The sequence below is a fragment of the Pieris brassicae genome, chromosome 5, assembly GCF_905147105.1.
Source record: "Pieris brassicae chromosome 5, ilPieBrab1.1, whole genome shotgun sequence".
Taxonomy (NCBI): domain Eukaryota; kingdom Metazoa; phylum Arthropoda; class Insecta; order Lepidoptera; family Pieridae; genus Pieris; species Pieris brassicae.
Window position 1 is genome coordinate 18,017,076 of NC_059669.1, and position 288,358 is coordinate 18,305,433.

Here is a 288,358-nt window from a genome sequence, read left to right on the forward strand (position 1 = left end):
TCGAACTGTAGATTAAGTTCTATCAATGTCTGTCATTGTGAAAGGATTCTCATGTTAACTTATTATTTTTGAACGAAGCACCATCGATCACTGTCTGCTAAAATACACGGATCACCAGTTTTGTAGGTTTGTAACACAAATAAGAACTGTCTATTACATTTCCTTATGTTTGGACGTTTGTGCATTTTACTGGGAAATTTTCTGTACAGACACATGCCCTGTACGCTGTACGATTAAGAGTGCTTAACAAAGAAATTGCTTTAAATTAAATTAAGGTTCTATGGCGTCAAATCTATTAACGGCTTGTAATCTACTTTTTGCAAGTCAAAGAATATAAAACGAATTTCTGTCCGCGCGGTCGAGCTTTATGCAATAATCATTCGTTGGTAAAATTAATAAACAAATTGCATTAGTAACTTTTAGTACCGATTATTTATGATAAAATGTCTCATACATAGATTTCAATATTTCTCCGGTCTTATTTGGACAAATCCTTAGAATACAATAAGAAAGCCACAACGTATTAGTGATGAGGAAGGAAATGGTTTCGAAACATTCGTTGTGAATGCTTAATATTCTCATTTCCTACTCTTTGATTAAGGGTAAGACGAACCATTGTGTTCAGCTTTTTGAGAAGGAATACATTAAACGAAACTCAAAAGTTAGAATTCTTGGCAGTATTCGTAATTTTCATTAATATCGAGCCTTGTGTTAAGTTATTTAAATAAAATCGCGACACTAACTGAATTAATTTAGAAACATTTAATACTGAATATTTTTTGTTCGCTGGGTTACACAGGTTATTCAATAATAAGAAGTTGCAATCAATAACTCATAAAGTTGGTGACGGTGTAAAACTGATCAATTACATTTCAGATAAAATAATGTTTTTTTTTGTATTATTAACATTTTATTTATCGGGAATTTGTGTTTTATATAGTAATAACTTTTATAGACATTTAGGTTGTGCATCGAGATATTTATATTTTATTAAAGCCTTTTATTTGTTTTCATGACCATATAAAATTTATTATCATATTACTATTTGTTACAGCACAAAACAAAATATTTGGTCTACGGTGTGCCTGGGGCACGTAGTAGGCCTTTACAACTTCTGTCCGCTTGTTTCTATATCGGACAATTCTAAGCCACCACACCATGTGGTTTCAAGATCATTCCTAAATAGTCTGATCTGTAAACTTCCTTTTCCTTTCCGACCTCGTGGCAACCAGGCCGTTGTGATTTTTTAATCCATATTAACCACCTTATTTTCCGTAACACATCTTCCACATCTACATACCTACTAATTGGGATAAACTACTGTAAAAAGTAATCATATAGAAAAAAAGGGTGAAATAACCTGTGCCATCGAAAACTACAGAATGATAGAAGGTAAGAAGCAGATATTTTAGTTCAATTTTATGGTATTTTCGTAGATAAATTAGGTACATTTTATCATCAAGGTCGATGCGAAGTCGTGATGTAAAAGCTCGCGTATTCTTGGCGTCATTGCGTAACTTTCACAAATTTCCCGCTACCATTTATATTTCCGATTCTCATATGACTGACTAACAGAAAATGTTTTAATATTAAGACACAAACAACAGAACATTTTGTAGGTAAGGTTAAATAAGATCTTAATTTTAAGAAACGTTTTGGATATACAAATAAATCAGAAGATATAAAACAAAAAGTATATCTATATTATCTCAAAGAGAAACTTTTAACTGATATTATATAAGTTACTTTTAAGAGTCTTTCGTCCAACTCCGATTTTGTTCCCTTTGGAGTAGAGACTCTTGGGCTGTGTGGATCAACGATCAACGTGCACAGGCGCTAATTAAAGATTTAAGTTGGCGCCTTCTTCACTGGTGTTTTCCTCGCTCAACGAATAAGTATCGCAATACAGCAAGGAAATGCCAGAGTTAAAGGGCCGGGGGACCAAACTTTTTTAATTTGTTTTAATTTTCTTATTATAATTTTTAGGTATAATTTCATCTTAACTATGTAGGTTAATTAAATTGTAAAGGTACATTAGATTGTTATGTTTAGGTTTTAATATAAGTTATGCTTTCCATTACTGTTTATGTATAGTATCTATACTAACTAACTATAGAACATAACATACGAAAGCAACAAGCAACGTTGCCAACGACGACGTGGATTAACCGCCCAACTATAGCGTGGGCGGCGTTCAAATGCTTTTAATTTATTAAGTAAATAATAAACTCGTGCTAATTAAGACCCTGGAATAGTTTTCTAAAAATAAAATAACTTTAGTACACTTTACAGAAGGATGCTCTACAAGTAGTCACTACTTATTTGCGGAACAATAGGGAGGAGTATTTCACCTATAATTTCTCTTTAAAGGCCACTAGGTGATTGACCTTCCGCGCCTGAAGAAAAAAATATCTTAAACCTCGCTCTAGTATGTTACGGTTTATTCAATGACGGTAAAAGCATCTTAAGTCTAGAAACACAGCACTTAGCTAATAATAACAACGTTTAATATTAACAATATGAAACAAACCATATTTCTAACATAAATATTAATAGAAACGCGAGTGCCAACAATACGATATGCTGTTTTACAGTCGGCCAAAGTAAATTGAATGAAATCGATATAACTTTAAACTAGACATGACTTATTTTAACACGATACATTAATAATAATAAAAATCACTTTATTTGACTTAAAAACAATTGTACTTACATTCTAAAGGTTGTAATCATTCAGTAGGCAACGAATCATTGCGATATAGTATTCATTTTGGTTAACATTATACATAATAAATGAACTTCTATGAGCACTAGCGTTTAAACTAGGCCTAGGCGGTATCTTAAACGCTGGTTTCTTCATGTTGTTTGTCATTCGATGTTTATTCCTGTTTTATGTTTACTGTTTATTAAACTAAATGTAAGTAGAATCTATATAAATTGTTGCAATTGGTAGTAAATGTGAACATCGACAAAGATTTTTGAGTCTTGTGGATGAGAAACTTGAATACGAGATATGACTTTAGTGTCGTTAATTAGGTCATTATGGAAGCTAATGTTTAGTGTTAAGATTTTAATATAATATATAAAGTAGCTGCCCCCGCGAACTTCGTTTCTCCTTAATGTGGTTTTAGTTAGCCTTAATACTAAGTCACTATAATTTGAATTTGATTCACACTTCGGTCTACGTAACACGTGGTTGGCTATGCTAACACCAAAAATTAAAAAAGTAGAAATAATTGAATTTCACGGTATTTCGTTTACTACAAAATAAATTTATACTTTAGTCTTAATAACACGTGGTAATCATGATATTGAATTGTAGCTTATATGACACGTTTGTCGGTTTACCATAGCAGTGCCATCTATTAATTACTTACTCAATCCAGTCGAAAAGTATCGACATCTGTTAGAATCTTTTGGAGTAAACAGATAATTGTGACTGTCAATTAATTATAGACAAATAATTTGCAATAAAACAAAATTGCGACTATAATTAAAGATCAAAGCTACCCTATTTCTTAAGTTGGGCCAGACTGCTCACGGTGTATCAATTTAATTTCAAATCGGTTAAGTAGTTTAGGAGTCCATCGCGGACAAACATCGTGACAGGAGATTTATATATATTAAGATTAAATTTTGAACAATGTTAGGGACTTATTGGAGACGAATATTATGGTTTATAGCATCGGTTAACAGTATTTCGTTAAACTTAATAGAAATTAATTTACCACCAAGCAAGTCGTTTTTGCCGACGGAATTAGCACCATATAGCAAATACTTAATAATTATATTATATAATTATTTTTTCTCTGTATATATTTGTAAAATTATAGATACTATATTTACCCTGGATAATCTCTATAATCTGATTATGGTTTGTATAGGATCTTGCATGCTAGAAATTATGTATACTTTATAGTTTTAATAGACAATAGAACGACTACTTTATGTTTCGAATACAATTTAGTATGAGACCAGACGTTTTATTATTATAAAAACTCATTAGTTAAAGTTAAATCATAAAGATATTTGTACCAGTCAAGTTCAAACATCTTATTACTGTCTCATTAATAAACTGTGGTTACTTTTCGAAAATAAATAGAGTATACTAGGTGTTGTTCTTCTCTGAGGTTATGAATTCGTATCCTCGCTATGCCGTTTCCTCATGACAATTTTCGAACCGACATTTATCCAGTACAGAAAGGTTAATCACCTACTTTTTAATATAGGCCGATATAAGACCTACTAACATTATTTCCAGCTGTTAGTACGTAGAAGAATAGAGCTGTGATGTGGTTGTAAGCGTGTGATTCTCACACTAAGATCGTTCGTCCGAATCCTCGCTGTACAATACATTTTACTTTCTACTTGTATATGCACTGCGGCAGAGAAGGCTGATCATTTATTGTCTATAAAAAAGACCAAAGAAACAAATGCAATCTAAGGTCAAAACACTTGAAATAGCGAGCGTCCCATGTAGGGACTTTGGATTATTATTATTAAACATGAAGTATTTAGAAAATCATTTTATCAAGCCTTCATTATAGTCTAATGTAAATAACAATTTGTCTTGCCATTTGGAAGGAATTCCATTGTTCCCGAAAGAAATCTCCGTAATTCACACGTCTTCAGACTTTTCACGAGTTTAGGATGCGGGACACGGGGAAACCATTTTTTTTCATGATTTAATAAAAGAGCTGGCATATCACAATAAATATGGTCGGTTATTCTCGTTTAAAACGTAGAACACCAAGTGCATGTGGCGTTAAATATCTTATTTATGTATGTTTAGAAAAAGTTTCAAGAATATCGAATATATAATATAATTAATTGTGATAAGTGAGCTCTTGTTGTTAAATAAGTGACTCAACTGTTTAAATAGAACCCATGGACACTCACACTGCCAGAAGCTGGTGACCTTAAGTCGAATTGGTTCAGAAATACTTCATAAGGTCTACTATTTCCACAACGAGGTGGTTGGCAAAAGCATTCAGCTGTGGAACGATGGACGTTGAGGTGATGCAGATGAATTTTCGTATTCTGACTCGAAGTTTTTTCATGATCGAAAAGCAGCTGTTGGTATTAATCCGAACAACTCCTCTGAACATTTTCCATGATAAATGCGGTAAACGAGGCAGAGAGCCTCTGGGAAAGTTATTACTTTATGTGACCTAAATGCATATTGCAATCCATTCCAATACGGTCACGGCTTTCAGTTTCTGTATCCAAAAGTATTCGGTTGAAAAATCGTCATTTTATATTTTGAAAAACATACAAGAACACGCACTGTGATCAACTTTAAACTGTCACAGTAATCATACCATATTATATTGTTTTACCATGCCTCACCTTACGATCCACGCCTATGGGTAGACATAAATATTTTGGAATATGATCTAGTGGCTGGCATAATTCCAGAAGTATATCAAGAAGCACACAGAGGAAATCGCATTCTTTTTGTCTATTAAAACCTTACATAAACGACTATTGCTAACTGTGTATTCAAACTAATTTGATAGAATCTGGTAGAATGTACTGTAAAGAAACTTTTTAGATTTCACCAGATTACGCATAAAATTTACATTACGTATTTTATTATTTTTATTTACGCCGGCCCAAGAGTTTTTTACGCTGGCTTTTTCTCTCTACACTTCTGTCTTCTTTGCCGATAAGAGAATAGATAGACATCCCTATGTCTATCTATTTAAATTTAATGACGTGGAATAAGTGATATCTTATGTTCCATAATAAACATATTTTTTTTATTTCTGCTATTTTTTCTGTACAGGTGCAGTCAAGATTAGAATCATGCATTATCTTGTAAGTTGCTAAACCCCTTTAATTAATTATAATGGGTAAACGTTCAGAGTAAACGTTTGTAGAAGGGAAAAATTCATGGTTTCGCGCGAAGCGGCAGCGGAAGTGTTGCTGCATCAGCATAGCACGCTTCAGGAGATTGATTGATATAAATAATAATTTTGGATAAAATTTACTTTTATTGGTCACGACTTAGAATATGATTATATATGATCTAATTATCAAACCTGACAATTCGAATCTACAACTCTCATACACGACACTACAATACCCTGTAACAAATGACATAATATATTTTTTGGAAATGTGCAAGATAAATATTGAAGGCAGCAACGTCGCTTAATCAGTTTATTTATTGTAACTAAAATAAAGCTGCACTTTTATGTGAAACTCATAAAATAGTTTAACTACACCAATGAATTAAACCGTCTGTGCGTGCCAAGGTTGAGTTTTATGAGGTACTAGTTTATTCCTACGACTTCGCTCACAATATTTCTATACCAAATATGAACATGATCTATATATCAACCAAGGAGTCCAAGAACCTCTCTTTCGAATTCGCGATTTTAACGGATTGAACAGTGCTTATCCGGAGCTGGATATATCCGGTAGTGGGCTGATCGGTTTTAGAGAAAGCATTGTTGGGTCTCACATCTCAACACAGCATCTCGAACCTAATTCGCTGTTTTGCTGATGTTTGTGAGCTTATTTTATCTTGTATATGGTTTAGTTGTATTTTTTTTTAAACACTTCTGTTTACTTCAATTGTCATACATTTTAGATGGAATATATTTTACAATATCTTATGCAGTAGATTTAATAATATTGTTACGAGCTAGGGGATCGGATAGAAAATGCCGTAGATTTATTCAAGGGTTTATTTCTTGATAAATCAATGAGGAATTTATGGGCACAAATTAATTGCAGAAATGCACTTATAACACAACAACACAGTCACTAATTACTTCACTTATGCACACTACACGCAGTACTTTATCACTTGTATTCACTTTATTCGCACTTTATCGCTTCGGCGTTTCTCTCTTGTTATCGCATTCCAAACTAAAGGCGACTCGTCGCGTTTCGGCTCGCTTATATATCCCTGGGAATAATTCTAAACAATATTCGAGAACTTTCTAGGCGGGCTTGCTACTGAGTAGCGATTGCACAATTCTAGAACGTCCGCACTCTTTGTCTCTTTCGCACGTTGCTCCGTCCTTGTCGTACGGCGTTCTAGAGTGCTCAGTCTAGTTTCGAGAAAGTTCTGATCTTCTCTCTCTCTCTCTCGTATCATTTCGTCGTTGTCTCACACCTAGAAAGTTCTGTCTAGAATATTCCTTCATCAAAGGGGTATACCTAGGCCTGAAAACGCCTGAAAACGGGTCTCCTGAAAACTGCACCACTCTACTACACATGTTCTGAAACCGACTGAAAAAAGGTTTCAGCTTCCTGAAAACTAGGGTAACATTATGGAAATTACAATTTTCTAATATGTGATTGACCCTCTCCTGAAACGGTAAGAAATTATATAACAGCCTGCTGAAAAGTTCTCTAACTAGTGGAAAAATCTAGAAACATTGCAGTCGACCCGTCTTCGTAACAATATGTATGATGTGATAAACATTAATAAATAAATATATATCCAGGCTTACAGTAAATTGTATACAGAATATATATAACAAAAAACGCGATACAAAAGATATACCGCTATGGATAAATGCAGCGTCTCGACCTTAGCCACTGGACCCTTTGGGTCAGACAGTCGGAAGTTAGACTGGTCGAGGATCCTAGCTATTGGTCGGAGTAGCAGCACCTTCCTTTGTTCACGGTTATCTTTTTTTAGCTATAATGAGGTAGATCTTTTCATATACCTATATATTCTAAATCTATACAAAATAAGGCTGTTTTTGCCCTGTTGCATCACGCTGACGGTGGTTCGCGAAACATGTATAGCATTCGTAACGAGTCATGATGATTATAATTGTAAATTCGTAGTTATACCCGCTAAAGAAGTTGTATTTAAATACGTTCAAAAATATTCATGTGTCATACAAATTTGCCAACAAGATGGCGTGTTTTGTAAGTATACTAAATATGGAATGAAGATGTTTTCTCCGACCTAAAGGGAGGATCTTCGACTAGGCTAACCTCTAACTGGCTGGTCTGAAGGCTCTAGTGTCTTCTGCGAGTCGGACCTTGGTTGGGCCATTTGTAAGGTCTATTGCCTCAAGGGCAGAACGGAAGCTCACTGGAATGAGCGAATTAAGAAGTAAGGGACCTCGCTTTTCCCGGTGAGGATGGCTTTTTACTCTGATGTAATTTTGCTTTGCCGCGTTTAGGACCGGAGTTGTATATATACTTTGCGGTCGAAATAACATCGTTAACGCGCTTTAGGGTGTGATGTCAACGTAGTGACTGTAGCCGTAGACTATAAATGTCGCTACTAGTTCAACGAAAAGCAAAAAGGCACGGCAAGTAATGGTGGTCCATTGATTGCCAATGAGATTCTAAAAGCATTCGCTTTCACTCAAAAAAAGTAAAGTATTTGTTTTAGTTCAGGAGCCTACGTTTAAAAAACTAGGATGCATTTTACAACGCTTTACACGTAGAAACAAAAGCTTTTAACCTGAATATTATTTTTGTGTCAACCTATTTATCAGACCTACACACTTAAACCCACTTTACCCTGTAAAAACGATAGCAAAAAAATATAGAATTTTCATTTCATTCCGGCTTTGATTACGGAACCTTAAAAAAATCAGTGCTTTCATCAAAGTAACTATAGACGCAGCTTCAATCATTTTTGCCGGCAATTGTTACGAAACAAAATAACTGTAAAATGAAAAATTTTCACAAAGCTCTCGAAGTGTTGAATCGAAATATTTTCATTTTCGACCGTGTGATTTTGGCGACCATTGTTGATTTTTCTCTTCACTGTCTAAAGTTAGCTGAATAAAGGAAAATAGTGGGGAAATTGGAAATTCTGATGTGACGAAACTTATTCAATTTTTAGTTTGAACTTTGCCTGTTGCCACCAGCATTAACTTGGATATTTAGGCGGGTTATTGAATATCAAGAATATGTTATGTAGAGTTTCAGGTCTTTATCGTAAAACCCTCATATAAGTAACTAATATTATAAAGCTGATTCGTTTGTTTTTTAAGCGCACTGAACTTAGGAACAATAGGTACGACTTGAAAATCCCTTTTGTTAATTATCATTTATTGACTATGTTATCTATATATCATCACGCTTTGGCTGAATTAATGCAGTTAACGGTTAATTGAATATAAAATTAGACTGGTCAACACCTAGTCAAGTCAACCTGGATAAAGATAGAAAATAAGCTTATATTTTATGTATAATTTAACTGATAACGTTTGTCTAATTTTTTTAAGAAGGCTTTTGGCAAAATGGACATAACGTTTGTATGCAAACAAAGTTAAAAAATCCAAACCACAACAAAGCCGATTAAAAACGTTTTGATTTTATTATTCCTAACAAATGTTAAGTGTGAAGTTCCGATATTGAAAAAAAACTAAAAATCTGTTACGGATTAAGTACAGGTTATCCGTATAACTGTTTATAGCGACTGTTCATTAAAATCAAAGTTAAACACTACGCAACGTACATCGAATGAAATTTTAAATTTTGAAGGAATATTTTTATTGTGTCATATCATTTCAATAACAGTCTTTTGTTTTTTCGTTTTTTAGTCTTTCACTGCCTGATTCCTGCAAGACTTGAGTTATGTAAACGTAATATGTTCTTGTTCAATGCGTCAAATAATTTAAAAGTAATGATTATGTTCACTTCATTATGGCTTTGTACTAACAATTTAATACCTAGTTATATTTCGTTTGTAACTGTTTAAAACATGCTGTGGATGTTTTTATTTGATTTAATATGTAGCTACTGGATGCTGTGAATTTATTATTTTTATTCCTATCAGGCTTAAAGCTTCAATCAATGGCCACGATGAAATTTGATTTGATAGCAAACTGTGATACCAGTTCGCAATTTGAATTAATATTTCGACGATAGTTTCAATAAAATTATGACGGAATGTGATCAATTTCAACTGATATTCTAAATTAGTAAGTCTTGTGCCGATGAAAGTTCTATGATTTCTTCTAAGTTTTTCAGGTTGCTCACCGCCTGCTTAACCTTATTATAGTAGGAGATACAGTACTGTTTTCAGGTAGGTTCAGAAAGCTACCGTCCATAGAAAGATGGAAGGGATGTATAGATACCTGCAAACATCTTAAACAAATGTCCTTGTCTGCGCGGCGGCGGGAGAGTGACGTGTCGATCGCGTGTTTGGTAAATCAGTTGACGTTTGTGTCCCGCGCTGTGTACGACGCACAAATTTTTTCTCACTCCTTTGTATAATGCTCAAGAAGTTTGCCGGTATCTGTATGAAATGTTAATGAAACCACACAAACATTTGTTACCCCAGTTTTAACGAAATTTAAGACAAATATTTAAAGCTCCGATAACATTCAAAATGTACTTCACCAGGAACTTAATGATATCGGAAGCTTTACCTGGATTAGTCGCCTGAAAGCCGACTTATGTAAGACTTTATTGTAGGGTCCAAGTTTCCCTCGATACGAAGTCCATTAATAGTCTCCAAACACCCAAATAACCAACATACTCCGAAACATTTAATATACTATAAATACTCAACCTAATTAACTAGAATTCTATTTGGTAAGGGTCTGATGAGGGCAGGTCGAAATTAAAATCTAATGTCGTTAAAGTCCCAGAAAGGATTTCGACCTTTAGTTTTCCTATTGTGAAATTATTTGTTTTAATTATTTTAGGAATAAATCCGTTCAATCTTTACAAATGCACAGTTTAGATTTCTTAGATACATTTCTTTTTACTGGATATCCTAACTTCATTCTGTACCCCTTTACGAGGCCTTCGCCAGCTTTTTCCATCCTTGTTTTTTTCAGCATTCGGTTTCTGCTAAAGCTTCTATATCTTCTGTCCACCTCTGCTTAAGGGTGCCTTCTTCATCTTCTTCCACTTAATCCTTGTTAAACTGGACGTCAATGTACCTTTAGTCACTTTTGTTAAAAAGTACAAGTAATGACATGTACTTTTAAACATGACGAATCGCTTATTAAAGTTAGATTATTATAGAGATAACTTAATTTTAGCATTATTAGTCTAAAGCATAGTAAAAATATAAGGGGGGGCTGGTGACGTCGGCGGTCCATCTTTTGTCTGTACACCTTGCAATATGGCCTGCCGATTTGAATTTCAGCTGTAAGGCGTGGATTAGCGCATCTGTGATCTCAGTTGTAGCCCTGATCTGGTCACTTAGTATTTTGAGAATGTTTTTAATTCTTAGGATGCTCCGTTTTGCTCTCTGGACACGAATCACATTCGACATCAGTCTTTCCGTAAACATCCAGGTTTGGCTCCCATAGACGGGAGAACGCATCTATCCATAACAGTCTGTTTTAAATCTAGACTGTAGTTTCCATTTAAAACTTCTAGTAATGACCAGTACCTATTCCAAGCTTTTGATATCCTTATTGCTACTTTCCCTTCATTTTTATATGTATTAAAATCTATTGGTATTCCCCAATAGGTATATTTTCTTATAGGCTTATGACTGTTGCTCATTATATTTGTCTTTGTTCCGTTCATTTTAAACAAATATTAGAACTCGCTTTATCCAGGGATATGCTTCTAATTCTTTAGGAGTTTCTGCCAAAATAGTGATGTCATCCGCAGACCTAGTAAAAATATACGGCGGCGTTTTTATTCGAACTTAGGAATTGGTGAATTTATGACAGTGTCGCACTATATCATAACTAAGCATATACCACAAAAGGGAGCATTTAGGGATAAGGTCCAATCATTTCTTTAATCACCACAATATCAATTAACCCTTAAGCAATAGGGCGAACCCAAAATGACACCTCTATATAATACCAGTTCATTTTATAGGAACGCCGTCACCTGAGGTAATAGGCTATCGGCCGGTAATCTCTATGCCTGTTCGTTCATGAAATTGTTAATTAACGAACAACGATCGTAGACAGGTTATTGTTTTATTTCATTTGCAATTTGGGGTTGATTGTAGACATTATAGTAACAATGTTTTGCTAGATCACGTTCTTAATTAGAACCATAGATACGATGTATCTCGTATATTTGAATTACGAACGAAAAACGGATCTACTGACGGACACAGAGTATATTTGAGGCTAGACATTGTAACTATAATTACACTTGTGATTTCATACCTCATTTTACTACAGTTGCATGAACTTATTTATACCCGTATAGGTTATTATTCTATAAAATCTAAGATAGTTAATTTATCCGGTTTTCATTTGGAAACTAAGCTATAAGTTGCAAAATCCTTTGAACAGTCACTATTAACTTTATTTCCGGAATCATACGGCTGGCATTTTCTTTTTAAAAATATTTTGGAAATAAATTATATTATTAAGAAATAATGTGGTGTTCTAAGTGCGTAAGATTTTTTTTATCGGTCCAGTAATTTATGGCATTACTCGCTACAAACATGTCTGTTCTTTCTATAATAATGATATACTAAGGAGTGTTTCTCTCCCTACATTAAAGTATAAAATAATTTTAAACTAACGCGAGAATTTGTTTTCAACTAAATTTCGTTCCGTTTGGACAAGAATAGTAAATCGCCGATGCATATGATGTTAGAGACAATGGAAATTTGCGTCACAGTTTTGGCAAGCCACTACTGTAATTTGTTAAGCACGGAATATTTAATTCAGTTTTACAAAAATTTCTTTCATTCACATTTGCATTGCATAAAGCCAGTGGCGAAACATGATTGTGTGATTGGGACCTGGACCCAAACGTCAGCTACTACGTCATCGGTAACTTTATATGAAGGAAAACTTTGAATCAGTTTTCTGTGCCTAACAAACGTTATAAATTTTCGGGTTTACGTTAAGCCTACTTTCCTTCGCTGTACGAGCTACTGTTACGAGCGATCCACTAATGCAGACCACAAATGAAGCACCATTTTACATAAATATTTAAATTTAATCACGCGATTAATTATTAGTATACTTTAAAATATACGGATATATAAGAACAATGCTGATAGACGTATATATACGTACGCAATGTATTGAAAAGTAACAAATGAATTGAAATGCTAGAGCTTTTCTACAAATAAATACTCACGTATTTTTCAAACGTAGATTGACGTTACAAATACGTTGATAGCCACCGTCATATGTACTGATATTTCTGGAGAAATGACATTGAACTGTATTCTTTTCATAATGTATTTAAATAGATTATGTTTGTGACTTAATAATTTATACTTGTGTAAATTATGTTTATATTGATAAGTTTCCTGATTAAATTGTTTTGAACTTTTATTAGAAATAGAATAGTAACAATTAATTTCAACAAGTCATGTTATTACGAGTGAATGATTTTTTTATTACAACCTCAAATGGCGAGATAAACCATAATTGCACTTTCAATCATCATTTTTGTATTTTTAATATTATTCGTATACAAAATAATATAAAAGAATATTATACGTGGGTAACCCTGAAATTGTTTAGAACGGGCCAGTTAGAAACATTGCTTATGAAATCTTTTTTGAAATTTAAATAGTAGAACTCTTTGGTAACCTAAATGGTAGTATATTGCATTCATTTGTCATTTGTATTTGTGAATTGGCGGCAAATCTAAAACTCTTGTTACACGTGAAAATGAACCTAACGCACAGAAAATTTTCGGTCAATGATTTATTATGCCATTCGTTATGGGCTTACTCCACAACAAAGCATTAATAGGCTTAGGTGTTTATCAGCGACTACTGAAGATAATCGTGCTGTGCGACGCATGATAGAGGAAGATAAGAGAGTGACCTATCAGCAGATACGGGCAAGCCTAGGCATTGGTATGAGGCAAGTTCAAAAAATATTACACGAACATTTAGGCGTCAGGAAGCTTTGTACCAGATTCCCCATACTTTAACCGACGACCAGAAACACCTTCGCATGGTGGACTGGTGAATATTTGACTATGGCAGGTGTCGAGGTAGTGAGTCATCCGCCATACAGGCTTTACACCTGGCGCCCTGTTACTTGTGACTTTCATTTATACCCTAAAAGAACTAAAAAAAATTGTGTTAAAATTTGAGGTATTCGCTTTACGAGCCCTAAAGGTGCGGTGAAAGCGTACGAAAATGCCATAGATGAGACCCCTAAGGAAGAATGGGTCCATTGCTTTTGTCAGTGGTTCCATCGAATGCGACGATGTGTAGAGGGGAACGGAGATTTCTTCGAAAAATAATAAAAGTATTGGCAACTTTCTACATCAAGCCGTTTTTCATTTTCTAAACTTTTTCAGTCTTTTCAGTGTGTTGTTAGATATTTTTTTTTAATCCCGTACATTTTGGATTGAAAACCTTATTTACCTTTCTGTACTCTGTTAAAAAGATTATTCAAAATAAATGTTCACTTTAAACTACACAAATATCTTTAATTCCACTCTCTATTGAAATACATCGTCATTAATACAAAAAGCTACGTAAAACGGAGTAGTTTTGCCAAGCATTCTCTTATGTATATTGTTTGGCTAGAAATAACTAGATGGCGCTAAAACTGAAATTGTGGTGTCATCGTTTTACGGTAAATACTTCTATTAATGTATTATAGTACTGACTACTGTTAATTTTACCTGTAGTATTTTATTAGGGATAACCTAACAATAGAAAATATTAAGTATTTCCCTATAAACTTGGAGATTTGTATAAAAATCTATTAATTTTCTTTACAATTTTGAATAAATTAATATTGTCCCCTAAACCTGAACAATAAAACCCCATCTTAAAGGGGTATTAAATAATACATATTTATTATTTGCGTAAAACGAGAACGCCTTACTAGCTTTGTAATGAAATTTAGCTTAGGTTACACGGCGTATTACTTGGAATTTTTTGTTTTTATTTCTGGTGAAGTAATAAATGCTTTTGGTATAAAAGGCTGATCTGTCTGAGGCTATATCTCCCCAGTCCCATACCACAAGGTATATAAGCCAAGTCAAACAAAATAAAAATATATACAATTAGAAAACGAAGAAGAGAGAATATAAACGTGATTTGTGAATAAAACTTCCATTTGGGTTTATTGTTTTAATAATAATAATTCGTTCTTACCGAGTTATCTTAAATATTTAATAGATTTAAAATACTTAGAAAAAGATCACACTGACTAGATTGCCACACCCTTTGTCTGTTTATAATTATTGTGGTATCATGACATTATTCTTGAAATTCAACAAATCTTGCGCTGATTATCATACCTTGCTTTAATACAAACACAATGATATATGTGATTAAATTATTAAAAATAACTTGTTTAGATAGTCTTCCAGCCTTGATCTACTTTAGATTAAATTTCAGATAGTTAAATAGAGAATTTTAAATACGTGAATTTCCCAAGAACAATGTTATAATTCCTTATTTTAGTAAATCAAACCAAAACCAGGACGTTACGTTGAAATTTTTCAAATTCCAAAATTTGGTTAATTGGATTTTTTTTAATAATAACAGGTCTCTGGCCAAACGACAGTTTTTTGATGATGTTAGTAACAATAAATGAAAATGTGTTGTATATTAAGATTATATGACGATTTATATAATTTAATTAAGTTAATTATATAGATTGAAGAGATTTATATATGTATATAGATCGAAGAATCTAAGAAGTGTGCAAGATGTGTTGGAGAAATGTTGATATATTATGTATTAAAAGTAAAAAAATACCAAATAATTTACCTAAATCCTATGAATTTAAATAACTTATTAATAAATTTATAATTTATCTATAAATTATAATATGCATTAAAATAATATTCTTTGGTGTTTTAGCCGTTTTTACTTATTTTACGATTAGTAAGATCACAAAACACGAGCGTTTAATTAATAATTAATTAAGATACTTAAAAGTTTATATAATTAATTAATATATAAGCTATCTAAACATATAGTACATATAACTTACAGTTATAAAATTAAAACTAAGCAAGCTCGCAATTTCCCGCATATAAAGAGTTCAATGACTCCATAACCTATTTCACTAAAACCATCAAAAAGTAGGCTTGTATTCCAAAACGCAACTCAAGAAGATAATCTACTTGTGAGTATTGTTATTAACAAAGCAACATTTGTCATCTCGCACTTTAAGTTTCGATTAGAATACGGGGCCTTTATCTATTAAAAATCATTAGTAATATTTACTTAATATATTTATAATTATAAGGTGATATATATACACCCCAAGCCTATACATAGCCTATAATATTTTAACTAACTGTTTAACTTCAAATGTAACGTCACTTCGTATAAAATGGTATAAAAAATCCAAAGAGAAATCTTAGTTATACGTCATATTAGGATAGCTTTCTTAGATCGTTATTTAATGTAAAACTTTAATCGCTATGGTAGATGTTATAAGTCCGTATAGCCTTTCCTATCTTCTATTATTTGTATACCATCAGACCCTGTTCCATTTACAACCTGAAGGACTTTAAAAGATGTGGACTGGCGCTGCGGTTCCTCTTGTGCTATCTTGTGGTAGTATACTCTGAAAAATATGTATAATATTAAACTATTACAATACAAATTTGTTGCCGATTTTCATCCCATACGTTCATTATATAAAATCAATAATAACGTTTATTAGCCTCTTCACATATTGCATTTTACAGGTTTACATGCTGCAGGTGTTGACTATCTTTGTGAGCGGATGGTGCCTACAACAGTACTATAGAATCTGTAGTGACAGATCACCAGCCTTCCATCGCGAATAGAAAATTTACAAAGTCATTACATACTATGTCGTCTATATGACATGTTTAACTACAATTAATGTACCAATTTAGAATATTATATTTTTACGGCAACCTCAAAAATAAACACCGATCATTATGTTTTTTAAAGTCATAACAGACGGGCAGATAAGATCAGCTGGGATTTCCCAATTTACCCAGGTTATACGCCATGGTAATCACTGAGCTGGTTTCATCTTATTACATAATTTGTAAGTAAAAATTCCTTAAAATAACTACTAACAATTAACATTCGAAAGTGTTACAATTAGATAACTAATTAAAAGTTCAAGCGAAAATGATTCGATTAGTGTAATAAAAACAAAATTAGAGCATGTTAAAGCGCTAAATATACAGCAGGCGTAACTCTGACTCATTGGTAGAAGCTGAGCAATAAAATGTATTTACTTTGGACAGTGCAAACGACGCCCCTAATACCGGCCACCGAAGCTGAAAATCATAAGTCAAATTCAGTTTCTTTCACTACTAAGTCATAAGACCAAATAAAGGAAAAAAAATGCATAATCTCTTTAAACTATTTTAAGTATTGATATGCAAAAATAAATTAAGTACAACGTTCAATTCCTGTATGAGTACATGAATTCCTTAGTAAAGTGAACAGACAACTTGATTTTTCTTCATCAATTGTATAAAAAATACAAACCTTTTGTTTCCGCCACCATTGCATCCCTCGACTTGAATTGGTATTATCCTAGTTTTTGGTTGACCGTCCTGACTCTGGAAATTTCTATTAAGCGATGGTAGGTCTCGTTCCGCTGATCCATCATCGACTTTTACTAATTGTGGTGATAGAACTCTCATGATCCGCTGAGTAGGCTGTGAATACGGTGCTTGAGACTGATGTTGATTCTGTGCAATAGGATTCTGCTTCATATCAATAACTATCCTTAACTGAGGTTGTTGATTTCCTTGTTGTCTGTTTCTTGTTTCAGTACTGGAGACTTCCATTTGTATTGGTATAATTCTACTTGAAGGTTGCTGTGGAGTGTTATCACGTGGAAGACTTTTCCTGTTCTCTGAAGGCTTCGTTGACCAATTAGGTTGTGTCGTTTGTTGATATTTTGGAGGGCTTACAACGTCACGTATTCCTCTTTGCAATTCGTTACTCTTTCTTACCCATTCCGGTTCTTGGTTTGCGTCTCTTGGAGGAGTTTCAAGTTCTCTAGGCGATATTTTGGTCCCATCTAAAGGCCTCTGGCACCATGCTGGAGGCGGTGTTTTAGTTTTTTCTTTCTGTGATTTTACCCATGGAGGCATCGACTTCGGACTCTCGGGGCAATAATATACAGGTTCTTCATTAACGTAAACGACTTCTTTTTGAGGCGGACTATTGTTATATTGAGGTGGTGGGGGCTGTTTTCGGGGTGAAACAGGAATTGATATTGACGATTGATATCTCGTTTCCGGCGGAGAGTTGGGAGCAGATCTTTCTGTTTCCTGTGATCTCCAAGGGGCTGAGTTATTACTCGGCCCTCTATCTGCTTGATTTACCCGAGAAGGATTATTTTGTACTCTTTCGTTTACTTGATTCGGATTTCTACTATCTCGCTTCCACGGCAAACCTCCATGTAAATTATTTTCGGATTGATTATTATTGACATCGTTGCTTTTCCATGGTGGAGAGTAGGCCTGAGGTTCGCTTTGATTATTGTGTGCCTTTTGCTGAGGTTCACGTGGGTATCTATTTAAAGTGGTGGTACGCCATGGGGCTTCAGTATATTGAGGATTTTCATTGCTTGTGTTAGGATTGTAATCATTTTGAACATTATTTATCGAATTTTGTACATCTTGATTCCGCTGTGTCACTCTTGGTAGTGTGTGACAAACGTTGTTTATCTGTGGATTTTGATTATAAATGGGTGTATTTTGTTGGTTATTTGGTGAAAATGGCCCGCGGTTTACTTGCGGTGATTGTGGAATAATTTTTGCAGGTGAATCTCTTTTTTCTGGTTGTCGCCAATGACTATTAGGAGTCGGGGAGTACGGTGTGCCACTGACCAATGGTGGTTGGTTGCCATAAGGTTGTGGGCTTTTATTAAATTGTGAATCTTGGCGAAGGAGAAGTTCTCTTGTAGGTGGTGAGCCATTTACCCCTGGTGACATGCTTTTTTGGTTACCATATTGTGCCTCAGGCCTATGAAGAGGACTGTCAGGAGAGTGATACTGATTTCCATATGTGTTTGGTCGTTGATAATTATTTTGTGGTGATCCAAAGCTCTGTGGCATATTTTGCGGTAACTTAACAGTTAGCGGACTTGGCACCTTATCAAGAAATTTAGGCACAGGGCCTATGCGTTGTAGTTCAGCTTTTTCAGCTTCCCAGTGATATGGACTGTTTGTTTTTCTGAGCATGCCTATTGGATTTTGGGGTATTACTATCTCTGGTCGTTCTCCTAGTGCTGGCGGTTTCGGAGATTTGTTATTAGGAGCTTCTATAACGAGTGGGGGAGGTGGAGGTGGGGCTGGTATCTTCATTGGCGGTGGAGCTGGTGGTGCCGGGCCACCTTGAGGTTGATAGTTTCCATTTCCATGTGTCATATATCCGGACGGTTGTTCCTGTTCTTCTAATGAACGCTGTCGTGCCATTCGTCGAGCCATACTTGGCGTTCTGATTTGAGATAAGTCTAAACCCCCAGGAGTGTAGGTAAAGGGTTTTTTATCCTTTGTCATCATGGCGTTTTGAATGCATGCTGGCGGTTCATTACTTCCAAATTGCTGAAATTAGGAGGTGAAGATTGAAAAAGAAATCAAATTAAAACAATCAGATCAAATGCTTAAATAATAATTTCTTTTGATTGTGTGAGTGTTTATATCTATATTTGTCTTTAGTTTATTACATTATTGAAGTAATATTATCACAAACAATTATAATTTTACTTACATTTACTTGTGTCTTGCCAAAGTTTGGGATTCTGCCGATGTGACCAGCGGGCGTGGGCCCGTATCTGGAGAACAGCCAAACATAATGTTATTTTTGTCCAATACGACAACTGGATATGAGGCAAGTGGATAAAGTTGACCTATTCTGATTTAGGTACAGTATTGTTAAGAAACATTTATACCTCGGCTGACCTATTTTAACAAACTGCCTTTGAATTGATTTTACCTCTATATTGTTAGCACACAGCAGAGTGCGTCCAATATATTCTACAAACTTGTCGCTTGTTTCTTACATAAAAGGTTAGGTATATATTTCTACAAGATACACAGTTTTTTTTAAATAGGTATTTAAGTAATTTAACCTACAATATTACTCGAAATAATTTATCTTGTACAGAAACCAGTAAAGGGAGAGCTAAACTAAAATAGTAATTACCCGTTTTCAGCCATTTCGTTGATGATCTAGTGAGTGCGTGCGCAGGACGTAACCTCCAGCTGTAAATGAGATCACCGTCCACATTAACATACATACCACATACAAATACATATATATAGTACATAACCGGGCAAAAAGCTTCAGTTTTCATATTTTCATTTAAGCCATGAATTTACACCCGACCGATGCAAGACTGATACAATATTAATTTAAATGTTCCTGTTTGAAACGTTATAAAAACCAAACTACGCCATTCTTGCTAATTGAACAGGTTATGGTTCAAAACATACGCTATTTGCACATACCACATTATATAAATAAGGGTTAAAAATACAACCCCAAATAGTCAAAGAATTTATCGTTAACGGAATGCGGTGGTAGAATTTTGGCACTCCAGAATTGTAGCCGATGGCTTCTAGCCAAGCTATAGTTAGACCAACTACACTTTCCGATAGCAAACACGATCTACAAATTTCCATTTCTTTCAAACCGTATTTACGAAAGAATAAATATTTGCAAGAATCTGTCGAAATGAGTATGGTTTTCGTCTAGTTCCTCTGCTTATTTATTATATGTATTTATTTTTATTTAAAGTTACTTATACTATATAGAATCAAACCGATATAAGGTTATTATTTTTTACTATACGTTCTTTACATTATACTCGTAGATACGATAGCTGTTCTAAGCAATGAAGATGAGAGAATTTTTTTTCCCATTTAAATCAACAATTTCATAACTCACTCCGACTGCTGCTCAGAATAATCTGCTTCATGCTTCCTGTTTTCTATAACTATTCATAACATTTAAGATCCCAGAATTATTATATTATCTATATATGTATAGTTTTTATCACCTATTGGCAAAGCCAGACAATTATTCCTACTTCGCCAAACATATTCTTATTTGGCAAAGACGATGCTGGAATATTACAGATAAATTGTATTATTAAATCTTGGCTATTTAGAGCAAGACAGAGAAATTAGGTCTTTGCAAACACAAATAACAGGTGTTCCACTAAAATTTGCTGGCTCAAATAAGAACACGATATATGTTATTCGATTGTGAAGTAATCATAATTTATTTAGGCCATATATACCGGCAGATTGTATGAAAAAGTATCGGTATACAAGTACATAGTAAATAATAACTGTGGAATTTCAAGCAGAACATATGTTTTCGTTATGAATAAAGCAATCATTTAACCGACAATAAAACGATATTTCTGGCCAATGTTTCTGCTAATTTTTCTACATAGTTATGTAAATATTTATGAAATTAGTCATCATAAAGGCTCAACAGCCCATCAGGCCTTCGCCTGATCGAGCATAAAACCTCCAGCTGGTTCAGTTCTAGCTTTTTGCTTCCAGTGTAGCTTGGATAAAAACATACATAACGTTATTTTACGTACCTATGTCTGGAACTAATATATTTAATATAAAACCAGACGGCAAAGCTCGCCAGAGAATACCTGTCGAATTACGCATCAAGTTTACGTGCAAGCGCATTTGAAAGGTCGCCGTTGACGTTGGCTCAGGTACAAGATACAAATTAGTCACCACCTCCAGTTTCCGCAACACCTGGAGCTGTATTATTATTTACGTTTTGAAAATATTTGTAAGTTTAAAACATTTATCTAACTGGTAACCATACATAATTAAGAGTCTCTTAAGTTATTGAGTGAATATTTAAATCAATGTAGTCGGGTAATAAGGTCTTTCACTGCTAATCGGATGTAAAATGTAAGGGAAATCAAAGATAACCTTATGAGTACGATTGTAAGACTTATTTCATAACATTATTATACATATTACACATAAAAGCAATTAAACCTAAATAATGCCGTTATCTTTAAATTAAACTTTGAAATTTTAACGTATTACAGGAATTTGCATTACAATATTATAAAGAATATACTCTCAAATAAATAGTATACCATAATGGTAATAAAAAAATGTGAGCCGTCACGGGACGCCTGGCAGATGTGAAACATCGACATTATTTTGTAAAAGTAATATGCAGATAAGAACATATTGTGATAGGAACTAAATATGTTATAATGAAAAAATAAAATATTAAGATTTTTTTCCAGATATCGATGACTATTTATTGAATAAACATTTATTTTTATTAAATACAAAAAATTTACGAATTTATTTCAAGTCGTGGCTACTTAATTCGTTTAATACACCGTACACACTACTGCATATAGACTGTATATATACCATCGTATAGCATGCGTCGCCACGGCATGCGTCGCCACGCCAGAAATCGGTTTTACGTGCGGCTATAGATGTTTCACATCAAAAATCTATTACCTTGAAGACAAAAAAAAACAAACAAAATACCGATTAACAATTTTAAAAACCAAAAGTTTTCTATTGTTTATGGTTAATTAATTTGCGAATATTTTGCTATGGGTATTTTGTAATATATGGCATACGTATCTTAATATACCATAGAGTCATTTATTTAAGCAAAATATTGTCCTGTCAAATGGAACTGAAAACTAATCCACGTAAAAGGCAGTTACAATATATTCCTGTTTACTAAATACCGCGAGCTAAATCCGCTCCCTGACTCAATCAATTACTTTGGTTTTCATTACTCACATCTTATGTATATCTTGCGCGTAATGCAGGCTATAAACATTTATATATTTATCAGCCAGTACGGAGCTACAAATTCGAATATAATCATTACCCATTCATCGAAAAAGGAATATTAAATGGCAACTATTTTATTCAATTAGATCAATCGTTTTATAAACTCTTCAACGATTTATTGCGTGATAAAAAGCCCATTCTTATCTTTATAAAATGACTAGCGTTTGAGTCACATTCAAATTATATATTTCATATGTACTGACAACTTTCAGTCACAATTTTCGTAGTTTGTATTTCCATTAAGCAATAGCCTATTAATACCTGAGTATTGGCCAAAAATTTATTTAAATTACAGTTATTTCTCATAATACAATTCAGTTATATGAGATAATAGATCATATTTTAAAACAAAAGCTCTAAGAACTAGTAGTACTTAGACTTTTGGAACAAAATTAACAAAGTAGTAAGTTTGAATAATATTTATTAAAAAGCTTGAAGCTTCAAAACTGAAAGTATAGAATACAACGAAACTTTTTACTTACGGGTACTTCAGCCTTTGGTTGCTTACTAATTTGATTTAAAAAGTGTATAAAATTTTATTCACATACCTTAAATAGTAATAAATCCTAATAACACTAAACACGTTTGGGGTAACACGGTCGCGTGTAGAAGGTTCGTTCGTTCGTAGCTGGCGGGCGCCCGGCCAGTCGCGGCTTGTGTGACCGTCCGCCCAATATAGAGTAGGGATGGGACGATGTCGATAGAATCTGAAAACTAAAACGTTACAATGCATGATGATTGCACACGATGATTTAATGCAATCCTGTTTGGTGGTAAATAACCTGCTTATAAAGTGACTTTCCTTTATTAGGATGCAAATACCTGATCAAGATCTGATATATAAAGATCGACATTGTTTAAAACTTTAAATTACTTTTAAATGAATATCTTGTACATTGAACAAATGTAGTCTAAAAGCTGTTAACATGTATGGAAGACACAAAAAACGGCAATCGATATTCTAGTCATTTGATTGTTGCCTCTTTTGAATTGTTTATGAAACATTTTTATCGATAGATTTCTTTATAATCTCACACTACGGCAATATAATTTACGTATATCTTTATCACAGGTGCATCACTACGCCCACAACCAAGCTTCAGACTTCAGGTAAACAAAACTTATTTAGTTCACGGTTGCACACGTTACGTTTCAATGAATTTTATATTTTTTATTGTAATTATGTTATAGAAACTGCGGTTTAAACGATACATAAAAATACTTATGTATTACTAATAAAGATTAGGATATGAAACCTCAACTTATCTTTTAATATTTATTGAACATATAAAATGAGCGAAATTGTATGCTACAAGCACAGACTAAGTCTGATAATGTAAAAAAAACAAAAACTAGATAAAAAAACCTCTTTTTGTCATTACTAAGAAATATGAGTCTATGTTTATTTTCAATGTGTGTTCATACTTCAATATCTTGAAATCTCAATGTAACTAACCGTAGCAAAAATAGGAGTTTTATTGAACGGAAATAGCTTTTGGCACTCAAGCAAGGTTTTTGATGAATCATTGAGACAAGCCTATCTGCTCCAAGAATGATTATTTAACTATGATCACAATGTTAGTTACTATTAACACGATTGGGATTTCAACTTTAAAACTGACAGTGCTTTTATATCTAAAATATCAGTCGTAATGACGTAACAAATATTTTATCGACGTAATTACTGTTTTTTTTTTAAATTTATTTAATTATCATAAATACAAACTTTTAACTCCACCTTTAATGAAACTTTAGTTGTTATTTCTACGTCCAAAGAGGTTTATAGAAGCCAAGGAATACAAAAATTTAAACAAAGTAAATTTTGTTACTTGAAAACGCTATTTTAGTTACTCAATGGCTCCGTTTGAGGACAGTTTTGAACTTAATCTTTTTAGAAATAAATGCAAAACTGCCATAACTCATAACGTTTTAGTTCGAAATATTGAATCGTCGTTATTCGTTAATATTAAAAGTTCAGAAAGGAATTCGGCATTTCGGTTCTCCGAACATGAAGACCGTAAAAACTTGTAAACAGTGTCGGCCTCGGCTATTTTTACACAATTTCGGAATATTACCGTGTCGTAACCTCACGTTTATTTAGAGAAAAATTCGCAATCTGATGACTTATAAATGTTATTTTATTTGTACAGCGTTTACCTGCGAGTAGGTTTTTAGGAAAGCTAATTATAAAAGCTCGCTAATAAATCGAAAATTTTAGATATATCATGATGTAGTTTTTATCAAATTTTGCAAGACCTGATCTTTATCACCATATACTGAAAACTGAAGTCTTTTGTTTTTGGGTTTAAACAAAAAACTGGCTGGCCATACTGTTACATGAAAATTATTATTTTTTTTAACTTTTTAATTATTTTGAATTTGGAACACGCCTATTATTTAAAAAATCTTCTTAATTCTTTAGATTTTGCGCCGTTTCACATATTTTTTCGTGTTCATTATCAAATTACAATATGGGTGTTAAAGAAAATAGGATTGTAGTGATGGCAAAGTGGGTATGGAGCTGTCGGTCATATTCTATACATTTTAAAAGCTTGGTATGAGCCGTATGTTCGTATGTAGTACTATTAATAGATACAATAACACTTCGTCTGTCAAAGACCAGAAAAGATCAGAGCGGTCGCGTGCTATTAGAACTTAAAACACTGTTAATACTGTTAAAGCCAAAATTTGTCGAAAACCCCACAAAGAAATGAAGATTCTCGCTAGGACTCTGTCGCGTATAATAAACAAACAAAACCTGAAGGTCCTGCCCTAAATCAATCATTACAATTAAAGCGAGTGGATTCATCAAAATGCTTTCTGTCGCAACACGCAGGTAAAAAGCACATAATTATCCTCTTTACCGATGAAAAAAATTTCACGATTGAAGAATCTCCCTAGTGGGAGTGCCATGCTCCTAGTGGGAGTGCCATGCTGTTGCTTTCGGGCTTCAGCCAATCGGGCAGGCACGACCGGGGCAGTACCACTGTCTCACAGAAAACCGGCGTGAAGTGATGCAATAGGTTCATCTTATTGTACTCGCGTTTCGTGCGGTGAGTGAGACTCCCGGAGCCCATCAATTCCCCCCTCCCCCAGAATATGAAGATGCAGTTTAAACAGAGATTACCCCAGGGGGGTACCACACGTTTCCGCTGTGGAGAATCCCCCTCTGAGCGTCCATCATCGGAACAATCAGTATTCGGTGGTGGATGCACAGGCTGCCCTTCGTATTCTGGGGTGGGCAAAAACTGCTCAAAAAACTATAAGTTTCGATCTCGGGGCAAACGGAAGAATTTACCGAAGGCATCCCCTTCCACGCTCTCAGTGGACTTTACCAATGTTAGGGGGCTCAACTCTAATCTTAACGCGGTTCACTTTCACCTCGAAACTGCGAAGCCGGCCTTATTCTTCCTTACTGAGACTCAGATATCCTTCCCGGCTGATACTTCCTACCTCTCCTACCCGGGGTACAAATTGGAACATTCATTTGTGCCGCGGGCGGGAGTTTGCGTGTACGTCAGAGAGGATATCTGTTCTCGTCGCCTCGGGTCGCTTGAAGGAAGGGACCTATCTAGCCTCTGGCTGCGCGTAGACTGCGATGACCATCCGCGATTCTACGCATGCCTGTATAGGTCCCATAGCGGAAATACCGAAACTGAGCGACTCATTGAGCACATCCAATTGGCTACAGATTCCCTGCTCGAAGGGGTTCCTACCGCTGAAATCGTGATACTTGGCGATTTTAACGCTCACCATGCCGATTGGCTCGGTTCGGAAACCACCGATCACGCGGGAAGATCCTTTCACGACTTTGCTTTAGCTTACGACCTGTCACAAATGGTCCCTGCGATTACGCGAATACCAGATGTGGATGGTCATAAACCCTCTTTGTTGGACCTTCTGCTGACCTCACATCCGGAGACCTATCAAGTCTCTGTTGACCCGCCATTGGGTTCATCGGATCATTGTGTGGTCCGGAGTACTGTGCCTACTACGCGCCCTCCTCGGCCCCGTTTTTCGGGTTGTCGTCGTATTTGGCACTATCGGTCAGCAGATTGGGATGGGATGCGGTCTTTCTTTGCGTCCTACCCTTGGGGGCCTATGTGCTTTTCGTCGGAAGCTCCAGATTCCGTCGCTGCCTCTGTCGCCGAAGTGGTTCTGCAGGGCATGGAACTTTTTATTCCATTCTCTGCGGTGCCGATCGGTGGCAGGTCACAGCCCTGGTTTAAGCGTTCTTGCAAGGCGGCATCGCGTCGAAAGCGAGAATGCTTTAATGCATGGGCGGAAGCGGCGATATCTCGTGATGCCAATACCAGCGAACATAAAAAAGCATATAACTCAGCCTCCAGGTCCTTCAAACGGGAAATCGCTAAGGCAAAGTCAGAGCACATCGCCAGATTTGGCGAGAGATTGGCCCAACTCCCTTCTGGGACTCGAGCCTTCTGGTCTCTCGCCAAAGCTGTACAAGGGAATTTTTGTCAGCCATCGATACCACCGCTGCACAGAGAGGATGACTCGCTCGCCCACACTGCGAAGGAGAAGGCCGACCTCTTGGGCTGTCTCTTTGCGTCCAACTCGACTTTGGATGACCGGGGGAGATCACCACCGGCGATTTCGCGGTGTGATAACTCAATGCCGGAAATCACATTCCAGCAACGTGCTGTTCGCAGAGCACTATCTTCCTTGGACATTCATAAGTCGAGCGGGCCGGATGGTATCCCTCCAATTGTGCTGCGTACATGTGCTCCTGAGTTGGCTCCGGTCCTGACGCGCCTTTTCCGGTACCTGTACTCGCTCGGCACTGTCCCGAAGTGCTGGAAGACCGCTTCGATACATCCGATCCCTAAAAAAGGCGATCGCACTGATCCATCCAACTATCGCCCAATCGCAATAACCTCCTTGTTCTCCAAAATAATGGAATCCATTATTAATGGCCAGCTCTTGAGTTATCTAGAGGGCCACCAGCTGATTAGCGATTATCAGTACGGCTTTCGTCGTGGTCGTTCAGCTGGTGACCTTCTAGTATACCTTACTCATAGATGGGCAGAGGCAATTGAGTCCAAGGGGGAGGCACTAGCGGTTAGTTTGGACATAGCGAAAGCCTTCGATCGGGTGTGGCACAAAGCACTGCTCTCGAAGCTACCAGCCTACGGGCTTCCTGAGAAATTATGCGACTGGATCTCCAGCTTTCTAGCCGATCGGAGCATCAAGGTCGTCGTCGACGGAGCATGTTCCGACCTTAAACCCGTGAATGCTGGGGTCCCACAAGGCTGTGTTCTGTCCCCGACCCTGTTTCTTCTGCATATCAATGACATGTTGCAACTTAGCAACATTCATTGCTATGCGGACGACAGCACTGGGGATACTCTTTACACTGGCCGGGCAGGTATTTCTCGGGCAGTTGTCGATGAGTACCGGAACAAACTTGTGTCTGAAGTCGAAACTCTTTTACGTGGAGTCTCGGACTGGGGTAGACTAAACCTAGTCCAATTTAACCCCAAGAAGACACAAGTTTGCGCGTTTTCCGCGAAAAAAATACCCTTTGTCGCTACTCCTCTTTTCGAAAACACTCTTCTTGAAGCCACAGCCAGCATCGGAATACTTGGCGTTGACATATCGAACGACGTTCAGTTTCGCGGTCATTTGGAGGGAAAGGCTAAATTAGCCTCCAAAAAGCTTGGTGTGCTCAGCAAGGCGAGACGGTACTTCACTCCGGGCCACCGCTTGCAACTCTATAAAGCGCAAATACGGCCCCACATGGAATACTGTTCTCACCTCTGGGCGGGGGCTCCCCAGTACCAGCTCCTTCCACTTGACCGTATCCAACGAAGAGCGGTTCGAATCGTCGATGACCAATCCCTCTCCGAGCGGCTCGATCCTTTGGCGTTGCGTAGAGATGTGGGGTCACTCTGCATCTTCTACCGCATTTACCATGGAGAGTGTTCAGAGGAGTTGTTCGGATTAATACCTGCAGCTGAGTTTCAGCATCGGACGTCGAGGCAAAATACAAAATTCCACCCGTATCACCTCGACGTCCGACGTTCCACGACTGAGCGTTTCTCAAGGCAATTTTTGCCGCGCACCACCGCTATGTGGAACCAGCTGCCCACTGAAGTATTTCCGAACCAATTCGACTTAGGGTCCTTCAAGAAAAGAGCGTACAAATTCTTAAAAGGCCGGCAACGCACTCGCGAGCCCTCTGGCATTGAGAGTGTCCATGGGCGGCGGTATCACTTAACATCAGGTGAGCCTCCTGCCCGTTTGCCCCCTATTTTATAAAAAAAAAAAAAAAAAAAGAACACTACAATAAGCAAAATAATAAAGTGAACGCTCACAGTTCTAAAGAATCTGCTCCAGTGATCGGGAAGGTACAACGTGATCATCATCCTGCGTCAGTGATGGTATGGTGGGACGTATCCTTATCAAGGAGTCACAAAACTATATTTTTGTGAAAAAGGAGTGAAAACTTCCGCCAAAATGTATCAAGATACAGTCTTGATTCTAAGCAATACACTTTTTAAAAATATACCGTGGACTTGCTAGCAGGATTCTGCATCTAGTCACAAAGCACGAACTACCCAAGCCTGGCTTGAAACTAACGTTCCAGACATTGTAAGTGCTGAAGACCCCACCTAGCCCAGACATCAACCCTGTAGACTTCAAATTATGGTCAGTTTTAGAGGACTTGGCCTGCTCTAAACGACACGGCGATATGGAGTCTCTTATAAAATCTTTAGAGTAAGCCGTGGCGAAATTACCCTTGGAAACGCTGTGTAATTCCAGATTCGTGGCCAAGCCTGCTCAAAAGCAAGCCAAGCCAAGCCTGGCACAAAGCGGTGCCATTGATTTTCTTAAGTCTTAGGAGCAAGCTATGGCGAAATTTCCCTCGAAAACGTAAATCTATAGATTCCTAAACAGATTAAATGCCTGTATAAAAGCCATTTCGAATAGTTTATTTTTTTTATTTTTGCTGAGACTTAATTAATATGTAGGTATACATTTTTATATTACATCACTTCATTTAAAAATGCGGGACTGTATATACAAAAAATATTAGAAAACTAAATAAAACTACAATTAGAGGAATAACCTTTATATTCATTTCTGTTTAATTTCACTCTTAAACTATGCACTTAAGGCTACTTAACCGTGTGCGGTATAGAAAATGTCAATGAGTAATAAGTCACAAATTTAAAAAAAACCATAGACTTAGTGGTCCACAAGCAAAATTCCAACTCAATAACAGTGAAAACAAATCACGATTCCGTTCCAAATTAATCATACGAGTTTTGTATCGTAGCAACGCGTATAAAATGTTGCAAAATATTTTAACGCTACTTGTACTTACAGATGTTTGTATAAACAACAATATTCAACTCTTTTATAATCTACTAAACTGTCAAATGGTATCGAACAATTTTACAAACAGCAGTTAACGGTACACCCATGTAGAATTTGCAAAAATCTTATTCAAAACATCAACATCTTTAAAAAATTACCACTTAACACCTAAAACCCTTTGAATCGATTTCATCACTGTGAAGAGGTATTTCCGATACGTTGTCAATTGTCAAACTTTAAGTCTATACACTTATAAGTACCAATTAATTTGTTAACCGCCTTTTCAGCTTATATACAGTACGACAAAATATTTTGGTAACAAAATTAAAATGCAACCAATAAATAATGTGATGTCTTACCTGTATCAGACTTTATGAAGTATACCGTAGGTACGTAAAATAAATCAATAAAAAAAATCTAAAACATTCATGTTCAACACATCAAAAATCTGCACATAATAAAATAAAAGCGAATCAAAGCAAACTAAATAAATCTCATATATTTAAAGAGAAAAACACGTGATACATCTATTATAATTAAAAAACGTTTCGTACACAAAAATACCACAATTATACCTTATTTTATTTCTTGTTCAAAATACATCCTATCATTTTGTTAGCGCATCACAGTTTTTTTATTCAATTCATTAATAGTGCGTGAATTAAAATTTTTTGTCAAGGATTATTTTAACTGAATTAAAATAGTAATATGTTTAACCACTTTAAATAAAAAATAACTCCATATTTTTGTTCAGGAAATAAATAGAACGAAAGACAAAAAACATAGGCCGGTTCTAGAACGCCAATCAAAATCTCGAGCTCTGTCAAACCATTTCATCTGTATAAAATTTGACATATTTGACAGGGCGACGATATTTTCACTTGAGATACGAATTTCTTATTTCTTATAAATTTATGTTCTTCATATCTACATTTTAATTAAAACCCCTTAACATATTTCAATTCACGCAATATCATAAAACAATCACATTCAGCTAACAAAACACAACCTTCCATACATACTACAACTATAAATTAATATCTTAACACTAATTCCCATTTGGCTTCTTTCAAGTTGAACCATAATTATGTCTTGTAGAATTATTTTGGTTTAAAATAGCAAAAACACCATTAAATTTTTGGCAGTGTTCAATTGTATGTCGATTAATTGAGATCTAGTTACTATTATAATGCAGTATTCTATATATTATATTCATAGGTAAGTTTGCGCTTTAAAAAGTACGTAAGAAAAAAGTCTTTGAAACTCCCCTTTAATACTAGTAAATATCTTAAATCACATTACTGTGATCAATGACGTACTGTCTATTGTCTATGCGCAGAAAAACAGTTCAAAGATATTTTTTTCGCGTACATTTCGAGATATATAGAGCAGTATTATACCAGTCTTAGTAGACAAGACATAAATTTAGTTCACCCATTTTATAAAACGCGAGCGATGCGTTTTAATGTGCAACATTATAACCAACTTTAACATTTTCAAACTTTGAATTAATATGACTAAAATAGGCAATAAAAAAGCAAAAAATATTTTACTAAATGAAAGAATCCTGTATCGGTTAGTTAGGCCTACGGTCTTTCCCTGCCTCTCTATTATTATGACAATATTGGGTCTCCGTAATTTACCATTATTTCGGAAGAAGTATGATCAATTGAAATTGATTGATTGATCAAACGACGAAGAAACTTATTTCCCCTTTGCCCCATTCAGAGTACATACAAAAGCTTAACCTTATAGGGTACCAATCCTAGTCATATTCATTCAAAGTATTCCATACCATAAGAGAAATTAACAATTTAGCAACGGAAGACAAACAAAAAATTCGGAAGACAAAATAGATACATGTTTTTTTTTTGAAATGGCAACAAAACTCACCAAATAAAACAATCACTATACACAAACCTTTACACGCCCATGTGCACATTTTAAGTCTTTACCACAAAATGTTCCCACTCAGGCCATTGAACACTTCACTCGTGCCGTCTCGCTCTAACACTTCCTATACAACTTAGAGAGCAACTGATAATTGAACAAATAAAACGTACGTTGGAGTTTGGACGCTTCATAAGGTGGCAATTGCTGATAAAGCTATATCAGGGTCTGTTTAAAGATATATTCATCTTCTATTGATGTTGAACTAACGAAAAAAGGCCTTAAAACTTTTGTAATGTTAGAGTGAGAGAGCACCTTTTCTTTTGTGTTATTTAGTGTTGAGCAAGAATATGATAATTTTTGTTAATGTCTATTTTCCGTTTCGAATATTATTTGTGCTGTTCTAGCCCGAGATTACTTTATATGACTATGTGTTTGAAGATTCTCAGCGGCGCTGTCATAATGAGTAGCGAACTGTGGAATCGACACTCGATGGATGTCTCCCAGGGAGATGTACCACCAACGCAACCACTAAAATGATGGTTTGCGATGACTGCCCTTTTTGGGCGTCCTACTCTTTTGCCCCTATCATACAAAACAATGGCAATTACGTAACTGAATGAAAACCCTATCCTACTATTGTCTTTTTTAATTCCTACTCAACACTTAACAACAGAGTCTCACACTATCCGCTTTCCCGTGCGTTCGAGTGGTGTGTGGTCGCTCGAAGGCCTCAAAAGAAGCCGATCAACTCCTACTCGATGTTAGTCCGAGGTCCGTCTATAGGCATCGTGTGAAGGACCTCGTCCAGCAATTGTAGCGCTCTGGAAAATATTCGATTCTGATATTAGTTCATGCTGGCTACGTGTGGAATTGAAGATAGATTTATTGCTCATGCTAATGTCAAACACACTATGCTTTGGGGCTGTTCAAGTAGTACGTAAGCACATTAACTACAACTTAACTTAACCTTCCTCTTGTCACCAAAAGTAAGAAAAGCTCTCAAAAATAATAGTACGTAAATGTATTTTTTTGTAGGGTACTTCGACAATGCATTTAGTTTTCAAGCAAATACAGTGTGTGGGTAATATGTGTAAAAAAGTAAATAATTACTGTATTTGTAAATAATTACAAAATAAAAAATATTTTGCCAAAAATCCACGACAAGACGGTTTATATGGAAAAGTATTTTTACATACTACTTACTTGACCTGATGTCACATATTTAAATAATAAAAAAAGTAAAAGTACCCACCTGTGTAAATGTACTTCGACCCAGCAAGGTGTCTCCTTAATAGAGCTGCGAGGGTAGTCAGGCCCCCATCCCTTCACAAACGACAGGCGGACGATGCACAATCTTCTCAAATCATCTACTCCTATACCTGCGGCCGCTGATAAACCTGGAAGTGGATACCAAAAGTTGCGCAATTAATGAATAAGCTTATCTTTTTTGGTAGTTTTTAATTCTATATTATCAATCGATCCACACGTTCAGCCCAGTTTAAGTCGAAATCAATTAATTTTTCTTACAGAATCGCTCTCCTGGAATTTTGACTGAATTCAATTATATATATATTATATGGTTACGGAACATGAAAATAAGTTCAATATAACGAAGGAGGATCTCCTTAGAAAATTATTAATTTACATATTTGAAAAGAACTCTGTCTTTAAAGGAAATCAAGAATAAAATGTTTTCGAATGTGCCTTAGACCCGGTTAGTCACCTCTCAGCAGTTACAGGGCGATATAACTTTCTTGAGACTTACGTAATATATACTATATGCTAGACTACATGACTTGTGTTATTTAAAAAAAAATATTAAACTTACATTTGTTCATCCCCGGATGCGCAGGCGCAATATGTCCAGCGACGGCGGCAGCCTGCGCAGCTGCGGCCGCTTGAGCAGTCGCCGCTTGCGTCTGCATTTGGCGATGACATTGACGGAGATCAAATACCTAGAATACATGATTAATACATTTATCTATCTCTCTCTCTTTCTCTCAATAACTTTATTTATATAAGTAGCCAAGTACACCTATGAACGTCAACAGGAAAGATGTTAAATTTATTCTTAATTTGCATTTACTACCAGTTGGCAAGTCTTGCGCGTAAGGCAAGAAGAACTGGCAAGAAACTTTCCGCCACTCTTTTTAATTGCCATAAGTGCAATGCAATGCAAATCAATACTAAGGATTCAGTCAAATGCGTTTATTAAATTAAAAGCATTATTGATTAATTTACGTTTAACGAGAGATTTGAATTTATTCAGTGATAATTCTCTAAGTTCGTCGGCGTTCGTTGTAAAAACGAATACAATTTTCATAAGGAGTTGTCAATTTTCTGGAGCCTGGTTGGTCGTAAACTTAGATTAGTTTTAAAATCGTCACCATTTGTATTAAAATCGTTTTTATTTTTTTGTATAACATCAAAATTAAATATAAAATCAAACCGTACTATTTTTTCTCAAATAAGTTTGACATATTTGACAGTGCTCAAGCTGACATTGAGACTTCAGATATTTATTGGAATATCCGGCTGTTTTATCCCAGATCTCTCACCTTAATACAAGCAGAGGGATATATCTTATGGACTGCATCCCCTGGAGCCCTACCAGCCTCTCGATCGAGGTAATAGGACTGCACAAACACCGAGTGGTCTGAAAGACATCGTAACCATACGTCGCCTTCGCCACGCAGGTCGAGTTGAACGCCTTTACCTATGTGTAACCTGAAATATACATTGTATATGAAATTTTATATGGCTTTTTAATTAGATTTTCATGCCGACCACTAGATGGCAGTAGTTGCATTTAAAAACGCCATACTACTTTACTTAGCGAATTTTATATACAACCTGTATATAAAATTAAATTAATTTACACCCGAACGGGCCTAAACACCTCCTTGCGAGGAGGGAGGGTATAACAAGATCATTGGAATTAATTTAGTTTCTTCTGAGTTATCCAAGACTAGCTGGTCTAGCGGGTTCTGAAGGGACCTTTTAATCAAAGAATTATTAAAGCAGTTTGAACATATAGATTGAGTGCGTTCAAAATGACTTCATGAATAGAAGTTGAAATCGTTTGTACCTTAGGTGTGACTGTAACACTATCCGTTTGTTCATATAAGTATCAGTCTAATTTCACTCTTTTAACCGAAGTACTAACGCTGTGATTAAAAGAGACAGACAAGTAATTTAGGTAAAGGGCGCAATTAGACCGATTCAGTTTTTATAAATAATGTAAATATCTATGCATTAGGTTTGCACTCAAGACACAGGAAGTATTTGATATTTTTAAATCAAAGAATTCCTTACCTAGCTCTTTCACTCTGTTCAGTTCTGTGAACATTACTTAACGCTCCCAGGCAGAATCTGTTGCCACCAGAGGGATCCACATAGCCATCAACCTTGAAGAAAAATATTATTAAAACAAAATAAAAAAACAGGTCACCCTCAAAAACACTTTATATTAAAAGGAGGTCATACTCAAAAACATTTTTTAACTAAAAAGGGGTCAATGTCAAAAACATTATGTAGGTACTAAAAAGAGTTAAACCTCAAAAACATTTTTAAACTAAACAGAAGTTAACATCAAAAACATGTTTAATATTAGTATATAAACAGATCATACACGAAAACAATTGATACCAACTCACAGTAACATTAGGTCGACTAGAGGGCACTTTGAATGTCTCCCCGACCTGCGTGTCCAACTCAAAGTACGCGACCGAACACCAGTACTCCGGCGCTGGCTGGCTAGATAGAAGACCGCCGGGGTTGCCATTATCTGTATATTATAAAACAGATTTCCATTCCAGAAAGTGTCGCCAAGCAATCAGTGTCTTTTAAGGTAAATTCCACGAGATTTTCTCGACAACAAAGCCTTGGCCTAGGCTATTAATTATAAATTAATTTTATACATTTATAAAAGTACAAGAAATCTGCAATGTCTTCCAACAAATTGATATACATAAAATAATCTTCCTTCTTTAATAATGGCCACATTTTAAGTTTATTTATGTATCATTTTATTTAAGCTTATTTAGAAGCTTAACACGCATTCTATAGATACACTTTTCCTAAAGTGCTATAACCTTTTTTAAGATTAAGCAGATTTGTTAAAAAAAATACATAAATGGTATGCCATATTTTACTACATAATAACAGGCTAAATAATGAAGTTAATTTATTTATTTACGGCTGTATAAACTTACAGTAATGATGATGGTGTGGTGGTGCGTCCACAGGAACTGGCGGTGCGGCCGGCGGTGGCGCAAGGCTCTGCGTATACGTTAGAGTGTTATTGCCCGTCCAGGTACCTGTATATACCTTCATATTAAAGTTTACGTACATGAATGTCAACACATTAGTTAGCAGATTATGCGTACACATTTCTACGGTTCTAACGACTTTTGACGGCGTGCTGGGAGCTTCCGATATAGAAGTTCACAAACATTGCGTTCAGATGCTCTAGTAAAAAGCTCTATTTTGATTCAAAAAATCTAAAAGCCCCTCAGTTTTTTCCAATCCTAAAATATAGTTATAATCAATACAAATCAAATAAGTTTAATACCTTTTGAGTAATGATACTTGTAAAAAACACGTCTTAAATACGAAAAATTTCAAATTAATAAAAATCATCTTTATGTAAATCTTATCCATTATTGTTACACAAAACATTTTAGTTAGGACTGGTGTCTCAGTGCCGATTTTAAACTTTAAACACAAATTTCTCGGTAACCCGCGGGGCTCGCGGGATTGGTAGAACTTTTCGTTGAGTGAAGCACCACGCAGGTTTTGTAATCACTTTGAAAACCGGCGGCTTTTAGCGACGGTTCCTAGAATTCAGTTAATTAAGTCGTGGGTAGAGAATATTCAACCATCGATCGCTTCGCCACTGCAGGTCGCGGAGCATCCACGATGATCAGTTAGAAAACATGCTGCCTTTTAGCTTCCACCGTTCTAGTTTTTAACGAACTTTGGCCTTAGAGTTAAGGACTTAGGAATGTAGTGAGGAGTCACGCTTTCACTTCGAAGGGTACGTCAATCGTCAAAATTGCCGTTACTGGTCCTTGGATTGCTTTCAAAACAAAAATATCAGAAAACATTACACAGCCTCAAACTTACTGTATGGTGTGAAATATCGGCGAAATAAATTATGTAATTTTCTTCGAGAATGATCGAGATGCAACGGTTACAGTGACGGGCGAGCGGTATATTTTCATAATTCATAACTAAGAAAAACACTTTTTAAACGGATTAAACCTATGTATTATTATTGAAACTGATAATTATTTACATAATTCTAAATTTAATTTTTTTTTCTCCGACGTTTCGCGTGCTTTTCAGCGTGCGTGGTCACGGTGACTGAAGACAAAAGGTGTTAAATGTCAAAAGTATCACAGCTGCAGAGAAAGTTGTTTTATCTGTATTTATTGCCCCGACGTTGATATCGACTAATTTCATTTTAACAAAAGACAATACTATATTCATAACTTTTTTGTACCGCAGCTGCATGGATAGGGTATGGAAATTATTATTATTATTAGAAAAATGGGGCCCAAACAGCTAGGGTCTCCATGGACACACTAAAAGCGTCGTTTCCGGAAAGAATCTTAAGCCGCTTTGGAGACATATTGTGGCCACCCAGATCCCAACATAACCCCAGCTGATGTTTTATGGGATTATCTCAAAGCAAGAATTTATGATAGCCCCTCTAGAATTTTGAGCAGTTGAAGATTATAACGATAGAAGTAAGAGCTCTATCAGACTCTCAGACGTCTTGAGAGTCTTGCTCTTCTAGTCCGCTTTGAAGAGTGCGTTCACCGTGATCGTGAAGACATCTCGACTAATATTCCGTACATAAAATCCGCACTAATACAATATGATTTACTGCAATTATAATATTACAAATACAATTTGTTTTTTTTTATAAATAATTAAAGTTTAAAATCGGCGCTGAGACACCCCTATATTTATAAAAATTAAGACTTTCAGAAATTAATTTCTTGAAAAGTTTTGATTTGTGGATTTAATTAGTTACATATGTTCTGAAATGGTATATATATAGGCAAGACAACGAGCTGCTAGTTTTTCAGTAACTTTTTAATCTGTTTATTTATTTTACATCCCTAAAATACTGATTAAATTTAAAAACAATGTTAATACATATATTACCTTGTTGATGCTGAGTGCGATGGGGCAAGGGGCTTTGCTGAGGCGGACTTGTCGCAGTGAAGCCATTCTGTTGAGGTTCATTTGGAGATGCTACAGCTGTAACTGGTACTGAACTAACAGTTGATACCGCCGCTGAGCCTGCTGTAACATAAATATAATTTAGAAATATCCTGAATGCATACAATTTTTTCTAAATCTTAATTGGCGAATTCAAACGAATAAATAATATAACTTTTCAGTTTTATGATAAAATTCATTAGCCAACGTGTTTTGATGACGTAAAATTTAAAACTTTTTCAGAAATATATAAACCAATGGCGCTATAACCCTTTTTAGGTCTGGGCCTCAGATTTATGTATCTGTTTCATAATCATTCGTTAAACTAATAGGCAAGTAAATGTTCAGCCTTCTATGCGTGACGCACGCAGTCAACTTTTTCGGTCTAAGGCAAGCCGGTTCCCTCACGATGTTTTCCTTCGCCGTTCGGGCGAATGTTAAATGCGCACATAGAAAGGAAATCAGTGCACAGCCGGGGATTGAACCCAAGATCTCAATGATGAGAATCGCACGCTGAAGCCACTAGGCCAACACCGCTCATATATAATTATTTGGTGTATCTGTTAATTTATGAATTCACTTCGACTCACTCTTTGACGAATTTTGATGTTCATGTATTACAACTATATTAAGATAATGTTTACAGTACAATCTACTTACTTAACCTACCTGGCATTGACTGCGTAAGTTGTGTGTCGGCTGATGTTTGTTCCGTTGTGAAGAACGTGTTGTTCGCGCCATCTATAATAGGAGTAGATCCTCCCGGGGACATAGTAACTGGCATAGCCGCTAAAAAATGACATCCTAATGAAATTCAAGGATAACAAAAATTTCTGATTTTGGGAGTTGAACTTTAAAAAATAGAGAGATGAATGATATACATTATTTCTATGTCAAAATAAAACAACTCCATAAAACAAATAAAAGTGATCAGGCTAAATCAAGTGCAAATAAAATATTAAAAGCTTACAATGATTCATTCTCCACATAGTTCGCGCATCCATTGTATCTGGTGGTTCCAGTTTTGGTGCTATAGCTCTTTGCTGACCCATCACCATTTGCTGAGCATTCATTGACATCCCTTGGCTTATATTTGTGATTTGTGGAGCGCCAGGTGACATCTGGTTGGGTGCCGACGCCATTCTAGGCGACGCCATTTGTGGCACATTCGACCCCATCTGTGGGGTACCGGGACCCATCTGAGGTGTACCAGGACCCATTTGCGGTGTTCCGGGTCCCATTTGGGGAGTGCCAGGGCCCATTTGAGGTGTACCAGGTCCCATTTGTGGCGTACCAGGACACATTTGTGGTGTGCCGGGTCCCATTTGAGGCGTTCCAGGGCCCATCTGTGGCGTTCCAGGTCCTATTTGTGGTGTAGTTCTACCCATCTGGGGAGTACCAGGACCCATTTGCGTCATTTGGCTATTCGGATGGTTAGAAATCATTTGTGGCCCAGGCGAATGCCCCATTTGTGGCGCCCCAGGTCGTAGAGGGCGCTGTCCATGCGGCGAAAACATATTCGGTACGCCATCTGGCGCTAACGGAAATGCAAAACAAATTTGAACGCACAGCAAATTAAATAAAAGACATTTAAAATAATTACAAAATGACACACAAACAGTAATTGGATTTTAGACAATTTAAAGTTTTTATCATTACTATACTTAACAATTAAGATTTATCAAAACAAGTAGTTACCTTTTTTTGTAAACTATAAATTGCCTTATTAAAGTCATGCAATATAAAATAATTCTCACTTTGTCCTTGATTTAATATAATATTAGTTGTTTGAAATTGTTGATGGTGGTGTCCTATAGTAGTATGTGGATGTCTTGGGCTGGTAGCGTGGTGTTGTATTGTGACAAGCTCTCCAGTATCCATGTCCATACCATTACCTCCAATCCCAGCGGTATACTCATCTTTTACTAGCCGACTAGGCCCTGATTGGAGTGTAAGGTTAGATAAGTCTGAAATAAATATTAATGACATATGTAGACATCATTCATAATGTCTAAAGTAAAGTAAACTGAAGAATCTTTTAATTTAAAAAATAAATTATGAATTTTTACCTGTTTAATCACCATTTTATAAATGATACAACATTACAATTAAATATTATTTACAAAAATATGTTTTAGCTTTTTGTCAACTTTCTCAAAAATGTATAACAAGAGATAAAAATATAAAGTGCAATTCTGTTAATGAAATTGATTCAACACAAACTAATTTTATGCAGCTATTGTTTTTATCAGTAGGCATTAGTGCCAGGTAGTGTATAAAAGGAAATCAGATTTTAATACATTAACAAAGTAATTAACTCACCAATTCCAGGGGACACAACCCTTTCATAGTGATATGGATTAACACACACTGAATCACACTTTAAGTCAAATGCAAACTGACAGAATTTTACATGTTTTAGTTCATTTTTGTGCAGGTCCGGCCAGCGCCAAATTCTAGCATATATAACATGTGGAAATCCTTTTCTTCCCGCAACCTGATTTGAATAAGATAGAATTAACAAATGAAAGGACAGACAAAATAAGCTGAATTATACGACTGTTACTAAATGTACTAAGACTAAACCAGGTTTGATATTTGAATTAACATAGAATTTTGATCTTACTAACTTACAATTCACTCTCTTTTTAAATAAATCTTTATTATTTATGAAGAAAATATAACTAAGATACAATAACTTACTTTCAGTATTCATCTTAGCAAGTTTACAAAAGTTGTATCTCTGAATAGCTTGCCGATGTGTAATAAAAAGTACCATAAAAGAAACTACAGGCTACATCTCAAGGTAATTATCTAACATAACCAAATATATATTCTTTGAAGTAAATATTTTATGAACATAGCATTAACGTACTCACCTGTAGTCTACCATCTAATGTCCTTTGAATTGTTACACATTTACTTGGATGTGCTCCATTAGTGGTAATAGCAGTAATCAATGAATCCAGTTCATCTCGTTTCTCTTTTAATTTTTTTACTAAAGACTCAATAGCTCTCTTTGAGAATCCTTCACTCTCACCTCCTTGCCGATGGCACATTAACGAGTGAACGATACTAAGACAGGCATCTGCCGAAGTAGGCGCTGTCGTATTCATGACTAAAACAAGAAAATCTTTTAAATATACTCGCTAAGCAATTATATTCAAATGTAGTCTTCTATCTAATTAATTAATTCACGATTTCGCATTAACCAAGCGTACGATGATTATATGCAAAAATAGGCAATCTATTTTTAAAAACAGACTACACTATTCAAGAATATATCATTATACTTCACTTACTAAGCGTAAACTGTAGTTATTTACTTCAGTTTCTAAATCTCAGCAATTATTCATAATATAATGACAAAATCGATGAAAATAATGATTAATGTAAAGCAATCTCTATTATTACAAGATTAAGGAAGTATTTTTACTTACTTGCTTATTACAAAATAAATTTAGTTTATCCTATAAATATAAATTTCTCCTCTACATAAATTCTTAATCATTTGTTAATAGAAAAATCTCATTTCCTTTTAATCAAGACAATACCAAAACAGTGCGACATTTTTGGTATTCCCTTTTCGATTTTACCATTTTCAAGGATTTATAGTGATGGGCATAAACCGTAATCGTAAATAAATTGTAAACATAACCCAGTCAAATAATCGATTAACAGTAGTTTAGTTCGTGAAACCGATGTTTTAAAAACGCGGTGATATATTTAATAAAAGTATAAATATCACGTTACGAGGCTTGGCAAAAGCAGAATAAACACGTATGGTGCCTGATTCAAAGACGATTAAATTTTAACTCAGTTGGCTTCACCCGCCGCAGTCTCTGTTTCTGTGCTGTAGGTTTATATTGCAGTTTGCACCTACCTCGTTGTAGTTTCTTGTTGTCTGTTACTATTTCATTATTACATTAAATTTTAAATAACATAAAATAAAACTTAATTAACTATAGGAATTCTCTTCTAAAGTTTGAGACTTCTTTATCAGATCAGAATAAATTCCATAAATATTCACATGGACTTAGCTTAACAAAAAATGTATGTATGTATGTATTCATTGGCACAAGAATCGGCAAAATGACACACACACACACATATTATGATGATTGTAATTAATAATAAATTATTTTATTAATAATTATCTAAAATCATCAAATTCGATGTAATACCATCGAATCAGAAGCATAGTAGCAGTATATTAAAGTGAGTGATGTGCTTGTTGGGTACACCACAGATGCAAATCAAAACGTAAATGAATAGACAAGCATGAATAATTGATAATTAACATTATTAAATGAAAACTATGTCACTTATGAATGACGTTTACTGTCTCGACGTCCCGGATTTTGACTTCGTTTTGAGTTTTGACTTTTTTAATGTTTGAACATTGGGTTTTCTATACGAAATATCAATTAATTTTGATTATTTCGTCTAATTAGATTCCTTGTTTTTATCTTCTACTATTAGGATTCGTTAGATTCATGAAGTCTAACATGGTTGATTATCTCTATCCATTTTAAACAAAATGTGGGTTGACTTATCCTGTTGACGGAGTAATATTTTGGAGTGTTGTAGATAGAACTAAGCGGAATAGTTGATGATGAAAAATGAAGGGTGTAGATAGCTCTGCGGCAAACAAAGACGGGATGCAAAACAAACCAATAATAACATGTAAGTTATTATAAAAGTGTCTACCAACTAAATGTTTCTTTATCCTGTTTTAGAGGTCATTATTAATTATACCATTTTGTATTATTAGGCGCGGGAGACTGGAACTTGTTTTGTACCCTGGAAGCTCCGTTAGTTGCAGCAATTCCTCAGGATTCCTGTGAATGGCGAAGGTCTTTTGGGAGGATAACAAAATTTGTTTATTTAGAGGCATCCTTCATAAAATTTAATAAGGACAAAGTGCAATCAGAACTAAATTTATTGAAACGTCCTATATTACATATTTATTGGACTGATTGTGTGGTAAGATATTGCTTTGTATTTCTACAAGAATAAGATTAACAAATGAATCATGTATGTCTGTAAAAGTAGTAAAATAGTAGACAAAAGTCAAATAATGTTACAAAAATTCTTACAGGATATAGAATATTATAAAACAACTCTTAGGGAAGATATAGAAGTATGGTTCAAACAATTAGAAAAAAATAATGTATCTGACTGGATGATTGTTTTAGTGGAAACTTATGATATAAGGAAAACAAATAAACTTTTACCAAGAACAACAGTTCTAGATAAAATTAAAGGAGATTTTGCTATAAAGCAGACCGAAGATAGATTTATATCTGTAATTAATCCTATTAAATCAGAGGCCAGAAGTGCAGAGTCATGGAGAGCACTAGTTGCAAAACTACGGCATTTAGTTTTAGTATCCTATAATAAAGCATTAAATAAGTTTGAGGAATATATGAGAGAACAGAGAGAAAAAAGGAATGACCCACAATGGGATTATTGTAAATATTTTATTTTGCAGGTTTGTATTTTTTCACCTCTTATCTTTTAAATACATTATATCCTGTTTTCATCAGTAATTAATGCAATATTTATAAGAAACAATAAAAATGCTTGTTTTATTTCAGGAGCAATTAGCATTTGTTCTTGAAATGCTTGGATTATATGAGGAAGCTCTTGTCCAATATGATGAGTTAGATGCTTTATTTTCTCAATTTGTACTCAATTCTAATGTAACAGAGAGTCCTAAATGGCTTGACACATTTAAACAACAAATTACATCATGGCAAGCCATCAGACTGACAACAACCGTGCCAATGCATTTAAGGGAACTTATAATTAAACAAAAAGCCTCTCTATTAGACTTTAGGAGCTATTTATTTCAACGACAGAGTGCCATGTTATTACTTACTGAAAAACCAGAGGAGGTAAGCATTAATTTTATTTATCCGTACAAAACATGGACTAACTATTTAAGAAACATATTTAATAATAAAACTAGTTTGATATCTTATTCTGTAATAACGGTAGAAATGAAAGTGTAGTATATTATATACTATGACATATTATTTTTTTATATCTAGGATAAGTTGTCTGTGGATTAACTTCTATAAAAACAACAGTAAATTAATGCAATTGTTCTCATTAAAGTTCCAGTAATAAATTAACATGAAATTCTTTTCCACATGACTGTGTTATCATGTCAGTTAATTAACTGGAGTTGTTTCCTAGGCTCAAAAGGTAATTAATTTCTATTAAAAAAATTGCGTCTGTAGTTTGTTAGGCACTTGGTTAATTCAACAAGCCTGGGGGGGGGGGGGTTATATTAAGTATAATTTTAGATTTTACACAAAACAATTTAAATATAAGAGACAACAACAAGTTATTGTAACCTATTTTATTGTGCCCTGTTATTTTACAAAGCTTTAAGACTATGTTTTTCATATAATATAAATATTTATTTAATAATTCTTTATTATTGGCGATAAACATTGTGACTGTACTGCACAAATCAAATTTTGATAAGTTGAAGTAAACTGTTTCAGGTCGCTTCCCGCTGTATAAGCACAGTACACAATACATTGGTGGAGTTATCATTACTGGGAGCGCCGTCAATAGATGGCGCTTCAGCGTGTTGGGCACATTTGGCTTGCGTTGAAACGTTACGCGTTTGTGAAGCGTGCACTGATATGCAAGCTCCCTTGTTGCATAATGCTAAAGATAAGGTACCGTACATAAAATATTATGCTGTCTTAATGCTATCAAAAAATTATCAATTTCACTATAGATAAATTTATAATTAGTGCTACCACTGGGTTCAGATTTCTGTTATAAAAATTACTTTAGGCTGTATTTAAAAAAAGTAAAGTTTTCAGGAGTTTATGCACAGGTAAAACCCAGATAATTTGTCTAGCTTTGAAAACTACCTTTTGATTCGCCAATATTTTTACGTAACTTACTTCTTTAGCTTCACGAACTCGGCAAGCTGTGTGGCCTATTACCTGGTTCTCCGGAACCTACATCGGAACAGCTCCACCTAGTAGTAATGCTGTCAGCCGGAATGGGGGATACAGAGACAAATAACAAGTCCCCAACCGTGAGGCTGAAGGAGGCTTTATGCAGCAGTACATGCTTTCAGCAGTACTATTTGGAGTTAGCCGAATTGGCTATGGGGACGTATAAGCATATTGGAAGATTAAGGTTAGTCTTACCAATATATATTTTTTTCGTATAAACTGCATTGTATACAGTCCAAGAGTATTTGATATGTTTACAGAATGATTAAAGAAGTTTTGCTGTTACTGTGTTTTTCTCCACAGAACTATAACTAATCATAAAAACAAACTTAGCTTTCATAACCTCCTTATGTGACTCATTTACAGTAGTAATTAAACATTTTTTTTTTTGTAAATATATATTTCGTGCATTATTATTACCTTTAGAGCTGTCGTAAAAATATGAATATCCAACTAAAAAGTGCTTTGTGGCTGAGATAGCTGAAACATAAATCTTATTACAAGTAATTTATTCATGAGAAAAGCTTTTTAACAAATACTTGTATTTTTGCAGATTTGCTCGTCAAATTGGTAGAGACTTAGCGGCTTTCTATTCGGAGTTAGGCGAGACCAGCAAAGCGGTTGTATTTCTCGTGGACGCCTTAAGATCTTACGAGGAACAAGGCTGGCATGAGCTTGCAGCTCAAACGAGGCTCGAATTGGTTGCCGCTGCCAAGAAAATGAATGATTTTGACAGGTTGAAAATTGGAAAATTCATTTGTAACAAATGGTTGATAAATTTAATTAACAATTTCCATAAATCTCTTACAGATACACTACACTATCAGCAAAAATTGCAAGTACAGCTGAACTAGAGATCCTAGTCAGAAATTTCTTCTTTGAGGAAATGATGAAGTCGATCAAGCAAAATCTCACTGATAAAGATTCAGTCCAAGCGGACCTTAGCGATTGCTTTCGACTAATTTCCTCAACCCTATTGCCGTCCGAACGTGGTTATATAACAGAAAATAAGGTTCAATGTAAACTGGTTTTTGAGAGTGTTCTCCCAAAAGACGTGGTGTGTACGAAAGCTACCATTTGTATAGACCCCTGTGAAATAGAGAAGACGCCGGTGAAAAATAAGACTGATTTAGGTATACAGGCTAGTCCGAACAAGTCTAGTGATGATGTTTCTAGTTTTAGTACAAGGTAAGTGAGGATTAGTTTTTTATAAAACTTGGGGCAAACGCACAGGAGGCTCAACTGATCTTAAGTTATACCGCCGCCCATGGACACTCTCAATGCCAGAGGGCTCGCAAGTACGTTGCCGGCCTTTTAAAAATTGATACGCTCTTTTCTTGAAGGACCCTAAGTTGAATTGGTTCGGAAATACTTTAGTGGGCAGCTGGTTCCACGTAGTGGTGGTGCGCGGCAAAAATAACGCTCATATTGAAGTACTAGAGCTGAGTGTGATTTTGTATATTTATAACAGCTACGCGTTGTGCTAATAATGTATGAAGTCTGTAACACCCTGGGTATAGGAGAAACCTAAATGTGTGTTTCATTTATAACTTACAGGTTATCCTTCTGACACATTAGGTTTGATGCGATGTAGAGTGAAGAAAATAGCTCTACGAACAAGTTACTTTCCTTTAAAAGAAAATTAAGTTCTGAATCGATAGGGTTTGAATGCAGCATTCTCTGAAATTATATTATAAATCATATAATCAATTATTGAAAATAGTTAATGTTTTCCGTCTGTATTGTTTATCCGGGAATACAAAAATATATTGGTTTATAATCGAAATGTTGTGTAGTTACTTCTAATCCACGGCATTCTTAATAAAACTAGCTTTATTAAGCACATCTGAGCTTACTCTAACTTCCAATTGCGATACCGGCAGCAATCCTGATCCCAAAAATGAATTTTTGTACCGCGCTAACCTTAGATTGCGAAATCAGCGCTACGGGAATTAAAAAAAAACATAGTAAATGCATACAAAAATGGAAAGTTGAACGTTTCTGTAAAGGCACTAAAGCTATCTCTCTCTCTTCAGACAAGTTCGTTCGACGTAGCTTAAGTTTGAGCGTCGTGGTGATCAAAGAAACTTCTGGACCGGACTTTCTGGTTCCACCTGTCCAGCACCTCTTACTACAATGTATAGTTTTGAGGACGATGAATCTTTCACATAAACGGTCTATCTGGTTGGTGAACTGCCACATGATCTTTTGCCTTCTGTGTTACCAACCCCGATCACTTTCTCCAAGTTCTCATCGCCTTTGCGCATTGTATGGTCGAAATATGATATAATTCGTTGTCGGCACATGGTAGACAGGCGAATCCGTATGCGGTATTGGTCAGTTTGGAAGTCCAGGGTCTTCTTAACATTCGCCTCCAGCACCATATCTCAAAGGCATCAATTCTTTGCCTTTCTCGAGCCAATATAATTCTACTTCATACAGGATTATAGGGGTACTAATACTAGAGGTCGTATCGATCGGAATTCTGGTTTTGATACCAATTTCTCGTTCCTTCCAGATGTTGCTTAAACGTGTCATGGCATCTTTAGCGATTCGCCTTTTTATCTTGAGACAGTGCTGCCGGTGTTAGAGACTGAACCTGTATAACTTGTATTCGAGTGGTTACTAGTAATTTATTGTACTTTTCAGTATAAGACTGGATGACTTAAAACCCAAGAATCCTCTATTAGATCCAATGCAGATTACCTCAAAACTCCATTTTAAAGAAGATAAATCCCTTCAAAAGGCCACTATAGAATGTCAAAACCCAAAAATGATATTAAAAAGATCGGATAGCACGAAGTATCGTAAACCAGTTCCACAAGTAAAATCTAACTGTGAATTTTACCTAAGCTGTACTGACTTCATCATAAAACCAGGCTTAAATGAAGTATTATTTGAGTGTATACCGACCAAATGCGGGGTTTTTAAGCTGGGTGTAATATCTTTATTGGTCGAGGGGAAAATAGACTTTATATCTGATGTGTTAAGTTCCAAAATGGGTTTCGAAGTGATAACACAAGGCGTGAGTGTGTATTTGAATAAAGTTGAGCCAAAGAAGGATTTAGTTGCGGGTTTGGAACACGATATGGAGTTAGTTGTCACTAATGGTTGTTCGAGGATGGATGAGGTATGAACTTTATTAAATTTATGCAAATTTACATATTTACAAAGCCTTATTTATTTCAGTCCACCACTTGTGTGCGTGGAAGTAAAGTAATTTTGGCATTTCGCTATGAAATAATCATAAAATTGCGATATTCAATGAAATAAACGCTTCTCCATTGCATACCACATATAGTTTTTTTATATATTATAATTTTTTAAATAAAACTACATAAATAATTATTAAACGTAAGTAAAGGCCCGAAACTAAAAGCATTATGAAATATATCTAGATCAGTGTTTCCCAACGTAGGGCCCACGTTCCCACTGGATGGTAATTTGAATGTTAAGGCTATTCGCAAAAAAAAAATTAAATAATTATTTGTAATTTCATTTCATTATGATCATATGTTTTAAAATCTACTTAGTGTTTCGTTAACATGTATGTATTTAGTATGTTATATAGGGAGGCATAAGAATTTTAGAAGAGGCATTAGGGGCAGAGGCATTAAAAGGGTTGCAAGACACCGATCTAGATCTTTTTATTAATAGTAGAAAAGAAAACAATTCCGTAACTCTGCCTACATAATACAACCAGTTACTTAAGAGATGGCTAGAGTATGTTTTTTTCTTGTAGAATACAACAATACACCTTAAAGCGTCGTCGGGCCTTCATCTCCGATATGGAGTGAACTCCTTACTGTCCCGGGAATTAACGATACCAGTTGAGGCATCAGAACCGTTTCATACTACAAAAATTCCTTTACGTCTGTTCGCTGTTTTGTTACCAAAGAGGGAAAAAAGTATTGAACACACGGTGAGTGTGTGACTAAACTACTTTTAATATATTTTAATTGTTTAATGTTTCTCGACATTATCGTATTGGCATAGTCTGTAAGGGTTAAAAAGAATTAAGGAAGGATACAAATAATTTATATATTTATACATACTGTATTTCTGTAATAAATAAATAAATATTGTACGTAAAAATATGCGCATTCCATACTTTTGAAAACTGCACTACTGAAATCTTTTTCAATAACCCTAAGAAATAAATGAAAGGTTCTAGAACCATTAAGCTTGTTTATTTTAACATTTTATTATAATTAATATATTTTTTTACGCCAAGATTGGCACTCACCAAAATGTTGATCTATCATTGCCGCTTATTCCAGGTGTGGCTAACCTGCCCCTGGTTAGAGTCAGTAATGGAGGTCCCTCTACATTTCTCTCCTCCTATGATAGCAGCCTGGAGGCTCCTCACCTCCAATACTCGAAAGTTCGTCCATGTCACTCTAAAGTCTACAGTCGGACATCTCATACAACTGGTACTGACAGAGCCTAAATTGGAGTGTGATGGCAACACTACTGTGTCCAATCTTAATCCAAAAGCACATGATGATATGGTAATTTAAAACTAATTTCTGTTTCATTACGTAATATAAATATTGTTTTTTTTAATGAAATACTTAGTGCATTCATTAATTATATAAATGAATAAATAGGGTAAGTAGAAAAAACGAATTGTTATGTTTGTATTTGTAATATTATTATTGAATGTGTAGGTAGTCAAATCGCGACGGTATTAAATAGATGTTAAAGAAAAAGTGTTGTTTTATACACGGTGGTCGATGTTAGTCTAAGCAGCAAGAGCAGTCGCTCTTAATATTTAATACATCCTTAATGCTAAATACCTTATGCGATAAAATAATAAAAACTAAGCATTTTGTGTAATAGTTGTATTAACGCTTACAGTGCGTTCCGGATATATGTGTGACAATGTAACTAGGTAGCCAGTATGTAGGTTAAGTTTCGTTGTGCATTGCTCCCAAGCTCATACTATTGCATATGAAATGGACTTTTATTATACATAATAGTTATAAAAGCAAAACAAACAGAATAGAAAACTAGCCGTGAAACCTTTCGTAAAATCGTTTATTTTAAAACATATATTTCTGTAGTGTATTTACTTTATAAAATGTAGTCTAAAAAAGTAATAACATTTTACTTAAAACAAAATTTCAGAAAATATCATCAGACGGAACAACGGCGTCGTTTATGTGGGAACTACTGAAAGATCCTTTGGTTAAAGCTGGTCCTATGAAGGCTACATTCACGGTACAATACCGATTGGAAGATGAAAAGGTCTCACGTACGTTCACGTGCCCGATTGACATACAAGATTGTACGACACTGTTCGTTATACGTACGAAATTGGAACCTGGAAAAGGATCGGATTTCTGCAGAGCAAGTCAAGTGTGTTGTCTGCATTTGAGCGTTCAGAGGGTAGGTTAAATCTGCATTTGGCTGAAAGATCTTCAAATCACCTTTCTTATATATATCAATATGCACATGTATAAATAACAAGTCTCAATATGGACTAGCCGCTGGAGCCAAAACAGTCTTAACAAAATAAAAAAAAAACTACTTCGAGTCTCTTAAGCTTTGTTCAAGTACATACAGAAGTAACAGTAAAAAGTTTTTTTTAGGTGAATGAAACTGAATACACATCATTGATGTATGAGGTGCTGGCTGATCAGACTATGTGGGCAGTCTTAGGGAGAACTGCTGGTAGGATTAATTATATTTATTCTTACTTGTAATTTGTACTTTTTTGTAACGAGCAGTATTGGTCTAGTTACACTAATGCCTAAAGTCGTAGATTCCATCTCCGGCTGTGCTCTAGACATATTTGATGTTCGTTCGGTGAAGGAAAACATCGTGAGAAAAACGGCATTATGGATTCAAATAGTCAGGGGGGGACGTATGTCAGGCAATGATAACTTACTCTTTGAAAAAATAAATCTAAAACTAAAAGGTTGCAACGCCATTTTTTTTTTAATTTTTGTAACTACCAAAGAGTTCGTAATATACCTACCAAATGACAATGAGGAACTTATTGCCTATTATACCATCATATTATTTCCCCGAATTATAAATACGATCGTATTAACCGGGTCTATAAACGAAGACGAAATCAATATTTTTTACAGGTGTAATAACAATGGATTCGTCCACCGGCGAGCCTCAAAATGTAACATTAGATGTGATGCCACTCATGGCAGGTTATCTGCCGCTACCAACCGTCCGATTGTCCAAATACATCGCTGCTAATACCAAAGGTTACTAAAAAAAACAATTTCTTTTAGTAAACATTCTATATTTAAAAAAATATTAATATATTTTTTATTTTATGTGTGAATATACTGTAGTCGATGTGTGATAAATGGGTAAAAACTCATTGATAGAAATTATTGGTCTACCCTCATCAAATTGTCAAGTGACTGCCACTACGCATGTCACCGTAGAACATTCCGGAACCTTATGCAAATACAATATAACTATTTTTTTATATATTTCACTGTGAACTGTGCTTTAAATGTATTACCGTATTTTAAGATTGTTTTCCAACGTAAGCCATTATAGCAAGGATACCAGTGTCGAGGTCTAATATCAAATACTAAATTTGCTTTACAGATCCCAAGAAGGATATTTCAGCGCATCCCCGGTTAGAACCATTTGGTCCAGGTCAAGTGTATCACGCTGGTAAAACAAAACAAGTACATGTATTGGCGCCTGCGCCTAAGGAACATCTGGATATTGTTGTTTGAGTTCCTTTGTGACAAAAAGGTAAGAGTTGGTGTTAGGTTACTTTTTCCCACATATTTAATGGGTTAAAGCGGTTATTTTGTATAAAACATTTTATTACATTATTGTTTAATTATTCAAAAGTCGCGGGCAACATCTATTGGCTGATCCCTAAACGTAACACTTATTAAGGAGTTTGAAATTAATTACAATGTATTTGTTTTTATTTTCTGTTTGTATAAATTGATTGCTCATGGTAATAGAGAATAAATGCAATGTTAAAATCCATTATATTAAGGATTAATTCTTTAGTTTTCTGAGAGTAGTTACTCAACTTAAGCTCTGCCCACACTTAATTTAATTACTTTAACTACCTTTGTCCAAAGACAGTTTTTTGTTATAGTTTTTAAATTTGTATACCTGCCATTTAATAAATACTCCTTACGTATAATAGCAACCGCAAATAGCCCAATGTTGTTGTTAAAATAGGTTACTTTGTTTTTGCCATGACATCAGTCCAGATTCGTATAATTAAAAATTACTCACAAATTCAAACAACCCAAAACAGTTTATATGACAACAGTTTTTGTGTTTATATTAGTTTTACTGACTGAATCCATTTGAATAGTAGTCATAGAGTACATCGAAATTACGTAGTCATAAGGCATTATAAACATGCTGTTTTGATATTAATTATTTTATAACACTAACTAGTTCTGTTTTAATACCTATTAAAATAATCTATATGGTGACTGCTAAGTAAGGAAATCTAGGAGATATTGTCAAAAGACATTAACCTGCCTTTATAAAATAAAAAATTAAAGAATTTACAAATGTCAAACAGGTAGCAACAAAATATTTATTTTGATATAGAAGTAAAAATATAACCAATACCAAAGTTATTCACTAAACCGAAAAAAGAAAAAATCTCAAACAAATGATTACTTTCAAAGCAGCATGTTTGTAGAAGAGCCGAAATTGTAAATTATTTATCTAAAGTTGGACCATTGCTATATGTGATAAATGTGTTGCATTGTTCTATGACACATATATAATCAAAGGTTCTATTCTTAAAAGCTTTTTACTATAAGAAAATCTGAATTTAGTATTACAACTCGGATGTTCAGAATTAAATAATATTCTATGATAAAAAATTCATAAAATTTAGCTCAATAAAAGTCCATGTTAAAATAGATAAGGGTAGGACATTTTTAATACATAGTTTTTCTCATCTCAATTATTAAGGTATAAGTTAAATTGTTATGTTTTCTTTAGCTTGTGGTTTTTATGTTAATTGTTTGTTCTTTGTGTCATTTAGATATGTTTTAAGAACAGAATTATATATTTGTTTAAGTTGTGTAACTTTTATATATAAGGTATTTTATTTTTATTGGGTGCATAATATGTCTTTGTTATATATCTTAGGGGTTCATTTAAATGCAATAAACCAATAACTATCGGTTTCATTTAGACCTTAATTGCAATTATTTTGTTGTGTTTGTCAGTGTACTGAAAAGTGAAACAAAAAAATATATATTTTCTTGACGAAATCCTATTTAAAAGTATAAAACACATTGGATTTAAAAAAAATATGAAACCAAAGGTTTATATTTTAAATAACATCACATAATTTGTTTATGTAGTTGGTATTGGTAACAAATACTCACAGTGTTTATGATATAAGTAGAGGCTTCAAAGTATATTTTCCATTATAACTTAGTAATAGAAGAAAAGCTTTCTTTTTTAGAATATTTAATTACATATTGGTTCTATTAGCATTAATCAGAAATTATCGAACTGTTGGTGTAAAAATAGATTTAAGCTGTATAGCTGAAAATTGTATTTATATTTCCTACTATGTATAATACTTAGGTGTCAATAAAAATGTTTATTGTTATCTATATTACTTTCATCCCCTTGATATAAATTTGCCCTTAAAATTATTCAGAGATGAAACATTTTAAACCTAGTTTATAAGTATAATACAAAATCCATGTTTAGTGTGACTTTTTAAAAGGCACCGCAATGAAGATAGTACAACGAATAAACGTAGTTGGTGTGTCTGCAGCGTCAGTACTAAGTGCTTAATGCTTATATTCAAGTGTATTTTATTAGATAATGTACACTATTTATTAATATATATAGGCACTACGCCTGGGCGCTGGGTATCCGAGTACTGAGACTACCGACACCGGCAATCACGACTCGTGCTTGTTGCAATAATTTAATAATTCAAATTTAAAACATCGTTATATTTATTATCTATGTTTATTTAAATATCTGTGTTTCTTTCACAGTCCTTTGACTGTAGCAGGTGTCAATTGCCATTCTCAAGTACGTCATATTCAAATTGCTGTAGTCGTCGATCAAAATTGCTAAAGTTTGTTTTGTCTCTCGAAGGACGGGCACGGTTTTAAAATTTCCCGTAACCCGTTGCTATGAGATAAGAAATCAATCACTAAGTTTTCAATAATAAATTCGTTGTTGAATTAAAATGTGAATATCCAAGTTTTTAAATATGATAAATTCTCGTAAAACGATTGTCACATGCGTTTTATTCTCTCTCCGTGTGGAAAAGTAGTCTTCTGGGAAGAATCAGTTATATGTACGCAGCGGGAATGACAATTATGGCAGTTTCTGTTGGGGAAATTTGCGAGAACACAAAGCTTGCCCGCGAAATGGCCTTGATGGGAAACTATGAGTCGGCTCTCGTCTACTATGAGGGTACAGTGCAAATGATCCATAGACTTCTCATCACGATTGCAGATCCTACACGCAAGTCAAAGTGGCAACTGGTGAGTCAATAGTGTTTACACATTTCATTTTCTTTTATTATATTTGAGCTGATCACCTTGAATCATATGTCCATACCTTTTATGATAACGACTAATTTACTTCACGGACGAAAGGCCTCCTAGGGAGATCTTAATAATTAGAGAGTTCTGATAAAGCATTGTCTGTATTATAATATATATATATATATATAGGCACTACGCCTGGAGACTGTGATTGTTATCTGGAACAATTTTTATTTTTTTAAATTAGTATTAATATTTATCATAAAATTAAAATGTAATGTATAAGTCATAAAGACTCGCATCAGGTTTTAATTTAAAGATATGTACTAGAGGCCTGTCCAGCTCTGGACAATTCTTTTTTTTAATACTTAGTAAGAAATATAGCTATGTTGCACTAAGAAAATGAATCCAGCATTCTAATGGTGAAGCAAAGCAATTGAAATCTGTCCAGAGTTTAATCCTTAGAAACATACTGAAATACACATCTTTCCTCTTTATAACATTAGTACTGAAATATACCTAAAGATTATTGTACATTTTTAGTAAAAACTATGTAGAAAAAATGGAATGGTGAAATGTGAGAACTGGTAATTTTTATAATACCTGCTAAAGCTGTTACTTTTTTATTGTCTTTATCTTTATCATATTAACCACTTATGACACCACTAACAATTAATAGAATAGAGTACTATAATTTGTATAATAATAAGAAATCTAATTGTCAAAATTCCTAAAGATAACATTTTATGATATAAAACCTTGAACCCTTACTTTGTACTAAGTTCATTGTTGTCAATATTGAATATAGAAAGCCATTGACATGGTTTAAGGTCAGTGGAGCATAAATAATTAACCTTTCATTGAACATAAACTAATCATATTAGCATTACTATTATTACAAATTTTCAATAATGTGTAATTGTACAAAAATTAATACACTTTTGTATCTGCAAGACCACTGCATTTTTCAAATCCATTTAGACTTATTATTCCTAGAAGGATTAATAGACATGATACCAGGAATGAGGTTTTTATCATTATTCATAAAAAATAATCAGTCTTATATACCTTATTAACAAAAGCACTCTAGTCTCTTTTCATTGCAGAGTATAGCCAAAAGGAATGAAAAAGTGTTTCAGTTAAAAGAATATGAATAGGCTGATTTAGTTTTAATAAGGTGATTCTCATTGTCACTAACCGATATTGTTCCCATTGAAATTTCAGTTATGTTTGCCAAGTCATTTAATCAGAAAATTATTCATAATATATATTAATATAGCATTATCAATGTAGATCTCAGAATTTTTTTGTTTGCCAAGTCATTTAATTAACAAATTATTCATTTCATTTCAGTTCATTTAAATATTATATGCATCATGAGTATATTGTCCATTAGATGATACTAAAATGGTATCAATATGCAAATGTGTGTCTCATTTGTGCATTACAACTATATATATTGGTAAAGGCCATATGTAAATACAGTCAAGGTATCAACGGAGACCTTATAGAAGGAAAAAAGTTGTATCTTAAAGTGGTTTTATGATAACTATATGTTTGTGACAGTGTATGATAAAGCAAATTCTGTTTATGAGTTAGATAAGACAATATAATATTAAAATTCATGAACTTAGTTAAGGAAATAATGAAACAGTTAATATTTCAAATAAAAAACTTGGACTCATTACAAACAAGTTATAACTTTAACGTATATGGGCATTGAAGAATGGTCATTAGCATATCACACACAACTTTCCTTTCAGTCCCTCAAAGGGAATTTAAAATAAAAGTTCCACACCAAGTGTATGTTTATTAGTATGTGTATCCTGTAACAAAGATTGTCACGAAATGTGTTATCTGTCGAGTTCATCTGCATTTCCGATTGCAGGTTGCATCGTACGTGATTATCGTTCAACTATATATAAATTCTTACTAAAATAGTCGATAATATATCCTTACATCTTCTTTTACATTCATTTGTAATTGGTTAAATAAAGACGGCTTTCATTTTATAATAATCAAACTGCAAGGATGTTCACGGTACAAACAATTTTTAACCGACGCACTTAAGGAAAACTACATAATACCTAGTTTGTGCATTATTGTCAGATCTCAAGATGAGATTGTGACTTAAGAAGCATTTTGCAATTTGAGACTACGTCGCTTCTGTTAAGATGTGTGGTTATAGTATTAAACATAATTTATTCGATAAAGTTTTAATCTCTTAATTTTGTGATAAATTGTTTCTGTATTGTATCTTATGTATTGTATTCCTTAAGATTCAGTACCCTTCTATTTGTCTGAGAGGATTCATTGGATATCTGTGTTTCGTAAAATTATCGATGTTTAAGTCTAAAAAGTGTTATATTCAATACTACTTGGGTAATAGTAGAAATACTCCTCATATTTATATTACTCATATAAGTCCAAAAGAAATAACAAAAATAGTTATTTTACATCAACGTCTACGCCTACTAAGTCATGGTGACATTCTACAGTTGTCGTGGTTATCATTCCCAAGGTATACGATAATAATACTTTCTTTGTCTTACATATAAGTTTTAATTATGTGTATAAAATTTAATTAATAATTGTAATTTTTTAACACAGTATATCGCTATATAGAAACTATATTAAATATAAAATCACAGTACCTATTATGTAATAGTGCATATATTTAAATAACAATACTAACAAATTCGAATAATATTTTATCTAGGAAATACCTACCTACTTAAACGGTAGTTAACAAAAAGTATTTAATGTAAAATGGCTTCCTGTAACTCGTGTCGGTAAGAACCTCACAAAACATTATCCGCGTCCTTGTAGTTTATCAAATTAGTATTTCTCGCAGCGAAACCCAACAAAGGAGTTTTTACACTCGATTGGTTTTTTGTAATGTAACAAATTTCACGAAGCCAGGGTTACCTGCTTTTTTGCGCTTACGACCCGCATAACCCATTTTCTGAAGGCTCGCACGCAATTCATGTTAACAACGAAAACTATGGGGACAAAAGAACACTTTGAATAATTTCGGAATTTTTAAGTAACATTAAAATTGTCCTTTGAATTTATTGTTACAGCTTAAAGAAGTTACTGTGGTACTGTGCCTTATCACTAAAGCCAAGCCTTATATCAAAGTAATAATAAAAGTGTACACAGTTTTAACAGATTTCCGCAAGTCTAGTAATAGCAATTAACGCTTAAAAATAATAGATATATGCTACGCAATTTACATGTCCACTATAAATATTGAAGGCCGTGCCTGGAACGGTTATGCGAAAAAAAATTAAATATATAAAGGCGGCAAACACAACTGAAAGAGCGGGAAATTGCGTCCCGGCTCGCCCATGAATTGTTAACAAAAAATATTACCGATGTAGCCGGGGCATCTCGTGAGACGCGTAACACACCATTCGGGAACTACTTTATTGTAATAATATATTGTATCTTCTAAAAGTTAGATTTGGAGAGAGTGAACATTTGAGAGATAGCAAAAGTTACTGGACACAATGGTACGGGAGTAGAATAATAAAATGAATTAAATTAAAAAAAGATATTATACAGTCGTAAAAAGTAATTTTTAGCATTAATTTAGGCCACGGTGGCATGTCTGCAATCCACGCTATAGCCTACTTCAGTTTCTTAGGAGCCTAGTTTAAAGTTCATTGACCAACTGCTAGCACGTAACTTAAAAGAAGTTAGCCGTTCGAAGTCGTCATCTACTTGGAATATTGTATACACATTTGGAACCACTTTACATACACTGGCAAAGAGTCAGGAATTTCCTTTAGCACTCTACGTATTCAGAAATATAAATGCATCTGTAACTTAACTAACTAATTACCCACTGTTAGTTAGGCAATCTAAAAGCATTTTTAATAATTCGAATTTGATATATAAGGTTTCTTTAATTCTAACGACATTGACTGAAACAGCTGGCCAGAACATCGCTCTTAATTATACGTGTTATGTAAATTATAATAATCATTGTTACTAAGGAATATGAATTTTAAGATTTCAATTCTCGAAAGGCCATTAGCCGTGGTCAGCTACAAGGTTTTTAATATTCAATACATTAATTATCTACGGAGTAACAAGAATATTCAACTTGAAAGTTGACAGACTCGCTTTAAAAGAAAATGTAGTCGATCTACTTGAAGTGCAAGGTTGCGTAAAAATGAATCAAAATACCGAAAAACTCTGACATTATGTTACCCAAAAATAACGTTTCTATTCATTGAGAACCATCCTATGAGATTCTAAGTGAAAAATATATTTTATTAATATCTCATTAGTGGAATTTTTACCTCCAAAGGTGTGTATATCAGTGATCATATCAGAGAGACCTTTGTCCAGGTTATACCCTGACAAAGTAAATAATTACCTAATTGTGTCTTTGAAAAACTTCGTGTTAATCCAGCATTCTGTTTAATTTTATATTAACAGAAATAGGGCCGATCTTATTCACTATATATATATTCATACTAAATAGCCAACCCTAGTGAGAAGGGCCTTTGCTACAGCCGTGTCTAACAAGTAATGAACGTGCTTACCGCTTTTTGTATACAACCGTGAACTGCAGCATACCTCGTACAGGTTCAATAATAAAACTTACGAATAGCATACGAATGTCAGCTTCTCGACCCCTCTGGTCCATCACTTTAATAGATTCAGTTATAAAGGTTGGCTAGAGCACATTATCCTAATTCATTAAGTTTCTCTTAATGCAGAGAAGCTCGTTTTTTATTAATGTTGCATTATGTTTACAATAAGTACCAAGAGTTGTTACAAATGTTTATTTATCAAAAACAACACATTTCTATTGTGTCAATATTTCCTGTACACGAAACGTCAGACAATCCAGATAACAATAATTGTTCCGCAATGTTATTTTAAGATCTGTCGAGCCATTTTCTTCTATACAACTTTGACCCTTAAAGTCTTGTTCATAACTGTCAGCCTCAAATATTAGGCATAATTACTTTCTAATTACAAAGTAATGAACAAAACCGTTAGACACAAAAGTCACACCAATATCTGTGCTTAAACAGTCGTCTCTTTCATCAGTTTACACAGAGACATCCTCACTTGGGATCACTCACCTGGCAACAAATGTTATCTATTGAACGAGTAACAAAAACAACAGAAGATTTATTTAAATATTTATTCATATTAACGCATTTGTTCTATGTTAGTAAAATACTTTTTGCGCACTACTATTATAAATAACAAATTACGGTTGTGACAAAATTCATCTAACGCTAGTCCCACGCTAAATTTTAATTTATAAATGTTTCTTTATTTCTAATTCATTTATCGTTATGGTATTTTTTTTCTACGGGGCCGTTCAACTATTACGTAAGCACTTTAGGGGCGGAGGGGGGTTTCTTTGAGATTATCTCATTTGGTGATTACGTAATTACTTTTATACACATATTACCCACACATTTTCTATGCTTGGAAACGAAATTTGCAGATGCATTTTCGAAGATTTATGTACTATTATTTTGGAGAACTTCGTTTACTTTTGCTTACGAGAGGAAGCGGGGGGGGGGGGGGGGGGGCAACACCCATCTACAAGTACAGCATCATTTTACCAAAATATTTGCCTTATAAATATTGCCTTTAGAACACACACAAAGATACATTCCCTGTTATTAAAGAAGGTTCTTTCTGCGCGCTTTCCGCGCAGTATCCTTCCTCGTTCCATAAGCCGTTTGTAGTTCAACGTACGCAGGGTGAAGGTGTTGATAGCGTTTTTATAACATACGTTTTACTGAACGGTTGACCTGAATAAAAACGTGAGAAACCAGTTTCTTACTGAAACAAATGTCATGGTTTTTACATTTTAATTAACCGTTAAGTGATCATTCGAATATTTTTCGGTAATTAGAAATTGTTTTCAATTTACACGAATACGGTGAAACTAAAAATGAATTTTTCTATCATAGGTAAAACATTTCATATAGGTGTCTTTTTCGGATGTGTTTGGTGAAATATTCGAATTATCGCTTATATATAGATAACAGATCAAATATATAGTCTGTAGAGAACATTATTTACACTAAATGTTTAGTGTAAACACATTTATGTCTCTTATAGTATTTTCGATTATTTTGCTTGTCGGTTATAAGAGGTTCTTGTTGTAATTCTTGTTAGGGCACGGAAATTATACACACACAGTATCCGTAATAAAGAAATATATTCACTGTTTAACTTGGAAGTGATATGTCTGCTTCCTACCACGATACAAATTGGAAAGAATCAGAAATGACCTGGAGCAGAGTGAGGTAAAGACAATTTGGCGCCTCGACAAGATGGCGGCTCGATCGCTCATTCAAATGACAGGAAATAGTCAATACAATGATTAATTTTTGCAATCTTACTCAAATAAATCAACACGCCCCCTCAAAAATTAATTCTTGTACAAATCAAATGCCTAAACAGAACTATATAACTTCCAAGCGAGTCTGGGAAAATACAAAAATAATGATCCAACATTTGTTGCTCGGATAAGGGAAAACCCAGAAAAACCTTATCAGATCATTTCATCATCTTAAATTCGATACATTATATACATTAGATATAATTATTAGAACACAATGAGTATAACAGAATAATTAAATTAATAACAAATAGTAGCCAACTCATTAAATATTATTATTGTAAACCCATGTTTCTCCTCATTTCATGAAACGTAACCGCTGGTAATGGTTTTGTTAACGCATCTGCAAGTTGTTGACCTGTGGGAATGTAATTTAGCTTTATTACATTTTTCTCTATTTGTTCCCTAGAAAAATGATATTTAATATCTATATGTTTTGTCCGCTTATGATTAGTCGGATTATTTGCTATGCTTATACAGCTGTTATTGTCTTCATATATAACAATAGGAGTGGATATATCAATATGAATACTCCTTGCCAAAGATTTAAGCCATAAAGCCTCTCTAACGGCTTCATATAAGGCCATATACTCGGCCTCTGTGGAGGAGGCTGCTACTGACAATTGTTTCTTTGTTGTCCAGGTTATTGAACAATGTTCAAACAATTTAAATATATACCCGGTTGTACTCTTTCTATCATTTACATCATTACCTCCCCAATCGGAGTCCACATACCCAGTTAAGATGTTATTATATTCACACCTTTTATAACATAATTTAAAATCAGTTGTGCCTTTTAAATATCTAAGCACTCTTTTGAGGCATTGCCACAATTCTTTATTATTTTTATTTGTGTACCTACTTAATATATTAACGCTAGTGCTTAAGTCAGGTCGAGTACATAACATTATATACATTAGACAACCAATTAAATTGCGACATGGAGCAGTGTAATTTTCTTCTGAGTTTAGTGCTTCATAATTGAGTTTACTATCCATAGGAGTAGTTGCAGGTTTGCAATCCTGCATGCAAAATTTATTTAAAACTGTTTTAATATAAGCACTTTGATCTAGCATTATCATATCATCGCAACGAGTTATTTTAATTCCAAGAAATAATTTAATTTCATGTAAATCTGTCATTTTAAATTTACTCATTAAATATATTTTAAAACTGTTTATTGTATTTACATTAGCACTCACTATTATCAAATCATCAACATAAAGTACCACATATATATTTTTCTGTATATCTCCTTTATTTAGTATATAAATACATCTATCTACTGATGAATTCTGAAAACCCTCCCGCCTAAGAGACTGTTCAAAAATTTCAAACCAGCATCTAGCGGCTTGCTTTAGCCCATATAATGCTTTATTTAATTTACACACATAACCATTTTGTTGCAAGACACCCCTTCTGGAACTTTCATATATATTTCTTCCTGTAGTACCCCATTAAGAAATGCAGTTTTTACGTCCATGTGATGTACAAGTAAATTATATTGATTAGCAAAAGCAATAATAAATCTAAAACTAGCTATTCTTGCAACAGGTGCAAAAGTCTCATTATAGTCTATGAGATATTCCTGGCTAAAACCCCTAGCAACGAGTCTAGCTTTATAGCGTAAAGGCTTTCCGAATTCATCATTTTTTATATTAAAAAATCCATTTGCAATCTATAATATTTTTGTTATCTGGCCGTGGTACTAAAGTCCATGTTTTATTTAAAAATAGAGAATTTAATTCTTCTTTAATTGCACCTTCCCAATGAGCTCTATCGTCTCGTGTTTTAATCTCTTGAAACGAATTTGGTATTTTACACAAAATTGAACTAGCACACATAAGGTTATCATCGATTTCTTTATAAGAAATAGGGGGACGACTTTTAAGCCTATCACTCCTACGTGGTTCAATACAACTGGTTGTGTCCTCATTATTTACGACCACTGAAAGATCATCAGAATGTGCATTTGGTTGTTCAAATTCGACGATGTCATGGTTAGTTTTGCGAATTTTCTGAGGAACTTCATAATCATCAGATTTACAGGTATCTGATTTATATCTGTCAGTATTTTGAGACTTCATTGACTTTGAAATGTTGTCAATGTTAACATTATCATGAGAATTTACTATATTCTCTTCAGGTCGCAACGCAGGCCTGGATTGAAGAAAATTTGTCTCATCTACTATGACATCTCTGACAGTAATAAATTTTTCGCATTCAGGATTCCAAACTTTATAACCGTTTGGTTCGTATCCCACAAGAATACCTTTCCATGACTTAACATCGAATTTTGTCTTATGTAACTTATCATGCACATAAACTGTTGAACCAAAAACTTTTAAATATTTTATTTGTGGTTTTTTGTTATGCCACATTTCAAATGGTGTTTTGGATAATTTTAAAGCATTTGTCGGGGTTAAATTAATCAAATACACAGCAGTTAAAACAGCTTCACCCCAAAATAATTTTGAAAGATTTGCACCATTTATCATACAACGAGCTTTCTCAGTTATAGTTCTTACCATTCGCTCCGAAACACCATTTAATTGTGGCATTCTTGGAATAGTTAAATGATAAGTTATTCCTTTTTCAACACAATATTTTTTCATTTCAGTAGATAAATATTCTCCACCGTTATCGCAATATAAATAAACTAGTTTTAAATTAAACTTCGCTTCGCTTTTTGACACAGAATCTTTGAAAACAGAGAACACATCTGATTTATGTGTTAATAGATACACAACACAGTAGTGAGTATATTGGTCAACAAACAAAACAAAATAGTTTTTGTTATTTATTGTTGAAGGAGTGATAGGACCACAAACGTCGGTGTGGACAATATATAACGGTCGTTCAATATAACTTTTGTCCTTGCTGTGATTAAATGGTAGCCTACTCTGTTTCCCATAAATACAATATTCGCATAAATTATCATTTGTTATCACTTTGTCAATTAAATTAATGTCAAAAATCATTTTATTATTTTTTAATTGCAAAAACTTATTTTTACTTATGTGCCCTAGGCGCTGATGCCATAAATCGTAATTATTACATGTAACATTACATGCCTGGGAAACAGGGCAGCTCACATTTAAATATACTTCAAAATCTAAAGTAATTAAATTATTAACTGACTTACCTCTCATAATTGTTTTACCTTGCTTACATATGCGGGTACCTCTGTGATCAAATATGACAGTAGCTCCAGCCTGTTGCAACTTCGAAACAGATAGCAAGTTGTAGGGCGCCTCGGGGCAGAAAAGAACGTCTTCTAGTGTTCCTCGAACACCCATATTGCTGCTGACATGTAGTGTTCCTTTTTTCTTAGCTAAAATATATTCACCGCTTTTAGCAACTGAAATGTTTATAGGAATAGGCAAATCAATCAAATAACTAAACAAATCTTCCCTGTTTATAATATGGTCAGATGCTCCTGAGTCCAATAAAAATGTTATTTGGCTTGCGGTTGCACCCGAATTGTAGTCACCAGCCATGAAAGCAAAACCAGACGCGTCAGCTGATGATGTGGATGGCTGATTAATATCAACTTCAACTGTCTGCACTGTTCTCGGCCTATCCGTAGTTTTTTTTATGATTTATTCGCTTAAAATAATAACAGTCATTTTTCACATGTCCTTTCCGGCCACAATGAAAACATTTTATAAAATTTGACTTCCTTTTTGCTTTATGATCCCTTTGAAAATAGTTATTGGTTGTATGATTTTCAAATTTTCTTTTTCTAAACTGACCCTTATTTTCAGTAGAAACTTGCAGTACTTTAACACTTGTGTCATTATATTCGTTCTTTAATTTGACCTCATGGTCAAGGAGTCTTGTTTTAACAAATGCTAAAGTCAAATTATCTTCCGATAAAGTTTCAATGGCAGTTATAACACCGTCATATGTTGCGGGTAGGGTTAAAAGTAAGTGGGCGACTTTGTCGGTTTCTTCGAGTTTAGCGCCAGCCGCGAGTAATTCCGTGAATAAATCATCAAACAGAGAAAAATGTTTTATCAAACTAACATCACTTTGTAATTTCAAGACCAACAACTTTTTCCTTAAGGCTAATTGGGTAGCAATACTTTTACGTTCATATAAGGCGTCCAAACTATGTATAATATCTTTCGCCGTAATGTCTTCTTTTGCAAATCCAAGGTATGAATCGGATAAATATTCAACGATTATACTTTTTGCGATTCGGTTACTTTTTTCCCATGAGCTATCTCTGATAATTGGGTCACTCTCAATCACTTTCAACACATTTATTTCACTCAATAAGGCTCGTATTCTAAATTTCCAAACGCTGTATTTCTCGCCGTCAAACGGTTTTATATTACGTTTTAATTTTAAATCCATTTTTATAATCACACTGGCGACGGGTATTATTTAATTTCAGAATATATTTCACAATGATATTTTTGCGCACACTGGGCCCATAACCTGTTGTAATTCTTGTTAGGGCACGGAAATTATACACACACAGTATCCGTAATAAAGAAATATATTCACTGTTTAACTTGGAAGTGATATGTCTGCTTCCTACCACGATACAAATTGGAAAGAATCAGAAATGACCTGGAGCAGAGTGAGGTAAAGACAATTTGGCGCCTCGACAAGATGGCGGCTCGATCGCTCATTCAAATGACAGGAAATAGTCAATACAATGATTAATTTTTGCAATCTTACTCAAATAAATCAACAGTTCTGCCTTCTTTGATTTTAAGTTTGAAACGCGGCGAATCGTAATTATGACTTTCGGGTACTACACATTGGGTTGATAATTTTGGACATGGTAACACTCAATTGTTTATATTGTATTGTGATTGCCTTTATTATTTATTACGAAACGCACGTCCTACGTCTGCACTTATTATTAAACTATTCAATATTAGATTAAATGACTGACAATTACCATTAAATAAACTTTTACTATAATTACTATTTCCGCTGCGGTGTTTGCGTGGTGCCAATTATGTATTTTGCATATTATCACGAACGTCACACGCGAATTATTTTATATCTAAATAATCAGGCAATTTCATTATTTCTCTAAAAAAGTATGACACGAATGACGAAGTGATTATCAGACACTTTCTCCGGTTTTATAGGAAATTACAAAAAATTAAATGATTTCATCTTACGCCTTTTATCATGACTGTGCGAATGTGCTTAGGAACTGGTTTTTAACTATAGCTCGAGCAAAGGCAGTATCGAATGGGTTAAAGTTAGAACATAAATATCGTGTGAAATACAAGTCTATAAATCTTTTAAGTTTTAAATTGGTTGAAGAGGAATTTCGATGTTTGAATTTCTTCGAGTGAATTATTTTTAACTACAACCAAAGTATGACGCTGTTGAACTTTATGTTTATTTTTTAGAAGGTTCAACAACTTAGTCCCGTGAATAACGGCCAGGAAATGTATCTTGTAGAATGTTCGATGTTTTAGAATAATAAACTGAAGATTGCTGATTGCTTAGCTCTCATTCTATTTCAGTATGTTTGTTTGAGATAGCTATTTTCCGGATTATGCGTTGTTTATATTAAACGAATTTGTATACGTGCATTATGTTACATAATTATTCTTATTTATATAATACTTCGCTAAAACCAGTACAAATTATTGAGTAATAATGAGAGCAATAACTTGCGAAGACCCTATTAAAAAAAACTACATACAATAACTTAAACATTAAGAAAAAAGAACAAACAATTGAAACAGTTATAAAAAATATTATATATCAATAAAAAGAAAGAAAAGAGCGTACCAAGTCTTAAAAGGCCAGCAACGCACTCGCGAGCCCTCTGGCATTGAGAGTGTCCATGGGCGACGGTATCACTTAACATCAGGTGAGTCTACCCGTTTGCCCCCTGTTCTATAAAAAAAAGTTATGGCAAAAACCCTTATGAAAGCTAAGACAAAAAGCTTGTGCAAGTCCAGCGTTTCATGTTAAATTAAAAATATTATTTAGTTCTTATTTTAAAAACGTTTAATCTAGTTTTTAACAATTTCTGTTTATTCTAAATATACGAAATAAGTTACACTCAATAAACTGTGTATATTATTGATCTCGTTACTAACGGCTTAGCAGTTAGCCCTTTGATACGTCGGGAATTACTTAACATACCATAAATATATGCAGATAAACCCTGTAATATATGAAATAATATAGCTGATACACAGTTCATATTATTAGCATATGTGAGATTTCTTGGCACATAGGTGAAGTAGAAATTTTCAATTAAAAATCTTTCCAATCTTAAGAACGAATCTAACGATTGTTTTCGTTATTATTTCAGTTTAGAAATACTTAGCTTTCTTTTGTTTTCATATCACAATCACGATCAAATATTTCCTTATGTTAAAGTAAAATAATATAAGAAGTAATTAATGTATATGTCAATGAATACACCTGACAAAATTTGATGTTATAGGACTCTGTAGTTACAATTCTTAAATATCGGGCAATTTTAGTAGGAATGTATATCCCAACACCTAGTAATCCTATGAAAGTTACTATTTTGATTATAATATGTATGCTGTATATTTTCATATTAATGAAAAATCTTTCTCAATCTATTCGGATTTTTCTAATACGTTAATTGTTGTTTTACTTGTTATTATAATAACTATGTGGTATACAATTCGGCAGTTATCCAATTGACGAATTACAGTGTGTTTAACTTTCTATTAATTTCCTATTAAAATCTATAATCTCTATTCTGTGTCAGCATTTATTGTGTACACTGTTACTTTACGTTTTTGTAAGCAACATTTTTCCTTTTAACTATCACCAATTAACTGACGAATAAATAAATCATAGTTGTTATACTTCAATTTGATTAATCAACTGTAGATATTACGGGTTTAACGAGTTTATTTAAATAGGTCAAACATACTATGAAATCTTATTATTGGATAGTGTGTATTGAAAATTGGTAACAGGAAGTGGTGCATAATATTTTACTGATTTTTATTGTCTCTTAATATGTGATCTTAAAACTCCGAATTAATTAATAACTGACTTATCTTCAAAAACAATTAAATTTATTGAGGAATAGTAAATCGGAAATTGTAATTTTTTATCTTAATTTAGAGTTAGACACTTTAGACGCGTATGTCTAAGAGTAGTAAATCAAAGATCAATCGTTTTGTTAGAAGAAAGGTCCTAGTTAGGTCACCTAGTCTGATTTAGCGGCTGGATTGTCGCCAAAGCATTTCGTTTGTTCTATTGTAGTGGCATTAGGCGATGTCATTGACCTTTTTGTAGGCGATATATGACGCATATGGAGTCTAATTACTTAATGCAAATGCGATAAACGCATTTACGCGTGTACGCGTTTTTTGTATGTAGATCAAATTTTCATAACGATTTTAACGCCTTCTAAAATAGAAGAAAACTCCAAACATTTTAAATAAATAAAATAATTGTCATGCAAGTTTCTTTATAATTATTAGATGCATAATGGACATAAGTACATGCATAATTCTTATTAGTAACCATCTTTTAATTGGTCACATTTGATAAACTATATACAGATCTAAAATAATATACCCTGTTGATCTATCATGAGCTTGTCAAAGAACGAAACGATAACATCTACGTTTTTTATGGTGGTCTTATCTAACCACGACGACGCAAGTTTTGAAAAGTCGCTGCAAAAGTGTAACACCAGAATGATTCTGCAGTTTGAAGACCATAACGAAATAGTTTTTATATTTTATTCAATATAAGAAATTTCGATTAAACCTTTTGATGTCTTTGTTTATTTTTTCTCGCGTGTAGTTACCCCAACCTTTTATTTGTAACTGGCATAAAGTTAAAACTATTGCCATATATAAAAAAATGCGATTAAACAACTTCACGAAAAATGTTAATAGAGCAAAATTGTTAGAAGTTGAATAATTAAATAACTTGTCTATGACTATTTGTGCGTGTAATTGACACCGGGCTATTAAGTTATTCAATGGCGATTAGAATTACGGAAGGCCTACAGTTTATTAGCCCGCATAATACTTAGTATGTGGGTAGATTTAATTGCGATAATATGTTAATCCTAAGTATATTTCGGTCAAGGTGTTTCACAAATCAGGTGAAATGTTTCATGTTTACGCAATGTCCCCGAACCCCATGTATTACTATTATTTTTTTCTGAAGGTTATTCGTCTGTCCGAGTAATAAGCTCCTATTAAAAGGTTTGTAATTAGAATAGCCTCTCTGGTAAATTAAGAATTGTGTTCGAATTTCGAATACCAAATATCATGATCGCAATATCCCTTTGTCTTTATCTCTTGGCATAATTTTTCTACTCGTTTTGAAAAAGCTTCACTTCACAATCATTTGTCTTTGGAAAAATCCATGGCTAAGCAAAAATGTATATATTTATAACCGACTCATAAAACCTAATTTACACTATATTTGTCGTTGAGTTAAATTAACAATTTTTCAATCGATGATTGTTTTGCCATAGATAACATAAAGATTCTCGTACAGTGTAGTACTATGTACATTATACATATTCAAAGGTATACTTTGTTCTATTCATCTTTTATTAAGAAGTCGTAATATTGCATAATACGATTGTAGCGAGTAGGAAGACGATTTACAATTGGATTGTGCGGTCTTAAGTAAACGTGTATATTGCGTTATGCTAACGCGATACATTGAAGTACTCGTTACAGTTTACATAAATACAAACATTTAAGCCGTGATCTTTCTGGTGTTGTTATGTAGGTTTTCGAGGTGTCTTGAACGAGACCAGAGTATATTTAATGTGGTTTGAAATGAAGGCAAGCCAATTTTAAATATTATGTTTTTTTACGCAGTATCAAAACCAAATGAATGAAAATGATAACTTCTTGTAGTAGATACAAAGTCTTACCCCAATAGCATTAATGATGCGAATTCTACCGCATGCCTTCTGGTGATATATTACACCTTCTAACAGACTAGTAGTGCTTGCTATTTAACGCCTGTTTGGATTTAGAATAAATAAATATTCAGAGCAGTGAATAAGCAGGGCCTAGTGACTTAAGCATGCGTCTCTCATCTCGTAGGTGCCATTCGCATGAACGGCGAAGGAACACATCATGTGGAAACTGGTTGCCTATAAAATTGACGGCGTGTGTCAAAGCAGAGAAGGCTGGTCACACACGTTTCTTTTAGATTAACAATCATGAAACATACATTAATCTGACATTCAGACCTAAAGAGGTTGTTGCACCACGGATTTATTTTAACAATTCTAATTTTGTTGTGCACTATGTATTTTATGATCAATTAACACCTTCTCATCAGTAGAATAGTGGGCGGTTGATTGTGTAATTTTTTTAATCATGTGGGAGATCAAATTTCACTTCTCCTCAAGGCTCATGTGGGCACTCTCCGAGAAATTTAAACAATAGCAACATTTCACTCTGTTTATTTTGAACCATTGTGTGCTTTTATGAGGCTGTTACACTTGCATACGGTGATTAGGGAAATGAAAAAGCCTTTGAATTGAATTCGTTTGTGAAATGCGCGAAGCAATTATATTGTTTTTTGTTAACCTCGTTTTATTTATGATCGTGACCTTGCATCCTATTAAGCGTCAGCATAGTTTCATAAAAAATAATAAAATATTTGGTGGGTAGTTCAATTAAAATAATTAAAGTATATATATATCTATAAATGTAAGGATCTGAAGACGTCCAGTGAAGGTGTTTTCCTTTATACCATGTAATCGTTAGTGCTCTTTGGAATTTGATCCGAAAACAAAAACATGTTGGATTTAAAATATAATTAAACTGTCGGTTGTAGGTATATATTTTTAGCATAATCATTTGTCTTAAGGGGCTCCTAGACGGGCAATTTTTTCACAAAAATGTATAGCTGCAAGGGATTGGCTGGTAGCATCAGCCAGCATTTACGGCTGGACTATGCAATACTCTGCAATATTTTTTTTATGGCCGGGATATATTGCCAAATATTTTTTGTATGTCCGATAAATGTTTAGTGACCCAGTCGTAAGATCGGAACTATCGCTTTGGAATCGAAAATACTGCAATATATCTCAGCTATATTATTGCTTCGCTATTGTCTCGCTTTACGATCAAAGTGCGTCCCTTTTTCATACTATGTGAAGTTTTCCACGATTCGTTCGAGTAGCGCTATGCTCGTTTGTGTTTGTTTCCTGTTTGAGCTTATAAATCATAAATGTTCGGTGTTATTATAAATTAAAATATGTATCAAAAATCAAAATGACTAGTATATGTGGTACATGAAACATGAAAATGAAACAATGTCATCAATGAAGTGCATTTTCACCCTCAATTGTGGAAATGCAAATAAAGATGGGTGGCAAGTACTTGCCCAAAAATTTGATATTTCGAGTAAAGAGGCGTACAAATTAAGAAGTTTGAGAACATACGCACGTGATTGCCATCCATTGCACACGAAATACTGAGGGAAATTCCAACGATTTTCGAAATCTTTTACAATTTGTTTCCAGTCTGCCACTCCCGATGGCGTCTAAAAAAATTCAAATAATCAAATCATTTTCAGGTGACCGAAACCCCAGACACTGCTCATCAAGAACAAGAAGTTGTTAACTTAGACACACCAGACTCTTTGTTTTCAACAAAACCACCAACCTCTTAGAAGTCCAAAACAAATAATGCTAATAATGCATATTTTGAACAAACTAAAAAAAAATTACTTCGAGCTGGTGAACAAAATAAAAATGAATACTCTGCTTTTGAAGAGCAAAAAAGTTGAAAAAGTATGATCCATACACTCGAAGTAGAGCAGAAATGAAAATCATGCAAATTTTGCTGAAATTCAGTACTCTGCTACTCCAAGTCCGGATAGTTAAAGCAGAGAGCACAAGCCTTAGCCTTAGCCATTATTCTGACATCTATCCTATACCTTCATTTACCAATGATGGTATATTATTTACAGCATGTTCCAAAGCAGTTTCAAATCAATGATCCAGTAGACCCAATTAACTTATCAGGAACTAGTGACCTTTACTGTTGGACCTGATTAACTTTTTATTACTTAATAAATACATTGTCGTACCTTAATGTATTGTTTTAATCCAAACAAAATTCTTGTATACAAGCAGATATTGAAGCATCGGAGACTGAACAGATAACTTGAACTTTTATATAAATTCTCTGGTTGTTAAAAATCGTAGAGTTATAGCTAATCTTGTAACAACAGCTATAGCTTTTCTCATGTTAGTATCTTTTTGCTTGTATCATTGGTCAAATCTTGTAAATAATGTGTTTAAAGTCACTATTAGACATTCGTGTAAAGTTTTGAAGTAATTGTTCATCGCTTCTTATTTCTAGACTGAATATATCTAATGTAGCAAGTCTATTGAAATAAGGAATCCACATTTTCCCCAGTTTTTTTGTTTCTACTTTGCTTTTAAATAATATAAGCTGCTGCAACGCGTATAGTTTGTCCGCCATTGAAGCCGCAGGTACTAGCCAATCCATGCATGTAGACCGTGTAAACACAAAATAATCAGCCATATACTGTTGCAGAAATATTGCCGAGATATACATTTTTCAGCCATGTGCTGCATTAAAATGTTTTTATTTTTATTTTCGGAATGTAGTCGGAAATGATGTAGCCACATATTTCATTAAAAGTGTAGCCCGTGTATAGGACCCTTTTAGCAAATATAAAAATAATGTTTTCCTCGTCGTTAAGCAGTACTTCTTCATAAGTGGCTTGTGCTATACACCCATTTTTTTAACTTAACTTGCCGTTAATCATTGTTCCACCCACACACAAAATGAATTTTATTTAGTTTAACAAGTACACTTTTTTACACTCAGACTACTATTGACGCTTTGAGAACAGACTGCTTGGCGTCTCATAAGGTTAAATGACGAGTTTTAAGCGTAATTAATATTTTAGCGAGTTTTCGTATCGTATACGATATATGTATACATATAAGTTGCGCTTCAAGCTTTTTACGTCTGTGCCTCAGATTTTTGTGTCTGTTTCATGATAATTTGTCTAACTAGTAGGCATGTAGGTGATCAGCGTCCTGTGCTAGACACACGGAGTCGACTTTTTAGGTTTAAGACAAGACGGTTTTGTCACGATGTTTTCCTTCACCGTTCTAGCGAATCGAACCTACGACTTTAGGGAAGTAAGTAAGCACGTTGTAGCCACCAGGCCAACACTGCTCTATACGCAATATATATCGCATTATTTAACGGAGATGGTACCACAAGAGATGACATTTTCGTTACATATACTTAAGCTTCGTGGTTTTGCTTTTTACCTGCGCCTATGAAGCGCTGCTTATTTTTGATACGGCAATTAATACACTGGATTGTACGTCTACTTCAGAAAGATGCAGCACTACTAATATTCAGTAAATTAACGTGCGGTTGGTCCGTAACAAATGGTAGCCCTTGCTTGCGTAACGTTAATGTATTGTACCTAATATAGTATTATGATTACAGTCCATGTGCGCGATTTGTTTTGTCTTTGTAGTTAGTTGCAAGTTCGAATGAATGGCTTCTGACCCTGAGGATAGTTGTACAATATTATTACATGTTATACGACAAGGTAACTAATACCTTGAACGATCTTTTATTGGTAAGATAATATGTAATTTGTTTTCAGGTCCAACGACAAATGGCCCGTGAGTACGAGCAGCTGAAAGGGACTGTGGCCACTGTCCAGATGTTCCAGCATGAGGGAGATAAACCCATTACACCGCTCGGTGGAAGTAAGTACAAAATAAAACGATGAATCACTTAAACAAAAACGTTACAAATCTGGAACTCCTAAGATTGTTGAATTGAAAAAAAATATGTTTAACCGTAAACTGTTTAGAAATACGCTTAACATGTTTGCTCTTACAATTTTAGTATTTTTTTTAATATTAGTACGTCCTTGGAAGAGCAAACAGCTTTATACAGAAATATATTATACATCGACCTTTACATATTCACGACGTGTACTAAAGACTTTATGAAACATACGTCTAATTGGTCTAAATTACTATGATTTGTTAATGCGATCGTTGTCTGTGTTTATTTTTATCCCCTTCAAAGGTCAAAGTCCTGACGGTTATTGATGATGACGAACAGTTATTCTGGAAAATGGCATTGAGTGACCACGAATGGTTGAACCATTTTATTATATTTTTTCTTATTATATTAATTATCCCGTTTGTGACCTGAAATATTATAGATCTTTAAGGCTTCACAAAAGGATGAATAAAGTAAAAAATCTGTTTATTGGATTAACAGAAGAAAAATAATATGTTAAAGTAAAATTATGTTTGGTTTAAATTGATTTTGATTGTCGAGTAAATATCTGACGTATTTAATCGATTGATTTCGCAGTACTCGACAAGAAAATTACTGTTTATACATTGATATTTAATTTCTGATTATGTGTAATGCACCACAGTGTATACACTTAAGTTACTGGAAAAATAATTTTTAAATCCATCGCATCACATCACCCATCAGAGAGTCTCATCATTTTCCAACTAAACTTGTACTAAATATCAGCCCATAATATGTGGTATATGTCATCGTTTCCCTCGTTATTATAATTTGCAATGATTTTAGCTAAGTATTAAATTAATAAACACATGGTTGGTATTTAGGTGGACTAGATAGAAAGACAAATATTATTGTCTACTTAGTTTCGCGTTCATCCTTGGCCCTTTTAAATTCATCCTTTAACAGAACAATAGTTAACTCCGCCCATATAGGCGTGTGAAGTGCGACACCACAGTATAATTGATTCATTAATAAGAACAATTGTGCCGGATTCTTGGGACGTCATAAAACATTTTATCCGTACAGCGAATTGCGGACAATGCATCTTAAATTACACTAATTTAATGTCTGGAAGTTCAGCGCATTTACCGTTTTCACTTCAGTGCCCTTTCGACTTAATTATCTTCCAAGTATTGGAATTCACAAATGCCATAGGGATCACACATTTCTTTCCATAACAATATAATCTGAAATCGATTTCAGAAACATTTGGACCAAGTAGCGTTTCGGGGAAAATTTAGATGTCATCCATAACTAATCGCCCCAGCCACTTCATCATCAGCATTCAGCCATTATATGTCCTAAATTTCTAATGTTTTTGATGCATGTAATGTGTCGAAGGCTGACATTTGATTTCAGGCAATATTTCTTTTACTAGCCTTAAAAAAGGAAATAATGCAGCCCCATTTGTTGCCGTCTATTATACGTAAGTGAAAATCACTTTGTTAATAACCTATTAAGATATATAATTTTTTTCTTTTAAAATTATTCTATAAAGTGTTGAAAGGTGAGTGGAAATGTCAGTAAGGGACGAACTTTCCGTTTCGGTCACGACGTTGGTACAGTCGAGATCAGATAACCACTTTCCAATCTCGATCGTGTACCACCTTGTACCGCGGCCTTATCTCAAATCTTATGCTACGTCCTCACTTGAGTAACCGTCTGGCAAATAGGTTTAATTTTGTTTCCTTTCTAAATAGAATCAAGATAGTCAGTTAGACTATATCTGTTATATATGTTTAGCCTGAGAGTCCTAAATTCCAGTCCAGAAAAAGAAATTCAGTATTTGTATGTTAAATACAAAGAATTTCCTACCTCACTATCTATTTGTCCGTGTCTATGTCATGCTTAGAAACCCAGAATAGTCTAGAAAACGTTTTTTGTTCGATGTAAGATGTAAATTGATAACTAAAAAAAATGCATTTGTATAGTTTATTTCCAATACCGTAATTCAAAAATGACACTACCATTTTGAATACATCCTTTTGTACACACCGTAAGCGTTCACGATGTACAATTTCCGGTTTAGAAGATGTACTTTATAACGATCATAAAATAAGAACCGTACCGAATTGATTTATACCTTTGAAAACATGAGGCGCGCACGCATCGTAATTGTCGTTGGTGATACTTTGATGTTTATTAGGTCTTATCATCTTCAATCATAAAAAGCTTTAATACAATATTACTACAGAAGAACCTCTGTAAGAACATCAAGGGAGATGCTAAAATATTCGAGTTTTCGACTTATGGAATACGAAATTTCACCCGTATCACCTCGGCCTGTCGTTTGACCACTAAGCGTTTTTTTAGGCAGTGTTTGCCACCTTACATTAAAATTTGATTTAGCAGAAATACGAAACAATAGTGGCTTACATTGGAAAATCCTTAAAGTCCATAACTTATTTTTCTTATATTATTATAGACGTAATAAGTTTTAAAGGTTGTAAAACAAAACATTGTTACTCGAATGTTCGTTATACAGAAGTCCAAATTATTTTTTCTAGTCAGAAGTAAAATATGTACCAAAGCGGCCTGCGGGGTCTGACTGATTGTTTCGAATAATAGAGGGTTGAGATTTCGAGTAAGGGAGGTTTTGGTGTATGAAGGGAACAAAAATGACGGCTTTCATTTCAAGTTTTTGAGGCTTTCGACTTATTCAGGTACGACTTAGAGAGGTTCTACTCTAAAATATTTGAAATGTTAATAAATGCATACTGCAATCAATTATTGTACACTTAAATAAATTGAGCTTTCGCGATACCAGATTGCTAGTCATAATTGCATACAGTCAAGTGTAAGTAAAAAGGTCGTAATTTAAATTTGAAAATAAATGTTATTTATCAAAGCTTGCTCTTGCTCAATTGATCAATCAATGTTTTTAAGCAACTATTAAAAACACACACTAATATAAGACAAGGATTATAAAAAGTGGCAATATACAAAGCGCCATTAGACAGTCGTTTGTTTCATCTGGTTTTTCTATACTCAACATTCAACTGTCATACGCAGAATTTAATGTTCAGTAATTTGACGGTTAAATTAGGATTTACTATTTCCGGATGTTTGAAAAGCTTTGTTTAAACTTTCACTGTATTGTACTGTAGCCTAAGAAGACTTAATATTTATAATTCACATTAATATAAAGTTATGTAACAACAACGTTAATGATAGGCTCTGTTATCAGCTACCCAAGAATTTTGAAAGTACTAAAGAAACAAATTATTTTCTGTTAATAAACATGCGTTATTTGCAGTATATTGCTCTAGTAAAGTGATTTTTAATCTCTTACACACGCCTCATAAGTTACAATGTTGCCATGCTTAGAAAAACGGTAATATGTCGTGAGTGTGGAGCTAGCATAAACATTCGGCACAGATAGTTGTATAATGGCGCTGTTCTTTTGTTCTTGTTGTGTACTATTGCGATATGGATAAAAGAACGGATTTCTAGGAGTAAGACATGAATCATGCATGTTTTTTTTTACCGCGGATAGTATAATGCCTGTCTGTCCTTCGCCTAGCAACTAATCAAAAATGAATAGTAATTGCTACCGTAGCAATTACTACTAAAAACATTCACAGCCATCCACAGAGTTGTCTATGACGTAGCAATAACTAGTTATTCTTATTTGGGTATATTGTTTGGAGGTTCTTAATAGGTTAGGTAAGGTCTTGTTGGTTAGGGGCCTTCAAGATAAGACCGTACCAAATCTTAAAAGGCCGGCAACGCACTCACGAGCCCTCTGGCGTTCAGACTGCCCATGGGTCAAATCATTAAACATCAGATGAGCCACGTGCCTGTTTGCATGATGCTTCAGTGTTTTGCTAAAAAAAACCATCCAATCCCCACGAGATTACTAAGCGATTAACACAAACCAAGCGACAGACTACTATTTTTAAATCTATTTTAGCGTTCCTAAACATTACACATTAAAACAATGGAGTATGCAGTGAAGATTATTGCCGTTGTATATTCTTCATTGGTACATGGTTTGATTTAGCTCCTGTCAATGTTTGAGAAGTGCTGATAGCAATAGCGATAAGACCATTGTGCCAATGTTGCTTGGAATTGTTATAATTAAATAGCTCATGTACCGTCAGATATTTTAAATTGAAATTTTAGCAAGAAATTGCCGTTGAATTATTAAAACAACATCGGAAGTCAGATTATCTATATCTAATCATGGTGACTGTGTCTTCTTTCCTCGTTTTAACAAATTCATAAAAGTGCCTTCGAAATCGTAAATTAAATTAATACGGTCAACTGAATTCAAGTTTCGATTAATAATAATAATAATAAAGCCACTTTAATTCCATACTTTTTACAAATCAATTCATTCGTTTTGTTACACAACTATCAATAGGTACAATCAAAGTCAAGTGTGTATAATTTTTTTAGCGAAATCTTATTTACTTGTGCGGGTTCGTAAGCAAACTTAAATGATAGATATTATATTTTACTATTATATGGTTACTATATAATGATATAATACGATTAAGTTGATGTATTAAAGTACAATAAGCAGAGTTCGTCAATTCATATCAGTTTTACGGAAACGTGTTCTACAAGCAAAAATAGCACGTTCCAATAATGTCAACCGCGCCATTATTTAATGGTAATGTCGGCATAATGAACATTTTGCGCTTGATTTAATAGCATTCCGCTCTCCCACACAATCACTTGCAATTCATTTCTTGCTTAACAAATATACACACGACATATTTACTCAAATCTTTACTTAGTCTTTACTGGGTTTCAAAAATTAGGTTATCAAAGCATCTCTTATTATAAACGAACAGTGGTGCACTTTTTAAAAATGCGAAAATATGAATAGAAAATTCGAAATACTATCTAGAAATATACAAACATAATTATGATTCCATATTTGTATCTCGAGGAAGGAAAAATTGCAAAAATCTTTCCCTGTTGGATGTTTGATCTAATGTCTATAATTTTTTAATTTCCATGATAAGTTTAGATGCTGTGTTAATATTATAAAGAGAACAAACGGTTTTATATAATATATACAAATTATACAACTATTTTTACATTTTATATACAAATTATTACAACTATACCAATAGCCGACCAATATGTCGTGTTTGTTGTCTCAATATTGTTTAAACCTCGATAATAGTTAGGATCTTACTTGGGATCGTATCGACTCTCATTGTAATCGCTAGTTGCAGAGTTACGGCGCAGAACCGTAGAGACAAGCCTTCTGGCATATCTGGTCTATAGGCAATTTGTCAAAGGTCGTCGGTTTACGATCTATCTTAAAAAAACATTAAAAGTTTCTTGTGTACGAATGTCTTAAGGTAAACTACTTTGTCAGCGTGGGTGAACTTACGGCTTTTCTCGAAAGTTTCAATAGCCACTTGTCAGGTAGGTATCAGCATCAGTGAGCACTCTTGACCCTATTACCTGTGTAAGGCTAAATTTTATATTTAAGAAGATTATTTGTTACCATATTGAACGCATAGCACACTTTGTATTCTAATTCACGTGGGTCACACAAAATGAAAATCACTTATACCGTACTTAAACTTCTTTAATAAAACACCTGGTAATAAATAAGAAGTTTAGACCTGGAATTAAATATAAATAAAATTTTGAACGATTATAAGTTAATTTAATATTTGACTTAATGTCCTATAGGGGTTATAACCCCTCCATAAGTCTCCAACGCGTTCGGTTCTGAGCCTCATATTTCAACTCGCTCCCAGTCTTTCCAGCTCTCTTTGCCTCATGAATATGATTCAATTTCCATTTGCGTCGCTGGATCTGCTGAAAGTCAGTGCTACCGCACGTTAGAGATCTTCTCGGGCCAGTACGAAGACGAAGACTTGGAGTCGGTGGGAGAAGTCTTTGGTGACCTTCTAGGTTTCACACTGAGCTCCATTATATGTGATCAGATCAGACAAAATATTTGCATACGGGATTGACCTTTTAAAATGGAATCTATTTAGACCAAACGCCGTAAAATTATTAGATGGATGCTAAAGCCTCCGGTTCTGCTAGATAATAATAATTTATAACGATATACGTTACCTACCAAAATACTTATTGTATTTGGTTGGTAAGCATAGCCTGACTTACCTACTTGACCTGTGTACCTAAAAAAATTATAAATACTTGGTTAGATTTGCGTTTGCGGGCCTTAAAACAACTTACGGACGATCGATTCCAATTAAAAGACATTCCTTCAACACGAGTAATTCTCAGTAACGGTTAAATCTCAAGCCAATTATGTGGAATGTTAACTTGGTGCACTTTTTACCCAGAACCTGTTAATGAGTGACATTAATGTCTTTAGATCACCGGCGTCCGGTTTACCAAATTTAGACTTAACTCTAGTTGAGTCACCGAACAAGTATTTGTATACAAAATGATATACATATATATACTTATTTTTTTATAAGAATATAATAAAATGCATACGAATTTTGAAATTAGTCCTTGTTATCTAGCTTAAATAGTTCTATTCTGTGTCTCAAGAAATGGTATCTGAATTCATATCTAATGAAACGTCAGTGAAAGTTGCAAGAGTATGAGACTTGACCTACTCCAGGTTCTCTGCCACGTACGGAAAACGGGCGCACTGCAGTCCCTCGAGAGTCGCTTTTGCATGACCTAGGGAGACTCGTAGTATCTAAAAATCGTCTTCACTTTACTTTCCTTTGTTTACCTTATTATTTTATTTCTTGCAGATCTAGAAGACTTACCGACCCGAGATATGATCTGGGCACCCGCGCCGCATGAACTAGATCCAGACATCTGGCCACCACCGCCTGATAGAGATCCCAGCGCTTGGCCCTCACCTACCAGCGTTGAACATAAGTAAATATATATACGTCATTAGCTAGAAAATAATTATTTCGTTTCAATTTAAAAAGAAATAGATTTCATAGAAACAAATAGATATGACATATTTAAAGTTATCTACATATTTTAACATACATAGGGGTCCCCCACCATTGAAATCAGCCCGCAACAACCCGCGAAATAACCGGACAGCCGATGCCAAGAAACCTGCACCTAAGACAGCAACCACCTCGCAAAGAAAGACCTCAGATGTACGAAACCCCAAAATTAATACAAAGGCACATAGCGGTGAGTAAATCACGGCATATAATATAGGATAATCAAATTTTCAATTACGCAGGGGCGAAGATCTTTCGTACAAATTACACGGAAACCTTTGCGTTTAGAAAACTCATAGTAGACGCACTTGCGAGCCCTCTGGCATTGAGAGTGTCCATGGGCGGCGGTATCACTTAACATCAGGTCAGCCTCCTGCCCGTTTGCCCCCTATTTTATAGAAAAAAAAGTAGACCTTCCGCTCTATTTGCACCGTCATAAATATATAACATACATTACAAGTGCTAACTAGTATTTTTAAATACAATAGTGCTTAGGAGATATTTATTCACTGCCGCAACACAGGGAAGTGTTACAATGAAATCTCACGAGACTTACGACACGGCTACTAGTTTCACATGAACAGCTTAATGCTATAGTTGAAGACCTGTGTGTAGGACACAGGTCTGGCGCAAAGAAATATTTAGGTTTTATTTTATACAATTAAGTTTAATGTTATCTTTGTGTCTCTTGTAATGTAGAATTAATATAGTTTTTGCCCAATAAGGAAAGAGTAAACGGTTGCCATGACAAATTAAAAACAAATGATTGTACGTTCGTACTACAAACTTTGGCTTTTGTAGTGAAAGGTTATTTCTATAGTCCTCAATAATAACTGAAGCATATAATGTCTCAATTTTTAAAGGAGCGGTCGTATTAACTTCCGATTCTGAGAATATGATTATATGGCACGTAATGTTTCATGCATAATTTGATGATAAGATCGTAATGAATCGTATGTTATGCGAAATGATTGCATTGATAAAGTTATACAATAACAATTGAAATGAATACCAATTTAAGAATGTAATGTTATGAATGAAAGGATGTATATACTTATGTATATAAAAACAGTGTTTTTTCAACGAATTTAAGATATCTAAAGCTGTCATTTTTTTAAAAATATTTAATTGTTTAATGCATATGACGTATCATCCGGTGGTTCCATTACCTGCTCAATATAGTTTTGGTTTGGTAGAATTGAAGGGCTAAAGATCTACTTGACTCTGCTTGCCTTTAAAACTACCACATAAACTTCGTTCGGTTCATTTGCTCTTGGAATCCAAGTGAATCTATAATATTATTTTTGTTTATTTCAGCAAAAACAAAAGACACAAACAAAGATCACAATAAAGACAAGCAGGACAGAGACAACAATAATGGAGACAGAGACACGGATGATGAGAAACACAAAGAGGACGAGCGACGGTTTGAGCCCAACTCCTCAGCTGATAACGACTTAGTCGATATGTTAGGTAACGTCATAAGTACTATTTATTTTAAATTTACACAGAGAACAACACAAATGCAAAACGTCTTTATAATAAATATAAATACAGGGGTGCACCCGGTAACCTTACAGGCAATCCGTGCTAAAAGAGTTCGAAGAGAGGAAAGAAGTGTAGTAATCTTAATCATAAAAATCTTATAAAGGTATATAAATACGTGCCCTTAAACAATCTCAGGTTTAGGTTAGATAAGAGATATTTATATGATGTTAAAGAGGAACTCAAATAGAATTAGGAGGCGTATATCCTTTATAGTGAAATTTAAAAATAATTTCTGCGTATTGGCTGGGAATTCAGAAATCCGGAATACTATAGAACATTCGTCCTGACAAAAGTCCCAAACAATATAACGGCATAGAGTAACTCACAATTTAGGTTTGGGTTTTTAATACAATTTGAATTATATTAAACATTACATATTTCTGTTTGATTATATTTAGTTTAGCAGTGTCAATTGATGTATATCACAAGGGAAAATAAACGAAAATGCAAAGCTTCAATACAGTAATAGAACCTTAAATCTGAAATGATAAACATGGATTTTCTGTAATATCAATTAAAGATATTTCACTTTTCCCAGTCTCATATTGAGCAATACTTCACAATATTATAATATTATTACAGAAAGAGATATAGTACAAAAGAACCCAAACATACGGTGGGATGATATCGCAGATCTTTCTGAAGCCAAGCGGTTGTTGGAAGAAGCCGTTGTCTTACCTCTGTGGATGCCAGACTTTTTCAAGGTATGCCTTTACAATAAATTATGAATTTGAAGGAAGTCACAATGTATTGCACTGACATACCAGAATGTATCTTTGTAATTAAAGTAAATTAATGTATATTATCATATGTCATAAGGACATATCTTCAAAGGTTGACATAAATCCTAAATATGGATAAGCCGAGTTGATATTTGGTTATTTTTGATAAAATTCACAGTTGTATAAAACAAGGTATTTCCCAAGAGTCTTGTTCCAATCTGAACAGGAAATAAATAATAAATATCTCAATTAAATATGTTACTTGGTACTTATGCTTTCTATTCCTCAAAATAATTTATAACTTTTTTCATTGATACCAAAGATTCAATGAAAAACTGTTGCAAACACATCTTTATTCATAAAAACCAAATTAGTCCAATTGAATTCTTTTAACTGAAGTAATATTTTGTTTCCATCTGTCAAATTGTGTCTACGATATGATTATAACAGACAAAAGTGAGAGATAATACTATGTGTTTAGAACAAATATTGCCAGATTAAGATTAAAAAACCAACAGTGTTCATAGAGTTTTAAAAAGGCACTTTAATTAACAGTAAAAATATTTTTAGGGAATCCGTCGGCCGTGGAAAGGCGTTTTAATGGTTGGACCCCCTGGCACAGGCAAGACGATGCTTGCCAAAGCAGTCGCTACAGAATGTGGAACTACCTTCTTCAACGTTTCTTCGTCTACCCTCACTTCAAAGTACCGAGGAGAGTCTGAGAAACTTGTTAGACTATTGTTTGAAATGGTATGTTAGCTCGGATCAAATGTTTTTGACATAATTTGGCTAATCCAGATTTCTATAAAAGGAGAATTACTACCAGTCCATGAAGATCAATGATACTGCTACATTTACTCAACCGTTATATTTTAATTTTATGGGGTTTACTTACATTTTTTTTAATAACAATTTCAGGCCCGATTCTACGCCCCATCAACGATATTTATAGATGAGATAGACTCGTTGTGTTCCCGGCGAGGTTCGGACAGCGAACATGAGGCCTCGAGACGAGTCAAGTCAGAGCTGCTTGTTCAAATGGATGGACTTACAGACGAACCTGGAAAGGTATTTTAATTGAATTGTTAGTGTAAATCCTAAATTATAAGTTTTCCTTAAAACAGAAGATTTTCTCTTTACCTGCATAAAAATGTTCAAAGTCCTTAGCCAGGAATCGAACCTGCCACTTATTTCTGCTACCTTTTAATAATGTTTTAAAATAAAATAAAACCAAGCAAGCTTTTGGGAGTTGCTTAGGAGCAAATTGTGGTTTTCGAATCATGGTTAATTTGTCATACTTAAAAAATATTATTATTTTTATTATTATATAATAAATAATAGAAAGTTTGGTGTCATCAACAAATAAGGGACAAGTTTAGGTTTTGTTACAACTATGTTCAAGATAGACTACAAAATATTCCAATTTTAGCAGTAAATTTTATTCTCTTTTTGTACTTTATTTACACATTATTACTCATAAGTATATACTCTGATTATTAATTCCGTACAATTTTGACAGCTATCATTTATTGTACATGTAAGGGATTACATACCTTTTTGGCCGGGCACATTTTTCAATTTCAATGCGAGTCTGAACATCTAAGTCTATGTATACATTTTATTTGTTAGTGAATGTATAGTTTTACGGTGAGTTATAATTACGTCCCTTTTCATCACAAACAGTAAAAACACGCGACGTGACAGCTAACATTTTTTTTAAAGGTTTACTAAACCTATAATTAGTGATACCAGCTAAAGAATATATCGGTTTATAATATATTTAAATACTTTAAAGTTAATTCGATATATTGTTCGTGATATTGAAATATTTGTTATTTTTGTAATAGGTCACTTGAGTAAGTAAATATTAAGATTTTTAGAAGACCTTTTAGTAGGTAAAACATAAAAAATACGTAGCATTTTATTTTCTATTGCCGTCAAATTTCCTCCTTTTCGGTGGAGAACTTTCTTAGTAGCAACACTTATGAAATGTCAGAATTCTACAGAATGAAAAATCAGAGTATAGTAAGAGTTAGTTCAAGTTAATTCAAGTTGTTTGTATTAACGAAATATGATTTCAGGTTGTTATGGTATTAGCAGCAACAAATTTTCCCTGGGATATAGATGAGGCACTCCGGCGTCGGCTTGAAAAGAGAATATATATCCCTCTGCCAACGCAGGAAGGTCGGGAAGCATTACTCCAAATAAACCTTCGCGAGGTCAAACTAGATCCAGAATTGGATTTGCAAGCGGTGGCCAAAAAGCTGGATGGATACTCCGGAGCAGACATCACTAATGTTTGCAGGTATTAAATTGACACATTCAAAATACCAATCATCCCCATATTTTAATTTATTGTCCGAATTGTTAGGACCAAGTTCATTTATGTTCCGGAATAAATAAGTCAAGTCTTATAAACTTCTATGATTTATATTTTTGGTACATTTGCTTTTAATTTATTTATGATATATGTCGCTTATGAAGAAATTAAGAAGTATCAAGTTGTCCTTTGGTGCTATTGTTATTCATTTGCGCATATTATTATCCATCCACTCCTTTTCGTCGTAATTTATAATCATCCTTAAATTCAGGGACGCCTCAATGATGTCCATGAGACGAAGAATCACTGGTTTGAAACCGGAGCAGATAAAACAACTGGCCAAGGAGGAATTGGACTTGCCGGTCACCAAACAAGATTTCCTCGAGGCTATATCGAAATGTAACAAGTCCGTATCGAAGGGTGACATTCAGAAATATCTCACCTGGATGGCGGAGTTTGGCTCCTCCTGATTGACGTAGATTTCGTCTATGAACTGTTGTGTGGCACTTGTCAGAAAATAAATGGCGCGCTGTCAATTATTTAGTTGTGATTTAATCAAAATTAACAATAATGCAGTATGTGTTACGAATTTTATAAAAAAAGCAACATATTAAACTGGGATTAATAAAATGTAATAGTCTTATGAATAATAATCGTAATATCATTTGTTTAATTTCAAACTTGAAATAAAATCATAATAAATTAAGCCAGAAAGTGTTGTTGAAGAAAATAAAAATTTGTGGCTGATTTATTATCATAAAAATCTGCATTTCTTTTTAGAAAATTAAAAAATAAAGAAATAAAGATTATTTGTACATTGTAAATATTAGGATACCGCGCCATTTAGCATCCATTACATCAAGTGTCAATCTCCCCTAAGTCAGACACGATCAAAAGTTCAAGTATTTAAATTTTGCCTTATAGTATAAGTTGGGAAACAGACTGTTTCAGTATTAAATGAATATTATTATAAGGAAATAGCACCACATTGTAAACATTCCAAATGGGATGGAACTAATTTCATTCAAAAGGAGAAAAAGTGTCAAAATTCATGGCTGTGTAATGTTTTTACTAATGTTATTTTAAATTTTGTGCATTTAAAAATTAATGAAGGACTTCCACGCAATTACAATTTACAAGCAAATAGTAATAAAAACCTTTCTAAACGGCCGGAATGATATTTTATTATGTGAACGAATTTTTTTTTTAATTTAATATAACAATATATAAGCAGTGGTGGCCATGAATTTTTGAACCTACATTTCTGTGTTTTATAATTAGACAATCATTGACAATATATATACTAAACTAGCTTGTCCAACCTAAAGTGTTAAAGAAAATACTATTTTTTATATCATTGGCTAGTGGTTTTAAATTCAACCCATTATAGTTTGGGGTTTGGGTACAAACTAGATTTAGTATACCATCAGTCGGATTTGTTATTTTGTTACATTCTTACAGTTTCGAAAATGAAATCTTTAGTCTTAGGTTTTTATACAAGCACAAAAACAGTATGCAAAGCTCTTAGTAAATTTACATAATATGTTAATCGGTCGTCGGTAGTCCTTTTGTAATTATTAATCGTGATCTTTGTACTTAATTTAGGTATATGAGATTAGAATAATTTTATGCCATAACTAATTTATATTATTGTGTTTATAGATATTTTTTATAATTTTTTCAAGTATGTTTATATGAAAGAGATATTTCGCATGAGTAATGCTTGCTCAATTTCAATTCAAACTAATTTTATGTACAATGATTTAGGTAAATTTTAATTCATGAATAATTTGTTATATGATGCCCTCCTAATAACCTTAGTAATCCTAATTACACCGAATCGCATTTAATTAAATTAAAATTAGGGTAAAAAATAAGGGATAATCATTTTAACACCACTTATTGGAAAAAGAGTATTTTTGCATCAAGTATAATTTCTGTATTACAAAGACAAAATAAACATTTAAAAGGTTGTTTTGTAGTTTTCATATTCATAGTTATAGGAATATAATACATATAAATTGATAGCAAATTATTCAATATAAATGTATAATGTGGGTGTTCTGCATTATACATAAAAAAATCTTAAGAAATTGTATCGTTAAATATAAATAGTTCTCACCAATAACAGTGACTTACTCTGATTCTGATTTATAATGTGTACATACATATAATCCTCTCACAATAGTACTTAGTAATTCTAGGTTTGATTCAATGAAACTTGAGCTATTCCACCCTATTTATACAAGGGTTTTTGCTCCATTAAAGTTTTTTTAATGTACTTTTTTGCCTGCAACAACACTATGTGGAATCAGCTTCCCATTTAAGTATTTTTAAAGTATTAAGTTTTAAGGGTTCCACAAACTGTGCAGGCCAAGAAAGAGAAAAAAAGTTAGGGTTCTTTTTAAAAGCCTAATAACTATTAAATGGCTGGTAATGCCACTTAGAGCCTTCTAGCCGTGCATAGCTCGGCCTGAATGTTTGCCACCTGTCAATTTTTATAACAAAAGCGGTCATTTACTCATGACTATATTATTCAATAATACAAATACTTGACCATACACAGGTTTGATTTGAATAAAACTGTTCTCATATTTAAAAAAACAAGCCTTTTTATCTAAGGTGTGAACAAATATTAGTGTTTTAGTTAGGTTATTGTATCTTGGTAAATTCATCTTTTATATTTTTGAAGTAGCTACTTTTTATTTTTCACCCTTAAAACAAACATGTAAAATGGTGTAAAACAAATTAAAAAAGTCTTTAAAAGTTAACAGTATAAGAGTACTCATTTCAGATTCCAAATACTGTTTATATTTAGTCTACCTTCTACTGAAATACAACTGGAAAGGTCGCATTTTAGTCATACATCAAACCTTTCCTTTGGCAGAGTTTGGATGAATACTATACCATTTGGTTATTTAGCGACTTTACTGTATTCTAGCAAACTTGTAATTGCGATATGATAGCAATGTTTATTTAGGCTAAGAAGTGGGCTAAGGGCTTCTATTAGCAAAGGTAAACATTTTGTAGAAGTAGTTTGGCTACTTTTAATAAATAAATTTATATACTTACTAATAATACTTCATCATCGTCATATTTAAATGGGTTCTATTTCACATATGCGATTACACAAATATACTTAATAGTTAATACATAGTTGACAGCTGTTGTCTTTGCTAGGCTGAATAACAAAAGTTTGTTTTAAATAACTGGTTTATTATTAAAAAATATTTTTTGTTTTTAATCAACAACATTCTTCTCACGTACTAAAATTATTTGTTGTTAAAATATTTAGAGATTAATTAATATCTAATAAATTAAACTTTTTATTAAAACAATGAATGTTGGTTAAGATAATGTAGATAATGATATAGATTTTAACTATATTTACAATGAAAATTATACTGGTGTAAATTGATTGAGAACTCTTACATTACATTATTACATACAATATTTAAGTTAGGCACTAATGGTTCATAGCGTTAGGCACTAATGGTTCATAGCGTTAGGCACTAATGGTTCATAGCGTCAAATATAAATATGTTCTTTTCTTTCTGCAGTACAATTTGAAGAAAGAGACAAACATGTTTCATTTTATTATTGATGCTACCTAATGGTATGCACTTCTCAAAAGTACAAAATATCCGCTATTTTATGTAAGTAGTTGTGTGAAATAGAGTTGTTTTCGATAAAAAAAATCTCTATATATAAAATTCTCGTGTCACAATGTTAGTTCCTATACTCCTCCGAAACGGCTCGACCGCTTCTTATGATTTTTATACATATTAAGTAAGTCTGAGAATCGCCTTATATCTATATTCCAAACCTCTAACTAATAGGTGTCCCCCAAATTTAATTTTTTTGACAAAATTTTGTCATTTTATTTATTTATGATACATCATACAAAAATACATACAACCCCAATTTTCACCCCTATATTTTATTTGTTAATTTGAAAAAATTTGAAACTGAATTTTACGTAGAGAAATATTTACAGAAAAACCTACAAATTTTCATTCCAGAAAACTGAACAGGGTATATAGTAAAAAGGTAGGCTAAGTTCAATCACGTTAAGGAGAAACGAAGTTCGCGGGGGCAGCTAGTAACTATATATAATACTTACTGATATTATTAACAGGTAAAGCATTGGCGGTTGTATGAGGTAAACTCACAATGCCCTGAACTGATTTGGAAAATTTATTAAGACACCTTATTTGTAAGTGTCGTTGGCTAAATATAGCCCGAAAAACAAAAAGTTGAATTTGCAAAGAAAAAATTCCAGAGATTGAGTATGGTCGAGTTCTAGAGAAAAGTTGTAGAGCTTCCCGTTCCCACAAGTTCTCCACCGCGTCTATCTATGTTACTGTTCGCGATAAAATCAAAAAATCTCTCTGCTGCGAGAAATTTATTGCGGTTTTTACCAATATCTAGTATGATTAATGAGGAAGGTTTAGATATATGATTTTTCAAGGTTTACGGGTCACGATAGCGCCTGCGAAGCCGGGGTGAGTAGAATAAAGCCTGGATATTGAAGATACCCTACTATACTAAGTTTGTAGATGTACTTAAATTGGCTACCAACACCACTTTATAAATGGTTAACTAAATTTACCTACTATGCACGTACATGATGTACTACTCAGATGGGCGCTGTGACCTAAGATGCAAAAGTACTCTACATCCCCACTCGAATTGATCGATCGAGGATGTAGAGATCTAAATAACTTTAAGAGGAGAAAATAAATGAGGATGACAATCGTTCAAATGGCAATATAGCTAATATCGTGGCATGATATTGCCATTTGGACAAAAGCGAAACATTTCTTTACAGATGATAGAAAGAAAAAATAAAAAAAATCTCGATTCTGAATGTTATCCTTAGATTGTATAGACATAATTGATATCGCTTACACACTCATACTTGTAACTCGATCGAACTTAGGCAAAAGTAAAATTCAATATATAATTTGAGACAATTTTCACAACAGGAAACTGAAGCTAGAAAAATATCGTACCGGAGCTATCCACGTATGATGGTTTAAGTGATTTTGTTGTAAGACGGTAAATCGGTACCATACATACCGGTAAAACTTAATCGAATTTGATTATTTAAACCATTATAAATATTAGTTATAATGGTTGAAATAACGTACTAAGCCGACAGCTACAGTACGTCCCCGTATAATTTACTAGCATTGAGTATATACCTAACGTAAATAAACAATAAAGGGCATGACTACTATTTACAATTTCACGTATACACGTGCCGTCTGCATACGAGTGGAATAAGCTTACAATACATTTAGTAAGCATATTAAGTAATTAATGTTAGTGGACTTCCATAACATTCATACTAATATGAAATTTTATTTAAAAAAAATAATAATAAAAGGACAAAGCATCCTTCTCATCTAAGTATACACTACGATAATCTGTAGTAACATAAATGTTGTGTTGCCATGCATTACGATTTTAATTTTCTTTGTGTTGGTATTCTATTTAAACAAGGTTAAAAACAAATACATAATGTTATTGACGAAACTTATTCCACTCAAAGAAATATATTTTTGAAAAAAATCTTGTCTATATGTCACGCATTTCCTAGTGAATATAAATAATTGTTGTATATTACATGAACTAAGCGGTTGTGAAATTCGCTGTGAATATAGCCACAAGTAACAGTTTTTGGCGCCAGCGGAAACAGAATATTTATAATGTTGGCATGACTGATCTTACTACGTGGTCGCAAATCGCAATGGTACGGAAATGTAAACATGCACAGATAATTTTTAACTTAGAGAATTTGTGACTATAATTATGGACTAAGATTGAGTTTTACATATCTAAACATTTAAATAAATCTAAGATGTAATAAAAACATCGTTTGTTATTGCAACATTAGTAACTAACATATCTTATTTTTCTGTGACTGATGTGAACATAGGCAAAAGCCTAGTGAAGCGCCGAACAAAAACCAAGTCCGCTAATGGCGGACGCTAATAATTTTGGAAGTTTCGTGATTGCGTTTTCAGCCCAACATTCCCTATAGACTTTTGTGAATAGGTTTATTATTAGTGAATTCGTACAGTGTTAAAATGTGTAAGTGATATCAAATGATAAATTTGATAGTGACAAAAGCGACCGCTAGCAGTGTAACCTTTTCCATAACCTCGTTTATGCGAATGGAGTAGATATGTGATCGATGTGTGTGCGTCGGTGAACGATTTCTCGTCATTTCGCTTTATAATTCGTGCGAAGTATTTGGGTTTTTAGTGATGGAAGTGTCCGCGTCGCGGTTTTGCAATCCGACGCCCGTTTTCGATGTAACGTAAGTGAGCCGGTCGATCGCGAGAAGTGTTAGCAGAGACGGCCGCCACCAGCCGAACATGGCTGCGACGCAGGCTGAGTCTCAGCGAAGTGAAGCGACCGTAGATCAGAGTCCATCGGAGCAGCTCAGTGAATCTCGGAACGCTCTGTTACAAAACGGCACAGATAAGTCCGTCGGGCGCGTTCCGCTCGATGGCGTTGTGAATACTAAGAGTAAATCGCCTATGTCTGTCGAAGCGGGCCAGCCTCGAGACGGAGGCGAAGTGCCGGGTCACGATCGGCCCGGTGCCGATCAGTACGGGGCCTACAGGTATCCAGAAGGCGCTGATCCGTATTACTCACCTAGGCCCGGCTTCCCTGGTAAGCCTAGGCCGCCTCAACAACAAAGATTCTTTCCGGGCCAAACTGTATCTCAAGCGCCAGGCCCGACGCCAACATTGAACTCTTTATTGCAATCTAGTGGCGCGCCACCGCACCGTTATCCAAACAATTATGATCAGCCACAGGGTGCCTATGGCCCCACTCCAGGCTGGCCGCCTCCGCGACCTATGCCACCATACAACCCACAAGGAGGACCATATAGGAATTCAACAGTAAGTGCTTATTTAAATTTACATTCTAAATATTCCATGATATTAAGTACCATAGCATTTTAAGTATATGCCCTTTGAATATTTTAAAATACCATAGAAAAACAATATCCTTTAAAATTGTTGGAAATTATCAAACTAATTGATTCCTATTATGTTTATGTTACTTTATATTATTCAGCATTTTAAATTTTTCACTAAACTCAATCCCTATTATATTGCTTACTACAAGATAGTATTGAAACTCTTTCTCGGAAGAACAGAATAGTTAAGTTCTACTAGAAATGTTTATGTTAAATTATTTGTCTACTAGTCTATGCATAGTTTAGTACATATAATATGTATTATGGCTATAAGGCTTAAAATTAATATTCTACTTCGATAAAATGATGATGTAGAGTGGACAACGCTATAAGACAATTGATATTGTGGAAAGTGTTACACTATGCAACCAAACATGTATGTGAAATTATATTTTTTTATATAAGTCTATATTAAATCAAGTAGTTTTGTCTGTCATCATTAACAAAAGCTATGCATGTGTGCTTAACATCACTGAAATTTTTTTAACTATAAATACAACCAATTTCTATAAAATATATAATTATATAAAAAATTGATAAATTTATAATTCTATTGGCTACTAAAATAAAAATTGTAGAGTTTCTTATTTTGTATTAGAGATGAAATTCTTAAGCTCACCTGCACACCAAGTAAATGCATTATTTGCATGCAATATTTCTGTATTGTGTATTTCAATATCTGTCAAACTGTAATTTTACTCTATGAAGAGTGGCATTTTACTTTTACCAAAGTAAAGTCTATTAAAGAGATATAAAATTAATGAATGCTTTAGTGTCATTCTGTAGTTCAATATTTATTAGGTTTCCCCAGTTTATTTTATATTATAATAATTATACCATACATCTTAATAATTAAGATATTTAAGGTATATGGACTGATTTGCAATACTTTATGTGAATGTAACTTGTCTACAATATAGTGCTTACAATATGGCATAACAGAGGCTCAGAAGTGTAGGGCATATAACCTTTCTTTCCTTCTTGTAACTGGTATATACCACTATTGTAAACTTTTGGAGTGTAATAATATTAGCTTTTTGCTAGAGTAGACCTCTGGGAATAATCTGTTATATGATAATGGGAGTCTCTCTCTAATCATTTCTTGAACAAAAAAAGCAAATAGTATTTTGTTATTTTCATATTGTTTGAAGTCCCATAATCTTTTAGTGGGTAAAGAGCCGTAAGACATTTGGCTGTAACATTATTTTTTAAACAACAAACAGGTAAAGCCTGTATTGTTTCTGCAAATGGTAAATCAAACATGGTGGTATGGTGCTATTATGTCCGTTAGATGACCTCTTAAGAAAATTTATAAATCAATGTATAACTTATTTTATTTTCTGAAAACAACACCATACATCTTTAAAAACTTAACTAAGCAATTATTACTTAGTTTCCATTTATTATTGCTTAGTAAATGGAACGAAAATTTGAACTATCAAAAGATTGCCTAACGGATGAATAGAGGTAAAAAGAAAAGCCTGTGCTGGAGAACTAACAAAGCTAGCCGTTGTTAGTTCGGATATAAAAACGAAAGTGAAACGATAGTGAAAGTTTGATGTGTAGGCAAATATTACTCGCTTCCAGGAGATTTGTGCGTTCGTCTTCTCAATTACAAAACGTCCTAAGAGCAGCAACGTAGCCGTACTTCAGTGTCGTTTCGTTCTTGCATTACAAGCATACATTATGTAGAAGCGCAGTCAGAACGGAGCGTGTGTTTGACGGAATCAACGTAAATGAAATGGCGGCTTGACGGCTGACACATGTATCTCGTGCAGCTTCTTATGATTTTGAAAGGGTGGTGTTCATCGGACCAATTGGACTGCTCAAGGAATAACCTGAATGCTGGCATTAAAAATAATTTCTAGGTTTCAATAATGTCGATACTCTAAATTGTTTTTAATAGCGACATCCCGATCACTAAAACGAGAAGTACAACTATAGATGCCGTGACTATTAACTACAAACAGCCTTAGGATGGAGTTGCTTTGGTAAAGAGATTTTTTTTTATGTTGAAGAGCAGTAATGTATAAAAGGTTAGGTTAGGTTAGAATAAAATAATTGTGTTAGCGATATTAAAATTAGAAGCGTCGCAACCCTTCCTAGGTTGCCCTAGTTATACAGTCCTATTACATTTTGGCATTTATACCTCGTTCTCTGAAGTCGATACAAATTGAAGTTAGTGTGGTGCTTGTTTGCGCGGATCGCCATAAAACAATGCATCGAACACGTGCCTGTTTACACTTGGAGTTCACATTCAAGGTCGTACGCATTTGTAAGGATGTACCTGTGTAGGTTGGCCGGCCAACAAATACCGGTTACGTAACGTTGTCCCACTTCCCACAATGCGGTTCTTCTGTTCGTCAAAGCTTTGCAATTATTGCTTACAAGTTGCGCGGCGAACGGTGGTCCAATTTACTCACTTTCCATCTAATGTTTTGATGGTTTGGGCATTGACTTAAAACTAACTTCAAGTCAAGAATCAAGTTGGTGCAGCGTTTCGGCAGACGTTGTGTTCTGATGTATTAGTGATCAGTAAACTGATATGCCTTAACATATTTGTAGTGCTATCGTTTTAGCCAATTTGCCGTTTGAATATGTTATGAGGACACATTTTGTGAATGACTGAAGTGAACGAGTATTGTGGAATTAGTCATTTATCTCGGCTTGTTGTTTACCCACAATCGCATTAGATAGTTCGATAAGGAGACACGTGGTTGCGGGGTCGTCGACCCGATATACTCGTGCTCGCCGACAGCTCGGTAATAATAATAAAATGTTTCCGTGCGACTGGTTCAAGGGCGAGCCGCTGATATCGGCGCCCGCTATATTTAGATTTAGCTGCGTGATGGGATGTGTGGAATTTAATTATGATTAAACTGAGAAAGATGTGCTGCGAATGTCTTAGGCGGTTTTACAAGATGGTCAAGTCGATGGAGCTAGTGAGTACACCTTTCAGTGAAAAGCGATAACTAAGCAACAATTTGCTCACAAAGCTCTTGATTATCAATTAACGTTCTAGTGATCGATATTCTATTCTCTTCGTATTTAGGGCGGTACGTGGTGCGTAGTTCAGCCCGAGTAAATTTCGCTCTCGCTTTCGTATTGCAATAGCGGTGTGTACATGAAAACGAGATGAATGGGCCGACGGAGATCGTTCATTCTGAGTCCGTGATGTTGAATTCGTAAAATCAATGATTATCTTCTCGGACTAACGTATCAGTCTCCTACCTCGTGCCATCGTACTGATCGAAGATATTTTCACGCTTTTTAACTTTCATGACATCGATAACAACGATTCCATTGGCGAACTACTTACGAACTACTACGAACTCTTTACACCAACAACACTGTGACTCTGGTGTAATTAAACGCTGCGTCGTATCCAGTAGTCGTGCTTTTTACCAAATGGAATGTCCGGTCAGTCCTTAAACTATGTTATGCTAACTGAGAATCAAAGACCTTGACATCTCAATCTCGTCGACAATTTAACAAAGCTCATAGTCGTAAACCGGAGCGAACTTGACCTACGTTTAAACATTCAGTTTTTTTATAAGTTCAATTTGAAATCAAGATTCATATTCGCGGACAAAAACGTCACTCGTCACTCGTCACGTGGCCTGCATTCATTCATACAATATGTTGTAATGGGGTCGTTAACCGTCGTGACGTCACGTAATTGCCAGTCCCCTGTACCAGTCGTTGACTACAATCAAAACGACGGATTATTAACAAGGGAGACCCGTATAGGTCAAGCTCATCATTACCTACTAAAGCTTAATCGACACTGGCACGTGTCATAATTGACACAATTATTAACGCTAGCCCTTATTAGTCTCCAAATCGTTTTTTATGTAGACAAAAATACTATAGGAGCTAATATGTATTATTTACATAATTGCTAGATATGTAGTCCAAAAATATCATTATAAATAACGTAATCCTTTCATATATAATTCCTTTCAATTAATAAAATTTACAATATAATCGTAAATTACTTACGTAAGCAATACACGTATGCGTACGTCCTACTTAAATAAGAATTCTTGTTAATCTGTTTTAATAATAATGAAAATTAAATTACAAGTCAAACTGTTATAACTTTTTTACTAGATTACATTCCTTTCAACACTATTTAGTAAAGTTCATGTTATTTATCTTAATAAAGAAAAAATACACTGTTATCGCATGAAAAATATAATTAAACTTAACCTCAATAATGCAAACGATATGACGTAACTCGCATCGATAATGTATATGAATGCAAAAGGGGCCACTGCCAAGGACCTTCGTCTGAACGCAGTCAGAAAGGTAAATGACTTGTGTATACCTACATTCTATAATCTACTGAAGTGTTTCAAAGACGTCACGAATTATTTATGTGAGTTTCGTCTTTGGATACTCTTTGTTCCGCTCATTTGTTACATAAGCTTTATTCATGAATGCTGCCAATATTTTGATGTAATTGGTCGTAACCAGTTATGCTTATTAAATCATATTATGTGTGAAACACTTTATATTAGTGTAAGTAATATAGGATTTCATACTAAAGAGGTAATTATTGTACGTAGGAATATGAGCGCTATTCTGCGTTAACTTACTGCTAATCATTGAATACTAAACGATGTTGAACGTGTTTTATCTGCTTGCTGTTAACAACAGTGATGGATGTCCATACAAACATAGGGATAAATGTTTGTATGGACGTTGACGTTGGTGGTACCGTACGAGTGCAATATCATCAAATCAGGCTGTCTATGTCTTTGACTTTGCTTTAAAGATATTTGTCTATGAGATAATTCAAAACAATTAACGTTGTATATTATTCAAGCTCATTCAAGAATGTTATGACGGGAATGAGTTCAATGAACGAAAAGTAAATTACTAAATTCGATTTGTCAATGACACCATATACACAGAGGGGTGAATTTTTCTTTAATCCAAGCTGTTTGTACATAGCGGAACGGGTGGCTATACATTTATACCTACATTAAAAGGTCACGACCGCCGCTCTTATGTACCCGAGATACTATGTACCTAAAGGGAGTTCTTTATTGAAGTCTTGGTTGGGAAAAGGGGTTGTTTTATTAGGTCAGTAACACTCGTAATCCGTTTGTTTACACTTGTTGCGTGTGAGTAATCGATTTGTATGTCACGATAAGATCTTGAAGTCTTAACGCATTTTGTTGTGTCAAATGACAGTAAATAATCTACGTTTTTACATTTTTTTTAATATACATGTGTCTTTACTACGACATCATGGAACATTACAATCTAGCCTAATTTAAGACTAATAAGTAATTTAAGTCTAACCTAATTTACTAAAAAGGATTGTAATAAGTAAGTGTCCAATAACGCTACTTATAGTCTCTATTAAAGGGAAGACACTCTGTTCTTGTGTTTTCATTTTTTCATTCACTGTTTAGCACTTAATATTAAAGTATACTAACACTAATTCACTAGTTCAAATGGTTTTATCCTTTTCAATCTTCTCACTAGGTCAGTGGTATCAAAGAGTTGAATAGCCTCGACATTCACGTGATGGTGACGTGACGTTTTTACATGATTTTCTATTTATATTTTAGTAATAGTCGTAAGGAAATGTATTCTAGCTCTGCATTTCATGAAAATAATGAGAGGTTATGAAGATGTTGACGACAAAATTTGCCTCGATGTGTTTGCTTTTCGGATACTAAAGATTGACAAGCACAGGTTGATATTTCAGTCTTTTGTATTAAAGTAAAAAGAAAAATTAAAGGTGTTACCTAAACGCAAAAACCATTCATTTTGTTAAATTCTGCTTTCTGCCTATAGAAAGCTGTTGAGTGATGTTTCATATAAGTTAATGCTATTCAAATTTTTGCACATACGTGCTCTTTTTACACTCAGCGTGATATTCATGGATTAAGTGCTCTATTAGGTCAAGTAAAATATAATAGCTATGCCAGGCACCTGTTGCCTCGTGACTTTACCTAGTTACTCTGAGCTTGACATTTACGATCTACATGACGGTGCAGACCAAAATAACGTTCTGTAACCGCATAACTTCCTAATGATCTCCATTAATGGGATCGCCCTTATATTAAACATGCTATTTATCCCTTTATGTTTATTACTGGTTACCTATAAGTATTAACACGCGCTACTCTAAATTTTATGTTATCACACATAGTTATTTTGATGTGTTCTATTGGAGGAAGAGATATGCCAAATAAATTTGTATTAGACACAAAAAAATCGTTTTTGCACCTTAATAATATAATACTATAGGTTGTGTTAGTGTGTCTTCACGGAAACGTAACAGTCTTAACCCTTGTTTACATATACGTAAAAACTGAAAATTATTTTCTATGCCTTATTTTTCGCGAATCGGGAGAAGGCAACAGCTGATGACTGTGATGAACGTTTTACGTCCCATTGTTGATACTACAAGAAGCATAAAAAGTAAACTAAACCGGTCAGTGCGCTTTTATCGTCTCGGAAGCTTCGTTGAAATAAAGTAATAATAGTAATAACGTTCAATCCCATCTCATTCATTTTCTCTTTTTCTCACAACAATACAGTTATGGCTCGGCTTTTTTTGTAGATACGCAAAGGGATAGCCCGACGGCGTTTAATATGTAAAGGAAGGCAAGGTTACACTCACACATGAACAGGGCATGTATGTGTAATGTGCGTCTGTAGTGGAGGGAATTCCCAACTTTTTACAAACACAATCAAAGAGTTATGTAATGTTTGCTCGTATCCGCCACGTCGATGTAAACGGGCTGCTACTGTTTGTATGAATACCGATATTATACATACATTACCGGCGTCTTCATTAGTCATAGGTCATTTACATTTGTGTTAACCAGTCTTTATCTTATATATTCTTATTTCACATTACACATGCGCTCGTTAAAGATGTTCATATACTTTCGCGTTTCATACATTCGTCAATTTAAGTGCTTCTATAACCATTACACAGGATTGAAAGCAGTAATAAACTTTTAATCCTAGTGACAGATCACTTGCCTGAAAACAGATTTCTTAATTCGTGCTTTATAATATTTATTTTCTTAATTAATTTATTATTATTAGTAATCTTACAGCTAACATATTGAAATTTAAAATTAAACAAATGACTAATTAATATTTCAAAGACATAAACTAAATTGTTACTGAGGCGTCAGGATTTAGGCTTAAACAAAGCCTAAATCCTCACGCCTCTTCAAATATTTTCTGACATTCTTTTTTGTGAGGTGGAAAATATCAACATCCTCATAATTAGTGTTATAGATAGATAAAACCCGAAACATTGGCGAATTAGACAGGTAATTCGTGTTCGTGCGAGGTACATGGAACAATTGTGAGTATCTTGTCGCATACGGTAGAGGGATCTATCCGCCTCTTAAAAATATCGTGCAGAAATAATATATGTTGCTACAAATTCTAATAAGCCTAAATTAAAACATTTACAAGATCTGCATATCTATCGAAACATTGCACTGTTTAAAACTAAAGATTTTTTTTGTATCTTTTCGACAGCTTTTATATAGTAGATGAAACTTCCATAGTCTTTTTCTTTACACTTGTGAATGACTTTACGACAAATGCTTGTAATTTTCGATTTTTATAACTATTGGATTGTTACAACTAAAAGCCGCAAAAGTATCAACTACTGTGCTTGTCTAATATTTCCTCATTTATATCCGCTGCTGCCTTGGTTTTAATAGAAATATCGAAAGTGCAACTGTTGTTTTGAGCTCAAACCACGGCAGTTTTTAACCGTCAGATTGCAAAACAAAGCTATGTTTCTATATTATTTTAATTAATATTTAAATAAATTTATATATTTTTATGTGATACAACTTTTGTCAAACACCCCGTCAAATTAATAGATCAAAAGTTGCTAAAATTACTTGCGCGAACTTGCCCCCATGAAGTCAAAGCTGGCTAAGCAGCATTTGCTCTTGCATGCATGTACATCTATTCTTCAGTCTTAAAGAAAATTAGTAAACATAAAAACGTCAAACCCTGGCTAATTATTTACTCAATTAAATAATCATCACCTGATTCGACTTTATAGAAATATTTTAATTAATTATTCCAAAAAAATATATGAATAAATGTGTGTGCAAATTTAGTTTAAAAAATTCTCTACGGTTTTATAATCATCATAAAGCTAAAGCATCCAGTTATACAATGACTACATTCTCCAGATGAAAGATAATAAATTAAATCAATATTTAGAAGAAACTAATGACAGTTTACTGTTACACCCAAACATATTGTTGTGTTTTTCTACTCTATATTCTAGATGTAATTAGTTAGTGAGCTTGTTTATATATAGCAGTAGACATTTTAGAATTGTAAAAGAAACACAATAATGTGAGAAATACAAAGATAAACCTGCTTAGAAAGTATATAATATATAACCTTGCGGGATCTGCTTAATAACCGTTGGTGCTGATTGAAAGGAAAAATTGTTCATCGGGTTCTTTTTAATGAGGAAAAACCACATTACAATTGAATCACAATCTTATTTAAATAATTTGCACTGTCGCAAGGAAAATTAAATTCTAGTAAGAGGTGTAAAATGTAAATGTATATAAATAATCCTACGCTATTGCGCTTACATTATGTTAATGTTAGGGCTGTTGATAATGACATAACTAATAGCTATGTAGGCAAGGCGGCCGTGGAGTTCTAGATTGAAATCCGGTCACATTCCTAACGGTTCGCACTTGCACTATCGACTTGATGGAACTAAATTACTGTGTCAAAATATTTCTGTTTAGTACCTTGAATTGTAATTCGAAATTTAAAATTGCAATTGACTCATGATTTAGGATCTGTAATATTTACGATATATGTATTAAAGAAAACGACTAACAATTTAACGTTTAATTTATATAAGGTCTTTAATAACGGCATCTTATTATAAACAATATAATTGTACAACTTAACAATTATTTCAATAGTAAAGTGTTTGCTGTTTATAGAGAATCAATATAGCAGGTTCATTTAATTAGCCTGAAACCAAATTCATGCAAGTATATATTCGACGTAATATGCTTTATATTATATAAGTGTTGCGGCCACGCCCATAACGAATAAATCAATCAATCCAGTCGATATTTATAAGCGTATATTTATTTCCAGTTATTTTATTTTATTGCCATACGCTAAGCATCGGTCGGTAAGTAATATTTCATATATGCAACGAAACTGCACTACATATAACCTAAACAATACAATTAGCCATTGTTAGATCTTTTTCTTAAGGGAGAATAAATTCAGTTACAGAATATTTCAGATAGCAGCAACTTCTATAAATAATATTTTAGATCGTAGCAATTAACTCCACAAACCTCATATTTTAATGTAATTATATTGTATAACATTTTTTATGTACTAACTACATTAAAGATTTAATTTATTGTATCAAAAATGTGATGTTTTCATTTTGTGAAAATTGTGATATTACACAATACTCCTTTAAATTCATAGATTTGTAGCAAGTTAGACAAATAAACCTAATTCCATTTTAATATTTACTTAAGCGTAAACGATGTTTTAGCAACCATGATAATAATACGGAACTTCCCTTTTCAAAAGCCCTTTTAGTTAACTAGGTCACTGAAATGTTCATTTTGACGATGTATTGTAGAGGGAAATTCTCAAAGGGGCTGTATATTTATGTCAGATAGGGGAACTTGTCTGTTGTATACCGTATGTAAGATTGTTTTATTAACGAGCACGCATGTTGTATTTCGATATTGGTCAATAAATTTGTAACGTTACATTGATCGTAATGCATTGTTCTCCTATGATATAGATAGTGCGTGGAAATAGGTGCGTATGGGACGGGGAATGCGCGGCCTGCGCACGTACCCGCGGGTCAATTACTGCATAAATCAATACGGATGTCGCCCTATGCGGTAGCTCTTTGTTCCATTCGACTGGAGATACGAGGCCCGTCTCAGTGGTTCCAGCTCTGTCCGGAAAACTCGCTGAGGTATCGCGGGGTCGGATGATTACTTATTAACGTAGGTGGAGGCAGGCTCGGGCGGGCCGCATATAGCTCGTCGCGCGATCGATGCAGTGTCCGCCAATGGCGCGCTGCCGTCGAGCCCTGCGCAACCCTCGCGCTAGCCTCCCTCACGCCGCACCCCGATAACACACCGCCCTCATAAATCATTGAATCGTTCATAAAATACCCAAATATTCGTAAAAACGTATCCCTAATTGCCATCCAAACTCTTCGTATCTACTGACTTGTCTGGCGTACCTTGTTTTGTCGCAACGGCGGTCTTAGTTTTGAAATGTAAAATATTTTTATCAAAAGAGCCGACCCATTCCCGGCTCTCGTTTGCCTCGAAGCGGGGTTCGTACGGAATAATTGAATTTTCATCATAGAACAAAATGAGAGCTGAAAACTGAAACGGGGCGGCATTGTTGGCACAGCGAATTACTTCGGACGTCAATTATTTAGACGTTTTATCTCGTTGAAAATTGATATAACAGTAAAGGCATGTTGATTTTATTGGTAAAACGAGGCTTTTATACGTTAGTAAAAGGGGTTTGTTATGTTAATGTGCAATTTGGAGCGTAGGTGGTATATACTTTAAGTAATTGAAGTGCTTTTGTTAAATTAAATAATGATTGATGTTATTCATTAATAAGCATGAAATTGCGGACTGAAAACTGTAGGCAGGACGCAGAAAACTGTTTCTTTGGTGTTGTAAAGTTACAACATAAATTTCATTAAGGATTGTAAATAGCAACATCACTACCTTATAGCTCTCAACTTCCTAAACAATAGAATGAGACATAGTTAAAAGCTGCTCTACTTATATCATCTTCCCATAATTTTATTTGTCTTCCTCATTTTCTTTTGTCATACCGGGGTAGCCATTTCATCACTTTTCGTCTCATTTCCATTTCAGTCTTACTAGAAGTAACAGTATTTCTAAACTATATCATGTCTTTTATTTCTTCTAGTTTTACACTATCTTTCAATTTCAGAACTAGAACACGCTGCTATTTTAACATACTTTTAGTTTGTTTTCTTGTTTGTCAGTGTGACCAGGTTTGACATGCATGCATCAGGCATGGTAATATACGGGCATTAAAGACTTTTGTCTTGTAGAACATTTTCAGGTTTTTGTATTTCATTACTTCTGACAGTGACCAGTATCTTTTCCAAGTATTTGTAACTCTACGCTCCAGTTCGTTGCCCATGAATTCTTTATTAAATGTTAGATGTCCTAAGTAGATATTACATATTCAACTTGATCTTTGTTCACGTTTATTGGCTTCTTTTGAATTTGTCATCATTTAGTCTTTGAGATATTCACTGATAGTCCTGCTTTAGCACTCTCCTCCGCTAGTTTTTGTTACATGTTTCCTGTTGCCTAAGGTATTCAGAGAATACGACAATGTCTGCGAAGTTAATGGTTCGCCATTTATGTTAACTCGTTTTTTTCTCAGTCTAGGTTTCTGAATAAAATTTCAAGAACCGTTGTAAAAAGTTTTAGTAATAGAGGATCTCCTTCCCTTACACCTCGAGCTATTAGAAATACGAGTCCAGATTTTTCTAGTATAATTTCTGCTGTACTGACTGAGTATAGTTTTTTTATTAGTGTAATATATTTTTTGTGGACACCTTGCTTTTTAGTTATGACCAAATACATTCGTACCATAGAGTATCACGTTACATTCGTTAACATATTACTTGATATTCGAAAGTCCAATTTTGTGTCATTTTTTTTTGGAAAAAGCTAAGCTAAAATACTTTTTTCTTTGCCATCTTTACAGGTTTTTATGAGCTTGTGCTATTGTGTACTGTACACAGTATAGTAGATAGTAGATAATTTTAAAGATCTACTATAGCAATAATGTTTTCCTGCCTGTTAGGTTCAGTGGGTGTATTATTGACCATGATTTTTCTTTTGTTTCGGTGGGTAGATATTTAATTTTCCCTATTTTTGTTAGCATTTTTTTCTTAACTAGAAATCCGACGCCGTGTAATTCTTCGATTTCATCACCATCTCTACTCATTTAACGTATTCGCAATAAATCCCATTAAATGTTAACTAAGGCTAGTTTTTAGTTCATATAATTTATCGTCTTGAGTTGAGTTGCGGGATCTTGTATTAAGAGTCGCTATGTGAAGGTCTTGGTGTGTTTCAACAGGTTCTATCATGTCGTACGAGCTAATGTGATAGTCCTTTAAGGTTTTCATCTCCCACGATGACCACGATAATGATGATGAGTCGGATTGGGAGATTTTTGTTTTATTTTATTTTTCGTGTTGAGGTTTGTTTCAATATCAGTTTCAGTTTTTCAAATGCATTAACCTGCCTGAATTTCGCCACTTGTGTAGTTTTACTCTCATTCTTGCTTGTGACCTAAACGATGTCAACGGGTCTTTTAGAATCCTTTTTATATTATGTAACCCTACTGTGATTTTGACCAAGTATTAAAAGTATATTACGTCCATGATATGAAAGATCTTATAGCGCCCCTATATGGTGTTACTATGCATGCATCTACACTCCTTTTTGTCGATACGATACCGATGCCGATACTCTTATTGAAATATCGATACCGATACCAACGCATATTGAATTAAAATTAAATTAAAGTAAAATACATATATCAAGTTTGGTTAATTTTATTAAAACGTATACCTAAACAGTCACAAACTTTGAATAAGATTGAAGGTTAAGTTATTAAAATTAAGAATTTAATTAAAATAAAATAAATAACTGTTAATAATTCAAATTAAAATTAGTAAATTTTTTATAATTCTGTACAGACACCGGAAAACTTCTTGAGCATTAAACAAGGGAGTTGGGGAAAGTTTGCGCATTATACACAGCGCGGGACACAAATGTCAACTGATTTACCAATCACGCGATCGACACGCCGCTTTCCGCCACCTCCCCACCCAGTGATACCCAAAAATTGCTTCTACGCAGGCTAGAACATCTTTTAAATATGTTTACCGGTATCTGTATTGAGAAAATACTACGCGCAATAGCAGTTAAAAGCCAACTAAAGTGTCTAGCGAAATGGAATACTCGGGGACAAAGCGGGTGTGAGAGACAACAAAATGAATAAAACTCGGGGATTCCCCGGGCATAGATAGTCCGTGTCTCGTATGCAACGAACTACAAACAAACAAACAAGATGCGCGTTTACAATACTTCTTTTTAAAGCGCGAAGTATGAAAAGCATCGTTGTACCGGCAATTAAAATATCCCCCATGCTGATATATCGGGAAACCCAAAGTATAGGCGATATTTCAGTATCGCGATTGGTATCGGATGCATCCTGAGGTGATACTAAGAAATATATACCCAAACGATGTATTCGTTAGTGTTTTAAATGTTATATATAGTATAATAAAATACTATTACATAACCCAGGCAGGGTTACAGTTAGCAGTGTAGTGCAACTAGAATACCACTTAAACCTGCTATGCTGCTCTTTACCCATCTGGTTATTGATTTAAAATTAGATTATACCATATAACTCTATAAGCAAAACCATAAAAACTCATGTTTGCATAGCAATAATCCTGAAATAATAAAAATAACTGTCGTTTGTCTAACTTAAAATAGCTATTGTTCATAACTAAATGATAATTATTGATTTTTACTATCATTTCAGCCGCCTCGCGGTTACGGCGGGCCACCATACGGCGCGGGCGCTCCCGGCGGCCCGCAACAACCGCCCGGCGCGTACGGACCGCCAGGCTCATATCCGCCGAGGTACCCTCCACCGGGTCCTCCTGGCGCGCCTAATTCAAGAACTCCATTTTCACCGCATCAGGTATGTATCATTACTTCGATTATAGAAAACTATTTCTAAGATTAGGAATAACCTACTTATAGGAAAACTTACCCAACATAGCAAAACAGATACCCTGGTCTATAGACTTAGCGCTTAAGAAACTAAAAATAAAATTGAGACTTTTTTAGATTTTTTCTTACACCGACCGTTATTATACTATTTTTTTATGTCAATTTTCTAAGAAATATTCAAAACAAATAAGAAAAACATCGCCTTTCAATGTAGAAAATATGATTATCATTCCTACTAAACACTGGGCTGTTATTTACTTAAGACACCGAAATCTACTTCATCGAAATGAAGATTCATCTAGATGACTTTGCACGCTTTGAAATTAAAATGAACTTCCATTAAGCTTAGAAGGACCCTTCATGGTCATATTACACGATTCATGTTTAAGATGAAACTAGAGAGCCTCGAACGTTTCTTAGAAACGTTGAGCTGGCGTCGCGGCGGCGCGTTCGCGTCGGAGCCTCATCCACTCACGTGAACATAAACGATCTATCACTCTTCACAATTCCTATAAGGCAAACCAGCTTATATATCTAAGTCTGTAAGGCCTACAATCGCCTGATAATGAATGAATCGCTTGCCTTCGAATGACGTAAGCCGTTCTGCGCGCTCGCTGACGTAAGCTCGTTGTGCAACGAAGCCAGAGGTACGTTTTGAAGGAGGGCTCTTGGCTCGCGTAGAAATCGACGTTAAGAAACAAGATGCAAGGTCGTTTTGAAATCATGCCTTCTGGTTAAATCTACAAAGTACCATGTCTATCTGATATATTTATGGTACTGACATTGCTATTACTATTCTTTATTTAATTTGGGTAATAATTTAAAATGTATGAAAAAGGATTTCAATCATGAAAAGGTAATGTTACGACTGTTAAGATTACCCGTAAATTACAGTTGACTAATATGAAATTAAATTTTAAACATCCATAATATGACTAAGTATATTGTTGGTATCCTTAGTTCGTAGCTAATGTTGACTTACTTGACTTGTCGTGACTAATGTAATAGTCCAAACGCTATTAAGCTCTAATGTTATTTACATTAGCATATAAAGTTAGTCAAGCACCAAGGGGGAAATATATTTTCTAAACTTATTTTATCCATTAACGATTAATATCTTATATCTACTAGCCATCCGTTTATTGCCTATACTGTAAGGGCATACGTCCTACTGACTGCCAAGGGGAGTTGGGTTCGCAGTTTACACAATCTTATACCTAGTCCAGCCATAAGTTCTGTTACAAATGAAAATACATTTTTTTAAATGAAGTAATGTATTATTATTAAAATGTATACCTACATATTTATTAAAGTGTTTCCAAGGGATATTTCGCCACGTCTTGTTCCAAAGATTTTTTTAGTCGCCGTATCGTTTAGAGCACGACTCAAACTGTCCATAATTTGAAGTCTAATTTTTGGGTTGTGGTCTGGGCTAGATGAGGGCCAGTCTCTTATATAGTCCGGAACATTGGTTTCAAGCCAGGCTTGCGTAGTTCGTACAACTTGTGACCAGGTGCAGAATACTGCTGGAAAATCCACTGTATATCTTTAAAAAGTGTATTGCTGAGAGGTTTTGAAACATAATCCATGTCTGTATCTTGATACACGTTGTCTGAAGTTATCACTCCTTTTTCATAAAAATGTAGTTTAGTGACTCCTTGATAAGACACCACCAAACCTTTCCGACCACTTGTGCAGATCCATTTTATCACTTTGCTTATTGTAGTGTTCTTCAACCGTGAAAAAATTTTCATAGGTTCATTCTATTCTTTTTACCTGCGTATCGCGACAGTAGGTGTTTGGATCGATCCACTCTCTTTAATTGTAAAGATTGACTTAGGGTATGTCCTGTTTATCGACGATAAGCATCGAGCTTCAGGTCTTGTTTTATAATACGCGACAGAGTCCTAGCGTCCTAGTCCTAGGGAATCTTCATTTCTCGCGATAAGGTATTTTGCTTCCTAATGGGGTTTCGACGAAATTTGACTTTAACAGCATTAACAGTTTTTTTTTATTTCTAACAGCACACGGCTGCCCCGATCTTTTCTGATCTTCGACAGACGAAGTTTTTTGTATCTGTTAATAATACGATATACGAACATACGGTTGATACCCAAGCTTTTGAAGTGTCTGGAATATGGCCTATCGTCTTACCCACTTTGTCCAAGACGATAAATGCAATCCTATTTTCTTTAACACCCCATTCAATATTGTAAGTTGATAATGAACACGAAAAAATATGTGAAATGGCGTAAAATCGTAAGAAGTTTATAATTAATTTACGTGTTCCAAATTCAAAATAATTAAAAAGTTGAATAAAAGAAAAGTTTTTATGTAACAGTATTAATGGCCAGACTAGTTAGAGTTGTAATATATTGCTAAATCACATTATGGTCACCTACTTGTACATTTAATGCGTTTAAGCCTGAGCTTCTGTAAAATAGGAATGTTGTACAAAGTAATAGAATTTAAAAGTACCTCATGTATTTTGATTGTTTAGCGCCAGTTTTGTGGCTTGTAGAATATACTTGTATTTGAAATCCTGTGTCAAACTAAGCACTTGAAACTGGATTTCTTGAATCCTTGATACCTGAAAGGGATTATACCTACTCTTTCGACTTATTTCATATAAAATGTTTGTGCAGTGTTTTAACTCGTTTAAACCGCAATAATACATCAACGTAGGGATGTTTCTCTTCGATGGAGTGACGTAACGCAATGTTGAGAGCGGATAGTTAGACGAGATCTGTTGTATGCGGGTATCGCGGGAATCCGGGCCGCATCCGGGTGCAATGAATGCGACGACGTTTTCAAGGGCGCGCCTCAGGTGATGACGTACGATACGTACCCCTCTGCCTCCTAACCACCCGCGGGTGTACCACCCACCTAATAATGCACGTCTGCGCCCTGTCTGCCGCGTCCGAACCCACTGCAATCTTAAGTATTCCTTTTTTGTTTGAACACGCGGGTAATTAAAGAAAACAAACCTTTATTTTGATGATCAGTCGCGTAACGATGCAAATGCGTCTGTTTAAGAATAGAAAACAAAAACCACTAAACCCCAATATTTGACTGGTATTTCTTGAACAGGATGGTCAAGTGCAACGTCCTGTATGTAAAACACAATTAATAACATGTCAAGGTTTTGTCGAGCACTGTTTCCACATGTTTCACGTTCTCATTAATTATTAGTATATTAAGTTGATAGCTCTCTAATTATCATAATAATAGTGGAGGAGAGGGTGGCGGGCCCATCAGCTGAGCGAAAACGAAAGTAAACAGAACTCGGTCAAAGGGTTTGTACTCACCTACCCGCAATATTTATGTGGGTGAGAGGGGGTCGCCCACCCCCAAACCAGTCACCCTCCTTTGATGGATTGGTTGGCGACCGGCGCGGATGGTTCGACTAAAACGACTGAAACACGGCCAAACTCAACTAGGCGTTAGTCCCGATTTCCTGTTACCTCAAAACGAAAAAGTTTTATCTCCAAATTATTCAGCGAAAGTTCTTGGAATTCTTTTTGTTTTGTTATGCCCGCGGCCACCTCGTAACCCACCCTCAACATGAAACTTATTTCAGTGACACGGATTGTTAAATAACACTCGTCGTAAAGGTTCAATCTGCAGATTACGATATGATAAAAAATTTTTTATTGCCTTCCCACCTTCTTTATATTGCTTTGAGGGTATTTTTCTAAAGTGTCATTGATTCTTTTTATGACGTCATTTTTGTCCTTTCCTAATGACAGGGAGAATTTGATACGTATCGACAGGTAGTGGAACAGTTAGGTTTACCTAAATGAGCTCTGGTTATCCGATAACAAGTAGAGACCAGAAAGCGACCATTTACTATTATATCACTACATTAATTAAATTGTTAGTGTGGTTCATAGTTATCTTTATAAATATTCTAGGACTTAAAATGGCACTGAATTCGATGCTACTTTTCTCTCGTCACTTTTAACGCCTTGTCTGTATTCAGGAGAGACAAGGGTTCTTCGCTTCTATCAAATAGCTACGAAGTCTACATTGAAAGACGAAGGTTCCATATTTGATATTATTAATATTTACTGGGTAAAAGAAAGAAAAAACATTTTTAAAAAATTGTTTTGCGTTTGCATATAAAGAAATCATATTATTTATGTATCTTGTACTCTTCACATCACACATTCTTAATGTTTGATAGTTCTGAATAGTTCTGAATGTTTAAAATATCTAGTGATACTCAATCGTGAACTACACATGTCTGTGTCTATTTTGTTAGTACTTTTTGTTATTGGCAATGTGTTAAGGATTCTATTATGCGTATGTTGTGCTCTACCCATCACAATTGTTTCGCCAGAAATCGGGCACTTGCGTGTCTAATTAGGAGGAGGAGCTAAACGAAATTAAATAAGTTGCCATTTGAAAGTGTATCTATGTATCTTTTTCTCACATTCACGATGTATCTGTAGTGAAGTTAACTTTGCAATAGGCGCAAATCTCGCGTATCGCTCGGTCTGCAATTATCTCGAGTACTGAAGGGAAATGTGAATGAGTCATCTTAGCCGTTGTGGTAAATATCGTTATCTATGGTTCAGCCTTGAATCGTGACGCGGAAACTAGTTGCCTAGTGAAAGCATTGTGCGATTGATGCAATGAGTCTGACGCGAACTGTGTCGAGGACGTCTCGGTAATGAATGAATGAATTAGACGTGAATTATCATATTTTCCTCTTGACGATTTTGTGGCGGTTAAATAGTTCAATGAATTCTATACCACTTGATTAGCTCGAAATTGACAAATTAAAAATTGTTTCGGATCAGTGGGATCAGAAAGCTCTCCAAAAAAGAATCAAGTAAATAATTGCATATCTGTTTGCCCCATGCCTCATTGGGAGATTATAGGACTTCCAACTACTTGTAACATTTTTGTCTATTGATATTGTGTCGCTGATACTGCACCTATACTATACAAGTCTGTCAACAATAACATACTCCTTTACTGGTAACTGTTATATTAATAACTATTTACAACATACAGCCACAGTTATCATAATATATTAACAATTGATCACATAACAACTATATGCTGCTAACTATATCTTAAAAGTCTTTAAAGCGAATGTAACGCAAAGGCAAGAATTACCTTGGGATCTTGTTATCGTATGAAATTAAAATATATATATATATATATTTTGTCTGTTTCAATGAACAAAATATATTAGAAATTGTAATAGCTAAGAGCTTTCTAGCTAAGTTGTTATTTTTAGTAAGGGCCTAAATGTCAGCCATCACCTGCTGAATAGTTCTGCTCATTTGACTTAAGTTTTTATTCCTACAAAAGTGAATACTTGTTATTACCGTGCAAGTAACTGCGTATTGAAACTAAAAATACCTTTTTTAAACTACGCATTAAAACGTCAAAACACAGGGCGAGTGAGTAAAGGGACGAGGAAATACCTACTCATAAATAAAAGGAATTATAAATATAAATGAGTTTAGCGTTCCTTAGATAATGAATATGTATTTTTGTAATAATTATGTTTTATTATAATTCCAAGGAAAAGTGTATAATAATTTCATTATAACAATTATGAAGAAGAAATGATGATGTCTGTACTTGTATGTTTGTAATTAATTTTCTTTCTCAAAAAACTAATAAAACGATTTTAAAAATTATTTCCCTAGAACGGGTCATCAAGTAACAAATAATTATAAAAACTTTGATGTTGTTTGACTTGTTACCTAGTTGCTATAAAAAAAATTTGTTGCATAATTGCACCGATTAGATATATAGCTGTAATTATTTATCAACCATTAAAACTCAAATGATGGACGTCTCTGAGTACAGCTGTTAGTCTCTTATAATTTACACGTGTTTCACGTCGAGCTCGCTCAACAGTTATTTATAAACGCGGTATAAAACACATTCTAGATCGCTGTACTTATTCGTGAGTGCACAATACACGGTCAAGGACAATCGTGCAGTACGCGTCCTATTGTTTCACCACTGTACAGCACTAACTGTTTATTTTACATGTGTGCTATAGTAGCTATATAGCAGCTTGTTGGTGACTGCAAAATAATTCTTTATTATTACTACAATATTGAGTATTCCTGAACTACATACTAATAAAGGCTAATTACTTTTTAAAATACTGATCTCTCCCTACTCTACATATAGCCTGTAATTACAGTTTGTTGGTAATGATAAAAAAATTAGACCAAAGCTATTGAAAAAGTATGTGTTTAAAAGCTGTAAAATATATGTGCGACATTATAGTTTTATCGGGCGAAGCGTTTACGCCTAGCACTCCGTGTAATTGCTAATAATGGACGTAATATCGTGGGTTCATTTTGTGATGAGCTTACCAGTTATAGCCGACGTGCTGCAATAAACTATTTAGATTTCGTTTATCGACCAATTTTATCTAAGTAGTTGTAAAGAAAGTTATTTTTAAAGTCATAATTTCAAGATGTGTTATCACTATCGGCTAATTGAGGGTCTTGAGTTAAAAGTTTTATATGCTCGACTATCTATGAAACGGTGCGATTGTCTGTGTTGGCGAATGGTAAACATATTTCACCAACCTTAGCAACTGGGGAAATTAATCATGAATATAAGTATAAGGTACAATTAGTAAAAGGGAACCATAAAGATTATATTTCTTTACAATAAAAGGCATGGCCTACGTTTTACGCATACGCATGACTTTGGACCCTTTAAAAAACTGGTAATATTACATGCATGATGTAAATGATATAGTCTCAGTTCCCAGTGAATTACATTAGATAAGGTTTTTTTATCATTGTAAGTGGCGTTTGTGATATGGGTAGGTTAGGTTAAAGCCAATCTTGTACCTTCTTTCATTCATTTCACAAATCATGATGGTTTAATAAATTTCTATGGGGTAGACGAGCATACGCCACTAAACAAAGAAATTAAGATTCTATGATAAAAAATAAAACATTATGGTCTAATAACGACACTAACAATATATGTTTGTAAATAAACTGATCCTCATGCGTAACAAACAAATCGAAGATAATAAAAATGATTGAGTTCATTCATTGAATTCGCGGTCAAGGACGAACGTCGGGTGTGATTAATAGAGCTATTATTACGTTTACTCAATTAACTCGGGCAAATCTGCCAAACGCCGGCAAGATCGCAAATATTCGCTTTGTTATTGTTTGTCTGACATCATAATGGTAATGCCGCCTGATAATGTTATGCTTTGATTGATTAGTCATTTCGTGCAACTTGGGTTTTGAGTGCGAACATTTGTATTAATATATTCTATTTGAATATATACTTTTGATTTCTTTCTGTAATTTGAAATCAGTTACTAAATGACCTTCAATTAATAAAACTTAGTATCCGATAAATTATACTAATGTTTTCATATCGATCATCCGTATTTTGAATTACAGGTAGGTAAATTAAGATTTAGAATGTAATTACAATTTTTTTTTTCAAAAACCAAAATCACGGTGTACTCTAAAATCACGCAGAAGTCTTAAGTTTTAATGGAAGCTTGTCAATAAATGTTGGCCGAAGTCACATTAGGAATGAGTGTGAAGTAGTACTATAATATTTAAAATATTATTAAATCACTTGTTCCAGGGCTACGAACGGGGTGGTTCACCACAACCAACTCACCCGCAAGGTGCTCCAAGCCCTGGGTCGGCGCAGAGCGCGCCCGGCGGCCTGTCACCAAATCATGAGTCACATCCATCGCACATGCCACCTGGTTCACATCAGGTAAGTCTATGTTACTTTTATTAATTTCTTTACCATAAAGACATTATGAAACTAAGTCTGGCCCTACAGATAGCAAAAGGCAGTCAAATTATTACTGAACTAATTAAACATAATACTGTTACATGAAATCATAAAAGTGTCAGTCCTTGATATGAATTGTTAACAAAATTTAAAAAAAAACTTAAAATGCTTATATCTTCTAAAGTACATTTATTATAAAAATTATAACAAGTAATGGTTTATACAACTCCATGCATTTCAAACTCTTTATTTTTTAGACTATTACTGCCAGTATTATTGATTGATCAATAATTATTGATAGTTCTCTACTTAAAATATTATAAAGCTAGTGACTATGTGAAAATTATAACCTATTTCGTATAATACCTAGCTAAAAACAAATGCAAACGAGCGGTTGTTATACCGCCCGCTATTTTATGATGAAATTACATACGCTATTAAATAAAATAACGAAAACTGCGTTCATTTATGAACACCATAATATGGCCACGTTATTTTATATGGAAATCTGTAGCGTTAACGAAATTGCACCTCGAATATAGGACGGTCGAGTAATCCACGAAACTCGAAATGCTTTCGTTATGAACTTTACTGTTATCGCTCCCGTTAAACTGCTAGCAGCGAACGCAATTTTTTTAAATTACCATCGCCCAAACATTACTATTTGTGTTCTATGGTCGTAATGTTTTTTATGGAAACTACCCTTTTTGTTGTTTGTGCTAATGTTTTTTTTCCTGACTTTTCTTTGAGTTTGTTGAGATTTATTGTGTAGTCGGTAATCTTCAGTTCTTTCCGAGACATAAACTGGTCATATCTACCGATTCAGCTACAAGTATTTTATACAGTTGAGTCGACTGTTTTTGGCTCGCTTCCGTCCGTAGATTTACATATTTCTCTCATGTATGTAAGGAGCACACGTGGTCGGTACTGCCGACAGTCTAATGGAGACTTAGCGCGCAATTTGCATGCCGTCTCGTCTTGCTACCGTCCACACAAAAATGTACCATGAATTCTGCATCCTGCAGTCCCTTTCATATTTATTAAATCCTACATATATTAGCTTAAAACATTGAATAGGACTGGCGTCGTTTTCACGTTTTAGACTGTTGAAGAATGTTATATCACTTCCCTTTGATACTTTTTAACGGGGTGTTTCTAGTTTTGGCGGCACTGCTTTTAGAAGGCAGTGAAGATTTTAAGTCGTGATATTCAGCTTTAATCATATAAATGACTTTGACATGGTCTTGTCAGTCGGGTTTAAATTATAAAGTGTTCATGTTAACGCATTACTATAGTTATCGCATTTATCAATAAATTTTCATTATTAGAAGTGGTATCACTTAACATTAGATGAGCCTCCTACCCGTTGTATAAAAAACAAAAATGCAGCTGTGATCGATTAAATTATCTTTTTCGTAAATAATATGACAAATTTAACTATCGAGGATAGGCATCGTTTTCTTAATTCGCTGATAAAATTCCAAGCAACAACCCATGTTTAATAAACGCGTCTAGTCATGTCCTGGGGTGCAAAAATTAAACGTCAGTCATGCCATGAAATAGGCGAAGAACATTCAAGCGGTGAGTGGGCCATCGACTAGGTACATCTCAAACTAAACTTGTCATAATTGCAGTTTTTGATAAGTTGAAATACTATCTGTTTTCATTCTGTTGGATGGAATTTGAAAATGTTATTAAAATTCCACCTGCTGTTAGATTTTATTTATCCTAATCTAGCATTGTTCGCTATAAGGATATCTTTCTTTTGTTGCTACCTTATCTGATGAGCACGCTGCCCAAGAACTATACCTTAAAATTGGACAATGAAGGGAAACATAAATCTTAAATCTATCTGAGGTGGAACAAAAGTCATAGCGGCTCGTGCGGTTAATACTCTACGATGTCTGTGGAGAATTTTGAGAGTCGAGGACCATTCCAGCATCGTGATCGCTCGAGAGTCGTACGGTCGAAATGAAACGTCGTATCTTATTTTATGATTAGCGGCTCGAAAGCGCTTTGTAATTTTGTTAGTTCCGCCTTTCTGGTGCTGGAGGCGAGTACAGCGAGCGGAGATCGATGCAAGCGTTGCGAGCGAGTGTAAGCGGGAAGGAGATACCCGGCTCTCGCTCCGTCCCTGTCGCTCGAACCGCCTACTAGTCAGCCATGTTGCGCTCGACCTGCGTTCGAGCCCGGCCGCCATTGTAGCATTTGTAGCTAGTGATGTTCATGGTCCTCGCTCGATGCTATTGTAAACGTTTTTATCGTTCCCAAACGTATAGCTCACCTACGCGCCGGCTCTCTTATTACGGCCTCTATTATTTTATGAACGTTGCAGCAATTGAATGTTTTAATATCTTAGGCGCGCTAGCTCGTACTGATATTAAACAAAATATGCTTCCGTAATTTAGTTTAATTATAAAGTACATTTCATGACATTTTGACGGGTTTGGGTTACTTTAATGTTATTTATTTGTAACTGTCGATGAAATATTTATCGATAGCAATTAGGGCTGTATACGTGTAGGTACGGCTCCGGAATTAAAATGTCAGACGTGCAGCAACGCGGGCGAACAGGGGGGCGGAAGGGGAGAGTGCGGGGGGCAGCGTTATTAATAACCATAAGCCGGCAGACGCACGAACGTCCAGAGGGGCCATGCCGCGCGGTAATGAGGAATCACTAATTATATTTTACTGGACTCTAGCACTGAAACAACATTAATTACACTGGTCTTTTATTACGAATATCCTAATAAATCGAATTTAAATTTGTCGACATTTATTTTGTATCGATAACTCATGTAATTATTCTTTATCACAACATTATTATAAACAAACTGCCAGTGGTTGTCCGGAATGTACAACGGTCTAAATTGGATTGCTCGAGGTACTGGACAGAGACTGACAAGATATTGTGTGCCGCCGCGCCCTGGGTCTACCCGTTTTATATTCCCCCACAGTGAATGCTTCGCTGTGTGCGACAGCTTTGTCATTCCCTAGTCCCCCGCTCGCTACGTCAGTAAAAACTTTAGACATTATTTTATTGAGAGACACGTTGTTTGTCAAAGGCTCGTGCAGTCAAATGACGTTCTGTGGCTAGTTCTATGCAGAACTTTTTAATTTACCATTCAAAAAACACATTATTGAAAACATAAATTGAACGTTGAATGCGGTCGGACGTGAAAGACTATTTTGAATTTGCCCGACGATAATGAGTTTCCTTTATACGGCAGTCGAGTTGCGATCGCTCTTTCATTAAACAACTTTTACTCGATTTAATCTCGTCATTGAGTCGGAACTCGTATTCGCTGTTGAGGAGTTGTCTTTGTATAAGGAGCGTCGTAGAGAGGCGCGGGGTGGAATGGCGGATAGTGTAACAAACTGCGAAATGTTGTAGATTCCGGCAAGTTTAGCCCGGCTTGTAAGCCGGAGCGCTGACTATGGAGCTGTAGAATGTAGTCTCGCTACGTGGGGGTTGTCGGGAATTGCCGTGCTGGATAAATTATAACGCTCTCTCCCTTTTGCGAACCTCGCAAAATAATACATTTGAATTTGTTACTGAAAGGCTCCCGTTCGCTTTTGGTCTGTCATGATTTTATTCTCAGTTTATGAATGGGTTTCGTGTTATTTATTGTTCTAATTCTAGCATTAAATTCGTGTTGTAAATTATTCTGTGAATTGAAAATATGTTTTTAACTTTTAATGACTTATATAGTTTTGAAGCTGGTCTTCGTTTCTAAAATGAGTTTAGAAATTATGATATATGTGAAGTAGTCGGAAAATCTGTGTTTTTTCTAGTTCTTTCCTGTAAAAAATTACTCCTGCAATTTACTAATTAGTTGATTGTTCTTTGGTGCTCCGTTTTAACGAAATTTATTTACATAGATAATCGTAAGCATTGTTATTCATCAATGCGATAAAACTAATAAAACGTTCACGTCATACGCCTAAATCTATTTATATGCAAGTTTATATTTATACCCAAGGTGAATCTAATTATAGATATGCTTTGAATGTTACTTATTCAATAAATTCATATGTAATTACGAATTTTTAAGGTTATGCCACTTGCAATTATGTATGGTAGTATTTAATTTATGATACAGTGACTTTGTTTTATTGTTTTACGATAAAGGGGTTTCGATAAATTTTACTTGTGTTTTTAAAACATATTCTAGTTTGATGCCGCAGCCAATTTTTTATTATAAATTATAAAAACCCAAAACGGAAGAATAAGAAGTGTGAATTTGTTTCTTAACTAGTATTTTCTCTGCTTTGATTTATAATAGTAATGAACAATGAGGATATCAAGAAAAACCCAGGTGACATAGTACAACCTTTATACAAAAGTGGTCAAAACACTTATGTGGCTGCAAAGAACATACAATGTTACCAATCAAACAATTTCCATTTCAATTTTTTTATTCACAAAGAGCATAGAATAACCATGCACAAACGACCAGCTACAAAGTATTACTTATTTTGCTTATTCAACTTCGTAATTGCGGGCTTGTACAATATTTACGCCAGTGGAATTTTAAAATTCGAATCGATTTTCGACTTTATTCGATTCGCGTTCAGTTTCAAAAAGATTCTCGAAAGTGGAATTAAAAGATATCGCCTTTGTAAACGTCGAAAGTCTTAGCAAAGTTGGCGAAGGAAGAGTTGTGAATATAACTTTGCACTCGGGCCGGACAAGTTTTTAAAGTCGATAATTAAGGCTTAGTCTTTTGTGAGATTCTTATAAGTGCCGTTTGAAACTATTTCTTAAACTTGTCTATTGAACTCATAAACGTTAAAATCAACGATAAAAGATATAAATTTAATTGAGTTTTATATTTCTATATTATCTTGCAAAGCTAATAGATACTAAAAAATAATTAAACTGCGGGATCATTGCCTGTAAGGTAAAAAAATGGATTACATTATATTGATGATTTGTACGAGAAATTTCCGCGGGTGTCCCCTCAATCTCTTACATAATTTAGAATCACAGCGCAAAACTTGTCAAATTTGACTAACGACGTAAGCTGTATGAGAAATGTCTCCGAATGTAAGCTTCCATTGTATTTTCTAAACAATTTGATATGTGTATTTTTATGTATTCTCTATAATATTTTACTTACAGATTAAAGTTCCAAATTTTAGTCTATGTATTTTTGTTGGAGGAAAACCTTTTTTAACGATATTTGAACTAAAACTATAGAACTTAACTTTGAATGAACTATATTTTTTATTTATTGCCTTAACTCTTAAACGAACATGTTAAAAACAATTAGCTTCCTTTGAGACCTTAACTGGTCGGTCGATGTTTTAATTTAAATTTCGTATTAAAACGGTAACTTTCCACCTTTTCAGGGTTATCCACCTCCACCGAGGCCTGGCCAGCCGTCCACACCAAACGCGCATGACCAAGATTCGGTAAGTCGTCGATTAAATCAACAAATTTCGATTTTACTTGTTATATGTGTATATCGAAACTACTTTATACATACTACTTTGTGTTTGTATCGACATTTCAATGTTCAACTAATATGCCGGAAGATTAATTTGAAGAGGCAATTACGATAATAGTTCTTTTAACTGCCTCTGCACAAATGCACCGTGTAATATAACGATCTAGCCTAACTTGAGGCTAATAAATAATTTAAAACTAACCTAATTTAATAAAAAGGATATTTATAATAAGAAATTGTCTCATGTAAGTAGTGTATGTATATGTAGTCAGTCTCTATTAAGAGAAAGACACTCTGTTCTACTTTTTCACGGCTAACGTGGATCAACACTATTTCAAATGGTTTTGTCCGTGTCTATCTTTCCACTAATACCGTGGTGTCAAGAAGTTGATTAACCTCGACAATTAAGTGATGGTGGAGCCTTTGTTCGTGGGCTCCAGTAATGTTTTTGATTAGTACAATTACGATAATACTATTATAAAATCATTATTTAAATCCAATTACCGTAGTTGGCCCTTTTCACATGCGTTCGCTCAATTTATCTAAATATGGCCCTAATTTGCACGCCACATTGTAATCTTCAACGAGTGTTTTCATTAGCACATGTGGCCGCGGGAACAAGTGAGGCACGGTGTATTTGCGCCGACACTTCATTTTGCCTGTTTGCGCCCCCGCGCTCGTCGCTTGACAATAAGCTCAGCTTAATTGTGTTCAAAATCTGACAACCTGCTAGCAAGCCGGTTGCATGCCACTGATAGCTTTGCATTTTTAATCTTACCCATTTTGTATATTATTTATTTGTCCGTCCATTCCTATAACATACAAAATTGAATTATTAACAATGTTCCTCCTAATTACATAATAAACAGGTTTCAGTAGTAAATAGTTGTGGACCATTTACTAAATGTTAGTAAACTACGTCCGTAACCTTTGTTAAAGGTTAGGTCTTTGGTATTAATATTTAGAATTATTGTTACATGGGTGGATATGTTCTTTTTGCCCGTCCTCATGCGATATGTATTACGTAATAACATGTCCTATAGAGTAAACGTTTGCGATGGCATATCATTGAGCTATTTCATTAAGCGCAGATCAAAGTGAACGAGTGCATTTGAGAGGCACAGCCGGCGGCGTGGCGAGACTGTCGACACTGTTGTATACACATAACGATAAAAAGAATTGTCATTGACAAACACTAGCCCTAGCTTAGGGTTGTCGCTTATTGTATTGTTGTTGCAGAAGGCGACTTAAATGATAAAAATGTGACGAAGTTTATTGTATTTGAGTGTAATATAAGTTATGTGGCTCTAATAACCCTTATTATTCTAAGTAACGAAGCAGTAAAGCTTATATCGTCATATTCAATAGCACAGTTAGTTCAATGCGGGCGAGTGAATGGCCCGAGTCCAAGTGTGTTGTTGTTTTAGGATCCTCCTACTGTGCCGGCAGTGAGATGTTCCTATTGAAATAGCTCAATACCAAGAAAGTATATTAGGCTCAAAGCGTTTTTTTTAAATAAAGGCCAAAACAAAGCATTTTAAGAATGTCCGTTTACGTTTCACACGTACTATATATATATACAATATAATAGAATTTTCTTAATAGCTTGTATTTAATCGCGTCCGCTACCACTCTGGCCGCTAGGGTCTCAAATATTATACGTCAACCCTAAATCGTATCTAAAAAGATGGAACAGTGCTTTGAAGTTGATTGATACGGTTAGACGAGCTAGCATTGTCTCGCGGTCCGGGGGAACCAAATGAGAGGAATTATTTAAGCGAGCGCTGCGATGTGTCGCTTTTTGTAATGAATTTACGGGGACTAGGGGAGCTACAACCCTACGAGTGAACCACCCCGCCTTCCTTGCACGATACTGTTAAGTTTTTACGTTCTTTTAGTGACGTCAACGTTCAAGATACAGTTGCGGGACTTTGCTTTATGAATGCTTGAAGGGTTGACTTGCAGAAATGATAAGATACAATTTTAAAAATTTCCTTGGAATTCAGTATTAACAAATGCTTTTCGAGTTTCACTTTCCATTTATATTTAATACGTAGTTAGTTAGTACGTAGTATATTAGTTTATTTTTAGTGAATTGTTTTAATCGCTTCAAAATCGGAAACGATACATTTATTAAGAGCGTACGTTTACACTAACAAAATGGATGTCCATTGGGCAGCCGTCTCGTAGGAGCATTAGCCCATTTTGTAATAAAAAAACGATCAAAATTAAAATATAACATTATTTCTAGCGAAAATGCCAAGTAAGTTTGAGATGGGGTTCTGATTCGGGTTATTTATTTACGCAACGTCAGCTGAATGACGGCTCAAAGAAAAATATTACTCGGCCTAGAGACGGAAGGGGCGCTTTGAGAATGTCCCTACAATGCTATTCATTAGTGTCACAAACTCAACTGCACCCCAAAGATGCTTTGAAATGTTTAAATTATTTCCCTACCTCTCTTATCTTTGATTGAAAGGATGAGACTTTTTTAACTTGTCGTGAAGCATGAGATTTGTAATCGAATTAAAGAATTAGAAACTAATAAAATTTCATATAAATAAACGTTGTTCTCGCTTTAAATAGTTAATGTTTGGAAAACTCAATTACGTACTTAATGCGTCGTAAAACTTGTGACATAAAAGAATTTTGTGTAACAAAATGTGCAAATGAAAGGCAAGCCCGTGCGCTGCACGTTCATAATAAACTAGATTGAGTGGGGTAGAGTCAAATGAATGACGGTAGCATTGTACGTCGTAATCAGGCAACGTGTATGCGAAAACAAACATTTTAAATAGAGGGAAAATTAACAATGTTTTTGGAGAGGAACGACTGACTGATCTTTTATTTACTGGAAAGGTATTTTTTAAAGATTCTAACCCCTCTTTATGTATATGTATATTCCAATTAAGGCGGAAATTCATCATGCGTAAACTATCTTCTATATGTCGAAGTTGTTTGTAAAATCACGTTTAAACATATCTTTCAATCTAGTGATTAATTAATAACTTATTTTGTTACAACATTCAATTTCTTTTACGGTTATCGGTAGGCTTATGTTATAATTATTCTACTTATTGTTTCGAATTAGTCTATCTAGTAGGTACATTTACAACAAAAAAATATCCATTAGTTTTCAGTGTGTGGAACTCGCGGCTACGACGCGGCTGATACAAAAGGCACTAATGTCAAATACACGCGATCGTGCACAGCAATGTACGTGACTAACGTTCTATTGAATTTGTGAGCTCTAACTACACGTACTAATTTATACAGAGTTCGTCTGTGTACAGTCATTAAAGAAATTTATAATTAGTCTTAGAAGCTATATTATTTTAATTGGACTATATCGGAAGTATACACATCTTTTATATATTTTAAATTTCGTGGATAAAATGTATGCTCAAATGAGATTAAGCCAATAATTTTGTCAATGTTTATGCTGACCTCGGTGTCAACTTTATCTGACGTAAATTATAACATGCGAACGTTACTTGTCCGACCAGTTTTTATGCTAAAGGAAAGTCTGCTTGAATATTATATTTTCGGATAAAGTCCACAAGGTGAAAATAGATATGCCGTATATGTAAAATATTGTATGTCCCTTGGATACGAGAGGAATAAATCACTTCACGTATTTATATTTTTAAAATAACATTGTTCGTTGAAAAATAATACATGTGAAGTGTTAAATTTTACTTTACAAATCCGACGCGAGATTACAAATTTCACTTTGTATAAAGGCTGTATAATGTTCTCCCAAATTCCCAACAGCGCTCGCGAGACCCACATTTTTGTATCCTTGAGTTCCTAGCAATATAGAACCGGCATTAATTTAGCTTAGTGAATATATTTCAAAAGAGAGTTGCAACAATTGCATTTCCAACGAATAATGGCGTTGATACCAATTTATCGCGCGTATATATTTTTTAGTCCGGACAGATGGATGGAGTGGCCGCATTCAACTCGAATGTAATTATTGCGGTCCGATTTCGATAATGCGCCGCGAGGCCGTACGCGAACAAAATGCGGTCGGCACTCGTTATACTTGCATTTTAATAATTGAACTCGCAAAACAGATAAAGCCTTCTCGCATTTTGCTATTTCACATAACGTTGGGCGTGCATTAATTTTGAAATGCCATTTGTCAAATATTGAAAATGATTAACGCCTCCAAATGAAATTTGTAATTGAATTTTCAATAATTAACATTGTTTTTTTAAGTTACCTTTAGTTTGTTCAATGTTTAATGTGTTTTTAACTAGCGGAGATATCTTAGTTAAAAATCCGACTTAGTTGAAATGTAGGAATTACGTTTTACCCCAATTACGTGTGGAGTTTTAATAGCGTTGTAAAAACGGACCGCCGGTAACGAGGTTGCACCGGACTCGTCCCGTAACGATACTTATAGCCCATGTATATTGTACATGCACGGAAAATACTGTTTCTTAGTACAATTTATATTCAATGTAATATTTTTAGTAGAAAGTGATAACATTTAATGTCGAGTAAAATCTGCACTACAGACTACCCACACAAATACTGTCTAGAAGAGATGTTTGATGGTTCAGTAAATTTAGGATTTTTGTAGTAAAATTGGTGTACTTAAACACGAGCAGGAGGCAGGATTATCCTTGCAAATTTAAAAATAACATTTATTGCAGTTTGTAGATTTCTTAGTCTCTAAACTTTCTACCCAGATATGGCTATAAGCCTACTACCAAAATAAATAATACCCGGTAGCAATGTAAGCTGAGCGGAAAAAAATAAGAAACAAGATTATGAGTAACCTGTCTACATTAAATTAATTATGCAACTATGTCGTATGCCTCATTGATTTTAAGCAGCACCTAGTTAAAGTACCCTGGTGTTCGTCAGGCCCTTTATTTAATAAGGTTTTTAAACACCCAACTGTATCATAAAAAACAATCTCAGAGCGACATTCACTTGTCTTAAAATTTTCCATCTCGGTTGTTTTCCTCTTTAGACCTCGAACTTTCGTATACACACAGAGATTGAAACGCGGTTAATAAAGTTTGGACAGGTCGATAAAGGGACATGCACTATAAGTCAGGTGTTTGATCCCGTTTATGACATCAAAAAGGATCCCTCCCCATATCGTTATTGTTTTAGAATGCCTCTTATTTCTAATGTTCGTGGGCTGTTACCGTAGTAAAAGGGAAGGTTTTATAGATCTCCACAGAATGGGGTGAACTACGGGTGGTCGTCCCCACCTCATTTGTTTATGAATTTTCATAAACTAAACAATGTATTGCGCTTTTACTTCGAGGAAATTTATGCACCTGCCTGTTTATATTTTAACCACATTTCATAATTAAATTATTGAATGTGAATAGCATTCAATTGTTTTAGTTTAAATGAATAAGGTACTTATTATTTTGGCAGATATTCGGTTAAAATTATTCGTGGCATAAAAATCGGTATATTGAACACTTTCATTTTATGTACTGTAATTATACTTTCCGTCCTTATTGCTTCGTATTGAAATGTAATCTTCTATCAGACTTGCTTTGACGATCATGGGAACCTCACTGCCTTGTTCACGCGATGCTTTAAGCTTAATTAAATTAACTACGTAGTTATCAGTAAAAAAAATGATGCAAATCTAGCTTGAATACTGAAAGGTCACTTAGATTATGTTAGAAAAAGAAAGTCGTTGCAGTATTCATTGCAATAAAAAAGTGGACTAATTAGCGGCAACAAGAAAACCTAAAATTATAAGGAATCGCAATTGATGTTTACATGAATAGACAAAACAATTGAAACACACTAATTAAACTAGACAAGTAATTCATTTTATAAATTTCGATAAGCGGTTATTAACCTTCGTACAGTTATAGCATTAGCTAAACGATTATAGTAATAATGTAATTGCTTCTATGTTATTGTAATGTCGACATTGACCCCATGTCCCCGTCAACGTAACATCACAACAATCAATCAAGAACATAATGGCATAGAACAAATTACTATTTGATTTTTTACGTTTACACTTATGTATATTTATTTACCAGCGGTTTCAGATGTCAGGTGTTCAAAAAAATATAAAAATCTAGATATTTCATAAACGCACTTAGTTGTTCATTAAGTGTTAACGGCTTTGTTAGTAGTAGTAAAGATTTAACTGAGCTTACCATATAACAAATCTAATGCTAAAAGTCTCATTTGCTTTCATAACCGTTCATTGAAGTTAACATTATAATATTTTTCTTCTATAACGTAACGATTCTAAGTATGGCGTTTAGTGATTATTCTTATGTTTCTGTTCTAGAATTGAAAAGTGTAATGTCACGTCTCGACTACCACTCTTAGGCTTAATCTTAATATATTTTTATAATTGTATATTTTATTACAGTAATAACAATATGGTAATTGGTTTGTCGACTATAATACTTTGGTAATCTTGACATAAAAACATTACAAGTTTTCAAGAAAAGAATACAAGAGCTTTTAAGTGGTATTCGTGTATTGACGTATTGCTACTTGAAATGAATTTAAGTTAAGAAACGACACTTTATTTTGGTGTAGTCTTGCCTACTTTCCTGGCTATAATATAATAATTAAAAAAAATGTATTCAAGTTAAAATTGTCTAAAACTTTGTATTCTATATACAGTGGTATCTCTATAACTCGAATGCCAAGGGGAATGCAAAAAAGTTCGAGTTTGAGTTAACGAGTTTTTGACTTAACAAGAACTTCGATGAACAATATATTAGAAGCCCCGAACCCGAATATCCATTTTAGATTTTATTGCTATTATTTCGGGGAATTACATGTAAGACGTCATTATATTTTAGTAAATACGACTTACGGAGGCTCCTTTTTGAAATTCGAGTTATTGAGTATAAATATGTATTATCGATACTTCGTAGGGAAATAACATTTTGTTCGAGTTCGAGTCTAAATAATTCGATATACCGCGTATTTTGGGGGTTCATCTGAAGGAACGGCAATATTTTTCGACTTAACGAGTTACAGACATTCTGCTGTAATTAATTCACTTTATTTTTAAAACGTGAAGATACAAATGTCAATAAAATACCGTTAAATGATAGTAAGAAGAATACAACTATTAACAGGAAGAATCCTATTGTCCAAGACCACGTACAAACAATATTTTACGCATTGCAATATCAGCACGGAACGATAGAACTGTTGACTCGTATTAGATTCAAGCTGGTACCATGATGTCATCAGATTGCGATGAGGCGCGCCTTACCACAGTCTGTGAACTAAAGACGTTACAACAAAAACATTGTTTTATAAGACGCCCGCGCTTAATTTAAGAGTTATGAAGACAATTTTACGATAACCATGTTAAATATGTATGAAACACAAAATATTTAATGCTTATGCATTTTACATTCAATACTACTAGTATATTGGGTACAATTAATTTCTAAATCCACTATCCTAGTATTATTACTATCAATGCTGAGATAACTGCAAGTAATAACCCGTCTTTCTTCAGTGTGTTACTGAAGCATCGTAAGCTTCTCTGTACATATCCAGCATAGAGCACGCACGGGTCCAAATAACTTGGAGAAGTTTGTGGTGAACGGTAAAGAAATCCTCTACTCGCTGGACCGCCCAAGATAAGATCCTTACATGCTTTAGTATTATAGAGACGCTAAAGCCGATGACTAGGCTGAGAATGGAGGAAGCTACGCAACACCAACACAACCTTCAGAAAGAAAGCCACTAAAAAAGAAGAGTCCTATTACTCTATCTAAATAAGAAAGTTATCTGATGCCGCTACGCCTTAAGTTAAATATGATACATAAATATTTTTTTTATTATTAAATTTTCATTTTATATAAACTTTAAATTTTTAATTAACTATAAATTACTCTAATAAATCATTATATCAACACGGCTCTGATAATCAAATTGGATTAACCTACTATAAGTTGTGTGCACTATGGCTTCACTAGTTCGTGCCGGCAACATACCTAGCCTCACTTCATGCCGAACAAACGTGAATTCTTCATGCACGGCATATACGGACGGGCTTATGTGATAAACTAAGACGTTAGACGTAATTAATCTTTCTCTAAAGGATTTTTCTAAATCTTGTTCATTATGTAGGTATGTATATTGCTGACCATTGCTTTTGGTCTGTTATAGAATTTAAAAAATGCAAACGCTCAAAAAAGGTTTCACCTCTACCGCTTATAATCAACATGTAAAATATCTTTGACATATAAGAATGTAGATCTGGCTGTATCCTTACTAGGGAGTATGGAAACAGCAGATAATATGCAAGATATTGAAACAGTTTAATATATTAAATGAATTCAGTAGAACCTCAAAATTCTTATTACAGATGGTCACGCTGTTTAAATAATCCCATTGAATTTCGTATTTTGATACATGCGGTTGTACGTTTCATTTATATGATAACTCCTTCCTGTTGGCTGTAGTCCAAGGGGGAATCCCTGTTGGAGATGACTCTAATTATGTGACCTTATCTTTTAGATGTTTCATACTTTTATTTGCAGTCTATTCTCATCTACGATTGTACAGCGTATTAACTTAAACAATTACATAGTTGTTTTGTAGGTGAATGTCAATGCTAATTCGTTGTGTATTAGTTGAATGCGCTTCGTGTATTTGTAGTGAACTTGTTCAGATGCAAGTACCAAGTCTTTCTTGTGAAAGTGAGAGTTCTAAGTTTCTCGGAAGCACGTTTTGCGTTTCATCGATTCACAATCTCAGATTTGACTCCGTTTACGTAACTCAAGGTTGCAAAGGTCTTTACACGATGGTAATAATAATTATTTAATGAAGAAACTGTTTGGCGGATCTCATCCATTTAAATGTACTCTATTACTTAGTCACTAGCTAAACAGAGATTGACGAACACGTAACGGATTCATCAAGCGATAAACTTATCAGATAGAAAGAAAATCAATCCCATTTTCTCTATAGAAATCACTGCTTTGAGATCTTATTTTAGAATAGTCGAATCAAATAGTTTGTTTTTTTTTAATTACGTACCGTTAGAGTATATCTATAGTCTATGGTATATAGTTTTATACGTTTAAAGTTTATCCTTATAATAATTAACTAATCTGTGGTAATTTTGACGTACGTATTTGATAACAGCTACGCCCACATTTATCTACCTAAGAGTAGGTAATCATTCGGTGGGTTTCGTCACATACGGAATAGGTCAGGGACGTTGTAATTTTATCGCATCAGCTGTTTGTCCCTCGCACTACAATACGACCGACTCTGATAAGCTGCCTCTATTGTACCCGCTGCATTTTTATATAAGCGCCTGTATAGCGTAAGACTGGAGGCATTCACCGAGCGGGGGATGCCTTCAGATAATAAATAACGAGTGCAACGATTGCGACCGCCACCCGACTTGGGGATAAAAGGGGGTCTCAGGGAGAGACCGACCATTTTAATGTCCCGACGCCAGACTTTATATTAAACATTCGACCTTGACAGTGGCCTACATCGACACCGGGACACGCACACACGCCCATTTCTCTCATCACGAAAAGAAATGCTCATTCAGAGTTCGTCACTTGTCTGTTATAAATAATATTGTCACGTGTTTGGTTACGGCGCCGCATGCCGCTAGATACCCCGGTTATTTTTTATCTTTCGAATACCATCTGCAACTTAAAGAGGTCAATATCTTCGGTATTCGTATTAATTGATAACATTTACGTTTCATATGTCTATAAAAGTATTAATAAAAACAACACAACCGTCAATATATTTCCAAGTAAAGTAAAAAACTGGAGCTTGCCACAACCCAATAAAGAGAAACTGCATACAGGTAGAACACCAGTTGTGTATTTTATTAAAATAACAGAAAAATCATGTCCCAATAATCCTGATCTGGGTAACAACGAATCATTTATGGTAACAATTCACCTTAAAAATCAGCAGAATTTTATTATTTACAGAATCGAGTTAAGTACACATATTAACATAAAGTAATTAACGTTGTTTTAAATTAAACCAAATATAATTCAACGCGCTCTAATCAAAGATAATTAGTTAAAGTTTTCACCAAGCGTAAAATTTATGAGGCGACGTCTATGATGGAGCACATATAATTCCCCTAAATGTAAACTACTACAAGAACAAGCTAAATTCAATTTATCGCCACAACCGTGCCTTCTTCGTTCACACCGTCTAGGCCTCTAGAAAATTTTGCGGTACCTAAATAAATTATACAAACCAGTGTTATCCATTTTTTTTGTAAGTTGAATACTAAAAGACTTGAAGTAAAATAATATCTAAATATATATATATATATAAATTACACTAAAATGTAAGCACCTGTTGGCGAAATACCTCATAACGATTAATTATTTAATGTTTAAATTGTGTTCAATATGATTTTTGTATATAACCTACATAAATTAAATTAAAAAAGAAAGCAATTCTTTGTGAGTGGAAAAAAGTTCTATATATTTCATTAAGTTTGTCGTTACAACCACAAATTTTAGGGAAACACAAAGGATGTACAGATTTACAATTTCTAATACTAATGTGTTGGTTCTAATTGAAAATTCCAAAATGTACTAGCATTTGAATTCGCTGCTCTTGTTTGCGAATTACTTTGAAGCAAAACCGCATTTGCTTTGGTAACATTTAAGGAAATGCTAATATTATGCGTGTGTGAGTAACGTAATGTGATTATGGTAGTGAATGTGGGTCAGCAACGAGAAGTATGGCAGGGTCGGGCGAAGAGATGCATCGTCTTGCGTGTTCTTACGTAATTTTATTGTTCGTTAACTGTTCGCCAACTGTTATCTCATTTTAAGATTTATAATAGCATCGTGTTCATGTCCCTGGGTTTGGAGAGAATTCTTGATTAACTTGCTAGTTCGTTCAAAAGGCTGATGAGATTCTGTGCCTCGCAGTATTTGGTGCGTGTCAGAAACCGCCTATAAAGAAAAAAAAAACAATGAAAAGATTTATAACTCGTCATAATATTACGACTTATACATTCAGTTCCTTGGTGGGTGCAGACAAACGTCGGCAAGTAGCCTTAAGTAATAACGATAAAAATTATTACTATTTCTTTCTTTCTATATCTTGAAGTAGTTCATAATTTTAAAACTGCTGATTATTTGAGTAAAACTTATTACGTAATTCAATGATAACACCTTCTACAATAAAATTGTTACGCATTTTATATAAGCTAGTACGATAGGTCCAACGAAGGCGACTTGCAGGTGTTCGATGTCGTGAAACTGGTCTGGTATCCGGTCCGGGCTACCCTGAACGGCCGACAGATGGCGTCAGAGGTCCGCTTAACATTTCAAATGTAGCCTTCGGTCCACTCAGGGTCCATTTCAAGTTTAAAAACAAGTATAGTCTCAAAGCTATGATATCTACAATGTACCAAAACGTTGGTTCTTGAGACTTAAAAATAAAATTATTTCCCAAATTATTATGGTGTTAGGGCCAGACAAATTGTTTAATTAGAGCGCGCACAAAACCTTATGTAACTAATGGCAACATAATTGGATCGTAGGAATCCGATCGTAAACAAGCTCGCTAACCTACTAAAACATATTTCTTTTATTTTGCTTTGCGATCCCATCGACTCGCTCGTCCGCCACTTAACGAAACTGGTTTCTATATCAAAAATTAACGATAAATCCTCGCGCGCAGCGGCAATTCCTTTTACATACTTTATTACTTGTCTTAAAATATCGCTATTTTCCCTAAGTTTATTTAAATAGCTTTGAATTAATTTCAGACCCGAAGTCGATAAGATTGCAGATTAAGAAACTGTAAACTTATGCGACGAACTTATAAAGTCTATATAAAATATTTTTTTTTATAATATGAACGGATTACAAACTAAGCAAAAATAATATGTATTTCTTTATAAAATTATGATTAAATGTATTGAGAGCGTATAACAGGTGACCCGTATTCCCAATATGCTATTATTGTTTGGGCCGCCACAGTAATGAGATGCATAGAATTATACTGATACATTATAACACGCGGCCAATCCGATCAATACTGCCCAATTAAATCCTAGCTTTCACACTTGCTAACGCATTTGAATAAGCTAATCAGTGCATCTCTACATAATGTCAATATGTGCATAGGAGTAGTGAGTGAACTCGCAATAAGATTAGTGTTAGCCCTAACGACATATAATTTGGCTTCTTCGTTGTTTAGTCTTTATCGCAATCTTTATTCTAATCTGTATTCTAAAACGAAAATTATATTTAAAATAGATGCAATATGCAATGTTCTTAGGCGTAAGTCAGTTGACGATAAGCTTTTATGACTCCCTAAATAAATATTTTTTTAAGTTCAATAATTTATTGAATAGTACCTATCTATCCTATCTAGTATATTTGTTGTACAGGCCAGGCCAGTACAACGCCATAGCGTTGCGTGATAATGCTGTTGTAGGTATGCGGGACATAGCTTCGTGTTTGTGTGGATTGAACAAAAGTCACAATATATGATTAAAGCCATACCAGAACTAAGCTGATTTGCAATGTTTGTTACAAAAGGCTAGTGTGCACGAACAAATAACTAACTGGCCGAGTTAGACTTTAGAGTGTCGGTCGGTTCGCTGGTAGAGCAGGCCCCCCCGCTCGGCTCGCTTGCCCTCGCTTAATGTTGCCAACTAAGCGCTTTCAGCACTTGATTTACGGTTAGATTTATTTTAACAAAGACAGTTTCTGTGCTTGATATAGCGCTTTTTGATATTGTATTTTACTTCAAGTGTTTATACACTTACCGGACATAATAGCACATCGAAATTTAAGCTTCGTTGTTGGGCTATAAAGTTGAATCTTTAGTTGAGTTTAATTGTTTTCAATTCTTTAAATTATTGCTTAGCCTTATTAATTTTGTAATGTAATGTCAGCTATCAAAATATTGTGCGTTACGTTTACTTTCGTCGAGATTAACAATTTGATATAACTCTTTAAATTGACATACTAACCATTTCACAAAATTTAAGCGTCTCTATAATATTGCCAGCGCGTTTTCTCTTAAAGAGTCGCCAAGCACAGCTATACATAATATGGGTCGGGCTCCAAGCAACGTGCCGTCGCAATATCAGCGGTGAAATCGCTCGTTCGCCCGCCCGCTGCGTCGCACCGCGCGCCTTGTCTGCGCCAGTCGTTGTGCGCCAACTGAAACGCGCGCACCGCTACTGCAATCGAGCGTATTTCAGTACAACCAAAGTATTCCATTTTATCCTGCTTATTCTCCTTTTCTCTAGTCGCGCCGCGTTTCGTTTTACCGTCTTCTCCATCTGTTATTTTTAATATCTTACGGGAAATCATCAGTCGAAGTGAACTGTCCTCTGTGTGTGTAAGTGTAAAAGGCTTTGCGTTTTAAACAGTGTGCAGAAGATAATTCAAGACGGCTGTAATCATAAGGCTGCCTGCGAACACAGTAAGTATCGCCGACTTAGGTCTTGAATGTAATAAAATGGGACGATTCTTATCTAGTGTTGAATTGCGACTGTGTGTGTGCCTATAAGGTCGTTCCACGACTGTGTGGGTGACATCCGACCGCTTATTTGCGTGTGTGCGTGGGCTCAATACTCGTAGATTCTATTTTGCGGCAGTGTGACTAGATGTTTGTTTTTATTATCATATGACCGATGACTGTTGGAAAGTTTGGTCTTTTCAAAATGTGTAGTAAGAACATTGTCAAAATTATAATTCTATGATTATGAATTGATCTATTAAGTGATTGTCATTGAAGAGTTAAATTTTATGAATAACTACATTCAATTGAAATCTGTATTCTTCATTCTCATCCCTTTTAGGGCTCACCTTTAAAATTTACAGATTTAAGCTTTTCTCTCAAGCGGTCGCCGTTTGCCGTCGGTAAAATTGTAGGCGTATTCTCTCGCTTCGATTCCACTCTATGGGTATTGGGTGTGTGTGCAAATACTTGACCTATTTAATGCCATTTTAATATTGTCTTAATTTAGTATGTGAACATGACGTTTATACATTTCAAACTTATCAATGTTATTTGAGGTTGTTTATGTTTCAATTGTGTGTTAATTATTTTAGTTGACGGAAATTTATTTGTAAGCGTTTATCCCTACAAGTGGTGAACATTATTATTTCAATTTTTTTTTAAATTATGATACATTTCAATAGTGACAAGTTGACAACAATACCTAAATATGTAAAAACTTATTGTGTCGAGTTTTGTATGTTAAAAGATAAAGTAAGTTTTGCTCGTTCTGTTTGTCCTAGGTCGAGATATAGCAGGAGCAACGTAATGCGTTCCTTGAATTATTGACTTCAAACCCATACTGTGGTGTTCACAGTGCTTCGTTGCGTTCTATTCTGAGCAGTGGACTTAATTTCAGACACATAAACCTATTGGCATTCTTCGGACACAAGCACACCTTAGCGTCGCCAGGAGAAACATGTTCACAATTACATCTCATTAAAATATTGCCTCCACGATGCACTTACTTTTTTATGTCTTCTTTTATGATATTAGTACAACAGACACACAGATCTTTCATTAGATTGATTGCGATTATGTAGCGTCGCATCCAACTTGTGGAATCACTTTAGAAATTGTACCTTGTTATTATCAACGTTCAGCTCTGTTATCGGCGTGTGCGTGCTTATTGTGTTTATGAGAAACTGATTATTTAATGCGATCTCACGCTCCATATGCTCCGACGCAGAGTGTCCTAACCGACAACAATTTTGTTTAAATCGACTCTATGTAGTCGTATTAAAATTAATGTGAGTGGAGAAAACTGGCGTATCGCACATTCTTGGGACGGGTGGCCGTTTAAAACAAATTATACGATGTGTTACGTATAGCTATTTAGGTGGGCAGTCATTATTTATGTTCTCTAACAGTCGCCTCAGTGTGGGTTAAAATCGGAGCAGTCAGCTGATTATGCGTGTGTGTGTATGCGTTCTTCGGGAAACACCTTTTGATGACGTGTGCGAGTTCCGTTTAATTGGACAGTCACATTGTTCCCTTGAATGCGTTTTTTTTAGTTGTATGGTTTTGGTTTTGATTCTACGCAATTCCTTGCCGATTTTAATATAACGTTCATTATTGGTACGTTGTAAGAGTACTCTAAAATCAGCTGTTGTTAGGTATAATTTCAGAAAGTTATACAATTTAATATTTGTTTAAATTTAATGTTGTAAAACATGACCGCGTCAATTTTATATCTATGAGTGAATAACGCTCACCATGATTCTGATGATCTGATCTACCCTTCAATCACTGAACTCATAAAGTCACTCTCATCTCCTAGGTGTGCCGCAGAAGGCGGTCTAAAGTGGTCCATTACGTGCCAAGTCTCAAACCCTCTCATATTTAAATATTTAGTTACTATACGTGATCAAATATCAAACAAAAAAAGGATACTAAAACAAAACACGGTTGCAGGTGATTCTTTGCCATAGAATGATTGCTAAGTATACTAAGAATCGTGGTTGCATATAAGCCAAGGTCCAAGCCATTTATTTGTTATTTGAGGTTTAAACATGTCATTTGTGAAGGTATACCCAGTAATTACGGTTAGTCATTTTGCCAGCATTGCCTGACGCTCATCATTGTCGAACGATGCCGTGTTTTTTCTCCTCAAATGACAACACGCGTCGATTGATGTTTGGTTAATATGTCTTGGAATTCGCTAAAAGTTTTGGGTTTTCACAATCTTGATATATATTTACTTTTCCATTGAAATCTTTTCAATCCAAAAGAGTGCTGACATTTGATTACTCGATACATATTACACGTGGTAGCATTTTTTTTTTCATTCTAAATTATAGTTTATAACAGCTAAATTAGTCCTAATATAAACAGTGTTGTGATGGAAATTTACGATCATTGATTCGACACTATTCTTGGAATTGAAATCGGGGAAAGTCGTTCCTCGTCCGTAGCACCTCATTCGCGTCACAAATAAATAAACCGAGACGGGTTCAGCAATAATAATAATTCGCCGAGCCCGATCAGCTGTTTCTTCCACCGACCCGCGTAACAGGTGGCCTATAAAGACATTCAATAAACTGAACCACACTTGTCTTTCGGAAACCTTCTATTTTACGTAAATACACACAGATGCACGTGCCTGTGAAATCCTTTTTTCATTCCGTTTTCATCTCATTCATATCTTTGCCTATTTAGGGTTACAGTTATCCTAATAATATCGTTAGAGTCGACATTTGTAAAGATTGGGTAATATTTAAATCAATTCCACTATTTTAGTTATTCTGTGCAACTTACTAGGGTTTATTCGGAAAGAGAACTGTCTAGGGATTTAAGCGCTTGGCAGTGCTAAATTACATATTTTGTTATGTTGATAACACTTACGCCATTGTAGTGCGACAGTAAACATGTTGATACTTATCATGCAAAACTTTAAAAGTAGATATATATATATCTATATGTGAAAAATTTAAATGACGCGTAGCATAAGAATATAACTTCGTATAACTGATTCTACAGTATATACCATTATACTAAACACTATTACGATATATACGTAAGTTTGTAAATAATGCAATTGGTATTGTAATAACGTCGTTAATTTAAACCGTTATTATAATTTAGCTATAAATGTAAACCAATATTGACTATGTAATAGTTTGTTTAACCTGGTGTTAATGTGGCATCTAAGTGCACTCTTTGCAAATGCATCAAACAATCTAGTAGTAGCCGAGCCGCTGAGAATGGATTGTGGTGTTCACTTGGTCCGCACAGAGAAATGTAAATAGGGCGAGCGCAGCACGTTCAAACTAATCGTGATTATGCGGCAATCTCGGCTAAAGGCAATCGTAATAAAGCCAGCATTTCGCTCTGAATACACGGCCGATGACGAGCCGGTTATGTAATGTAAATGTTTACGTATGTACCTACACACGTGCCCCGCTACCACGTGCTCTGAGAGAACACTAGCCTTGTGAATTATTTATTTACGAGGTAACATTTTCACACGGCGGTCGATGAACTCGTCGAATGATCTTGGAACGCTTTTACGCCGATTAATCTCATGGCCTCGGGTGACATTGCTCACCCTTTATTGTGTCGTACCATACTTGTATGTAGTCTGTGTAACTTGCGATCGTTTCGGTTCTTAAAGTTGTTGTATGAGTGTATGAGTTAAACAAAGAACACGCATAGTGCATTAGGAAGATATTGGAGGAACGGCTAGAAATATTATCGAGTTCTTTAACGTATTTTTCATCACACAATTCTGATGACCGAGTCAACTTTCTAAGCTGAATACATAATGGCTGACAAAACGGCTTTTAGGAAAAAAAATCGAATCATACCAATTACGGTATACCAAAGCGTCACTCTTAAAGCATGTCAATTGACCTTCAATATACTATAAAAACAGACGTATGAATTACACTAATTTTTTTGTTTATCAAACATTGTATTTTTTTTACGATTATAGAAACATTAATGATGTGATGTAATATGAAAATTATCATGATAATCCTATTTGACAGTTCAACGACCGTAACAACAATTTAAGACATTATTTGCAATTTTATTTTTTCTTATAAAAATAAATATTACACAGACTAAAAACATAATTATTTTTAAATGAACTTGTAGAAATCGTAAGCCGAAACGTAATAATAAAATTAGACTAATTACACTGTTTAACTCGATTATTTTTTGTTAAAATATGTAAGGGTTTTAAGTTTAGGAGAAGTCCGCGGTGATCGTCAATAGTTAATGAGAGTTAGTTATTATTATTATATGAAATTATCCCCAGATCAAACAACATAAGATTTCTTCTTTTGGGAAAGATTAGGATAGGAAAGTGTTTTTTCACATTTAAGACAAGAGACAAGTAATTTTTACAAAATCATTGATTACAGTAATACTTACTTTTCAAAATAAAATAAATTCTTTCAGCAAAATATCCTATCTACGATAGGTCCCTTAAAGTTCCAGTCTTGGGACGCGCTGTATATATCAATGTATTCTTTGTCAGGCAAAGACTGACAGTGTATACCAGCGGCCATTGAATATAGAATGATTAGGAAAGGAAACAGGAAAATCTAAAACCACAATGTGCCAGAAAAAAGTGAGGGAAAGCTAATACATGGCTACCTTAGATCATTAAGTTCAAAAAAAAAAGTACTGCTAGTACTTTACACACGAGGAGTATATTTGTGTTGCAAATGATTCGGCTTTTTTTCTCTAAAAAATATATTTCAAGAAAAACCAAATCATTGCATCAAAGCCTCATTTATCCAAAGGTTCAAATTAATAACGGGCCAAGTGTACCGAAGAATACTTATATTATATATACCTTTCACGCAATTTTGAGCAAGAGCCTGTCAGCGCTGTCAAGCAGACTTGAGAGCGGAGTGTTAGGAGGCGTTATGTGGTCGTAAAATATTGTATAATTGTATTTAAAATTGTATTAAAAAGACATAAGTTTTCACCTATGTTTGTACTTATTAAATAGGATCAACTTATATCCCAACTTGCAACTTTTTATTAGTTACATATTTCATCCACATTTTATTTAAACGATTATACAGTGGATTAATTTGTTGACGATATCGTAGATTTTTGTAGGTGGGATGTACGCTTTATTCTGCCTAACAAAACTATTCATACTTTTAAAAAATGTTAAAAGAGTTAGTTGCAAGGAAAAATTCATTCAGCATTCCATTCGTTATTAGCACGAACAGAATTACAAATCGAAATAAATTCTGTAATACAATGTGAATGCGATTGCTTCAGAGAAATACACAGATACAGAATCTAGATAGAGTCGCCCAGCACGTCCCGACAGCTTCCAACAATAATAATTAATTGACTCGTCCGTTCGTTATCGTGCTTTTATATTGACGTTCCCGAGCGAGCAAGCGAGTGAGGCGCATTCGGAATGTAATTTCCATAAAAACTTTTGTGCTCCGGACGTTGCGAGCGCACGTTAAAATCGTGGACTGGCAATAAAACAGCGGCCGGTGCGGCGAGGCGCGACGAGTCGTGCTATAAGTGCGAGCGGGACGGAGCGATAGATAATGGACTCTGAACGAAATGAAGAACGCGCGGCTGCGTCGAGCGAGCGAGCTGGGTTGGAACTTGAAGCACAGCAAAAACATCAGGCGGTTATCGTGAAGGCCCTCTCGCCCCGCACCCCGCCACCCTCCGGACTCGTCTGATCGACGCCGGTGCCTCGGCTGAGCTAACCTCGACAGCGGGGGGTCGTGAGTTGGCTCGACGGGCTCCTTCGCTTGTTGCCGCTACACAGAATGCGCTACACGGCTCACATTTTCTCTCTTGAATTATTGCTCCGTTTTCAACTTTATGAAGCTCAAGTTTTACGTGTTTGCCAGTCGTTTTTGTATGATTCGATAATGAGCTTTATATTCCGGTAGCGGTATTAAGTACCGTTGCCCGGTTATCGAAAGGGATCACCTGATTTACGAGCAACGGGCCTTTGCTTTGGTGAGTACCTTTGGATGACACATACCATGTGTTTGATAGTTTCCTTATCTGTCGTGTTCGTAATGTCAATGGGTCAGCATCATTGAATGCTTTACGGTGTTAATGATAAGGTATAAAACAGAGAGTTTTATAATTATTAAAATATCAAGGAGGCATAATTTTATATTAAGAAACACGTGTTTATATTGAATACGTTCCATTACAACAAAAGGGCCGTGTTCTATTGACACGACTTTGCTATTGTTGATGGCGAGGTTGTAATGTCAAGGTGCTTCGGGTAACTGTTATTTGTTAACTAATTGTGTATGCAAATACAGTGATGTGTTGTATATGCATACAAATGTTTGAGCAGATGTTGTAAACAAAAACTTGGAAGACCTATTCAGAACAAGACGATTTGTTTTCATTTGTCTATCATCAATCTAAGTTATTGAAATATTAGAAAAGAATGTCCTTTGGATTAGTGGCTTGATTGAATATTAATATTCCTGTGTGATATTCCAGGATCTGACCGGGCAGAACAGCAATGACTCGGGCGGCAGCGGCGGCGCCGGGCGCGCCAGCACGCCGCATTTGAGGCCTACACCGAGCCCCACAGGCTCCAGCGGATCGCGATCCATGTCACCGGCTGTCGGTGAGTATTAAGTAGATATAAGTTAATATCAATGTATTAGAATGAGTATTAGCACAAAGTCGTAGATGTTGATTACTCAAGTGCGTATAGTTGGAAGGATCGGAAACACGTACATATTATAACAATAACAATATTTTTGATTATATATACGTAAACTAGAGATAGTATTATCTACAAGAACATTATGTACCTTTAAAGAATCATAGCGTCAGTATTTATATACCCATCGAATATATGTAAATACCTAAAGTTTACGAGCAGCTGTGATGCATAAATTTATCTATTTAAGCGCAATATTCTCTAGTATATTAAACAGCTCGGAAACCCTTTCCAATATAAAAACTGGTACCATTATATAGTAAGTGAAAGTAGCGTGCAAGCTAGATTTTGTACGTCCTGACAATCACATTTTTTGACGAGTCATCACTGACAATTAGTTTATACATTTCAAACCTATTCACTAATGTTATAATGCACACGCACATACCGAATCATATTATACACGTAAAATGTTGACAAACCCAGTAATACGGACAAATAAAGTACAGACTAGTTATAGATGAATGATTAAGATTCAAGTCTGATTAACTGATATGATTACTGTGAAGGTAGTCTTTAAGTGCCGTTCCGTATGGTTTGTTTGCGTTTACATATAAAATTTTGGTTCCAAAAAAGTTATGACGTAAGAAGTATGTTTGGTGACTTTCATATCTAAATGTTACAATGAGATGTGTTTATTCTGTAAGCCAACGACTAGTTAGATTTTGACAAGTAATTAGTATTAGTCGTTAGGTACAGACTGAACTTCAATTGACGACGTAGTTGAAGCCGCGTAATATCAAAGTGAGCTCTAAGCAACCGCAATAAGGGTCATCACTGTCAGTACATAGTTTGCCAACTGTGTAGTTTCGCCAAAGGCGTGTTGATCGGATTCATTGTGCATACTTCGTCAGTAGCAGACGCGGGCTTTCCCGACATTGACCCACATAGAGCGGGCGCCCAGAGTACACCGTATTTTGCCCCTTTTGCGGGCGCGAACCACCCACCACCCACCTTATGTACGAGTGAGGGGTGGTCGCGGTATATAGGGCCTCGTGAAAAACTTGCCCCCATCGCTACGAGCACGCAAAACAGGACCTTTCTACCTCCGTCTGTCTACACGTCATGCTCGCCGGCCGGACTTGCTCTTCAACCGATACATAACCTTATATACCTAGCTGAAAAGTTATCACCTACGTTCGCTCAATGTTTATTCACACTACCATTGAGAAAGTGAAAACACCCTTTCCACTATGACGGTTCACTCACGCAACCAGTATATTATTTAGAACGAATAGAATACAAAATAATGTTCTTGTAACATACTCGTGGCACTTTATGAATTCATAAAACATATATGAATTAAGAAAGTAATTGATGATTGAAAGATGTAGTATGTAGCCTATTTTATAACTTATCAGTAGTTTGATAACCTTAAAGGTTTGTGATTGTCATCGAAATAAAGAAGTCTGTTAAACAGCCCGGTCGCTAACTCGGGTCACTAAGTAGATGCCCGCAGCCGGCTTAGAATTGTTTGACGACTATGTACTAACCTAGATATTTGATCTCAGGCCGTTCCATTCATAAAATATTGTCGAGTTCAAGTTACCGCGTTTCGCTTCTTGTACCGTAATTTAGATTTCGCCTTTTAAAAGTATACGCACAAAGACCACTTAAATATCGTCGTTCATTGTTGAGAAGGTAACATTTTTGAACACTAGTTATTTAAACGGATATTTTTATACCTATCCAATTTGGAACATTACAAACTGAATTTAAAAATTAAAGCGGAACTTAAATAAAAAAAAGTTATTTTTTTGACATCTTAAACAATTTCACTAATTCATACTAGAGTTCTTCGAAGAAATAACACATTTTTTGTGCAGTTACTTGAATAACCGGCACGTGTAAGTTGTTTTGCACTGCCTAGAAGTTGAATGCAATCATGTTTATTGATGAATTACGCAAATATTTGTTTTCTAAGTAGTACATTTTTATTTTAACTTTTATATCATCACTTCTAATTAAATGTCCACTAAGCAGCGAAAGTAATTTCATATAACGTCATTGCTATTTTATCGCGTCCTGCCTTCGAGCGATCTGTTTGTCATAACTGTGGCTCGTAATGGAGAATGCGAACAGTGTTAAGTTAACGTCAAGTAAACGTTGCTTTCTCAAAACAGCCAGCTTAAACTTGAAAAGACTTGGCGAACGGCGATCGTACCGCGTTCAAATACCGGTTATGTGACCGCAATACACCTTCACCAACGGATCTCGTTTGCCACGAAACCGCCCGCATTGGACGCCATGCAATACTTCGCTCCTATGTACGTACATATATGTGTAAGTCTCACTTTGTTGGTTTCTCTACCCGCCTGTCGCTGGATAATGTGAGTTGACGGCAACGTATATTTTTGGTCGGGCTTCATAACCAGTCCATATAAACTTTTATTGGAAAAATATGCAAAGCTGCTCAAAAAGAAAGTTTTATGCGTACGGTGACGAAGTTCACAATTTGAAACATAATGTAGGAAACATTTTGAACAATAACATTTAACCCTCTACAAAATGACAAAGAAAATTGTTTCGCTGAAGCTGACCTTTCTGACCCTCCGCACATCGCTGTACAGAAAATATTTTTTATTTTTTCCTTGCCCACGTAGCCTTTTGCGTTCAAAGCATTTTTATCATTACGTGTTTATTCTTGATGTCAATCAGTATACAAAATGAAATATCGAGTTAAGGGAAATAAAAAATAAAGTTGTTTGTGGAAGGTATTGTGCTCATTTCGAATCGGAGTTCCATCGTTATGGAATACAATGAAGCCGCAACACCGCAACCCGACGCGTCCGAAGGTGAATTGCGTATTGTTCGTCGCCCGTATGCAACGTGACTTTCAAAAACGCCTTTAATTTTCATTCTATAAGGTTTATTTTGCGCAGAACTGATACGACTCGAACGATTTATATTGTGTATTGTATGCTTATTGTAATACGGTCTAAATTTGATTGCTCTGATAGCGTTAAATCGTACATGGACACTAAAAGCATTTCGCAGTCATTCTGTCGTGCGTATCAGTAGAGGAATGCCACGGGCTAAGATAAGACTGACCCTGAGTCAACTTGGCTGAATTTTTGGTGCCGAAAATTGTGTACTTTTTACATTCTTCCAGCCGTAATGTCCCTTACGGGAAGTTTATATATTGAGCCATTGCCAGAGTGAAAATGAATGATAAGTTCAAAAGTTTATGTTCTTTACATTATGGTTTTATGTTTAATCCAAGCTTAAAGCGAAATGTATACACACATTTAAATGTCGCGAGCGATAAAGTATATACTTTTTATAAAGTTCTATTGCATATCTTATCTGGAATGATAACTTTATTAAAGATAAGTTTTTAGTTCTCATGTAACTCAATAATTTTTACATTATCTCAATAGACACAACAAGTATATGTTTAAGTAAGCTACTCAACTTTACTATAATAGTTATTTTTAATAAAATAACATTAAAAAATCGAACTTGTAACATTAAACGAAAGTGAACATTCATTAATTTATGTCCTCACCTGAGCTGATCTAAAGATATTGTCTAAGGAGGCAATAAAAGCGATTTTTTGTAATGGTCGTCATAAATTGTCATTATTGGTAATTTCAAATAGATCATTCATAGAACGGGGTCGTTCCCTTTTAGTAAACCGGGGAAATATACAAAACTAAACACCTGTGTATATTTTGTCCTCGCACAAAGCCTTACTGCCACGTGTCCCGCGTCCTTGATGAGTTCGACGTCCTTTTAAAGAAATTTAAAGCGAGATAGGTTTTTAGTAAACCTACACTCCGAAATGATCTGCGATTAGCGTTTGTGAAGTCTTTAAATCTCACATCTCTCATTGTCATTCAATGGCTGAACATTTATTAATTACAAAAGCAAGAATATACTATATATTATTTAGTTGGACACATACTTTTTAGCATATTGGTAAAATTAAATTTGGCTAATGAATGTGTTATTCTTCTGCTATTAGTGTCTGGTCCTTTATCAGGCACTCGTGGAGACTGTTGGGAGTCAAGATACCCTCGAGCACATACCTCTTGCCACTCGATTATAGACAGACTAAGAGATAAGGTAATTCGGAAGCCTGCTAAGGTACTACTCTTCGTATGCACACGTTCCATCTTGACGATGCATCAACTGGTCAGTTGTGGCAGAATGTATTAGCTCTCCTGTTGTGTGACTAATCAAGTCGTACATTATTGTCTTTTGTTAACATAGCTTTTACACATTAAGAAAACACTTTTTAAACGGACGGAAAACGGAAACGGACGGAAACGAACGCTACATAGCTTCAATCCGTTTAAAAAGAGACCGCTGCTGGCGGGGCTGTTGAATTGACATGTCAGTAAAACTCAACTATGTACATAACAATGTTTAAATAATATCAAAAAGAAATGTTCATCTGGTAATAATCATATTGAAAGAAAAAATGTTTAACCGGATTAAAGCTATTTGTATTATTATAAACTTATAATTATTTACATTTCTGCTGTAAAGCGCGTAAAGAAACGTCGGTAAAATTTAAATATATGTAAAAGCCATGTTAACCAAAGACAATAATAATCATATTGTTCAGATTAACGGTCTTTTGTGTTTATCATCTCGTTGTATCCCACATTACCAAATGTCAAACATCTGCCATGTTAGTCATAATGTGGACATTAAACGTAACGTAACGTCAATCATCATTTATGTTGAGTCAACGTGTTGAATTAATAAGAGCTCGGGACCTGTTGCAATATGCGGTTGCCTAACCAGGAATTAATTATATTCAAATAACGACGGAAAAGTGATAAATCTCAGTAAGTCAAGGTCAGTTGGGGGTTCGACATCGCATTCACCCCGTTTCACCCTCACCTAATGGTGCGGACATTCTTTCCCAGCCGGATTTCTCGCCCGTTAAAAACATTCACTTACATCGCCTACCCTCTCGTCAGCTGAGTTAATGACCCTTTAACGTAAACCGAGTCACGTTGTTTTTTTTTTTTTGCTTTTCGCATTTTGTCGCCGCTGGTTGTGCTTATCAGTCAAGTTTTTCCATTTCTTACATTATATTATTCAAGTTACTCTTTCGTATTTAATCAACAGAGCATAATATAATTAATAACGTCCAGTTCGTACTGCAATTTCAAATTTGGTCTTGTAAACATAAAACACATTTCGGTCAAAGATAGAAAAATTGGTTCAATCTATTCTGCTGAAACAGGCTGTGTTTATTAAACTGGCTCGCCGTCAGTGATCAATTTAAATGGAGCGCCGGCGGACAGCGCCGCCGTGTCGCCGTTTGTTTCAACTAGGACGCTCTTGTTAACGCTATTGTCACACGTTCACCATTATATTGACAGACAAATAGAGTCTGCAACAATGGACGAATCCGACCTCGGGAGACGGTTTTGTCGGTTTTGCATGGCACTGACAGAATTACATTAAGGGTTGATTGTTGTAATGATACTTGGTTCAAGCTTTTGACGCAAATTTAGGAATAAATTCGTCATAAAACGTAATTATATTTATTTATTTATTAAAGTACACCACGTCATATATAAGCATTTTAATAAAGTTGCAATCTATCTATTCTAAAATACATCACATTTAGGTAGGTAGGTAGGTAGGGTGGACTCAATTTCCGCACTTAGACGCGTAGTCGGTCCGTTGTGCGTAAAAGCCCTGGCTAATTTAGCCAGCCTAACTCCTTCCAGAAGCACAGAAGTCTCTCGGGCACTTCACAGGCTTCGCGGAGAATATAATACCTCACATTTATGGTGAACATATATTTTAGAACAAAAAAAATGATAGTTAAAATATTACACATCCGATAACTAGTAATTTTTTTCTTTAGGATTAGGTAACAGATAGGCACTTAACAACGCTTTTTTTTTAAATTGATCAGCCCACTACCGAATATATGAAGCTCTAGCTCTTGTTGCCATAACTAGTAATAGCAAAATATAGAAGCTGAGCTGATGAAAGTTGTACAAGAAATAAAGATGAGATATCCAGTTAATAAAATTTGTTTCGATAGACTTACGAAATGGCTGATGTGGTTTTAAATTTACACAAATTAAATTGGTTAAAAAAGTTATAGTCTCCAAATGGAGCGGATTTAAATGAAAATATATGCATAAATATAAACGAAGATTCACTCTCTATTTAAATAATACCAGTATATAAATAAGTATTTTCGACTAAATTAAAGAGAGTTATAACTCAGAATTAGCTTAATTGTATTATTCCTGCTCCGACTCTGTGTGACCACTTTCTTGCGGTATATACTAGTAGCCGCCGCAAAGTGGTAGTTGCATTGGCCGTGCAGTGGTCATAACTATACAGCATTACGACCACGTAAATATACAATACAAGCAACTACATTTCTCAATTACTCAGTGTAGTTAAACACCGGTCCCTCTATGTCTACAGTATAAACGGTGTGATGATAACAAACTATAGAAATTGAAAGAGTCCCTGGCAACGTAATCCAAATAATGATCGTATAAAAATTGTATTGAAGAGCTAGTACTCATCTCATTTATATTATTTAAATTCGGAATCGTTGTAGATCGTATATGTTAATAGATATTTCAATCTAGCCCAGATATTTCTTAAGTTTTCATACAATACATTTTACATCCGTTATTATGCAGAGTAAAACCCACGATGGACTGAATAATGGTTATGATAAGTCATGAATTGAACGTGAAGTTCTCTTAAATCACAGCAATGCAAATAAATGTCAAACGACAGTCAAACGATTGTATGAATGTAAATTAAATAATGGATAATTTGTTTTGAATCTACTCTATGACAAAAGATATTCATTTAAGCTTCTTGCAATACCTAAAATATTGACTTGTAATTATTCCGACATTTAATGTGATTTACTATTAGACAAATATATTTTCGTCATGTAAGGGCAACATTCTAACGCAATGAGAGCCGCTTCTGAAATAATAATAACGATATTGAAAAATTTAAAATTTGAATTAAAATCATTTAATTGTATTGTGCTACTAAAAGTAATATATCAAAACGTGGCAGTAAATTACGAATCGATTACCACTAATAAACATAGGTTTGCGCGGAATGCGTCCGCCATACAACGCACCTCGCATATGCCTTACCGCATTCTAGTACCTACCATACGTGACATCAATATGACCAATGATAAACAATGCAAAATGCTCCTTATCTTGTGTTGATTAGTTTCCATTATCGTGTAGGAGAACTTGAATGAGGTGACTCAGTCGAAATTCAGGAAATAACAGTTTCACCTGTTGCGGTTGAATACTGCCCACGGGCACTACGTGATTCATCTCAGTTTGTTAACTGTTTATTGATAACTTTCATTGATTAGAGTTTAGCATGTCTTATTGTGTTTATACTCGGGTTGATTATTGGCTCAATCGTGGGTATATCGAATTTGAATTCACAGTTTTTCTAGTTTTCAATGAAATTGTTCCAAATAAAAGAATTAAATTGATTTATATTTTCTTAATTATATGTTTATTACGAATCTAGGCGGCGGGTAGAAAGTAAAGACCTCGATTAGTGGCCGCCCTTGACAGAGCTGGTTACCACGATTGTAAAACTCACGCGCACTGTCTTGCTCTTTGCAATGGTTTCATTTATCTTGTCCGACGTTGAATTAAATTATCGTGCAGTATTATTAATCGTTATTTATGTAACTGAAATGTTACAGAACTTTAATTGGCATGACCTACTCTTAAATTGTTTGCCCTTTAATATTTAGAAGGTCCGCTATATATCGTTTGTTTTTGAAAATTAATTTATTTGTCCAGCTTTGTTGACGAAACGGTATATTTGTTTTCTTATTTATTATCTTTCTTATATATTAGCTTATTTAAAACAATTTTCTATGTAAATATCATAAAAATTTCTTAATTGATTACTTTGTCTTATTCGCTAATATTTTTCCGTTGATTCGTTGAATAGGCATCGTGGTCACATTTTATATAATATACTGTGTTTAGCTGCTCAAACTTTGGTGGTACCTCGATAACTCGAACCGCGTTAAGTCGAAATCCTCAGTAAGTCGAAAAAAATTTGCATTACCTTCCGCTGAACCCCTGAATACGCAGTCTCTCGAATTATTAAGACTTTCTAACTCGAACAAGATGTTGTCCCTACGAAGTATTACTAACTCGAATTTCAAAAAGGAGACTTTAAGGTTTAGTTAGTAAACTATAATGACGTCTTACTTGGAACTCCCCGAAATAATGTTAATAAAATCCAAAATGAATGTTCTGGTTCGGGGCTTCAAATATATTGTTTTTATCTTGTACTCGTGCCATGAATGAATACATTTAGAAAATTGTAATTCAAATTCGACTCTACTAATAAAAAAATACACCTAGAATTCGCGCCTCCGTAAGTCGAAATTCCAGCAGTTAAAACATATGTACCTATCTCGAAGTTTTTGTTAAGTCGAAAACTCGTTAACTGACATTCGAGTTATCGAGATTGCACTGTAGTTGTAATAGTTATGCTTAGTACATTTATGTAAATGTATGAAAAGATCTTCTATCTAAATGTATGAATGTACGTTCAGTAATGAAATTGTATTGCTTTTCTCAGACATGACAGTAAGGGAAATTATCTAATTTTGTATTCACATGAGCTCGTTCATCCTATTGTAGACATGAAACAATGCTACTATAGTAAAATTAGCATAGCAGTAAAAATAAAACAACATCAATCGGTTTTGTTCTGATCTAATTTGGATAAGCCTGTGCGAGCATTTTTACAATTTCAATTTTGTTTTATACTCAAGGCTTGCCGTCGCCTCTTTATAAAAAGCGGGACCGGTGTCCCTTAACATACGTAAACCATAGATATCTATTATGTATATGGATGGGCACATTACCTTATCTATGATTCACCGGCGCCTCGCTGTCTACCCAATGTCTCATCGTTCTGTGACAATGAGATTATCAAACGACCTAACTTAAGTGTTCTGCATTTAATACGAGATATTCTTATCTGAAGTCTATCCAGGTTAGCATTCGTGTCATTAAAAACACATTGACGTTTTAGTTACGCAAGAACTAACTTGTCTTTAACTATTTCAAAATATGTGAGGAAAGGTTGTCTCTATATTAATTTTCTTGGTCAACTGTTTACATATTGCTAGTAGCACTCGAGCCGTGACACACAGTGTAGTGTAGACGAGAAAACTGGAAAGGGTTTCGCCATTTATAGAACTAAACGCTCAATGTTAAGATTAATAGACGATCGCGTAACAGTAACGTAACAGTCAAATCGACCCACATAAAAGCTGCAATACCACTTTCGTCGCAAATCTCGGCCTCGGTCAATGTGTATGTCGTATGCACTTATACGGTCGCGGTAAAGTGCAGAGAATTCGCAGGCTAGCGGTGCATGCGGCTCACGTTCCAGATGAAAACGAAAGTGATCCGGTGCGTCTCCCTCGATTGATGCAGGCTTAGCCGAGCCTCGTTAACTGTATTATTCAAATCGTGAGTGTAGATCGATCACACGCTCAAACATTGCTTGCACTCTCGGATACAATTTAATTCAAGCGCCTCCCTCGGTATTTTGCATATTCCCGTTGTTTCGGCGTTGAATTTTTTGATTTGCCAAATCAAATCTACAAATTGGTTCGTATTTTATTATAAATACTCTCCGAATATTGACAGCGATCGTCTATTTTCACCTACTGACCGATAAAAATAGTATGACCTTCATACAATTAATGTTATCTACAGAAGCAGTATTGTTTATCTCATATTAATACACACTGCCACACAAAAAATAGAACAAAACATACAATTTTATCGTCACAGCTGTTTGCTATTACGTGTATTTATCTTGTTACTAACTATCTTGGCTTTATCTTTTAAGCGTTATTATAAGATACAAAATATAAGAATCCTGATTCTACGTTCTGTCAAGTGTATGGAAAGAAAGAACAACAACAGCTATTACTATTACGTATATTGGTGGTAAACAACGCCGAAAATCATTTAAAAAGTAAAGCAAAGCGGTTACATTGCGATTTTCGAATTTTTAATTTTTATTTCGAATGCATATGTTGACATGTTATTCTTTCTCAGTATCGCAGTCATATTATGAATTAAATTAATTTTCCAGGTACGCAGAACGTCAGTATGCCACCGCGACCGTCATCGTCATTATCGGACGGCGGCGGCCCGCCAGTGCGAGCCGGGGCCCCGGCGGCCGGCCCGCCTCCTTCAGGGGCTCCGCCGCCTGGGGCCATGCTCCCGCAGTCGTACCACTATAAGCCCGCGCCGTACCCGCCCCAGCCCTATGGATATCCACCGCCGCGTAACCATCCCTATCCATATGGCGGGTACCGACCTACGCCGCCACCGCATCCTTCACAACACTATCCACCGCTTAAGGTGTGTATTATATGAAACATTCCAAATCTCGTGACTCCACGGTCATGGCAATTGCTCAGGGAAGCTGTAGTGAAATTTATTAAAAGGAAGAAATATCATTTGATCAATAACATAACATTTCATTTCTTAGCTATAAATGTATCTCATTTTACAATATGCTGGCTATCTTTTACGAATCTTTTTATTCAACTTTTTTAAGTAGTAGTTAGTAATATAATATGTTTTCAGGGTGGTGTGGGCCGTCACATGGGTCCGCCGGGTGAATCAATGGGACCGCCAAATGCGCCGGGAGAGGCTCACGATAACGGTCCAGCGCCTCCGGCAACGGCTCTTGTCACGACCGGCCCCGATGGAGCTCCCTTGGACGAAGGCAGCCAGCAGAGCACGCTTAGTAATGCATCCGCAGGTACATTTTTTCATTTCCTTATACTAACTAACCATTATAATTTTCAGTTATTTCGTACAATATTTGTTAAACTTGTCTTAAGTTTTACTTATAAAAAAATTAGATTAAATGTTAAATTCTGCGTTTTCCAGCTTCGGGCGAAGAGCCATGCGGCACAGGCAAGGGCTCTCGCAAGGATTATGGCAGTGCGGCGCCTTCGCCCTCTCCGGGAGGTGGCTCACATTCCTCCGCCCACGATGACTACGAGACTTCGCCGTCGCCTTGGCCAAGACCACCCTCTAGTCCCGTGAGTGAAATACCTATAGGACCACAAAAATTAAAGCGTGCATTATCTATTAAATCCTAAAAATACATCAAATATTAGACCTGTGTGTGTATCACTAATTGTACCACAAACGTTACAAATTGATATTCATCAAGACGTTCCTTCCATTAGAAACAAGCATATAGGAATATTTATATTACATTTAAATTATCATTATTATTATTACAAATACTAAAACAAGGACACCCAATCAACACTCAGCCTACGTTAGTTAGCCTACAAACATACAATTAATCTGTATTACCTAATGTAATATATTACGTTAGCAACGTGTTTATATTACGTAATTCATTCAACAACTTACAACACAGTCATTGATACAATACACGTCTTATACTGTACAGATATTTATGTATGTGTTAAATTATTAGTACACATTCTAATCCATAATGTAAAAGTTTACATCCACGGTGTACTTAGGTAAATCAATAGCTATGGTGTAACCTACGTATAACAATACTATAGAAATGTAGTTTATAAAATGTTTTCAACACGGGGAGCATTAAAAGGGACTTGTAATTATCTGATTAATTTAATAAATGATTATTAAAGTTCTATTAAACACCTTCTGTTTCAAAGATTATTGGCGTACGGTCTATTTCCTATAAACATACTGTAAGTTTCAAGTACTTGAGTTGTTTCGACGCGTTCATTTGGAAACTAATATAATATAAAAAGGAATAAAGTATTCAATATATATTTGGGGCTTAAAAGCCCGATCGTCCTGTATTGTCATACTGTAGTCATTAATAGTATCTGAAAAGCTTTATTATTTGATTTATAACCTTTTGTCTCAGAGTATTCAGGCTTGACCACAATCAAAATTAAGTTTCTATTGTATTGTTACTCGTTGGATGTTAATAAATAATTATAACTAATCTAGCACATTGTTTCTTGTTTGCACCTGTAGCACAATTTTAAAATACACTATAACTAAACTAAAAATTAGCAAGTTAGGTATATAAAATGGAGTTGGTAAGCATTGCATTGTCGTATCTTTCAGGTGTTTAACAGTCACATACCTCCGGAGTCCTACAGATCAAAGGTTTATATCAAGTTAAAAATCACTAAGCATGAGTAGTGCTCGATATTTTATCTCTTTTGCAGGATTTGGTTGGTGTAATGTTGATTGTATTGGAAATATAACAGAATGCAAAATATTGCTTGCCGTAATTTCAGCATTTGAATAACAAAGCATGGCCAATGCAAATGCTATGCTCTATATTATATTTATGACGAAATCTATGTTGTTGTATTCATCAAATTTATTAACGCAAAATCTTTTTATAATTCTTCTATAGCAATGTATTTAGGTCTTGATATTATATTGACTGACTTACAAAATTATGTATATCTTTTGACAGCTTCATTATTTTTAGTTTAACTATGTATAATCAAATCATTACACCAAACATCTTAGTTTTCCTTTGGTAAAGAACATTTTCCGTTATTAGTGCCGCAATGCAAGGTATTATGTTAAGTTGCCATGCATTTTTGAATTCCTTCAAAAAGTTTCAAATTTTAGAACGCTTTCTGCTACCTTTCTCTAATTGGTGTTGGCTCGAGAATCTGGTTTTATGTTGTATATAATAACCATATTTTGCCGGTTAGTTTTATTTAACGACAGTCTTAGGGTAAGAATCAGGAGCCGAGACTTATCCCTAAGTATAACTCGTGTGACAAAAACGTTTCATTTTGACATACGGGAGTCTTATTTTTCGCGCTGAGTGTTTAAGCTGAGTCTTGCGATTAGAGATTCGATCTGTTTCATAACGAACAAAATGCTTTAGAAAAGCCCTTCAATGCTACATTATGCTTATTTTATTTTAATTTAAAGTAGCATGTTAAATAGCAGTTTATATCGAAAATATGTTCACTAAATCATACATTTTATCACTCGAATTGCGTTTAATGCCTTTACTGAGGCGCACGTTTTCCAACAACAATAAGTTCTACAACGTTGGCTTAAACCAGGACTCTATATCCAAAACACTAGTCCTAATTATTACAAGTAATTACGACTAAAAGTTATACAAAGCGAGCAGTCTTCTACAGTAAGAATATTTCTCTAGAAGAGAATGCTTGTCAAAAACGGCTTTTGACTGTCGTCTAGTGTTTAGGACTAGGATTTTGGTATTAGTCTTGCAGTTCTTAAAGGAAAAAATATACATCAATGTCTATAGACAAAATGTGCATATTTTCGATATGCTGCGCCTGAGCAGTAGTTACGGGGTATATGATGTCGTGTGTTGCGCCAGAAGTCGGACTCGCTGGTCAAGCTTTACGAGATGGACGACGCCCCTGAGCGGCGGAGCTGGGTCGAGAGGCTACTCGCCTTCATGGAGGAGCGCCGGACGCCCATACCCGCCTGTCCGACCATTTCCAAGCAGCCCTTGGATCTCTACAGGCTGTATCTACTTGTGCGCGACCGGGGTGGATTTGTTGAGGTGAGTTTTAGAAGTAATTTGATCAATCGCGCTTATGATTAAGATCAGCCGCTATCTTACTGAAAGAACTACTAACGGTTCTCGAAATGTTTCGAAAATATACTATAAAGTGCCGTCATCTAACTCCTACTAAATGTACCTAAAAACAAGCGTGAAAAATCTCATCTACATTTATAATATAAAGTAATTTATGTTATAAAAAACGATGTAACCCTAACTAATATACTTAGCGATTTAATGTGGATGCGTGTGCAGCTTTATGTGAATGGCAATAAAGTTTGAGGCTTTAACGACACTTAATAAATTTTTATCATTACGGGCCAGGCATTACAGTGTATTTTAAATAAACATTAGTGTTGCCAGGGCTAGCGTTAAGAACAGAGGTGTTTCCATTATTATTAAAATTAATGGTGAGATTTCTAGTCGTTAACAATAGAAATTATTGCTGTCGTTTTATTCTTAATGTTCTCATTCAGTCTTTGTGTAATGAAAATTGCATTTAATAATACTAGTGATGGCTGTTTGTGAAAGTTAAAGCCATTCAAATAAGCCATATTTTTTAAATGTCCTTTTGAATAATTAACACGCAATTTATTAATGATTTTATTAAAATAACTTTTCACATCACAATTACCTTTTTCGTCAAAAAAAATTCAATTTAGTCTATAAATGTTATTTTATGCTTTTGTTTTGCCTTCCACATTTCTTAAATTATTTAATATTTACAATAAGCCTTGTCCTTGTAAATATTGTCTATTTTATGTCGACTTCTATAGTACTTCAAATATATCCTCATACAAGAATGGCTTTAGTTGTTTCAAAAACCCACTATTAACAAGAGTTATGCTTATATTTCCTTTATTGAATATTTATGTCAATATTAAATGGATTCCATCAATTTCAGGTGACGAAAAACAAAACGTGGAAAGACATAGCTGGCTTACTAGGTATTGGGGCTTCTTCGTCCGCCGCTTACACGCTACGGAAGCACTACACAAAGAATCTGTTAGCTTACGAATGTCATTTTGATCGGGGTGGGATAGACCCGCAACCCATCATCAACCAGGTAGAAGCCTCCACTAAGAAGAAGAGCGGGAAGAACAATAACGCTGCTAATGCAGGTAAGGGTAAGAGACTTGACAATTCTTTGGATGTATCGTGAGTAGTGGTAGCTTAAAAATGTTTGCGCATATAGCGGCATGTGTTATTTGGATTTCCAATATTTTAGGATTATTTACGATCAAGTAAATATATTTACTTTACATATATCCTTTTTTTTAAACAGATTTTTTTGAACTAATTTAATCTTATAGTATGTTATGTATGGAACATGGTAGAGTGTAGTAAATTGTATATATATTTAACTTGCATGTTATTTACCACCTCTGTATTTAAAGTGGTACCATGACCGTTAAACTAGGGCCCAAATTCGATTTCCGGCGAAACATTTGTTTGTCTAATTACAAACGGGGCAACTATTTTGCCTAAAAATTAGCAGTAAAATTCGAAGCAGAAATGTGTGTGTACCTAACCTTTAAAATAGTCCTGCCAGTCATTATTTTTCTTCGTCTTTTATTTAATTGATAAAATAAATATCCACTGTGTATAAATAATCGGAGTCCATTTACTAGTAACTAATATTTTATATGTTACAGCAGGCAGTTCAAACAACGCTGAGCAATTTGCGGGAAGCGGCGCTGGCGGAGCACCTATTGACGCCTACCAGCCTCACTACGCGCCTTATCCGCCTCAACCAGCCCAGCAAGGTATAACACACGATCTTTACATATATACACATTCAACACAAGGATAATCACACACAACTTATCATCATGTACTTCGAAAGGGTCATTTGCGATATAACGCAGATAACTTATAAATAAAGCCGCATGATGCAAATTTTAAAACAGTTGACCTAAATGTCATTAATTATTTGAATCATCGCAATTAATCGTTTCGAGTGGACAGTACAAAACAAATATCAACAAAGTATTACTTCATAAAACATTATTTAAATAAGAGTGTTGACGCAATCATATTGAAATTTAAAACAAACATATAAAGGAATCGCCAATCAATTGTTTCAAGTTAATTGGCCTAAATCAGGATGGTTAGATTGTAAATATTTACCAAATAGAAGCACGATACTGCTGTCAATGTGCAAAATAGATGGTCACTATGAACACACAGATTTAAGCTTGTTCTATTTTTTTAGCTTGTAAGATTTTACACTCACGTCGAGAGAGTATAAATAGTGCCACTGACATAACTTGTTTAGACTCGAATACACACATGTAGTGTTGTTACTTATGAGGAAACTAAAATGTCTAAATGTAAAGTAAAAAATCTTCAAAGGTACTATTTATACAATATTTCGAATATTTAAAAAACATGATGATATTCTCTCGCATTCAAAATGCTCACATCATTTGTATCTATCATATAGTTGTAATATAGCTTATACTAACATAACAAATGCACAAGAATTCACCAAACTATGGATTTAATATCTAACAATCTCTTTTGATCCATACCAAAACTATGCAAATTTAGATGGCACTTTAATTTTAGAATACTTTTGATGCATAGAGTAGAAGATAGGAAACCATTTTCCTGGCTCTGGTTTGGTATCACGAGTTCAATACCACTTGCTTGATTGCCTTGTGTAAATATTATCCCTGTGCCAAAAGTATTCTATAACGTATAGTAAAAGTTTCCATTAGGGAGATAGTACGCAGCTAGTATTCCAAAACGTATTGTCACCATTTTGTTTTGAACGCAAGTATCAAACATCAGATTTTGAAAATGTTGGTCACCTGAGCGCTTAAAGCATGATTCAATACACAGTTTGAGTTTAATATTTTTGATTGTGCTATAAAAGTTCATTGTCCCTTTCAAATAAATCTTCTTGGGTAAATGTTGATACGTTTTGGAAAAGCATAGTATGGTACCGGGTGGTATAGCGTGGTGTGGTTGTAGGCGGCGGGGCGGGCGGGGACATCGCCGCGTCCAACCCGTTCGACGAGCCGCCCGGCCCGCGGAGACCGCCAGGTACATGCGTTAACACTTCACATGCGCACGTTTTCGACCAATGACCTTTAACCCACAAAAACGACTTAAATACATGACGCTTAGATTAGAAAGTTAAGTTTGTGACAAGATGGAAGCTTTGAGACCGAAAATTAGGTTTCTATATCCACAAACATAAAAATAAAGAACTTATGACCAAATTCTGTTAAAAAGCTATTGATAAATTATACAAATCCGTAATTTAATGTATAAGGGACATTTAATACATTTTTTAATCTTTAAAATTTGCTATTGCTTATGTCTAGATAATGTTATAGATTTAAAATTACTAATTGAACAAAGGATTGGTCTGAAACGTGTGCATAGTGCACATTATATGACAATCTAAAAGCTATATTTGTACAGTTGCTGTAATAAAAATAAATTGCTTTGTAATGATTCACCATGATCTGTGACTGTGTATCTTAAGGCCTCAAGTCTGCTGTTTGTGATTCTTGACACTTACTACTCTAACACCTGTATTCCATAAAAATCTTGACAAGATCTGAAATGTCTTCACTACAATTATTGTTTACTCAAGCAACCTTTTGGAATACGGGTCAAAGAAGAATGTTTCACACTTGCTCTTAACAGTTTTAACTTACAATAACACTTTAGAACATTGAAGTTTCGTCATTTAAATACATACCATTGAAGTGTGTGAACTTGATAGTGCTTTATAGTTTTTGTTGCTTAGTATAAAGTAGAATGTTTGTGTTTTACTTACATGTGTGATTTTGGTATTATTTCGTTTCATATACTGTTTATTGTATTTCAGGTTACCAACAAGGATATGGTTATGAATATGGGTCCCCGTATCCTGCTAATCGGCCAGTTTATCCGCCATATGGCCCTGAAGGGGATAGGTATGTTTATGATTATTATATAGTAGACTTACTGAAAATAATATTTATGATAATAAATACAGTTTGAGATTATTATTTAACTCTAAGCAGTATATTTAGTCTAATTTATTTTGTAAGTGAAGGAAAATGCTTTTTTAATTCAGTCATAAGTCGTTGGATAGTTCGTAGTAGGTTCGACCTAAGAGTGAATAAAATAAAGTTCCATGTGACAAATATACAATTGCAGGGGTTACAGTCCTGGTGAATACGGCCGATATGGCGGTTACGGCGGGCCGTATCGTGCAGGAGCACCCGCTCCGGGCCCTGGCGCGACTCCCGGAGCCCCGGCGCCACCGTCTCCGGCCGGGGCCCCTCCTGCGCAGCCCTACACGGACTATTACCGCCAACCGCACCCGCATCAACCACCACACCCCCCTCCACATCCGCCACACCCGCCACATTCGCCGCAACAACCGCATGAGGTATGTTTTTAAATATATAAAAAATTAGGTTACATAAATATCTTGTGAGTAAGTCTGTATTTGAACGTTCTCTATGATTACAGAATGGTAAGAAGTGTGTAATTGATCCAATTTCATACAAGAAACAATCTACTTTAGTGCAATATAAGTCAAAAAAATTCATTAAGTTTGTTGAGTGTTAATATTTGATTGTAATACATGTCCATATTAGGTACTGGTGAAATAAAACACATGTTTTATTACTCGAGACTTATTTGGAGCATGTTTATTTGTAGTTTCGGTTTACTCAATAAGTTAGTGCTGTAATATGTATAATATTATGTTGATGTTAATATTATTTTATCGCTTTTCTATTTATCCTTATTATATTAGATAACAAATTTGGTCAGTACTGTTAGCAACAACATAAATTATTATCTTTGATAATGAATGAGAGGGTACAGTGAAAATGTTATTTATGTCACTTTTATTATGTCTTGTGACTTCTTCTTTGTGAATGGAGATGACATGATGAAATATATATTCGTTGGTGTGCCATACCTAGCGTTTTAGAAGCTTTCCGCGTAACAAATATATTCAACGTCACCTACATTCACAAAGTATTTGAGCGTGTGCTTTGCACGCATTACGTGCACGTGTACGCGTACGCCGACTGATGCATTGGCGGTGTGTAGATTGCGTCGTGCGGCGGGCTGATGGGCTCGCAGCTCGCGAGGCAACTGGTGGCGCCGCTGCCCCCCGCCTCCAGACCATACGTACGGAACCACCGTTTGTACCACGCACTCCACACCGCTTCCCACCATTGGCGATACACTTTCCCACCTCGGGGCACTGTCGCGGATGTTGCTCGGCCACCTCGTAATTGATACCAGCGGATATCTTATTCGATAGTTCATTACTAACAGGTTTTCGTGCGGTGTGCAAATGCCAGGTATAGGCTGGTGGTATACGTAATTGAAAAAAAAGTTTTGGCATCAATTTTGTACTGAATGAGTAAATGGTAAAATATGTATGTCGAGCATATCAGTTACGTTGTGACGAGACAATGTCTATGCAAATTCAATTCCTCTGGTTTGTCAAAGCTATTGACGCACCAAAGTTTTGGACATTGCAGCGAGCCGGGCGGGACGTCGACTTCATACGTGGTTTTGGCTTCATTTAATTTCTCCGATAATACCACTCGCTTAACGAAATTCTCAAGCTATTCACTTTCAGTTTTCGTTAACAAGTTGGCTTGCGGTGTGAATAATTGGCTTTTCAACCGCGACGGTCGGTCGCTAACACGATCGCACATGCCGAAACCGACATTTTTCAAAATTTAACCCAACAAAGTGGAAGATAAGGTTTAGAGTGTGTGGTGGTGGCTTCACATCATAAACGGAATACTTTCACTTAATCATTTGCATGCTTTCACAGGATCATGTAAGCGAGCGAAGCTTTGTTATATCGCTGTTCTAGGGATTGTTCTTATAATCCGCTCTTAGTATACGGATCTATCATCGTTTATATTTTGTATGTGGGTTCACGGCTAGTGTATAAAGTGTTTCTAATCAAAAACATAGTGTCGTATTTTTTTAGTTTTCAAAAGTTTCAAATCTTTAGAAAAATCGACAATATGTTTTATATCATTGTCTATAATCATAATCTTCATTTTACTACTATTTGTTTGAAATTCTGAAAATAAAATATTGTCTAAAGATTACTAAAAATGGCATAACATTTTCGGCATTTCAACACCCATCACTAATCCATGGAGTGGGACGTTACAAACTATAGATTAAAATGTATTAATTATATCTATAACTACAGCAATACGGCGGCAAGGGCGCACCCCCGGTTCCTAATGCGGGTCCACCCGGCGTAGCTGGAGCACCTAGGCGGCATCCAGACTTCGCGAAGGAGCCCTACAATTCGAGTGCCCCACCCGGGGCGCCGCCGAGCCCCGCGGGGCCTCGATTTGGCGGCGGTTGGGGTCCCGGGTTTCAGCGTGCCGCATCACCTGGCTGGCGACCGCCCCACCACGCCCCCCTGCCCCACCATCAACAACCGGGATGGCCTCCACAGCCGCATCAGCCGCATCAACCCTACCATCCACCGGTATGTACACAAAATCAAACTAATATCTACTAATAATACCCGAGACATATTGGGCTACCTCGTCATCACTACCGCTTACGCTTATTTACAGATGGAAATTCCACTCACATTGATTAAATTGAATGGATAAAATATAGTTTTGCTAATCGTAACTAACGAATTGAAACTGTCAATACTTGCACTGATTGTGATATACCACCATTAATTCGCACTGATTAAACGTCTAACATTCATTCTAATTCCATTGTCCCGCTACAAATTCACAAACTTCCGGACACTGATTGTACGTCGAGCTTAGTATGAGAACCACGTTTAAATTTTCTTTGTTGACTTTCGTCTTTACTTCATTACGAATCTTCTCCTTGCTCATTCGTGTTAGCACACGAGTAATACGTGGTTCTCATACGGCCGGTGTTTTTGTAGGCGGCGGGCGGACCGACGTGGGGCGGGCCGCGGCCGCCGCAGGATCTCTCGCCCGCCGCGCCTTCGCCCGTGAGTCATGCGCTAATGCACCTTGCACTTTACATACATTTCATTATAACCATTATATTTCTTGTATTCTTTGTATAGTTTTATGTATGTATAATATTGCTAGCGAACTTTATTCATCTAACAGTAATATTGTCTTATACATTCTATATCGATTCTACTCGAATCGAATGATTAAATTTTTGAGCCTGTTTTGAAACACAGTTGTATAATGAAGCAATGTTTTCAGGGGGCGACATCTGGTGTCGGACAAATTAAACGAGAATTGACTTTCCCTCCGGAATGTGTGGAAGCGACGGTGCCCGCGCCTGAGAAAAGACGCAGACTGACAAAGGGTGACGTCGCCCCGGTGGACGCGTGGCGAATCATGATGGCGCTCAAATCGGGTCTTCTCGCGGAGACCTGCTGGGCTCTAGACATCCTCAATATTTTACTGTTTGACGACACCTGCATCGGCTTTTTCGGTCTCCAGCATCTGCCGGGTTTGCTCGATTTGCTGCTGGAGCACTTCCAACGGAGTCTCGCCGACGTGTTCGACGCGCCCGCCGCGGCTCCCGAGCCCTGGTACGCGCCGCCGGCGGTCCAAGAATCTATTGCGCCGCCACCTCGACGTATCGAGCCTCCCGACCCCGCAGATCGCATAAAGGTTACAACGGGCGAGAACTACACGCTGCAGTCGCGTCGTCGCGTGCCCGTCACTTTCGTAACTAAGCTGGACGACGACGCTCTTTTTGCGCCCGAGGATCCCGAAACCAACGACGACGTCGAGGACGTGATAGAGCCTTGGCAAACCGACACTGTCAGTAGATTCGACCACGTGATGCCCTGCTTCCGCGCCGAGTTCGTACACCTGCCGTTCGCACGGGTTCTGCCAGGCGAGCGAGCTCCCTCGCCGCCCGCGCCTCCGGCGTCGCCACACTCGGATGGACCCAGCGATACGCCTGCCCTTCCCGACACGGCCGACCCACCCCCCTCCGAACCGCCGTCGACGGCTACGGACGAAGGTGACAACCTGGAGGCGGAACCGATGGACATAGAACCGGAAAGAAAACCGGCGTTGCAAATTCGGGATTCCGCCGGAGTGCTCAAAAGACGACGTTTGGAGGACTACGAGGACGAATGCTACACGCGGGATGAGCCTAGCCTTAATCTTATCAACGAAACGCGGGACGCCCTCGCCAAGCGGTGTATAGCGTTATCCAACATTCTCCGCGGGCTGACCTTCGTGCCCGGAAACGAGGCGGAATTCTCGAGGTCGAGCGCTTTCTTAGCTCTCGCTGGAAAGCTACTGCTGTTACACCACGAACACGCGCCTCGGGCGGCCCGGGCCAAGGCCTACGAGCGTGCCGCCAGAGACGAGGTGGACGCGGATGCGTGCTGCTCCAGCCTGAAGGGCGAGAGCGAGTGGTGGTGGGACACGTTGGCGCAACTACGGGAGGATGCGCTGGTCTGCTGCGCCAACATCGCCGGCAGCGTAGAGCTGTCCGGTCAATCGGAAGCAGTGGCGAGGCCGCTTCTGGACGGCCTCCTACACTGGAGCGTGTGTCCCGCGGCCGTCGCCGGCGACGCCCCTCCGACGGCCTCCCCGGCGTCGCCCTTGTCTCCTAGAAGATTAGCCCTAGAGGCGCTTTGTAAATTGTGTGTGACGGATGCGAACGTAGATCTCGTGCTGGCGACGCCCCCGCGAGGGCGTATCGCCGCGTTGTGTGCGGGGCTGGCGCGGGACCTGTGCCGGCCCGAGCGGCCCGTGGTGCGGGAGTTCGCGGTTAATCTGCTGCATTACCTAGCGGGGGCGGGCGGTACCGCGGCCCGCGAGGTGGCTACGCACGCGCCCGCCGTGGCGCAGCTGGTCGCTTTTATTGAGAGGGCGGAGCAGACGGCTCTCGGCGTCGCTAACCAGCACGGGGTGGCGGCGCTCCGAGATAACCCAGACGCGATGGGTACGTCCCTGGACATGTTGAGGCGAGCGGCCGCCACGCTGCTGCGTCTTGCGGAGCACCCCGAAAACCGGCCGCTGATCCGCCGCCACGAGAGGAGGCTGCTGTCACTGGTAATGAGCCAGATCTTGGACCAGAAGGTCGCGCACGAGCTGGCCGGGGTGCTGTACCACTGCAGCCAACAAAAGTGTGACGAACCGCAGGAAGAGTGAGTGAACAGTGCCGTGAGTGAGAGGCGAGTGGCGGCGGGCGGCGGCGTACCGATGGGTACGTGTACATATAGCGATAGCGCCCCGCCCGCCCTACGCGCCGAGCGTGTACAATCTGAATTTCGTTATTTATGTCCACGATGATTTATTTACAAGAATGTCAATGTGCTATAATCGATTTCTATTGTTCGATTGAAAAACAGATGTATTATAACTCGTAATTTTGATTTTTATAATAAAATGGGACTTGAATCTGTTGATTGGTTTTATGATGGAGATTTTATACCGAATACCTCTAGAGTAGGTTTGGAGCGAGGAGCTTATGTGGGCGATAAGTTTTAGTTAAGTTTAATGTGAATTATTACAATAATCTATAATATATTGAAATTGAATCTGATTTTATTTTCTTTTCAAATTGGCTCTTGATTCCATACAACACCTAGTATTCAAATATTACGCATTATTTCTTTAAGAAAATGCATAAACACGATGTAGATAACAATTGGCATTGGAAACATTTAAATATAAGATGTTTGGTTTAACAATAAATTTTACACACCGATACTGTAACAGGTATCACTTGAAGTTGTCTTCACATTGTACACCATTGTTTTAACATTAAATTGTAATCTACATTACTCTTCGTAGAACATTAGTATTGACTGCATAGAAATCTGGCAGTTATGGTTTCTTTGAAATGTGACAATTCTTTATTCAACTTTTTCAGTCATTTTATTTCTAGTAGTGTTTTTGGATAACAATTTTGCTAAATTCTAATTTATACATTTATTGTGATAAATTATTTTTTTATTATGTAAATTCAAATGTCCATCGATCCGAATAAAGTTATACGATGGAGTGCCAGTCAAGCGATAGTAAGAAATTATTTAAAGTATTCGATGCAGCTAAACGCAAGAGGGCAAGAAAAAAGCATGAAGGCTACGAAGATAGCAATTCGGTAGCCACCGATGAGTCTGTTGGAGTAAGTATGAGATTGAGCAGTTTCTGTCCTTCGTAGCTAATGTTAAACTATTCAAATAATATGTACAACGGGTACCTTTGCACACAATTAATTTGAAAATAGGAGAACCTTCTATGAAAAAAGATATTGTAGTGATATTAAAATGCAGGTATGTCACGGAAATGGTCGACGAGGTACCTCCGCCAAGACTAGCTTGCAAGATATTCCCGCTAAAGCGATAGATCAGGAAGTAGCACCTACAAAGAGGTTTTTAAATTGATAAAGTATAACCTAGTTTAATTAGGGAAGCTTTTTCACTAACTTCGCTCCTTATAGTAGATTAAGGATACTTACGTGTTAACAAAAAGGATTTTTAAACTACATATGTTATGACTGAGTAAAAGAAGTAGTGTACCTTATTATACATTTACATGAGATAGTTGCTTCTCAAATTGCTCTATTTTGATATTGTAATCTAAAAATTATAGTGAATATTTATACCGCATTGGTTGTTATGTACTTTGCTTTATCTCCCAAAAAATAACCAAAACATTCCGGCATATGACAGCAGTCCATCAGTATCGCAATCCCAAGTTGGAGATCGCCGCCCAAGGTCGCCTCGAAGACAACGGAGATCCATGTAAGACGTTGTGTGATAAATAAAACTAAATATAGACTTAATAGGTAGATTAAGAAATAAAAATAAATAGGTAAGTATCGAACTGATGACTGAATAGCAGTATGTTTAGTAATTGGTACGGATTTTGATATTGGTGCATATGTATTAGGACATTAGACATTTATGGTGTAATTTCTTATTAGGGCAATTATATATATAATGATCATCGAAAAACGATTATGTTCTCAGTAATTCATAAACTTTGTTAATCAGTTTTATGTATTTAATTAAAGTTTATCACATAACAATTGTACTAAATCTACGCTATATGTTACTAACTCTTTTATCAAAAAATTATGACAATTAAGGTATAAATGCTACAAAAAAAAATACAGTTACAATATATAAAGGATAAAAAAAATACCAGCAAAACAGCGGATTAGGTTCGAGATAGGCACTTAATAAGTTCTACGTCATTATATACTACAATTTAGATATTACACAGTATTTCTTACGAATATAGTTCATCCAAAGAATAATTAGACCAAACTGCTAGGTATATATCCCCATGTCTTAATGATGCTTGCTTAAGTACTGAACGAATATAGACGCTTTTTCAGGCGTGACGGAGTATCACTTGCCTTGAAAGCTGGACTTGTGTCAACTCCTCGATCGATGTCTCCGCCTCAGGTACATTTTTAGTTTCTAAAATCTAATATTGATGTAAACGTTGTCGACGGTGTTGGTAAAATCATGTCGACCAGGAACTCTGATATCTTGCCCTAATGCAGAGGTATTTCCTACTTTATGATCGCATTTAAACGTATCTCTTATAATATAAAATATATTTAATGTATATTTCTAGGATGCAGATGACGTCATCGATCCAATTCCCAAAGATCAAGATTCCTTTATTTATGCCTTTTTAGAAGAAGCCATCAAACGTGATAAGAAAAAGTGAGATTTTATTTAAGTACTATTGCCTGCTTATTTGTTAATCTTTCTATAAGAAAGATTAACAAATATAGTTTAGAGGTTAGTCACATATGAATAAAGTGCAAACCAATGTCTTTAGGATTTTGCACGACGTAATTCCTCTTATTTTTTTATTTACGAATTGTTACGAAGATATATATACAGTTGGCGTCATTAAGTATTCAGCAAATATAATTTAGAACATTAGAAGAATTTCACTGAGACTAAGCTAAATCAGCATTAATTACGCTTCTATGCTTTATTACATATTCTAGTTTTAATAATTATACAATAAATCTAATTTTAACCGTATCCGATATACCTATTGTTGCGATATTTGTAAGTTAACCAACCTTCAGTACACAATTACCTATGTTCTCGTTCCATAGTTGAATATCTCAGGTTAAGTATTTTTTTAAATCAGGCAGCGCCACGCCAAGAAGCACGAGCATCGTGGTAGTCGCGATAGAGACTGTTCAGCTTCGAGGGAACGCCATCATCATCATAAATATCGGGATGACTATAAAGAAAGGGAAAAGTAAGTAATTCATAACGCCATCGGATGGTAATTTTGTATAAACAATGGGTTCGTGTAGGCCAGAGGTCCGCAGTACTATAATGCCTTTGAAAGACGTGGTTTCGCATTTCCCTAATATTAATATGAATAAGTATCACTAAAATACAAATGACCTCTGCTCTTTCTCGTGCATTAGACTTTTATGCGTTTGCAATATATTATCTGTCAAATTATACCTAGTCCAGCAGGCTTTCTATCAGAACCTATCTTCTGATAGAAATGACAATGCATTTTTTTAAATGAAGTAATGTAATATTAGTAAAATTTATACATGCCTACATATTTATTAAAGTCTCAGCATAAAATATTCTATTCGAAATGTCCACCTTAAGCTTTTATACAGTGTTTGGCCACGAAGCTAAGAATTTACACACTGTTTTCAAGGGAAATTTCGCCACTTGCTCCAAAGACTTTTTAAGAGGCTCAATGTCGCCGTATCGTTTAGAGCAGGCTGTCCTTAAAAACTGACCATAATTCGAAGTATAAAGGGTTGAGGTGTGGTCTAGATAAGAGTCAATCTTCAGCTCTTATAAAGTCCGGAACCTTTGTTTCAAGCAAGTCTTGGGTAGTTCGTGCCTTGTGACCAAGTGCAGAATCCAGCTGTAAAGTCCACGGTATATTTTTAAAAAATCGTATTGCTGAGAGGATTCACAACATAACCGAAGATGCAGTACGTATCTTGATACACTTTTGCTGAAGTTTTCACTCCTGTTTGAAAATGTTTTTATGTAACAGTATTTATGGCCAGACTAGTTATAATATTATAAAAAGTTACTTTGTAAGGTTTTTATTACAGAGTTAAAGAAAAGCCTCGCGCACCGCCCGTCGACCAAGGTGCTCTGCTTGAGACATTCGCCAAACTGTGTGTTCAAATGTCTGAAAAGACGGCGAATTATGATAGTAAGCAAATAGTAAGTAAAAATATATACTTTATGTTCTATGTTGACCCCAGCATATGGCTTAATACGTTTTCTGCTTATGTATAAAAAATTGCCTAACATTTACAACTATAACTTCAGCATTTAATTTTGTAATGCAGGCTCGAACACAAAGCCACAAATCACTTCAATGTGAAGTGGTTTCACGAAAAGATTCATACAACGTTGAACAACGACCAGTGCGGCTCAGCCGCGAGCAATCCAGAGATGTCTCACCTGCCTACACTCGAAGCTATGAAAAATTCCGACCTAAAGGCCAAAGCCGTGAAAATATCCCCATAGATCGTAAAGATAGATGTGTTTGCTGTGTCAAAGACAAAGAACGCTATTCAAGTAAACTTGACGTTAGCAGGAAAACTAACGATGATTATCCGCCTGAGCGTGTGCAAACTAGAATATTTGATGATGAATATTACAAATCACGGCGTAGAGATTACAAAGATTATGAGGAAAGGGCTATCCCTATGGATACGGGATCCCGTTATTACGAGGACAGAAAACGGTATTGCGAACAAAAAACCAGTAGAAGTTTTGATGTACACAATGTTCACGACGATGATAAATATAGGCGTTCTGTTAGAAGCGAAGGAGTGAAGGATAAAGAATACGATGACTTCAAAAGGAGATTCAATGATCGACAGATTAAAGACAGATACTATGATGAAAGAGAGAGAAGTTTCTCTCATGTTCCTAAGGAAAGACGTTCGAGGCGGAATATAGAAAGATTTGAGAGGAGTTCTATTGCGTCAAAAGATGAGAATTACAAGGACCGAGAGAGGTATTCGGAGAGAGAAAGAGATTCAGGCCTAAGTGTGGCGGATGGCGAGACTAGTACAATAAGTGGAAGGAGTAATTATTTGAGAGTTGTCAAGGTATGATCTTATTATTTATTAGTAGATTGTGAAACATAGTTAACTCCTGCCGTTTGGTTTTTAGCAAGAGATATCGGAACAAAGGGAGGCGATGGACAAAATGATGCGACTATGGAAAGAGCTGATGCGGTGCTTCAAAGGCGTTTCACAAACACCATCTCGTGACAAAGACCAGGTAAATTATTTAAAGCGGTCAGCTATCGCTATGAGTACTAATTATAACAGAGTCAATTCAAACAAAAACAAAAGAAAAATTCTTGAAAGGCCGGTAACGCACACGCGAGCCGGCGGTATCATGTTAAGCCTCTTGTCCGTTTGCCCCGTTATATAAAAACAAAAGTGCTTCGACGATGTTTGAAGTGAAATATTTTATTTTTAAAATACAATAAATATATCGTATTCGTATAGCCCTTAGATTTTTTGAAATTTAATAATTTATCGTTTTTATCTATTGCAAATGAAGTATAAAGAAATAATCATTACAGCAAGAATCAGCTGAACACATGCAAGAATCTGCAGCAGCCCAACTTCGCCTATGGCGGGAATGTATGCGACGGTACGAGACTGTCGCGAGGGATGTAGGGGATACGGACGCCCGGCTTATGGTAAGTCAAAGTCAAAAATCATTTATTCATATAGTGTCAATGTACACTTATGAACGTCGAAAAAAGAAATATACATTAAATTCTTCTAATTATAAATTTACTGCCAGTTCTCAAATCAAGGGCGTAGATCGGACGAGAAGAACTGGCAATAAACTCACCGCCACTCCTTTTAATCGCCGAGTTTGTTTTTGTATTACACGTTTGTAAGGAGCTGCAACCATAACACCATGTTCCACATGACATGAGCAGGAGGCATGGTGAAATAGGAGCAAGCACTTACATTGGATTATTACATTCGTGGGAACAACACTTATTGTAATAACTTTCCCTTGAATAGTTCACAAAACGCACAAGACTCACTAAAAGCTTAGGGCGTGATTAATGAATAAAATTGACAAAATTGTGATCAAGGAGCTGCAACCATTACACCATGTCCCACATGGCATGTTAACTAATAAATAATAATAAGATAAATTAAAAACAAAGATTTGTCTCAGATTGTCAAAGATCCTCTGTCAGCAGGAGGCATCGTTAGATATTTTGTAGTAAAGAATCTATTTTAAAATAATATTTACATAAGTGATGTAATTGAATTGTAGTAAAGTTGCTCGAGGTACATTATTTAAAAATCAAATGCTTAAGGGTCATATTAATGCTATTTTGCTAACTATAATTCATTCCGTGACTAGGCTAACTAGCTAGGTGTGCGTAACGAAAATTTATTAGCCCAAGTTGTTTTGGTATTTATTCGTGTTTTACAAGACATTTGCGTCGAATTGAATAAATTAAAAGGCCAAGTCCTTTAAATCTGTATACGCTAAAAGTGGAAGAATAAAGAAATACAAAGTAACAAAACTAAATAATTTAAATAATATTTGTTCATTTACTATTTGTAGATCCTGCATAATATGTTGTAGTTAATAATTTTCATATTTTTTCTTCCTGCAACAGATTGCTTTTCGCGGATTCAAACATTTGTTTCAGTTTTTTTTTGGTGACAGTGCGCATATCATCATAAGTAAATATAGTTTAATATAAGTTACCATTTTATAGGAGGAAATAAACAAGCAGAGGTCTGAAATGTCCGAGATGGCCAGTATGTGGCAGGAATGTCTCCAGCGATACCGAGACATGAGCAACGACTTTAACAATCTCAAACAGCAGGTATTAAATTACTACCATATTGAATTCTTCAAGACAGTATGTCTTATTATTCGTCTGTTCACTATTTATTTTATAATCCTACTGCTAATAAAAAATAAATATAATAACAAAAAATAACACTAAAAACATACCTTACTTACCTACAAAAAGCTTCACAAATTTGCAAAAGGGAACGAAAAATAATAATTATTCAAAACATTTAACTTAGATACCTAATTTGGCTGTGTTGTGTGATGGTGTAAAAGTGAGGGTAGGTGTGTATATAAATGCGTAATTGCAGCCAAAATTAAAAAAACAACAAAACGTAATCTTATGCGCTAAATCGATCTTAATTCCGGTACCGTACAATCGTTTTTTTAGTATCATTATTTATTATGTATCTTATTGAACAAACTACGACTCACCTAGTATAAACCCGTTCGTATAAGGGCTTACGTTATAGGCTAATTGAATGTGTCCTACACATTCAATTCCTAAAATATCCTTTTCCGGTCGGTTTCTTATTATTTGTTGTTATTATATTATATAACCTTTTGAATTTTAGTTGGCAACATCGGAAAGTCCCACTAGAGCCCCTCAAGCTCCTGTGGTGTGCGCCGAGGGCGAAGGAATTCCTCCCGCGGCGCCCTACCGACTTCCGCCCACAGGATATATACCACCGGTTAGTTAACCGCAACTGCGAGCCGTCTACATCTATTGGGCCAAATAATCTCCAATCAATCATTGTGTAACCTATAACAAATAGCTAATTATTTATTTCTTATTACAAATTTACGAAAATACATTTCCCAATATCCAATACAAACTATTATTTTATTTAAAATGCATACATATGTATATTAACGCGTTTCAGATGCCCCCAATGCCACCATACATGAACGGATCGCCTCTTCGCCCCCGTGCTTCCGCTCCCCCTGCTTGGTGGTGGGGCGAAGGCCCGCAGCCTGCACGCCGGCGCTCTTCCCCCGACTCTTGCACATCTAGGGAACGACGTCACCACCACAAAGATAGAGAGAGAGGTAATTCTTTAATTTATCGACAATTGTGTTCTAATGCATAACCATAGTTTTCGCCAACAATACAGGTCTTTCAATTTTTGCACTTTGTTTTTGTTAATATTTCAAAAACAATTGAGCAACTTACAGTTGTAATTAGTATTTAGATTATAGGCAAATAATAATAATAATTACACAAAATCTACTTGAAAATATGCGCAAAAATATACTAGATTTTTATATTTTTTTAATTTAATTTTAGACTCCTCCCGGTACAAAGAAAAATCTAAACCAAGTGGCGCGCGATCAGAGCATCGTCATCGGAAGAGATAATATAAAAGAGCCAATTCCTATATATTTACCGAATCCTACGTCTATACATCGAACCGAACGTAAAACCGATATAAGAAGACGGTCCTACCCTAAACACCAGTATTACAATTTATTGACAATTGACATTAATAATAATTATTATTATTGCACAGATTTATTTATTTTCTATGTAAAACTAAGCAGTAAAAACATTAAAATTTATAGTGTTAGCAATTTTTTTTCAGTTGTGGCTACATTTTGTAAAAACGTTATTCTAATATAAATTCTTTTTTCAAATATGGATTTTATATAATGTGTACATTTAATATAAAATTACATAAATTAAAATGGTTTTAATTGTTTATTACAAATTATAAGTTCCTTCCCTATAAGGCATCTGATGCTTGATCAGATATCTGACATATACATATGTATGTATGTAAGCTTGTAGCTAATCAAAACATAAGGTACTGTGGAAGAGGGATCGTTTCCTGTTCCTCCAAACCAGTCTAATCACTGACTGGCCGGCCTGAAGGCCCCAGTGGCTAAGGTTCTGAAGTTGTGTGTGTACTTTATATCTTTATTGGCCAATCAGCTACAAAGTATAAGACAGTGCCAACTCTTTAAAACCCAAAATAAGAAGCAAAAAGCTAAATATGTAAATAAGACCCTTGGACGAGGCCTTCACCTGAGGCAGGCAGGGTTCTTGCACAGTAATTAGTAAATAGATATTTATAACTCAGTAGGTACATATAAAAAATAAGTTTTATTAAGTTTAGTTTGTTGTTTGCAAGAAATAAAACGGCTTTTATTTCTGATTAAAAAAAGTGACGATGTTCGCTAGTTCTTTTAGTCCGTTCTACGCTCTTCATTTCAAAACTGACAGAATTAGGTAAAAATCAACTTAAAATGTGTATCATAATTTACCTACATCAATAAATATCGGCTCGTTGACTTTGTCTATCCGTACCGGAACGTTCTGGTGCCTGTAGTCTAAACGCTGCTGCGTGAACTCTCGGTCTGGCCTCGACTAAATCCAGTCCAATTTAACTCGAGAAGGTATGAGTTTTCCGCTAAAAAACACCCTATGCTTCCTTTCGAAGACCCTCTCCTTTATTTCACAGCCAGCATCGGTATACTGGTTGACATATCAAACGACGTTCAGTTTCGCGGTCATGAAACGAAGGTTAAATTAGCCTCCAAAAAGATACCCGTGCTCAGCAAGGCGAGACGGTACTACACACCGAGCTATCACTTGCGACTGTATAAAGCGCAAATTCGGTCCCACATGTAGTACTGTTCTCAATGGGTGCGTTCCCCAGTACCAGCTCCTTCCACTTGAACCTGTTTAACCAAGAGCGGTTTGAATCGTCGACGAACAGTTCTCTCTGCGTCTTATAACCCATTTCCCATAGAGAGTGCCAGGGGTTGTTGTTTAATACCAGTGGCCGAGTTTCATCGTCGAACGTTAAGACAATATACAAAATCTCATGCGAATTTCATCGACGTTCGTCGTTCCACAATTGAGCATTTTTAAGGCAGTTTTTTCGCGCACCATTACTATGTGGAACACACAGGTGAACGAACCAATTCTAACCATTCATTCCACCATTCCTCTTTGAACCATTCTTAATAGGCCAGAAAGGCACATTCGCACTCTCTGGCATTAAGAGTGTCCATGGGCGGCGGTATCACTTAACATCGAGAGAGCCTCTTGCCCTCAACTCTATAAAAAAACTGCTTTGCCTTTAGTACCATAGTATTTACATTTCACAATCAACTCCTCAAATGAACCTACATTTCGTTAGCTTACAAAACCTTCCTTTTTACTGACCTAAGCAAATATTTTCTAGTTCATGTCATAGTAAGTAAAGGTTCCAAGTCAACAGTCAAAGACCCATAATTACTTGGATACGATAGCGCCTCGATCTGTTGCCAAGGGGGAACGGAAATTAATAAGGAGAAGCAATCCTTCGTTGAACAGAATTTCCAGTTTTGTATTAGATGTTGTCATGTCATGGGGATGTAGTGAAAGCTGGGACTTAAAAAACTGGTCAGAGACGTTTATTATTTTATATATCATTCAGTACCTCCAAAATATATTTATTAATTTACATGATGTAACATGAAAAATTGGAAGGCAATGAAAAATATAAGTAATTTATCATATTTTATTTATAAATCATCAACTGATATTTTATTACAATAACCGTATAAATTTGTCGTTTTATCAAGAAAATGACAAAATAGTACAATTTTTGGGATGAGAACAGACTAAGGATAATTAAAATCTCATATTCAACGCTCATTCTGACAGAATCTGTATTAATATATTTCTTTTTTTTGATTTCGTAATGCAATTACAAACAATACGTTAAGGAATATAAACTGTACGTGATGAACTTCGAGCGTACTATAGCGTTGAATGTGAAATTTGAATTTGTATATAAAGTTTTATTAGTCATTCAGTATGCCCAAAGCTAGTCGGGCATGAAGACTTGAGATTGAAATTATATTTTACAACAGGCTTAAATATAACATGAATATTAATAACAAAAAGACGCACACAATTTGGTACTTAAGATAAATTTCTCAAACTCATTTCAAAGTTACACATAAAATTCTTAGATTTGGAAACATTTAATTATACTTGCCATATAGAAAGAAAGTGTAAAGGAAATGTGCAAAGTAATATTTTTAATTAAGGCTTTCCTATTTACATAAGCGGTTCCTGTCATGGCTAGTAAGTGTCGTATAGATGGGATACCTCACACTAGTGCTGAAGAAAACCATCTCAAATCAGCTCAGCTTGAGCTCCAATATTAAAAACCAGTGGTAAGATATTAAAAGAAAAGCGTTTTATGTCAAATATTTGATTTTTAAAACGACTAGATTATACAATAATAAACGATGATACATTTTTAAAGAAACACAATTTACTATCAAGAATTCTTATTAGATATTAAATTCGAAGAAGGATCTTCAAGATGAATAAATTTATATTGGGAAGGATTAAAAAGGCACATATCCAATTCATTCAATATTCTTATTTATTATAATTGATAAGGCTGGAGTCATTTTATCCATCGATGGCCAGACATACTTGTCTCGTATTTCGTGAAACAAACTTATAAGACCTGATGTTTCAGGTAAGTCTTCAGCGTACCCCAGGTCTTGCCACCACGTCACATATATTTAACCACTTTTTTTGTTAATGTCCGATGGATTTACAAGGGCCTTTACTTAAAACCGAGCACCTAGCTAAATTTTTGACTTACAAGTTTTATTTTCAAGGTAACTCATTTGTCTACCGACTTCGGTGTTGACTTTATATATACAAGAGGATACAAACTAAACTTAAAGTAAACTATTTAATAAATAAAGATCATAATTAGCCACGTTTCACTTCGCTTTGTCTTCTGTGACGTCACCACCGTTTTGGGATCAGTAAACCTGCAAACAAAGTTATATTAGATATATGTATAGAAGATGTAATGAAGTTGACAATTTTGTCTCGATAATGTCTAGATAAATGCCTTTTGAAGTTTTAGAAATTAAAAAGTGCTCATTCGTGACTTTCTATGTATTTAGCTGTGATGAAAATGGGTAGGTAAGAAGATTATATTCATATCGGTATTTATTTACTACTTAATAGCGATTGTGATCCCGACTTCAGCGCTACGGATATTCAGGAACTACATCGAAATTGCTTCCATAAGGTTGGGAGGTTACATAACGCCATAGGCTTTGCCTTCAGTAGTCTCTATTAATTAAATATTTTTTATTCAGAATGAGCTCTAAGTTGCAAACGAATAAATGTAATCGATTTTCAGAACCATGCAAATCTGATTCGATAAGGAAATAAATGTTTCAGTTTTGAAAACATCGAAGGCTGATCACCTGACTAAAGAAAAGTCACATCGAAGGTCACGCGACTTCACAAAACAATGAGATGAGAAAGTCTAAAATAAAAAGCGATCGAATTAACAATAGTGAACATTTCACGCTAATTAATCCACAATCAATAAATCAAAGTAAAAGTGTATATAAATAATAATGCAACACAAAATTGAATGTTGTTAAAAATATAAAATTATTTTACGGCTATTTATTTTATTTAAGATTGTTGTCGCTAGGAGCCCCGGAATCCGAAAGAAATGGTCCAGGTAGGAATATCAAACTAAAATTTACTTGTTGAGTTTGAGAGGTATATGTCGGCACGTAACTTGGTAATATCAGAAGGGGGAAAGTTCTTGTATCTATAAGTGCATCATACATTGGTGTCATACACATGAAACTAGTATTACCTACCACGTCAACAGTGATATTTTTAAAGAAATGGTCTGTTACCTTAACACCATAAGCCATTTCGTATCCGCCTTTACTCTGCATCTGGTTTTGGATTGAGTGAAGCAATGATGACGGCATGTCTACATCTGTTGAGCCTGAAATGATAATATTATTTGTTAATAATTTATAATTGTCTTATAAAAAGATAAAAGAACAATTATATTTATATTCTTTTATCGACCACAACTGTTGAAAACTAAATTATAATTGTTAGGCCTCTTAAAGCTTAAATATATGTTAACAATGAAATGTTTATATTTCATATTTATAATACAGATAAAAAGAATACCAAGCATCTATATATAATAGGTATAAATAGAAAATTAAAACAAATTTAAAACCTTTGGTCCCTGTGGCAGTGTACTTTTAACGCTGGCCGCATTTCCTCACTGCATTAAGATATACTTAATCGTTGAGCGAGGAAAAAAATAGGTAAAATTAGTTTTTTAATTGAGATCTATCTAAAGTCTTCTGTTTCTTGCCTATTGTTAAACATTTTTACTAGTATAATATACAACTAGTTTATAAGCTAGCCAAATAACTGTATTAGTTGTTAGTATATTTTCTCGTGAAAGAGAAATAAATATCATAAAAATTACGAATAGTTAACTCTATTTAATTTGTATAGATTTCCTTATATAAGCAGTGTTTTAAAATAATTCATAAATTAGATTTATTCGTCCAGAATGACTATGCCCTTGGATATCAATAATATACAACGTTTTAACTGAAGCCAAGATAACACAAATCTCATATTACATTCTTCAAACACATTGAGATCAACCTTGATTAGACATATAATAGATACTTGAATATATGCAACTGCCAACAGCTGCCCTTGGGGTTCATGCCAAAAATGATAGCTCACACACAATTTTGTATTCGTTTATGGTAAATTAATAGTAAAACAACTACAAGAAATTACAACAAAATTTCAAAATCTTCCAACCCGAGACAATTACATTCTATTTTCTAGTAATCGAACCTAGTAAGTCGACTTAAAGTCATCAAAAACATCCGAGCAATTTTATAAAAGAGTTTCTTTTTAAATGTCCTCCAAAGTTTTTGATAGTAGTAAATGTAGCGGTGAAACTGAAAATGTAATCAATCTGAAAATGCCTTGACCTTCGTACGTAAAATTAATTTAATAACATAATGGGACCACACCTTGACAGCTTTCTAAACGCCCCATATTAATTATCATACATTAGTCTTCATAACAAGCAACATCAATAAGAAGAATATTATGTATTTTTTACTAAAATAAAGTAACGATAGGACGTCTTAACTCTGAAGGAAAGATTTCTTAGAAAATATTATCTATCATAATGTCTACTTTAGTTTCCACGGTGAAGTAATTTGGTTCTATTAGGTGTTTTTATGGATTTTAATTCATGGGCAAGTAGGTGATAAGCCGCATGTGCCTGATAAACGTCTAGTTTTTGTTCTTAATAACGTTTCCCCACTATGTTTTCAATCCTACGGAGTGACGAGGGAATCGTCTCGAAAAATCTCATGAGTGCATATCCGGGATTCGAATACACGACCTCTGGAATGAAAATGGCACTCTTAACCACAATATGCCCTTATTAATTACGTAATTTAAACCTTTAACAAAAAATAAATATATAAAGTGTGTATTATGAGTTTTCTCTTTTTCGCCTAATTTTTATGATTAATATTCAAAAATGGTCCTGAATTGTTATGTACATTTCATTGTAACTACATATTTAAAAGCAAAATTTATAAAAAAAGAATTTGGTTAAATTTTGAATACAAACAGCCAATGTTTGCTATTATAATTTTTACACCATTTCATTACACTAATTATACTAGAAGTGTGACTTTTAATTATTTTAACGTGGCAGCTATAACTTGCGGTGCATAACCTAACCTTCAATGTTTATATCTATTACCAACTTAGCAAATTGAATGAAACATTTGCAATCTTGCTATTAAGCAGGGTCACGCTGAGTTCGTGCAAAAAAAGCAATCATGAGTCACGACTGAAGACGGAAAACAAACACTAAACAACGAAAATAATTTAAAAATAAAAACTTATTCATGACGTTATTATAAACACATCAGGGCGACCTTGTTTCTTTCACGATTCCATAGTCTTGAAGACTTAACTGTGTGTGTTTACTGATGATCACAAAGTCATGATTACAAACGCACAAACTCGTTTGAACATGTTGTGTGTGTGAACGACTGGCTATAAGGACAAGAATACTGTGATAAGTATTCTACTAAGAATTATAACATAGACGGTAATAGGTCATTTCTATAAAATATGTCTTTAAACGAAAGTAAATAAACTGTATAAGTTTGCGTGCACAAGGAAGGAATTTCGAACGAATGTCAATTGTCATAGTTTGTTGGTGTTAAAATCGCCATTGCAAAGTTAGATAAACACTAATGTATTATAAAGTAGTATTTTTAAGGAAACTTTGCTAAACAATCAATCATAGACCTAGTATATAAAAAAGTTGTTAAATAAAAACATTGTTTATAATTTATGCCCAGTTATTTGCTTGTATCCATAACACCCAATGACTAAACGCGTGCTTGGATATTGTTTTCGCGGTTGTATTGATAATTCCGTCTATACAATGACCAACGTTAACAAGATAGTTTCATTTTTACTCTGAATTCCTATGACGTCTATCGATGTTTTGTAAGCCAGTCTTGTCTATAATAAGTTTATAAATAAATAACGATTATGTAGATTATGAGCGTAAGCCGTGTCGATTTTAATTGGCCTTAATTAATTAGTTTAATTCGTTACCCGCGCTTAGGTAATTGCTCGGTATGTGTCAATTTAATTCTCGTGCTTACCATCGCATTCATTTCGATTAAATTTTATAAAGTAATTTGTTAATGTTGAATATTTAAAGCGTCAGCGACAATATAAGGTATCTAAGTCTTTAAAAGTCTAAGAAAACTTTTAGTTATAGACCTATTATTACGCCTCCAAAAATAAAGCACATTTTACGATTAGATGAATAAAGAACAATAATTAAAACGTCACTATAATCCATCTGTATTTTAAGCTATGTTGAATGGTTAACAAAAACAGACAAATGCTGACTATATTGTACTGGGTGAGTCTCATCCGGGCAGAGAACTTTAGTTTATTTAGTACAACACATACTTAGAAATAATTAATGCGAATGCGAAGCGTACATACTTAAACCTAGAAGGCAAATATGAGTTGTTAAAGTCTAAAATATGTTTCTATCAAACTGTGTTTAAGCTGTAATGTTATTTTTAAGTTCGAGCAGTGTACGTGATGTCATTTCATTTCATAAAGTTAAGTTTATAAGGTAAAAGTAATTTTAAAACACTGGTAACTGATTTCTAGATACGTATTACGGCACGTATAAGATATTAAAATTAATTATAGAACATGGAACGAACTTTACTGTGCATTCGTATTAATTAGAACTTAATTAGCACTGCATTGGTTGCGAAGTTATTTATAATGTGAAAATTTATAAAGAAAGATATCGTCGTCAATTTAACACAGCACAAATAATCGATGAGCAGGTCCATGGACACTCAATACCAGAGGGCTCGCGATTACGTTGCCGGCCTTTTAACCACCTTTTGTATTAGAGACAAGCTTAATTTATTTTACCTGTTTATTAAATAGGCAATGAGTTTTCCTGTAATGTCGTGACTAGTTGATTTAAATCCAATAAGGTATGTTTTATTTATAAAAAGTGATAAATGTGGAAATGTGTGTATTTTATGAATGGAATGTTAGGCTAGCTAAAGTTGTATTTCAAGAAAAATCCCGACGGCCTTCACAAAATACAGTTACAACAAAACGTAAATAGTATTTAACTACTTAGGGACGGTTACTTGAGTTCGCAGAACCAACCATATATTGTACATAATATATTTATGTCAAAATTGTGCTTGTGACTAGTACCTACCTTGCAGCGCTAGAGGGCGCCTTCTACTGTATTTACCAAAACTATAAACGTAAGTTTTATATCGAATATATTATTTATTCTTTAAGTGTAATATATTGCATCTGCTTCAATTCAAAAGTACCACAAATCAAAATAATACTTTTTTACAAGAAAGCTAATTAAAAAAACCTTATTTCAAAAAAAAACGGTTGATTACGTTTTGTATCGTCTAATGCAAAATCAGTAGGAATCTTTTTCAAATATGAAAATAAATGGATTACGATTGTATTTTTGCAATAAAAACATATTTGCGTTTATTTTTATTTATGGTACTTCTGAATTGAACCAGTGATATAATAAGATACATCCAAATTCTGTTTTTATATTATGGCGTAGATAATGACATTTTTAACACTATTAAATTATATGGCCGTCCCGATCAGCTGTTTATTTATTTATTGTGTCTCAGAACACGATAGCAATTAAAAACTAGCTTCAAAGGCTGATACCTTATTATAGAAAATATCTATTATTATAATATATACTATTAGTATTCTACTTTTTCTAAAGATTTTCAATAAATGCATTCCACGTCAAAGCAGACGCAAACCATTTTGTACCATATAAGGAAACGAACTGACTAGCATTACCGAAATGGGCACGAGTAAGCACGACGCATACAAATGAGTTTTTGATTTTATATAACCTCTGTGGATGGTTCAAATGGCCGTTTTTATGTGGATCACATAACATAATTACATAACTAGTTTATACTACGATGTATTCTATATATGTTAAGAATTGATGTCTTTATTTGTAAAGCAAAACTATAGTTTTAATATTAATTTATTTGTCCCTGATTATGAAGATTAAAGTGAATCATATATTTTAACAATTAGTTAGTGACATCAAAATTTTAAACATTACTACGTCCGGTCAATAGGTTTTGTTAAGGTAAGCAAAAAAAGAAGAGCTTCAGCCTCCAAAAAGCCCACCAACCCTCGGCGGTTAGTTCACGTAAGTACGTGATGTAGATGATACTGAATACTGTAATGTCCGCAAAAGGTAACATTTGATGAGGTTTTTTACCAATCCCCTGAAGTGGCATCTAATATATATGTAATTAGAAATAGTTCGACCTCGTACTTTCATCGTAAAAGGACATAATTAAAGATCTTTTTCACATATATATACTGTACTTTTTAAGCTTAAGTCGCTAGTCATAGGACTTTATATGTATACGTTAGAAAAATAAAGAAAACACACAAAGAGTCGTGTCGTAATTCACATAATGCTTGTAGAACAGATCAATAAAAAAATCAGTGGCGGTCTACAATTGTTTTAGGTCTGGGTGAGATTTCTGTATATTTCTCATGTTCATTTCTTTAAGCGAGACTATCTGATAGTCAAGGGTGATCAGCCACCTGTGCCACACACGCCGTCAATTTTTTGGGTCTGAGGCAAGCCGAGTTCCTCGCGATATTTTCATTTACCGTTAGAGCGAATGTTAAATGCGTAAATAGAAAGAAAGGTCATTGGTGCACCTGCCGGGGATCGAACCTACGACCTCAGTGATGAGAGTCGCACGCTGAAGCCACTAGTCCAACACTGTAATATGGAGTATGCATCACTGACGTCATATTTAATTTTATTTTAAGGAAATTTATATAATAAATCTATATATATATATTGGAAAAAGAAAAAGTCAATTGAAGTTTTGTTTAATATAAGCTAGATGCTTCTTGCTAAGTAGGTACTAATAAAATACTTTTAAAAAACATGTTAAATTAAACACAGTATTTACTCGTTAGTAGAAAATAAATATATTATAACATATAATACCGCGGTCGTTTACATCTACTTGAAGGTTATTCGTTCATAATCAATTGACAGTTTTATCGATACCACAATCATCGGATCGGATTAACGCTACACTTTTCAAGAACCACTTGAAAGAGTTTTAGTGACGTGATAAAATTATCGACAAAGCTGTGTGTGATGTGCTTATTTTTAACGCAAAGGATGGCGGAGCAGCTGATAGGATAATCTAAAACGCGTGAACTATTTGACTTTGATGGTTAAATTTTCCGGCTTAGGCACTTAACTAGTTTTATTTACTCAGCGACAAACTACTTTTTATAGACATCGAGGGGAATCAATCAAGTATACAGTTGTATATGTATATATAAGTTCTTAGTTCTTACCTATGTGTCCGGTATGTTGGAAATTGGTTGGTGCACTAATCATAGATCTATCTATCCTCCGCCTCGTACGTTGCGCCTGCGCAGCCGGCTGATAGCAGCACGCAAACCATTGAAGCCACATTTCACTGCCCGTAGTTGCCATTTTAATAGTTCTACTAGTCCTCACTTTTCACAAGTTCACAAAGGCTTGAATAAGCACTATATATTCCAGTTCCGGCTTAGATTGCCAGTGATCAAATTGAAAACTGACGGTTTCCGTCAGCCACACAACTAAATTCGAGGCACGAAATTTATCTTAATATTTTATCTATCAGATTATCTTAAATCACTGATGATCCGATAGTGATGATCACATGGCTCATGGACAGTATCTGAAAATAAATAACAATTTATTAGACAATTTGGTCCAATTTATGACGATGATGTATTTACTTAAATAAACAATTTCCTAATGAAGTAACGGTTTAATTAATTAGTTAACAAATAACTCATTAGCGTCGTGTTGTTTTAGTACATACGTATCAAAAATATATGCCTATTTTTAAATAGACTCTCCCGTATGCGAAACATATTATTAATTATATATTAATTATCCGCGTAATTCGCCAATGTTGGGGGTGTTAGCTAACACAAATTTTGCACCTTACCAAAGAGGATGTGATGAAATATTTTATAAAGCGAGAAGACTGATTTTGTTTAGCAGGTGTGACAATTTAGCGTTTTTCAAAAATATTAAGTTGTTTTTCCTCTCTAAAATAAATATCGACATTATTAAACATTTAAACTTTTCTATAACGTATGAGGACGTGGCGAAAATACCATAGTTTTCGTATTAAATGAACTTCATTAGTAAATCTACTGCGATATATTCCTGTCATTTTGTCCTAACGACTCATTAATACTGCAACAAGTTGATAGCTCATTAGCTTATCAGTGAATGACAACTGACAGGTATACGTCAATCGAACTATCAACGTCTGACAACTAACAGTGAAAGTGTATCAACCTTAACAATTGTAAAGTTTTGCAATTAAGTGCACGCAACTTTAACTGCGTATAATTTAAAAAAAACTTCACAATACATAATATATTATACACACATAATATATTTCAGTATGTAAACAAAGTATATCAATTTGTACATACTTATGAGAGTGTGCAAAGTTGGGTGAATCAGACCATCTATTTGCAAAAATGTATTAGATTTTATTATACGAGCATTATAGATGGCGCTAAACCTCGTTTCTAAATCTCACACAGCTTGAAAACGAAACAATTTTTTAACGAACTTTTCTAGTTCAAAAATGTACGCATTTCAAATAGCCATACCACAATGTCTTATATAGCTTTAATAATTTATCCTAGATTAGAGAAAGTAATAAAAAAATAATGAAAATAATATATGAAATAGAAAGCATTAAATATAAATTATCTTAATACAATCGAAATAGTTATATTTATACAAACTTAATATTTATTAATTTTAAAGAAATAATTTATATTGCATTTTCTTATATAAAATAAACTGTTTAGAATAATTTTACGAGATCAAGAGTGGCGCCAGTAGCCAAGAGAAAGTGGTACTTAATAGGCTATAGACTTACTATTGATCGGTAAACAGGATATATAACTATAAAATTAGCATTTTTAGTTCACACACATCAATTTCATCCAATGTTATTCGAGTGGCTTTATAGGATGAACACAGCACTGGGCCTTTAGGAACTTCAATTTAATAGAATCTTATTTCAAGATCCGTCAAAACGTTTCAATATGAAAGAGATTGACAGTGATCAAGCAGAGATTGTGACATACGATACCAATTGAAGTACTAACCGACTCAAAAACGAAATTGCAATATTTTTTTCGGCGGTGGCTTCACTTCTGAATTCCGAATTATGGATGGATTTGCCATTTATATATAAGTGAAAACCTTTAGCCAGCAGAGATTAATTTATTCTCCGACAAGGCGAGTTCTTAAGCTATGTAACAAATCCAATACTTTTGCCATACAGCAGTCACACTTAAGTCTCGACTATGTGCGTTAGTGATGATTTTATACGCAAAATCCAAACTCCGGCCATTGTTCTCCGTTATATTATACCAGATGTAAAACAATATAAATATAAAAGATTCGCTTCACAAGTTGGAAGTACACCTTAATCTGACAGTAAATATTAGTGTAGCCTAAACAAATATAACACCGGATGAGATGAACTCATTATGTGGGTCTATTAAACCGATAAGACTGATATGTAATGATTTTTAGACTTTTAAAAACTTTGAGTGCCAAATAATATCAATATACACGATCAATGTATTTAGTTTATTGTAAGTACAGATACCGGCAAACATGTTGAACAAACGTCGTTGCCTGCGCAGAAGCGCTTTTAGGTAGGTGATTCGCGGTGGGTGAGAGTGACGTGTCGATCGCGTGATTGGTAAATCAGTTGACGTTTGTGTCTCCCGCGCTGTGTACGATGCGCAAACATTCCTCCACTTCCTTGTTTAATGCTCAAGAAGTTTGCCGGTATCTGTACTGGTATTAAATAATTTATGTGCATATACAATTATAATAGTTTATACAAAGCATGTTAAGCATTCCATGGTGTAAAATTATGAAGGCTGGAGAATAATAACCTTTTATCAAATAGCAAGACAAAGCCGTATACAAAAAACATGTCGTAAATAAAGCCAAAACTTATTGTTTGAATTAAAAGCTTTTATGAGCATGATCTATTAAACAAAACAATTGCATTTTTCTTTCTATGTCGTACGGTGAATTAGAAGAAAGCTGGCATGCCTTAAGCCCAAAACTCATGTGCCAGGCATAGAACCTTGCTTATAAAGAAGCAGAAAGAGTAAGAGAAAAAACAGATGTAGTTCCACTAAATCGTGTTGAATTTAATAAATGTCGCAACAAAACTGTCGATTTCACGAATTTCGTTTTGTTTAGTCGGCAAGAGCCTTCGATTAGCCACGACAAGCATTTTCAATGACTGTTGCATAAAAATTATTTCACAATTTTGCATTGAATTAGAATTGTTTGTTTATATAAATTCCAATAAAGGCATTAACATGTTATTAACCCAATTAAAAATGTAAATAATGGTCGCTTTTAAAACTTAATAACTATTTACATACATACCAGCTGACGATAGGCGTCCTGTACACATATTTTAATTACAATAATTTCAAACTTAAATAAAAATTAACTCGAATCCACTTGAATACACACACGACGATGTTTAGATGGAGTTTTTATAATTCGCTTTGTATAATATATATTATATATTTTAAATAAAATATTAAATGTATGTTTTCAGCTACATATTAGGCGTCCGAGCTAGTACTATGATAGAGGCGACGGGGAGCAAGAAAATCTACATCCTCCTTTGATTTCCTCGATTTAAGGGTACTATGATCAGTCTACCCCTTCCGTATATCAGATTAAACAGGTCATCCCTGTGAGTGTGACTAATTTGTATACGCAGCTTAATTCTCAATAGTCTGGAAGGTTGCCAGTGTGAGAGCTTTGATCAATAGTCTGTCTACAAGGCTACTTATAAAAATGCTCCTCGCAAAAATTGATACTTCAGCGTCTAGAGTGCTTCGCATTACGTAACAAGGGGACACTGTGAGATCGATTTTTTTTACTTTAAATCAGTATTAAGACATTAAACATTCAATCTTCAGCTTTAAAGAGCAAACATATATTTAAAAATGCTACCTTTGACGTACGTAAAGAAGAATCTTTAACATTAAAATTTAATTTAAAAAAACAATGCTTATTTAAAGACATTAAAAAAGGCAATGATGGCCTAAAGTCAGCATGCGGGTCTCATCTACTAAAGAACTGTCTGTCTTTGTGCGCATTTAAACTCACTGGTACGTCGTTGAAAACATACAAACAAGCCTAAATGTAACAATTATAAGTAATTAGTAATAAGGAGAAAATAAAAACTGTAAAGTTCAAATTCTTTTTTCCAATACGGAGGAAACGCTGCCACAGTAAAGGTATACAAGGTAAACTGCCACAGGGACCTCTTTAAATTTAATTTATTTTTATATTTATGCGTTTCTGATTATAGTTGATGGCCCAGTGAACTTCGTATCACCTACATATACAGACCGACCGAGAGATCCGACCGTATACTACAGCTATGAAACACAAATTTCTGAAAGATCTGTAAATATATGACGACCAAATGACAATTTTTCATTTTAAAATGACACAAAGCATTTCCCAGCTAGAAACAGTTCCCATTAGGAAATTCAATAGTCGTTTTTAGTATGTTTTTTATCTAGACAAACGAACAGAGAACAGTAATTTATTTATATATATATATATTACTATGTAGGTCAAGAATAAATATAAAATAAAAAAACTAAAAGCTAATTTTACTTTAATTATTATAATCTACTCCATTGAAACAACTTTTCAATTGTACTATGGATCTTCCGAAGAACGCCATTATAATTACAGCATTGTCTATTTCTGTCCTGTTATCTCCCACTGTGACGTAAACTTAAAAGGGATCAGAAGATGTGTTGTTCTCCGAGTAAAATAGAAATTTGACACTAAAATAGATTCTGTTTATGTTATACGCAAAACAAAAAGCACCAATATAGTCGCTGTATAAATCTAGTATTATTACATATTAGTATTAATAAAGTACTATTATCCGTCAGTAGCTACCAACAGTTTCAGATAACATTGATTAGTGAAGTTGAAATTTAAATTACCAAGAAAATGACAATTCAAATAATACAAAAAAAATCTTAATTGTTAATTACAATCTATGGCCATTTTAGGTTGAAACTTCGTCATATCGAGCTACGACGCGAAATTGTATTCAATACCTACATATTGATACATCTACAATACACAATATTGTTGTATCAGAATGGTACCAAAGCAATTAAACGCATTAAATGATGCAATGTGGCCCAAATCTCTAATTACATTGCGTACCTGGCGGTTATGCGTGCAGCGTGCCAATTCTTCATTATAAATAATCTGTGGTTACTTTTGATTGGCCTATTTGGCGCCAAATCACTGTTACAAAACTATGACAAATGCACAAGAGGTCATTTGTCAATAAGAATGTTCACTTTTTGAAAATTATACCCATAAGACGCTGGCAAGTATTATAGAGTACATATAATAATAATTTTTAAAGCTGTCAAAATTTATAAAAAATATACGCTGATCTATTAAAAGAAAAACAAAATTGTTTTCTTTGCAAAGTAAAATAGATTAAATCCGCGTACTACTCCAAGTTGTGAAACTTGTGTCTTGCGAGCAAGCTTTGGAAGGGGGATATATTTGCACCCCAGTGAACACGAGGGCCGAGGTGAAGCACCTGACGTGACTCATCATTAGTGTTACCCTCCTATTAGAAATTCTCAGACAGTATTCAATACTTCATACAATTTGTATTTTTACGAAAATATATAAAATACCGCTGATCAAAATTGCATTGAGTAAATGTTACTAATATTAACTAAGTCGCTGTTTATTGGTTCATCTTTGACAAGATAATAAATCTCATTTGACTAAACGAAAGCATACAAGTTATATTATTCAAAGTGCATTTAAGGGTAGAACACCTTAAAAAGTGTAGTTACAAGTGTAATGTATTTTACCTGAAATACAATGTCTGCTTTAAAGCATGGTCACGAGAGGTCAATCTGTGTACTTTCTCACGCGTACGCAATAAATTTTCACCTTTCATAAAGCTAATTACAAACGGCTTATACTTCACTCTAAATTTATGAACCGCTAAATCATATACAAAATAATAAATATCTTATCTTTTATATCTACACCAAATACACACTTATTTTTATATATTTTCTGTGCATCTGTTTATAATTAGACTCCTCCTATCTAAAAACGGCTCAACCAATTTTGATGATTTTTTTTGTCTTTGTAGATTCAAGAATAGTTTAAGATGATTTTTGTTTTTTAATTATTATTTTAAAGTGTGAAATTTCGTCGATCAATTCATATAAAAATGTATATGGTACTTGATCAGTTTTATATAAAAATATATGTATCTAAAGTCAACAAAACATGGGCATCCTACAATTTTAAAGTTACCGGCGATTTGTCTGGCTTCTGAATGCTAAGAATAACATGTGGACCTAATTACATTTTGAAGCGTGCAATATTGTCTTCGTACTTAATTTAATTAAATTAGCAAATGAACTAAAACATCAACAAATTATTGTGTAGGTGGTGTGTTCACCTCACCCCAAGGAGATAAGCCGTGGATAAGAAAAATATGTAAATACATATGTGTATACTTCGGAGTACTGGATAATGCAAATATTATTTTATACTATAATTATTCAAATAGGGTATTTATATATACATTTAAAAATCAAATTAATGTTCGGTGCTATTCATTCATCACCATAACTCATAACGTTAGAATACTCCGGTAAGTTCGGCAACGCCGCGTCGCGCTTTATTCAACATTCGAACTTCGAGTCCCGATATTTAGACACACAGCATGTGAAAACCTAATTAATTATTACATGTTTATGGAATATATTAATTTATAATATAACATCTACCTAAATACTAAATAAAAATCTACCGACCTTAAAATCTTATCTAAAATGACGACATTATATAGGGTTTATGCTAACATTTTAAAGTGGAAATTTAGTTTTTTTTTTTAAATTATGCAATTTCAATTGAGGATACATATCTTATGCTTTTGTATAATTTGATATTGAGGTTTATTTCACATTTCACTTTGAAGGCAAAATTCCATTTTATCGTATTCAAAATCAAGTCGATGATCAATCAAATCGCGTTTGATCATGCGGGTTATCCTTTATTCAATGTCAATTGTCGGCCTTGTGACTACACATTATATTTCTGTTTATTGCTGGCCATAGTTCCTTTTTTAAAAATCTGTAGGAATTGCACAGACTACACGTAATATATTGATGTTCTATACATTGTAAAAAGAGGTGTAATATAATTTACACATACGTGATATATGTATAAAATAAAGAAAATTAACTTCCTCAACGTTGGTTACGTATTTGTATGAGTATTAAAAATTAATACATACACATATTAGTAACTTATATGATCTAAACTCACCAGATTACATTCCGATTAAAGAACGAAAACATAAAAGAGAAATCCTTTGCATTGTCGTTGGAATTTGAGTAAAAATGTAAAAGGAAAGTGACCGACGCTCACATATGTCATATATGAATGAAACCTGAAATGTATTTATTTATTCAAAGCATAATAGGGCAGTGGGTGAGTAAACCCCAATAGGAAAAGAGGCAGACAATTTTCCGTGAGAGATTGATATATATAGCTGACAATAGCAGAACTTCTGTGTCTTAGGAATTTTTCATTAACCATGAGGCCAACCAAATATGGTTTACCGTTATAGACACTTTTTTCATAATAATGTGTACGTACTTCTCACATGAATAATACGCAAATTGTTATTCTAACCTACAAAAATGTGACCTTGAAAAATTAAGCGATGCCATTAAAAGGTGTGGCGACTTGCATTATCTGGGTTACCATAAATAATATAAAAACCACACACTACTATGAAAGTAGGTTGATTGCTTGTTAAATCCGGCACAGCGCTCAACATACCCTAGAAAACTATTGATTTCATTTATATAATTTAATTTAAGTTATTATACAAATTTATCCACTGATTGGTCTCGCCAAACTATATGCTTCTACGAAATTATGAATTATAGTCATCTTGCTAGGTATCTGAATGATTGAGGTCTTCTAGAAGTTACACAGAACAAAAATTTATGTCAAAAGTAGAAAAAAGTGGCGCTACGTTTTTTACTCTGTCCTCAAATTTCTGTATCTGTTTCATGATCATTTGTCTATCTAATAGGGAAGTAGGTGATCAGCCTACCATCGTGTGCTTGATACACGTCGTCAAATTTTTGGATCTAAGACAAGCCAGTTTTCTGACTATGTTTTCCTACACAAATAAATGGAACGAGCAAATGACACAAATGTTAAATTACCACATAGAAAGTCCATTGGTGCACAGCCAGGGATCGAACCTACGATGATAAAATGATGATGGATGAAAGTCCCACGGTGTAACCACAAAGCCATACAACGTCAAAAGGAAACCATCAACGAATGCTAGTTCGGGTAAAGAACGAAACTGTATGTCTCTCTAATCAGAACTAATTAAAGTACCTCACCAACATTTTTCTATGTTTTATTGTAATTGAATAACTATAATGTAGTTTATTTTCATACTAAGTTAATCCTGCTAACAACCGGGGAATAATTTTATCAAATAAACATTGTAATCATGCTCCAACATTTTCATAATTCAAAAAAGGGAACACTATTGATTTACTGTTGCTAAGCAACTACCTTGAAATTAGGGGTTCCGGGTTCGATGTTTACGTTAGTGCTGGATTATCATAATTTCCACGCGTTACCCGCATAGTCACGTAAGTCATAAAAATGTTTAAATCAAATTACCTTAAAAGATATAGAGACATATATATTGTTTAAAATATATGATACAATTTAAAAACATGTTAATGCAAATTACGTAATAGCCATTTGAGTAACTAATAAGGTAAGACTATATTATTAGCAGAATTGTTTAAAATACGCAATCTGCTCCGAATCTGAAAAGTTCTATCTCTTCGTTAGTACTAGGCTAGACATTGAAACAACAGTTATTACGGATACACTTGCTCATTTGTGTTTACAATTATAAATAACTTTAAACTTACATAGTTAATGAGATAGTATTATATTGCAAAGAATAATAGAATTTAAATAATTGTGCTAGTATTTGCATTGTGAACCAATAAGTGAGTAGGGTAACTCTGGCTTAGCGGCAAGTACATGTAATGCTATTAGAATCGTATTTTAAGTCAATAGATAATTTTTAAATTAGTAAAAACATTACATATTTGTAATGTATATGTAGCCATGATTGTACTTTTTGCTCACTCAGGCTTTCTTAGTCTTCTAAGCCTGGCGATTTTCTAAATCGTCGGAATTATGCCCCGAGAGTATAGGCAGAAGTAAGCTCTCTCTTCAACTGTTACCATGCTTTAATTCGCTTTATAAAAATTAACTTAATCATGGGAGTTACGCCCCGAGAGTATAGGCAGACGTAAGCTCTCTCTTCGCTTGTATTATATTGTTGTATGCGAGAGGTTAAAACAGGCAATACATATAATAAATAAAATCCTCCATTATTTAAAGCACTCCGATGACCCAGGAACCGTACGGTACATTTATGTAATTATATAAATTTATAAATAACCACAGATTTTAATTTACATATAACTTAAATATACACAATTAAACTAAAAACAAAGAATATATACTCGTATAGTTATAAAGTTTATTAGTAATCATAATTACTTCATCAATTTTCTTAACCTACGCAGTAAAAATAAAAATAAATTCAAATATATAGTTAGGTACTTTAATTAAACGGCGTTATTGCTTCTATAATGATGTTGTTAAGACTTATGTTGTAAATTTCCTGGTTAAATTTCTAAGTTTAAAAGACAAAGAATATTTTTCGTTGTAGATGTCTGTCTTATAAGGAACTTCACAGTTTTAATATTTTTACATCTACGTCTTTTTGTTTGTTATACCATGTGTTTGTTCTAATTATGTGGTCTTAATAACCCGGTACTTTACATACAAATTCGCATTATTTTTATGACTTATTTTGAGTACATTGAGTACTTAGTTATGCATAAATAAAATGGAGGTAACAAAAACCATATAATAATACTTATTTAATAAGAATATTCAAACGTTTTTGAAGTTTCCAATACGCTTATAGAATGATACATATTATCAACAACAATTGAATTGTATGTGTTGTGAAGGGTGCAGTATATATTTAATTTTTATTGCAATCTTAAAAATGTTTTTAAGTCTTATCTTCCATGTCATAAGGATCAAATTCGTCTACCAGAACGTGCAATAGCTGCTGAACGAGACTCAGACTCTGTGTTCTAAGGCCGATTACTATCTCTATTATTAAAAACTATGTAATAATTAATCAAGCTCGCAGTACAATGTCTGCGAATTCCCATTAAACAATGTACTCTTTGTTCATTCAAATTAACTCACACGGATGTAAATGAAAGTAGTTAAGGCGTAAGTGATTTATGTTTGCCGAAAAGTGATGTTTAGCTTTTTTTAACGAAGAAACCTCATGAATATTTTTTGTTTTAGTTTAAAAGTCCTCAGGCTTATTTCTTTTTTAACACTGGCCACCTACGCATGGATTTTTGTCCCTCCAACTTAACTAAAGAGAGTCTTCACGACGCTTAGCAAACGAAGTTGTCAACACATAGGCAAAAACCTACCTACAGTTTTAGGTATTGTAAATTGTAGTTTTACATATTGACAAGTCTTACCCGGTGAATTCAGCTTGTAGTATTTCATTATGGAACATACAATTGATAATTAGGGCCGAAAGATGACATAGACTATCAACAATACTTTATGTAGTAAAAATATAGGATAAAAACAATTCCTCGCGTTAACCCATCAATCTTTTTATTTGATTTTTGCTTATATTGACCAAAGTATAATATTGAAACGCTATATTTTAACAGCGCACGCGATTTAATGCTATTTATAAACATTTTTGATAACGTACTCGTTACTCGCTATTATTGCAGTTTTCTTAAGACTTAACGAAGAAGTTCTAACAAAGAAACATGTGTAATAAATCCTTTTTTGTGTACATTAAATTAATACGCAGAAAGTCAACATAAAACACAGGTCTCTACCATTTATAAATGTCACTTAAATAGTCAACTGGAGATAAATACTTGTTTGCATCGAAGTAATTACTGGAGCTGACTCATACTCGATAGATAGCGCACATATATCGTGGATAATTATTTTTGTCTAGTAACATTAGTTCCCAGTATTATTGCTGTTAGTTGTGAAAGAATAAATTTGTATGATATTCTGGGCAGAGATAAGTTTCAAGGAAGAGTATTTTCATAACACAAAGAGGTTGATCTAAGTTATATTACATACGCTGTTTAAAAATCTGCGCGAACAGCAAACTAAAAAGATTTCAATTGACTTGATATTAGTTAGTACTTGGCATTAGCAGAGTCCTAATAAAGCCCTAATCACGTTATCTAACGAGATAATGAATTTCAATTTATTTTTACGCTGATGACACAAACATTACGTAATACGAAAACTCAATATTAAGACCAAGTTGACATCGATATCCCTAATGTAGTTACGTACTACGCGTACGTATGTAATAATATATGATGCCACTTTTAATAGAGAAACACGTGATTATTATATACTTATATTACGATATATTTTCCAGATTTAAATGCAGGTAATAGGATGGCAGAACAGAAAGCAAAAATCCGTAACCCGGTCGTAATGGTGTCAGAAAAAATGCTACTGGAATTGATTACTCACGCATTGGATAAATTTTAACAAATTTTCCAATCAACGACTCTACGTCCTTTCTCTATCGTCATACAAATTCCTCCCGAGTGAAAACTAATTAGTTCATGTTAGGATTAATTCAAAAAAAATCCTCTTTATAATACAATACTAATCATAACAGTTTAAATACCTATGTACTATCCTTAATGTTAAAAACATATTATGTATTTATGTATGGGATAAAAACTTTCTAGGCTATCCTAAATTGTATGTTATTTTATATAGTCTAATACTAATTACTCCTGTTTTTTTAGATAATTATACTCGTATATTCTTGTGTTCAAATTCCTGTGCATTTGTGGCTCGATACACGAAACGAATATTACGATACTAGGGCCATTTAAAACAATTTTAATCCCGACCGATTACCTAACACTTCAATGGTACATTTGAATTTTTTTTTATAAAAATTTGTTCCATAATTAAAGGAGTATTAATAAGAAAAAGAAAACAGATGTTCTTTAGAAGAGCACCTTTACTTTTCCAAAGAAAATGCTATTGAAACGTATTTATATTTTACTCATGTTCCAGCAATCAAACAAGTGAAGTCGTTAATGGAATAAATAGCACAATTTCTTGTGAATCTGTAGCGCGGGAGGCGGTTGCCATGACAACGCGTTTATTTTTGTCCATTTGATCTCGCAATGCATTCCTTGCCCATGCGCACGGCTTTCGACATATCGAGTGACTTGGTTTAAATTTACTAATATAGCTTGTACTGTTTCTTTTAAGAATACTGTTAGGTCAGTTTTAAATGTGAGAACTAGGTACTTGTGATAACGAATTCCTTCTTTTCGTTTGGTATTTCTAATTTTACTAGTAGTATATTAAAGAATAATATGTAAGCACACAATACAGTCAAATTTCTTATTATTCAGAAGCTCAAGAACTGTCTCAGCTGCAATGGCTTGTTTCCCAGTATTCATATAAATCGAGCTTTTCATTTCTATAAAAAAAAAATTGTATTATATTTATATTACATTAGGTATTTAATCACTATTAAGGTCAAAGGTTATTGGGATCACTTCGAACAATGTACTAATGATATTTCTCGTTTATTCGACGCATTAGAAAGTTCAGCGAAGAAAATGGCTTTTTTATTAAAGTAATTTACAGTCGATTCACTTTCCATGTCTTTGGAGAAAATTCATTCGTTATATTATTTATACATTTGAAATTCGGCTCCTAATACACGAGCACGGGAAGGCTCCTATAGAAATTTACGTTCTAAGGTTTCGATTCGACGATTTCAGGTAAATAAAATCTAATTGTCCAACGTAGTCTGTTTACGTGTAAATTAATACATAAGATGAAGTATCTCTAATAATAATAATTACCTAAATGAAGTCGATCCTCGGAACGTAAATTTCCTCAGGAGCCCGTTTTTTATGCTAAAAAGTTTAATATACTGTTAAGTACCTTTATGCAGTCACGTGAATGCTAAACCATAACATCGGCACGGCGGCCTTTATAGAAGGTTCCCAAAGACTTGTCATCTTTGACGTTGTTAGTTCGCACTTAGACTTGTCCCTGCGACTAGCAGAGGTCATCTATTTTGGGTATAAAAATAACAAAAAATATTCTTGCCATTAAATTTTATATCTTTAGTCCTACTACGAGTTACAAATTTATTAAACGATGACTTGAAATATGTTAAAATTTTGTGTAACCCTGTAAGATTTTTACGCAGATGTAAGCCGCATTCAACACGTATTTACATTCCTCCTAACATTGCAGCCGAACTAGTCTTCACCACTCCATTATAATGCTGAAAGAACTTAGCATTTGATGGCATTATAGGAACCTGAAATATACGGGCGACGATAAGTCTTGATATGTCCATGTGGTTGGTGAACGGCCACGTGATCTTTTCATTTCTGTGTTACGAATTACGATCAGTTTCTCCAAGTTCTCACCGCCTTTGCGCTTTGTTTGGCCGAAATGTGATATATCTCGCTATCGGCATATAGGCGAGTCCGAATGCGGAGTTGGGTCAGGATCGGTGTATTGGTGCGCTAAGACTCTTAGCTAAAATAATAATTACCTACTGTTTGTTCTGAGTGTGTAGTAATATGCTGATTATACAAGACAATTTAGTTATTTAAGCAAACCGTTTAAATAAATGACTAGTATTTTAGCTTAAAGTGAACACGTAATGACGTATAATTTGAAGCTAGATTCGTGATCCTAAACGTGACTTCTTTAGACAATTATTTGTTAAAAATAATATGTATGTATGAAGTAAATTAAAACGCGATAACAGTGATGCAATAGTTATTTACTAGTTGTTTTAAACACGTATGAAAATGCTGTACTTTATAAATGACGTAAATGGGTCATTACATTGATAAAGGTTGTATGCATTGATGTCGTAAAAAGGAAAAGAAACTTTGTCACCCAGAGTTATACACTTACAAGGCACCTTCTATAACTTAACGAAATTTTCAAGTATTTTTAATGTTGTAAAAAAGTTTAATTTTGTAAGCGACTAGCGGACCCGACAGACGTCCTGTTTTAACTATGAATATTAATATAATTATTACTAATCGGTATAATAACTAAACAATATTTCAGAAACAAAGTGTTTATTATTCTAATTGTTTATAATATAATATTCTTTGTTTGTTATTCTGGCGCGTGAATAAATAGTTTGTTGGTATTCCAAAAGCATGGATATTCAAGATTACTGCCACAAACAATTAGCGATTGTAATTTTTTTACATGTATTTTATCCAAATAATAACTCTGATCGAAGCATTTATTTTAAATGATATTCATTTTTCTTACATACTCTTTGACGTTATTTGCAGCATGCATTCTGTCAATGTTATATCAAACGCCATAAGGTTACATGAAAAAGGTTTTATATGCACTGAAAAACAAAATTGCTATCGTAACAAAAGTATTCTTAAATGTTCTAATTTTTCGGGCAATTTCCTTAATTTTTCTTCTCCTAACCATAACAAACACAACAAAAAAAGAATTAGCGAAATCGGTCCAGCCGTTCACGCGTGATGCCATGACCAAGTGAAATAGAGATTCATTTATATATATGATTTGAAATTCCATAAAACAATATTCCGTTTCTGTTTAAAAGTCACTACTCAATACTCAATTTTATCTCTTGTTGCTTGATGTATTCTGTGATTTATCTGATACACTAAATAGTTTTTAAAATTTATTGTTATGCGTACAAGGAAATCGCGACGGCGCGCTTAACAATAATATTACCTATTTTATTTTAAACCGTGTCAACGGCAAATTTCTTTGCCATTGTTAACTGTCACTGATATAACAAAAGATACGGTATAATGGATGTACCAGATATTCGCATCCAGATGTATACCCTTGGGCTACTTTGTCGATTGCTTTAACAGGTGCAACTCTAAGCAAATGTTTTTATAAGGGTCATTCCTTCTTCTAGAATACCATCAAGTATGAATAAAAAAATAAGAATATATTTTTTATATGAGTAATATTATAAATTTATAATATAGATTATTTAAAATGCCACCGTAACAAATAGGACTTAAGTGCATATATGTATATATTGCTCAGTCAACAGTTACAGATGAAGGAAAATTTTGTGTGGAAACCAGCGTGTCTTCGACACAATGAGGGTGTTAGGCCACTAAGGCAAACTAATTTATTGCTATTGAATTAATTAATTAAAAGGGACGGTTATGGATCACACGGTACATGGGTGTTTTTTAAATTAATTACAATGTGAGGACATTCAAAGGCGGTCGTTGTTCTTTCACATCGTGTTGCGAATCTGCGGTGGTGTGAAACAATTAGAGACTGCCGTATACATAAATTTACTATCATACCATAAGCCTTCATTTAATGTTTTGAACGTCTTGAGAGATATTCATTAGATTTTTTTTTATAATGTTATTAATGTATTTGTGTCTAAGACAACTACAATAGGGTTCGAAAATAATAAATACTGAAAACTACTAAACTTTTCGACAAAATAGTTTTTTTTTTATCTTAATAAAGTTAATGTTAATATTTTATTATTATAATAAGGTGCCAAAATAATGAATGTCTAATAACGGATTTTTAATTCCTTGAAATTCCTAAACATTTTAATAAAGATAATATTGGAATTAAAGTAACCAATAAGCACTCAAAGAAGGTGCAAGAAAAAATTATATAACTAAAACTTAATGACTAAAGTTCCTGTTATAGAAATATGTCGTAGATTAAGCAAAACATTTTAAATCGTAATCTCATTCGCAACTCAAATTCCCTTTGTCTGCTACTGAGTCAGCCGTCTAAAATAGATGCGTAAGATGTACTATCAGCAGACGTTTCGAACAATAAACGGATATAGTAAACAATTTACATATGTATTAATTAATATATACAATTTGCGTATCTTAAAGGCATTTTCTAAATTGAACTATTCGTTATTTATCTGAGCTAATACACTGGGAGAACTGCGATGAAAAATAAAAAATTGAATTTACGGTGTATGGGTACCTAATGTTTAAAGAATACGCGTCTATTGAGCCGATTTTGCTGATATTATGGTCAATGAACTTGCAAAAAAATAGTCGTGACAAAATGAATTTAATAGAAATTCAATTTAAATCGTATGTGAATTGCACGCAAATAACTGTTCCGCATAATGGTAATTGTTATAGGTGACAGGACACATGTACATACCTACGTCAAAAATATATTCGCTGACTATTTTGCTAACCATAATAAAATGTTCGATTACTTTCAGTATAATCATTGACAATTAAGTTTTTTCTAATAAAAACACTGCTGCAGCAATGACAGCCTAGAGATTCTGAGTTCGCAATCTGTCCATCAATTGTCTATCTTATATATTTATTTAACAAGTATTCGTGAAAAAATTTAACGTCGTCGGCGTGTCAGGCGAAGTAGGCTCACGTATTAAAAAAGAAGTTCAACAAGAATCAAGAATAAAAGTCAGAATCAGAAAGTTTACTTCCACGTGACCACCACGAAGGGTGATAAACACAGTTGTCTCAAATGTTTTAAACTGTATAATTATTTCCTAAATCAAATACTCCGTTACACATCTCATACAGTTTTGTGTTATGTTAAAATATTAGCGGTCGTTTGTCAAATCTATTGTACCTGCTTGGAGACTGACGTATAGCATAGCTGAGTACTTCTAAGAGCTAATATAATTAATATATTATTTTATAAAAGTAACCTGTAATAAATAAGCTGTGAATTTCTCACTAACACGTAAATTTTTTGAAGATGGCGTACGTAATGGGTGTACTCCGTAATGTCACTGTTTTTCTCAGAGACAATTTTTATATTGTCTTTGGTTACCGCGAGTACGGCAAAACATTTAGTTAACCGTCTTCAACGGTTATTAACCCAAATTATTTCATTTTTCTTTCTTTATAAGGCACAAAAGCACCTGTGACAGAATATTTTTAACAAAATGAATAAAAATGTATTTTAGATAGATAGATTTATTGACCTGAATCTTTTTTTAGGTACCTTTTGAGATTTTACATAGACAAAATCATTAATTGATGAAGAGATCGGTATTTGAATTTAATAAATAACTATAATAAATCGTAAATACATTCATATAAATTTTATCATATAGTTTAATATCCAAATAGGATTTATGCAATTTATATGATTTTTGAGCGGATGAACAGCCAAGTTGTGTGGCAAAAGTCAGAACCATCACATCGTGTTATGAATACCAAAGCGATGATAACCAAACAAACAAGCCTTTATAAATATTTATACGTATACCGATTAATAAGAAGTTTTCCTGTAGCGTGGTATTTCTTGTACAGAAATAAGTTTAGTATAACATTTATTTAGGTTTTAACAGTTGAACGAAGTTAAGAATAGCTTGGGTAGAGTAACGGAGAAATTTACTTTTCCTTAGATTTATACGAACATTTGCATACCTATTAAATTTATTACTTTCTAGAATTTCATATGCCAAACCGATTTAAAATATTTTAACTTTTAAGTTAAAACAAATACTAAAGTTACAGTGGTACTTGTCTATCGTACGTAGTAAGTATACAATTTTGTACAATTCCTATGTTATTATTTATCATCATTTATCACTGACATTTATTTTAAATTTTAATTGCAGATAAAATATAAACCTCATAGAGAAAAGCTATATGTAGTTGTCCTAGAATTTTTTAAACTTTTGGTCACTCGAGTTACTAATGATAAGTGGAAGTAAAATTTAAATATTTCTTTAGTCATCTTACATCCGTTTGCTTGAGGAAATGGATTTATACTCGTTAGTCAAGTTCAAAAGAAGACACATGTAACGGAATCGCGGCCATGCTTTCGCTTTAACATTTATCAAAATAAAATGAACCCTAACTTAATATTTAGTCTAAATACTTACATTATTTTCTAACAGCTGACTAATAAATGAACACAAACACAACACCAAGTTATCCACGCAAAACGCGTTGACTCAAAACACGATTAGCACCGACTGGTGGCCACGTTCACTCCGGACGGCAAGCGGAGACGACTGCGGGAATTAACAACAAATATGTAGAATGTATTAAGTATACATCCTGTTATGCTATTATATGCTATAAGACTGAGCACTAAAGTTCATTTTTGATACAAACAAATTCAATTTGTATGACATTCGTTTCGCTCTACATACACATTGTGTGTGCCACGGTCATTTACACATTTCTTTTGACTGGAGAAAAGGCAAAGGATATCGGCTTAATGGCAGCTTGAGATTGCTTGGACGTTTGTTTTACATTCAATTATTCTAATGGCTTGCGTAATTATGAACCGGTTAAGTGCCTTTAAGTCCCTCAGTAGTTTTCTTTAGCTTCTAAATGTCATAGAACTTTCAAGTATCTGATGAGGTCAAGAATGATAACAGGTAGCTCCTCTTATACTTACTAAGCATTTTTATTGTTCTTAAATACGAATAAACGTCTGAGAATCTATTGTTATCCTTTCCTCTATAGAAAAATATAAATAAAATTTTATTGTAAAAACATAATTGTTTTACGATGGATATTGCCTTATCTATCCATAACTAATTGAATAATAAGGTTAGTATGTGCATACTGTATTTGGTTATTAGGAAAAATATTATAGATACTCTCAGTCAAACGTTTATATTGTTATACATAAATTAAATATTATAAGCTTTACGTCTCTGGCACATGTCGTATGTGTACTGTGTACTCGCATTTTAATTTGGCGACGCGTCGCAACACGGTGTTCACATGTAATCGCCGCATACAGTTTTCTACATGATCACACAACGTGTATGACGCAGGCAAAATCACTCAACTAAACTTGACTGTACAGTGACCATGAGCTTTCCATATAGAAAGGATGAGATACAGATTTATATTAGTTATTTTCATATTATTTATTTCTTGATTTGAGTACCTATAGTAGCTAGTATATAGGTGCAGTATATAGTATATACAAACTTCATGTCGTGTTTTATATACTTACCAAGTAGAAACCGAATAAGACGGGAATGCAATCTCGAGACAACATCGTTATTTCAAGATCTCAAGGGAATACGAATTACAATCTGGCGACATCTCACTATTTTCGAGATCATGTATAGTTTTGGAACACCAATTGTTTAAATCGAACAACTTAAACACGATGAACGAAATTTAGTTAAAATACGTCATTAAGGAAAAATATTTATTTTAACTCTTATTTATTATAACTTCGTTCCTATTATTTATTCACTAATTATTTATAATTAATCACTAAATATATTCATTAATTGTTGACAAACCTTCGAAGTGGTAAATAAAGAGTAATTTCGAGAATTACTTCTATCTTCTCTCATATATATTTAGGAGTAATTTTAAAAATAACTTCTTAAGAAGCAAAGACTATCGATAGTGTTGTCTGATAAGCGGCATCTTATTTCGGTCGCTCTGTTCACAGCAGCTGAAAGCCCTCTCATACTCAACACTGGTTAGCACCGGCGGGAGTAAGCTATTTTAAGCAAACTATAAGCTAAAAAATAAACCCCTTGTAACTGGCTCATGGAAAATTTCGTCGCCTTTCAACTGTTCCAAGTCATCTTCATAATTACAGGGATTTTCAAATATAACCAAGTGGTTGTATTTGCCCGACGCTTAGAGATACGCTTGTTTGTCGAAGAGATTAACTTTTCTGATACTACTGCCACTTAATCTCGGTAATCCTACGATATCTCGTCATGTAACGCTTCGGGATTGATCTCGCAATATAGCACGAGATCTAGATCGCACGCTCACGAGATCGGATTTCTATTCCCTACCACTAATTGACAGAAATCATTGCCACCCTACAAACACAATGGCTCTGGGAGGTCCTCAGTCTGATGCGTAGGTACTTTACCATATGGATTTATGTTACAAAAATCTAGAACAGTAAACATGATTATAAAATATGCTACATAACTCTTGTTAAATCTTATCCTTCTTGATGCCCGCAAAATTGTATAAAGCCTAATATAAATATTAGATGTCACAAAAATCTTACTTTAATGTTTTACGCCTCTCAAGTAACTCTTACGAAAACTCTTTTAATATTAGGTCCTTACATATTGTTACGAGCTAGGGGATCGGATAGAAAATGCCGTGAATTTATTCAAGGGTTTATTTCTTGATAAATCAATGAGGAATTTATGGGCACAAATTAATTGCAGAGATGCACTAATTACACACACAAAAACACAGTCACTAATTACTTCACTTATGCACACTTCACACAGTACCTTATCACTTATATTCACTTTATTCGCACTTTATCGCTTCGGTGTTTCGCTCTTGTTATCGCATTCAAAACTAAGTGACTAGTCGCGTTTCGGCTCGCTTATATATCCCTGGGAATAATTCTAAACAATATTCGAGAACTTTCTAGGCGGGCTTGCTACTGTACTCAGTGCGATTGCACAATTCTAGAACATTCGCACTCTTTGTCTCTTTCGCACGTTACTCCGTCCTTGTCGTACGGCGTTCTAGAGTGCTCGTCTAGTTTCGAGAAAGTTCTGATCTTCTCTCGTATCATTTCGTCCTTGTCTCACACCTAGAAAGTTCGGTCTAGAATATTCCTTCATAAAAGGGGTATAACTAGGCCTGAAAACGCCTGAAAACGGGTCTCCTGAAAACTGCACCACTCGACTACACATGTTCTGAAACCGACTGAAAAAAGGTTTCAGCTTCCTGAAAACTAGGGTAACATTATGGAAATTACAATTCTCTAATATGTGATTGACCCTCTCCTGAAACGGTCCGAAATCATATTACAGCCTGCTGAAAAGTTCTCTAACTAGTGGAAAAATCTAGAAACATGGCAGTCGACCCGTCTTCGTAACAATATGAAATTGGCGTTTTGTATGGGAGGAACAAAGAGTCGAATATTTTTAAATATAATATATTTTATTAATCAAAGTATGAACCATTGTTTTCTATGCACTTGATCCCTTTACTAAAAAAACCAGTCGGACGGGAATCAATAAAATCTGTGAAGGCGATTTGGACTGCCCCATCAGAGTTAAATTTTTTCCCTTGCAGTTGTCCAAATTTCGAAAAATATGGTAATCTGTTGGAGCAAGGTCCGGGGAGTACGGAGGATATCTTAGACATTCCAATTGAAGCTGAAAATCTTCTAATTTGGTAGCCGTCTGTTGTGCAGTGTGTGGTCTAGCGTTGTCGTGAAGTAGCAGTGGCGTGAAGCGATTGACCAGCCTAGGTTGTTTAGTCGCTAGCTTTTCCATCATGGTTTGCAATTGCTGACAATAGACATCAGCTGTAATAGCCTGGTCAGATTTGAGAAAACTGCAATGAACAATACCGGCACTAATCCACCAAACGCTTACAAGTAACTTTTTTGGGGTTAATTTTCGCTTGGGGCAGGATTTGGCTGGCTGGCCAGGAACCAACCATTGCGCTGAGCGCTTCCGATTATCGTAAAGATTCCATTTTTCATCACAGGAAATGATTCGGTTTAAATACCTTCATTATTGTGCCGGTTCAGCAATGTAACGCAGCAGTCGACGCGCGTTTGCCGGTTTGCTTCAGTCAAACCTTTCAAGCTTTTTAATCTTCCCAATTTGCTTCAAGTGAATTAAAACAGTTTTATCACTAACACCGCAGCCTGCAGCTAACTCAGACGTGGTTTGCGATGGATCCGCTTCCACAATAGCCTTCAATACTCCATTATCAACTTGGGTCTCAGGCCATCCACGGGGCTTGTTCTGCAGGTCGAAATTTCCAGAACGTTGAAATTTGAACGTTGAACGTTGAAACGTTGGAACCAAAAACGAACTGTGTTTTCTTTTGCAACATGACCGCCATACACATCATTCACCCTTCGAGTCGTTTCCGCAGCACCAGTGCCACAGCGAAACTCGTACTCGTAAATAATGCGATACTTTGTTTTCCATTTTGTAAAATGAGTGACGCCAACAGAAAAAAGCAGAAGAAAAAAACAAATGAATGACGGTCATCGAAGCACAAATACATGAGTAAATAGCTGTACAAATTTGAATTTGAAATTCCTAACCAAAGAGGAGGTATTTGAGCTCAAAGTCGCCAGTACGACAAAACGCCAATTTCATATGTAAGGACCTAATATATACTATTTATCCACTAGTACTGTAGAAGTCTACCTAATTGTGAGAAACCGAAATTCAAATTTAGAATCACGGCAAAATATGACGGCAGGCGCGTCATTTTTACTGTATAAAAAAGTTTTTACAGTTTCCGTAAATACGCGATGTACTTTACGAGTTACAATTTTTTTAGCGCCATTATAAAATGAAAAAATGCAGAGTTTCCCGTCATATCTATTCTATATATATGTAATAATAATTTAACTTTAAAACAATGAATGTGAACAAAACCAAATCTTATCTACTTATTAGATAAATACATATAATATATTATCATTATAATATATGATATTATATAATATATCTACTTATAAGACTTAGACTAGAAGCTAGTGAACAAAGGCTACCATGTTTTAAAAACGTTGTACCTGCACCATATTATTTAAAGCTATTATAAATAAAAATATGCTTAAAAATTTTAACCCCTACATTTTAATTTCTACAAGGTAGGACTTAAATGTTACACTTTTGACAATTTAAGAAATCATAGATAAACATAGATGGATTTAAGAATTTAAATTTAAAATAATTAAATTAGTAAACTGCTGACATTATCAACTATATGTATGTTATATTTTCTATATGTATTTATTTTACTTTTCTTAATATTTTGTATAGTGAACTAAACGAAGCTTAAATTTTCTGTTCACGCACGTTCACGTTTTCAATTAGAACGATTGACTAAAAGCACATTATAACGACATAGATACACGAGTATCATTTATATACCTACATAAAAATAATACATAATGCGCAATATATTATATCAAGATTAGGCCAATATAAGTCGTGTTCATATTATCAGATTACCAGACGTACAACCTTTAAGAAAATCGAACTATGTATATTGTACGTAGACAACGTAGACGCGACTTTTTGACGTTACTTAGGTCGGTAGCTCAAATCTAAGCGTTGTTATCAGCAGAGTAGCATCTGGAGCCTTAAACGTTATGCCACTACCTTTAGTCTCCTATCATAAAGCTTAGTTTTAAACTGGTCTTAGATATTAACCCCCTTAGTGGGATGCGACCCAACTGGAATGATTTATTATACATTAATCGAGACTCAAACGCCGAGCCACCCAAGTCAAAACTCTATTTTTGAACCTAAATATCCAAGTGTTACCGAAACATTAATATGATTTGTTTATTTACACTTCGTTAGCTTAAACATACATAAAAAAAGATGTTGCATAAATTATGAGGTAACGGGAGGCCTAAGAAATCGTTTAACAAGACTTCTTACAGACAACCCTAACGGAAAAAAACAAACACCAACTAAGGGAAAAAGAACATATATTACAGTTTTAAGGCCCCTTTTTCCATTTTTTACTTATATATCTGTGACCGAGTCTGTAAAATATTATAACCATGAGTTAAGACACTCAAATTAGTTGTGCCCAGCATGTTGCTATTATTTGCTAATATTGTCCCATGTTTTTCGTAATAGCAACCAAGTATCTTTTTACGCAATATTATATAACCTCGCTATTAAGCGAATATTTATAATAATAAAATCATTCGTTTTATTGTTCTAAACTACGTTGTATAATTATTATTGTTGCATTGATGTGGCAGAAATAATAAACTGAAAGACCGTGAAAAATTCAAAAACATTTCCGGTAAATATGTATTCTTAACTACCAATTTATGAATAAAACTATTTTGTTTAGGTTCTATAATTTCTTGTTATTGTAATCGCCTTCAGAGAGTTGAAAATTCAAGTAGAATACTAATATATGTGAGATTAGATATACAAAAAAATACTGATTGTTAACGTAACGCTATTATACATTTTATTATATATATAAATGCTTGTTATATAAAGTTAACGAAACTATTTAAGTTACTAGTATCTAATGCTCTAATGCAGTCGTAATTATTTCTTATTGTAGATATATTAGGTCTTATCTGAAGCTTTGATGCCTCTTTTAATGTTTTATGTTTAATAAGAGTTCGGTCAAGCGGTTTATTTCCCGATACAGTAGCATGAGTCACAGAGTACAAATATTTCACAATGAACAGATGTATGAAACTTTTACTGTTTCGCGTAAAAGGTTTACACAAAAACTATGAAGATTACGCATCATACAAACTCGGTTTTTGATTCAAAACAATTATTAAATATAGTGCAACAGAAAACAAAATATTTGGTGTAGTCCTAGGACACGAATTCTGCCTCTCCAATTAATTATATACCGGGCAACTGTATGCCATCTGTGTTTGACACTCTAACGGCAGTCCTATGTCATTCTGAAAAGAAAATATTTTTGATCGAGTTTAGTTGTAAGCTAAATATTTTTTTTTGAACGTTTATTCTTTTCAAATATAAACTAAACACAGGGCATAAGCTTACACTATTACCTAGTTGTAACCAAGCATATTCAATTGCCTTATTTTTAGACGTATTAGTCTAAATATAAACTAATGCTTAGACATTAGCACAGATTAATTTATTAAACTGATCCTGAGTATATTTTCCTGATCGGCCTTCAAACTTAAAAGAGATCAAACTCTTACTCTGGGGGGATTCCGGTCTTAAATTACTCGTTACGGAGTTTTTTAACGATTTAGCATTCTGGTAACCGCGACAAAAGCGCTACGCGAGATAGATTGTTTATATTTGGAACAAATATTTCATACTCAAATCAGGTACACCCAAAAATTGTAAGGATTTGGCATTATGATAATGCCATTTCACGTGGATTAAAAGAGTCAGTGAGGTCGATTTTTACGTCAAATTAAAAGTTGTTTAAGTTTTTATTAAACATAATACATTATATTGTTTTTAAGCATGCAAGTCATTAAATAAATAAAACAATGTGTTCAGATGTATAAATAAATTATACTATACTTATAGTATAGAATATCATTATATTATAATATATATCATTATATATATAATATTATTTAATATAAATAACATTATATTATACACTTAACTTAACAAAAAAATGGTAAAGAAATTTTTCATATAAAAATTACGGTTGTCCAACTATATTCAAAACAGATTTGTGGTCTCAGCTTGATATCTCTTTTTAACAATGATTTTGTTACACTGGTATAATTGACTAGGTTAGTTCTCTTCCTTGGTTTTGACAACTACCGTTGATGGCTGTAATACAACAATCTGTTTAAATTGTAATTAGTGAGATGTGTTAGGTTGTATCTGTATTGTGTAGACACTATAATATGGGGTTCTAATTTAACTATTGTAAAGTTTAGGGAAATCTTAAAACCCTGCATAAACATATAAAAGCTTTAAAGAAGGATAAACTTGTGTAGTGGCTTAATGTAAGTTTTAATCAAAACTAACTAAGTAACTAATAATATACGGGATACATTTGTGTTTCTTATGGAAAATATCTTAAGAAATATGTTCAATAATACAATTAATAAGCCAAATATAATATTAAATTAATTATCTAATTAATATATTACTAAAAGTTTATTGTTATATGGCTCAGTAATTTCACACACAGTATCCAATTGAATACCTTTAATTTAACTATTTTAAGGAAGTAATATTTTTAGACCCAAAAATAAATCAAACAATTATTAATAAAGCAAATCTGTAGCTAAGACCCACTCAGTGTGTTTAGTGCTAAAGTCGGCATACAAAATTTTTCATTAATGAAATATTATGACATACTAGCATGATAATATTAGTTGTATATATTGTTTTCTGTAAAATTTAATAAAAATTTACTTTATAAATATATATATATATATATATATATATATATTTAATAATACATTTTAATAATTAAATTGTTTAAATTTCAATATTTTAACATCAGGTATGGTTAAATCTTTTAAACTATATTTGCTATCGAACAAATAAACATTAACTTCTTTTCTAGACACAGCTTATTCCTATTATTAAAAAAGTATACCTATGTATCAAAGCAAATATGTTTATGTATGTATGTATGTTTATTATAATATTTTTGAAATCATTTTAATAGAACTTCTATTCAGTTTTTATGATTATAGATTTGTCTAAGATATGTTAGCTATTATTTTTGTGTCTTATTTCAGAATCTTAAATTAATAGATACAGATTGCAACAGTGGCTTTTTTTCATCTCAACACTACCAACATCAGTTTGTCTTCTTTATAGTTCCCATGTTACATGTTGTTCGTAAATCTTCTAACAAAATATGTTAAGAAAATATTGGACTCACTTTTAGTAAAATTTAAGATGCATCCTGTTTAGTTTAAATTTTTACACTATTTGCTGTGATAATCTATTTTAGCTGACACTGACATGATAATATTTTTGTTAAGGTATATTCCAGCTTCTTCTTAAAATTCTAACAATATATCCAGATGATAATGTTAGCTATCCCTTGTTTCGTGCTGAAACAGAATTAATATTTTTAAGTTGTCTGTCCCCCAGTTAATTTCACAAACACTATGGCTTGTCAGTAGTCGGGTTCTCGTAATTATAAACTCTTAATTGGAAGTTATAAACCAAACTCATAACCTAAGATGTACTAAGTAATATAAATAAAGAAACTTATTACTTACCTTTAAGTGGCACCTTTGCCAGTTCGATTGTATGGATAAGAACATCTTTAGGGATATTTACACTACATTAAACAAGTGGTTTTAACTAATTTGAATTTAAAAAAGCTTCCCGAATTACATGTTTGATATACTTTATCTTCAATAATCAATCTAATTTATATCAAATAAAATAGTAAATATTTAGCTAACAAGAAAATTTAGACATTTATCAGTTTTTATAAATAAAATTGGTAAATTGTCACTATGTACATACACAAGAACTTGTTAATTCTAATACAAACTCCCTTTACTTAATGTCATGAATTTATGCCTCTCAGGTGTATGGTGAGGTGCTCATCCGTTTTATATTAAAACATGTTTATAACGCTCTTGTAAGATCTGTGTCCTGGATTATGGGACCTTTCTATTAGATGGTGGAAGTGGCTTGGGAAGTAAAAAAGCTTTGAGAATTGTGACAGGAGTAATGAAATCCAGCTCAACCAATGCTTTAGAACGCTGCGATCCTTTTTTTCAAAATTAAGAAGGCAAATCCTATGTGATTGATTCTGGTTCAAATCTATGCAGTTTTCTAACCATCCCCTACATGGAACACTGCATGAATTGAACGATATTATTCATACATCCCGTTACTGGCGTCACAAATGATTACCATGTCTAATAATGAGCTTTCGTTAATTTTTAGAGTGAAGTCATTTCCGATATTTATGACACAGTTCAATTCTTTAATTCTAGCCCCGGATATAAGATATGATATAGGCATCAGTAAGCAAAATATTCTTGAGCCGAATTTTCGTTTTATGAGTAGTCCAGAAAAAAATTGGGATGGCTGGGATTATATTTTTACAGATGCCTCTAAAATATCTGTTGATTTCTGACGAGTTGCTCTAGTTCATTGACAAAATAAAATAATACAAAAGATTAAATTTCCTCCTGTATCCTTGGTTTTTACTGGATAGTATTTTGCTTTTTTAAAGGCTTTAGAATTAATTAGGTATTTTATTTAAATCTAATAGAACAATTATATTTTCAGAATCAAAAAGTGCACAAACTATTGAAAAGTTTCCTTTATTTGCAAAATACGTGATAAGCTTTTGATATGTTTTCAAAGTAATTAGGCCAATATCTTTGCATGGTTTCCAAGTTACTGTGGGAAAGGAAACAAGAAAACCGATTGGCTTGCCAGAGAAGCTATAAAGTATGGTCATAGATAAATTATAGTCACGATTTAGCTGCTCTTCCCAAAACCAATCTTTGGGAGTCATGGACTAATGTTTGGCTGAGAAGCAGCGAGTCAAGCGCAAACATTATGCTGATATTCAACCCAGGATCCGATCCATCAGTAAATGGTTCTTTAATGTTAAAGTTCTAAAATTGTCACTTCTATCATTTCCAGAATGCATTTAGGACATGTATTTACACCTCATCATTTAGCAAGGCTTCGTATTGTTGATAGTAATATTTGTGAGTGTTCAGAAGATATAAGACATTGGTCACCACATTTTCTTTTCTGAATTCCTTACAATTACTACTTGTATTATAATGTATTATCTTCTTTCAGTATCAATAATAATATTAAGATTTTGTTTTTACTAGCTTATCCGTTTGTTTCCTTTTGATGTCTTTGTATTTTTTCTCGCGTCCAGTTTCCCTACCTTTTACTAGAAACTGGCATAAAATTAAAACTATTGCCATATAAAAAAGATGAAAAATGCAATTTCTAAACAGATTCCAATAGATTCCTTAAATAAGGTGAGTGACAACGAGAGGCTGTTAGTGAAGCGAGGTGCGAGTTGAAATCACGGATTATTTATCAGAATGCCGAGGCAGATGATAAATAATTATAAGGACAAAAGGATTGTGTCACCACAAGGTTGCTTCATGCGCCGGCGCAGTGTTAATAGTGTTGCGGCAAGATGCGGACGTACATCTTACTCGCCTGCGCCATCGTTTTCGCAGGTAATATTTGTATCTATAGAAATATACGCGATAGGGATATTTACTGTTGAAATTTATTTAAATTGTTAATACGTATATAGTGTATGTTATGTGTTATCGTGTAAAAGTGTTCGCTTCGAAAGCGTCAAACTGGTTTAAATGCGTGTTTTTACTGTAATCTTTAACTAATTTCTAGGGACGTGCAAAATAATGTGTGGTTTTCGTTCTTATAACCTAGGGTTACTGAGTATTTTTTATTTATTTATCCTCATTTCTATTTCTATATGTCGCAGCCAACTAGCTTAATCAGCCATTCAATCAACAGCCTAGCCGCATTACTTTAGTTAGTGCCGTTTAAGAAGCGGTCGTTCGTTGTTTAATATGATTAAAATGTAAGTTTGGAAATTATGAGCGACGCCAAGTATACAGAAAGTGGAATGAAATAGAAATGAACAGACAAGGCAATCAATGAAACTTCACGTTCTTTCATATTTGGCTAGCTGTATCAAATGACTAAATATATATATCAGTCAGGCCGCTTGTCAAACGATGCTGTTTAGTAAAATGGCTAGGCAGTTGACTGAACGGCTACTTAAGCTAGTTGGCTGTGACAAATATACAATACAATGTATAGGTATATCAATCCGCCAACCATGCCGCGTAGCAGTAAAATTAAAATATGTACATACTTTTCGTACTGGGAAGAAATTGTTCACGCATCTGCCCCGGAATACTAACTGAACTTCTGGTTCCTCTAAAAACCCTCAGCCGATTGGCAACACATCTGCTCCTGGTAAAGTTTCTCAGGGTAGCTACACCAGCTATACATCAGTATAAACATTTAGTACAAAATAGGAGTTGCAATAATACAATTTTTATCTACGTCGAATTATTTTTTATTCATGTGTACGACAGATCTCCTGGGTTAAGTGAGGGATATTTTAAAGTCTTCATTATTTGATGGTGTAGGGATATATGGGGTGAAAATCGCGCCAATTGTTCGACAACATTCTTTACTAATATTAGGTCCTTACATATGAAATTGGCGTTTTGTCGTACTGGCGACTTTGACCTCAAATACCTCCTCTTTGGTTAGGAATTCAATACAGCTATTTACTCATGTATTTGTGCTTCGATGACCGTCATTCATTTGTTATTTTCTTCTGTTTTTTTCTGTTGGCGTCACTCATTTTACAAAATGGAAAACAAAGTATCGCATTATTTACGAGTACGAGTTCCGCCGTGGCACTAGTGCTGCGGATACGACTCGAAGGGAGAATGATGTGTATGGTGGGAAAACACAGTTCGTTTTTCGTTCCAACGTTTTCGTTCTGGAAATTTCGACCTGCAGAACAAGCCCCGTGGACGGCCTGAGACCCAAGTTGATAATGAAGTATTGAAGGCTATTGTGGAAGCGGATCCATCGCAAACCACGTCCGACTTAGCTGCAGGCTGCGGTGTTAGTGATAAAACTGTTTTAATTCACTTGAAGCAAATTGGGAAGATTAAAAAGCTTGAAAGGTGGGTACCCCATGAATTGACTGAAGCAAACCGGCAAACGCGCGTCGACTGCTGCGTTACATTACTGAACCGGCACAATAATGAAGGTATTTTAAACCGAATCATTATTATTTATTACCTGTGATGAAAAATAGATTCTTTACGATAATCGAAAGCGCTCAGCGCAATGGTTGTATCCTGGCCAGCCAGCCAAATCCTGCCCCAAGCGAAAATTAACCCCAAAAAAGTTACTTGTAAGCGTTTGGTGGACTAGTGCCGGTATTGTTCATTGCAGTTTTCTCAAATCTGGCCAGACTATTAGGACTGATGTCTATTGTCAGCAATTGCAAACCATGATGGAAAAGCTAGCAGCTAAACAACAACACGACAACGCTAGACCACACACTGCACAACAGACGGCTACCAAATTAAAAGAGCTTCAAATTATAGAAATTAAAAGAGCTTGGAATGTCTAAGACATCCTCGGTACTCCCCGGACCTTGCTCCAACAGATTACCATTTTTTTCGAAATTTGGACAACTTCTTGCATGGGAAAAAATTTTACTCTGATGAGGCAGTCCAAATCGCCTTCACAGATTTTATTGATTCCCGTCCGACTGTTTTTTTTAGTAAAGGGATCAATGACCTATGAGATGGCAAAAGTGCATAGAAAACAATGGTTCATGCTTTGATTAATTAAATATATTTAACAATATTCGACTTTTTGTTCCTCCCATACAAAACGCCAATTTCATATGTAAGGACCTAATACATATGCTAACTGCTCCACAGTTATCCGTGTATTAATTGGTTGCTCCAGTTCGGATATGCGAACACTGGACATTCTTGAATAAGGTGTTAAGGTGTTTAAGCTTTGATGGACAACGGAGTCTCATATGCAGGCAGAGCTTGTTTTTAAATGAAAGCGAAGTACATATTCGGCAAACGGACCATGTCCTGTCAGAATTTGAACCTTCCTTCTTTGCTTATGAGTGTCTTTTTGTAAAAAATAACTAAATTTAAGTTAAGTAAGTAAATTTAAAGTTTTAAAAAACTTTACCTCTGTTTCGTAATTAGTTAGAGACAATTAAGTTTTATCATAAAATAATAGTCAAATTTAATTAAACATTTGGTGCGATAAGCACATTGCACCATTATATCAAAAACAATTCATTAAATTTGATTAATTATTATTATTACTCAAGCAATGTTTCTCTTTAAGAATATGTAGTCATATCTTTTAATGATCGCAAAAATAGAATGTCTCACAATATGAGAAAGAGTAGAAAATTACGTAACCATCAATATATATATTTTTTAATTTGTGTGATTTTAAAACTATTTAAGAATATCTTATAATATTATTGTAATCGCCGATACAATTCAAGGTAACCTTATTGTACAATGTACATAGTGTAGGTATTTACGGAATATGACAGTAAATATTTAAAAAATAATTTCTAGAAAAACCTTGATTATATTTTTTTATCCTTTAAATTCTCATAAATGCGACTAAACCTATGGCGAACCTTTGGTTAATAAAGTTTCGGCTTTAGGTATTTTAATTTTTTCACTTACACAGTAAATAAGATTGTCATTTAACAAGATAAGCGACCATGAATTTGTTGTTAAATCCTAGAATTAACTTCATTTTAATCGTTAGTACGATATTTTTTTCAATATTATACAACAGTATTGTCTCCGCATTTATCAGATATTTATAGCATTGTAATAAGAACCATTGCAAGATGTTTTTAAATAACTATAAACTCATGTTTCAAACATAACAGCCGTTCTCACCTTGATAAATACTTTGTTTACATTCTACCACATTTATGATTAATCTGTTTGAAGTAAGTGGTGTGATACGCTATAGGTACTGTAGTATGTAACGCGGAGCAATTGAAAGAAGCAATTGCCTTAGTATTAAATTTAAACCTAGGAATGTAACAGTAGCTATACCAAATAAAATGTTTATATCATTCATCAAAAATCATTCAGCTCTTCTGACATTTGCTCGTAAAACTAATATTTCTGATATATTGGAGTTTTAGACACAAACGTTAGAATTTACTTCTTTGTGTTACTCAATAATTGAATTTTTATGGAATTCATTTTGGAATGCATATTTTCAACGTGTAAGTAAGGCGAGATCCCTAAGATACCTAAATCTAATTACTTAAATTAATGTTTGCTTATCGTCGATTGAATGTTTTTTCTCTAATATCAAAACACAGTGATTTTATAATTGATAAAGTGTTATCTAAATTTAAATTACGTACACAGAATTAATTTATATCCAGCAAATAATAATAGCCAACTGAAAATATATCTATTTCAAACTCGTACTCTCGTCTATTACGACTAATGGGAGTAATTTACCCACCAATATGTACATATTACGTTTATATGATTTTGTATACGTATTTATCTATTCAAGACCATTATTTTACTTTGGGTAGGCTAGTAAATCTATATATGTTAATAAAAAGTTAATCCAATAAAAGATAAGATATAAATATTACTGTTACGACATGATAGCACATTAAATAAAATTACACTTACGAATACACTGATCATAATGTATACTTAAATGATTTCAGAATCTACAAATATAGTACCAGAATATTTAGATGAAGAAACAGTATCGACGCAAATTGGCGCAAATCATACTTTTCGAATTCAAGACTTCACATTTGTTACCTCGGATACATGTATGATCACCTCACCAAATGGCACGACGTATGATCTACTAAAAGATGAGGTTGCAGGCATTGAGAAACATTCTGCCATTGATGCATCATGTGGCGTTAAAATCACAGTAAATTCGGAAGATTTCGTCGGAAACTGGTCTTTACAATCTAACGGCTCACGGTTACTGGACCCAATAGAAAGAATACTGAATTTCGTCGTGGTCGTAGAAGGTGAGACAGTCTTTACGTATAATGGCATAATTATAATCATATAATACTCTAAATCTCCTATCAAAATCATTAAATAGTACGCGCAAGAAGTCACGTCCAATGATAAAATCGAAGTTTGTCGATAAGTGGATAATCTTTAATTACATCTGAATTATGATTATAAGTCTATCAAAGTTTATTTGTTCACAACAATGTAAACCGATAGTAATAAGAATAACTTTATTATTTAACGGTTATTTTAATTAATTGATAGTTTATAATAATACATACACAATACAGCTTCAATCCGGTAAAAAAGTGTTTTCTTTCAATGTGTAAAAGCTATGTTAATAGAAGACAATACTAGCTTACGGTTATGTTAGAAACTTTTCTTAGAACCTTGAGGTTAACAATTTTTTCTAGACCTACAGATGAGATAACCACTGAATGAAATAATTTATGTGAAATGTAGTCCTATACACAAAATTACATTTTTATGATACATTGCATGAACTGATGGAATAAGTTATGGGATATTGTAAAATTTATTGATTTACCTAGTTTTAGATAAGACTATGAAAAAAAAGTGATATCTTTGTAAATATAATTCTACTCTACGTGTGCATGTCACTGAAACTGACTTAATGGGCTGGACTGATTTGAATGAATTTTTTTTATGCGTTTGGGTGGCGCCTTGGATGGTTATGATTCACAAATCAGCCCAGCAGACTGCAGTCGGTATTTTCATACTTTGTTTATTATCTTCGCTTGAAATATCATGCAGGACAACGTTTGTCGCGTCCGCTAGTAGTATGTATAATAGTAAAAAACAATGACATTTTCATTATAATCGTGAACTACCGTATTATAAAATATAGAAGTATGTTCATTACATCTCCTATAATACAGAAATGGAATTATAATACGTTTCAAACAAAATAAGTACAAATACCAATTTCCGGATTGCAGAAGCGGTTGAGGCCTCTCCGAGCGTACTGATAGTTGCAAAGGGCAATAATTTCCATATCGGTCTAGCAAAAGCAACCACAGTACCGGAAACTTGCAAGTTGTATAGACCTCAAGGAATTGAATATAAAGAAAATACTACTGAAATTTCCAATTATTGTTCGTACAATATCAACAATGTTACCACAGATGACAACGGCACGTGGGTTATTGTGTATGGAGACACAATCACTTATAAAGCAGCGGTTCAAGTTACTGTTGTAGGTAAACCACTTGTGTCTTAAAAAATGTTAATTTAAATAGCCAAAATATTATACTGGACGCCAGTTCTAAAATAGATATAAAATCATTCGACTTGTAAACAAAAAATGATAATTCACTCAAACTCGTAGTATAGGTGAATTAGTCATCTGTTTACAGTAAAATTTCAATTTATCATCGTTGTAATTTTTTACAAGACTATCTCTTGTAATTTTATGCGTTAAGATATATTTGTGCCTTACTGTATTTTTTTACATCAAAATATTAATATCGATTGATTCCAATAAATAAATTCATTTTATGGATATATTATCTTCTCAAAGATATGCTATTATTAGATGCTGCTTTGTTTTTCATCTGAAATCGCCACTAATCTTATCACTTTTATTCTAATTTATTATCTTCCACATCAGAAACATCAGGCGTTAACTTGTTTCAGGGAATTTTAATAAAAACAGTACTCAGGAGTTCGTTTGGACTTTGGGCGCTCCCGTTAATCAAGTGATTGGACCAGAGGATGCTATATATTGCAAAATAATTGATTCATATTCAGTTACTGTTTTTGAAGATTTTGGAAGGTGTAATATTTCTATCGATAGAGTCACTTCCAAACATGCTGGATATTGGAAGATGTCAGTTGGTATGCACGGCAGTGTGCTACCAGAAGAAACTATTTTCACTGTCGTCGTTAAGCAGGCTGGTAAGTAGCTATGCAATAACAAATGCCATACGCTCGAAAAATTAGTTTTTAAACACTTAGAAATAAACTCTTATTTACAGAATTTGGAAGAAATCTTTAATGCACAAAATAATGCCGTCGAAACCTTCACGACCATCTTAGAAATGTGCTACCGACCAAGCTTTCCTATCAATTTTTTTCATTTAAGACACAGACATTAGACATACGTCTAATGTCTGTGTCTTAAATGAAAATTAAGGAATTAACATTTTTGACTGCGATATTTATAAGAAATTCCATTTCAGATCCCAAGTCAACAGTTATCCCATATGTGGTAGTAAGAGAACCAATTGTAACGTTGACATGTTTTATCGAGAGTAAATTTGCGGTGAAAGCTTGTAAGTTCCGTGATCCATCAGGCAAAGTTCTGCTCGCTCATGAGGGAATCAGTCAGAGCCGATACCGCTTCCACGGAGCCACTGTTATGAGGTTATTCTTATATTATTTATACGGCAAACGGGCAGGGTGCTCACCTAATGTTAAGTGATACCGCCACCCATGGACATTGCCAGAATGCTCGGTAGCGCGTTGCCGGCCTTTAAATACTGATATTATAAATATTAGTTTCAAAGATTACATATTTAGTATGCTTTATGTACCTAGAAAACATATAGGATTGGAGACTCTTATATTTTAGTCGTTTATTATTTTCAGCAAGAAAATTTAGAAAATTTATTGAGCAAAAAATGTACTAGTAAAAAAGTTTGCCAATTTATATTTAGTTAAGTTTTACTACCTTCAACAAAACCAAATAGGAGCTGTGATTTTGGAAGATGTTTCCTAATCGTTTGTTTATAAACCCGTAAAATAACTACTTGATCGATTTCTGTTATAGTATCCCGACTAAATAAAAAAAATAACTATTTAATATCGCATTATAGATAAAGATAAAAAGCTAATAAGTTGAGATTTTTTCTCGTGAGTTAGATACTTACAAACGTATTCCATAAATAAAGAAGTGCAGAAATCTGACTTTGTATACTTGAAACGATATCCACCAGACAATTAAATAGTAATTATTGTTTTTGCTTGATCAAATTACATTCACCGCCCGGCTGAATCCCTTTTAATTTTTATGTATTAGGTTATTTATTTGTTTTTCTATAAATGTAACGTAAGTAACGAAGTGTTAATAAATAAATACATCTAAACGTTGCAATGATAATTTTTTTTTAATGCTCAGTTATAAGCCGGTCCAGTCTCCAATTATTTCTTTTTTTTGCTTGATTTTTCTCCGTCCTTCACCAAGTTTTGCCAACGCAATTTTTCATCATCTCATCTCTTGTAGCCTTCGCATGATGTTGGATGTCAACAACTTTTAAAATTTATAGGACTTATGACACCGTCGCACAGAACCACACTTGTGCTCTCCAAATAACTGATCCCGTGGTATCAGACATCGGTCTTTGGCGATGTGGTGTTCAGACTGAGGATGACACATACTTCGGCCACTTATCTGTCCGTTGTCCTTGGGTCATTAAAGATGTTGAAGTCGCAGCTGCGATTATAACAGGTACTTTTGAGCTAAATAGATTTTTACTATACCAAAAGAATATATTTTTAATATTGAAGGCATTTCCATATTCGTATGAAATAGAACTTTATGAACGTTGTAATCTTTAACAATGTAGGCGATACGTCTATTTATTTAATTTTTTACCTTTACACCCCAGAACCTTGCTTTTCATTAGATAAACTAAGACTAATGCATTTAGAGTAATGTATTTTTCGACATACTTCCACAAGGCTTCGCTTATGGCCATGTACTTCATGTATTTTGTCTATAACCTTCTATAAAGTGTTTTTAATTCTATTTTCCAGAGCCAACTCTATCAGCGGATCGCTTTTCAGTTTATGCTTTTGAAGATGAAAGCATTACTCTGTCCTGTTCCATTCAGGCGGCTATCCGATACTGCTATTTCAGAGCTAGTAATGGCACCATCTTCCACGTCTCCCCTGGTAAGTAGTCATACATACGCATAGGACAACTCATCACTTGGAAATTTAGATAGTACGAGTTGTCTCTTTCCTTTCCTTAATTTATTTCATTTTCAACTTGAACATTCAACGTCACTATGGTTTGTGGACTCCGTTTCCGCACTGAGACTCTCACTCTATCTAATCTCACTCAGGACTCATTTCAGCTCTTCTCTCTTGAATTAAATTATAGTAAATATTGTTCATACATGAAGTAGTATCCGGATAAAAAATATTCATGTATAGCCGTTGGGAAGACGTTTAATATTTGCTGTTACGATGAAGAAAAACATGTTTTTATAAAATAGGGGGCAAACGGGCAGGAGGCTCACCTGATGTTAAGTGATACCGCCGCCCATGGACACTCTCAATGCCAGAGGGCTCGCGAGTGCGTTGCCGGCCTTTTAAGAATTTGTACGCTCTTTTCTTGAAGGACCCTAAGTCGAATTGGTTCGGAAATACTTCAGTAGTCAGCTGGTTCCACATAGCATAATCATCATAATCACGGCATGGCAATTTCCTCACGATGTGAGGCCTTAGATCCAAATATTCGACTGCATGAGACAGCTGCAGAAGGCTACTCACTACTACTATTAAAAAAAAACAAATGATCTCGAAATAGATACAAAAATCTGAATCCCAGTCAATTTCAGGACAATCAAACTATGTGGGAGCTGGATTTGATGCTGGTGAATGTGGCGTTCGGTTCCCGGGCCTCTCTGCCAACGATAGTGGAACTTGGAGCTGCCATGTTGGACTTACCGATGCCTCCCAGGAGCAGAGACGTCCTATCTCAATAAGTATTCAAGGTACAAACAAAAACGTTTTAAGGATTGTATTGTTATTTAAAACCGACATTACAAAAACATCACTTTTTAAAGAAACACTACATTTTTACAATAATACTTAAACACTCATTTAAAAAACATTACTTCTATCCAAAAATTGCTTGCTTGTCTTTTTATCTACTTTTTCATGTTTGCTAAATGCCATTATATTTTTTTCAGAGCCCCTTAGAGTGAAACAATATTTGCGTAGACATAATTTAATAATCGAAGCAGACGCTCTACCAAGTGGATGGATAGACTATTGCGTCTTCGTTCGCATCGACGGACTAGGTAATTATAACCTAGCTTTTATCCTTAAGATAATTCCGTAAGACTCAGTGAAGACTGGGTGAAGTAAGTTCAAATCGATTGAGTGTAAAGAACAAGAGCATTTTAAAGAATATATATAAAGTTCCATCCCTCTTCTGAACACGAATAAAACATCATTAAGGTTTTAAAATCAAGTCCAGTTATTGTTTTTAACCGAGTTCAAATAACAGGAGAAACATTTTGTGATTGCTTGCCTTAACCCACTTCAACAAAAAAATTAGGTTATCACTTCGACGTGGCTATGTTCAATTATAAGATGCGAATCAAAAAATACCCTAAAGTTATCTTTATTCACCTTTTATAAATAAACTAATAATAAACAAGGTCAACCAATACAAATATTGTTATTTAATATTTTTGTGTGCATTTTAGAGGAATTATATATTATATAAGGAATTTAACATCTCAGGTTTTACAACTGACAACGCTCCTATGGGCTATCGCACCTCTATAGAAAGTGCGGCCGGCTCCTGCATGCTTCGTATTTCTTCACCAACAACCCTTGACCGCCATCCTTGGACTGTGATGGTCAAGGTCAGCGGCAAGGAAAACTTGGTGACCAAAGTTACTGATATGGCCTTGAGGGTGCCTGATACAAGTGTTTCAGGTATATTATTTTTGATTAATACGGTTTTCGGATCAATATTTAGGCATATAAAAATGTTTAGGTACCTATCTAAATAAATATACTTAGCGGATCACCTGTTTAAATGTAAACAACATTTAAACAGCCGAAAGAGGCCCGTAAAGCCCGTATTCTAGAATGTCAATCAAACTTGAATTTAGTTTCAAGAGCTGTCAAACCATATTTTCCGTGTGAAGTTTGACACATTTCGCAGGCGACTTGAAGGCGACATTGTGACTTAAGATACGAATTATATTATATGGATGTTCCTACAAGCTTACCTACACCTTTTTTTTTAATTACCTGAAAGATGTGCGTGATGGAAACATTGCGTAACAAATGTGAATTTCAGAAATGTTTAATTCTATTTTGAAAAATTATAAAATGTTCCAGGATTCCGTTTCCCAACATTATGGGTGATAGTGATGGTTGTGGGCCTGTCTATGCTCCTAGTGGCGATTGTACTCGGACCTCAGAAGAATCGAAAATGGGCCGCGGAACGCTCAGCTTCCGTACGGAACAGCTTCAGAAATAGCCTCAGGAAACCCCCACTCAACAATACATCAACGGCGGCTTAAATAAATTCTATAATATAGTATTATTTATTAATATTTTTATATAATGGCATATTTACTTAAAATATCTATTTAATAAGTGTTTTATATTTTATGATGAAGTGTATTTTTGGACATTTTCAATTCCTGACGAAGCTTTAGGGTGAAATTAATTACTATTTATTTCCAGGTTTGAGGTTACATTTGACATTATTCAAAGGATTATTATTATATACTGACGAAAAATGTTAAATAAGAAATCAAGGATAAAAAAATCACATTATTTCATTGTTTTTGTTTCAATAAAAATATTATTATAAGAAGTTGTTTATTTCATATATATTTCAACAACATTTAATTATAATCGTCTTATTAAGCACAGATGTTATAATGATTTTGAATGAAGTGGAATAAAAACTCACTTGAAGCCACATCCACTCATCTTCACATCACATCACAGCTTTAGCACTGTCAAATATGTCAGCCAAAAAAATTTAAAACTTTTGAAACTAGACCTATGGATTACCTTTTGTCTTTGTCTTCATTGTCATTCTAGATTACGCGCCAATAACGTTTTAGCGGACAAAAATTATAGCCAGAAAAATTTATTAATAACCTAAAAAATCTATGTATAATATTACACAAGTTCATAAGTAGTAAATACAGGCTTTACAAATTATAGGTTATCAATCAGATAATGATAGATTAGGTACTAATTTTATCTGTTATTAACAATGATACTATTCAATAAAATCAATACAGCAGTAGATAGAAGTAGAAATGAAAGTATTATTTATTTTAAGTGTATTTATAATCACAACGTGTGATGGTAAGTCAAGTAAGTTGCTACTAGTGTTAAAGGATAGCTGTAAAACTAAATTTATCTCAAATACACATCTTGGCACTAGGACTAGGATCATACAAGCTTTTACAAATTAGGTTGCGTAATTAATTATTTTTGCTTTTTACAATTTTAGTCATACAAAAATTTTGGGCACCTACTTTCCTAATTTCATGTTGTGAAAGGTTTTGTGAAATATTGTATTTCGGAAGTATGTCGAGTATTTTGATTTAGAAAATGCAATTATAATGAACCATAGCACAATAGTGCGCTGTATGTATTGAGTGTTAGAATTACTTGCGCTTGAGAATGTTGAGCTGCCGGTAGTTAGGTCCACAATTATACATGTATTTAAACAATCATGTACAAATAACCATGGCCTAAGTACACGACTATGACCTTACGGGTCTGGCTTTGTATAATCCATAAGCGCTTCGATTCTTCACTACTCTTGTGTTAATGTAAAATGAAAGGGGCAAGAAGATACGTTGCGCTCAATTGTGATTGTCGAAAGGACGTAATAACTGTTTTGGACCAATCGCAATCGTTTTAAATTCTCCCTGGGGAATGCCTGGGAGTGGGAAACCTTCTTAATAATCATAACGATTTTATACTTAAAGAAATCTTAAACCTTTTGTAAAAATTACCAGCCAGCCTCACTAGTCGGATTGGAGGCGGATCTGTGGGTGACATTGGGAATTATCCATTTGCTACATCGTTGCTACGACAGCAAGGTGAAGTCTTTCGACACCAATGCGGTGGCACCATCATAAGTAACAACGCTATTTTAACAGCTGCTTCATGCTTCTTTACTGGCAGCACGTATGTATTTTCTTAGCTTTATTCTAAAGTTAGTTAATTATTACGTCAATAATTGTAATCGTTATTTGTTTAATAGAAGTAGGGTCTCTTATCATACTGTATAGGCAACATTATTTGTCCTGTGTAAGTGAAAGGAAAAATATAAGTTTATGTAGTCCTGAATATATTTATTGTAGTATACAATATATATATTGGCAAATACCGTAAAAATTAACTTATTTTATAATAATACTGTCCTTTTAAAGAATTTGTCTGGCCTATTGCAGTAAGAGCCAAAGTCGAAAGCATTGTTTGGCCCGATCAGAAGACCAAAATTAATGTATAAGAAATAAAAGACAATAAACGAATTACTCTGCACTTCTAACGATTCTTGCCAGCTTATCTATGTATGATAATTCCAGAGTGGATGATGCATTTTTATGGCGCGCAAGAGTAGGCTCGTCATACTCCAACCGTCTAGGCCTCATTCACATCATAAGACGTATCACAACGCACCCAGACTTCCAGCAGATCACGAGGGTGAATGATGTAGCAGTTGTTCGGCCCACCATACCTTTGACCTATGGGGAAACTGTTCAAGCTGCTTATATAGCTGGAGGGGCGTATAGTTTGCCCACAGCGGAAGCTGTGCAAGCTATTGGCTGGGGAGTTCCATCTGTAAGTATGTTTTCAGTTTTTTTTAATTACGGGTAGATTTTAATGCATTACTGACCTAATATAATACATAAGGGGAATATGTCGAGGAATAACTTTGTTGCCTCTATTTCGAAGTAAAATTATTGACTTTTTGTTTTTAAAATATAATAATTATTTAATAAGGCACAAAACATCATGTAGGTATATTTCCATTTAGTAAACGAGAAATAAAACATCAAACATATAAAATTCTATAAAGAATTGTATTTGTAGCAAAAAATATTATAATATTGTCGCTTGAAAGCTTAAATTGTTGCATCATTGATGTACAGATTCTTAATGTCTTCCTCTCTTAAAACCTTGACACTCTATGACTGTGGACTGTAGCAAAAGTTTCCAATATTCTGTTAAGTTATGTCTGACTTCTGTACGTCAAAAATGTATTTGATTTTGACACAAGTTTCCTTGCTAAATCTTTAGGCCTTGAAAAACCGCCTTCACGACACCAAAAGTATTGTTACAAAACCCCTTGCCTCTGAATAAATTTCTGAGAGAAATTAGTTTTATTGATGGTATTCTCAAGTTTTCGTTCTTAATTGACCTCATTATTGATAATTCTTAACTGCTGTTTCTACTCTTAAACTAGAAGATGCGTGTTTAAGAAAGTATGTGTTATTCTGTTTTTGAACTACATCCAGTTGTATCCAAACTATTTTAGGACTGTCAAGTTATTATTAAAAATAAGCCTCGTTAAATACTTCCAGACCAATGGCGTCATCTCGTCAGATCTCCGTGAAACAACTATTTGGGTGACCGACTTCGCCACCTGCGTTAGCCGGTACAGCGAGCTTAACTTCACGGTCACTGACAATATGCTGTGCGCTGGATGGCTTGGTGTTGGTATTCGGGGTCAGTGTGAGGTGAGTTTTATCGTCATAGAGCAAAAGATAAACGGACTGCTGTAACAATAGTACCGCAAATGCCAAATTAGTACCGCAATTGCCGAATTCAACTTAAGATTTTTTTTTTACGATCATATGATATCATGATCATTAATGTAATATTAATTGTCTTAAATATATCATTTTTTCAGGGAGATACGGGTAGCCCCCTCCTCCATAACAACGTAGTGGTTGGAGTGTTTTCTTACAGCGAAGGTTGTGCTTCTCTCCGATATCCAGGAGTCAATACTAAAGTAGCGTCCTACTCACGTTGGATTGAAGATGCAGCTGTTGCTGCTTTGTAAAAAAAGAATAAAAACAATATTGATTAATTTATTGTTTTAATCACTCGTTAATCTCTCTTATGTCAGTGAAATTTGGATTGTTTACAATTCGTATTAAAAAAAATACATTCCGAAAAACTTAAGTACAATTCAGATCGTGGAATAATTTTATTTCAATTTTAATCAATTTAAAATTGAATTAAGAAATAAAACCGGAATAGAACTTTTAGATTAACTTACAGGTTGGAAGATAAAATAAATAATTTTTAATTTTGTTTGGTATTTAAGACACGAAAACTGCATTTAATGTATATTTCCTTTTTTTTAACGTTCATAAGTGTACATTTTGTTACCTATATTAATAAATGATTTTTAACTTTGAATTTTTTTTAAAAACCGGTTTTTTTAAGGATATCACCACTAAAAAAAGAGTTTTATTTATCTTTCATTATTTTATCGCTTAAATGACGCAAAAAACATATCGATAAAATGTAAATGTTTTATTATCACTTCTTTTACATTTTACAAAAAAGTTTAGAATTTTAAACGTACATTTATTATCAACTATGCATTCATTTTATTCTTGATAAAGTTCTCTAGCCTCATAAACAAATAAGTTTGAATAAGAAACAAGCTTTTTATGATATTATTGAAAAGTTAAAACCATTAATTTATTACGTATTATTGCCTGCCTGAAATTTATAAAAAATATTTAGAGCGTACGAGTTAAGCGAGAACTATAAAAAAACTTATGTAATGTGAAGAATTTAGGCTCTTGGTTAAGTTACTGTAAATCTTGAGATTATAACAGATTATAGAAGAGAATGGAAAAAATCTCATAGAAACTAAAATTCGCAAAGTTGAGGCTTATATATATATATAAACTTTAACTAAATCATACAGTTTTCCCCAAATTAACCTTTACCGTTGTGAATTGCGCTTAGAAAAGAAATGTGTGCACCGCCTGGATTTTAAAACAGGACCCAAGGTTGGTCACACGCCACACTGCCTCAAATTAGAATGTAAAAGCAGGTATATATTCCAAATACCTACTCGTAGATATATTTAAAATTGTCGTCCAGATAAAATTTAAATCGTTGCTTATCGAACCCAAATAGATACCACTATCTATGTAATCTCAAAGTACTTAGAGGGGTGATAAAATAAATCCAAATTGGGTATTACTTGGGTCATTCACGCCTAACCACACCTAACGTTGTATTAAGCCATAAATTTAGTCAATAGTAAAGGGATTTTTTTGTTCATAATCATCATTGTATAAATTATAGCATGTCTAGCTGGTGCCTGTGATTATTATAATTAGGGTAAAATGAAACTTTACTTATGAGAATAATTTGAAACATAAGCGTTCCTTATAAACACATAAGGCAGGTTGAAGATGTAAATTCGTTAAATTTTAGGCAAATCAACATAAAATAATTTTCCACAAACATTACCTTTTCTTTCACCCGGCAGTATCCATTGCAATCAATGACGTGAAAGCGTAACTAAGTCTCTCTCGCATTTTATGTAAATTGTATTAATTTTAATATGTAATTGTTAAATGAAATCGTACATCATGCATATCGTTTCAGCGAATTCATATAGATGATTACTTGCGGGTGACAGTTATTGAAACAAATCACTCAAACAATGGCTTACTCAGGTGTGACAATTAAGACAAGACAGCTGTTCATTAGGAAGATATTAACTGCGAAATATTTGTATTCTTGGTTGACGATTTAGTAACAATTTGTTCAGCCAAGGCTGTCATTACTGTATCTTTAAAGTTTAGATTACAAGTAAACATCACAATATTTTAAATTTAGAATTTGATCTATTTATTTTGGGTGCATCAATAATACATATAAAGCTATGTTTGACTATTAGAGGGTTAAAATTTACTAATAATTTTTTTACGCTTTTACATTACCTTTAAATAGTACATACTTATTGTTTATAATTTTAAGCTTCTCTGATGCAGGACCGGCAACATAAGTTGATAATTTTAATTATTCACATTTTAATCTGACAACGGAAAACCTGTCTGTACTTTTTAAAGAATTTGATATCGAAAAATGTGATATGGAAGTTCAGTCTACTTACATTTAAAGTCATGAACACACGCGTTCATTATTTATTTTATTTCTTTGCTTCCGTAGCGAGTATCGTTGTGAATGTTGACGAACCGAAATTAATACGTGGGTACATTTTTTATAAGATTTACTAGTTTAAACCGGGTTATAGTAAATTTATTATCGGGTATTTTTTATACTATTGCTTGTAGTATAAAGTACAAGTATTGAACACAAAATATAACTTCATAAACCGATTTAAGCGTTAATTTATATGGTTTTAAACTAGATACCACATTTACCAAGGGTTGACTAATAAATATAATATAATATCGTTAACCTGTAACAGTTTCATCATAGTACGTATCACGTCTTTAACAAAATACGTTATTACCGTATATACGTAAAATCGTTCCATAAATGACCAATGCTACACAACAATAACTAGCGGTCTGTGACACGAGGTCCTTCAAGAAGAGCGTATCCTTAAAAAACAAGGCAAGCTTTCTCATACTGACGGATACAATCCTACCACCTGCGGCATCACTTACATCAGAGGAGCCATCAGCCCGTTTGCCTCCGATCCTTAAACAATTATAATGTTTTTATTTGTCCAAGTATGCATATAAATAATTACAAGTAGGTAAATCAATTCAAACATAACGCGAGTTATGAAACCTAACTTTAGTTAAGTTACATAAATATATAGTTATATAAATATTTAAGGTAATAATTAGAACCGTAAACCAAATGTAAACAATCATCGTACACTTGAAGCCAATATTGTACCCTTTAGTTGGTAGTGGTAAACCACACGTATAAATTGTAATTTAACATTCTAGTTTCCCATAATGTCCAATAACATAAGTGTAATTTAGATTTGTGAACACTTAGATAATCCAAGTTTGTTTTGTGTTATTCTATTAAAGTCAGTTGTTATCCAGCTCTTCAAACAAAGATTTTTTTTAAAAAACATATCCACACAAAAACCGCTACCGAACTTAATTCGCGCTTATTGTAAGTTTATTAGTATGTAATCTAAATTGTCTTTGGTTCTCGTAAATACTACACATTGAAATCAAACTTATTTTACGTGCGTAAACGAAACTTTATTACATTATCTATGGACGATTTTAGTGCTTCACAACAGTCGTGTTCTCCGTTGAAACACTTGAACGTCTGTCGTAGTTTTATGTGAATAATGTGATAAATTCGCATTTATATCCTAAAAGATTGTTTAATTTAAATTGTTATATTTTAATTAGCTATATTGCAATAATGGCATTATAATATATTGAGAATCCATTTTATTCGTAGCAGATTTCACGCCAATTTCAATTCCTGTTCACGCAAGACCAACTCAAACATTTGTTTAATTTAACTGCAATCTTAAATTAGCGTTGTGGGCTGTTTGAATTCAATCCATCAAACAAACCGTTTTAGGTCTGCCAAAATCTTATCAAATGATATATTGACCAAGCGTGAGTCAATGTCAGTCCCATACAAATTCGTTTAGCGTTAGTGGGTCACGACTGTCGAAAACCTTTGAAAATTATATATTATTCTCGTAGCCAACTAGCTTAGTTAGCCGTTTAATTAACAGCCTAGCCTTTTAATTGGCCGCCTGAATAATATTCAGTCATTAGATAAAACCTGTTAGTAGCCTGTTGACTGTTAATTTAAATTTAATTTCAATTTCTGCCACTATCACTCACTCTGTTAAAATGGCGTCGGAAACCACGACTTTCCATGGATGGCGACGATGGTGTTTCCCAAAGTTTCATGAAAAACAACAATTATTTGAAGAGTGTAATGACAATGATAATGTGAATTTGACTGAAGCAATTTAATTTTAAAAGAAATAATTTTTTTAATGTCATGTTTCATCTTTTTTATTTATTCCCAATAATGACTATATCGTACGAATGGCCGTAGCGAGACAGTTTATTAAATGTTGTAACAAACGCTACGGAATATCTTTCAGGCCGTTAGTTAAACGGCGCCGTTTAGTTAAAAGGCTAGGCTGATAATTGAACGGCTAATTAAGCTAGTTGGCTGCGACACTATCACAAAGACTTATACGAATGTGTATTCTATAGTCTATTTAAATTATTATTTTAGCGTGTTTGCATACAATCGGTATATATATTTGCTTATTACTAGATTCATGGAAATTTATTATGTATGTGTGAAAGTGTGAAACTCTAAAACTATCAAATACATTTCCAGATAACGAAAAAGTCGAGCTATCTCCACTCCTTATTTCCTGTGGATTGAATGATATTATCATCATATCAGCGCCAACTTTAACCAACACATCAAAGTACTATCTCCACAGACCTAATGGAGGAACAGTTACCCTTGACTTACAACCGAAGCTCCGTGCTAATAACGTATCGACGGACGAATACAATGATATACAAATAACGTACTTTACATCAGGGATACGAATTATATGTCCAGTTAATAAATATAGGATTTTCAATGTTAATGAGGCAGGCAGTATTTTCAACCCAATGGATACTTTTCAAGAAAAAGAACTACAATTGGAGGGAAACGAGTTTATGATAGGCCCTTTAAGTGTGGAGGATCATGGCAATTGGGTGTTGAGTATCTATTATATAAGAAATGGAAGGTGGATTGAAGTATTCCAAGTTATAAGTGTAGAGATTATTGGTAAGTTAATTACGCTATTCGAGTTTTATGCTATGTGGGGATTCCCTTTATTCATAATTCAGTCTAATTGTACTCCTTTGACTAAAGTGTCTTTCTGTTAAATTGTATTTTCGATGTGATGGAAAGTGATAGATGACTTGAAAAACGTGAAATTTGAGTTTTTTATAAATAGCTGAATGTTTTGTTCTGTTTTGAAATCCATTATGGCCAGCGAAGTTGTCAATGACACTGAAGCCCTGGGCCCTTATTAGATACACCGTATAAATGTAAAAAGAACACGGTACGAAGGATGTGCGGAGGAAGGAAAATATTGCTTTTCCATTGACCTAAAGGGATCCTCCCTTCCAGCGACTAATCCTAACACTGACTGGCCGGCTCCAGAGCCTGTTTTTTATATAGTACAAACGGGGCAAACGGGTAGAAGGCTCACCGCCAAGTGCCCATGGACACTCGATCCCAGAGGGCTTGCGAGTGCGTTGCCGGCTTTTTAAGACTTTTTTTTAACTCGAAAAGTTAACCTGTAACTTTTGTCAGCTCGATGTAAACGCTGAGATTGTCGCTGCCAATGTCACGTGATTTTCCGTTTGACGAATAAGAACAGGTCTTTTTAAGAATAGCCCATTATCAAAAAATTAATTATTTGTAATCCTTTTTCAGAAATTATACCAGCAAAACCACCTAAGCCAGTGCTAAATGTAGGAGAAGATTTAGAAATCAGTTTCGCATATCCAATAGATAATATGACATCCTGCGAGATCACAGCGCCAAGATCTACATATGATCGGTTTTACGATAGAAGCAGACACAGTTTTGAGTCTTGCGGATTTTTAATACCAAATATTACAAGAGAAGACGCTGGCCTTTGGAGGATAGTTGGTGTTGGTCAAATTGTGTATGAAGCAACAGCATTTGTTACCATTAAAGATGTATTTTTATAGCATTTCTAGTTTTTTAAGTTATAATTTTAATAGTGAAATAAGGTAAAAAATGCCTGGATGTTGTCGTTTCTTAATGGAACGAATACAGCCGCCTTACATCCCCTTTTAAATATATTTTTTTCAAAGTACCATACAAAATCTATGATGATGGTATTCTTCTATGAGAATTTATAATGTCGTGATTAAGTACGGTTAGTTAGTTAATTTATATAATAATATAACAATTTATAATAATTTATATACAGTGTAAAGTCCATGTAACGTCCCTCGATTTAACGAAAACGCTATAGCGAAATCAATTTGGATGGTGTATCTTCCATACAATGATACACTTTACATAGCATTACATGCACTCTCGAAAACGACAACAAATGAGTAATAAAGTACTTTTAAGTTGCTTAAATTAGTAAAAACTGCGCAGCTGTGTACGTTCTTTTGTCGCTTTACTATCATAACCCGCAATAAACTCGACTGTCGGCGACAGACCGCCGCCAACCCAGACAAAACCCAGGCTGTTGCCTTCGGCCGGGGTAGGTTGCCACCACCCCTACGCTTCCTGGATCGAGACGTGCCGTGGAAGACGCCGGTCACCTACTTAGGAGTCTCCATAGACCGGCGACTCACCATGAAGCACCACATCACCAGGGTAGCTGTAGGGTGAGCCATGTGGGCGGCATAAAAGCTTTGCCCACTCATCACAAACCACCTATCCCTTCACACCACGCTCAGATAAGTTATATGTGCTCACTGCTAAGGAAACCAATCGCCGAAGACTGCGCACCGTGCAAAACACCGTCTTACGGCGTGCAGTAAAGGCTCCACGCTACGTGAGAAACGCCACCACAGCACGAGACCTGCGGATGGAGTCGATCGACGACTTCGTTGCACGGCTCGCGAACAGGATGTTTGATCGATCGGACGCCTCTCAACATTCTCACCTCCAAAACATCGCGGCGTGGCACTCCAGGCCTTCTCCGCGGGTCCCGACGTCACCAGGACAGGAACCGCGGCTTCGATAGCTGGGCCTCCAGCCGGGGGTATCACCCGGCGGAGGTTGACCGCGAGCTGCCCGATACCAAGTTGAGATTACTCCTTGGCCACCCACCACCGGATTGACACGCCAGACTTGACCCCATCGGCTGCGCGTAGCGAGTAGAGAGCGCACCTCCCCGCGCGCTGCAGCCCCCATCAAGGGCTATAAGCCCGCCCCCTACCGCCCTGTATCAGCTGGGCGCGAACGCATACACCATCCGAAGGGAGCATATAAGAAAATCATTCTTTTGTTTACAAATTGGGATTGCTTGCACGTGTAGACTGTTGTTGACCATGACTTATATGTAGGGGTCATGGATTATCTATTAGTTTTTCTTCTCTCTATTTAACCACAACTCTATAATACCATAAATTGCACAGTCCCTTCGGTGTCGTTGTATAGAGTTTACACTATAATTAAATTAGCTGCATGTATTGTTAAATATATGACGGTTGATGTCGTTGGGTTGCATAAAAAGCTTTTAATTATTTTACTTATTAACCACATTATAAAGAAAATAAAAATATATTTTTTTATTCTTTATTGCAAAATTATTTACACAACTTATACTAACTACTATAAGATTCATCGAACAATCGTCATAATACGAGTACAATTTTATGTTTTCCAGAACTACAACATAAAGGGAATTTAATATCAATTTTGGAAAAATCACAATTCCACAACTACTAAAACGAACAAACAGTTTATTTGTAAGGCCATACCATAAAACAAATTTCCATATATTTAACTTAAAAAATCTTCTTTTCTTAGCTGAGTTCAAGAAAATCATCACTTTCATCGCCATACTCATCATCACCAAATTCACCATCTAGTACATCACTCGCTCCCACTCCCAGAATTAGAAGCACTATGACTCTTCTGGGTATTTGCATCTGCGTCACTTCCTTCATCATCAGAGTCCTTGAGAGCCTTCGCCCGATCGAGTCTTCGAGCACGGCGCGTTTCCATATCAGACCCATCTGATTCCGATGAATATATCGCTGAGGCTTGACCTGAAATATTTTCAAACAATTCTAATTATTTATAGTCATAATATTTTTCTATAAATGTCATTATGTGAAAACACATCTAACTCCAAATTGACTAGAACAACGTGACTTGTGTTGTGTGGCAGTAATCCGTAACTACTTGGAAGTTGATGAAATAGTTAAAATTGCTAATATTGGAGTGCAGCATGGATGAGAGTAGATCCCTGGCTGTGGTCCAATAGACTTTCACACACTATGTACACATATAACATTCGCTCGAACGGCAAGCTTTGTAATGAAAACGGTTATCTTAGACCCAAAGTCGTCGGCATGTGTCAAACACAGGAAGGTAGGCTTGATCAGCTACTTGCCTATTAGTTTGACATATAATCATGAAACAAATACAGATAAAAGCATTTGTACCTTTAGCTCCTTGCTTGTATTTATTCTTGATAGCGGCCAGAGACACTCCGCCTTCATCCTCAGAGTCATCTCTAGTGGCTCTCGCAGCAGTACCACCACCGCCTGGCCGTCGCTTGGGTCTTGTAGATGCGCGGGAACGCATAGCAGCGCGGAGCTCCATTTCTTCTTTCTGTAATTATTTATGGACTCGATAAGAGATATATATAATAGATCATTTGGTGAACTTTGTACACATATGAACGTCAGAAAAATTATGAAATAATTTTTAAACATTAATTCGAGGGCGTAGTACGGACGAGAAGTGGCAATCATTGCCTACGTCATTCAATCTATTCTATCTTCTTATACAAGATGCTTGAAAGGAACTGAAAGCAATACATCTTGCTCTACATAACTTGTATTTAGACATTATTTAAAAAAATGCCTTTATCAGCAGTAGGCATAGAGATATAGAAGCACGCATCTTAGAAGAAGAATATCTTCTTCACTCACATTCATTCTTAGCAATCATTAAGCAAAGCTTTATATGCTAAAATTATTAGCAGTTATAGCAGGGCCGATTGAATATCACATTTGAGCAAACATTAAAAAATTACCTTAAGTTGATATTTCCTATCAGCATCAGGGTCTGATCCGACTTGCGACAGAATCTTAATAGCAGAGGTTTTAGTCGAACGATCTGCGACCGAGAGCGTCATCTTTCGGTGAGTGAACGAATCGGTTGAGTGGGGCCTAAATGAAAGTTTCGTTCGGAACACCGCTTGTCCTTGGAGACCTGTACCTTGACGAACGAACAGATGGTTGTGATCGCCCTGAAAATTATATTCAAAGATTTTTATTTCTATATAGCTTGTCTAGGACATGGGACAGGCACATATCGGCGTATATTTTCAAAGCAGGTGTTTAGACTGTACTCTGTAGTAAAATAATTGATACAGATAAGCGCTGCGCTCTGTAGATGTATAAACTGACATGTCATTAATATCGATCCAAAAGAATTCGTGTATTACCATTACAATATGAAATGTATGCGTTTGAGCTGTCAAAATTTTATATTATAATTATTAAATTACTTAAAAAATAAACAATTATACTGACGCTTGTTTCAATATTGTAACTAATTACGAGTCGTTTTTTCTATGAAACAAAACGGCAGTCATCCGCTCGATAGAAACGTCTAGTAATTTGCATATAGAAACTGTCTCTAAGACCATAGTACACAATATTGTAAGTCACAGAGCAAGAGTGGAGTTTGAATACTTACATGCAAAGGCTGTTTATAAACGTCGAATATCTCAGAACCGAGGTGCAAAGACATACTTCCGTCCGACCATTTCACCATTCGCGCGTTCGATTCCTTCACCGCGTTGCCTTCTTTGTCGAACACTGTTCGCCAACGTATTGTATTTTCTACTTTGAGCTTCAGTCTGTAAATACACAATTATATTAACAACTTTATTCCTACAGTTCAAAAACTGCGACTTGAACTGAATTGTCTATAAGAACTACAATCTAACCTGTACAATCATTATGGCTAATAAGTGATATTATGTTGACTTTATTTTCTACAATACTAGTGAATAACTAATATAATAATATACTGATACTATGTCCATGTGTCCGTATTTTAACTAAGAAGATAATCTATATTGTTTTATTGGAATGTAATTTTATGTTACGAGAAGTTTTTTATTATTTGTATTTTTTTAGACAATTAGACTGCAGTGTTGGCTTATTGGTTTTAACGTGCGCCTCTCATCCTCTGAGGTCATAGATTCGATCCTCGATTTTCTTGTGCGTATTTAACACTCGCTAGTACGGTGACAGATAAAACTTAAAGAAACTGGCATTAGACCCATAAAGTTGACGATACACAAATCTGAGGCCCAGACTTAAAAAAAAGATTGTAGCGCCACTGGTTTTTTAAATATTTAGCTGGAAAGTGCTTTTAATAAAACAGTCCAATTATATCGTGTATTCTTTTATTTTTAAATGTTTTTTTGATATTATTTAAGATTTAAATATGTGAAGCTATTACCTTATTATATTATTAATACAGCGTTAAGTGGGTTCACCTAGGCTCATAATTATTTAACTGTAACCTAGACTAGAATTAGAAATCGGAAGAGTTTGGTTGGTTAAATGCGCTAATCACAGGGACTAGTTAAAATTGTTTGTGTTAACACCCCTCCACCAATATGAGCGAAGGAATCAGCAATGTTGCAAAAGCGGAAGAAAATCCTTTCTAAAAGCTTTTACTGCGTGCACCGTGTAAATAGTGAAAGTAAAGCAAAAATAATATATGAATGAATGGTTCCACTCCTGTTAAAGGTGTTAAAAAACCTCATAATAAATTTAATTGCAAACTTTTTTTTAATACTAGACTAAACATAATCGAAGGAGTATCTATATCGTACAATTTCACTAAGCAATACGATATAATAAAAATAACATAGTAAATAAATAAAACAAAATATTAAATCGTGACGAAGACAAAATATATTACCTGGCTCGACCTTCTTCATCCAACGTCTCCTCTTCATCAATTTCGTCTTCATAAGTAGCAGGGTCGTAAGGCCTCGTCTCAACTGACAAGAAGTTGGGCAATTTCACGAAATGCAGCTCTTTACCCAACTCCGTCCATATCTTGGGCATATCCACGTCAATACGGGTCTCTGGGATCTCTAGTTCCTCTTCTTCTTCCGGTTTTCCTCGGTTTTCCTAAAAAAAATATTTTTATATTAAAGATTTTGAAAGATCTGAATGAATGATTTGCATTTAAAAGACAAATGTCATGAAATACACTAAAAGCTACTACTAAAAATTTCAAATATTCACAGGCCCAATAGTGGCCACTTTATATGTAACAATAGATGCTGCCGCAAACATTAAATATTTCAAGATTATCTTTTTAACCCACATGTACAGTAAGCTTTTAGTTGGCATGGGACAAGCATATTTCTAAGATCTTTTGATCAACTTTTGTTTTGCTAGATGACGGAACCTTCAAAAATTAAAAAAAACCCTTTTATTAGCTGAATTCATACATACTTAATTACTTATTATCAATATATACATTTTGGGAGATTATCTACAAAAACATATGATTTTTAACTCTTTCTAAGCTATTCTATCTCACTGCCTTGGTTACAGCATATGGCATATAACTGAGTCTAACCATTTTTTAATAAATACAAATTGTTTGAATATGCCAGAAAGACTAACCTCATCACCGCTCCGTTTATCATCATCAGACCGTCTCCCATCATCAGATTTATCTCGGCTTCGGCTCCGACTTCTAGACCTCGAGCGGGATCTGTCAGATCTCTTATCCTTGTCTTCATCCGAACTTATGTCAGATGCATCGCCAAAAAGGGCGTCAGCCGTTACTGAAAATAATGATAATATGCTAAACTGAGATTGAAAATTATGTTATTATATTGTGGCCTAAAACTTTTAAATTACAAATACAATATACTAAGTGATAATACTTGCTTAAGTACATTTTTAATTTTATAACACACCCTTTATTTTAGCCTCTTTATAATTTGTCTGTTAATCCTGTGAAATATGTATGTGTCTAAACATAAAAAATAAAAACCACAATTATAACAATAATTTATATGTAATAGATAAAGATGGATGATGGGGGTCTGTATAAAAATTGTGTTATAGCAACTACATTTAGTACAATATTCGAGCCGAGACCTTCCAATCTTATTAAACCTGTGGGCCAACACTTCAATTCTTTCTATAGCATCCAATCTACTTACCACCATCCCCGTCAGCCTTTTCCTGATTTTCATCATCCGAATCAAGCCTTTTGACTTTCTTCTTGGGTTTACCACTTGTCTCTGAACCACTGTCAGAATCTTTCTTCCTCTTACTACTTTTATCGTCATCACTCTCAGAGTCTGATAATACTGCACGTTTCTTTTTCTCACCTGAAATAAAGAATAAAGTTACATTTTATATAAGTCAGGTATAACTAGACAATTTGAGTTCCCATTTAGTGGGTATTTTTGTAAAACAAAAAGTATTTTAGGCTTTACTGCAAACACATTACTGCCTCGTGGAGAAGCTTTTGCTGATATATCTCTCAAATAGATAAACTAAAACAGGAGTATCAATTTGTTAAAGGTCCTTAACTGCTGCATTATCATGATTTAAACACGACAGTGATAAAATTAAAAATACAGGACCTATATGTTACTATGTCCTCATAGATAAATTACCTGCATCAGAAGCATTTGAGCTTTTTGAACGTGATCGCGATCTGCTTTTGGATTTACTTCTTGAACGAGATTTGGATTGTCTTGAACCTGACCTGGAATTTTATATTTGTTTCTTAAAGCACTACATCTTCAGTATTTTTTACATATCTTTTATTATGGAAGGCACCAAATATATTACATGGTACATGTACCATGTAATGAACTATTTTTTAATATAAGGCACATTCTGTAAAAGGTATAAGATACTTCCTTCATCACCTTCTACATTTAATTCCAACCACCATACATTAAATTGTCACAGTGAGTTAAAAATAAATAAGTAATAAATGTATACTTATTACCTAGATCTGCTCTTGGACTTAGACTTTTCTTTCTCCTCCTGGTCATCTATCATGAGATTTGGTGAATTTGACCGACTGTCATCTTTGCCGACACTTTTAGACCTTGATGAAGCACTGCCTGACCTAGACCTTGACTTTCGCTGAGGGCTTCCACTCACTGACCGGGATCCACTTTTAGCCTTAGGTGCTGGTGACTTGGACTGAGATCGAGACTTTGGACTTTGGGATCTTGACTTTGGAGTTCCAGAAGCAGACTTAGGGCTCTGTGATCGTGACTTTGGTGTCTGAGGACCAGATTTTGGGCTCCCTGATCTAGACCTTCCACTAACAGATCCACTTCTGGATCTTGACCTTAAACCAAGTTACAATGTTCACAAATATTTTGATTAAAATAGTGTGGGATGGTATTTAACATGATTCATACACCGTGTGTTCATTAAAAAAACAAGAATGTGATAAATTATCACAAATACCTTGATTTTGAAATCCTATTAGGACTTCCAGATGCTAGGGACTTAGGACTTGAAGAACCAGATTTGTTGCTTCGAACAGATCCCGATCTATTTGATCCTGCAGGTGAATTTGATTTACTTCGAGAAGCATTTGAAGCTACAGATGACTTTCTTGATCGAGCAGAGTGGTTAGATTTTGGTGACTGGCTTGCTGATTTGGCAGAACCTCGAGATGCTGACCTGAAGTTAATATTATTCAAGTTATTATTTAAGATATAATCAATAAATAATTAAAATAATCAGCAATTTGTTGTTACATATGATTTATTCTCATATAGACCAGAATAAAGCCTGCAGTATGATATATACCTTTAGATACAACATGAAATACATAATTAGTTTAAATTATAACTCACCTAGACCTACTACCTTCTTTCCCAGATGGTGGAGGACTGCCACTTTTACTGCGGCTGCCACTGGATCCACTATCTGAATCTGACCCGGAGTCGGTATCTAAAAAATACAAGATAATTAGGTTAACAAAGATAATAAAATGGCTAGGACCCACAACTTACAGAATAATATAACTATTGAGCGTTCCAACGTAGTATTGCTAAATAACATGTAAAGAAAAAAAAATTATAAAGTCATTTGATGAAAGGATAGATACTTATTGAAATAAGAATAAATGTTTTGTACCAGCTGAAAATAGTATTTAATGATTTTCGTTTGTACATTTAACGAATACTTATGAACTAAAATAAAATAAAACATAATTTACCATCACTTCCCCTATTAGTCTTGGGAGACATGTTTAACAATGATTTATTTTAGTTGCAATACATACAATATCAACAATATAATATATTATTTTAACAGAAATTAATAAAACTCACTCAACACTAATAATTAGAAGCGATTATACGTGTATTTACTATTTCTGTATATACTTTAAGGTTAAGCATAACACAGGTCACAGATGCATTAACAGTAAACACTAATCATTTAAACAAACCACAGATATAAAATCTACTAGTCTATGATGTCAAACAACAGACAAAACGTCAAAACAGTAGACTCTTGAAAGCAGCCTACAAACAAATAATAAAATTATTACATTTAAAACGTTTAAATAAACATAGTTATATATTATATAAATATTTATTTTATTAATTATTATTGATAACAAAGAAAATTATATGTTATATTTAATGCTGGTAGAGTTCGCTGTAAACCCAAAACTTTTTTTTCTTGCATAAAAGTGAAATTCAATCACTAGATGGTAGTATTACAATTTTTTTATTAAAAAAAATTGCCTGTCACACCAGTATTTTATTTAATATTGTCTGCGTAGTATAAATACTAGAAATAAAATATATTTCTGCCCATTAATCATTTAAGTATGGTTCAAATTTTCTCTTTGGTTTTCCTTGCTTACTTTAAGTTTTCTTGTTAAAATAGTTAACCTAAGTAACCCCCTAATTTATGAGGGGGTTTTAATAATTTTGTACTCAAATAAATGTCGATATATTATATACGACAATATACGCATACATTAATTTTGGGGCCTATTTGAAAAACAAACATTCGTTTTAATTGATGCATTTAAATAAATCCCAATAACTTACCTACCCATAAATATATACATACATATAAAAATACTTGACTTACTCTATAATATTAGGGACTCATGCAAAGTTTACTCTATTATAATAGCTATAGAGCATTCACCGTAGTCCCGAGTTCGGAGTATGTAGCTGCGAGCCGGCTGCCACAAAGTGCCGACCGGCGACGGTTGTAATCCGTAATTTTTTCTTCAGTTGAACGATGGCTATGACGATAGATGTATGTGCTTGCCTTTCGCAGCATAAAAGTACGTTACTTCGAGAACTATGTGATACAAATGTATTAGATGTGCTCGTGAAAAAGGGTTTATTTAGCGTAAACGATTTAGAAGTAATTACCAGTGCTAGTGGTAATGAAAAGTGTAATTATTTTATAGAAGTTGTTAGTAAACAAAGCGGTGTGAAGTTACAAGAATTGTGTACTGTGTTGAACAATGAATGTCCAAAACTAGCTAAGGAACTTATGAATGATCGACGGAAGTATGTTATAAATGGTAAGTAGTTGTTTATATTCGACAGATTTATAGCTTTTAGAGAATTTAATATTAAGTAGGTAGTTTAAAAGTTTTTACGTACTTAGGCTTGGATATTAGGGTCTCCGTGGCTTAGTTGGAAAGACACATGGCGTATAGCTTCAAATCTCCGCATTCAAACCTCGAGGAAACCTTTAGGTTGGAATCATGTAAACAATATCGTTTTGTCAGTAACTGGCCTACATGAAGTATCTTAATATTTAATTAATACCTACCTATTTATTCATTACGTTCTAAAAGTAAAGTAGCCTGAGCATTTTAGTGTTATCGTTACTGAGATGCTTTACGATTGTAAAGCTTCAACATCCACTTTATAACTAGACCTCATAATAGTGAGCGAACTTGAAAATTGTCTTAAGTTAGTTGCAACTGGGTTAAATTGGTACTTTCGAAGTCATAACAAGTTATAAGTTAGGGTAAAAGTATAGGTACCGAGAAACGAGTAGCCTAGTTTCTATAAAACCAAAGATATTAAATAGTTTGGTACAACTTTACAAAATACCCTGAAATTGCCGTAACAATTTGACTTTGTAACAAATTTCGGAACAAACGAAAGTCAATAACCACTTGAGTCACTTAAAATATTACCTGGCGATATACTTATCATATAGAAAGCAAAAGTTATAGATAGTAATTATAATAATATCTCGTATAAATAATGCTTAATTAAAGTATATCAAAAAAGGGCTTTCAATCTCAAAAAAACGACGCCCTAGATATAAATAAAGGCCCTTAAGGCCTCGTGGTATTTGATTAGATGCAATTTCCTATTTCTCGTGAAATATTCAGATAATTAACTATAGAAAAATGACTAGTACGGAAATTAAATTATAATACTGTGTAATAACGTAAACTGTGACAATTACACTGATTGAAAAATTGCATGTCGATTGTCCAAAAGAAGGGGAGAACTGGTGAGTATAATAAATGTGAGGATAAATAGACTTTATTTATTTAATATAAGGTTTGAAATCACTGTTTAGTGAATCTATAAGTTAGTAAGATCTATGCGGGTATGGCTGGTGACCCCATCTTTATGAGACCAATTCTATTAAAAATTACGACCTCAAGCCCCGTGGTACTTTATACTTATTCGTGGCTATTGTGTATAGTAGTATAATTAATGAGAATTTTTATATTAGAACAAAAGGTATTTGTTGGTTACGACCCAGGTATCAACTTGCAGATTATTGAAGTTAACAAATCAAAACGTACTCACAGTCGTCCATTATATATAAAAGTAGATTATTAAAAATATTAATGAAATGGTACTAGTCAGTTATGGTTTAATGCAAGATTTGTTAACGACTGTTATAAGGACCATAGGGCTACAAAAAACCTTTTGGAACCACTTCAAAATATCAAAGATTCCAATAAAATCGACGGTTAGCTTATTTAAAACAACCCAACGTTTTAAGTAAGCATTAACTCTCAATAAGCGATCCTGAGTACGGCTGCTTCTACACAAGAGCTGAATTGTAATTGTGATAGCGAAGGTAACTCTCTAAGCTTAAGGAAATCTTAATTTGAATTTGTTTTCCGGATAAGGAAACCTAAAAAGTTCCAAATTCAAATGTAGTTCTCAAAAAGGAAGTGCCCCTCCCGGCTATCCCATAAGAGAGATTGATAAGAACTTTGTTGACACTTATGTAAATTTCTTTTGTTTTACAAAAGTGCGTCGAACTCTGTCCACGATCCGTGGTTGTCTCACATTGTCGACTTCTAAGAAACTAATATGATGCCATAATATGAAAAGCCTATAGTAACACGACACAATTGAACAAAACAGGGCTTAGTGTTTCATTGGGAACTGTTAAACCAAGGTTGGTTAAGTTTTTATAATATATATATATATATATATATACATTTTTTCGTCAGAATCGCTGGTAGCTGGTACCGTGTTATACGTAATTTGTGGTAGGTAGGTAAAGTGTGCGGTAATGTTATTTGGCTACGGAAGTGGTTATGCTCCAATGGTAATAATAGTTCATTCCAATTATTAATTATATATACAGACAACATAAATAAAATACTAGTAAAATTCTCCTTAGGGATTTCGTTCTCCTTTTCCTCCTGTAATTAGAAGTGAGATTTATAAAAGATTGTTTAGAAATCATTCAAAGCCTAGGGTGTATCCAGTGTCTACATAAAAAGTGTTTTTTGATAAGGACAATCATTTTTTATTGCAGTCGTATATGAATTTCAAATAAAACTACATAGACCACTATAATGCATTTTAATACAATTTGTCTCAATTGAGCGATTGACTGCTACGACAGATAAACTATTGACTGTATTATTAAACGTTTTCAATTTGAATTTCTTAAATCGTTTGAATCCAATAAAAGCAAATAAGAAATAATCTAGATTAAGAGCGCCTTTATACTAGGCTTCAAGGCATGAACTAAACTAAGAATAAATGGCCACTGGTCGTATAAATCCTATGACATTATTGCCTATTGCCTAGCAACGGAAGTCCAAGCCACTGGTCTAAAACATAGGTCTAACCGCAACCCTCAAAGTTCAACGAATAATCGCGTTGGCTCTCCAATACTGGCTCTCTACTATAAAATATTTAGGATATTCACTTTTCGACCTATTAAGAATCTTGTATAGAGTAAAAAGTTGTCAACAAAAGCTAAGCGGTATTTTCACTGCGTTTAACTGCCAGTACCGTTACAACTTTCAAATCGGCTAGTGTCTTTACAATTTAGCAAACTGTATGTCGATTTGAGTCACTCGCTGTCAAGGACAAGTAATTTGAGCTACCACGTACCACAGATGTTCGTGATTTAACCACTTGTAAATTATGCGCAATTAGGCGACGACTTTAAAAATGTACGTGACTAAAAAAGCTAAGTGAAATAGAAGTAGACTATTTTAAAAACATATTGTTTTACCTTTTTTTAGCAAATGTGTCGTATGAAGTATGAAGTGTTCGTATGAAGAAGTAATATGTTATTATATTCATGTGTTTTTAACTCGAAATAAGTGGAAAAAATATTTACTTCGATCTGAAAAGTAATACAAAACTTGGACTGAACTTGTATCAAAGTTTAATACAAAATTATTAGAGCAGCTCAAAGATATCGGACTTCATACTACAGCTATTCCACAAAACATTTCTGAGAGCATCTTTAAATATATAACAACCAAGTGTCAATTTTTTATTTCTAAAAAAACAAAATACTAAACAGATAGCATTTTTTAATTTTTAAACGTTTGTTGGTTTTTTTTTGTATTTTCTTTACTTATTTTTTGTTTCTCTACGTTTAAACTTTCCTTGAACAATTTTTTTTTATACAAATTCAGATGAAATTGAAGAACTTTTTATTATTTTCTTAGCCGCCGAAAAAAACACGACTGAGAGTTTGACTAATTATATAAACAATGAATTAGAACAGTTAGATATATCATTGCGTAACTGCAGAGGCCAAGAATATGACAATATGTGTGATGAAAAAAGTGGTCCAAAAACGTATTCTTGAAATTAATCAACTTGCTTATTTTTTATCTTGTGGGAGTCATAGCTGGAATTGCAGCTAGGAGATGCAGCATCGTCTTGTGTGCAAGCAAAATCTTTTTTTGGTTTGCTGCAAAGGTTGTACACTCTATTTTAAATGCTCATGTAAAATCGTTATCGCTAAAACCTCTCTGAAGGTAATGGTTGCGGGTAGGCGCAACGTCAACATCCAGTCCTCATAAATTAATCAATTAAAAATAGTAATTATTAAAGATGCGGAATAAAAATTAAATATTAATACTAACAGACATTAGTAGTGACATATAAATCACAGGAAAAGATATGTTCTTCCTCGGAAGTGAAATTAATACGAAAAAAAATTGTTTAAAAAAAATGTTCTACCTCATTTGGTATTTATCAAAAAAACTAAAAGTGCGTGAACTATTCAAATGCAAGTGACATCAGCATCTGTGAGGGCCGTTAAATACAACCTAAGTGAAATATGTGACACTTTAAAGGATTTAGCGGAAGATTCAACAAATTGACAGTTGGTCAAAATGCCATTCTGTAGAAAATAAAATAAATACCTACTAATTTGTAGTTTCAATTGTAATATGGTAAATGTTATTAACCTGAGAAATAAACTTTATTAGATTGAGATGTAAACTTTATTAAATTGAGATACAAATGTTATTAACTTGAGATATAAACTTTATTAACTTGAGCTATAAACTGTATTAACTTGAGCAATAAACTTGATTAACTTGAGATAAAACTTTATTAATTTGAGATATAAACTTTATTAATTTGAGATATAAACTTTATTAACTTAAGAAATAATCTTAATTAACTTGATATATTAACTTTATTAGATTGAAATATAAACTTTATAATCTTGAGCATTAAATTTTATCAACTTAAGATAAAACTTTATTAATTTGAGATATAAACTTTATTAACTTGAGAAATAAGCTTGGTTTGAGATTTAAGTCTCATGTCTCATTCATTCTCATTCTGAGTCTCATTTAAACATCATGAGATATGCTCTATTTGGTTTCATGTATAATATAAAAAAAAATTAAAGGAAAGTTAAAGTGAACTTTTGAAGCAATCCAGCGACTTGCAAATACGTGGGTAACATTGAAAATGTTTTGAACGATTGCTAATGAAGTTGCTTGCTTTAAATTTAAATTTTAGAACTCTTTAGTAACCTTAAAGAGTATATTGCATTCATTTGTTTTTGTGAATTGCCGGCTAAAACTCTTGTTACACGTGAAAATGAACCTAAAGCGAGAAAATTTTCGGTCAATGTTTTATTATGACTTTCGTTATGGGCTTACTCAACAACAAAGCTATGATAGGCTGCGATTAGCATTTTTTAATGAAGCCCCATCTGGTGCCACTATTTACAATTGGTTTAACGAGTTAAAGCATGGACGTAGCAATCTCAATGATGATCCGTGTGAGGGACGTCCTTTAACAGCGACTACTTAAGATAACATCAGTGCTGTGCGACGCATGATAGAGGAAAATATAACCTATCAGCAGCTACGGGCAAGACTATGCATTTATATGAGTCAAGTTCAAAAAAATATTACACAAACATTTAGGCGTCAGGAAGCTTTGTACCAGATGGTGTCCCCATACTTTAACCGACGATCAGAAACACCTTCGCCACCTTCACCACCATAGACTGGTGTCGCCAAATGTTAGATAGGTTCAACAGCGGTGACTCAAATGCTGTATTTGACATCGTCACAGGTGATGAATGCTGGATATATTACTACGAACCCGAAACCAAAAGACAATCGGCTCAGTGGGTGTTTCCTTTCGAGGATCGGATTCCAACTAAGGTAAAAAAAGGAAGAAGTCAAGGAAAAAAGATGATTGCCTGATTCTTTGATCGGAAAGGTCATTTCGCGACAGTTGTGCTAGAAGATGGAAGGACAGTTACTGCAGAATGCTATGTCAATCGCTGTTTGCCTGTTGCCTTGCTAAAAATTCGACAGCAGCGCCCTCGAAGCAGGGCAACCTCCTTTACCACGACAATGCTCCAGCGCAAAACGGACTGTTGAATATTTGATTATGGCAGGTGTTAAGATAATAAGTTATCCGCCTTACAGTCCTGACCTGGCGCCCTGTGACTGCGAGGTATTTACTTTATGAGCCCTGAAGATGCGATGAAAGCGTACGAAAATGTCATAGAAGAGACCCCACGGAAGAATGGACCCACTGCTTTTCTCAGTGGTTCCATCGAATGCGACGATGTGTAGAGAGAAACGGAGATTACTTCGAAAAACAAAAAAAAGTATTGGCAACTTTCTACATTAAATCGTTTTTCATTTTCTAAACATTTTCAGTGTTACCTAGGTATCTATGATAGTACGAGAATCAGGCGATATTGATGACATGAATTGTCCGAAGAACTGAATATGTTCATCCGTGTGTATGAAGGAAACGACGACATTATCTCGTGCTAAAATACATAATAGAAAATTAATTAACTGAAGTTTACTCCACTATCGTAATAGTCCTAAGAATTATTGCAACCACACCTGTTACAGTTGCCTCTGCTTAAAGGAGTTTTCAAGGCTTAAAATTATTAAAACATATCTGAGGGAGGAAACATATCATATTCGATGACACAAGATCGGCTTTCAGCGCTTTCTATTATTACAATCGAGAGTGATGTAGCTTATTCATTAGATTATTGTGCTTAAATTAAAGATTAAAGCCTTAGGAAAAGCCGCAAACTCCAATTTTCAAAATGTCATCATAAAATCATTTTGTATTTGTTAAATTTGTAAACCTTTCAATGAAAAATATTTTAAAACACCAATTTAATTTATTCGTGTAACTTAAGCATTTTTCTTCAAACATGACAAATACCTAAATCAAACAACCAGACTTTTTGTATTACCTACTTGTCACGAAGGACAAAGGGCCTAGTAAAAACCTTCCCCCCGGAAGCCTCGCAATGGGTTGGCCGCCACTGCAACAATAATAATATTGAAATTAATCAATCAAGTTTCTTGTCAATACATTCTTGAAGCCTTGTTATATGCACAAAAAATGTAAACGATTTTAAAACAAATGGTGACTTTCTGACCAGTATAATACCCCAAATAACTTATATGGAAATTGTATTCGTTTTTACAACAAACATCCAAGCGAAATTAGACAATTATCACTTAATAAATTTAAGCGTAAATTAATCAATAAAACTTTTTATAAATTTAATGAATATTTAAATGATCCGATTCCTTAAGATAGGTTTGCTCCACTTCAAACAATTTCTATGATTCAAAACTTAGCGATAAAAAGGAGTGATGGAGAGTTGACTTGCGAGTTATTTTAAGTCTGATTAGGTATGAAAATTGCCTCATAGAAAGGCTATTAACGTTTTGAATTTCAATTCCCTTATATCCGCTGGCCGTTAATGAATCCTGTCGTGAATGAAAACACTGTTTTAGATACTTAAAGCATTGCATCATTTAATTTGCATTCACGCCACTTAGTTACCACAGTTTACTGTATACTACAAGCTTCTAGTCCACAACGAGGCCCCAGGCCACTAAAGAAACTTCACTACCTGCTGAGAAAGCAAACTGATAAAACTGGAATTCTATCCTCAAGCTGTGTCTAAGCATTCAATATTTTAAAGATAGTATGAAATGGTTACTCACGTTTTAAGTTAAATAAGATTTCTTACTTTTTAGTATCCAAGTAATTACTTTAGGTTAGTCGTTGACGTCAGTGCAAGCTGAAGTAGCAACTGTGATATATTCTAAGGTGTAATACTAATTCTCTAAAATCAACCAAAACATCTGAAGCTGTTAAGTATCCGCATTAATCCAAATTTTAAGTTAACAGTATTAAAAATATATCTAATATAAACCTGAAAATAGTAGTATCTATAAAATGTATTTTATTGAATATAGATAATATAATTAGTTATTAACTGTGATTCAAAATGCTAGTTATTAGCAACACTGCATACAAACACTGCCTGTTGTATAAACTGTATTAAAACTTATCTAACTAGCAACTACCATTAAGACGATAATAAATTATTTAACATTAATTTGAATTACATTCAATAGACTTTTCTGTTACTAGATAACTTGAATTTATTCCTAAAAAGTGTATCTATTTGCTCATGTTTAAATCTGTGAAGAAGCTATATTCTTACATTTTAAAAAACTGAAGTGACTTGTCCCGGGAATCAAAGTCGTAAAGCACTGTTATAACTGTTTTAATGTTTTCTCGTTTTTGACTTCCTTGGGTTGTACTATAAATGTATTTTATTACTGATTTTTTCCAAACATTTTATTTAAAAAATCACGTTATTCTACGGGAATTATTTTGTGTACAATGTTAGTAATACTCGTTTTACTTTCCTACCTACTTTTATTTTCTTGAAATAGATCGCGACAACCATAAATATAGTTTTAGTTTATATTGTAATTCTACTAAATAATCATAAAGGTTATGCGACAGTTTAAAAACAACCGTTTTATATAATTAAAAAACCAGTATTGCTTCTAAATCTGGTATTCAGTTTTCTGTATCTGTTACGTTACCATTTATTTTTATAGCTTTCTGTGTGACACATGTCGTTGACGTTTTTGGGTCTAAGGCATGCAAGGGTTTCACAATTGTTTTCTTCGTCGTACGAGTTAGTTTTGAATAGACACAAATCCATTAGGCAATCACAATCGGGTCTCGAATCTACGACCTCAGGGATGAGCATTGCACACTGAAGCTGAGGCCAACAACTGGACTTTGACTTACCAAATGTAAATGTGTTTATTTAATATAACTCCATTTATACCTACTCTAAATAAATTTATACTTTTGTCACAATACTATTGCTTATCAAATGCTTGAAATAAAAATGACTTTATGTAACTTCAATTTAAATAAAGCATCAAATGGAATAGAGATAGGTAGAGATACAGGTAGAGATGTCATCCAGAACGTTAATTTCCCAATATTCATTAGTCATTTATACGATTTTTCATATAAGAAAAATATGTTATTTCTAATATATATATTAATAGTAAACATGTTTTAGTGTTACGCGTACTTAGCACAATGCAATTTTGTAAAAAAATTGTAAAATGCAGTACTTGAGTAGCGCTCAACCCCCTTTTGCTTACAGCAAAGTATTATTATCTCAATTGCATGATTCCTACCAATTACAAGAACGTTTAAATACTGAGCACCAGTCGCAATTACCAGGCAAGTGGTTCGCTATAGTAATTCTATAAAATTTAATATTAGGCCCATAGCAAGAAAGAAACAACAATCATAATAGTGCAGGAATATCCCTAAGTTTCCTCGGGACAAGATTCAGAGCCGAGACTTAGCGTGAAGTTTCTCTCATTGAGTATAAAAAAACGCAAAAAGAATTGTATGTCATATGGAAAATCTATGTAACTAATATCACGATAAACCGCCAAGAGCAGGCGCACCTTTATTTTGTAAACATTTTAAAATTAGAACATTTTTATATAAACCTAATATCTACTATTATCATTAAGTAAGTTAGTAAAATTGTCTTCAATGTCAATTAATTACGAAATGTCGTTTTCAGGAATCTGAAATTTGGTAATGCTGTTGGAGCGTTTGTAAAACTATTAGCGGATATTAATTACTAGATTGATGCGTGTAAAAAAATATTCTCTCAGAACATACGGCTCTTTATCCGACATTAATTGCAAGATAATTAGCAGATGAAGCAGAGTTTCCTAACCTTTTTTGCCATGTGCCATGCGACCTTAGCCATTCTAAAATTCCTATGTAATGTAATGTACATAATTTGTAATATCTAAAATTGAATTGCTCACTTAAGAAAAATAAATTACAGGTTTTAGGAAGAAATTACTTGGAAATTGTTAACGAAACGCAGTAAGTAGATTTTAAAGTAAAAAATGATCAATTTTCCAATATCCTTAACTATCACTGTGGAGCGAATTGAGACAAAATCACTTTTCGACTGGCGTGTCACAATGACTCTAAACGAATTTGTGTGGGAATGACACTAGATCACGCTTTGTTACGTGACCATTTTCATACAAATTTATATGGATTTTGTATAAAAGGATTATCGCTAAACACTATAAAGATACCAATTTAGGTAAAACGCCTAAGACATGACCTCGCTATAGTAATGCAGTTTAAGATCCTAAAATTGATTAAATAGTTACTATACACCTCATTGCCATAGGTTACGATAGGTATAAAGACGGGTAATTCGAAGAAACAGTTCACCCTTTCAAAGCCACAGAAACATAGGCCGTCCGAGATCTTCAAACGCATTCACATTTTCAAGGATTGTAGGCATGTATGTAGCATGACATAGAGATAGGGTGTGCTTTCATTTCACGGATGTTGGATGATGGATTTAATGAGCAAAAACAATCTCGTGATGCTCGAAGCGTGCAGAATCACAAACTAATCTTTACTATAGCCAACTAGCTTTATGTGTCAGGAACCTTCCAGTTAACGAATGCCAAATATCACGCGAGATTTTATGTAACTAACAACCATAGAGTTTACGATTATAACGATACCTTATATATTCAAATCGCTTTCTTTTTTATTATTTCCTTTTAAAGAAACTGACATAAAATTATTGTTAGTTTAAGATAAATTCATATAAATTTATTTTTATGGTCAAAAGTACTTTGATGATTTATCGCTAAGTACGTATATATTAGTAACTTATTCCATTGAAAAATAACTAAATATAATGAACCATATGAAAGATACAAATGAGATAGTCGTTATAAATATAATATTTTCAATGCGTGCGTTTATATTAAACTCTGTGCCTGTGTGTGTTTAAGTGGATTTGGGAATGGTTTAGAAATATATGGTTTTTTAGCTTATTTTTTTTTTGTATTTACGATAAGTGTACAGGACAACATCTGCTACTATTTTATAAATGTAATTGTCAAATAAATTTATATTGGCGTTCCTTTATCACAAAGCTTCTAAACTAAACAGAAACTTTATTAAAATGACGAAAAAATATTTTCGGGAAAGTTTTTTTATTTAGTCCGTAAATTATTTCGAAATGTCATATTTAATTAACCCGAAATGGCAAGGCAGCTGCATTTGCAGAATTCATAAAATTATAGCCAGGTGTTTAAAAACATCTTTTGTTACAAACACTGCAATTTTTAGTTTCGTTATGCAAGTGAATATTAATGCGGTTTTATAGGTCAAATAATAATGTATATTACCGTTATAATTTAAAAAATTATGACAGAGATATTTTTCGTTTTGTACCTACACCAATTAGTATGAACATTGTACAAGTTAAAAAACGTATACTCCATAGAATCAAACAAATTTATATATGTACAACAACAACTACTAGTATTTGCCTTTAAAAAAGAAAAGCATGCTTACGAATAATTGAAAAATTCAATAAGTATCACGGAATATTGTTTATTTGATTATTTAGATTGAGATTTATTTGATAAGCCTTTAATTGATTAAAAAAGCATGCCAGGATAAAAATATCTCATAGTGTTAGTAACAAAACAATTAGGAAATGCACCAAAGTTAAAGACAAATAAGCGTGCTAGGCAATTGAAATGTAAGCGGGAAGGACATGTGTGCAGGTTGAAAACCGACAGATGTGAAAATCGTAAAGAATTGACACCAGTAAATCACACGCGTAAACAACGAAGACCACTAAAGCGATGAATATATATAATTACTCATATATGTGATCCAGAATGGATCACTCAGTAGAAATACTTTGATTTTTTTCTTTACATATTTACACCACTATTTATTAATAACATCACCATAACAGTAAGTAACATTAAATTATTGATTAGTTTCGTTTTCCAAGTACTTATGTTTTATAGAACTGTACAGAAAGTAATCAAAATGAAAACGGCGATTTTGGTGTATGCATGTATTACAAAAAAATGACAGGATAACAAAAATATCGTCCCTTGCCACGAGTTATCAAGTAAAAAAAATGTGTCACGACTGATGCTCCCCCTTTTCTTTTACATATTTTACTCTGCTTTAATCTATATAAGCGTATACCCTCGAGTTCAGCGAGGTTATTAGGTGTTACCAATGTATGCATTTCTTTATTACTATGCTTGATTGGTAAAAGCTTGAAAACATTATTCCAAGTAAAATATACTTTGGCCCTTGCAAGTTTATTAAAAATTACGCCAACTTTTTCGTTTCGCCCGAACGTCCGATAAAGAAATACAATTAAAAATTACTTATTTAAGTCAGAATCTTGTCTTGGCCAAGGGTCAAAGGCCATCAAACCCTGCGGTGATTCTCCGTGTTCATAGACCATAACGCCGCGTGTGAATCTGCCATGGGAATCTTCTAACTCTACTATCGATACTTTTTATATAACCTTGAAAGAATCTGCCATGTAATTGTCTTTGTCATAAAATGTCTGTGGAATGTCAATATGTCTATGGAAATCATCTCTGGAAATATCGTGTAATATAATTCCATAATTAGTAACTAAGTACTGTGGTACATATATTTTTTTTAAGTTGTGTAAAAATTTATATTGTATATATTAAAGCTTTTGCTTACACTGAAGTTTATTCTCAATATAAGGTTTCATAAAACCATAATAACTACGATTAATAAAAACAAGCTGGCAGCATTTCCTCGCTGTATTGCAGCACCAGCTCTGAATTCACCAGTACTATCTAACAGGCGCCAACTTAAATTATTAATATTTAACGATTTAGTTATTTCGAAATTGTTAACTATGTATTCTTTAAGTAAACAAATATGGGTATGTTTTTGGCACGTGGGCATGATACGTGAATAATCAAACTTCAAAGTCCATTAAAATATTTAATCAAATTCTTAAACAAAGTTCTTTATTATTTTTAATTGCCTTAATGATTGCCTGATCGAAATATGCACAGGGCATACCCCAGGCCCACATCGTGACATCATCTATATTATTATACGTTCTTTGTTTGTAATTGTCGTCATGATTATAATTATTTTATATAAAGTTCACAAAAGAGATTCCGACTTTAATGAATCAAAATCTAGCCTATACAATAATTATGGCTAATAAGTAATATTATGTTGACTTAATTTTCAACAACTCTAGTGAATAGCTTAAACTACATTCACTACTACTACAGTTGATTAAAAATCTTAGTGTTCTATAATATTTTGACACTATGTTTGTAAGTACGAGATACCGCACTTGCATTTATATTCACTACACTAGGTTTATTTCTCTTTAGGTGTCTTGTTCCAGTTGTATCTAGAAGTTAGACTGATGATTTGATGAATGAGTGCTAAAGTAAACTTTAAGTACATTAGTATTTATTATATTTGTAATATTTGGCTACAATACCTTGTATGTAAAGCTTATGCCATAAAATTAATTCATAGATTGGTCAATGAATGGTTATGAATGTCAACTGCACTTGATTGTCCTAATTGATTTATTGAATGAAGTCAAATTCGTACAGTACTTGATAGGAAAAATAAACATGTTTTAGAGGTCTATAATAAATGTTGTATTGTCTTTGGTTAACATAGCTTTTACACATTAAATCAAAAACAACCGGATTAAAGCTAAAAAAAAATTTTTCTTATAATAAATGTTTTCACTACAGTGTCATCATCATTTCGGTATAATTTTTTCCTTACCTGTTAGTCCTTTTTATTAGTGCTGTGTTGGCTCTAGCTTGCCACTCTCATCCTTGAAGTTATAGCCCCAACTCTTGCTGTGTACCAATGGACTTTCTGCTTGTGTGAAGAAAAACATCGTGTAAAAGCCGGCATAGCATGCCTTAAACCTAGCATGACCTAAAAAAGTCACGGGCGTATGCCAAGTACAGAAGGTGGATTACCTAGTTGCTTATTAGAAATAACAAATCGTCACGAATCAGGTGCAAAAATCTGAGGCCTTTAATTTAGATCTAAAAGGCTAAGGCAGCGCCAGTAGTTTTTAGTGCATTCTTCTTAATCTTATTAGATTTCTATAAAAGATTGATTAACTTATTTTCCTTATGCGAGATGCGTCATTCTTGATTTAAGCAATCTATTTTAAAAAATTATTACATAATAAATCGTTAATTCGCAAAGAAAGTGGTACATTTCGATCGATTAATTATAAATATCCGCAAATAAAATATAAAAAGAGGTAAATGTAATATTAATTTTCATTACGACGTTATATTATATATATATCATAAATTAAGTTATTTATGATTGTTGTGAAACTTATAGTCTAAATATTCGACCACAAAGGCGCCTTGCCTTTTTAAATTAAGCAGTAATAAATGGAATATAGTCCTAATGTCACGACTAATCCGTTGTCGGGTAAAACTAGTAGATTCAAAATTATGCCTTCACTAATTTCGCGATGATGTAATTAGGTCACCTCTGCTGGAATCAACGTAATTGAATTAGCAAGTCAGACAGATTGCATACCTAAACTTGTTATCTCGCAGCATTTGAATCAGATGCAAAAACTCTGAATATAAATGTTAATTAAAAAATTGAGAACTTCCTATTAGGAAAATTGATGTCGCTGTACAAGCCATGAGAACGTATCGAATTCATTTTAAGGATAATACTTTATTAGCCACGGCCAAGTGCTTCTGCTTTAGTTGGGATCGCTGATAAAGCGTTTATAATTTACTAGTACTACTAGTATATTAGATTCAATTAGAAGCTATATCATATATGAACTTAATTTTTTTAAGTTAGTTGTTAAGTAATTTCTACATGTGTTGTAGTTGTAAAGGAAATCTAACTATGCCTCTCTCATCTCAGTTCTTCTACCGTAAAAAGTTGTGAGATCCATCTTATACCAAGTAGGTTAATTTATTCAGTACTTAAGTTCTACATTATTACGTAATTAACTAACCTAACAACATATTATACTGACCAAATCAATAGTACAAATATTTTATGTTTTATATAAATAGATTGACTTGGCTATTCAGACAAAATTCAGGTTACTAATTTGATTCTCAACAAAGTTATAGGGGGCCAAAAATGTCCTCAACTACTTTGAGAAAAGGATGGTACATTGCTCGACTTTGGCGTGTCCCCAGAATAAGTTAAAATCTAGTAATATTTATTTATTTAATTTCGATACATAATAAAATAACACTTACCAATACTATAATAGCCGAAGCGGAAAATACCGCGTGCATCAGCTTGTGTTAAATAATAATATTATGCGTAATAGGTTACAGGTACAAACAAAGACAAGAGCAAAACTCTTTTAGGCATTTATAAATAACGTTAGCTAGAATAACGTAATAATTTAAAAAAAGGAGGTCTACGAAGAGTGGTTAATGTATTGGAGCTTGGATCAAGTTTCATTGTGGCGAAGACTTAGCTCTTTTAATAGAAATCTTGGGTTTTCTGAAACTGTCTAGCCCTTCGGATAACATCCACAAAGACATAGTTATAGATCTTTATTTAAGTTACACCTTAAAAATAATTTTACACAGATGTATAAATTAAAATGTATGTTACAAAATTGTTTGCAAATGTTAATAGTTACACAACACAAAAAAAGAAAAGAAGATAAAAGAACACAAAGAAACAACAAGAATTAAAAATAGTAAGTAATTTACCAAATAGCACATTATGTACCCAAAAATCCATCATTTTTGTCATAAAGCACGCCAAACGTCTTTTGAAGATCACACAGGATGATACAGAAAATTTTATGAAAGAAATAGTTGCGGAGCATGGCGTATTACCGTGAGTTCCCTCACATAAGGGTTTTTTCAATGCTATATTTTAGATTTTCAAAGACTTACGTACGCAAATTTTATTGGGTAGATAAGCTGATAAGGTTACATACTGTACCTACTTTCTATGGTTAACATACTAAAATTATTCTTTATCTCCAATGTCATCATTATACCGCACATAAATATCTGGTAAACAGGACCCATTCAATGCTCCAGGCGAACCTTCTGGACAATTGACATCCAACGACGCAACTGGATCCTCTAACACAATTTTCTCGGAATGATATACATCACCACCCTGCTCTTCCTTTTTTTCTTTGATTGTCTTTGAATGGCCGTCAAACAAATTTGTAATATGACTTGTGGCTCTACCTAATTTTTCATCAAGTCTTGATATTGCATCTATTTTAGCTTTATGAATCTTCTCTGTCATATTATAGAATTTATTGATTGGTTTTAATAAAATATCTTCAAAAAATCCACTATCTACCCGCAATACCGCTACCAGTAATATTATTAAAATCACTGTCCTCATTGTAAACATTACTTCCTTTCTTCGCGTGTATACTTATACTGATAATCTTGTTAATTATTTCGCATTTGTTATCGTTTAAGTATGTCTGGGTTAAAAGTGATATTTATTTAGTCATATAAAACCTCTTGGCACGAACCATCAGCTGCTTTTGCGTAACCCTGAATACAACCAACTTCAAAACTGGCTCTAGGTACTCCATCTTCATATATTATAGAACCATTCACTCCGGTTGATGTTTCTAGTAAAGGATCGTCGGTTTGGGAAAAATCTGAACCCACGATAACATTTTGTATAGTTTCATTATTTAGCATTGGAAAGAAGGATTTCTGAACACTGTTCTCAGTTCTTAATCCATTCTCTTGTTTTATAATACCTTCACTTGTATTTCTTAAATCAAAATTGAGAAGTGGTATATTATCGCCATTTTGCACCGATGTTAGGTTTTGTTCATCAACAATTTTTACAATTACATCCATGTGTGGATTATACAAATTAGTCTCCGTAATGGGGCCACAATTAAAATATTTTATTTCTGCTAATAATAGAGTAATCAGATATATTAAAATGTTATTCATGTTGAACTTACTTGACCGACGGCTAATATATAACTGCAAAAAATACAACGGAATGTATTATCAATATTGATTGGAAGTTGAGAGTGCAAGGGACAAACTACACATGATGATAAAAGAAGGGTTTTGATATTTCAATTATATAATTTAATAAATATGCACCTATAAAATCTAAACGTTACCTTGAATTTAAAAATGTCAGTAGTAAAAATACACTCGCGTTCTAGGTTACAACAATCATTTTACTGTAACTGGACTATTAATTTGAAATTAATATAATAATTCTAATAATGTGCAAATCTTCTAATTCATCTGGAGCAGTAGTTTTATCATAAATTCAATGTACCCCAGCTTCCTCATATTGAACTTCTCTGATAACATTTAATAAGCACTGATAATAATATTATTATTCACTATATTGGCATAAGGGTGTAATTTCTATTGATCTTAACATGATCAAAACACCTCATCAATTGAAAAAAATACCTTCAAACATTATTGTATTTACGCAAGTATACCATAAACATACGCTTTATTCAATATTTTTACAAAACAAACATTTAGCTATGACTTAGTGTGAGCAATTAATTGTCGGTTTAAAACATCGCTCACAAGTAAAAATACCGTCACCATACCGTCTTCCGTCTTATCGTTCGTCTCAGGTTTTAATATTTAGTATGGCCACAGGTTATAAGTTGGCTTCATACAGTCCTATCATCACAATCATATTATAAAATTTAATATTCTTAACATTTGCGCAGTTTGTTTTCTTACGTTTGAATAAATTAAAATCTTATAATCTGGTGTAGCAATACCCAGGAACATTCTTTATTTAAAATCCGACATATTCAACTTTTGAGTTAAAGCAAGCACCATTTAGATTGGTTACATTTCGAGTGCATTTGTAAATTTAGCAGCCACGAAAGGTCATCAAACTTTGCTTTACGAGTTAACAAGCCACAAGTATACAAACAAACGAATTTACTAGCGAACGAAATTAAAATGTACCTTTAAAGAGGACTTTTAATATTATGAACTACGTGATCTAGTTGACGTTCACTAGACGTTGGTCGTAAAATAAATGATAAATTATGAGGATAAAACATTTCATAGTATGAAAGCGTAGAATACGATTATAGTTAGGGTTGTTAAATAAATTTGTTGTGTTTTTGTAGCCTTTGATTACTTGGCCACCAAAAAAGTCCTAAACTGTTTTTCATTTGTATGTCAAGTACAGACTCTGTTTAAGTGGACCAATTTTAAGATAAGTTTTTGAATCATTTAACCTTGATCCACAACGACTTGCCATAAAAGGAAGATGTTGCAATATGTTAAGTAATTTTAAATTACAAATATGTCAGCTGACATTCGCATTAAAAGCATTTTTATGACGCATTAACTCATTTCATTAGTTATTTTTTTCTTAATTGTACGACGGCAATAATAATTGTACGACGATCTTCAACAATAAGGTTTGTTTGACTTTGACCCTTATATATCTACCCAAATTGTCATATTGCAACAACACTGTTAATTTCCCTGTAATAACAAATAAAAAAATCAATATTAGATACACAATAAGGAATCCTTCAGTACAGTAGTACATATAGATAATTTATTGTCACGTATTTTATAATTATTACAATTATTATTTATATTGAAAATTATTAGTTTGAAACCCAAATCATATATATAATACTAGCAGACCCGGCAAACGTTGTATTGCCGTGTTTATTTTTTATAGGAAACATTTTTTTAGTTCAATAAAAAAAGCTATCTACTATTATAAAATATAAATTGTATCTTAACAAAATAAAAACAATTTTTTTTTCCTAAGAAATTAAAACAAAATTAGGAGTGGACACCCCTTATCACTTAAAGTTTTGAAATATAGATAGTAGCCGATTCTCAAACTTACTGAATTTCATAACAAACTGTTGAGCCGTTTCGGAGGAATATGGGAACGAACATTGTGACACGAGATGTTTATATATATATATAGATAGAGATTATACTACCTACCTATGTATAATTCAACTTACAAGACACGTAAGTATGAACAAATGTAACATGTACGTACTGTGTGATTATTACCGAGTTATTATTATATGTTCTCATTTTACAAGGTTAACTTTGATTTACTTATTGAAACGTGCATACTGCACATGTTGCCAGCATTATTACATGAATAACAACGCAAGGAAAAAGTAAGTAATAAAGAAAAGGTTTTTTTTAAAATAGTTCCTAAAAAATAAATTTATGTTGTAAATGTCTGAAACAAAACGGCTTGAAACTTTTATCTTAACGCTGCCTCATTTATAAAAGTATAATGTGTAATATTTTAAGTTAAAATCATTTATATATGAATCGCAAATGATTGCTAAAGTAACACGAAAAAAGTACGCGTGATGAAATGTCTATATGCACGCCTGTCACCCTGCAGACTTTGTCTAAGAATCAACTGCGAAGATTGTTTCACTAAACCTTTGTTGTACCCTGTGCGTGAATAGGGAGGATGGTAAATAGTTAACTGCTCCAACCTAAAGGAAAGGGAGTCCGAGCAGTCTAACCTCTGGCGCGAAGGTCCCAGTGATTAAGGTCGAGAAGTTTTGTACATATACAGTGTAAACTCTATATTACGACACTGAAGGGACTTTGCATTTTATGGCGTTAAAGAGAATTGTCGTTAAATGGCGCGGAGAAAACCCTTTAGATCTAATCTATGACTCCTACTTATTAGTCATGGTCAACAAGTCTACACGTGCAAGCAATGCCAATTTGTAAACATAAGAACGAATTTCTTAGAAAGTGCGTATGCAGAATGTCGACAGTAGAGTTTATTACGGGCTAGGATAATAAAGCGACAAAAGAACAGAACAGTTGCGCAGTTTTTACTAATTTTTGCCACCTACAAAGTACTTTATTATTCAATTGTTGTCGTTATTGAGGGTGGGTATAATGCTATGAAGAGTGTAATATTATGGAAGACAAGCTATTGATTTCGACGTTCGTCGTTAAATCGTCGGACGTTACATGGAGTTTACAGTGTGTATACTTTTCCTACTGTCGATACAGTATTCTAATATAAAATGAAGTTATCGTGGTATATGTTTTCACAAACACATTACTCAGAAAAACCATAGCTACAATAACATAAATAATATTGACTATTAAAACTTATTTAATAAAAAATATTTGTTGCATATTAAATTTAGATATTTTTCCCCGTTTAATTTCGAAACAAAATATTTAGTGGATTTCGTAATAACAAACTGGCATGACAACGACATTAGATAGACTCTGAACTTTACGCACGTAGCTCCATGCGTAAATTTATTAGGTACGGTCCGATTTACGAGAAATTGAATCGTGACTTTGTTTTTAATTAATTCCTAAGGTTTAGGGAACTGATCATCTAGTCCTATACCAAGGGTCAGAACCAGTCCGTTGCACAGATCCTCGTTACAAAGATGCGACAGTCTACGACACTATCGACGTCTATATATATAATTGTTCGCAAAGTTCACAGTAGCGATATTGTGTGTAATGTTATGTATTTCATTATATTAAAAAAATACTGTTTTCTACATTATCGTATTTGTTTAGTACTGTAAGGAAAGTTGAAGTATTTTTTAAGTAATTTCACTATATATATATATATATATATCTAATATAATTTATAATTAATTATTCTTATACGAATATTTACACTATAGAACAAAAAATTCGCTCATATCGTACATATTAAACTTTTTATTTATTTTTCAGGATACTCTACAGCGACTGCCAAAGAAAACATGGTGATGAATCATAACTTAAACAAGTAAGTTTTTACACATTTTATAAACTGAATTGGAAATCTTTTTTATTAATGCTATAGTCAACGCACTTGTTATCGTGGGGATGTCAGTTTTTTATTACTCTCCGTTTTTAACCGTGAACAAAAAATGTATAAAAATCTAATTGACTTTCTTTGTAAGGTGACGTCTATAGGGTTCGTTGTGAGTGACCACAGCAGCTAATCGCTCACTTGTTATCATTCGAATTCGTTGTTTCAATTTCCGTAGCACAAAATGAGTCTTGTACGTATGAAGCAGTATCGGTGAGGTAGAGGTGAGCCTTCTGTGTCATCAAACCAAAAACAGAATATTAACATTGTCGTCCCTTATTAATTTCCAAGAATCTTTCAAATAACCAACCTAAGAGTTCAGGCACCTCTCATTCGAATTTTCTTCTCGAATATTCTACTCGACGACAGGATAAATGCTAATCATTAAGAGCTTGATATATTCAGTAGTGGGCTGATCAATTTATGACATTGTTAAGCAAATAAGTAATTTTAAGTCAGTAATTACTAGTAACAGCTATAAATTGTATTTGCAAGAGTAAAACGACTGGATAATTTTAAACTCAACGGACCACAGATAAATTTTAAAGTTCAAAACAACAAGCGTTTAAGTAATCACTAGGGGGAGGGGGACTCAAATAGATAAAGCCTGGATTAAAATTCGTTATTTATTATTTCTATATATTATCTATAAACAGTTAAATACAATTATTCACAAATTAAATTTCGAAAAGAAGTCCGTAATCTCCGTCTCTGTCCGTAATTTTTGAGTGAGCGACTTCAGTCTATCATTGCCCAAAGAATTTTTGATGGTGCTGAGAGGTCGTGTCGGTTCCGAGGGCTTAGAAGTGTGTGGTAGTAAGACGTTTCTAGGATAGGTCTGTACACGAATTTTCACAAACGACAGGTCTGTACACATTCATGTACCTACAGACATGCTAGGGAAGCAGAGACGCGCGGTCTTCAAATGATCGTATGTATAAGAGAGCGAGGCGAGCAAGATAATATTCCTTCAATTTTAAATCAATTTAAATTTGCATTTTTCATGGGACAGGAAATTCAAATTAGAAGCAGATTCAAATCAACGAGTGTCAAATTACTGAGAGGACTGTGTTAAATTGTTTTTTTTATGAAAATTTATGTTCAGTGTAACTGATATGTAATTTAGAGTATATAGATTGTATTGTAGTGTACTTAAACTAAATAAAATAATTAAGAAACAATTATTGCTTCGTTGATAAATGTACCACTAGTCCACGGAGGGCAACACCAGTACTTCTACTTAATCTGTGTATTAGAAAAGCTTATTGGCAAACTGGTTCAGTTTCTGACCTTTACCTTATAGTGAAAGTTGAGCTAGCGCGGTTAACGCTTGTTACAATTGAGTATTAGTCTCGGCACGTAACTTGGTCAAATTTAGCGTGATGGAGGAAAGTTTGCGCATTTTGTGCGAATAATCTCACAAATATCTAACTTTTATGTTATTATTGTGTTGTTTTTAACAAATTCTCCAGCGTATCTAACTCAAAAACCACTGCAGTGAAAACAGCAATATCTCCTACAATACTCCTCATCAGACCAGCTCAGTCTTTACATTTATTTAAGAATATTCTGTGCTGTTTTTGTGCATTTAAATTCTGCTTCGTAATTAGCTACTTCTATATATTAATTAAATAAATAAAAAATAAATCAATGGCGCTACAAACTTTTTAGGTCTTGGCCTCTGATCTGTTTCATGATCATTTGTTAAGTTCAAAGGCAAGTAGGTGATCATTCTGTGCCTGACGCACGCCGTCGACTTTTTGGGTCTAAGGCAAGCCGGTTTCCTCACGACGTTTTCCTTCACCGTTCGAGCTAATGTTAAATGCGCACATATAAAGAAAATCCATTGGTGCACAGCCGGGGATTGAACCTACGACCTCAGAGATGAAAGTCGCACGCTGAAGCCACTTGGCCAACACTGCTCTCTATATATTAATTATGACATATGTCTAAGAATAGCTTTTAATTCTTTATTGTTATTTTCTACGAATTAGGTTTTAGTTAATATCTAGTATTACATGTCATTTCATGTTTTTGTTTATCATTCATGCATTCAACTTATGAAACCTGTTTTTTATATATATATATGAGGTAACGAAATGTTAATAAATAAGTATATTAGCAATACAATGTTCTAGTGTACTACTTATGGCTGTATTAATCTCTAAAATCATACATGAAGAAGTATATTCACGATTGCCTCTGCGAAGCTGGGGAGGGTCGCAAGTAGTTGTAAATCTGGCCGAGAGAGCTTATCTGGTCGTAAAGTGAATAATGATACGAAATATATTAGAACAATGTGGTGTGTATTGATCGAAAAAAAGTCTAGCTCTTTGGGTAATTCCAAGAATAAGGGTTTATAATCGGACAGGCAAAATAAATTTATTCATTTGTTCGAAAATTTGTTTTGTAATGCGAAATATGTTTTAATATCAAAAACAAAGTATCCAATATAATTTATTTTAATATAAAAACGACAGTCTATATAAAACTCTACAACTCATATATACGAAACATATACCATAATAGTAATAAAGCTGTAATCGCTTCGATGATTATCTTTGTTTCAGGCGCACGTGCGCTTTTGTTGATACAGCGCATGCATTAAGAGGTGTGGTAGTTTAGTGATGTTCATTTGTTCATTATATCGATAGAACGTTGAAATGGCAAATATTTCAGTAACAATTATAATTTTAAATTAGTAATAATAACCAATAAATTAATTAATTTATGAATTAATAAAACTTTCTTAATGACAGAAAAATGGTTGTTAAAAGTTGATTTAACGCTAGTCCCTTGGGAGCCCCTATAGTCTTATAAATAGGTTAAATAAATATTATTTATATAAACACAAATTTCTAATTATTTCGTATAAATTACACGTGTAATAACAAAGGCAACAATAAACGCAATAATTCTTAACTCGTTTATAATTTATTAAATTTTCAATTAATTTGTTAATGTTTACAATTATAACATACCAATGATATATGATTAGTATGTTTTATATGCATACTTTATATAGATTGTAGTTTTTATATAAAACTAAATTGCAAAAAACTTTAATTTATTAAAACTTTGTCAAAACTCGTATATATATACTTATTACCTTATATGGAGAAAAATCGAATGTTCATAAATCGATATGTCGATACACAACTCTATTGTAATAGAATCTTATTGCCAGGATATTCAATGTAACTGGTATACTTCCGGTTCACAAGGGCTAGTCCCTTACGGGGTTAAAAAGGTCTCATCAATATATATAATTATTAACTAGTTTTAAATACACATTTAAAGTTCACGAATTTATATTTTTTAAATTTATCATTACATAGTGTTGGAGTTAAATATGTAAATAATGGCAGGCAACACTCGTCGCTTGGGAAGAAAAAGTTTAGTTTCGAATATTAGAATACCATTTTAAATTTTATGTAAAATGATTATTTTCTGTTATAAAAATGTACTTACGTATATTCGAAACTAAAACTTTTTTTCACGTTTGACATGTCAGCCATTATTTACATATTCAAACTCCAACAAAAAGTTTTACCAAAAGAAAGTTTTGCCTTTGCTTGATCAATACAATCACTACCGAAGAGTGCCACTGTATGAGATAAACGCGTTTCAATCTTAAATGTTTTAAAATATTTGCTATAAAAACGTACTAAAATTCGTGCATATACACAGAAATTATTTTTGAGGATCACTGCTGAAGGTGGTTTCAAGATACGTGAATTTCAAAATTATTATTTGTCTGATAATTGTTGCAGTATAAGTCAATATTTAATAAACCCTTAAAAGGCTTTGAAAGAATATGCATCGTACGCACAGCCTATAATCTAATTTTGTATTGCAAGGTTATATTCATAGATTATGTCTGATATTTTGACCTAAATACTCCTCAACATGTTCACCCAAGGAGGTTGACTACACAATCATAATTAATATATCTGTCAGGTTTGACAGATGTAGCCATGTAAACTGCCAAATTAAAGAGCGCGAACTGTCGGTTATATATTTTCAAATATATCTGGTATTCGTTTTAATGTGACAAATAACAATATTATAAATAATAATTTAGAAAAATAGATGACATAGTTACGCCTAAAGTCGTTTATGAAACGTTTTCCCAAAAATATTTTTTAGGAAGGTTTTCACATATTATTTCAAATCTATATCTTATGAATAGTTGCACTATTCCTCTTAATATAGGACATAATTATTATCCAATCAAGTCTCATTGTAACGAAACAATCAATCTTTTGACTAGCCGGTTCAATTTGCTGCAGTTGACATAGTGATATTGACCTATAAAATAAGGTACTGCAGAATTCGCAGATGCCAACCCAATTACAAGGGGAAATATAATAATATATATACTTAATTGTATTAACATTAGAAACCAACTGCCAGACTACATAAACAGATAATCGAATATCGGCGAAGCAGAAATAAAGAAACTATGAAACAAAAAACTCTTGATAGTCAAATAGAATTCGAACTGTTTGTTGGTTCGATAGGGTTAAAGAAAATACATTATTTATTTATTTGCACCAGAAATATTTAGCTAAACTACACATAAAAAACACGGAATCAATGACAATATTTGACATAGAAATATCAAACATAACAAACAAATCTATTGTCAGACATAGAGCACGCTCAACGCTCGCTAAACGCCTCTTAAATCAACTGCCCTAAGAAATCTTAAACGGTTTTTGACAAAATTCGTAGATATGCATTTTTCTACATTCGCAGAAGTAAAATTAACCTAGAAAACTAAATCAGGCATTTGTATTTCTATAGATACGGTCTAAGCCTCAACTAGACAGAACGAGATCAAATGAACTTATTCCGGGTCCATCAATGAATCAGCTTAACAAAAATAAACGACGCACTCCGCTACTCCCAGTGCATTTGCGTTGCGGATGTTTACGTTGACAGACTCTTTATATCTATGTAGACGAATTAACTTCGCTAACGACTGAAACTTCATATCACAATATAAATATAACTTTTCAGATTCTTTGGCAGACGGCCGAATTGAGGGCCAGTCGACGCGAGCGTTGTATAGCGTCGACCCGCGTGAACTGACGCTACGCGAAAATCGTATTTTGAATTTCGAAAATTAATTTAATTTCGGCCAGTGACAAATTAAAAAAAAAAACGAAAGTGCAAGTGAATGTTAGTGATCAAATAAAATTTGAAAAACTCGTTGATCGTAAATGTAAGGTTTTGATACCTATTTAAAGTGTTTTAATTATTTATATGCTTATAATTTGGACAGTTTATGTTAAAGTAATTAAATTATTTGCACAATACATTGACCTGAGTGGAGTATGGACGCGAAATTATTAATAACACAGACGAGTCTAATTAAATTTCCGTATTTGTGTCAAGTAAATTCTTACTTATATATTTTTTTAACTATCACCCGGCTATTATGTGCTAGGCAAATATTTCTGACTTAATGTAAAATCGTAAATAGATTTTTTATTAGAAATACTTTAACATTATTAAAAATAAACAATATATACATTTCATACACGTGTAAAATAACTTATTCCATTTTAATGCAGAGAAACCTCGAACTCCGGGAAGGATTCAAGGATATAATTTTGTTTCAAATCCTATTTTCCCCTTGAACTGCATTGATAAAAGAATCCATTCGTTGTGTTCATGTTTTAATTGTTTTCTTCAGTTTCGTATTATGTATGTTTCATTGGATGTCTCCAAGAATATTTGGCTTAGTGGAAAGTGCATATTGAGTTTAATTCCCAGTGAATTGTTATCTGTTTACCAATAGTTTAGTAAAACAAAAGCGGTGGTATCACTTAACATCAGATGAGTGGTCTATCCATTTGCCTCCTGTTATATAAAAAAAGCGAAGCTGACATCTGAGCTTGCAGCGACTATACGCAATATAATCGCATCTTAAAGAAAATTTCTATCGGTACACAATATATATTCTACCTCTTATTAAATATGACAGATGTTAAATTGTGCCTATGTACACTAGACAACTTTAATTCGGTAAGAGTGATTATATTGCAACATTTCCATCTGCACCTGAAAGCTAATAACGTGATTCAAGTGATCTCAATATTTTGAATCATACGCCACGGAAGTGCCCTAGTTACACGAATAAAGTATACACTATTATAGGCTACAATCTAGACTTCGGAATTGGCTTGAAAACTTATTATTGTCAACTGAATGTTGGTTCTAAACTATTTTACGAGTAGATAGTTTTAACTATGCTTCAACCTACGAACCTCTTAAATCTGTCATTTGTCTCGTTTTTTTTTTATTCATAGACAATATACCGTCTGTTTTTTACTTCGTGACTTCAATGTCAGGACACTCTGTTGATGTATTTATAATAATAATTTAAAAATATTTCTAATATAAACTATTTCTTATGTTTTTAATTATCGATTTTAAAACATATAATAATCTTTGTCCATAATAATTTCTCGTGTACTCGACTGAGTATAATAGGACAATGATTTAGTATGAAATTTTATAACTAAACCCAAAAAAATAATCTACAGAGACAGAAGTAGGGAAACATACGTATAAATTATACATCTATACAGTCCTTGAGAGAGAAGTATTAGCCTAGTAGCTTTAGCCTTTGACCATCGTCCCGGAGGTCGTGTGTTTGAATCGCAGATATTTATATGGATATTTTTTTCTATGTGGCCAATTTGCATTTGCTCCAACTCTGAAGGCAAACCTCGTGAGCATGCCTCAAACATAAAAACGATGTAACCGTGTGTCAGACATAGAAAGCCGATCACCTACCTATTTGCCTATAAAATATAAATGATAAAGATGCAATCTGAGTCCATATATAGATACCCTAGTATACCCATATAGATAGGTTGTAGAGCCACTGGATTAATATTCTTATTATTACAGTTATATAGACAGGAGAGGCACTCAATGTAAAGGCGATGATGGAAGACAAAAAACTTCTTATAAAAAGTATCGCATGCTTTCAGGCTGCTACTACCTTAATATGTTCGTATTTGATATATAACCCTTATAAATAAATATTAAGAAATTCGTGTAAAACAAAGGACCAAAGAAAGAAATAAACTTACAGACATTTTTTAAGAGATCGTTGGCGATTGATGATGGATAGTTCTTGTTCATCGCAATTGATTTGGGAATTTGTAGGTAATGTAAATTGAGAAGCATTCATTTTTTACTGACCTTCATAAGTGTACATAAAGTTACCTATGAATACATGAAATGATTTTGTTATTGTCATCCAGAATTTTACAATTTTGTATTTAAGGGGGGGGGGCTAATATTCGATAACTTGTGGCTACCGCCACTTGCCTCTTGCCACTCGCCACTTGTGGCGGCAGCTTTCCTAAAGAAGTTCATCAACGGAATCATGGAATTAAGAAAAGACAACAACGCAAACGATTAATTTGTTGAGGCAGTCAATTGTACAATAACTATAAATCGTTTAATGAAACTGATAGCGAACTTCAAACCAATTTAAGAGATAATTTCTCTAGTTTTAATCTACAAATAATTTAGCGTTAATAAATATAAATCTAATTCGCAACGCTTACAAAATTTTAAAAAACATCGAGATTTTTTTAAATACATAAGTCCTCACTGTGACATCATGGAGCATTACGATCTAGCCTAACTTAAGAATAACAAGTAATTTAAGTCTAACCTAATTTACTAATATTTAAACAAAAGAAAGTGTCTAATAACACTTCTTACTGTCTTTAATAAGGGGAAGACTTAAGACTCTTTTCTTGTGTTCTATTTTTCACTTACCATTTAAGGACTTACTACTAACATGGACTAACACTAATTCAAATGGTTTTATCTTATTCAATATTCTCACTAGTCTCGTGGTGTCAAGAAGTTGAATAGCCTCGATATTCACGTGATGGTGGAGCTTTTGTTCCTGGGCTCCAGCAATCTTTTTGATTATTGTGCCGTTTCCTCTACATGAGATCCGCCCAATGGAGGTCGTTATTGCGAATGTACCAAGAAGCATTGACTACTCCCCTGAGCAATTTGTTTTGGATTCGTTTATAATAAAGATCGAGAAGAAAAAAAATCTCTTTACAACAATCTTGAACAGTACAGCTCTATAGGTTTTACAAATTTCATTATTTTGCTGAAAATGAACATCATGTATCATGTAGATGATGGAGATAAATATACAATTGAAGGCTACAAAATATTTTAAAATTTATGTTTCGTGCGGATGGATGCATTGTAAATATATAGAAACTATGAGAACTAGATTGAACAACAATGTCATAGTATTAGAAACCTTTTAAGTTTTGTTACATTGTTTTCTTTACACAAAATTATAAAATGTATCGCTGGTTCGTAACAAAGAACGATTTTGAAAGCTATATTTACACATAATACATGTTAGTATGTTCAATTTTTGTTCAGCTTTCGGTTATTGTAACATTTATTGATATAAAAATAAAATTTTTATTAATAAATGTATGACAACTAAATGAAAAAATCGTATCCAAGGGCAAGACATGTGTCTAAGGGATGTTGATTTTTTTCTAATAAGCAGTTTGTACAACTTTTATTCCACGAAACGTAGAATATATTTAGTAGATAAAAATTATTCGTAAGTATTGGCTAACATAGACAGAAGGCTAATTATAATCACAATCTTTTAAAACATATTACTATTGTCGTTTTTGTAATATCAGCGCTCAAAATGTCAGGATGTGATCTACATACATGCGTAATAGCTGTCTGGTGTTGATGCGACATATACCTAAAATAACTTGGTCTATGCCAACGCATACTCAATGACTAGACTAGACAGAAAGTATAAATATTATAACTAGGTACTTCAATCGATGTACCGCAAGGCTTGTAGTATTTATAAGTTTCACGATACTTTCTTAACAGTTATATACAAAAAAGCTGCACTACTACGGATTTCCACGACGTAATGATTAACTGATCGTTCACTTATTTAATCTGACACCTAACGTCAACATTATGATGTTTTTTTTATAACCATTGAAGATACGGGCCGTTCCTTGCAACACAAACTGAACAAAATACAGTGAAACCTGGTTAATTGGGATCTCAAGGGACCAAGACGTATGTACCAATTATTGAGGGGTTTCAATGATCCAGTTTTCCAATTAAACACGTTTAAATTTATAGTTGTCTCATTTACAGAGGTCGAAATGTGCCGTTATTCCATTCTTAGAGGTGGAAATGTTAGTAAAAATGCGTATTTTTGATGTTATGAATTTAATGTAGGTATGAATGTACAAACATAATATATTGCGTCGAAAAAAAATACGGTAAAGTTTATGACTTAAAGTAATCGGTTATGTTTGTTTGTATTTGATTGCTAGTTGCTAGCAAAACATGAGATATGTAGTACTGACAATCAAAGCTTGCGCGAAAGACGACGAGAAATGTATGTAAACAAACACGTCAAAACGTGTTGAAACCTGAATTATTTGTCTCACTTATACAGGTAATTGAGCTACAAAGTCTCAATTATAGAGGTAAACATCGAAAAATTCTTAGAATTCAAATCTTATTTAACCAGGTTCAAAAAGTCCCATTAACAGAGGTAATTTAATGAAAAAGAACCGGGACTTCGTTGCAACCATAATAGAGGTTTCTCATTTATTCAGGTCCCACTTAACCAGGTTTCACTGTAATAACAAAACGTCTAACTATAAATATGATAGTAAAATCATCTGTACACTGAAAAGATCTTTTACGCTGTATTCGCATACAAAAGTTTGCATAGTGTTTACATAAAAGATTAGACTCAAATGCGAACTCCATTAGTGAGATTGCTTTCTGTTATACGTGAACTTTAATTTTTGGCCGTAACATCTTCAAATGAACTATTAAAACTAGTTGCACAAAACTGCAAAGTATACTTTTTGGTCCTTTTCAATATCACAAAGGAACTCTTGCTATAGTAACAAAGTTTTCGTGGGTGATTATAGTGTAATGGTTTTAATGTTCCGTTTGAAGAGTTCAATCGGGCAGGTGTGAAAATATTGCCAGGTTCGCGATAGGGCTCCCTAGGAAATCAGTATCAAAATCTAAGATTTTTTTTGTAATTTTTAGGCATACATGAGTAAAATGTTTTTTTAGTTATTGACTACATTTGTATAAAATACATTTAAATGTTAAATGTATGAAACGGTATACGCTTCAGCGTGCGACTCTCATCCCTGAGGTCTAGGTCCGATCCCCGGCAGTGCACCAATGGATTTTCTTTCTAAGTACTTAACATTAGACCGAACGGTAAAGGTCGTGAGGAAACCGGCTTGCCGTAGATCCAAAAAGTCGACGGCCTGCGTCAGGCACAGAAGGCTGATCACTTGCCTATTCGATTAACAAATGATCATGAAACAGATACAGAAATCTCAGGGCCAGAATAAAATGTAATAATAACGTAAATGGGTAAATGTAGTCACAGATTGTATTCTAGTTGCGTCAACAACGGAGTCAGCTTATAATTCAGAAAATGAAGTGATAAATAAACTCTGCCCTTGTAGTACAATAAAGATTTATTTTTGTTTAAAATAAAATTCGTTGTTAAAGTACATATATTATAATTTAGAAAATATTCAGTGCGCTGGAACATAATACTAAAAAAACCTTTTCATCTACCCGTAAAACGGGTTAAGGTCACAGACGGCACTTTAATACAGCTAAAGTCAACTCAAGGGTTGCGTTTCTAAAGGTGAATCATGACATTGACAAAACAAAGGTATCAAGGGACGACGTTGCTAAGACTATTTATTGAATAGCTTTTGCCAGTGTGATTTTACTAGTATATTTAGTTTCAAAGTGTACAGGTGGCAATTACTGTTTTATATAGAGATGCATAGTAGATACTCCATCTACTACAATCGCCTCAGTTGCTTAGTTATTCAGGAGTATTCACTTTTTAAATTATTAGGGTTACGAAAAAAAAAATATTCTTCCTCTTGCTAATTTTCATATTATTTAGGTAATGAGTAACGTAATTTTTCTCGTAATATTCGCAAGAGGGAATATTATGGGAACATTCGTTTTGTTTTATCAATTTTCACACAGTTCTGGATAACAGGAGTGATATAAATAAAGGATTTGTGAGGCGAGTCTGCGCCGGCGCCGCGCCGGTTTAAAAATACAAACAATGCCGATGTCGTTGATGTCATCGTGGGTTTAAAAGTTAATTTAGATGACTTTTATTGCATTTATAGGGCCGAAGTCAACTTACAAATCATTGCTTTAACATAGATTTATATACCAATAAAACGCTGTTTAAAACTAAAGTTTTTTACGTATATGCCAGAATTGAAGCATATTAGACACATTTTTTTGTAAAAACCAAATAGATTTTTTGTATTTGAGTAGTCCTAATGGCTGTAATATGTACGAAGGGACGGTCACCGTGTTTTTCTTAGTAGGTATCAGTTTCGTAAGTTTCATGTGTTCATAAGTAGTTCTGATAAAAAATTGTGTAGTACAAGTAGTATACAAGTATATAGTAAATTTGGCTAACAATAATACATAATTACATTTAAATTCAATTGAAGTATGGTATAATTGTCATGAGTAAAAGTGGTATGTTAAGATTTAAAGTATTACTCCAATACTTAGAATGAATCGCAGTTTTGCCAATACGTAGTCGAACAGAAGTCAATGATCGATGAGTCACCGTACACCTGGTATTGTTACACAATGAATATTGAACTTTATGTACTCTGGAATAAGAATGTAATTACAGCAGGATAAGATTAATTTAGGTGACACAATTTGGACTACTGTACGTAGATAATACATGTGATGTTAATAATATTAACAAAGATACACAGTAATCTTAAACGAACGGATTAGACTACAATTGCCTTACTATTAAAAAAACAAAATTAATCATATTTTACCATTAAAGCACTGATCTTTTCTGGATAAAATTACATTCACAATTTACAAAATTAAACGAACGATGATAAATTAAAAACTGATTAATACATTTAAAGTCTGGTTTACTCATGAATGAGGAAAACATTTGGATACTTACGATAAATACAAAAATAAATACACTACTAAGCCAATACGATATCGAAAAAAAAAAACACCATAATGCAGCCAGAAAAAGTAAAAGTAATCACTGGAAAGGAAAGCTTGTATATATAAAATCGCATTAGTGTGTCTTAAAGGTCAAACGCAATATTTAAAGAAAAATATGCTAACAATAATAAGTTTAATACGTGTTTAATGTTTACGCGTGAAATTTTATGGGGCCATCGATTTGTACGAATTATTGCCTGTTTATAAACATCAGTCTAAACCTCACAAATAAGCTTATTCATTAATTACTAGTTATTACTTTATGATGATTTAATGTGTCACGTGTCAGCAATACCTTAAAAATATGAACATTAATACCAATACCTATATCGCGTAAGCGAATAGTAATTTATCTTTATATGAGCCAAAATCTTAAACCAATACTGCAGGTAGAACCTTTACTTTCAATGAAGCAGACTTAATGAAATGTTTATAAACGATATGTACCAAATTAAGCATTTTTTTGTATACTTTTCTGCGATAAGCGACTGTTAATAGTTGGAGGAAATTATTTAATTATTAATGAGGTTGCTTCTAGATAGTTAATTCTCTTTGGCATTTTAATAGCTACATGAATTCATTCACCAATATGTGCCCAGTTATAACTAACCTTTATAAAATGCAGATATACGCTGTATTACATTAGTTAGCAGACCTTTTTTATTGTCTAATGAGTTTGACAAAATTTCTAATATTTGTTAGTCATTCTTAAAAAGTTTCTTAAATTTTCTGTAGCTTAAATGTTTTTCGTAATTATATTATATTGGTTGCATATTATATAAATGCATTCTTGTTGATTTAGGATCACCTGTTAGGACAAGATTGTTTTTTTACGAATATGTATGTATATAGGTAAAATTTATTGAAGTTGGTCATTAAATGTACAAGAGTAGACAATACGTATTAAATTCGCGTAAATTACATAGATCACTGTCCAGAAATTCGGTCGTTCGTTTTAAAAGGTACGTTATCGACTACAGACATTTATATAAACATCAAAAGTATACCCCTTTTTCGCTTCACAGTCTAACAATGCTCGAAATGAGAAGGGACAAAAATGTGTATTTTATTCAGTACTGCGGTGAACGCAGCCGGTAGTAAGTAAACATTTCGAGTACTCGTTTAAAACAAACAGTTGTACACCCACACAACATTTTGTACATTGTGTGGGACCACACAAGACCTATGGCGTTGTGACCTTGGTATTTTGTCACCGGAAGTAATGAAGAACATAAATATTTTGGCTTTATCTTCTACGATGCACAGCATGGATTTAATGAATCCTCAAAAATATAAAAAAAATCGTTAATTTCTTTATTAAAAAAATGTATACATAAATTAATGTGACGATGGAATACGAATTGGTCACAATTTCTCTGTCCACCGAAGCGTAGACAATAGGCAAGGATCAGATATATGCGCGTTCTTTATTGATACATTTAAATATTAACTCTCAGCCTATCAATTACTACATTAGTTTCGCCGGCAATCGAACCTAGAATCACCTGAAAACACGCCATTTGCATATTAATAACCAAAATATTTTTTTGTGTAGCAGTCCGTAACTTATCGACTTAATTATTTTTTATAAAGTGTTTTGTAATTATGTATATTCATAAATCACAATTGTCGCGAACGCTATCCTATTGCAAATATAAAAGTCTTATTATATAGTTATAATAGCTCTCGGTATTGCACCTTGAATGACGCATAGATGCCTCTTTTATAGGATTAGTATGAGGTGTGTATCTAATTCTACGTATTATTTATGATCTATTAAGAAAGTACTTGTACATCTACTAACTTATTGTCAATTTACGTCCCTTTTTACATTTACTAGCGGACCCGGGACACGTAGTCCTGTCCACACGTCTTACAAACAGAAAAATGTTCTCTTAAACATTCTAAAAAACGATCCAGCCGTTCAAATGCTTCCGCTTTTGTTCTTTTCTATGTCCCAGCTTTAGCCATGGGTAATTTATAAATACTTTGCTTTTATATCGCAAAAATATAATAATTCAATAGCAATAATACTTAAATGCTCATATCTACGGACGATTATTAATCAGTAAACTATACCAAAAAAATCTTCCCACAAAAGTAACACAATTTATCATTACACTATGAGAAATAGAGAAAACAATGTTAGCTATTAACTAATGAAGTACATATAAACAAAGGAAGCAAACACGAATGGAATACATTTGCAGATATCTGTCATTCTAAATAGAGTTGGCCTGTGGGGAAAGCAAACAAATAAATACATGTTTGAAACACTAAACCAACTTAATTATTCGTAAAAATGTATGTCCTAATAAATAAAATAACTTAGTATATCTGTCTCTTTATGGCATGCAAAAAATGTTTCGGTAATGGTTATATCAGAAAAGAAATTTAAATTTATTTTTCGTAATTTTTATCGTTACAGTGAGTCTTCTAATATTAGCTGCCTATGCTCTAAGAACGACGTAAAGTAAAACTGATAGTTTCGGGTTTTAAAAATCTCTATAAATATCTCTAAAAATGATAATAATCTCGAGATTTCTAAAACTATAAGATGTTAATAGTGACCATGCGACTGAATAACGATAGTTTTTATGTAAATGCAGTTGTTGTTCCACGAAACAGTCTATAATTAACACAAAAATAAGCGTTGCAGTGCCCATAAAATCTATACTTGTCTGTATCTAAGTTTGTATATTTGATACGTACCTAATTGTGTGAATATAAATTTCACGGGTCCCGGTATAACGTCGTTAACAACGCCTGTGACTCACGCGATGCGGATAAAAAAGCTTAGGAATGCACATACCCTCACGTTTAGCCTGGGAAGATACAGGAAATTAGACTGGTAACAAAACACACAGAATTGTCTAGTAATTTCGTGTAATTGCTTTTGTGAGTTTACTACTAAAGAACAGTCTTTTATATAGTTTACTTGGTATTAAAGTTTTTGTTTTGGCTTGAGCACGAAGATTTAATGAATTATACTTAAATAAATAATCTATCAATAATGCTCTTTCTATTTGAACGATGACCACGTAGATCATCATTCTCAGTTCATCAGAATCATTTCATCGGTTTAGAGCGGCTCGTTAGAGGTTTACTAACAGATTAGGATCGGACGTGACCCAAAAAGCATATACTTTTGTATGCATACAAATATGTTTTAGTATTACGAAATGTAGAATAACATTGCCTCAAAGAAAAAATGTATAACGGTTTAATTTGACGACGTCTCTTGACTATTCCTGACCTACGCTTTAAATACATTCCGCTCTACATCACTTGTATGGACATTTTCTCGTTAGTTGTCCGTTAGGAGCCATCCCTGTTACTGTGTGCTTTGAATTTCTGCCAAAAATTTGATAGGTCTTTCAGAATTTATGTAGTACAATATACATAAGTTTTCAATTTTGTATTAAATATATATTTTTAATTATTCTCGGTATTAAAACTATTGCAAAACAGAGGCTTGTACCTTATATTATGTATAATGTTAATTAGATTAATATACTTATAAATTATACATTATATCATATCTATTCGAACTTCGTAACAATAATCTCATCGGCCAACATTACATATTTTAATGTTTATCTCAGAGGATGTTTGCCTGGCCTAAGGAAATAATTAAGTTTAGTAAGGAAATAAGAAAACCCAATGATTAAAAGATATACATGCCTCAAGCCGCCTAATAGCTTGTAGTTAACAACAAACGTCGCGCGGTAGCTGATTAGCTGTAATCGTTGACTTATCAATGAACTCAAATAAACTTTTACGACATTTAATCTTATCTAATTGAACAACCGAATTATAATCTGTTCTAATTTTTTGTTTACAAAGTCAAAACTTGCAATTACTTCGATAAAACACGACGCGGTCGTCGAACAAGTGATATTTTAAATAAAAAAATAGTGCTCATAAACTGAAATCGATCCATGAAAATGCAAACACAAAAAGTGAAAAGAATTTATTCGAAAAGCGAGTGAATAGAATGAAAAATGTTCGAGACGGATTAAGTTCTGAAATTAAAAATGGAATGAAAGTTTGAGGATTTTTTCCAATCCGCAATGCCGTCTGCTCTGGATATTGACCCATTCAGCCAGCCGGAGTGGAGTGACTCTAGTGATTCAACGGAGCCAGCCCCGTTGCCTCAACTGGGCTATTTTGTGCCTGTGAGGTGCAGATGCGATGCACGAACGCAACACGTGTGTCGGAGAAATAGAAGGTAAATCGGCACCAAAAACTAATGCGAATCTTTCTCGTTAGGACTAAAATAGTTTTGAGTTGTTTGAGACCTTTGAAATAAATTATATGTTTTTCAATTCAGGAATAATAATTATGCATAACTAAAACTATACAAGTGTACATGATATGACATCTTCAATTATAATTTAAGTAATTTAATTTCCTCTTGCTTAAAGTTGAATAATTACATTAAAGTTCTCTCTATATATAAAATAAACACAATCCCAAATTTGAAGACAAATATCAGAAAATACAGATAGCTGCGCCATTTAGAGCCAATAACCTCCATACTTAACAAAAAACGCTATACGCTACACAACCCTTGGTCATAACTTCGGATAAGTGTTTCCTAGATAATTTTTCTCTAGCTCCTACGCTCAAGACTATGATAAAAATGAAGTATTTTTCTTTCCAGAGAATCTCCCCGTTCACGTCGTTCAATATCGCAATGCTCCTGCAACAGCATCTCACGGCGATCATCGGCCGCAGCGTCTCCGGTACCACTGCCTCCACTCAACAACACCATGGAGATGTACGTCGAACCAGTCATCGAAGATGTAAGTTTTTTAATTTATTTAAAGTCTAAGGTCATCACTACACGATGACATATTTAAAGAATTGCGAAAAAAATATTAAATTAGGGAAGTTTAACTGTAGAAATCTCTATGAATTCAATGAAAATAAGTAGATGCTATTTAAATTTATGATATTTAATTAATAATTATTTTGTGTAGTACTTGTACTTTCAGTTATTATCTTCTTAAATGCTTTCTTACTCCCTTAAATTTATGTGAATTCTGAAAACATATGAAAATCAGTAACACACACACATGAATCAAGATGTTCGTGTTTATGCTAAATAGACACAGATTGTGTCTGCACTAAGCATGCGACTAATTTGTTATGTATAATTGCCAGAAAGTGAGTTGCTTGTCAATAGATGCGATACTTAGAAGTGGTTTAAAACCCCTTTATATTAAAAAAACATGCGTGATTTCTCCCACCACGCAAAATTTGGCCATGTGCCGAAACTAAACATTTTATATGCTTGAAATAATTTAAATGTCTTATGTCATACTCACATTTAATTTTATATTTCTCGATAACCCTTTTCATTGACTTCGCAATTTGTTCCGGCCGACTGTAGAAGTATTTGTGTTGACTGCTCCCGTCCACATTGTAGATGTCATGGTCTACTTGGCCCTTTGGTGACATGAACATTATTCTGCAACAATACAAGGGCGTGATATATGGTTGTGCACGTATTTTTGCGAGGCTATTCTCTATCATTTTGTTAACGAAAAATGTACCAACAAAGTGATGGCAGACCACGTAATAAGAAGTTTTTTAATTGTTTACCGCGGTATATAGTTTCCATCCGGCGCGAAAGTGTTGCTTTTAGGCTCTTCATTATCAATTAAGTTCACCATAACAAAATGTTTACTTAGTGACTGTATTTCTGCAGAGTCCGCAAACTTTGGTTTCAAATTTTTACACGCAGTACACCACGATTTGTGTATGATGACCATCACGGGTTTCTGGTGTTGTGAGGCTATTTGTAATCCAGACTCAAGCGAGCCTGCCCAAACATAACTGGTGCCAAAGCCATTGTCTTTTCCACTAAATGCAAAGCAGGATACCTTAGTAAATATCAACCCGAAGAGTGCCTTTGGTAGCTTGGCTGTGGCCATTTTTTAAAAAAGGTTCACGACAGGTGTTCAGTCGTAGTAATATCATTTTAAATAATTTATCATGCTCGCCAGATCGCCATATTATTTGTTTAACTTATTTGACAGTGTCACAGTGACAAACTAGATGCAATGAAAATAAACTTAGAAAATTAAAGCGATTTCTAAAGACACTTATTAGAACAAGTATCTGTTTTGGAGCGGTAACTACATCCTAGTCGTAGTTCCTACGGGACGCATTAGAGAGCGTATTTAATACTTGATCCGTCTTATAAAAACATGTTTGGCTCGATGAAATTAATACTAGTATTTTGGATATTGAACTCCGCCGTACTTTTAAATAAAGATAAGTTAAGCGCCATCTAGTGTTCGCCATAATATATTTTTTTATAAAGTATTTAGTTTAACACCATCTAGTATAATTTTATAGAAGAATAAAACGCATCTTATTAACCTTCTTTATTAGTACACAGCGTATCACCTAGATGGCGCTATATCAGTTAAACAAGTTAAATAAATTGTGTTAAATTAGTTCCTGATTCGTTTACAATAAAGAAAATTATAACAAGAGTGGTACATTAAAAGTCATAAAATGTTAATACTTTAATTTAAAAGTACATATTAATTAAATGAACGGTGGTCTCCGAATTTTTTATCGATAAATCTATAATATATATAAGCAACTATAATAGCAGCAATATATTATAGAAGTTTCTACCTCATTGAATTATGACTACTAAAGTGAAATAATTGAGTTAAACGTTTAATAATGCATGCTTTATACAGACTTGCCACCATTTAACTTGCAAAAAATGTTTACTATGTAGCTTTAAATCAGTGTTGTGTTAAATGAACCAGTGACAAACTTTTTAAAACTAACCAAGTGTATCTGCTTGTATTTATTTATGCGTGTGCATGTTTTTCTCTCATTTTCAAATACATTGCATTGCCGATATGTCTCGCTTCAAGTACTCTATTGGAAAAAGCAGATAAAGTATGATAATAATATGTAATGTGAACATGATTGTCTGTTTTAACACGCACATAGTGGAATCACATCTGGACGCCTGCACGCTCATTAAAAACATCAGGGACCTAAAGATTTAAATATCAATAGAATATTTATCATTTGGGATCCTTTTAGAACCTCCTTTGGGTAGCTTATTTTTTTAATAAAAATATAGTGTACGTAGTCTGTGGCATCGTGAGTGAATTCGAGCGTTTAATCTGTGCATTATGTTACATTTTTCGCGCGCTTTCAAGTGAAACTTTCGTGTGCTGAAACTAGTGTTCATTCAGTGCGATGATTAACTTGTACGGAAGTCAGGGACGTAACCATAATGTTTATGGTACTATACGTTCCATGGCACCAAGGGGCACCCCAATATCATCTTTTGAACAGTTCATTCCACCCTATTTCTTCCATATACCGCCTGCTTCGCAACAAATAAATACTTTTCCTGGAAGAAAAAGGCGTAAAAGGGTAAGCATCTATCATTATTTTTAAAATATTTTTTCTGTAACTGTTTAAATTAATTGTTATTTAATATATATCCGTAATATACATTTTGTTAGTAGGAGTAATTGTAGGTCTGTTACATTCCATTCGTAATAAAAATTGTAGCTGTAACAACTATCAGAATAAGTGACGACTCAAAACCATATCAAATTTTCGAATAAAAAACAAATGACCCACCTATAGATAACAATGTTATCTGAGCACCAGATGATCTGGGGGCGTATACTGTGATTTTTTTGTTCATAGCTTCAATTAGATTATAATATGTATATTTCTATGAATAATATGGTAATATACCGTAGTTAGTTATGAAACAATCCAATTCGAATACCGCAGGGCTCCAAAGTCACAGTCCCGTATGTAACAGACAATGTTCTGTGTAGCTACAGAGATAATGTTCTGTTTTGTGAGCACGAATTAATTTCTTTTAGACACTCAATTCATTTTGTTCTTATTTTCGATGTCGAGTATTTATTTTATTTACTGCATAATCACTGCGAAGGTCAGAACTTTACGTGTTTAAAACTAACATAAGCATAACCCAAGCAACACCCATCGCTACAAATTCCTTCGTCTATTTAAATTATAACAAAAACTCACTGCACTATTAACCGTCGTGAAAATTACAATGACTTTCATACTTAGGAATATATTAGCATCTTATTGCACACGCTTCGAACGATATCTCTTAATGAAGAGAGACATTAATTTGTAAGAAACGTAAAAAGATGATGAAAATATCACAACGTCCAGAAATATTTTTTTAGCTACCATATTTATTTATTTTTCTTTTGGCGGCTTGGGTTTTGACAAATAAATAATTTCGTTGCCAGTTAAAAATATCATACATGAACCAATGAAGAAATTACGTAATACGTGTCATAGAAGTTAAAATTCGATGGTTAATGCTAATTTATAGACACTTGACACTCACACTCACTTGACAATCACTCTACTGCGTTTTTACGTTTAAACATTGATGAAAATATTAATATCATATTTATATAAATTATTGTTATGAAAACGAAGTTGCTGCTATTTTACTAAAAAATGTTTACTTAAACTAAAATTACTGTTATGGGGTCTAATAGACTGGAATTAAGAAATGTATTCTGATGAAGCTAGAAACTAAAAAAATTATATTGACAGAATTCACTAAAATTTTCTTTAGTTTGAGTTTATGTATCCGACTGCCTTCTCCTGTAATAGGAATTTACTTATACAGTTTTATAAGTATAATGGTAACAACGTCATTTTCAATTTAATAATATTTTCGTATTTAAGATATGAATTACATTAACTATGTTTTTTTTTAATTTAAAGACATTAAAACAAGATATTAAAAGAAAATATATTACGTCATTAAAATTAAATTCGACTCTTAGGATTTATCTTTTATAGTGTCTAGTAACACAGCACTTGGGACATGTGGAACGGTCCCCGTGCCTCCATCATCTCGTTTGTCTTTCGTCTGTATGTGCCTTGGTTTGCTTTGTTGAATTTGAGATAGGTCTAAAGAAAAGAATCCTAGGGAGTATCCCAAAACAGAAGCTATTGATAATACGATAAACGTCACTTTTATTTGAGCTTTTGCATCCATTTCCGAAGGTTCCTTCTACAGACTATATCAAAACAAATTACAAGCACGGATTAGAAAAAAAACATGAATAATTTCTTAATTTATGTAAATAATAGTTTTATATACAAATATTTGTTATACATTAGAGTTTAGTTTTTTATTGACAATTTTTGACATACAAGAAATAAATATAGAATAAAATACCCATAAACAAGGTACAGATTTAACATAATTTGCATTTAATTCTATGAAAAATACAGGGGTTACAGTTTTGTCTATTTTTGTGTAGATTATAGCAATTTAGATTGTCTATGCCAATGCACCCATTTAACAGAAATAAGAAAATACTTGTTTATTTTTAAATATGCATATAACATATATAATACTAACATAATTTGTTATAATTAGCCTATATTGCTACACCTGCTTCATATTGGTTTACTATTTTAAGGTTTCTACGAAAACAAACATTCAAACAAATTTAAGTACATATTTTATTGCTTTTATTTCAAGGAAGTTGGAAGTATTATGGACATTTTGGTAGCTCTTTTTTCTTCTTTGGAGGACAAACGGAGGGTTCTGGTGGTGTTTTTTTAGGTGCTGGTGCTGGCTCAGTTTCAACGCTTTGTGGTGATGGGTCACACGATCTCTCCCTGAGCATTTTTGTTGTCATTTCCTTTGGATCCAGTAACCCAAAGGAATACGCAAAACATAAACTAAGCGACATAACAATTAAGCTTGTCTTCACCTGTTCAGACTTGTTTCTTTGGTCTCGTTTTAATGAGAGACGGTCGTTGAGAACAGATTCATACCATTTTCTGGGTGTCCAATTCCATAAGTGGGAGGGTTTTATTCCTGGCTTCATCTTGAGAGAGATCCTAATATACTATTGTCATATTGTTGATGAATGTTAAGAATGAAAAGTCACGAAAAAAGCTGCTATTTAGGCCATATTTAGGCCGTTGATAAACTATTTCAGTTTTTGTGTAGCCTGCGAAAATAATTCAATCATGTTATTAAAAAGTATCTTTTTTATAAATAATAATGATTTAATGTAATTTTTACGGTCTTACCATCATTGCCTACGGCGACGGCTAGTTTTTTCTAAAACTGTAGCAATGCAGGAAAATGCTGCAGAAACTATAACAATGAGAGCAAATTCTTGACGGGACATGTCATGTCTATTTTTCTTTTAACTTTACCTATGAAAGTAGATCGTATTTGTATTCGATCGTATATATATTTTAAATATTTAACGACCAAACAAAATACTGTTTCGGCTTTGTGCATAAACCTTTTATGAAATAATAAGCATCCTTTTTATTCTTATATTAATTCTGTGTTTCTATACATTGTCCAAGACCGGTTATCCTGAAGATTCTTCTTCAATGATTCACGTAGTAATTCATGGTCATAACAAACACTTCGCCTAATAAAATGGCCCATCAATTTCTTGCATATACTTTGTATTGATAGCTATAAAACATCCAATCATATAGAGCGAATGGGCCAGGTAAGATTTCCTAGCCTCCCTAAGGTGCATTTGTATGCGAACTGCCTATAATCCTCAAATTAATCGAATACAAAATAGGAAATTCAATAGTATTGTAAAAGCATAGGGTTCATTATGGTCTTTACGATTTAAATCTTGCTAACATAGCTGTGCTACGACCTTCACCGGTGATGCATTGAACCGGTTTATATAGATTCGGACAATGATTTCTCTACAATCAATTGTATTTCTTAACTTCATCATCTCGCATATCACTTGCAAAACTGCTTTATTTTGCTTAGGATATTCTAAGGTATCTAGGTCTTATAATACTGGTATCTTAGTGGTATATTGCAAAAACTAGTCAGTGTCAAGACTAGCAACGTCTGCGCCGCGCTTATTATGTTTTTCAACTATAACTTTCAAGCTCGGAGGCTCAGAGTCCGCTCGTAGTGGGAACAAAACCTGTAGATACTGTTGGTCTACTTCGGTACGGTGTACCTGCGAGATTGTCGTCCCTTTCTTACCCACGTCGAACCCGTTTAAACGAGTCTCCGTTTCATAACACCACTCTGGTATGCAAAGATTGATAGCGTATATGACCATTTGGTTTTGAAAGTCCTGAGAAATCACGCACGGCTTTTTCGCTGGCGTCCTTAGTTAGGATCAGTGGTCGGCGAAACAAGGCTTAGACTGTTTCATTAAAACTCCAACAATGACACAAAGTTATATCGAGTTATTAATGTTGTGTCTTTGTTTTGCACTGTGATATTTTATTGCTAGAATTGCGGTTGTGTTTAATTCGTGCCGGTTGGATATGTGTAGTGGTTTTATTTATTATTGTGTGATTGGATGATGATTTTACAATGGATACCATGGCATCAGAGAACGGATTAGTGGTCAACAATTTGAATCATGTCCGTAGTGATTCTCAGGTAAGCAATATCGATGAGACAAAACACGTTTCAACGATCTAGGAATAAGTGCAATGACTCCCCAATTATTCAATAAACTTTTAAGTATACGATGACACGTAACTCGTAAGTTATGCCAACAAAGTTTACAATATCCGTTCTTCTTAGAAATTTGTTAATAATAATTTAAGGTTTAATGACTTGTGATATATATATGCACTGGTTTCGTATATGATACCTGAGACGGAAAGCTAGCCACATTAATTACATTATAAGTAAATTAATTAAAATAATGACATAGAGGAGATTATATAAATTGGGTTTGTTATATACCTATTCATTCGTAGAGTTCACTTCATATTCATATTGTTGTCCACAGTGTCATGATGATAGATAGATTTACCAAGACGTCTTAAGCTCATGTTTAATCATAATAATAAACAAATCAACGCGTTCACTGTATTTAAGAGTACAGAAAAATGCAACGATAATTTTAGAGGTTGTAGGTTTTAGTTAACTGTTATTGTTTTTAAAATATTAATGACCCCCTTTAAAACAGTTTAAATTATACAGTAATATGTAATGACTTAATCTGTAAAACTGAGAATATATAATTTATATTAATCTATAGACGCAATATTAAATGTACTGGTTAACAAATTCCAAACCAGTACTAGAAAGTATTTCCATAAATTTTCCTTTGGTATTAAAATTGTAGCAATCATTGCAATAGGTTCAATTATATAAATTCGCTTTCGTAATGAATTCCTCAAATCTCTTAAGTTTGAACCAAGACATTTTTGATCGAATGCTTATGGTATGATTGGCTTCACTAACCAGCATCCAGGTTTCAAAACGTCTTTCTTGTTAGTTTTACACTTTTTCCATAGCAGTCGTTTTCGATTTCCATGACAAGTCCACATAATCGTTCTGCTACGACCTCCAGTAACACTAGGATACGGGAAGGCCGGGAGCTGTCCACTTTTTATTTTATTTATTTTAACTATGTATGTATTTAAAAATTCCAAATATAAAGGTACGCATCTGTATGATAACTACGATAACTACTTTAAGATAGAGATAATATGGTTAAATTTTAAAGTACAAACTTAAATAAAATACAAAACAAATACTGAACTAAAATGTTGGTTCTATTTGATATACAAAAAGTATGTTTATTAACTACTATAAAAAATACAAGATAACTAAAGCAACGAATTCCATATTCTTCATATGAATCGAGTCAGTTTTGTATGCGAGCTTCTAAGCTAGCTAAGCTAAGTCCTATTTCTATGCATGTATGTATGTACGAATTTTTGCGATATTCCATTCGGTAAAACTTAAAAAACTTGTATTATTTATAAATTAGCTTATTGTATTGGCGTGTTATTACCTACTACAAATATTATTATGATAATGTGTTCACATGAAAGGAATTACAGGTAGTAGAAAATCGTATTTAACGGACAAAACGGAAGTAATTGGGAATTTTAGTTCATTCTATCGGCAAACACTTTTAACCTGAAATTATAATTTCTCTTACCCTAATAATACTCAAGACGCCATTGATTAAATGATAAGAAATTGAATAAAACAAAGACATTCCTCGTACTATACAAAAAGCCTCAAATATCACCTGTCAGCATAATAACAAAGCTTCAGACAAAGCTGTAACTTAACAATAAGGTGCCGTAAAATCGAATGAATTTAGACCCGAAAAAGGCTCATTTTTTATGAAGATCGGCTAAAATTGGAAGAGCCACATGTCAGATGACGTCACTTTTAAACCAGTTTCGCGCCAATTCGCAGCTGTCGTCGGCAAAGTGGCTCGGTTTCCAATAATTTACTATTTTTCTTATCGTCCAGCCTCCAAATACACAGTTAAGCTGTGTTTAACTTTTCTAATAACGGACTGCATCTCTGTTAAAAGAAAAAATGACTAAACTAATTATGAGGTATATTATATGTAACATTAAACGAAATTTAATACCTGTAAAGAGTTTGTATTTATGTTCTGTTATTTGCGATTGTCAGCAATGTTTGCCATTCAGATTTGTCTTATTCAACCAAATATAAGAACATGAGTTGACGCTATATCAATAATATAACAATAGCAAACTCTGCCCTGGTTATGTGTCTCCAATAGCCTTGATAACTCTCGCCCTGATTGTCGTCGGCATACTGAACAGAATGTTGATTTCAGAAACCGTCACGTATCAACAACGATTATAATAGAGTTAGTGACAAAACTATGGAAATTGATACCTATATTTACATGTAAAATATTCAACTTTCATTAAATTGAAAGTAAACGAGCCTGACAAGTTTCACGCTTAGGGCGAGGTCTGACATTACCTTTAGAAGATAATCCTCATAATCATAAACAATCCTTTTCCGATATAATAATGTAGATGCGAAAGCGGCTTTATTTTGTATTAGTTTTTTATAGTTTATAGGCAGTTTTTAAGCGCAGATGTTACAGCCCTCAAAAAGAGGCATTCAAAGCTCATTGCGAAAATTACAGTGGAACTTGCTCATAAGAGAAAATGTCATTCCCACTGAAAATACTTATACAATTAATGAGTCTCTTATCATATCATCATCTTATCATCGTAATCTCAATACTAACGTATTTTTGATCTGATAATCAATGCATAATAAACTAAGATGTGGAAAGTTACAAAGTTAGAAATTTGCATAATACGCAAACTTTTACTTTCTTACGGACCAGTCAACTAACATTAAATAAAAACTAGTACTAGATATTGAATTTACAAGTATTTTCTTGTAAAATCCGAGAAGCAAGTTTAGCCAAAATATTAATCGACTCTTAAACGCTTAGTTCGTGCAGCCAACACCATACATATTTCTATTCAATGCTCTTGCTATGACTTTACAATGAATATTTAAATATTGGGCACTTCTTAGAAAACAAAAAATTGTCGATGTATGACAACTACACCAGTCACCCACGCGCCCATAAATTATGCATAAAACAGACGCAAAAATGTGTCCCCAGTGCCTTCCCATTCTAGCCGATTATTACGTAAATATTTTTCCAGCCGAAACTAAATTAAACATCATAGAATGTTATGTTACTCATCCTTTACTCGTAATCTAAGTTGTACATTTTATTACTTAATAATTTTCTTCGTGTAAGTTATTTAAAACGCTTCAGTGATTTAGCCGTGAGAAAACTTGCGCTACTACTCGCACACATATTTATTATAAGCAATTAATTTAATTAACTGTTTGTATAATGTATAATATGTTACATCTTATATCTTCTAATCTAAGGATGATATACGCGAAAATAATAAATAGGTATTTTCCATGTCGATAATGTCGTTGTAGACAATTTGAATTTGAAATTATTGATTGTTTAAATGTTTGTTGCTTAAAGCGCCATCTATTAAAAAGAACAGTAGGTAAGTGTAGATGTTGCCGTACCATGCGAGCGTTGCACAGGCGACGCGTGGCTGGGCGATTCCACGTGATCCCAGATACTTTATCTGTATACGGCCCTCTGCTATAACTATATTAAGCTGTGCAGGGCTAGTGTCAGTCACCCTCCACCCATTTTACTTCATAATTTATTTAAAAAACTGACATCCGACATAAAGCAAACGTGCCTTTGGGAATGTGTTGATTTATAAACAATAAAATGTCTATGTTAGCGGAACCACGACGAAAACAGAAAATAATCAATCTCCGTGCTAAAAATAATGCGTGGAGCAATGATACAAATAAGTTTGGCCAACGCATGTTGGAGAAAATGGGTTGGAGTTCTGGAAAAGGGTTAGGTGCAAAAGAAAATGGAATAGTTGAACATGTGATCGCCAAATACAAGAATGATGACAAAGGTCTTGGTTATGAAGATAAAAATGACCAGTGGACCAAGCATGATGACGATTTCAATGCTTTATTAGCGAATTTATCAAATAGTAAGTACCTATATGTACAGCACATTTATTGTAATTTATTGAAAACCTAAGATATTATATTATCATTTTATTTTTAGATAAAGATGAGACTAAAGAAGTTTTGCATAGTGGAGTTTCATTAGAAACTAAGTCAAAGAAAAGTAAAGCACGTATACACTATCATAAGTTCACTCGAGGTAAAGATTTATCAAGGTACAGTGAAAAAGACCTTGCCAATATCTTTGGAAAAAAAAGCTTTAAGGAAGAAACCATTCCAGATATTGGTAAGGAAGAAATGGAATCAACTGAGAAAATTTTTACTGAAAAGGGCAGCATGGAAGATTACTTTAAATCAAAAATGTCTGCTTTGAAGTCAAAAAAAATATCAAGTGTTGTGAACTGTGATGAAAGCTCTGATTATCCAGATTTTGTATTCCAAGGGTTTTCTTGTATAAAAGAAGATGGAGATAATATAGTAGAGGAAAAAGAATCCTTATTTTACAATAATTCTTATAAAAATAATGAAAATGTTCATGATGACAGAGGAGAAAAATTAACAAAAAAGAAGAAAAAAAAAAGTAAAGAAGAAACCTTTAGTCAAGATTACAATGAGAGGGAAGATTTTGTTCCTCAAGGATCTAATGATGAACCAGACAAAATCTTTTCAAGTTGTTACTCCCCAAATGAATCGGAGGATACAGTTTTGATAAAAAAGAAGAACAAACGTAAAGTTTGTGATAATGAAGTTCAATGTGCAGTCAAACATGATATACCTGATAACAGAAACAAAAAAAGGTCAAAGAAAAAGAATAAAAAAGCGGATTTATTAGAGGTTTCAGAACAAATACTAGCTGATAGTATTGTCAAAGATAATCCTGTACCTAAGAAAAAAAAGAAGAAAAATAAAGAATTATAAATACTTATTTTCTTTTACATAGTATTCCAATTTCTATAGATGATAATATAATTAAAATTTTAAAACCACTGAGTAAAGTAAAATCTTAAGTTTAAGCATGTTATTAGGCAAATAGTATCACCTAGTTATGATATACATAAGTACTTAATTTCATTTTGTTTTTAAAATTGTGATAAAAATGGTCTATTGTTTTAATTGATTTTAACATTTTCATAAAGAGTTGAATAAAGTCGCAATGTACCATTGTACCATGTATGCATAGCAAATACGAGTCGTGAGGTTAATCTATCGACGCATCATATTTTGAATAGTCGCCATCTTGTTTGAGTCGCCATTTGCCATACCGCATACGAGGCACGGCTGGGCAATTGCGCGTTTGTACATTTAAGAAGTTGGAACATGAGTAATAGTGATTACTTGCAATATTTAAAAAAAATCTGATACACGTTTAAAATTATGTTGTGTAACTTAATAATGAGTGTGAAAACTACATCTACTGTTACGTAAATATTGTAAATTGTCAACCTGACATCGTCTGAAACGTCGCAATGTTATAATGGCAGTAGTGTCATGTTTGTCTGAAAATAAAGACACGTGTTTTATTCAGTGCAAAGTAGTGATTTATGTTTAATTTTACTTAAAAAATGGTCGAAAATTGATAATATGGTGATTCAAAACATGAGTGACACACCGCTAAACGAACCAGCGTTATCTGGCTTGGACATGTTCAAAAAATCGAAGAAATCACAAAACCTAAAGAGACGTTCCAGTCAAAATGC

The 288,358-nt window shown here is 34.0% G+C and overlaps 14 protein-coding genes and 2 long non-coding RNA genes across 43 annotated transcripts in view; 10 read left to right on the top strand and 6 right to left on the bottom strand.

The window, feature by feature from the left end:
• Positions 1-14,949: 14,949 nt before the first annotated feature.
• Positions 14,950-23,388, bottom strand: LOC123709423 (extensin-like). 2 transcript variants are annotated; one of them, XM_045660756.1, is made up of 6 exons: positions 23,232-23,388; positions 20,018-20,076; positions 19,583-19,646; positions 17,345-19,416; positions 17,089-17,130; positions 16,296-16,436 (listed from the first exon to the last, which is right to left on the bottom strand). In XM_045660756.1, exons 2-5 carry the CDS (start codon positions 20,029-20,031, stop codon positions 17,112-17,114), a joined length of 2,169 nt encoding a protein of 722 aa, XP_045516712.1. In that variant the 5' UTR covers positions 20,032-20,076; positions 23,232-23,388; the 3' UTR covers positions 16,296-16,436; positions 17,089-17,111. The 2 variants fall into 2 exon arrangements, with proteins under 2 accessions (XP_045516711.1, XP_045516712.1); XM_045660755.1 differs by lacking the exon at positions 17,089-17,130 and having other exon boundaries at positions 14,950-16,436.
• A 6,372-nt stretch (positions 23,389-29,760) lies between these two features.
• LOC123709422 (mothers against decapentaplegic homolog 4) lies at positions 29,761-41,734 on the bottom strand. Of its 4 annotated transcripts, none has more exons than XM_045660754.1 (14): positions 41,592-41,734; positions 41,031-41,269; positions 40,474-40,648; positions 39,909-40,118; positions 39,122-39,688; positions 38,821-38,940; positions 38,095-38,232; positions 36,132-36,236; positions 35,574-35,704; positions 35,233-35,324; positions 34,476-34,644; positions 33,746-33,872; positions 33,170-33,314; positions 29,761-32,738 (listed from the first exon to the last, which is right to left on the bottom strand). In XM_045660754.1, exons 2-14 carry the CDS (start codon positions 41,265-41,267, stop codon positions 32,669-32,671), a joined length of 2,286 nt encoding a protein of 761 aa, XP_045516710.1. In that variant the 5' UTR covers positions 41,268-41,269; positions 41,592-41,734; the 3' UTR covers positions 29,761-32,668. The 4 variants fall into 4 exon arrangements, with proteins under 4 accessions (XP_045516710.1, XP_045516709.1, XP_045516708.1 ...); XM_045660753.1 differs by having other exon boundaries at positions 38,095-38,235; XM_045660752.1 differs by having other exon boundaries at positions 38,812-38,940.
• Positions 41,735-42,529: 795 nt separating this feature from the next.
• On the top strand, positions 42,530-53,721 carry LOC123709676 (trafficking protein particle complex subunit 10). The gene is made up of 15 exons (XM_045661172.1): positions 42,530-42,837; positions 42,926-43,137; positions 43,253-43,645; positions 43,752-44,051; positions 44,670-44,849; positions 45,092-45,324; positions 45,694-45,876; positions 45,951-46,328; positions 47,790-48,270; positions 48,883-49,062; positions 49,421-49,651; positions 50,271-50,531; positions 50,735-50,816; positions 51,239-51,367; positions 51,723-53,721. The coding sequence occupies exons 1-15, from the start codon at positions 42,774-42,776 to the stop codon at positions 51,854-51,856; spliced, it is 3,441 nt and encodes a 1,146-aa protein (XP_045517128.1). The 5' UTR covers positions 42,530-42,773; the 3' UTR covers positions 51,857-53,721.
• Positions 53,722-54,198: 477 nt separating this feature from the next.
• Positions 54,199-85,887, top strand: LOC123709677 (katanin p60 ATPase-containing subunit A-like 1). The gene is made up of 10 exons (XM_045661173.1): positions 54,199-54,628; positions 73,656-73,761; positions 80,542-80,671; positions 80,796-80,944; positions 82,072-82,227; positions 82,885-83,006; positions 83,595-83,774; positions 83,943-84,092; positions 85,106-85,329; positions 85,616-85,887. The coding sequence occupies exons 1-10, from the start codon at positions 54,437-54,439 to the stop codon at positions 85,812-85,814; spliced, it is 1,608 nt and encodes a 535-aa protein (XP_045517129.1). The 5' UTR covers positions 54,199-54,436; the 3' UTR covers positions 85,815-85,887.
• LOC123709678 lies at positions 60,818-64,743 on the bottom strand. Its single transcript, XR_006753750.1, has 2 exons — positions 64,183-64,743; positions 60,818-61,377 (listed from the first exon to the last, which is right to left on the bottom strand). It is a non-coding gene; the product is annotated as an uncharacterized LOC123709678 (long non-coding RNA).
• Positions 85,888-91,080: 5,193 nt separating the features above from the next.
• LOC123710160 (trithorax group protein osa) lies at positions 91,081-162,577 on the top strand. Of its 12 annotated transcripts, none has more exons than XM_045661896.1 (18): positions 91,081-92,264; positions 106,007-106,168; positions 113,809-113,946; positions 119,323-119,385; positions 139,389-139,518; positions 149,743-150,014; positions 150,243-150,420; positions 150,552-150,706; positions 151,749-151,790; positions 153,004-153,192; positions 154,097-154,319; positions 154,848-154,958; positions 156,172-156,243; positions 157,040-157,127; positions 157,354-157,588; positions 158,263-158,343; positions 159,398-159,685; positions 160,404-162,577. In XM_045661896.1, the coding sequence occupies exons 1-18, from the start codon at positions 91,731-91,733 to the stop codon at positions 162,321-162,323; spliced, it is 4,881 nt and encodes a 1,626-aa protein (XP_045517852.1). In that variant the 5' UTR covers positions 91,081-91,730; the 3' UTR covers positions 162,324-162,577. The 12 variants fall into 12 exon arrangements, with proteins under 12 accessions (XP_045517852.1, XP_045517854.1, XP_045517855.1 ...); XM_045661898.1 differs by having other exon boundaries at positions 154,851-154,958; XM_045661899.1 differs by having other exon boundaries at positions 154,097-154,313.
• Positions 162,578-163,051: 474 nt separating this feature from the next.
• Positions 163,052-170,584, top strand: LOC123710162. Its single transcript, XM_045661909.1, has 14 exons — positions 163,052-163,302; positions 163,451-163,548; positions 163,850-163,921; positions 164,521-164,590; positions 164,766-164,857; positions 165,300-165,413; positions 166,249-166,363; positions 166,492-167,262; positions 167,327-167,437; positions 167,748-167,867; positions 168,921-169,031; positions 169,576-169,692; positions 169,885-170,050; positions 170,289-170,584. Exons 1-14 carry the CDS (start codon positions 163,174-163,176, stop codon positions 170,357-170,359), a joined length of 2,157 nt encoding a protein of 718 aa, XP_045517865.1. The 5' UTR covers positions 163,052-163,173; the 3' UTR covers positions 170,360-170,584.
• Positions 170,585-173,735: 3,151 nt separating this feature from the next.
• LOC123710293 (CDC42 small effector protein homolog) lies at positions 173,736-198,835 on the bottom strand. Of its 2 annotated transcripts, none has more exons than XM_045662097.1 (4): positions 198,704-198,835; positions 180,813-181,183; positions 174,689-174,783; positions 173,736-173,791 (listed from the first exon to the last, which is right to left on the bottom strand). In XM_045662097.1, the coding sequence occupies exons 2-4, from the start codon at positions 180,952-180,954 to the stop codon at positions 173,783-173,785; spliced, it is 246 nt and encodes an 81-aa protein (XP_045518053.1). In that variant the 5' UTR covers positions 180,955-181,183; positions 198,704-198,835; the 3' UTR covers positions 173,736-173,782. The 2 variants fall into 2 exon arrangements, with proteins under 2 accessions (XP_045518053.1, XP_045518054.1); XM_045662098.1 differs by lacking the exon at positions 198,704-198,835 and adding an exon at positions 193,738-193,857.
• A 5,472-nt stretch (positions 198,836-204,307) lies between these two features.
• LOC123709653 lies at positions 204,308-207,709 on the bottom strand. Of its 2 annotated transcripts, none has more exons than XR_006753745.1 (3): positions 207,499-207,709; positions 207,153-207,327; positions 204,308-205,218 (listed from the first exon to the last, which is right to left on the bottom strand). It is a non-coding gene; the product is annotated as an uncharacterized LOC123709653 (long non-coding RNA). The 2 variants fall into 2 exon arrangements; XR_006753746.1 differs by lacking the exon at positions 204,308-205,218 and adding an exon at positions 205,909-206,080.
• A 1,626-nt stretch (positions 207,710-209,335) lies between these two features.
• LOC123709652 lies at positions 209,336-220,408 on the top strand. Its single transcript, XM_045661123.1, has 11 exons — positions 209,336-209,454; positions 213,537-213,857; positions 214,806-215,066; positions 215,503-215,763; positions 216,048-216,231; positions 217,134-217,315; positions 217,624-217,761; positions 218,433-218,588; positions 218,787-218,897; positions 219,346-219,543; positions 219,955-220,408. Exons 1-11 carry the CDS (start codon positions 209,412-209,414, stop codon positions 220,137-220,139), a joined length of 2,040 nt encoding a protein of 679 aa, XP_045517079.1. The 5' UTR covers positions 209,336-209,411; the 3' UTR covers positions 220,140-220,408.
• A 411-nt stretch (positions 220,409-220,819) lies between these two features.
• Positions 220,820-223,687, top strand: LOC123710364 (trypsin, alkaline A-like). Of its 2 annotated transcripts, none has more exons than XM_045662199.1 (5): positions 220,820-220,944; positions 221,607-221,778; positions 222,180-222,435; positions 223,179-223,334; positions 223,508-223,687. In XM_045662199.1, the coding sequence occupies exons 1-5, from the start codon at positions 220,896-220,898 to the stop codon at positions 223,658-223,660; spliced, it is 786 nt and encodes a 261-aa protein (XP_045518155.1). In that variant the 5' UTR covers positions 220,820-220,895; the 3' UTR covers positions 223,661-223,687. The 2 variants fall into 2 exon arrangements, with proteins under 2 accessions (XP_045518155.1, XP_045518154.1); XM_045662198.1 differs by having other exon boundaries at positions 220,872-220,953.
• A 2,878-nt stretch (positions 223,688-226,565) lies between these two features.
• On the top strand, positions 226,566-229,589 carry LOC123709552. Its single transcript, XM_045660956.1, has 4 exons — positions 226,566-226,583; positions 226,659-226,731; positions 227,944-228,390; positions 229,048-229,589. The coding sequence occupies exons 1-4, from the start codon at positions 226,566-226,568 to the stop codon at positions 229,326-229,328; spliced, it is 819 nt and encodes a 272-aa protein (XP_045516912.1). The 3' UTR covers positions 229,329-229,589.
• Positions 229,590-230,887: 1,298 nt separating this feature from the next.
• On the bottom strand, positions 230,888-237,782 carry LOC123710193 (another transcription unit protein). The gene is made up of 12 exons (XM_045661948.1): positions 237,586-237,782; positions 237,221-237,317; positions 236,826-237,044; positions 236,353-236,703; positions 236,012-236,103; positions 235,550-235,720; positions 235,002-235,165; positions 234,283-234,497; positions 233,041-233,203; positions 232,373-232,588; positions 231,777-231,945; positions 230,888-231,377 (listed from the first exon to the last, which is right to left on the bottom strand). Exons 1-12 carry the CDS (start codon positions 237,614-237,616, stop codon positions 231,202-231,204), a joined length of 2,064 nt encoding a protein of 687 aa, XP_045517904.1. The 5' UTR covers positions 237,617-237,782; the 3' UTR covers positions 230,888-231,201.
• Positions 237,783-238,579: 797 nt separating this feature from the next.
• The window catches only part of LOC123709320 (tight junction protein ZO-1-like), an 81,998-nt gene continuing 32,219 nt past the window's right edge, over positions 238,580-288,358 (top strand). For 4 of the 10 annotated variants that reach the window (XM_045660547.1, XM_045660548.1, XM_045660549.1 and 1 more), the window contains exons 1-3: positions 238,581-238,923; positions 259,054-259,108; positions 275,964-276,105. In XM_045660547.1, the coding sequence (XP_045516503.1) occupies positions 238,632-238,923; positions 259,054-259,108; positions 275,964-276,105 (489 nt within the window). In that variant the 5' untranslated portion in view covers positions 238,581-238,631. Of the gene's footprint in view, positions 238,924-259,053; positions 259,109-275,141; positions 275,529-275,963; positions 276,106-278,539; positions 278,720-282,488; positions 282,762-288,358 lie in introns of those variants that run through there. The other 6 variants (XR_006753716.1, XM_045660554.1, XM_045660555.1 and 3 more) reach the window with 6 other exon arrangements.
• LOC123709322 (PIN2/TERF1-interacting telomerase inhibitor 1) lies at positions 286,270-287,582 on the top strand. Its single transcript, XM_045660558.1, has 2 exons — positions 286,270-286,684; positions 286,762-287,582. The coding sequence occupies exons 1-2, from the start codon at positions 286,405-286,407 to the stop codon at positions 287,577-287,579; spliced, it is 1,098 nt and encodes a 365-aa protein (XP_045516514.1). The 5' UTR covers positions 286,270-286,404; the 3' UTR covers positions 287,580-287,582.
• The window catches only part of LOC123709323, a 1,372-nt gene continuing 658 nt past the window's right edge, over positions 287,645-288,358 (top strand). Inside the window, exon 1 of the mRNA XM_045660559.1 lies at positions 287,645-288,358. This exon is cut by the window's right edge and continues 658 nt beyond it. Within this exon, the coding sequence (XP_045516515.1) occupies positions 288,243-288,358 (116 nt within the window). The 5' untranslated portion in view covers positions 287,645-288,242.

Excerpts from the sequence above, each read along its gene's own strand:
- LOC123709423 (XM_045660755.1), bottom strand. Across the intron at positions 19,417-19,582 it reads TTGGCAAGACACAAGTAAAT|CAATTTGGAAGTAATGAACC; the intron begins GTAAGTAAAATT and ends TCCTAATTTCAG. Across the intron at positions 16,437-17,344 it reads AATGGTGGCGGAAACAAAAG|AGTATACTACCACAAGATAG; the intron begins GTTTGTATTTTT and ends CATATTTTTCAG.
- LOC123709422 (XM_045660751.1), bottom strand. The coding sequence starts at position 41,267 with ATGAATACGACAGCGCCTACTTCGGCAGATGCCTGTCTTAGTATCGTT. Across the intron at positions 40,649-41,030 it reads CATTAGATGGTAGACTACAG|GTTGCGGGAAGAAAAGGATT; the intron begins GTGAGTACGTTA and ends TATTCAAATCAG. Across the intron at positions 38,236-38,811 it reads GTCAATGCCAGGTAGGTTAA|CAGGCTCAGCGGCGGTATCA; the intron begins GTAAGTAGATTG and ends TTTATGTTACAG.
- LOC123709676 (XM_045661172.1), top strand. The coding sequence starts at position 42,774 with ATGAAGGGTGTAGATAGCTCTGCGGCAAACAAAGACGGGATGCAAAAC. Across the intron at positions 48,271-48,882 it reads GTTGTTCGAGGATGGATGAG|AATACAACAATACACCTTAA; the intron begins GTATGAACTTTA and ends TTTTTCTTGTAG. Across the intron at positions 49,652-50,270 it reads CAAAAGCACATGATGATATG|AAAATATCATCAGACGGAAC; the intron begins GTAATTTAAAAC and ends ACAAAATTTCAG.
- LOC123709677 (XM_045661173.1), top strand. The coding sequence starts at position 54,437 with ATGTACGCAGCGGGAATGACAATTATGGCAGTTTCTGTTGGGGAAATT. Across the intron at positions 54,629-73,655 it reads GCAAGTCAAAGTGGCAACTG|GTCCAACGACAAATGGCCCG; the intron begins GTGAGTCAATAG and ends ATTTGTTTTCAG. Across the intron at positions 84,093-85,105 it reads TTACAGACGAACCTGGAAAG|GTTGTTATGGTATTAGCAGC; the intron begins GTATTTTAATTG and ends ATATGATTTCAG.
- LOC123710160 (XM_045661896.1), top strand. The coding sequence starts at position 91,731 with ATGGCTGCGACGCAGGCTGAGTCTCAGCGAAGTGAAGCGACCGTAGAT. Across the intron at positions 106,169-113,808 it reads CTCCATTTTCACCGCATCAG|GGCTACGAACGGGGTGGTTC; the intron begins GTATGTATCATT and ends CACTTGTTCCAG. Across the intron at positions 150,015-150,242 it reads AACACTATCCACCGCTTAAG|GGTGGTGTGGGCCGTCACAT; the intron begins GTGTGTATTATA and ends ATATGTTTTCAG.
- LOC123710162 (XM_045661909.1), top strand. The coding sequence starts at position 163,174 with ATGGAGTGCCAGTCAAGCGATAGTAAGAAATTATTTAAAGTATTCGAT. Across the intron at positions 166,364-166,491 it reads ATTATGATAGTAAGCAAATA|GCTCGAACACAAAGCCACAA; the intron begins GTAAGTAAAAAT and ends TTTGTAATGCAG. Across the intron at positions 167,263-167,326 it reads ATTATTTGAGAGTTGTCAAG|CAAGAGATATCGGAACAAAG; the intron begins GTATGATCTTAT and ends TTTGGTTTTTAG.
- LOC123710293 (XM_045662097.1), bottom strand. The coding sequence starts at position 180,954 with ATGGCAACTACGGGCAGTGAAATGTGGCTTCAATGGTTTGCGTGCTGC. Across the intron at positions 174,784-180,812 it reads CCAACATACCGGACACATAG|GCTCAACAGATGTAGACATG; the intron begins GTAAGAACTAAG and ends TTATCATTTCAG.
- LOC123709652 (XM_045661123.1), top strand. The coding sequence starts at position 209,412 with ATGCGGACGTACATCTTACTCGCCTGCGCCATCGTTTTCGCAG. Across the intron at positions 209,455-213,536 it reads CTGCGCCATCGTTTTCGCAG|AATCTACAAATATAGTACCA; the intron begins GTAATATTTGTA and ends AAATGATTTCAG. Across the intron at positions 217,762-218,432 it reads CATCTTCCACGTCTCCCCTG|GACAATCAAACTATGTGGGA; the intron begins GTAAGTAGTCAT and ends AGTCAATTTCAG.
- LOC123710364 (XM_045662198.1), top strand. The coding sequence starts at position 220,896 with ATGAAAGTATTATTTATTTTAAGTGTATTTATAATCACAACGTGTGAT. Across the intron at positions 220,954-221,606 it reads AACGTGTGATGGTAAGTCAA|CCAGCCTCACTAGTCGGATT; the intron begins GTAAGTTGCTAC and ends AAAAATTACCAG. Across the intron at positions 223,335-223,507 it reads GTATTCGGGGTCAGTGTGAG|GGAGATACGGGTAGCCCCCT; the intron begins GTGAGTTTTATC and ends TCATTTTTTCAG.
- LOC123709552 (XM_045660956.1), top strand. Across the intron at positions 226,732-227,943 it reads GAACTTAATTCGCGCTTATT|ATAACGAAAAAGTCGAGCTA; the intron begins GTAAGTTTATTA and ends ATACATTTCCAG. Across the intron at positions 228,391-229,047 it reads TATAAGTGTAGAGATTATTG|AAATTATACCAGCAAAACCA; the intron begins GTAAGTTAATTA and ends ATCCTTTTTCAG.
- LOC123710193 (XM_045661948.1), bottom strand. The coding sequence starts at position 237,616 with ATGTCTCCCAAGACTAATAGGGGAAGTGATG. Across the intron at positions 236,704-236,825 it reads AATAGGATTTCAAAATCAAG|GTCAAGATCCAGAAGTGGAT; the intron begins GTATTTGTGATA and ends ACTTGGTTTAAG. Across the intron at positions 235,166-235,549 it reads AAAGGCTGACGGGGATGGTG|TAACGGCTGACGCCCTTTTT; the intron begins GTAAGTAGATTG and ends CATTATTTTCAG.
- LOC123709322 (XM_045660558.1), top strand. The coding sequence starts at position 286,405 with ATGTCTATGTTAGCGGAACCACGACGAAAACAGAAAATAATCAATCTC. Across the intron at positions 286,685-286,761 it reads ATTAGCGAATTTATCAAATA|ATAAAGATGAGACTAAAGAA; the intron begins GTAAGTACCTAT and ends TTTTATTTTTAG.